The sequence below is a fragment of the Diabrotica virgifera genome, chromosome 1, assembly GCF_917563875.1.
Source record: "Diabrotica virgifera virgifera chromosome 1, PGI_DIABVI_V3a".
NCBI lineage: Eukaryota > Metazoa > Arthropoda > Insecta > Coleoptera > Chrysomelidae > Diabrotica > Diabrotica virgifera.
In genome coordinates this window covers 45,209,151-45,447,730 of record NC_065443.1, presented here as the reverse complement: position 1 = coordinate 45,447,730, position 238,580 = coordinate 45,209,151, and the positions used below count along the sequence as shown (strand labels likewise).

At 33.0% G+C, this 238,580-nt stretch overlaps 3 protein-coding genes across 3 annotated transcripts; all 3 read right to left on the bottom strand.

Moving 5' to 3' along the window:
• Positions 1 to 33,217: 33,217 nt before the first annotated feature.
• Positions 33,218 to 161,359, bottom strand: LOC114331334 (chitin deacetylase 1). Its single transcript, XM_028280862.2, has 9 exons — positions 161,191 to 161,359; positions 91,383 to 91,498; positions 72,670 to 72,781; positions 66,769 to 66,896; positions 61,182 to 61,387; positions 57,247 to 57,403; positions 54,881 to 55,019; positions 47,731 to 47,977; positions 33,218 to 33,753 (listed from the first exon to the last, which is right to left on the bottom strand). Exons 1-9 carry the CDS (start codon positions 161,258 to 161,260, stop codon positions 33,450 to 33,452), a joined length of 1,479 nt encoding a protein of 492 aa, XP_028136663.1. The 5' UTR covers positions 161,261 to 161,359; the 3' UTR covers positions 33,218 to 33,449.
• A 15,231-nt stretch (positions 161,360 to 176,590) lies between these two features.
• Positions 176,591 to 230,553, bottom strand: LOC114331333 (syntaxin-12). Its single transcript, XM_050655824.1, has 4 exons — positions 230,202 to 230,553; positions 229,962 to 230,124; positions 194,175 to 194,415; positions 176,591 to 176,909 (listed from the first exon to the last, which is right to left on the bottom strand). Exons 1-4 carry the CDS (start codon positions 230,402 to 230,404, stop codon positions 176,722 to 176,724), a joined length of 795 nt encoding a protein of 264 aa, XP_050511781.1. The 5' UTR covers positions 230,405 to 230,553; the 3' UTR covers positions 176,591 to 176,721.
• A 1,570-nt stretch (positions 230,554 to 232,123) lies between these two features.
• LOC126887906 (uncharacterized) lies at positions 232,124 to 236,860 on the bottom strand. Its single transcript, XM_050655817.1, has 7 exons — positions 236,693 to 236,860; positions 235,832 to 236,045; positions 234,908 to 235,141; positions 233,925 to 234,146; positions 233,384 to 233,580; positions 233,030 to 233,213; positions 232,124 to 232,542 (listed from the first exon to the last, which is right to left on the bottom strand). The coding sequence occupies exons 2-7, from the start codon at positions 236,037 to 236,039 to the stop codon at positions 232,442 to 232,444; spliced, it is 1,146 nt and encodes a 381-aa protein (XP_050511774.1). The 5' UTR covers positions 236,040 to 236,045; positions 236,693 to 236,860; the 3' UTR covers positions 232,124 to 232,441.
• Between the last annotated feature and the right edge of the window lie 1,720 nt (positions 236,861 to 238,580).

Below are 238,580 nucleotides of genomic sequence, written 5' to 3'. Positions count from 1 at the left end.
GAAACACTTAAAAAAACTACTAATTTACCGATTTCTCCCCATCTCCCCCCCCCCCAAACCGGACGCTCAAAATGGTGTAACTTTTTACTGAACAATATGTGGACCATGTAGAACAATTTGGTGTTGGAGGATAACTTTCACTTTGGATGTCTGGGTTATGCCATTATTTGGATCAATTGTATAATACTAAATAATACAACCTGAGAATTCCACTCCTGTGTAAAACCTAACCTACCCTGCACAATTAAGCGAACACTGAGTTTGTTTTAAGGGGGGGGGGGTATAGTATTTTTGATTATTTTTTCGATTTTTTTATTGGCTAATTTATTGTACATATTTTCAAGAGTATATCATTAAAATTTCAAATTAATCCGAGCAAAATTGACGGAGATATTGTTGTTGTTTATTTGGGTTTATATGACTGCAGACACTAAATCCATTCGCAAATTTTAATATTTTTTATTTTATTAGTCATTTTTTCGTATCTTATCCTAAAACTAATACTAATATTAATCTCTAATAAACAATTCTACTAATAAATAATTATTTTTGTATTTTTTTTTAATAATTTTTTATATTATATTTTTTTTATTTATTTTTTTTTCTAAATGATGTTCTCAGAGTTCCACAGTAAAAACTGTAACATTCTGGATACATAAAAAAATTGTCTTAGTATTATATTGACAAAACTACATTTTTTAAACGCGTTTTCTGAAAATGATGTTTTTTTGAGGCGGTGTACATCATAACTCAAAAAGTAATGCACCGATCTTTCTGAAATTTTGCACACTTCTTTTTTAGATATTTTACTAGGTAGTGACGTCGAGTTTTTGCTTATTTTAATATTTTTTTGTTATATTACCATTTTTCTCTTTACCGAACACACCTTTTTCTTTGTTTTTTTTTCGATTTTTTCACTTTAAAGTTATACCATGAATTTAAAAATCAATATAATCATAAAAACTCGACGTCACTACCTCAAAAAACTCTTAAAATAAAATAATCTTTTTGGTTTATATGTTTCAAACGATTCTGTCCGAAGATATGGTGTACACCGCAAATCATCTTCTTTTTTGGATCATCTACTTAAAAATGACGCCACTGCTTCATTTTTTAATATTTTTCAATAGAAATTTAACTGAGTTTAACTGAAATTTAATCTTCAAGTGTTGTTCTTTAATATATCCTTTTACCATTTAACTTAACCCTGCCACTTTCAAGGGAAAACGTTTTAAAGTTATGCAAAAAAACGCAGAATTAACTATACCCCCCTTAAGTAAAATTAAAAAGTATAAGAAAAACCAAATTAAACTAAATTCCAATAATTTTTTTTATTGTATGTTCAATAACAAAACAGAAAATAAGTTCCAAAATATTGATTGATTTAACAACAAATAAAAATTTACAATTTTTATTTTTTAAACTGTAAATTTTTAAATTTACAATTTTTTACCTTCACGATTTTATTCTTCTTTTTCATATGCCTCATCCTTTAATGACACAGGCGGTCATAATGGCTCATTTTATTCTGTCTGTAGCGATTCTGAAGAGTTCTATTGTTGTTTTTCCACTCCACTGTAACGGGTAGCTCTTTCGGGACGACAGACTCAGTAAAACACAGGTTAAAAACAATGTAAATAATATATTAAGATATTTATATACAGTTCAAAATAAATAAAATAAAATAAAATATAATTATATCTTCTGCAAAGGAAAAATAACAGTACACTTATTACTGTCATCAAAACGTAATAGTAATATTAAAACGATACAATACACAACACAATATATACAATAGTAATCTCGCTACGTGGAACCAACCTATTATTCAGACTCGGAGACATCGCATTTAAATTCAATGCGATAATGAAGTAAAAAACAGACGTACCTACTCTCAATCATTTTAATGACCTTAGATCTCGAACTTAAATGATGGAGAGTACGTCTGTCTATTTTTTACTTCATTTAAACTGAACTCTCACATGCAATCCATTCAACATTTCAATGCGATAACATTGAACAGCGACACACAGTCACCCGTCCATCGTTACTACCGCTCACTGCGGTAACGGTTCCGGTGGAACGCCACGTCAATACTGCGGCGCCTACCTAGACAAAGTACCACCTCAACCCGGTGCATCTCTGCCGTTGAGCTATTACTAATTCAACACGTTAGGAATAACTGATCATATGAGTCTCCTCATCGCATTAAATACGCTGTCCGTGCCACTTCTCCTTTGGTTTCGTCTAGTGGGGTATGAAGAGGAGATGCGTCAACACGGATACTCCTTCGATCATCTACGGTCGACCGGCCCCGATTGCCAGAGATGGCATTATATCATTACAACTGCTTTCAAATTTTCAACCAGGACGCGCGTCTTCTCACCGGTCCTCTGTTTCCTTCCCCTCTCTCTTGTAGAACGAATCGCAATAACTCATATTTTTGTTCTTTTTATATGTGACCAAAGTAGCTCATTTTCTTTCCATCATATTGTCGAGTATTTCTTTTTCTTTTTGAAGTTATACTTCTTTAGGCCCGAGGGTGAATTTTTACATTCCCTGGAGCATGCGCACACCGACAGTATGTTGTTAGTTGCTAAATCATCCAATTTATGTATGTATCAGCGCAACTAAGGTTGGAAAATAATATATTAGTGTTTTTAGTAAATATATTTATTATAATTTTTGTGTCTTTGGATTTGTCTTCCTTGGGAGTAAAATAATAAGTATTTTAAACATTTTTATATTTAATACTTCACTTGATCTATTTGTCACCGTCGTTTGTAATTACGTCCCAGAGGCCGTTAAAACAAAACCCTGCTAGGTTATTGGTAGAGCATTCGACTACATAACGCGAAGGTCTCGGTTTCAAATCCTGACACGGACTATTGTTATCCTTTTTTTTAATTATTGGTGTTGTTTTAATAAAAAAAATTGAAAGTGGTAATATCAAAATTAGTTTATTAATTAAATAAAATACAAATAAACTTTTAAGTATATTTATTTCGTTGAAATCATATAATAGAAGTATAACTTCTTACTTGCGTACAAAATACACACACATTCTTTTTTATCTTTCTTAATATCTCCGTGTTTTTTATGTGTTGTGTCCATGATCTTTTCGACATTCTTCAATAACACCACACATCAAAGCTGAAAAGTTTTTCTCAGTTGCGTCCATAATTGTCCAGGCTTCAACTTCATATTATAAAAGGATAGAGAATACGTAGCATCCAGTGGCGTGCGGTGACATTTTCGGAAGAGGAAGCGATTCAATAAGGGTTTAACAAATATTTTCTTACGAGAGTCGAGATTAAAATATATACTTAATTAATAGGTGTATACCTAATGTATTACCTGTTAACTTATATCGACTAAAAACAAGAACTACAAAAAATTAGGTATAGTGTTTAACCCAGTCTGAGAGACATGCACACGCCTTGAGAATGAGATTCGGGTGATACAAATTCATTGAGGCAAGGAGGATTTACTCTTATAAGCGGGCGTCACTCCATCCCGCCCCAATGCTTCATACTATCCACTTCCCCTCCGATAGCACTCTGATGCGCTATATGGGCTCTCTATCAGCAAAGTGCTTATTATGTGGGAGTCCTGGATACAAGGACTCACAAACGAAATCCTACCCCGATCAATGCAGGTTAGTGACTCTGACTCTAGTGACTTAGTAAATCGTACATCTAGTAACTTATCATCGATCTGTACTGCTTGCTCAGGGTCGAGTCCCTGCTCCAGGCTTTGTTTCTTTAAACTTAAAAAGAAGAGTTCTATTCAAAATTGTTTTTATATTCCGATTTCGAATCACCTTCCATAACACACAACTTTCAACAATATGACACTTATTTACTTATACTTGAGTCCTCTTCCCTTATCAACCAATGCAAATTTTTTGTCGATAACATCGTCGTAAAATTTTGGATTTTCTGATAATTGTTTAATAAATGCACTCTTTTTCAATGGATAATAGGGCTAACTTGGAAAGTCTGTCTTCATTTGTAAAATTTATTGTAAAACTTTTGATGTGTTTTAATAATGAAAAAATTCGTTCAACTGATGCACTTGTAGCTGGGATAGTTAGTACCTACTACTTAATTCACACAACTTGCCCACTTCACACAGAGACTGATTTAAACCAGTAGTATTAAAAAAATTTAACCGATTCCTAAGTATTTCTTTATCACTAATTTCAGGTGTTTTATAAATGACATTTAACTGAGAATGCAAAGCTAGATTATCAAAAAAATCATAATTTAATCGTACTGAATTAAATAGGTACATACCTCTGTGGGAGATTTTAATGAATTATAATTAGACATATTAAAATTACATAATTCTACATATTTTATTTCTTTAAAATTTTCAAGGTGATAATTCATTTGTTGTAGAATATTATCAAAAATTTCGATGTATAATCGTCGATAGGTCTCTCTTTCGCCGACAATATCAATCATCATTATTTTTCTTTTAGGTTCGAAGCCCATATTTTCAGCTTTATCCCAAATATTTTTAAACAGCTCATTTTTTTAATCATCATAAGTCATCAAATTGTCTTATACAAAATGCAATGTCACTTGACTTCGTCTGTAAAATGTCGTAGGTACTATAAAATATCAGTAAAAGGAAAAATCTCAAAATGTAAAATAAAATATTAGTAAAAATAAACCCATTTGTACCTAAATACCTACCCCTTATAGCAGCAGTAACAGACAGCATCTCGTTTTCGGAATCGGAAGCGGTCGGACGAGCGCTTCCAGGCGTATCAAAATTCGCGTGAAAGGAACATGACTAGCGGGTGAGGTTATTAAACCCTGACCAATTTTTGAACGGGACAAATGCATGACAAGCAGCGATTTTGAGATGCGCTTCCGTCAGGACCGGACTGAATCGTTGAATTGTGTGCTTATTTGAGACCGTTCGTATGCGATCAATTTTTAATAATGTTTCAATGCCTATTAGTTACATAATAGACTACTTAGATTAGGGAAACATTGTTGATAATTAAATACTAATTAATAATATATGTATTTTCTTATATGGAAGCGGTGCTTCCGCCGCTTCCATGGACCGCACGCCTCTGGTAGCATCTCAATACTATAGTATTAATTTCTGCTCCCATTTTCCATTGCATAATACTGTTTTAATCTTATTAAAAGCGCTTCTGGCCATCTCAATGCGGCGTTTTATTTCGGTTACTATTTTATTAGACATGATAAATTTTTAAAAAATCGTTAGAAACCGTCTATGTCTGTAAATGAAAATAATAAAAGTAAAATCAGATTACGATGTATGAAATAAACACTTCTGTTGTTTTGTACGTAGGTATATGAATGTATTAACAAATTCTTTAAAATTCATCCAAGAGATAATAGAACATCACAAAAAACACAAATGGTTTTCGGCCTAAACTGAAATTACATTGTTAACATATTTAACATTATGAACTATGCGACGTTATGTCGATGTATTAAGATTATTATTATTATAAACTATGTGGATGTACATATTTTATCATTGCTCGAATGAGGAACGTAGTGCTTAGGTGAGAGGCAACGACCAACTAACCTGACACCTAAACTTAACGTTCCCGAAAACGGAGTGGGACAAGCCGAACTAAACCGACTATACAGGGTGTCCAGAAACTCTACCGACAAGCGAAGACAGGAGATTCCTCAGGTAATTTTAAGACAAATTAAACAAATTCACCAGAGTTTATCCCGATTTTTTAGGTAATAGTGCGAAATAAATACTTAACTATATGTGAAAAATTTGTATAAGGACATAAACTATCTACCGTGCAAAAAAATAGTGGCAAAAATCGTCCTATAAGTAAGTTATAGAACATTTTACTTTAATCAAAACAAACGACATTCTATAAATTCCAGTTCTTTTGACAACAGATAAGAGAACAAGTCTTGATCAAATTAAAAGCGACGTTACCGGTTTTCCAAAAAGTTTTAAAAATCAAAGAAAGGAAATCAACCAATTAATAATAAACTAAATAAACAAAATTAAGAAGAAAAAAGAATTTTAATATATTTAAAATCATACTCAATTATTGCTTGAGAAGTTCTAGAGCCTCCGCCGGGTCGACTGGGGAACTAGAGCTTACCGCTTGCTATAATAGAGAGTAAAAATACATAAAACAAAATAAAAATGATGAACAGCGATGAAAACAAAATAGATCAGCTTTTAAAAATGATGCAATATTTAACAGATGAAACACAACAACTAACAACGGAGGTAAAAGGAATAAAAGAAGAACAACGAGAATATATAAATGACCTAAGAGAATTAAAAAAAGAAATAAATGAATTCAAACAAAGTAACCAACAACTAAAAAAAGAAAATGATGAAATGAAACAGGAACTAAAGATAGTGAAAATGAAGGTAGAACAGTTTGAGAAGGAGAGAAAAGCTAACAATGTTATTGTCCAGGGTCTACCGATGGATACAAATAACCCAAATGTAGTCAACGAGGTTATGGCAAATTTCGTGGAAAGAGAATTAGGTATTAAAGTAGAAATAGAAGAAGCTTATAAAATAGGGGACAAAACATGTCTTGTAAAACTAAAAAACAAAAATGAAAAAATAAAAATTATGAAGAATAAAAACAAACTAAGGAAATCAAAGCCGGAAATATACATCAATAACGATCTAACGCAAGAAGAGATGAAAATACAACAAGAAATACGGAAAATTGCAAAATTTCAAAAAGAAAACGGTAAGAACACTAGAGTAGGTTATCAAAAACTAAGTATTGACGGGACTATATGGAAATGGAACAAAGAGAAGAATGAACTGGAAAAGGCAAACCAAGACACGCCAAAAAACTGATAAAACAACAAATATCGGATACAACACAAAAAACGGACACGAAAATGGCAAAGGTAAAGACAGAAAAAAATATAATAAAAAAACGAAAAAATGTGATCAAATAAAAATAAGTAAGTGGAACATCAGAACAATGCTTGAACCAGGAAAAATGCAGGAGATCGTCTCAGAACTAGAAAGATACCAAATTGATATTGCAGTGATTCAAGAAATTAGATGGGCAGGTCAAGGAGAAATAAATAAAAAAAACTACACACTACAGTACTCGGGACATGAAAAACAAGGTCAATATGGAGTTGCTTTCATAATTATGGGAAAAATAAAAAATAACATTATGCAATTTAAACCAATAAATGAACGCATGGCTCACCTGAGAATGAACGCCAAACCATTTAATATATCAATCATAAACGTATATGCCCCAATTGAAAGTACTGCTGCGGAGGAAAAAGACAAATTGTATGAGGAACTCGAACGAGAAATAGAGAATTTACCTAGAGAAGACACAATACTGGTAATGGGAGATTTTAATGCCCAAATAGGTAAGGAAGACTACATTAACCAAGTAGCAGGTAAGCACACAATACACGAAAAAACTAATGACAATGGTCAACGATTATGTAACCTAGCAGCTAGTACCAATATGATTATCGTTAGTACAAAATTCGAACATCCCAAATATCATAAAGTAACGTGGATTTCCCCAGACCAAAAAACATTGTCACAAATAGACCATATACTGATTACAAGAAGGAAGCAAACATCGGTAACAGACGTGAGAACCTACAGAGGTGCCCATGCAGACACAGACCATTTTATGGTGACTGCAAAGATAAGACAAAAAGTCAAAAGAACTCTAAAAAACACGACAACAAAAAATAAATGGCACGTAGAAACTGAATGCTCCAGACATAAGGATTAAGTATGCTGACGACATGAACAAAAAACTGAAGGAACAATCTAAACCTACAAAGGATATAGAAACAGATTGGAGAAATATAAAAAAATGTATAAATGAAACAGCGGATGTACACATCGGGATAAAAAGAAATAAAAAAAGACAAGAATGGTATAACGAAGAATGCCATAACATGCTAAAAAAGAAGGTAGAAATGAGACAAATGTGGATAAGAACAAATAGAGAGGATTATAGGGAAGAATACAATAGAATAAGACATGAATGCAAGAAAAAAATAAGGAAAATTAGACGTGACTGGTTGGATGATAAGATAAGAGAAATAGAAAAAGAAAGTAAGAACAGAAACACAAAAGAATTCTATAAGAAAATTAGTGAGCAGAACAAAACTTTTAAAGGAAAGATAAAAGGCATAAAAGATAAAAATGGAAAAGTATCAGAAAACGATGAAGAGTATAAAGAAATTTGGACTAAATATTTTAAAGATTTATTAACAGAACAAGAAGATCAAGACCTAAATGAAAACATAGAAGAAGAGATGATGATGTTAGGAAACCAGCTAGAAATACCAACAAAAGAGGAAATTGAGGAAATTATTAATAGCAGCCGTAATGGTAAAGCCTCAGGATCGGACTGTATCAATATGGAGCTTATAAAATATGGTGGTGAAGAGTTAAAAGGTAAATTATACAATTTAATAAAAGACATATGGAACGAAGAAAAATGCCGGAAGAATGGTACAAAGGACAAATTATCACGATTCATAAAAAAGGAGATCAACAGATGTGCAATAACTACAGAGGACTGACGCTATTAAACACAGCATATAAAATCATGTCCGCCTTAATACAACGAAGACTGACCGAAGCTACCACGAATATCATAGGACACTATCAATGCGGATTTGTTAAGGGAAAGTCTACAACAGATGCCATACATACGATTAAACAAATTATGGAAAAGCACATGGATATAAAATAGAAATTGAACTGCTTTTTATTGATTTTCAGCAAGCATTTGATACAATAAAAAGATCAAAATTAATGGTAGCTCTGAAAGAAATGGGAATACAAAATAAATTAAGAAGATTAATACAAATGACAATGAGTAGAACTGTAGTTAGCATAAAAACTCAAGTAGGCGACACAGAAGAATTTGTCATCAATAAAGGAGTGAGACAAGGAGATTCATTATCAGCAACTCTGTTTAATCTTGCCCTAGAATACATCGTCAGGAAGATCAACAAAGGCACCCTCCGAACGAGAGAAGGACAAATAATAGCATACGCTGATGATATTATTCTAATAACAAAAAATAGAAAAACAATGGAACGAATGTTAAACGAATTGGTAACAGAAGGAAAAGTAATGGGATTAAAAATAAACCAAGATAAAACCAAAATAATGAGATTTGACAAAAACTTTGAAAAGAGAAAGGTTAGAGTAGGAGAATACACTTTTGAAGAAGTCGAAAAATTTAAATACTTAGGAATATTAATAACAAACAATGGAGAAAGAGAAACCGAAATCAAAGAAAGGATTATTACAGCAAATAAGAGCTTCCATGCAAATAAAAAATTACTTAAAAATAAGTTATTGAGTAAGAAATCAAAAATGAAAGTATACAAAACAATAATTCGACCGACGATGATGTATGCAGCAGAAACTCTTAGCATGACAAAAAAACAAGAGGAAAACCTTAGAATACAAGAAAGAAAAATACTAAGAGCAATACTAGGACCAATAAAAATAAGTGACAATGAATTTAGACAAAGAACGAACCTTGAGCTACTGGATGAAATTAAGGAAGATATAGTGTGTAAAATAAAACAGCAAAGAGCAAAATGGATAGGACATATATGGACATCCGGATCAGCTACGACGATATTCTCAATATTGGAATGGACACCAGCTGGCAAGAGAAGACGTGGAAGACCAAGATCTACATGGTTACAAGAAGTAGTAAGTGATCTCAACAAGGCGGGTATACGACATTGGAAAGAAAAAACCAGAGACAGGAAAGAGTGGAGAAAAATAACCGAGAAAATTAAATAACGAACATGAGGACTGATCTACCTCAAACCATAGATCTAGAGAGCGTAAGCGGCGTAACCCCTAAAGGGGTGTTTAGCCACTATATATATATATATATATATATATATATATATATATATATATATATAGAAGTTTGGTATTATTGACTGACAATATGTAGACTTTAGTTTTTTATTGAGGTTGCAGTCATTTATTTCTAAGGGGCAGGGTAAGAGAAACTCTGTGTTATAATCAAGCTTTCGCAAAATTTATTTGCTTCGTCAGGATTAGAACGTGAGGTTTGTTCCTTAATTTGACATTTCTACAAAACATAAAATATCTAAAAAAATCTTTATCCTAATGGTTTTCAAGTTCCAATGTTTTAATTTTTACAATTCATGATAAAAAATATGATTTATTAATTTAGTTCTAAATTTGACTAATTTAGAACTAAATTAATAAATCATATTTTTTATCATGAATTGTAAAAATTAAAACATTGGAACTTGAAAACCATTAGGATAAAGATTTTTTTAGATATTTTATGTTTTGTAGAAATGTCAAATTAAGGAACAAACCTCACGTTCTAATCCTGACGAAGCAAATAAATTTTGCGAAAGCTTGATTATAACACAGAGTTTCTCTTACCCTGCCCCTTAGAAATAAATGACTGCAACCTCAATAAAAAACTAAAGTCTATATATATATATATATATATATATATATATATATATATATATATATAAACAAATTCACCCAGCCGGAAAATGCTTCCTAGGGGAGCTAGAGCTCTTTGAAAATGGCGTCTTGTAACTAGTTTTTCTTAAATACCTCCGGAACGCTTCTAGTTAGAAAAACAAAAATTTGTACACATATTTATCTTCCAGAGATAAATTGATTCCATCCATTGCCAATTTATAGTACCGGTCATAGGCGTCCGTTTTGGGTAGGGTAACGGTTATTTTATCGCATAACTTTTTTATCTTTACATTTTAAGCATCTTTCACTTTGGATTATTAAATTGTGAGGTATGCTAGTACTAAAAGGTACTCTTGATTTAAGTCGGTAGGGCACACCATTTTCTAGAAAAATCGATTTAAAAATTTTTCGTCTCTTGAATTTGAAAAAAAAAAATTTAAACAATTTAAAAAAAACGGTGTATTTTACCAACTTGAAGCAAGAGGAACTGTTACTACTAGAATATCTCATAATTTAATAATCTAGTGTCAAAAATGCTTATAAATTAAAGACAAAAAAAGTTATGCGATAAAATTATAACCGTTGACCTACCCAAAACCGACGCATATGACCGAGGCTAGAAATTCGCAATAAATGAAATCGATTCATCTCTGGAATATAATTGAACGTACAAGTTTTCGTTTTTTTTAAATAGTTTTTTTTGAAATTTTTTTTTTGAAATTTAAAAAACAAAAAATTTTCAAATCAATTTTGCTAGAAAACGGTGTATTCTATCGACTTAAAACAGGAGTACCTTTTAGTACAAGAATACCTCACAATTTAATAATCCAGAGTTAAAAATGCTTAAAAGTTAAAGACAAAAAAGTTATGCGATAAAGTAATCGTTGCCCTACCCAAAACGGACGCCTATGATCGGTACTAGAAATTTGCAATGGATGGAATTGATTTATCTCTGGAAGATAAATACACATACCAATTTTTGTTTCTCTAAATGAAAACGTTCCGAAGGTATTTAAGAAAAACTAATTAACAGACGCCATCTTCAAGTAGCTCTAGCTTCCTTAGGAATCATTTTTGGACTAAGTGAATTGGGTTAAATTGTCTTAAAATTATCTGAGGAATCTCCTGTATTCGTTTGTCGGTAGAGCTTTTGGACACCCTGTATACAAGCACAACCAGATTGTCGATTTGTCGATTATTGTAAGTATTTTAGAACTTCTAAAAATCTTATAAGTTTTAAAAGTATTTAAAACATTGTTTATTTTAAATCATTGTTCGTTATCACCTAATATATTATTCTGAAGCTATTTCTTTATGGCATTTATATAATTTATTATTCTAAATGGGAAATAAGCCACAATTTAACTTAAACTATGATTGTATTAACGTTTCCACTTCCACTTTAGTATGGTAGGTATAGTTAGACCCAAACCCAGACATCCAGAGTGAAAGTTATCCTCCAACACCAAATTGTTCTATATGGTCCACACAATGTTCAGAAAAAAGTCACACCATTTTGAGCGTCGGGTTTGGGGGGGAAAGGGGGGAGAAATCTGCAAATTCGTAGTTTTTTAGGTTTTTCGTCAATATTTCTAAAACTAAGCGGTTTAACATGAACAACCCTCTACACAAAATAGTTCTACATTAAATTTTAAATAAAGAAGGCCCTATGCATAACCCTTCTAAAATGAACGGTTCCAAAGTTACGGAGGTAGTATAGTATAATTGGTCCAAAAAAAGGCCTAACTCAGACATATAAAGTAAAAGTTTTCCTTGAACACAAAATTGTTCTATATGGTCCACATATGGTTCAGTAAAAAGTTACACCATTTTGAGCGTCCAGTTTGGGGGGGGGGGGGAGATGGGGGAGAAGTCGGTAAATTAGTAGTTTTTTTACGTTTTTCGTCAATATTTCTAAAACTATGCTTTAGCGTAAGGAATTTTCTATAGAAAAATATTTTACATAAAATTTAAAACAAAAAAGGTTTTATACATAATTGTTATAAAATCAACGGTTCCAGAGTTACAGGGTTAAAAGTGGAGGTTTTCGATACTTTTTATATTTACCGATTTCTCTCCCCCCCCCCCCAACCCGACTCTCAAAATGGTGTGACTTTTTTCTGAACATTATGTGGACCATATAGAACAATCTGGTGTTGGAGTAGAACTTTCACTTTGGATGTCTGGGTTTTTGGTATAGTTATATCATAAATATTGCCCGCAAAATATAAAAAGTATCGAAAACTTCGACTTTTCACTTCTGTAACTCTGGAACCGTTGATTTTATAACAAATATGTATAGAACAAATTTTGTTTTAAATTTCATGTAGAATATTATTGTATATAACATTGTTTACGCTAAAGCATAGTTTTAGAAATATTGGCGAAAAATATAAAAAAACTACTAATTTACCGGCTTCTCTCCCATCTCCCTCCCAAACCGGACGCTTAAAATGGTGTAATTTTTTACTGAACAGTATGTGGACCATATAGAACATTTTGGTGTTGGAGGAAAACTTTTACTTTGGATGTTTTGGTTAGGCCTTTTTTTGGACCAGTTATTCTATACTACCTCCGTAACTTTGGAACCATTCATTTTAGAAAGATTATGCATAAGGCCTTTTTTATTTCAAATTTAATGTAGAACAATTTTGTATAGAAGGTTGTTCATGCTAAACCGCATTGTTTTAGAAATATTGGCGAAAAACTTAGAAAACTACGAATTTACCGATTTCTCCCCCCCCCCTCTCCCCCCCCAAACCCGACGCTCAAAATGGTGTGACTTTTTTCTGGACATTGTGTGGAACATATAGAACAATTTGGTGTTGAAGGATAACTTTCACTTTGGATTTCTGGGTTATGCCATCTTTTGGATCAACTATACTATACTACTTCGGACGTTTACATAATATAAAAGTAGTTTTTAATAACTGTTTTCAGAAAATGTTTAAGTGTTTAAAAAATGTTGTGTGTTGTGGTTGTGTTTTTTTTTTGTAAAATTTATAACCTATAAATTATTTTTCTTTATTTATTTGTTACATTTACATAGAAAAGTAGTTTTTAAGTGTTTCAAAAGTAGTGCTTGTGTTTTTTTTTGTAAAATGTATTACTAATAAATTATTTGCCTTTCTTTATTTGTTACATAGCTCGATCAAAGAACAATCTGACCCAAAAAAAACTAAAGGAAGGATGAAAGATAACTTAAAAATTTTTTTATTAACGTTTCCACTTCCACATTAGTCGTTTACATGCAACAAAAGTAGTTTTTAAGTGTATCAAAAGTTGTGGTTGTATTTTTTTTGTAAAATTATTACTTATAAATTATTTGTCTTTCTTCATTTGCTACATAGCCCGATCAAAGCAAAATATGACCCAAAAAAATAAAGGATGAAAATTTGGGAATAGGTAGTTGAAATTGTCTATTATTATATAAAAAAAAGTTAACAGTTCTACATTCTCTCCATTTTACAAAAGTGGAGGGGAATACTCCCTTCTCGGGGGTGAAAAATATACATTCAAAATAACTCCGGTATTGGATAAAATGATTTATTCCAAGCAACTTTTGTTCTACTGTTTTTTTTTACTAAGTCAATGGGTAGGTACTTTTTGAGGTATTTGCGAGTGAATATGTTCATTTTTAACAAAAAAAAAAACATATTTTTGGACGGTTTTTCGCAAATAACTCAAAAAGTAAGTATTCTATTGAAAAAAATATTCTTAGCAAAAATATAAGTAGCTTATATAAAAGTGAAAAAAATGGTGTATGTAATAAATAAAGACCGGATTATATGTTTTTTGCATATCGAAAACCATCAAAGATACAATCAAACGCTTCAGGATGTGGACGAATTATGATAATTAAAGGCGTTTGACACTAATTTAATTTTACATATTTAGAATATTTTCAGTTTTTTAACATATTTTGATGGTTTGAACATATTTTCGACCGTTTGACATATTTTGGCATATTTTTAACATATTTTGGCATATTTTTAACATATTTTGGCATATTTTGACATATTTTTGGCTGTAAACAGCTTGACACAGTTAACCATGTAACAATGGTTAGGTTTTTAAATGATGCATTCATGAACTTTTTTCTTCCCGACATTGTTCCAGCTAACAAAATCTTGCTTATGGTTTCCGATGCTGCGTCATACATGGTCAAATCTTGCCAACAACTAAAAGTTTTATATCCCAATTTAATTCATGTGACGTGTTTGGCGCATGGTTTAGACTTTTAGACAGAGTGGCGGAAGAAATTCGAAATTCATTTCCTACATTTAATAGTTTAATTAGTAACGTGAAGAAAATATTTTTAAAATCGCCTTTAAGGATTCAGATATATAAAGAAAAATTTCCAAATACTCCTTTGCCACCGGAGCCTATAATCACAAGTTGGGGAACATATTTAAAAGCTGCCTGTTTTTATGCGGAACATTTTCTCCCCATAAAAGAACTAATTTTATGTTTTGAAGAAACAAATATTGGTGCGATTTTAAAATGCAAATCAATTTTAGAAAACAGAATCGTTTCCACTACAAGAGTCCCTTAATTTAATTCAGAAATTTAAGGAAAACGCTGAAGAAGTTTTTGGAAAAATTGGACAATCAATAAATAAAAAATGGATTGAAACTTTACAGAAAAATAGTGATTTAAAATTATTATTACAGGAAGCAAACCAAATTATTTGTGACGATTTTGATGTCACTACCAATTTAAATGCGGAGATTGTTAAAGTTATAAAATTTGCATCAATCACATCAGTTGATGTTAAACAAAGATTTTCAACATACAAATTACTACTAACGGATAGGCGACATAATTTTACTATTGAAAATATTTTAAAAAATTGTGAATTGTTTTTATAAGAAGGAATAAAATGTAGAAACGTAAGTAATAGTAATAGGTACTAGATAGGTATACATTCGTATATTTAGGTTAATTTTGTCAATATATGTACTTACCGTTATTTAATAAAACTTTTATACATTTTTTAATGCACATTTTCTTCTTAATTTAAAATATTTTTCACATATTCCACATATTTGGAACATATTTTAAACTTTTAGGGAATATTTTCAACATATTTTACTCATATTTCAGACATATATATGCACATATTTCAGTCAAAACAGGAACATATAATCCGGTCTTTAGTAATAAAATATATGTAAAACCTTTAACAAGATCAGAGAAGAACATGCAATAGAAAAGAAAGAGAAGAGAAAGATTTGGATGAATGACACTATACTGCAACTTATCGAAGAAAGAAGAAAATCAAAGAACAACAAAATAATGTACAACAAGATTTAAAGACAAATAAAAACAGAAATACGAAAGGCCAAAAAAATGGTTAAAATCACATGATAGTGATTCTTAGAAAAAGATTTGTTAGAACAAAAGACATAATAGGTAACATGCTTAAAAAGGTGAAACAAGCAGCTAGTCTTCCGAAATCCAACACAGCTAGCAAGCTGCGAGAACAACAGAAGAATATTATCACAGACAAAAATTAAGAAATCTGCATATGGACAAAATACATACCAGATACCAGAACTCGTTGATGATACTAGATTCGATCCGAAGTCAATAGGTAGGTAGTTTTCGAGTTATTCGAAGTAGAATATGTTCATTTTTAACAAAAAAAAAAACATATACAATCTACAATCGTTAAATTGTGGCTTATTTCCCATTTAGAATAATAAATTACATAAATGCCACAAAGAAATAGCTTCAGAATAATACAGGGTGTAACACAAATACAGGTCATAAATTAAATCACATATTCTGGGACCAAAAATAGTTCGAATGAACCTAACTTACCTTAGTACTAATATGCACATAAAAAAAGTTACAGCCCTTTGAAGTTACAAAATGAAAATCGATTTTTTCGTATAGGTATATCGAAAACTATTAGAGATTTTTTATTAAAAATGGACATGAGGCATTCTTATGGCAGGAACACCTTAAAACAAAATTATAGTGAAATTTGTGCACCCCATAAATATTTTATGGGGGTTTTGTTCCCTTAAACCCCCCCAAACTTTTGTGTACGTTCCAATGAAATTATTATTGTGGTACCGTTAGTTAAATTCAATATTTTTAAAACTTTTTTGGCTCTTAGTATTTTTTCGATAAGACAGTTTTTATCGAGTTGCGGCTTCTTCTTTCTTCTTCTTCAGCCTGTGTTCGTCCACTGCTGGACATAGGCCGCTTCCATTTGCTTCCATCGATTTCTACTCTTGGCAATTCTCATCCACTGTTTGCCCGCGACTTGTTTGATATCATCTGCCCACCTCTTCTGCGGTCTGCCTACTAATCGCCTGTTCTCTCTTGGTCTCCAGTTTGTTAGTCTCTGTGTCCATTTTTCGGGATTATCTCGGGCAACATGTCTGACCCATTGCCACTTGAGCCTTGCTATACGTTCTGCGACATCAGTAAACTTGCTTCTTCTTTAATATGTTTATATAAAAATTTTATGGGGGTTTTGTTCCTTTAAACTTCCCAAATGTTTGTGTACGTTCCAATTAATTACTGCGATACCATTAGTTAAACACAGTGTTTTTAAAACTTTTTTGCCTCTTTCTATTTTTCTGATAAGGCACCTTTTATCGAGATGTGGCTTCTTTTTTAATATGGTTCAAAATATACCTAAAAATGTAAATCATAAATAAATTTTCATATTATTACAAAGTCTCCATAATCGTACTTAACCATATACAAATATGTGGTGGATTTGACAAATATTCAAAATATTCAGCTCGACTTTTCGAAAAAGTACTAAGAGGCAAAAAAGTTTTTAAAACATTGTGTTTAACCAATGGTACTACAATAATAATTAAATTGGAACGTACACAAAAGTTTGGGGGGGTTTAAAGGAACAAAACCCCATAAAATTTTTATGGGATGTCTAAATTTCACTGTAATCTTTTCTTAAGATACTACTGCCATAAGAATTCCACAAGTCCATTTTTAATAAAATATCTCAAATAGTTTTCGATATATTGGAAAATATCGATTTTTATTTTGTAATTTCAAAGGGCTGTAACTTTTTTTATGTGCACATTTATACTAAGGTAAGTTAGGTTCAATCGAACTATTTTTAGTCCCAGAATATGTGATTAAATTTATGACCTGTATTTTTGTTACACCCTGTATATTACGTCATAATGAACAATGATTTAAAATAAACAATGTTTTAAATACTTTTAAACTTATTAAGATTTTTAGAAGTTTTAAACTTCTAAAATTCTTATAATAATCCATTCGTACCTATTAATATACCGCGTATACATCGAAAGATCGACAATCTGGTTGTGCTTGTAGTCGGTTCAGTTCGGCTTGTATTGTCCCACACAGTTTTCGGGAACGTTAAGTGACACCTAATCGACCAACTAACCGACCAACTAATGGTGGTTGCCTCTCACCTATGCTCTACGTGCCTCACCTGAGCAAGGATGAAATATGGACATCCACATAGTTTATAATATTCTTAATACATCGACTTAATACCGTATAGCTCGTAATATAAAATATGTTAACAATGTAATTTAAAGGTGTTCACGACTACTACAGTAGCTAGTTCCAAATATATGTGCACTGGGCATTCATACTGGAGATGGTCAGCTTAGACCGAAAACATTTTGTGTTTTTTTTGTGATTTTTCTTTGGCTTTTGAATAAATTTCAATTTTTTAATAAATTAATATACCTACATACAACAGAAGTGTGTATTTCATACAATGTTGTCTTATTGAGGCCGAGGGTATAGATACAGTTAACTACAGGGTTTACCCTTTTTAATGTTTTAAAAACAGATTGTTGAGTTATGAGTATCTTAAATATCGTTTACAGTTATTTTAAATAAGTCAGAGTGCGTTATTTATGGAGAGGTTTTGTGAAAAGAAAGTATAAAGCCCCCGAAACTACTAAGTCATTTAAATAGCAACATCCAGACAAAAAAGAGAAGCCTGTCGAATTCTTTCAAAGAAGATAGTACTATAGAACGAAGGTCTGGATAACACCTGGACGGGGAGGGGAAGCATGGTGTTTTGTTATGCTTGAGTTTACTGATCGCCAATCTTAAATATTTAATTCTCGAGTATATTATCTTGTTCCATTTCTTCAGGTGTTTGTTGAACAAGTTCCTTGCGTTGATCATCTTTACATAGATCCCGGCAATATAATCTTTATGTCTCTGCTATATCTTCTCTGTTCTCTCGATCAGGGTTCCTGTTTAGTCTTCAACGGCCCAAGTTCTGGCTTTAAAGTATTTTGTTCATCATCATCAACCTGTACGCGTCCACTGCTGTACATAGCTCTCCTTCAGCTCTTTACATCTGTCTCGGTCTGTGTCTGTGCGGCTTGCATCCAGTTACTAATAACACGCTTCAGATCGTCGCGTCGCGCGTCGGTCCAAGTTTTTGTAGCGTATTTTTCTAGATATATCTCTCTGCTAATTGTTTTGATGGTGGCTCTCAATTTTTTTAAATATACAGGATGTCCAGAAACTCTACCGACATTCCTCATATAATTTTAAGACAATTTAACCCAATTCTCCTAGTCCTACAATGGTTCCTAAGAGAGCTAGAGCTCTTGGAAGATGGCGTCTGGTAATTAGTTTTTCTTAAATATCTCCAGAACGCATCTATTTAGAAAAACGAAAAGAGGTACACATATTTATCTTCCAGAGATAAATCGATTCTATCTATTGCAAATTTCTAGTACCGGTCATAGGCTTCCGTTTTGGGTAGAGCAAGAGTTATATTATCGCATAACTTTTTTGTTTTTAATTTTTAGGAATTTTTGAGTCTGGATTATTAAAACGTAAGGTATTATAGTACTAAAAGGAACTCTTACTTTAAGTCGATAGGATACACCGTTTTCGAGAAAAATCGATTTGAAAATTTTTCAATTTTTTGAATATCCAAAAAAATTAAAAAAATAACTACACTCAGGTGCACAAAAATCGATCCACTAAAAATTTGGTCATTTTTGAAGTTTCGAAATTCCTAAACCTGTTGTTCGATTTAAGTGATTTTTTTACCACGTTATAGCCTTATTCATTGACAATATCGCTATAATAATATTGTTGCTAGACAGTCAAAGTGGAGTCAAAGTTGCTAGACAGTCATCAAAAACGGAGCTAAACACAGGTTCGGCATTTTTTGTTTCAAACATAAATCATATTGAAAAGTACAGAATCTCAAATTATTGTTCCATTTTTACCGCCGAGTCCTTTGCTATTGAAAAGGCACTAAAATGGTGTGCAACTCAAACATGCACGAATGTGGCAATAATTTCAGACTCAAAATCAGCATTACAAGCTATTAGCGGTCACCCAATAAACCAATTCCGAAATGCCTTAATTTTGAACATTAAAAAATTAATTGTGGATCTTAAACAAAATAATGTAACTGTTTCGTTTATTTGGACGAAAGGACATTGCGGAGTCGAAGGTAATGAAATTGCGGATATAGCCGCAAAAAGTAGTCACAGTTGCCACCATATGGACAAAGTATTTAATTTAAAAGATTTGAATAATGCTCTCCAACCTAATATCAGAAGGAAATGGGAAACTGATTACAAAAGAATTGCAAATAAATCTACAAATCCTTATTTCAGAATTCACCCTACACTTCCAAAAGACATTCCTCATTTCACCTTTAATTATAATAGAGCACAAATGTCAGTATTGACTCGTTTAAAATTGAATCATGCTCGCTTTCCATCTCACTTATATAAAATTGGAATACTTAACTCTCCTGTCTGTAGTTGTGACAATGTATCCATTGGTGATCTAAATCATATATTTCTAGAATGTTCTCTGAACTCTCAATCTTCTTCAATTCTGTATCAAGAACTAATTCATCACGAGTGTCCATTGCCACTAAATATTACAGCTCTCCTTTCTTCCCCAGATAAAGCGGTACTAGATTCCATCATTAATTTTATCAGAAATTCAAAAATAGCGGTATAGTTTAGAAATAGACAATATGAAATCATTTAATGTAATTAAGAATTTACATGTTTTGTGGCAAATAGATTTTGTCTGATGCCAGGATCTCTCACACACACACACACAGTCAAAGTGTCATTGTATAACTGAGTATACGAATCAAACTGTTTTTTTCTCAAAGTTCGCATCACCTTGTGGACTATTTGAGCACATATAAAATACTGAAATTAAATCCTAACTATAGCCTCAGGTCTTCTTAATATTTTGTCTTTTGATTCATTCGCTTATGTTGGATAATAAAAAAGTTACGTACTTTAACAACTGGCCATGTTCGTCATCAGTACAGGGTTTTTTTTTAATAAGTGTGGCAAACTTTAAGGGGTAATTTTACACATGAAAATAATGACAGTTTGCTTAATAATCATATGTCCGCAAACGCTTCGTTTTCGAGATACGGGATGTTCAATATTTTTTTACAAACTGACAATTTATTTATTCCTTTAAAACCAGTTGAGATATGCAAATCAAATTTGGTAGGTTTTAAGACGTAGTTATTGCACATTTTTTGACATACAATTAAGAATTTTATATTCACCATTGGCGTGCGTACGGGTAATATTATGGGTCATAATATCCGTTTGCGCGCCAATGGTGAATATAAAATTCTTAATTGTATGTCAAAAAATGTGCAATAACTACGTCTTAAAACCCACCAAATTTGATTTGCATATCTCAACTGGTTTTAAAGCAATAAATAAATCGTCAGTTTGTAAAAAAATATTGAACATCCCGAATCTCGGAATCGAAGCGTTTGCGGATATTTTGATTATAAAGCAAATTGTGATTATTTTCTCATGTAAAATTACCCCCTAAAGTTTGTCACACAAAATTACCCTCTAAAGTTTGTCACACTTATTTAGAAACACCCTGTACTGATAACGAACATGGCCAGTTGTTAAAGTACCTAACTTTTTCATTATCCAATATAAGCGAATGAATCGAAAGACAAAATGTTAAGAAAACCTGGGGCTATAGTTAGGTTTTAATTTCAGTATTTTATAAATGCTAGAATAGTCCACAGGGTGATGCGAACTTTGAGAAAAAGGCTCAGTTTGATTCGTACACCCGGTATACAATGACAGTTTGACTGTCTAGCAACAATATTATTACAGCGATATTGTCAATGATTAAGGCTATAACGTGGTAAAAAAATCAGTTAAATCCAACAACAGGTTTAGGAAATTCGAAACTTCAAAAATGACCAAATTTTTAGTGGATCTATTTTTTTGCACCTGAGTATATTTTGAAAAACGAAAACTGGTACGTTTTATCAGAGAACGGCAGTTCTCGCCAGTGGCGCACACCAACACCAGCTACACGCGACACTATTATGTATAGACACGAAATTTTCGATTTTCTAAATCTGACGGAATTGAAAATTGTACCAACTCCCATCTTAAAGTTCAGGAAAAGACTCACCCGTTCATATATCAACCATCCTTTTTGGTCCAAGGGTGTGGATTTTACGGCCCTTCCTATTTAGGGCCCATTTTTCGTTCTCCTCCCCAAAACTCCCAAAAACTTCGAAAATTTAAGTCCGATCTTTGCGGCTTCTAATATTACTGATCATTACCTTTCCAACGCATGTCTAATTTTGAAAATCGGTTATACCATTCAAAAATTACCGAGCTCAGAAATATGACCCAATTTCTATTTAAAAAAGGGAAAATGTTTGTGGATGTGTATGTATTCGTATGTATAGTCCATCCGCTATAACTTTTCCCATGCGGTACGATTCATTTTTAATCAAATTAAGTCAAAACATAAATTGAAACGAACGTCGATGTGTATATATATTTTGCATACTGTATACTATATACTACACACATCGGCGTACGTTTGACTTTGTGTTTTGACTTAATTTGATTGAAAATGAATCGTACCGCATGGGAAAAGTTATAGCGGACGGACTATATGTATGTGGCTGGAAAACTTAAACTGATCTGAATTTTTTTCTGTTTTTGAAGAGGGGGTCAGGGTCGATTCAGAACCGGTGTAGTTTGTGACTTTTGACCACCCATAAGCCAGCTATAGGACTTGGTAAGTACAAAACGGCATATTTTTTGGGGGTATATATCTTTGATTCAAGAAGAGAGAGGAAAACCGCAAATACACCAAATTATTAGTGTTAAGTTAAGCTTTCAAATGGTATTTAAGCCGTCAGGCTCAGACATACACACGGCTCAGAATCGCCGAAAAACTGAAAAACTAAACTTTGAAAATTTTGGTTTTTCGACAATTACTCAAAATTTCAACCTACGAATTGCGCCAATAACTGAGCGTTTGTAAGGACTCTAGACAAATCTGACGGTGTATACCTCATATCCGGGAAAATTCGAATTTTTCAGTTATATGCTTCATAAGTATGATCAAATCTATTTCCCATGGGAAAAACGGTTTTTCAAGCTCAATAATTCCTGTAATAGCTTCAGTTATCATACTTGACCTTAGATGCATCAGATACTACTTGTCAATACGTTTCAAACTCATGTTTACTGATCAAAATCGGTTAAGCCGTTTAGAAGTTATTAAGCTACAAAAGTTTAATAAAATTTACGATTATTCCCGAAACGATTTATGTAGTTGTAGTGGTTACGACGCTAAATTTGATCTGGCAACGGGCAATTCGAGCTCATTAACCGGCCATCCCAATAATATTTTTCAATCTATTCCGAATAGAAAAAAATCTAGTGCACATTTGATGGACACTAGATCTTTTGGGAGATAATGCGACAAAGGCGACCATTTATAAAGCTTAACGTGTAATCGAGAAAAATTGCATTCAACTTCATACATTTAATTTATAAAAAAACTTTGAAAAACTCCTGATGCAAGAATAAAAAACCGCTAAACGCCGTAAAAATGAGTGGCGCATACAATATTCCAGCTACAAAAGATCTGAGATGAATATTACGTGGCGCGAAAATGTATTTTCATTGTGATGCAAAATAAAATTTTAGTTTTATTTTAAAAGATTTTTCCGTAATATTTGCTAAATTTAAAGTAAACGCGCCACAAAAGAGTTTCAAAATTCAAACTGTATCAAAGTTACTCTTTTGTGGCGCGTTTTACTTCAAATTTAGCAAATATTATGGAAAAATATTTTAAAATAGAACTAAAATTTTATTTTGCATCAAAATGAAAATACATTTTCGCGCCACGTAATATTCATATCAGATCTTTTGTAGCTGGAATATTGTATGCGCCACTCATTTTTACGGCCTTTAGCGGTTTTTTAATCTTGTATTTATATTCCGGAGATAAATCAATTTCTTTAATTGCGAATTTCTAATACCGGTCATATGCGTCCGTTTTGAGTAGGTCAAGGGTTATTTTATCGCATAATTTTTTTTCTTTAATTTTTAAGAATTTTTGACACTAGATTATTAAATTATGAGGAATTCTAGTACTAAAAGTTACTCTTGCCTTAAGTTTGTAAAATACACCGTTTTTTTTTAATTTTTTTTTTAAATTCATGAAACGAAAAATTTTCAAATCGATTTTTCTAGAAAACGGTGTATCCTACCGACTTAACGCAAGAGTACCTTTTAGTACTAGAATACCTCACAATTTAATAATCCAGTATCAAAAATGCTTAAAACTTAAAGACAAAAAAGTTATGCGATAAAATAACTTTTGCCCCACCCAAAACGGACGCCTATGACTGGTACTAGAAATTCACAATGAATGGAATCCATTTATCTCTAGAAGATAAATAGGGAGCGTTTTCGGACTACGTGAATTTGGTTAAATTGTCTTAAAATTATCTGAGGAATCTCCTGTCTTGGTTTGTCGGTAGAGTTTCTGGACACCCTGTATTATGATGGTATTATTGTTTATCAGCCTTGCATCTTCGTTTTATTTCTTTGTTGAGGTTCCTCAAACTAGCTTTTTCGCTATTACTATGGTCACCACTTTGACACAGAATTCTTCTGTTCTCAAATTTTAAAGGTTTCATCTGTTATGCAGTTTTTTTTTCGTTCCACAGCATTATTTATTTTTGGACGATTAATTGATGTTGCTACGAATGTTTAATAGTCTCCCATATCTCTTGTACCCTTACGAATATACCCTTACGAATACAGGGCATACTTTTTGATATTTCTTGGAGAAGGTCATCTTACTTTCTTAGTTCTATCCTCTTTGTCTCTCTCTGTTTGTTGGTCGCTTTAAGTTTGAACTTTATTTTAGATACGAGGAGAGTATGGTCTGATCCGCATATCGCATCAGGATATGATCTGACTGTTTGGATAGATGATCTCCAGCGAATATTAGTGAAGATGTAATAAATTTCAGTTCTAGACCTATCTGCAGGACTTTCCCAAGTATAAAGTCGGCGTTTAAATCCAGTATTTATGAAAGAATAGTCATTTGTGATAGCAAACTCGATTAAGCGATCTCCTCTTTTGTTTCTCTGACCTATGCCGAACTTTACAAGTGTGTTTTTAAGGTCGTTATTATGTGTAGTATTGCCGGCTTTTGCGTTAAAAATCACCGCATATTAAGGTTAGCTCTTTATTTGGAATCTTGGCGATGGTTATTTCCAATTTTTCGTAGAATTCCTAGAGTTTTATGTCTGCAGTGATGTTTGGTTCAAAATCTTGTATGATATTAAGTTTATGTGGTTTGCCTTCCAGTTTCACAGTTTCCACAGCTTTGAATTTGATGACAGTTTTTTTAAATCTTAGTGAGACCAGAATGGCAACATCTCTATAGTTCTGGGTCTCAGCGTCAGAGAAGTAAATTTTCCTTATGTGTTCTAAAATGGTCCTCTACTAACCAATGCCTTGCAGCTAGTCCTGAAATTTCAATTTTATATCGTGTCAGCTCTCTTTCCAGCGTTTGATCGAGTACAGCACGCCAACATGATGCAAATACTAAAAGAAGCAGGAATTGACAACCAAGATCTGAAAATAATTAGAATCCTTTACTGGAATCAGACTGCAAACCTCAGAGTTGACGGTGAACACACCAAATATGTGAAAATCATACGTGGGGTGAGGCAGGGCTGCATTTTGTCCCCCCTAATTTTCAATATTTTCTCTGAAAGAATATTTATCGAAGCTTTGCACGAAACTGAAAAAAGTATTCTACTAAACGGGTACCGGCTACATAACATTAGGTATGCAGATGACACCATAGTATTTGCGGACGACCTAGAAGACCTATAAGTCTTCATGAACAAAATCACGTATTATAGTCAACAATATGGACTCAATATAAACGTAAAGAAAACAAAGCTTATGATCGTCAGCAAGAAAAAGATAACAGAAGGTCAACTCTATATCAACCAAACCCCTGTAGAAAGAGTGAGGCACTACAACTACCTCGGCACCATAATAAATGAAAAATGGACCAACAACCAAGAGATAAAAGCGCGCATCGGAAAGCTAGATCAATCTTCAACAACCTTTCTCTTGGTAGAAGAGTAAGAATGTTGAGATGTTACGTCTTCTCTGTCCTTTTTTATGGTGTTGAATCACGGACCTTGCCATGAACCATGGAGGATATTTGCCGATGGTTGGAAGCATTTAAGATGTGGCTATATCGGAGAATTCTTAAAATCCCATGGACTGATCGGGTCACAAATGAGGAGGTCCTTAGAAGAATGGGGAAGAACCGAGAGGTACTGACCACCATCAAATCTCGAAAGTTGGAATACTTTGGACACATTATTCAAAATGAATCCAGATATGCCCTCCTACAAGCCATCCTGCAAGAAAAAATATTTGGAGAGCGAGGTCCAGGAAGAAGAAGAACATCCTGGTTAAAGAACCTCAGAACCTGGTTCAACACAACATCTGTGCAGCTTTTCCGCGTTGCTGCAGATAAGGTGAAGATTGCCATGATGATCGCCAACATTCGTCACGGATAGGCACATCAAGAAGATACTGTATTAATACGGTGTTTCTTATTGCAATTAGTTACATAAGCAAATCCAGTAGCTGGAAATTTGCTCATTAGCACATTTTTAGTATTCTTTCAATGTTTCTATTTTCTGCAAGCTTCTATCTTCAAATGTTTATTTTTGCTGACAGGTTCTCACAGTTTGGTACCATATATGACTGTTGTAGCCTGAGCATTTGTTTATAGATCTTCTTCTTATTGTGCCGTCTCCCTCCGAAAGTTGGCGATACAAATGACAATTATAGCTTTGGAAACTGCTGCACGAAAGACTTCTGTGGATGTGTGGTCAAAACATCTCCTCAGGTATTTCCTTGAAGAGGTGATGGTTTCATGATCATCATCACGTAGCGCTACAACCCTGGGTGTGTCCTGGCTGACAATACAACTTTTTTCCAATTTGTTCGGTCTTCCATCAACCTAGGGTCAAATGGAATGTTCATTTTCCGGAGATCTGCTTGGATGTTATCTCTTCATCGCATTCTGGGATGTCCGAGTGGTCTTTTGCCTGTAGGAATCTCCTCCCATACCAGTCTTACAAGTCTCTCGTTATGAAGTCTGTGCACGTGGCCTGCCCATCTTAGTCGCTGTGATGGTTTGTAGATCAATAATAATTTATTATCTACGAGGGGATTTAAAGCGCTCAGTAAATTTTTTCTTATTGATCTTATCCATTGTTTCAATTTGTATCTAGTATTATTGAACGTACTACTTCCCTAGATACTTATTTTAATAAAATTTAAGAAAGGAAGCAAAAGGGTATTAAATAAAACTACAATGTTTATTTTACATACTATATATTTTCAAATATTTAATATAAATTAAATAATACCAATAAGGGTTTTTGATCTGTGACTGTTTGATTTTGCTACAAATATTTTCAAGTTTACATCTAAACATGTGGCTTAGTAATTGAGAGTTTATAATCAATCACTTTTATGTATAAATACCTATCCTAAAACATAACATTAAAGAAATAGATGCCTTTCATACACACATAACAGGAATTGTTGCATTTGCAGCTATCGTAGAATATACATATAAAAAAAATAACATAACTTGCTAATATTTCGATATACGCTTTAATTAAATTATTTCATTTATTTGTATAGGTCAATCGGAATTATACGTAGTGCGTCATTACTTCCAAATATCGTGTAAAGATGCATTTTTTAAATAGTGCACCCTGTATATTTATTCCATTTGATATATTAATAAATTAACAATAAAATTATTAAATTAACAATTAAATCTTTAAAACAGCATTGTCTAGTAATGATATGACGCCACAGCGGGCGATGGGCCGGTCGACCAGAGACGACCGTAGGAGCATCCGAGTTTACGCATCCTCTCTTCATGCTACCGCTGGGCGAAACCGAAGGAGAGGGCATCGAGAGCATATTTAAGACGAGCCAGGAGAATGAGAAAATCAGTTGTTGCAACGTATTGAATTAGCAATAGCTGGATGGCAAATATGCGGCGTTCTTTGATCCGGTACTTTGCCTAGGTGGGCGCATCAGTAGTGACGTGGCGTCTTACCGAGACCGTTACCGCAGTGGGCGGTAGTAACGATGAACGAGTGACTGCGTGTCGCTGTTCAACCTGGCCGCATTGAATTGAAATACGGTGTCTCCGGGTCTGAATGCATGGCTATGTGGATTTGACGTAACGAGATTGTTATTGTATATATTGTGTTGTTTATCGTATCATTTTAATATTACTATTATGTTCGGATGACAGTAATGAGTATAATAATATTGTTTTTCCTTTGCAGAAGATAGAATTATATTTTATTTTATTTACATTAAACTTTAAACTGTATATAATTATCCTAAATATATTTATTTTATTTTTAGCCAGTGTTTTACTGAGTCTGTCGTCCTGAAAAAGCTACCCGTTACAAATGGCGCTCGAGCAGAATAAAAACTACCAGTTTGTAACTACCCGTTACAAATTGGCACTCGAGCAAAAATAAGACATCATACAAGTAAACGTCAAAAATTGACAACAGGCAAAGACACCGACTAAGTAACAGGTCCACGTCGTGGATATATATAGAACCCGTTCAAAGATGATTAAGTTCATCTACTGTAGAAAAGCCTTGACACACTGTCCCAATGGAGTTAAGGGGATCACGCCCAAGATCTACAGAAGGAAGCACCTTCTAGCTAGTCATCCGAGACCAAATCACGAAAAAAGACGACACTGTTGATGAGACCACGACGTGTAAGAAAATACCTTCAACTGTCGCAGATGCAGTCAGCAGGAAGAATGTGACCATTTGCTGTAGAAAAGCCTTGGCACACTGTCCCAATGGATTTGAGGGGGACCACGCCCAAGATCTACAGAGGGAAGCATCTTTTTGACAGCCCTCCAGGACCAATTTACGAAGTAAGGAATAACCAACGAAGACCACACCGCTGATGAGTCCAAGCCGTGTAACACACACGGCACAAAAAAAATGTATGCTACATTTTTTTTGTTTTCCAAAGAGAAGGGGGTGTATATGACGCCAGAGCGGGTGATGGGCCGGTCGACTAGAGACGACGGTAGGAGCATCCGAGTTGACACATCCCCTCTTCATGCTACCGCTGGGCGAAACCGAAGGAGAGGGCATCGAGAGCATATTTAGGACGAGGTAGGAGAATGAGAAAATCAGTTGTTGCTAACGTATTGAATTAGCAATAGCTGGATGGCAAAGATGCAGCGTTCTTTGAGCTGGTACTTTGCCTATGTGGGCGCATCAGTAGTGACGTGGCATCTTACCGAGACCGTTACCGCAGTGGGAGGTAGTAACGATGAACGAGTGACTGCGTGTCGCTGTTCAACCTTGCCGCACTGAATTGAAATGCGGTGTCTCCGGGTCTGAATACTTGGCTATGTGGATTTGACGTAGCGAGATTGTTATTGTATATATTGTGTTGTTTATCGTATCATTTTAATATTACTATTATGTTCGGATTACAGTAAAGAGTATAATAATATTGTTTTTTCCTTTGCAGAAGATAAAATTATATTATATTTTATTTACTTTAAACTGTATAAAATTATAAAACCAATACAGAAGTAAAAACTTCGAGATGTATTCTGGTATAAAATCGTTTATTTAAAACTATAAAATGTCATCGATTGCAGAACGTTTTCGTTCTAAACAGAACATCTTCAGTGCATCCTGCCGAGTATTTTGAAACTAGCACACTGTAAATAGTGTTAACATCATCATATATGGTTTACATAATGTAATATGTTAAAATGTTATGACTACAAGTCGATGTTAATGGATAAAGTGGAACACATGCTAAAAGGGTGCCATGGTTCCCTGCTCGAAGATACTAGGTACTTGCCAATTCAATGGGCACAGACCAACTGTTGTACACACAGTTGGTCTGTGCCCATTGAATTGGCAAGTACCTAGTATCTTCGAGCAGGGAACCATGGCACCCTTTTAGCATGTGTTCCACTTTATCCATTAACATCGACTTGTAGTCATAACATTTTAACATATTACATTATGTAAACCATATATGATGATGTTAACACTATTTACAGTGTGCTAGTTTCAAAATACTCGGCAGGATGCACTGAAGATGTTCTGTTTAGAACGAAAACGTTCTGCAATCGATGACATTTTATAGTTTTAAATAAACGATTTTATACCAGAATACATCTCGAAGTTTTTACTTCTGTATTGGTTTTTTAAACTATGGTATACAGCCAACTATTGGGATTTTCCCATTGATTTTTTTTTTTTTTGTATAAAATTATCTTAAATATATTTACTTTATTTTTAACCAGTGTTTTACTGAGTCTGTTGTCCTGAAAGAGCTACCCGTTAGTCTTTAGTTCTCATTGCAAAGTTGTCATAACAAAACAAAAAATTAAAATATATGTTTATATCTAACAAATCCGAAAAATATTTTTCTATGACTAGAGTCATAGTCTATTACTACAGTCATTACAGCGCCCGAAGGTATGGTTATATCTTGGTAAACAGTTTACTTGTATTGTTATCGAGACTCACTTCATCTTTCCTTGTTAGAGGTCGCTAAAAGCATACTCCGGTATAATATTTAAATATATTTACCAACGCATTCGGTGCGTTTTGGTTCAATTCAGTCTTCTTACAAAGCCTCTTTGATAACGGGTAGTTATAGAAACACGTGTCTGGGGATGGTAAGAGACTTGAATTAAATTAAAACAAAACCGTCTACTTTTATTAAATATTATTATTTCAATACTTCAATGTCAACCCGGCTAAACCTGCTTGATAACAAACGAGGTTACGCTACGGATTAGAAAATTATAAAACGTTCTCAAGAAGTGGATTCGATTAAGAATCTCACAAAGATTGAAAATATGGAAAATTGTACGTATCTTGGAAGTGTTGTAATAGAAAGCGGAGGTGTAGAGGACGATATTCGTATGAGAAAACCTCAACAAGAAGTCAGCATGCTCAACCCCCTTTTTTGAGCATTTGGTCAGTAGAATACAGATACGAAGATCTGAATATCCAGTCAAATGTCATGTCTGTTCCATGTCTGTGAAACCTGGAAAGTGACAAAAACCCTGACAAACAAACAAATTACTACTGACTTTGTTAACAAATGACTACGAAGGATTGTTCGTATTTTCTGGCCTAACATCATCAGAAACGAAGATCTGCTACACGTGACTGAACAAAAGAGGGTAGCAAATGAAATAAAGTCCAGAAAGTGGAGCTGGATCGGTCACACACTTCGAAAAAATAGCTACAGTATTGCAAAGACAGCTCTAGTGTAGAATACCCAAGGAAAAAGAAAAAGAGGTCACCCAGCACTAACTTGAAGAAGATCAATCATGAACGAGATAGAGATCAAGGAAAGTCTTGTCAGACCTGGGCTCCATTTAGGAGTTAGAACCTTATATGTATATATTATAATATAAGAATTTCTCTTCAGTTAAAGACCAAAACCCGGAACTAATCCCAGTACGCCAGTCAATGGGAGCAAGAATAGGATATTACCTCCGAATTCTATCCTACTGCATGAATTTTAATGAAATTTTGGGCCTAGCCTCTACTTATCTCCTAATTGAAAGTCTACCCTATGCCGATGTTTGCTTTTATCTTGAGGGTGGTTCCCACCCCTTCTGAGGGGTGGAAAATTTTTTGGTTAAAATTATCACGGAACTCGCTAGAGAACCTAATTCTACGCAAAAACTGTTCTATATATTTTTTGAAAACTCAATATTTTTGAGATATTCGTGGTTGAAAACTGGCCATTTTAATTGAAACATAACCTTTTCGAACAGTTTTTTCCGAATACCTTAAAAACTATGCATCTAACTAAAAAAACTATACTAAACATTGTTGTAGGTTACAAAAAACAAAGAGACACTTGCCTTCATAAATCTTCTAGTTATAATACAAAAAGAGATAAGGTAGGTGAAAATAGTTTGTTTTTTGGTACATTCTCAAATTGATGTATTCAACTTGAAATAACAGAGAAACGGTCGATTTTAGGTGTATAATGCCACTTATATCTTTTGTAGTGCTTGAAAAGACCTTTAAAATGAGCTATATTATAGGTCCATTACATTAAAATTAAGCGAGATATGCTGCAAACCAAATTGATAACTAATGTATTTTAAGAAAAAATGAGAAATAATTTTAACCCCCATCCACCAAAATGTAAATGCATCGTTTTCCTTCTACAATATCTTGTATTATAGTATTATGTATTTCTATGTTCAAAAAGTTGGACAGGTTTAAAATGAATGGTTTTTGAAAAAAAAAAGATCAAATTATAGAGCGCATTTTTAAAATTTCTTAAAAATCTTCATTTTTCTCCATGTAACTTGAAAATGATAAGAGATACAGTAATGAAAAATAAAAAGGAAATTTTTATCTGAAAAAGCCCTACATTTTTGTGTGGTATCTTTTTTCGTATCTCTTATCTTTTTCGAGTTACATGGAGGAAAAGGAAGATTTTTAAGAAAATTTAAAAATGCGCTCTATAATTTGATCTTATTTTTTCAAAAACCATTCATTTTAATCCAGTCCAACTTTTTGAACATAGAAATAATACTATAATAAAAAGTATTGTAGAAGGAAAACGATGTATTTAAATTCTGATGGATGAGGGGTTAAATATACTTCTCATTTCTTCTTAAAATACATTAGTCATCAACTTTTTTGCAGAATATCTCGCTTAGTTTGAATGTAATCGACATTTAGTATTGCTCATTTTAAGGGTATTTTCAAGGACTACAAAAGTTATTAGTATCATTATACACCTAAAATCGACAGTTTCTCTGTTATTTCAAGTTGAACACATCAATTTGAGCATGCAGCAAAAAAACAAACTCTTCTTACCTACCATATCCCTCTTTGTATTTTAACTAGAAGATTTATGAAGGAACGAATCTCTTTGTTTGTTTTATAACCTACAGAAATATTTTATATAGTTTTTTTGTTAGATGCATAGTTTTTAAGGTATTCGCAAAAATCCGTCCGAAAAGGTATCATTTTTCAATGAAAATGGCCAATTTTCAACAACGAATAACTCAAAAAGTATTGAGTTTTCAAAAAATAATTATAGAACAGTTTTTGCTTAAAATTATGTTCTCTAGCCTTTTCCGTGGCTATTTTAACCAAAACATTTTTCACCCCCGAGAAGGGGTGGGAATCACCCCCAAGATAAAAGCGCACATCGGCATAGGGTAGACTTTGTTTCTTGAGCTATTCCCTACTTACTGTGAAAATATCAAGTAAATCGATGTAGTAGGATGGATGCAGAAAAAATAGACACTTTATGAATTAGGTATGCATCCGGTATATTTCTGATCACTTAAACAAATAATTTGAATTAATACAAAGTTTAATTGAAAACTTTGTTCCTGAATCTATCAAAAATCGCAATATTACAAATTATATTACTTTTTGTGGACATTTTGTACAAAGTTCATTCGTTTTTCCATTTATATTTTATTAGATATTAGTAGGACTATTTCTTTGACGGTAATGATTTAAAACACTCAGTACATAAAACTCATTTTCTAACATTATCAGGAACATAATTATCTTTCCCTGGTATACCAGAACCACTCGAGTCGTCTAACCAAGGATACTGATTTGGACAGTCATTGCAAGTTTCAAGGTAGCGAGTATCCGTGATGTTCAGCTCTGGTCGCTTGAAGGCCAGCGCGCACTTGTTGGGAAGTTTGCATGGCTTGGGCGGTAAATTTTCTCTTTTTTTACAATCCCAAGGTTCGTAACTCTTTAGTTGGTTGATTGGCTTTGGATCCGTCATCCATGTCAGTGCTTGGGTAGTTGTTACAAACCACACATCAGGTCTAAAAAAATAATTAAATAAAGAGAAAAAGTCTGGTAAAAGTAGACAGTATGTATTGTTAAGTAAAAAACCATTATACTTAAGATTTAGGGACTATTACAAATGTTAAATATATAGTTTTTACAGTTTTGTTAAACTGGTGGTATGTATCTCTTTTATAAATCCACCATAAAAGATTTGGTGATGGTAAATTGGAAATTCAGTCAGGGCCGTAACTACGATGTTGGGCGCCCCATGTAATCGGGGGGGCCGCTACCCCCAGCGCAAGGGGGTCCAGAAAAATATCTGATATTTAACCCCTTGAAAACGCATTTTCCCTCCTGTGCTAACACCACACTCTTCTTTCTTTTTTTTTCAGCATGTCCTGCAATAATTATAAAATTAGCAGCGCTGATGAATACATCTTCATCTGTATCTGACATTGTGGACGGATCATCAACGAATGCGTTCGTTCACTACAATGTAAATGGTCTTACTTTGTAGCGAACGAATAACCAAGCGAACTACCAAGCAAACGTAAATGCACCTTAAGGTGCCTTAAGCAACTGCAGTGTGAGCCAAACACACTCAGTGAAGCTGGTCAGTGTACTGGTGGGACTGATCCTAATGTGCTCATTCTATCTTACCCTTACCCTTCTTTTCAAAATGTGGTACCATGTGGTTCCTTTCACATACCAAGATGTGGGAAAATTGGTTAAGACAAAGTAGCTGGGCTGGGACCTGCGCCCCCTATTCCGGTTGCATTTTAATTTTTATTTCGCCAAAGTAACTAATTTCCTCAGCAACAATTTATATCTTTACGAAAGGTCTCGGGGGCCCCAGCTTAGCCCGGGTCCCCTCTTCCAGTGGCATTCAGTGGCGTAACTAGTCTAACTGCGCTCCAATGCATGTATTTCCTGGACGCTCCTATTCGCAAACAAAGTTTTCAGAATATCAGTTTTTGCGCCCCCCCCCCAAGGCCTGCGCCCCAATGCACCGCATTGGTTGCATTGGCGTTAGCTACGCCACTGATGCCATTTTAGGTTTTATTACGCCGAAATAACTAATTTCCTAACTAATAATTTAAATTTTTATGTTGAGATCTCGGGGGTCCCAGCTTAGCTCAGGCCTCAGGGCCAGGCCCCTGTTCTGTTCCAATTGCATTTTAGTCGAAAAGACTAATTTCCCCAGTGAAAAATTAAAACTTTATGTTGCTGTCTTTTTAAAATTGTGTCATTTGAAAACATTTCATTGATATCGGATTTTAAATTACATATTTTTATTTTCCTCGTTAACATCTATGCCCGGCCAACCAAAAGAGGGCCTCTGCGGGACTCCCCTTGACCGGGGCACTGCCCCGGTTGCCCCAATAGTAGTTACGGCCCTGAATTCAGCGTCAACAAATAAAGGGGATACAGAATTGGAAACAAATAAGTGAAAATAGTCTGTTATGCAAACGACTCAATATTGACAGCCCTTAGCCCAAGATGAAAGTAGTTTGCAAATATTAGTCTACAGCTTTAACACAAGAGCATAAGAATTAAATACGACAATTTCATGTCAGAAAACTAAAACAATAGTAATAAGCAAAGAACCAATCATACAGAGTGAGTTTTATGTATGGAAACTCTCAACTATCTCGAAAACGGCTTGCATGATTTTTATAGAGTTTGGTGAGTAATGCGGCCGATATAATAGTGGTAATTACATTGTTAGGCCGTGTGGGATGCGGCCACTAAAAAGAATACACCCATAGTATCTCCTACTGGTCGTAAGAGGCGACTGCAGGAGCAGCTGACCGCTGTCCCTACCCAACATTCCATCTCGTCCTATACCCAACTATTTACCTAGAACCTATCTCAGCCACACCCCGAGTGTCGGATGAGTCCTCTTGACCGTGTTTGAGTGGAAGAGGTCCATTTTGCGCGGGGGGTGTGTGGCATGTACATGTCGCGCACCCTACACACAAACCGCGTAACTTGCGCCGCTCTCCATTCATACACTCCTAAATTCCTCAGTACCGAGTGATTGCCGGTATAAGCGATCTGCCACTTGCTGACCAACGACTTCGGGCGGATGAGTTGGTAAGTGGTAGGACACTCTTTTGTCCTGGAGTTGAGAAATCGGCTTCGAAGGCGGAGGAACTATTAAGTAGTCAACGGCATAAGGATGTGGAAAGCCACGGGATGACTACCACATTATATATCCCTAGTAAAACCATCATGACGAGTAGGAGATTTAAAGATGATATGCCATGCGACCCGATTAGCAACCGGCGTCGTCGAGTTTCCGGGCTGGACGATGTGAAATCAGAGACCGGCCACGCAACGGTGGGAACCAGGCCTTGCGTGGAAAATATGCGACTGGATAAAACAAATGAAAATGTCAGAAAATATACTATTAAGATAGCTACATGGAACGTAAGAACTCTTTATCAGACTGGAAAACTAAACAACGCAATTAATGAAATGAAGAGGCTCAAAATTGATATTCTGGGGATGAGTGAAATAAGATGGCCAGGTAATGGTAAGTGCGAGAAGGAGGATGCAACAATATTTTTTTCATGCAGCAGAGAAGAAGATGTCAACCATAGGCATGGAGTAGCGGTTCTAGTAAATAATAAAATCAGAAAACATATAAAAAATTTTATTCCATATTCAGAACGCTGCATGTTGATCCAGATAAGTGCGCACCCTCTAGACATAAATATAATTCAGGTTTATGCTCCCACATCTGAGAGTACTGATGAAGAAATTGAAGAGTTTTACGAACAATTAGACGAAATCATAAAAAACCTAAAGAAACAAGACATAACCATGGTAATGGGAGATTTTAACTCCAAAATAGGAAAAGGCGAAGTCAGTGATGTAGTTGGCAAGTATGGGTTGGGAACAAGAAATGAACGAGGTGATCGACTAATACAGTTTTGCCAGGAGAAAAACTTAATTATCACTAATACTTGGTTTAAGTTACCATTAAGAAGATTGTACACTTGGAGGTCACCACAGGACAAGTCTGGGTACATCGTTAGAAATCAGATAGACTTTATAACAATCAACAAACGATTCCGTAACGCAATAATATCAGCCAAAACGTATCCTGGATCTGATATAAACTCTGACCATAATCCTCTTGTAGCCCAATTACGAGTCAGACTAAAAACCTTAATCCAGAAACAGAATAACAAAAGATTAGATATGGATCAACTTAGAAATCCCGAGATAAAAGTCAAGCTTACAAATAGCATTAATAGTAATGTTGCTTTAACAACAAATACGGATGATATTGAAAGAGACTGGATCAACTTAAGGGACGCTATATGCAACGGTGCGAAAGAAGTAATTGGTGACTACGAGCGGAAGAAGAAGAACGAATGGATGACAGATGAAATATTACACCTCATGGACAGAAGGAGGGAAAATAAGAATAATCCCGAACAATATAAAGAACTGGATAGAACTGTCAGCAGAAAGATAAAAGAATCCAAAGAGAAATGGTTACAAGAAAAATGTCAAGAGATAGAAGAGCTAGAACGAAGACACGATAGTTTTAACATGCATAAAAAAATTAAGGAGTTTTCTTATACTTACAAGAAAAAACAGTTTGGTAAGTTAATAGACGAGAACAACAAACTTATTGTAGATAAAGAAGAACAGTTACAGACTTAAGCAATTTACATAAAAGATTTGTTTACGGATTATCGTCATATTTCTACGAACTCTCTTGATCTGAATGGACCAAAAATATTGAAAAGTGAGGTGATAAAAGCTATAGATCAAACGAAAGATGGGAAAGCAACAGGATGCGATGAAATACCAGTCGAATTTTTAAAGTTTTTAACGAGAACAACATGAATGTAGTATTGAAACTGTTCAATAAGATATACGATACTGGTCAAATTCCATCGGACTGGCTGAAATCTACATTTGTGCCCCTTCCCAAGAAATCCAATTCTAAGACGTGTAGCGAATATCGCCTTATAAGTTTAATGAGTCATACCCTTAAAGTATTCTTGCGTATTATCCATTCCAGAATACGAGCAAAATTAGAACACAGCATAAGTAAAACACAGTTCGGTTTTAGATGCGGTTTTGGAACTCGAGAGCCCCTATTTGCAATACAAGTCTTGATTCAAAAATGCCTGGATCAACAGAAAGATGTTTACGCCTGTTTTATCGACTATGAGAAAGCATTTGATACTATCAAACATGACAAACTCATAGAACTATTACATCTTTCAGGACTTGACACTAAGGACATCCAGATTATAAAAAATCTATATTGGAATCAAACAGCCCACATAAAGAATGGACATATGGTGAGTGAAAACATAACCACATAACCATTTCTAGAGGGGTTAGACAGGGCTGTATTCTTTCGCCACTGCTTTTCAACGTGTACACGGAACAAATATTTCTAGAGGCACTAGAAGAGTACAATGAGGGCATCAAGATTAATGGCGTACCAATAAGTAATTTTCGATATGCAGATGATACTGTTATACTAGCCGATAACATCGAAGATTTACAGATGATGCTAAATAGAGTAAATACAACTGGCAACCAATTTGGACTGAAGATCAATAGAAAGAAAACTAAATTTATGGTGATCAGTAAAAAGAACATTCAACATATCGACCTGAATATTGAAGCCGAACGTATTGAAAGAGTACACCGATTTAAATATCTGGGATATACAGTAAATGATAAGTGGGACCCAGACGTAGAGATTAGGATCCGAATTGAAATAGCAAGATCCAAATTCATAAAAATGAGAAAGCTCTTAAGCAACCGCAACCTAAGCGTTAACCTCCGATGGCGCGCCACAAAATGCTATGTACTCTCTACGCTACTTTACGGAGTAGAAGGGTGGACGTTAACAGCAGCAACTATAAAGAAGTTAGCGGCTCTAGAAATGTGGCTGTATCGACGCATACTGAGAATTCCTTGGACAGACAGAGTGACCAACACAGAGGTATTGAGACGAATGGGTAAAGAGTTGGAATTGTTAACAACTGTTAAAAGGAGGAAAGCGTCATACCTGGGCCATGTGTTCCGTAATGATAAGTACAGCCTGCTACAGCTTATCGTCGAAGTCAAGATTGAAGGTAGAAGAGGTTTGGGCAGGAAGAAGAAATCCTGGCTGAGAAACTTGAGAGAATGGTTTCAAATACCAGAAGCTGCGAACATAATACATGCGGCACAAAACAGAGAAACCTATCGTTTGATGGTCGCCAACCTTCGGTAGAAGACGGCACATAAAGAAGAAGAATTACATTGTTGTCATATCTTCCGGTTTTCTGGAAATCTAATGAACTTTCTTATTTCAAACACCCTGTATATTTTTTGTGTTTTGAGGTCCTTAAGAAATACTGATTATTTTTCTTATTATCTCTCATACCTAATTGCCATAATTTCGGGGTTATTGCTACATTTATTTAAAAAAAAATTTAAGGCACTCGTGGGAGTGCCGACAAAAGTGAACACCTCTGACGAACCAAGTGTCTTCGTGTACACACACTATCTCTCTTCCAAGCTTTATAACTTCGGTCGAACTTATAGGCAATTCAACTTATAATATATAAATTACTTATATCTCGCCGTAGCAATGACGGTCGCGACCTCATCCAAACAGAAGTGTTATAACTATATTATATACGCGTTGCGTACGTCCTAAGCTATTTATTATGTATATATAAACATAATATAAATATGTACAAAATTTATTTCGGCGAAGTGATGACGATTCAAATTCAATATTTTTCCCCCATCTAAAAAGTGCACAACATCCCTAAAGAAGTTTTCACTTCAAAAATTTATTTCGCCGAAGCGATGATGGTCGCGATAACAGTCGCAAAATCAATCATTTTCCCCATCCCAAAATAGATTTTACATTTATTTTAAATTTAAGTACTTGTATACAATTTATGTATACATACATATAATAATATAGATACGTACAAAATTTATTTAGCCGAAGAGATGACGGTCGCGAAATAAATCCTTTTTCCCCATCCTAAAATAGGTTTTACATTTATTTTATATTTAAATACTTCTATACAATTTATGTATACATACATATAATAATATAGATACGTACAAAATTTATTTAGCCGAAGAGATGACGGTCGCGAAATAAATCCTTTTTCCCCATCCTAAAATAGGTTTTACATTTATTTTATATTTAAATACTTCTATACAATTAATTTTACATTCATTACATACACATAATATATATAATAATATATGTACAAAATTTATTTCGCCGAAGCGATGACGGTCGAGATGATGGTCGCGAAATCAATCCTTTTTCCCCATCATAAAAGAGGTTTTACATTTATTTTAATTTTAAATACCTCTACACAATTTATATATATGTTACAGTTCAAGTTGATTCTCAGTTAGAGTTGACTCCAACTAGTTGGAGTCAACTCCAACTGAAACGAGCAGTAAAAGTTGATTTTAAAAATTTAAATCAACTTTTACTAGTTGGAGTTGACTCTTCCTGGATCGATTCAGTAAATGTTGATTATACAAGAATCTCAAGTGCATTTTTGATGAGTGTGCGTTTCTTTGTTTTGACCGTTTCAACTACTTATTAGTATAGTCTGTAACGTCGCCCCCGTTAGGTAAATTATTCTGATTCGATTTTTTGCACAAACTTACTCAAAGAAATACATCCGTATAACAATCCTTATAACAAATACACAGGGTGTCACGCGGTAGATAGCAAAGATAAACTTTCAAATGCGGAAGTGAAAGAAATAGTAACCGATAAATTAGAAGATCAGTTTCAGAAATTGGGAAATAAAAATTCAGAAGAACAATTATGGGAGTCATGCAAAGAAACATTGGAAAAAGTCCAAGAAGACCATCTAATGGAAAATCAGCGTAGGAATAAGCAACAGTGGATGACAGAAGAGATATTGAATTTAATGGATGCAAGAAGAAAATATAAGAATGCTAATCTGACAGAATACAAAAAGCTAAACAGTATGATTCGAAGAAAAATAAGATCAGCTAAATCAGAGTGGCATAAACAACAATGTAAAGAAATTGAGAACTACGAGCGTATCTATGACGCATTCAATATGCACAAAAAACTGAAAGAAGTTGCAGGACTGAATAAAAAATGTAATCCTCCACTAATCGAAGATAAAAACGGAAAAATTATAATTGATATCGAAGGTCAACTAATACGATGGACAGAATATATAAAGGAATTATTCGATGATGAAAGAAGCGAACTAGAAACGCTAAATGACATAGCGGTCCTCCAATAACTAAGGAAGAAGTGCAATACGCTATAAATCACGCAAAAAACGGGAAGGCGATCGGACCAGATGGGATTTACGTAGAAACACTAAAGCTTTTAGGTGTCGAGGGCATTAAGATACTTACGAAATTGTTCAACTTAATCTATGAAAGCGGAAAAATTCCTAAAGATTGGCTTAAATCCTCATTTGTTGTACTACCAAAAAAACACAGAGCCACAAAATGCAGCGACTATCGCACCATCAGCCTAATGAGTCATGTATTGAAAACGTTTCTTAGAATCATTCATCAAAGAACATATAGAAAAATTGAGGAAAGAATCTCAAGTACTCAATTCGGTTTTCGCTGTGGCCTTGGAACGCGTGATGCACTATTCGCAACCCAAGTTTTAATTCAAAGATGCAGAGATGTAAATCATGACGTTTTAATGTGCGCGATTGATTTTGAAAAGGCCTTTGATAAAGGTCGCCATGAAAAAATGCTACATATTCTCAAAACTACCGGTCTGGACGGTAGGGACATTAGAATAATCGCAAATTTGTATTGGGGCCAGGCTGCATGTATTAGGGTTGCGAATCAGTGCTCTGAAGAAGTAAAAATCAAGCGCGGAGTTCGACAAGGCTGTATATTGTCACCAATGTTGTTTAATCTTTACGCTGAAACAATCTTAAATGAAGTCTTGGAAAACGCAAAAGAGGGACTACTCATTAATGGTATGCTTATGAACAATATCAGATACGCAGATGACACCTTGTTGCTGACTGGATCAATTGAACATCTTCAAGCGTTATTGAATCGAATGGTGGCATTCTGCGCGATATATGGACTCAAACTCAACGCAAGAAAAACAAAGTTTATGGTTATTAGTAAACAGGCAGCCGTAAATAATAATAACTATAACGTAACAATCGGTAATGACTCAATTGAACGAGTAAGTAATCTTGTATATCTGGGTACTCATATTAATGAAAGCTGGAACCCTAGTACAGAAATGAAAAGTAGAATTGCCAAAGCAAGAACAAGTTTTATGAAATTTAAGAAAATCCTGTGCAGTCATGATCTAAATTTGGAACTTCGCATAAGAATGGTCCGATGTTATATATTCCCAGTACTACTTTACGGGGTTGAAGCATGGACACTGACAGAATCGCTTTTAAAAAACCTAGAAGCATTTGAAATGTGGGTCTACCGCCGTATTCTGAAGATCAGTTGGGTAGAAAGAGTCACAAACGAAAGGGTTTTGCAACGTTTGAATAAAAGTTGCGAAGTAGTGAACACGGTTAAAAGGCGCAAATTGGAATATTTTGGTCATATAATGCGTCACCCAGAAAAATATGACATACTTCACCTTGTCATGCAAGGTAAAATAATGGGAAAAAGAAGTGTGGGCCGCCGTACAACTTCTTGGCTTAAAAACCTACGCCAATGGTTTGGGAAAACTAGCACTGAACTATTTCGTGCGGCTGTAAATAAGACAATGATTGTTAATATGCTGCGCAACATGAGAGCCAACGATCGACAATCGGTCTCGGCACCTTACGAAGAAGAAGAAGTCACGCGGTACAGCGGTCAAAAAATTGTTTAATAGTTATTTATGTACCAAGTCAGTAAAGTGGCTCTTTATCGAACGAGTCTGATATTACGAGCAGAGGAAGCGAAGCGAGCAACAGACGCGTTCGATAAAGAGTATTGAGGTGGTGCGTACAAAATTGTATCGTCAATCATAAAAAACATTTAACACTTACTTACAACTTTGAGGAAATTTTTTTAATTTTAGACGAAATAAAAAATTTGTATGACAGTAATGACAGATGACTTTTGCATGATGGACGGTTTTGATGTTTAATCGATAGTTATCAATATTGTATACCTACCTAATTACTAAATCTGTAAAGTTTTGATTTATTTTCTATGAATATAATTGCGAAACACTACAGAATTTTACTTCTTGATATAAATTTTATTAATAATAAGATAAATTTTGTACAATATTTTTAATAATTAAAGTAAATAAATTTTAATTTCACTCAAATAAATAATCGATTGCTGCCATTGACCACTTACATTCAATCTCGGTTAATTTGATTAATAATCGCGGCAGGTAAAGTAACATTCTTCTTTCAATACAACAAAGTGTTACTTTACCGCCGAAAATGAGGGCAAATGAGTACAATAATGAATGATTTTAGTGACGTTTGGCGATAAACAATGATTTTAAACAAATTCGCAAAAATAATTTTTTCACTCCGTACAAATTTTTTTTAGATCCTTTGGGCCTTTTTTCTCTAAAATTGACTGTTGTCAAGTTATTAGCGACTTAAAATTTGAAAAACGCCAAAATAACCATTTTCAAGGTTTAATAACTCGGTTAAAGATAATTATTGTGAAAGTCGAGCGAGCGGCCGCGGAGTAACGGCATAATCGCTGGCCTCATACGCCAGTGCACGTGGGTTCGAGCCCTGCCAAAGACAAACCATTTTCATTTCCAATAATGACACGAGCTGTCTCACCGTGCCTCGGAGAGCACGTTAAGCCGTCGGTCCCCCTGGGCTAGTGTACATCGAGACTAGTTACTTGAAACAGGGTTAAAGATGTAAATGGCGCCGGAACTGTCCGAACGGCAAAAATGCCATACGATATTATATATTATGAAAGTCAGAAACTAAAAAAAATCAAAGATTGATGCTACCTCTATAAGATCCTGAAGAAATTTTTGTCATTATTTCATTAATAAGATATTATTTTTAATTATCAACAATGAGCGCTAAGCGTTTATTGAGGCGGCCGTCAATGTGAGTGCGAGTGATATTCACCATTGGACGACCGGAATGGTGCATCTCTTTAGCACTCACCATTGACGGCTGCCTAATACGCACTTAGCGCTCATTGTTAATAATTAAAGATAACAGCTTAGTAATAAAGTAGTGACAAAAATGTCTGCTGGATCTTGTAGAGGGGGCTATAAACTTTGATTTGGTCACTTTCTGACTTTCATAATGGATTTTAACCGAGTTATTAAGCCTTAAAAATGGCTATTTTTGCATTTTTCAAATTTTAAATCGCGTATAACTCGACAACAATAAATTTTTTGAAAAATCACAAAATACCTTTTTTTGCTCAGAATAACCCAAATGATCTAAAAAAAATTATTCGAAGTGAAAAAATTATTTTTGTGAATTTGTCTAAAAAAATGGTTTAAACAATTTATCGATCAAGGTACTGCCTGGCACCCAGTAGATTTGTTATAAGCACCTCTTTTTAAGTAAGTTTGTGCAAAAAATTCGAATCGGAGTAATTTACCTAACGGGGGCGACGATACAGCATAGACTAATTTGAACATATTCAGTAACATTTAATTTCTAGAATCGGCTGTTTGTGTGAATCAGAATCAACTTTTACTAAATGGCATTGGGAAGAGTATACTTTTCCTAGTTGGAGTCTACTTTTACTAGTAAATGTTGAATATAAATCTTCATTTTATATTTATAATCAACTTTTACTGAAACCAGCCGTTAGAGTTGACTCGAACTAGTAAAAGTCAACTCCAACTGTATAATCAACTTGAATTGTAACATATACATGCACATAATATATAGCATAAGCGATGACGGTCGCAATGACGGTCGCGTTGACGGTCGCGATGACGGTCGCAATGACGGTCGCGATGATGGTCGCGATGATGGTCGCGATGACGGTCGCTAATTCAATGCTTTTTCCCCTATCCAAAAATTCCAAAAATCGCACAACGTCCCTAAAGAAGTTTTCACTTCAAAAATAAACAAATTATATAAATAAATTTTTTCGGCCGGGGTAGATATTATTTTAGGTTTTTTGGATCATTGGGAACCAAAAAGGTCTTTTGTATTTTTTTTTCTAAACTTAATCGTTTCCGAGTTATAAACAATTTAAAACTGAAAAAAAATCGAAAAATTACGATTTTCACGGTTCAAAAACACAAATAAAAAATATTATTTTTGAAACTACGAAGCATCTAAATTCAAACTCAAGCCTTATTTTATCAGTTGCCGATAAGTAATTGGAGCTTGTTTTATTTTAAAATATTGTTTTTTAGTTGTTAATGAAGCCCGATCGCTCTTCCTGCCAAATGTGCTTTATTAACAATTAAAAAACAATGTTTTAAAATAAGACGTGTCAAAAAATCTTATGGCGAGCTGATAGAGGAAGGTTTGAGCTTGAATTTAGGTACCTACTTTGTAATTTCAAAAATTGTATTTTTTACTTGTGTTTTTTAACATTGAAAATCATCATTTTTCGGTTTTTTTCAGTTTTTAATTGATTAGGTATAACTCGAAAACGATTGACTTTAGAAAAAAATTACAAAAAACCTTTTTTGTTCCTAATGATCCAAAGATCCTAATATAATATCTACCCGAACCGAAAACATTGATTTTTATAATGTGTTTAATTTTTTTAATAAATGTAGCAATATGGCCGAAATTAGGGCATTTAGGTATAAGGGATATAACCAGAAAAATAATCAGTACTTATTTCTTAAGGACTTTAAACCGCAAAAAATATGCAGGGTGTTCCATTTGAAATAAGAAAGTTCATTAGATTTCCAGAAAAACGGAAGATCTGACAACAATGTAATTCCAACTATTATATCGGCCACATTAGAAAACCCTTTCTCACCAAAATGTATAAAAACCATGCAAGCCGTTTTCGAGATAATTGAGGGTTTTCATACATAAAACTCACTCAGTATGTAAAATAGAAATTGATGGCATCAGTATTGAACAGGTAATGGAAATAAAATACCTTGGAATTACACTGTCCAGCTACGGAGACCTAGACAAATAACTGAGAAATCAAGTACAAAAAGCGAATAGACTGGCAGAATGCAATAGTAACACTATGATGAAGTCAAGAATTTTTAATGCCAGTGTAAGACCAACAATTACTTATGTATCAGAAACAAGACCCGATAAGTCATAACACAACGACTACGGGAAACTGAGAACTGAGAAACTGGGTACTGAGAAGAATTACAGAAAATAGGCTGAACGATCAAAATAGGAGTGAAGACATTAGAAGAAAATGTAACGTACAGTGTATAAACGAATGGACACTAAATATAAAAAAGAATCGAATAACCATATAAATCAAAACAAAACAAAATACCTAATATGCTCATAAATAATACTAAATGCTCAAGAAAAAATAATAAAAGTTAATGTGACAAGTGAACTAATGACAGCAGCATAGTAATCAATGAAAGAATCCAGGCAGGAAACAGAACCTACTGGAAATACAACAACTTTCTCAAAGATAAGAAGCTTACTCAGAATACTAAACTGAAAATTTGCAGAGCAGCAATTAGACCAGTAATCACATAATATGGTGCTGAAGTAGGGATGGCGGTTTTTGACAAAACACCGGTTTTCGATTATACCGGTTTTTTTGCTTACTGTTTAACCTGGCGGTTATAACTGGCCAAAAAAAAACGGTTTTTAGAAAAACCGGTTTTCGGTTTTTTTTAATCCAATAAGTTACAAAGTTACATTTACAATACATTTTAGTTTGCAATACTCCATTCGACTCGATATCAATATGATCAAAATTAGTACTATCGAAAGAACATGTATTACTTTTAACACGTTTGTATATTTGTAGAATAGGTACATTTTAACTCATTTAATACTTCCTGTATGAGTGTATCGTTTTGAAAACGTAGCGAAATTCTTGGAGATTCGTATTCGTAATCAGCAATTCGATATTCATAGTCAGAGCATTATTTTTGGTAATCAGAAAAAGTCATTCACCCACTTTCAATGTCAAGAGTTAAGTGTGAAAAATATATGATGCTTGCTTCTAATTCAACCAGATCACTTCTTATGTAAATATTATGATTACAAATACCTTTTCAAGGAAATATTATAATAAAACTTAATAATTGTTTTTGGCCGATGTGGGATTGCACTTTCAGTTTGCTTCTGTATTTTATAAAATAAAATAAAATTTGAATTATGGTTTTGTTTGGAATAATTACTTGAGAATAATAATTATGATTGGGATCCAAAATAATACCTAACCTAATCCTTATCACCGTAAAAACCTAATAACCGGTTTTTACTTTAAAAAGAAAAAACCGGTTATAACCGGGACAAAAAAACAACCGGTAAAACCGGTTATTGCGAAGTAAAAAAACCGATTTTGGGTTTAAACCGGCAGGTTTTTCCCATCCCTATGCTGAAGTAATATATCTGGCACAGAAAGCTGAAGAAAGATTGGGGATCCTAGAGAGAAAAATAATTCGGAGGATAGCAGACTTGTTAAACTTAGGTAATAATGAATTTAGAAAACTGATAAACTACGAAGTAAGAGAACTTTTGAAAACAGGAGACATCGTCAGATTTATCAAGGCACAAAGACTCAGATGGATGGGACATATATAAAAAAAGCAGAAGCTCCAGAAATAGTTATCAACAAAATCACCAAATAGATACCAGTATCAGGTAGATCACGAGGAAATCCCAACACCAGATGGGAGAGCCAGACAGTTGAGGACCTTAAGAAGATTGGAGTTAGAAAATGGGTAACCATAAGCAAAAACAGGAACGAATGGAGAAAAAAACCGGAAGATACCAAAGAGAGCGAAAATAACTCCGCTAGAAGTGTAGATGCCATGATGATGATGATTTATAAAGTACGCTTAAAAATATAAATAACAAAGTAATGAAAAAAAAAATGTTATAGGTACTTACAAGGTTTGTGCCCAATTTAAAAACTTGTGCAAGCCCTGCTCCAGCTCTTTTATTGAAAACCAGTTGGTATGGAAAGGCATCATATAGGGAGCTCTATTTTGGTCGTAGTATCTTAAGAAATCTTCTTGCAACCACTCAAATACATCGTCAGCATCATGGTTGTGAAGTACGCATTGGTCTAGATATGGGCAATGTCCTCCTTCAAAGCCTTCTACGTAGTGAGTGTTTAGAGGAACCTCCCAAACACCTACAAATAAACCTTTAAATATTATAATGATCAAGAAAAAATATTCTGCTATGCTTATAGCACAAAAGCTTCAACTCGTTATGCTGGTATTTTTAATTTCTTGTAATCTACTTTTGTATTTACTTTGATATTCAGTGTTCCTTCAACCGTTATATGCAATATGGTCCATGAAACGAATAATTCAATCTTTATAAATACGATGATCTCAGGCTGTTGATTTCATCGATACTTTTATATCGTTTATGCTTCTGGCTATTCCCTATATAATCAGCCCAATATAACGTGGAGGTTCAACGCTTGGTTGGACAATCCTCTTTAGACTTTTCTATCCAATGCTTTCTATTGCATCATAACACATCAATTTTCTCCTAGGTCGCAGTTTTTCGTGTTTTTTTCATTGCGTCTTTTATCAACATTTTCTTACTTGCTATTCTTTCAGCAAGTTTTTTTACATATCCCAGAAATGCAGCAATCTTATACTTTAAGATATTATTGATGGACTATCCTACAATTTCATTATTCCTTTATTGGTACTTCTCAACCATTTATTTAGTGTCCATAGTTCACACCAGCCATTCCTTAGTTCACATAAAGCACAACTGGTAATATAACAGTTCTACAGCGACTTTCTTGATAACGTCTTTTATTTCAGCATTTTCATCATCGCTTTTGCTCGTCTACTACCTGTATTTATTTTGTCCTGTTCTTGTTATTTCTTCGTTTTTATTATTATTTATATTCACTCCCAAATAGATGAAATATTCTTTGCTCTTAAATCTGGAGATTTTTTTTGAACACTGTTATTAATTTCGAGATCTTCTATCGCTTTCCCGCCACTTCTCATCATCGTGTACGTAGTTTGCTCTTCATTTATTTCTAACCCGTATTTACTTGCAGAATTTATAAGCCTTATTGTTACGGCTTTAACTTTTTTCTTTTTTGGTCTTGTTATTATAGCATGGCCAGATCATCAGCATGCACTTGGTATTTGTTACTTATTGTGGGGTCGCCTTTTTTGGATATTGATATTATTACAGCTTGAAACCACCTTTCGAAAACTTTTCTTTTTTCCAGAATTTTACTACGAGCTCATAAATTTGACTTACCAGTTTAATGACTCCTTCTTCCATTTAATGTTAGTAGTACTTCTTCCTTAATTTATTTGTTATTACAATATCATATTCACTCTTATTGTTATTCAAATGTGTTACTAACTTTGGTGTGTTACACCCAGTGATGTGGAAGAGAGGGGATGTGACATGAGGTGAAGTAGATGGCATCGCTTTCACGGGCTAAATGGGGAAGGCAATATGGCGGAACAACCCTTTGGCAGTATATTCTGTTCTATATAAAGTATATAATTATAAAATTGTATTATATTATATAAATATATCACATCACTGGTTACACCACAAACAACGTACCTCCTATCTTAAGTCATCTTTCATTCGTAAATTCGATAAGTTTATGACCATTTTCATTGGGTCTGTCGGCTAAAATTACCAATACCTGGCTTCAAAATTCCTTCTTCACCCACTTCTGCATCAAAATCACCTAATTTATTTCCATGTCAAAGTTTTGTATATTGTTATAGGCTGCTTCTAGTTCTTCGTAAAACTGTGCCATTATCAGTCCTTATCTTCAGGCCTTATAACTTAAGGTAATAGTACACTTTTTAGAAGATCAAACATAAGTATTTTTTTAAAGAATTTTTTCTCAGAACATTTATTAAAAATGAACATAAAACTTTTTACGTATTAATATATAACTCTTAGAGAGTACAAAAAATATATCTTTTTTCATTTATGCACGTACACTAATATTGTAGAGGGCGCAAAAGTCGAGGCCTCGAAAAATGATGGCGGACAGTTAATCTCAGGATTGAGATATCTAAAATAAAAAAATCGTACTGCATTTGAAAAAGGAAGGTTTCTTACGTGACAATTTACCACAATTTGACCAAATAATGAAAAATAAATATTTTTTAACCATGAAAAGCTGAATAAAAACAGGCGATTTTTTCACAAAATTTTTTCAAATTTCCGTAAAATCTTTTTTTGCAGAATTTTTCACTATCGGTGGTAAATTGTCACGTAAGAAACCTTCCTTTTTCAAATGCCGTACAGGTTTTTTTTTTCAGAGATCCCAATCCTGAGATTAACTGTCCGCCATCGGAACTACTTTTCTTCGAGGCCTCGACTTTGGTGCCCTTTATAATATTAGTGTAGATGCATAAATGAAAAAAGATACATTTTTTGTATTCTCTAAGAGTTAGATATTAATATGTAAAAATCTCTATGTTCACTGTATATAAAGGTTCTGGGAAAAAATCTTGAACAAAATGCTTATTTTTGGTCTTCTAATGTGTACAATTATCAGTATGCACCGGATGGGAAAAGTCACAGAAGTCGTCAGAACAGTTAAAAATCGAAAACTTGAATATTTTGGCCATGTTATGCGACACCCAGAGAGATATAATATACTCCATTTAATAATACAAGGCAAGGTAGACGGAAGAAGAGGGCCAGGTCGAAGAAGAACGTCATGGCTTAAAAACCTGAGAGAATGGTATAACAGATCCTCTGCATCCCTTTTCCGAGCTGCCGTTAACAAAATTGCTATAGCCAATTTGATAGCCAACGTTCGATAATCGAGCACGGCACATGAAGAAGAGAAGAAAGTGTACTACTATCTTAAAGAGTGTGTAAAGTGAATTATTTGTGAACGACAGCTGATGTTTCATTTCGGATCAGAGATGATCATCTCTAAACCGAAGTGAAACATAAGCTCTCTTTCATTTTCGTAGTTTACTCAGATGGCCGAAAGAAGACAGGAAAGAAGAGAAAGGTCAATTGAAAGATGGCAGGCAGAATGGAACAACACGGAACATGCGGCATAGTGGACAAATATGCTGCTCCCGAACTTAAAAGATTGGATGGACTGTGGTCACAGGCGACTGGATTATTTCCTGACGCAGGTGCTCACAGGACACGGGTGTTTTAGAGCCTATCTCTCTAGGTTTGGAAAGGCTGATACTGATGAATGTCTATATTGCAGACACCCGGACACTGTTACACATACGATACCAGAGATGCAACAGATGGATAGTAGAAAGGAACAGAATGGAAAGAGAGACAGGTGTGAATTTTGTGAGAGTGTGAGTAATGATTGAGATAATGATTGAAAATAAATCTGGTTGGACTAGTATACACAGCTATATCCGTGTAGTGATCAAGAAGAAAATGAGGAAAAACAGCTGTACCAACGATAGGGGGAGATAGAAATATATTGTAAGTAGAAGGTAGAGGGAATAAGTTTTGATGAGAGGCGAATAGGTGAGTTAGATTGTATGAGACAGACAGTGGGAAAGAAGCTCAAAAAAAAATGTACAAACAAAAAAACCCAATTTTATGACCAAAAAAAGGGGAAACGGGAAAAATAAAGGGCCTCCTTGCTTACAGTCTGTGGATAAATGAAGGTAAAGTGCTTCGGAAGCGATGTCAACCTTGTAGCGGCCATTCCGCTTTCGGAGCGCTGGTTTAGCAGGTACCTAGGCATTCGGCGTAGCTCGGCGATGAGAGAGCTTTTAAATTATGTACCTCGGGAACTATCGCTGGGGCTACGAAGAATGAATCCTGCACTACGCGCCTGTAATATTTTGCACTAAGGTCAGTCAGGCGGCGTTCTGGACTGAGATGTCTTTTGAAGATTCCAGATTCCTTTAAAGATGAAAAAAAAAAGTTTATTTAGATTGTGAGTCATCATCACTATCCAGCCTCAAAAGTCCACTGCTGAACATAGGCCTCCTCCCCTCGTTTCCAACCCCATCTATCCTGTGCCGCGTCGTTAGTCATCTTCTAGGCGGTCGACCGACGCTTCTCTTGTCTTCTCTTGGCCTCAATTCTAATAACCTTTTTGTCCACCGCCCATCTGTCATTCTGGCTATGTGTCCTGCCCATCTCCACTTCAACCTGGCTATTCTTTCGATGACGTCAAGTCACCTTTGTTCTTCTCCTGATTTCTTCGTTTTTGATTTTGTCTCGCAGAGTTATTTCTAACATTGAGCGCTCCATTCTTCTATGCGTGACTCTTAGTTTGATCAAATACCTTTCTCTTTAGGCATGTGAGCAACTCACTTTTAAAAGTTTCTCTCAGTTTTCCAAATGCTGCCCATCCAAGACCGATTCTTCTCTTCAGTTCATGAGTCTGGTTATCCCTGCCAATCGTAATTTCATGTCCCAGGTATTTATATCTATCTACGAGTTCTATTTCTCTCCCACCAATACTGATGTTCTGGTTGGGCACCAAATTTGTCATTATTTTTGTTTTCGAGATGTTTATATTTAAACCTACATTTGCTGTAGACACAACGAGTTCCTGTACCATTTCTCTTGCCATACCTAGATCCTCAGCTACTATGACTATATCATCGGCGAAACGTAAGTTATTTAGGTATTCTCCATCTATTTTTATTCCCTTTGTCATCCAATCCAAACTCTTGAAAGTATGTTCTAAGACCGTATTAAAAAGTTTAGGTGACATTGGATCTCCTTGTCTAACCCCCCCTTCTATTTTTATGCGATTACTGTTGGTATGTAATTTGACAGTGGTTGTTGCCTGTAAGTATATTTTGTATAATAATTTTGTATATCTATAATCTAGCCTGCATTCTTTAACCGCCTGTCATATTTTGCTAAGCTCAACTGTGTCATAGGTTTTGTGAAAATCGATAAAAACCAGAACTAGAGGTATTTTCTTGTGGCATTTTTGCAATTAACTATTATTGATGGGAAATAAGCCACAATTTTACTAAAAAAATGATTTTATTAACGTTTCGACGCCCAAATCGGGTGTCGTTGTCAAAATACAAAAAAATATTAATTAATTAAACAAAAATGTTGTTGCTTAGTAAAAAAAAATTCTTCTAATAATTTATTTAATATGACTCATTTATATCGGCAATTCAGACGTATATTATACATTTTAAAATAGAAGACTTTAAAATGATATTGCCAATATTGTCAATATTGCCAAATCCCAGGAACGCAACTCATAAATATTGGCAATATCATTTTAAAGTCTTCTACTTTAAAATGTATAATATATGTCTGAATTGCCGATATAAATGAGTCAGATTAAATAAATTATTAGAAGAATTTTTTTACTAAGCAACAACATTTTTGTTTAATTCATTAATATTTTTTTGTATTTGGACAACGACATCCGATTTGGGCGTCGAAACGTTAATAAAATCATTTTTTTAATAAAATTGTGGCTTATTTCTCATCAAAAATAGTTAATTGCAGAACTAGAGGTTTATTGTATTGCACTATTTTCTCTATTAGGGTTTTTATACTTTGTAGACGGTCATTTGTTCCGCAACTTTTTCGGAATCCTGCCTGTTTTCTTGGTTGATAAGTTTCTAGATAAATCTCTACTAAGTTTGTGAGTACACGGAACTAACTTTCGTTGGATTTTTTCTCAGACCAGTATACGGAATGTGACTGCATATTATAGAGTCTCTTTCATCTCTTTTATTCTTCGTCTCCTTGCCTTACAAATTGTAAAAGGCAGGGATAAAGAATGTAACAGAAATTGGTTCTACGAGAGGTTTCAGATTTACAGATCTGGGAGTTCTCATTTCTTTACATTATTTATGTTTAAATGATTATGTTTTAAAATAAAAATGTATACCATTTTTATTCAGTTGCAATGCGAAGGCAAAACAATCTTATTTTTCACTTAAAACAGGGAGCGAGGTCCAGCACTCTAAATCGACGATTTTCGACTCTTATTGGAGTCATCATCGGTAGGCCTGCTGCTCTCTGCTCGAAGTGACCAAACCATGAAAGTTTATCCCCATATTGCAACTAACGTGTATGGAGTAGGTGACTAGCGTCATCTGACAACTGAAAGGTAAAGTTCTAATAGCAACATTAATGATATTGAAAAATATTAAAAATACTACTAAAAGATTTTTAAATTGAAAACTTATTGGTCCATTTCCCTGGTAACACCTCAATGGCTTCTAAAATTTGCAGGTCAGATGGATGCTGCAGTGAAGACAAGAGGGAATTCTAAAAAGTTGCAATTCACAACACCCGTCTGCAACTTGGTAAAGTTCCAACGGATAATGGACCGAGTTACTCTATAGGAGTAATATAAAATAAAAATGTATACCATTTCTATTCAGTTGCAATGCGAAGGCAAAGCAATCTTATTTTTCACTTAAAACAGGGAGCGAGGTCCAGAACTCTGAATCGACGATTTTCGACTCTTATTGGAGTCATCATCGGAGAGGCGTAGGCCTGCTGCTCTCTGCTCGAAGTGACCAAACCATGAAAGTTTATTCCCCCCATTAGGATTGAAAATTTTACGTTTCAGTTGCCAGATGACGCTAGTCACCTACTCCATACACGTTAGTTGCAATGTGGGGATAAACTTTCATTGTTAGGTCACTTCGAGCAGAGAGCAGCAGGCCTACGCCTCTCCGATGATGACTCCAATAAGAGTCGAAAATCGTCGATTCAGAGTGCTGGACTGCGCTCCATGTTCTAAATGAAAAATAAGATTGTTTTGCCTTCGCATTGCAACTGAATAAAAATGGTTTATATTAGTATTACTCCTATAGAGTAACTAGGTCCATTTTCCGTTGGAACTTTACCAAGCTGCAGACGGGTGTTGTGAATTGCAACTTTTTAGAATTTCCTCTTGTCTTCACTGCAGCATCCATCTGGCTTGCAAATTTTAGAAGCCATGGAGGTGTTACCAGGGATATGGACCGATAAGTGTTAGATTATTTTTTAATTTGTTGAAACCAATTATAATAACATTAAATGTTAATACTGCTATTTTCTTTCCTAACAATTCCTTTCCTAAAACTGTAAAAATTATAGGTCTTACCTGGGAATGTTTTAGTAGGACATGTACCAGATTTGCACTCGTGGGGTATTTTATAATCCAATGTATATGGCCATACTGGTATAGGAAGTGCGGGTACTCCTATAGAACTGTCATAAATGTATCCAAATTCTTCTAAAACCTAAAAAAATCAAAGATACAAGATAGTTGATCATGCAAAAGAATATGCCTTTCAATAAATTTCAAGAAAAGTTTATGAAGATTTTCAAATCATCACAAAATAATGACACGTTAACATTTAACGGGAAAACTCTTGAACAAGTAAAGGATTACAACTATTTTATAATAATTTCTATAATGAACCACAGTAATGATTATTTCAAAGAAATTAGATTGTACATAGATAAAGCACATACAAATTTCAACAAACTGAGGAAAGTGTTATGTATGTACAACAATCTTAGGCTGGATTTAAGAATTAGATTGGTAAGGTATTTTATTTACTTCACACTACTATATAGAATGGAGGCGTCTACACTGAAAGCGCCGTCAATTAAGAAATTTGAAGTAGAATCCTAAAAAATAACATGGATTAAATCATGCAACAAACAATGAAGTGATGAGAAGAATATACAAGGTGTCCCAAAAGTAGCGGAATGGTCGAATATTTCGCGAAATAAACATCGGATCGAAAAACTGAAAAATACGTGTTCAATATTTTTCAAAAATCTATCGAATGACACTAAGCACGACCCCCACTCTATCCCCTGGAGGTGGGGTGGGGGTAACTTTAAAATCTTAAATAGAAACCTACATTTTTTATTACAGATTTAGATTCCTTACGTAAAACTAAGCAACTTTTATTTGTGACATTTTTTCGAATTATGGATAGATGGCGCTATAATCGGTAAAAACAATTTATCTTCATACCATAGGTAAATTAGAGAAATGGTCTAATATCTCGAGAAATACACTTTCAAATGCAAAACCAAAAAACACGTTTTTAATATTTTTTAAAACCTATCGAACGACCTCAAACACGACTCCTTACTGCACACCCTGGAGGTGGGAGTGGGGGTAAATTTAAAATCTTAAATAAGAACTCCAATTTTTTATTGCAGATTTGGATTTGTCATAAAAAATAATTAACATTTATTCGAAATATTTTTGAGAATTGTTGGTAGATGGCGCTATAATCGGAAAAATGTGATTTATTAGCGCCATCTATAAACAATTCTAAAAAATGTTTTGAATAAGTGTTACTTATTCTTTCATGAAGAATCCAAAATTTCAATGAAATGGGGGTTTCTATTTAAGATTTTAAAGTTACCCCCACCTCCACCTCCAGGGTGTGGACTGGGGGGCCGTGTTTGGTGTCTTTCGATAGGTTTTTGAAAAATATTAAAAACGTGTTCTATGGTTTTTCATTTGAAAGTGTATTTCTCGAGATTTTAGACCGTTTCTATAATTTACGTATGGTATCACGATAAATCGTTTTCACCGATTATAGCGCCATCTATCCACAATTCGAAAAAAATGTCTCGAATAAAAGTTGCTTACTTTTACATAAGGAATCCGAATCTGCAATAAAAAATGGAGGTTTCCATTTAAGATTTTAAAGTTACCCCCACCCTACCTCCAGGGGGTGAAGTGGGGGTCGTGTTTAGTGTCATTCGATAGATTTTTAAAAAATATTGAAAACGTATTTTTCAGTTTTTCGATCCGATGTTCATTTCGCGAAATATTCTACCGTTCCGCTACTTTTGGGACACCCTATATAATCGTATGGAAATAACAGAAACCATCAAAACTAGAAAGCTGCAGATCCTGGGACATTATATATAGATATGGCGAAAGATATTACGTGCTTCAATTAGTTATACAAGGAAAAATAGAGGCAAGGAGAAGTATAGTAAATAGTAAGGAGAAGAATCTCATGGCTACGCAAATTGCGGGAAATGATATAAATGCTCACCTATTGAATTTTAAGGCCTTGATTGTTGCCAACTTCCGCCGCGAAGATGGCACCTAAAGAAGAAAATACTGCATCTCTTGGGTTCTTTATACATTATTGCTAATGAACTTTTTAAGGTGGTAATAATCAGATTAAATTTTCTACCAATATCGTAGAAGTTCAACAGTAATAGTTATAAATTTAATATAATATTGTTGTTTTGTTACCCACTTTGCGGTAACTGCAATTATTTGATATGTTTTTAAACCATTTAACGAACTGAGGTGACAGAGACCTTCTCATTTGTTAATCTTGTTGAGAAATAATTAAATGGATTATACTTGCTCAAACAGCTAACGATTATTGTGTTTGTATAGATTTTTTTAAGGAATTTTGAAAATTATGATATTAACTTTTAAATACATACTTGTTTATTAATATTTGTATTACTCACTTTATATTGTGTGTTTCTTCCTGGTTTTAGGAAAGGTGCCCTCATTCCCACAACTTCACTTTTTGAAATATTTGCAAGATGTTTGAGTATATCTCTCATGCCTACCATTTCACCAACCCATTCCTCAAATCCTTTGTTTTCCAACCCACTTTGAAGCCTAAAAAATAAAAATATATTAAAGATTTTATAGAGACGTAGTATTAATTCTCTAAAGGTACATTTTTTGAAGGGCTGTGAGTACCGGTCAGAGCTGTATTTTATATAATGTAAGGTCAGTTAAAAGTGCCGGAGAAATCTTTCATTCTGCGTTTAAATTTTTCAAAAATATTTATTAGTTTTCTCAAGATTCCAAAAAAAAATTAATGCATTTAAAACACATTGGCGCTAAATTTTGCGCCTACGCCCTTAAGGATAGTATTTAAATTTAAAAATTACAAAAAACGTAGTATGAAGCTTCGCCCTAGTATTGCCTATTGTACCACTTTTTTTTGTTATATTTTATTTATCTGAGTAACATTAAGATTTGCTTAAAAAGTAAAACGTATCAGTAGAATTATAACCTATAATTACACAAGTGCTCTAAAATTACTGATTTGAATCCCGAGTGACACTTTGACAGTTTTAATTTTCTGATCCAAAGGGAGGAAAATTATGTCAAATTGCTCTAAAATTACTGATTTGAATCCCGAGTGACACTTTGACAGTTTTAATTTTCCGACCAAAAGGGAGGAAAATTATGTCAAATTGTCACGAGGGCAATACAAATAGGCAATTTTAAGAGGTCGAGTGTAATTCGGTAAGATTATTTCATGAATAAAATTGCTCAAAACAAAAAATTTGTCACAAAATGTGATTTATTTATGTATTAATTAGTACAATTAAACACACAATTGTTATACACATTGACAGTTGAACGTTATTTGAAAAATCCATTTTTTATTAGTTGATGTAGAAGCATTGTCCTTTATATTTAACACAAGATTTTTGTGATGTTCTTATTGATATCTTGATTTGAATATTTGCTAAACCTGCTCATGGTGTTCACTTTGACAAGTTGTAAAACATTAATTGTGATTAACGTCACTGAATATTTATTTAATTTTAAATTTGCGTCACAATGAAGGATATCAAATCTGCCGCGCTACTTGACGGCGCGACGGGTAATTATCAGTAGTAATTGCACAAGAGCTCTAAAATTATCGAATTTTTCCCGAGTTACACTTTGACAGTTTTAATTTCACGACCCGAAGGGGAGTGATATTATGTCAAAGTGTCACGAGGGCAAAAATTCGATAATAATTTTAGAGATCGAGTGCAATTTGTTGCGATTATTTCATGAATAAAACTGTTCAAAACCAAAATTTTATTGTAATTTATTTATGTAGATCTTGAAATTTCTTGATTACCTGGTCTGGTGATTCCCTGGCGACCTTTTTATTGCGTTGCTTGCCAACACGGCCTCCACTGACACTGGCTCCCGACCCCGGGGAGTCCCCGATCTGAATTTGTTTCCTGATGAACGCAAAATTTATGCAGTTGCTCTGTCTAAATTCATGACTTATCAGTATTTAAAAATGTGCTAACTTTGTTATTTAAAATAAAATATAGTTTACAATTTTATTTTCAACAGGATTAAGTAAAGCGTCGATGATACGGGGCTGGTTTACAAGCTACTAGTCGGCGAGTTTAAAAGCTAGCAAATGAGCGAGTCAACGAGTGTCGATGACAAACAAAACTTTACACCCGCTCAGTAGCCAAACACTAGCGAGTTGCAATGAAATCATGACTTGTTGAACTATTCGTTTTCAACATTATTACTATAAGCAAAGGGATCTTCATCCTTTAATTCTCTCAATAAACCTTAGGAAGCACCATATTTATCGCATTATCCATTATTTTACCCATTTTCTTTTCTGCTTTAAGCTTTTCTTTAGTTTTCGTTCTAAAACATTCTTGACTGCATGAGCCAAATAACTACGCCTACGCACGCGCGAACTAATTCTGTTGACATTTTTGATAAAGCTACAAACACGCAGACATTCTATTTGCAACCAGTAATAGCAGCAATGATGACACAGGGATAGTTAACTAGCTTACCAACTCGCAACTTGCAAACTCGCCCCGTGTCATCGACGCGCTGTAACTAGTATCTTTTATTATTTTCATTTTACATTTTTGTAAATGATTTTGGCAAAAAAGTGTCCTCCAATACATTAAAATATGTCATGTTATGTTAAAATATGTTACCTTTTTCACAAATAAAGACGTTTTAAAGTTTTCGATATTAGTCACGATATTTCAAGATTTCTTGTTTTCTTGACAAGAAATCTTGGAATTGACATACAATGTCTTGTCTTGTCTTGAAATCTAAAATTACTTCTTGTCTAAATCTTGTCTTGAAATCAAGACAAGATCAAGACAAGATCTTGAAATTTTCAAGAACTTGGCGACCCCTAGGTTTAGCCAATATTCAGAAGAAGAGATCAATAAAATATTAGTTAACATTATTTAAAAATGCAGATTTATTCATGAAATAATCTTATCGAATTACACTCGAGCTCTTAAAATTGCCGATTTGTATTTCCCTCGTGACACTTTAACATTAGATGTAGAACTAAAAGTTTATAGTTCATTTTCTTAAGTGTGGTTGTTCTCAAAACTAGAAAACTCGTTATAATTAAACAGAAAGAAAATACTTTAATTTATTCTCCGTATAACAATTTATGTATAGTATTTTTACTACAAAAGCGATATTACGTAGGTCAAAATTTTTGACGTAAGAGAACTGTCAAAACATTAGAATGTGACTTTTCATTATTGCCATGTTTATAATAAACATAGCAATAATGAAAAGTCGTATTCTAATGTTTTGACAGTTCTCTTACGTCAAAAATTTTGACCTACGTAATATCGATTTTGTAGTAAAAATACTATAGATTACTCCCAGTATAATAATAATCTGATTGGACAGAATTAAACACGTGATGAAAAATCTTAGGTACTACTCGATTGGAAATTAAAATCATTAAAAAATATCTGCTAAAATTTTGATTTTTGTAGGTATCTATTGATCACAATCTCTATGAATGGAATAATTAATATAGGTAAATCTACGAGTTATTACGTATTGTAAATTAGTGATGTTGAAAAAGTATCTATTCGTTACAAAGTACTCGTTACTACGAATACCGAAAGTAACGATTACTATACAGAGAGGCAAATCGTTACTTTGATTACTTTGATTACTTCGTTACTTCGTACCAATCGTATCAGAGCGAGTAACGACTATTGTATCTACTTTCATTACTTTGATTACTCTGATTACTTCGTACCAATCGTATCAGAAAGAGTAACGGCTATTGTATCTAATACAACCAGTACACTTGATTACTTTCTACCAATCGTATCCCAGCGAGTAACGGACGGGACCGGTATTTTACGAGTGTTATCGAATATCGTTATCGGTATGAAGCGTTTTAAGGGTATGAGGATGAGGAGTAGATAGAAGATGAAACAGAGGGAGGTATAATGGTATACGTAAAATATGTAATATATGTTATTAACAAAGATCGAATGCGAGAAAGCTATATTTTTATCTAGATCTACACGATTTGCCGATGTAGATTAGATAGTAGATCATTCACAAATTCACAGAATGAAAATAAAAATAAAACCTACCTACTGAGAAATACGATTCTCGATATGATTACCGCCGGTACTCAAATACAAAAGTAACAAAAGTAATCATAGTAATCAAAGTAACGAATAATGTAAATGATTACTTTATACAAAAATAACGATTTGTAACGAATACTCGAAAGTAACTATAATCAACATCACTATTGTAAATCGCGCATAAAAAAGTTTTAGCTAGACTGGATTATTTATAACTGCAATACTGAGTAAATTACGGAAATTAAAATAAAAAAACTTACGATATTGTCTCCGTGGCTACCTCATGTCCTTCACTGGCTAATTCTTGTATCATGTGATAGTTACTATATTCGTGAGATATAAAGAAAGTACCTCTTATATCACAACCATTTGGATTTTGTCGTTTATGATTGAGAACTTTTCTGTAATGATCATAATTGTTTAGGTTAACTGCTCCATCAAATGTCAAGAGGATCATCTGTGGCGTCTAAAAATTGTATTATATTATTAATTCTAATTGTAATTTCATGAAAATTTTATACTAATAAAGTTTTCATACTCAAAGAATCAAGTGGCAAAACGCGAAGATCTAAAGGTTGGAACATATACTTTTGATGGAGTAAGAGAGTTCATTTATCTAGGCTCACAAATCAACCAATGTAGTACGGTATAACTGCAGAAATTAACAGACTTATATCAACCTATTTTTGACCCCAGAATCTGTGGTATAATTTATGACCAATATTTTCGGGATCTAACAAATAGAGCGTATTATAGATTAATAGACCAGGAAGGATCTGTTTTTAGGTGGATGTGAGAGGTGGCGTTCGGATTTTTGCGGATAAAGTTAGGTGATAACTTCTTTAATAATAATTGACTAATGCTTCTTCTCAAATATCCCCGGAACATTAATAAAAAAAATAAAATATTTAAAAATTTCAAAAAATCTCGTTTTTTTCTACTTTCTTTGCTTATAACTTTAAAACGATTCATTTTGGACCAAAGTCGTATAGGAATAAAACAAAGATAATTAAATTTTCTATCAGATAAGATTGGTTAAAAATTTTTTAATTGAACACCCTTGCTGCAAATATCAATAAATATAAAATAAGGGGGCAAAACAAGCCTGTCCTTATTCAATGTTTTCCATCACTTAGGTTACACTTGGAACCTTCCTAATTCGCTTAGAAAATTTTTGTAATGTGCTAAAACCGTCCACCAAATTTCATTAAAATTGACTTACTAGATTTTGCATAATAATTTTGCAATCTAAACTTTTTTTAAAGAATTAAATTTTTTTAAAATCTTGCACAACAAAAACTAGAACATATGAAGATTTGTCAATTTTTTTTACATATAAAGAACCACTCCACCTATCTAATGCAATTTACAGAATTGAAATCGGATTATTTAAGCAGCCTCAGCAATGTTTTAAAATTATAAACAATTTTTTGGCTTATAAACAAATTACTGCTGTGTCCAGGAGGGTGTGCTAAGGGCTCCTTTATTTAGATGGACTTACCCAAGTTTTTTTATGTGTTTTGACCCGTAGAACACGAATTTTTTGGGTAACAGTTGATCCGGATGTCGATAAGATTGTTATAAACAAGGAACTTGAGGAATTACATAACATCGATTTTTCGCAAAATAAAACATTTTTTTGTATTTCTTGGGTAGTTCTAAGCGAAAAATGTTCTTATAAGTTTTTTAGTAGGATTCATAGTTTCCGAGATAAACGCGGTGGAACATTAAAAAAATCGAAAAATTGCAATTTTTGAACGAGAGTAACCTTTTGATTAAAAAATAAAATAGCAATTCTGCTGACAGCATTTGAAAATTTAAGTCAAATTATACCGGTTTTAATTATTTGCATTGGTAAACATTAATTTATCTACTCTATGTCATATTATGTATAAGTTTTTAGTTTGTGAAAACTGTCATTATAGATAGCAGTGCGTGAAGGGTTTAAAGTGTGCGTGAAGTAACAATGTATTTTAAATGAGATTTAATTTTTCGCACACTGTCAATAGGATTTTTTGGCACACTCTCATATAGGATTTTTAAATGATAATGTTCTAAAAATTGTAGAATAGAAATGAATTACAGTGACGAAGAGTTACAATTTTTTTATTTGTTTATCGTAGATAAAATATTGTATGAAACTGTGCGTGAAGTACTTTTTGCGAACTTACGCGATGTATAGCACTCGCTCCGTTGTCGCTCGTGCTCTAAAAATCGCGTGCGTTCGCAAAAAGCGTACTTCACAAACTGTTTCATAAATAACTACTTTTTATTATTAAAAAAAGCTATTTGTTTATAAGCCAAAAAATTGTTTATAACTTTAAAACATTGCTGAGGCCCCTTAAATAATCCGATTTTAATTCTGTAAAGTGTATTAGATAGGTAGAGCACCTCTTTATACGTAAAAAAATTAGCCAACTTCTAAATGGTCTACTTTTTGTTCAGAAAGATTTTAAAAAATTTGAACTTTTTTAAAAACATTTATATTGCAAATGTATTATGCAAAATCTATTAGGTCGATTTTAATGAAATTTGGTAGACCATTTAAGTAAGTTATAAGAAACATTGAATAACAACAGGCGTATTTTGCCCCCTTATTTTGTATTTATTGCTATATTGCAGAAAAGGTAATACCTTATAGACCAGGGCGCATCTGTAAAAATATTAGTACATTTGGACGTTGAGAGGTGACTCAAATTTTTTTGCAGAAATTTCTTGAAAATAAATCAAATAATAATATTTGAGTTATCCTCCCTCTCAAAAAGGTCCGGAACATTGTTTAAATAATCAAAATGTCAAAAAATTAAGGAAAAATTCGATTTTTTTCTTCGTTTTTTGATTATAACTTTAAAAGTATTCATTTCCGAGAAAAGTTGTACTGACATAAAAGTTGAGTAATTAAATTTACTACAACATAGAGTTGGTTAAAAATTTATGAAATAGTCACCCTTGTTGCAAAATAGCAATAATTGTGAAAAAAACATACAAAAACAAGTATTCGCATTTTACGTTTCTCAACCATTTATGATACACTTAGGACCTTCATATTTCACCCTAAAAAATTTCATAATACAGTAAAACAATACTGTAAATTTCATTAAGATCAGTTCAATAGATTTTGCAAAATAAATTTTGCAATCCAGCTTTCGTAAAAAAAAATTCATTTTTTCAAAATGTTACAGGACTGAAAATAAAGCAGATAGCAAGTTTAAAAATTTTTTGCGTATAGGAGTGTACTGTACCTTTCATTTGAAATTTTGCAAAATTAAAATCGATTAACACCACGGCGTCAGGAATTTTTTTAAATAAACATTAATTATTGGTGCTACGCGCAGGACAGCGGATAGTTTGCTCTGATTGAGCATTCCAATGACCTATGATAATGATTGATACATTTTAATTTTTATGACATTTCGATATAAATAAATAAATTTGTTTATTGCAAAATAAATACACATACTCTATCCTTTGAAATAACACTTTTATTAGCAAAAACTTTCTTTGTTCATATATTTTAACTTAAATAATAAAAGTTTATTATTTTTAAACATGTGCAATTGTTTAAACAATATTTCACAAAGAATAATAAAATTAGTTTGATTTTTGTGGAATTAAAAAATTAAAATACAACAAAATATAGAGTAAGAAAATAATATATTAGATAAAGATTGGAAGAAATGTTGGTGGAAATCAACCTGTGTGAATCGAACACCGCTGTCCTGCGCGTAGCACCAAAAATTATTGTTTATTTCAAAATTTTTCTGACGCCGTGGTAATTAATCGATTTTAATTTTGAAAATTGTAAATGAAAGGTACAGTACACTTTTATAAGCAAAAAAAATTTCAACTTGCTATCTGCTTTATTTTCAGTCCTGTAACATTTTGAAAAAATGAATTTTTTTTCCGAAAGCTGTATTGCAAAATTTATTTTGGAAAATCTATTGAACCGATCTGAATGAAATTTACAATATTATTTTACTGTATCATAAAGTTTTTCTGGGTGAAATATGAAGGTAATAAGTGTAGCATAAATGGTTGAAAAACGTAAAATGCGAATACTTGTTTTTGTATGTTTTTTTCGCAAGTATTGCTATTTTGCAACTAGGGTGACTATTTTTTAAATTTTTAACCAATTCTATATTGTAGTAAATTGAATTATGCAACTTTTATGTCAGTACAACTTTTCTCGGAAAGGAATACTTTTAAAGTTATAATCAAAAAACGAAGAAAAAAATCGAATTTTTCCTTCAATTCTTGACATTTTGATTATTTAAACAATGTTCCGGACCTTTTTGAGAGGGAGGATAACTCAAATATTATTATTTGATTTATTTTCAAGCAATTTTTGCAAAAAAATTTGAGTCACCTCTCAACGTCCATCTCAAAACAGATGCGCCCTGGACTATTAAGACATTTTTGACCAGTTGTATATCATACAAAATTCAATTATCTTTATTTTATTTCTGTACGACTTTGTTCCAAAACGAACCGTTTTTAAGCTTAAACAAACCGCAAAGAAAGCAGAAAAAAATCGATGTTTTTCGAAATTTTTAAATATTTTAATTTTTTTAATAATATTCCGGACATATTTGAGAAGGAGCGTGAGTCAATTATTATTACTGAAGGTGTCACCTAACTGTATCTGCAAAAATCCGAATGTCACCTCTCACATTCAAAAATACACGTTTTTTTACAGATTAGTTCTGGTCTATAAAGAAACTTTTAACATCAAACATAGTCACAAAAAGAATGAAAATATTGATATACAGAACTCTAATCAAGCCCGTCTTCACTACGCGTCAGAAACGACGACGATGACAAAAAGTGATGAATAACATTTAGGCTGTTTTGAACGTAAAATCGTCAAATATATTTATAACGGCGTGAAGGAAAATGTATTATGGCGTAGATGCTATAATTTTGAGTTTTACCGCATTTATAGTGTGCCTAGTATTGGTAGGTGCATTAAAATAAACAAGCTGAGATGGCTAGGTCTCTTAGAGAAAACGAACGAGATGAAACCGTCGAAAAACATTTATAACCAAAGATCGTATGGAGTCAGGGGAAGAGGTAGGCTCAGAGTACGATTTAAGGGGACAGTTGGAAGACGACTTACTAGTCTTAAGAGTACAAAATGGGATAACCAAGAAGAAGGATAGGAAGGAATGGAAGCTTATTCTCGAACAGGCCAAGACCCACCATGGTTTATATGTCAATAATGATGATGAAAGTTTTCATGAAAATATCTAGCTTCATTCAGCTTCATTTTCTATCTTTTGCTCGAGAACGAATTTAGTTAACGGCTCTTTAGAGTTTACTCGTTCCACTAGTATTCCCCACTGCAAAAACGAGAGTATAGCGCATCTTCCTATATAATCGTGAAATAACTTTTACTTATAACTACAAATTAACAAGGAATACAATGATCGGAATAAGTCAAAGGAAACGAGTTCCAAATCAAGTGATCATGAAGAAGACGGTGGTGCGAGATGCTGTTGAGTCTATTTTACATCTAAAGTGGAATTAGGCTGGACATGTTAGTAGAATCTCGACATAAAGAGAATTGCTGGAAACTGATTAAAGAGGACACTAGATAGAGAGGAATAGCCTTAGCTAAGAAAAACCTATGGAGACCTACGTTTATCAGTGGAAAATTTAGGTTTTTTTTGCATATTTGAAACAATAGAAAACAACAAAAATGAGGGTACTTAGAAAAGAATTATCACATCTAAAGCAGAAAGTATAGGAAGCTGCAAAATAAATAAGAAAGTTCTACAAGTTGAACAAATCAGTTGTTCCCAGTCCGAATGCCGACATCTAGAAATATACAAAATAACTTTTACTTACATCTTCTGGATCTAAACCACCAGGAATCAATGTACCGTCCTTAGAACAGAAGCAATATGGTAAGACACACTTTTCTGGATCACATTTTGTTGCTAAATCTGTAGGTTCTTCTGTAACTGGTGCAGGTGCTAGAATGAAACAGTGATATTAATAACAAAACTAATAATAATAAAACTTTTTTAAATATTGTTTTATCCAGTATCCAAGCAGATCTAGCCTTCGCTTAATATTAAGTACAGTATGCGGCAAAATAAACAGTACTGAAATGAGTATTGAAATGTTTATGATTATTTTTATATTTAGTGTAGATGATATTGCGAGTTGCAAACATTATTCACATTGCATAGTCCGCAATTCCGGAACGTCAGACGGTAGATCACTCTGCCCCCTTAAGCATTCCCCATATGTAGGCATCAGGTAGCGTTAGGCCTGGTGAGTTGCGATCTCTTAAAATAATCGAGCAGTATTAGACGAGACTCCCTGGTTATGTGACAAGTTGTCCCGTCCTGCTGAAATCATTATTAATTTTAAGCTTTCGCCCGTATTCGTGACCTTTTCCGTATGACAGAAAATAGTACTCCACGACAAAAATTTTTTCTGCAAAACTGAGAACCATCCTGAAGCAGGTAACATTAACACCACATCCACATAAGTTATAACCACGTTCGCAAACCACTTAGTACGTTTCGGTGCATGATACACATATAAGTTTGAGGCATACGCATTTCAGTACTGTTTATTTTGCTGCATACCGTACAATTGAGAAAAACTTTAGAGGAACTGGTTATGATATTAAATAGTGTTCAATATGATGGACGAATATCACAAAACGTGAGACTTGATATTGTACCTCATAGCAGTAGGCTATTGATTATGTACTATAGAAAGGAACTACAACGTTAACGGGGTTTTATTATTTCATATGGTCAATGAATCTCTCTATATGAAAAAACCGCCGAGTGCTACCATTTAAAGGGGTGCGTTTTTGAGAAATGGGTGAATTAGTCCCTGGGCACAGGTTACATTAGGGTGAGTTCTATGCACTTTTGGTACAAACACGTCTACATAACAATTGTTCCTGGTTAAATATCCTATCTAAATATAACATTTTAAAGTCAAAGATACTTTTTTTTACAAAAATATATTCAAAAGAAAAAGCACAAAGAAACCCAAAAGAAAGAAATTTTGTTTTTTCTCCCATAACTTTTGTCCACGGGGATATAGGTATAGACATTGCTTCACAGAGAAAAAACTTAAATATTTTCTCTTTAAAATGATGTTTGGTAGAGGTCATTAGGATTTACAGTTTTCGAAATATGATTTTTCAAAGTTCGCCGCTCATAGCAATTTTGGGCAATTTTCCTTGTTATTTCGCAAATATTGTTCTGTAACTTTTTTCTACGTAACTTTAGGTATATGCAATGGTAAACGTAATAGGAATAGAAATCAATTACCTTTAAAATGGTCTACTCAAGTCTACTGTATAACGGTGTACGACTTTTTTTAAAGAGATTGTGGTTTTTCAAGGTTTTATACTTTTAACGATTTTTTTATAATATAATATAAAAATACTTTTTTTATATTGTACGACTTCTTTTAACGAGGTTATCTTTTTCAAGACTTTTAACGAGTTTTTATATTTTCTACGATTATTTTTTAAATTTCCCATTATAACTTTTTTTTCTATATGGTATATATTATATTATAATAAAAAAGAAAGCTTATTCTGTTTACTTTAAAATGGTGAATGTATTATAAAAAATTCTAGGGTTATTTTTGAATAAGATATGCTTTTTCAAATTGTAATAAGTACTTGCAACGATTTTTGATTTTAAGATTATTTTTTAAATTCCTCATTATAACTTTTTTATGTAATTGTGTGTTATGATTGAATCTTATTTTTTATAGGTAATACTTTATATCCACTTGACTCGGTCGGGAAAACTTGAAAATATGGATTAATTCCAATATTTATTGTCAAAGCTCCTGCACCACAAGCTTTGCTTGAAAAAATAGCATGTAAATGTACCAAAGGATGTACAAAAAACTGCGGTTGTAGGAAGATAGGAATTAGTTGTTCAATATTCTGCAAAGGGTGCATGTGCATGGGTACTATTTGTGGGAACTCTAAGATAACTGAGGTGTCAGAGGAAGATATTGAAGCTAATGCTAACGAAGAGATGGACTTTGATTTTGAAAATTTTTTAAATGTCAACGTTTAAATAATTTTAACTAAAGTGATGTTTTTTAAGACTAATGTTTATGTAATTTTTGTAAAAGAAATAATTTTAAATAATACAGGTAAAAAAATATCAAAGAATCACTCGGTTTCCATTATGTATTTAAATATAGATGATACACCATTTTAAAGAACAGAAAGTAAGCCCTCTTTGTTGCGCAATATATAGATAGTATATTCATGTACAAGAAAAAAAAGTTATAATGAGAAATTTCAAAAATAATCGTAAAAAATGTAAAAAATAATAAATATATAATATATTATATAATAATTTTATTTAATTTTTATATTATATTATAAAAAAATCGTTAAAAGTATAAAACCTTGAAAAACCATAATCTCTTTTAAAAAAGTCGTACAACGTTATACAGTAGACCATTTTAAAGGTAATTGATTTCTATTCCTATTACGTGTACCATCGCATATACCTAAAGTTACGTAGAAAAAAGTTACAGAGCAATATTTGCGAAATAACAAGGAAAATTGCCCAAAATTGCTGTGAGTGGCGAACTTTGAAAAATCATATTTCGAAAACTGTAAATCCTAATGACCTCTACCAAACATCATTTTAAAGAGAAAATATGTAAGTTTTTTTTCTGTGAAGCAATGTCTATACCTATATCTCCGTGGACAAAAGTTATGGGACAAAAAACAAAATTTCTTTCTTTTGGGTTTCTTTGTGCTTTTTCTTTTGAATATATTTTTGTAAAAAAAAGTATCTTTGATTTTAAAAAGTTATATTTAGATAGGAAATTTAACCAGAAACAATTTTTATGTAGACGTATTTGTACCAAAAGTGCATAGAACTCACCCTAATGTAACCTGTGCCCAGGGACTAATTCACCCATTTCTCAAAAACGCACCCCTTTAAATGGTAGCACTCCGCGGTTTTTTCATATATAGATGTCCATTGACCATATCAAATAATAAAACCCCGTTAACGTTGTAGTTCCTTTTAGCTATCTTATTTTGAATATAATCAATAACCTACAGGTGCAATATAGGTCTGGATCCCGCGTATGAAAAAAAAGTTGATTAATAGCAAGCTGAAAATTTGTTAATAGCTTAAGGGTGTCTAGTCGGATAAACTTTGATATATGGGAACACTGAACAGGGGCAGTTTTAATTGTGGAACAGGTTAAAAATTTCGAACGGTCAGTCCACGAAAACGGCACATTTTGTCCGACAGAATAGGCTTAAACTCTCCGAACAGAGATTAAACTCTCATGCAAAAATCAGACTGCTATTTATCACCTGTCATAATTCCTGTCATTTGAAATATTCTACATGTTCCACTCATTAAAACGCCCATTTGGTGATAAATAGCAGTCTGATTTTTGCATGAGAGTTTAATCTCTGTTCGGAGAGTTTAAGTCTATTCTGTCGGACAAAATAAATGTGCCGTTTTCGTGGTGTGACCGTTCCAAATTTTTAACCTGTTCCACAATTAAAACTGCCCCTGTTCCAGTGTTCCCATATATCAAAGTTTATCCGACTAGACACCCTTAAGCTATTAACAGCTATTTTCAGCTTGCTATTAATCAACTTTTTTTTCATACGCGGGATCCAGACCTAGTAGATGTATTATCAGATGTTGATAATCCTCGTAGCAGGTACTTCACACCAAATTGCATCGGACACAGGCATATCTCAACGGTCGGTATTACGTATTTTGTGCCATCCATACAAAAATTAGTCATCAAGAACTCAGCGAAGATGGTCCCGATAGCTGCATGCAGTTTTGTGACATTTTGCAGGATTTATGTAACCGAAATCCACGTTTTATTCTACAAATTATGTTTTCTGATGAGGCTACATTTTACCTAAATAGTTTAGTCAATCGTCACAATTGCACATACTAAAGTAAAGATAATCCTCACTGGATGACTGAAGGTCATTGTTTAAATAATCAAAATGTCAAAAAATAAAGAAAAAATTCGATTTTTTTCTTCGTTTTTTGATGATAACTTTAAAAGTATTCATTTCCGAGAAAAGTTGTACTGATATAAAAGTTGCGTAATTAAATTTCCTATAATATAGGATTAGTTACAAATTTTAAAAATTGTCACTCTTTTTGCAAAATAGCAATAATTGCAAGAAAAACATAAAAAAACATGTATTGGCATTTTATTTTTTTCAGTCATATTTGCTACACTTAAGTCCTTCATGTTTCATCCATAAAAACTTTATAATATAGTAAAACAATACTGTAAATTTCATTAAGATCGGTTTACTAGATTTTGCAAAATAAATTTTGCAATTCAGCTTTCGCAAAAAAACTTCATTTTTTCAAAATGTTGCAGGACCGAAAATAAAGCAGGCAGCAAGTTGAGTTTTTTTTACTTATAGAAGATTACTGTACCTTTCGTTTGCAATTTGCAAAATTAAAATCGGTTAAGTACCGCGGCGTCAGGAATTTTTTTAAATAAACATTATTTTTTTGTGCTACGCGCAGGACAGCGGATACGTTTGCTCTGATTGGGCATTCCAATGACCTTTGATAATGATTCATAAATTTTAATTTTTAGTACATTTTGATATAAATAAATAAATTTGTTTATTGCAAAATAAAAACACATACTTTGTCCTTTAAAATTACATTTTTTTAGCAAAAACTTTCTTTTTATTCATATATTTTAAATTAGAGAATAAAAGTTTATTATTTTTAAACATATGCAATTGTTTAAACAATATTTCACAAACAATAATTAAATTAGTTTGATTTTTGTGGAATTATTAAAATACAACAAAATATGGAGTAAGAAAATAATATATTAGATAAAAATTGAAAGAAATTTTGGTGGAAATCAACTTGTGTGAATTGAACAACGCTGTCCTGCGCGTAGCACCAAAAATTAATGTTTATTTAAAAAAATTACTGAGAGGTAGTTAACCGATTTTAATTTTGCAAATTGCACGTGAAAGGTAGAGTACTCTTCTATATGTAAAAAAATTCAACTTGCTATCTGCTTTGTGTTCAGTCCTGCAATAATTTGAAAAAATGAATTTTTTTGCGAAAGCTGCATTGCAAAATTTAATTTGCAAAATCTATTGAACCGATGTTAATAAAATTTACAGTATTGTTTTATTATATCATAACGTTTTTCTGGGTAAAATATAAACGTTTTAAGTGTAGTATAAATGGTTGAAAAACGTAAAATGCAAATACTTGTTTTTTATGGTTTTTTCGCAATTATTGTTATTTTGCAACAAGGGTGACAATTTTCAAAAATTTTAACCAATCCTATATTATAGGATATTTAATTGTGCAACTTTTATGTTCGTGCAACTTTACTCGGAAGTGACTACTTTTAACGAAGGAAAAATCGAATTTTTCCCTCATTTTTTGACATATTGATTATTTAAACAATGTTCCGGACCTTTTTGAGTGGGAGGATAACTCAATTATTATTATAGGAGTTAATTCCAAGAAATTTCTGCAAAAAAATATGAGTCACCTCTCAACGTCCATCTCAAAACAGATGCGCCCTGGACTATAATAACACTGAACATAAAAATTCATCCAACAACCCAAAAAATTTTGTTCCTGGAAAACTTAGTTTAATTTTATTTTAGGAAAGTTAGATATTGATGCAGAACCCCAAAATACTAAACCTATTTTTTTAATTACTTAAAAGTATATACATATTACCATAACTTACTTGATGCTAGCGGTCCACACCTTGCTTCATTCTTAAAGGTACAGAATTTAGCAATGTCATCAAAGTATAGACCTGAAGGACATCTGTTAATATATGGATATCCATCGACGCACTAAAACATGAAATTTTTAGACACAATATTAAAAACACTGTTAATAAAATATTGCACAAACATATCGTCATCCTATTCTGTAAACTGTGTAACTCATTAATTCTCTGAAAAAGGACACACGTGCATATTTTTACCGGATGAGTACCTAAATAGCTACCTCTTCCTATACACCGTATCGCCCTTGCCGTCAAATTTAGCACGAAAAATACGTAACTCCCTAGTTTGTCATACCACACGACTGACATATCACTGTTTAGAAAGTGATATTTTCAAGAAAAAGTTGGTGGTAAGTAATATTAAATCATATAGGGTAAGGCGGGTAAAACGGGGTAGCTGCCTAAAACGGGGTACCCCCTGTTTTTTCAATACCACTCGCTCCATCTATACGACGTTAATGAAATTATATTATGGACGCCTGTTTACGCCTTCTGTCATAAAGCAGATATAATTAACTGTTAGTCAATTGTTGTGAAGAGTACATGTGCGTTTTTAGTTAACCAAGTTATAATATCGGCCGAAAAATAATCCATCGTTAGTATTACTAAAACAATTTATTATTTAATATCATTACTTCCAACTAACAGTGAATATGTTCTAGATTCTAGAGTATTCGTTTGTCATTATGTTAAAAAATAAAAACTTGTAATAATTTAAACAGGTCATAATCTCAAAATCTGCTTTTTGGGCAAAATGGGGTACCAATAGGTAGGGTAAAATGGGGTACCCTTTTACCATACCTATTGGTAGTCTTTACTCTTTTACCATACCAAGTAAGATAGTCGATGATCAAACCAAATCACAGACGAGTAAGAAATCGCAATTGAATAAAACTAAAAAAGTAGAGTCAGATTCAGAAGGCGAAGATAGTGACACTGACTGGTTCTGCGGAAACTTTTATTCAGGTTCCACAGAAGGATGTATAAGCTGATCCATTTGCCTTAAATGAGCTAAAAATTCATGTGCAGGTGTAGAAGATGAGGATGATGAATTGTATGCGAATTTATAGTACTTGTATGCGAATTTTGTCAATAGGCTTTTCTTGATTTCAATTTGGTACCCCATTTTACTCTATACGACGGGCATAATGGGGCAATTTCAGTTTCTGTTTTTTCATGTAATAAAAAAACTTTGATTTTTTTAAATTTAAATTATATTAATAAATAGTTACTACTATAACAATGATATTTGTCTTATTTTAAGACCTTAAAAGTTACAATTTTTTTTTAAATCCCAATTTAAACCTTAAGTACCCCATTTAGCACGCCTTTCCCCTACAAATGTTAGTGATATGTGTATATATAAAATATTTCCGTTTTACCATCCTATCTTTTAAAATGGGAGATACGTAGTATTCGCATAAGTCATATTTAGATAGTTTTTTTGTCTCCTGTAAAATTTGGATAAATGGAGTTACGCAGTTTAGAGATTAGGTTGACGATACCTTTACCGGTAAACCACTTTGATGCAATATGATTGTGAAATATGTTTATACAATAAACCATTGTTTTCATTAGTAGAATTAGCGAATTAGCATGCTTTTTAGCCGAACTACTCTACTAAATCTAGTACTTTACTCGACCAATTACGTTTTCATTTGTAGAACTGCAGAGATAGTTTAGTAGGGGAAGGACGGGGAAGATGACGCAGCGTCTAAGATGACGCACCTCTGTATTTTATCAAGTACTTCACTAAATTCAGTTTTTATACCCGTGGCGCCCTCCTTTAGAAACTACTATTACTTTAAAACTTCATCGGTCAGCTTTCGTACTGTTTAGTATCTGTGAGGCAGAGTAACGCGATACACGTTGATTTCTTGTTATTTTTGACACTGCGAATATTAATGGTAAGTTGTTTAAAAATGGTTCCATTGGATTTTCTTCATATTCATGGGAGTAGGTGATATTTATTTTCAGTTAGCGAGGATTTATCTGTTAAATATTTGATGATGGATAATTTTGATAACCATTTTTTGTAGGTTATGCTGAACAGGCTAAGTTGACGCAGACTGCGTCATCTTTGCTGTTATAGTGCGTCATCTTTGCCTTTTCAGTTCATTACCTTAAATAACAATGGAGTATAGAATATTTATTATTTAGTGTCTATTTTGCATTTTGAGGCATCTTTTTCTTTTTTAGAAATGGGAAAATATATACGAAAAACACAGAGAGGATCATTTTCTGCAGCAGCTCTTAATGCAGCATTGAATGCAATTTGTAGAGATGGTCGTAAAATTCGGGAAGTGGCAAGGGCATTTTCAATACCAGAAGCTACATTGAGGAGAAAACTTAAGGTTAAAAATTTATTAAAGGAAGTCAAATCAGAGTCTCTTGGTAGAGCCCCATTGTTTTCGGCACATCATGAAAAGGAGATACTAGATCATGTTCTCAAGCTGGCCAATTTATTTTTTGGTATCACTTGCATAGAGCTGAGAACCATGGCATTTGCTTATGCAGAACGCAATGAAATTAAACACAATTTTAATAAAAATAAACAAATGGCTGGAAAAGACTGGTATCTAGGATTTATAAAACGAAATCCTCAAATTTCCTTGAGAAAGCCAGAAGCTACAAGCATTAATAGAATAACAGCCTTCAATAAAATAGAAGTAGACCGCTTTTTTAAAAATTTGGAAACAGTGCAAGAAAAATATAAATTTCTGCCAGATCGCATTTACAATGTTGATGAAACCGGTATATCTACGGTTCCTAAAGAATCATGTAAAAGACTTGGACCCAAAGGAGTAAAGCAGTTTGGAATCATTTCTTCGTGGGAACGAGGGAAGAATATCACGGTAATAATGGCGTTCAGTGCCTCCGGTAACTACATACCTCCATTATTTATATTTCCCAGGAAGAGGATGAGCCCACAGCTTCAGAAAAATGGACCAAGCGGTGCGATTTACAACTGCACGGATAATGGATGGAGTAATACGTCTATGTTTTTATTATGGCTGAAGCATTTCCAAAAAAAGTCCTGTCTAGTCCAGATAATCCCGTGCTGTTAGTATTAGATAATCACTCGAGCCATATTTCACTGGATATTTATAATTACTGCAAAGAGAATGGGATTATAATGGTTAGTATTCCACCCCACACATCCCACAAATTACAACCTCTTGATGTGTCATTTTTTTCTGCATTAAAATATGCGTATGGTCGCCATTGCAATTCCTTTCTAAAATCTAAGATCAGCAACTCAGAGTTTGAATGATGTCGCCGAGATTTTTAAGTTAGCATATGATCAGGTGGCAAATATTGATAAGGCCGTTTCTGGTTTCGGAACGTGCGGAATTTTTCCGTTAAACTCTGATAAGTTCACAGAAGATGACTTTTTTCCTGCTGATAATTTAAACAATGATAGCTTGGATAGAGATGTTTCTCCTGAACCTGCACCTCAGGGAACACCTCCACTAATAACAACACCATCTATAAGAGAACCAGAATTACCACGTCCATCAACCAGCCGACAGTCTCCTGAAAGTCGTCACACAACCCCCACAAAACAAAATGAAATAACCAAACGTCCACATATTTCTCTTTCACTTATTTCTCCAGTTCCTTTGCCCAATAAAAAAATTAAAAGAAAATATGGACGACAAAAGCAACATTCTGAAATTCTAACAAGCACCCCTTTAAAAGAATTCTTAGAAGAAAAAAAGAATAAAAAAAAAGAAAAACTGGCGAAGTCGGAAGAAGGAAAGAAAAAAGTAACCAGACAAGTATTGGTTAATGATGCAGGATTAAAACTAAATAAAAATAAAGGGAAAGCCAAAGTACAAAAAATAATCAAACAAAAAATAAACAAAAAAATCTTGGAGGATAGCGATACTGAAGAAAGCGATTTTGATGAAGAAGGTCTTTGCAATGACGATGAGTTGGATGACATAATCAACGAGGGAGGTGAAACTGATATCTGCATATTATGTGGAGACTTCGGCAAAAAGACGGAAACATGGTTCAGATGCACAAGTTGTGGACAATGGGTGCATAAAGAATGCAGTGGAGCCAAAAGTCCCGAAAACTACATTTGTGACTTTTGTTAATATGTTAAAAAAGCTTTGTTTACATTTTCTTACTTTCAGTATTAAAAAATAAATTTTCTTTTCATATCACTTGCGCTTTTAATATAGATACCTACATGCGCCATCTTCACCATCACTGTGCGTCATCTTTCCCTCTGTGGAAGGTAAGATGGCGCAAAAGCGTTTTTTTTAAAGCCGCATAAAAAATACTTCCTTTTATTGAATTTAAAAATAATCCTAGAAATTGGTTATAGAAATGTCCAAATTACAGGCTCGTAGCATTCAAAGTTAGCTTAAATATTTTTTACCCTTAAATAAAATGTATTTTGCTTAGGTGCGTCATCTTCGACGTCCTTCCCCTATATACTTGCCCAGTTACTCGACCACTAACTTTACTAATGAAAACAAGGCTTTAGTACAGTGTAAAAATTCTAAAATGTTATTAACTTAGTTGCCTTTTTTATGCGGCATTCATTTAGTTTAACATGTCTCTCAATTCAAGAATACGGTCACTTATTAGGACGATATATTAGTACTAATATAGTATTATTATTAATATATATTATATGTATATACCTATATGATGTTGAATAATCGAGTACAAATACAAATTGTATAAATATATTAGTACAGAGCAAAATTATTGGCATGTGTCTCAATTCAAGAATACTGTCACTTATTAGGACGATATATTAGTACTTATATAATATAGTATTATTATTAATATATATTATATATACCTATATGATGTTGAATAATCGGGTACAAATATAAATATATTAGTACAAAGCAAAATTATTGGCTAATACTCGTAAAGTGAATGTGAATTTAAATGGAAATATATAAAATGATGAAGGGTCATTATTCGATACATTTCTGGGCAACTATATACACGTGTTTCAGCCTAATTGGACCTCATCAGTACAGTGTAGCAAGTTAAAAAAGTTGTATGTTAACTCAGTGTTTCTCAACTTTTTACCATTTGCGACCCAATTTTTTTTCACCGCGCCCCCCTGGTACAATAACAATCTATTTGTGCAATAATAATATACCTTGAGTATTTTGACAAAAAACAGTATGATGTTTTCTGCACTGAAAACCAAAGCGTTTCGTATACTATTACCGTTTTCAACATCCTACCTTTGCAAAACAGGATTTTCCGCGATGGCTGCTTTGAAGACCAAATATAGATCACAGCTAAATATAGAAAAAGAACGTATATTTCTTATATTTCACCCTGTTTCGATAAACTTTGCTCTGCAAAACAGGCCCAAGGAAGTCTATAATTTACATTAAACTTTTATGTTCATAAAGATTTTATGTTCATAAAGCCGGCCACTCATGATACTGCGGCGTTATTCAATTTTATCGAATTCGACAAAATTGATTCGATATAAAGATGAAGTAGTTTTCAATCCTAATAGCAATATTCTTCTTCTTCTTCTTCTTTTATATAGGCAGTACTGCCTGTTTTTCTTCAACGGTGCCTTTCATTCTGCCCCTAAGTTGTCATTCCATCTTTTCCTTGGGCGTCCTATACTTCTCCTGCCTAACGGTGACTTGTCCCTGGCTATTCTTACTATCCTTGATTCAGACATCCTGCTTATGTGCTCATTCCACTCTTCTTTTCTGTTCTTTACCCAGGTATTTATATTGTCTACTCCACATATGCGTCTGATTTCCTCACTTCTTACCCTATCCTGTAGTCCTTTTCCAGCAATCCTTCTTAAGATCTTCATTTCGTTGGTTTCCAGATGTCTTCGTGATTTGCTTGTATCTGGTCTTGTTTCGGCCGTGTAAGTCATAACTGGCCTAATAACTGACTTATATATTCGGGCCTTTGTTTCCAATCTTAGGTGTTTGTTTTTCCAAATTGTGTCGTTTAGGCATCCGGCCGTTCTACTGGCTTTAATTATTTGGTCTTTTACCTCTTCTTCGATATTGTTGTCGGCTGATAGATTAATTCCCAGATATTTGAAAGTCATTACTTGTTGTATAATTTGATTGTCTAACTCCAATTTGCATCTTATTGGTTCTTTGGCAATTACTAAGCTTTTTGTTTTTTGGACTGCTATTTTCATATTCATTTCTTTTGCGTTAATGTTGAACTCGTGCAATAATCTTTGTAGGTCGTCTTCGCACTCTGCTACTAACACGGTGTCATCAGCGTAACCGAGTATTTTTATCTCTCTATTGCCCATTTTGTACCCTCTTTTTTTCTTCACTTGTTTTATTATTGCATCCAATATTATGTTAAACAGTAGAGGGCTTAGTGAATCTCCTTGCCGGATTCCTGTGTTTGTTTCTATGGGTTCTGTTATTATTCCATTGACTTTCATCTCTATTTTATTTCTTACATATATGTTTTCTATCAGTTTTATGATATCCAGTGGTAAATTTTTCTCATATAGAAGGTGTATCACATCTTTTAATTGGATTCTATCAAACGCTTTCTCTAGGTCTATGAAACAGAAAAAGGCTGGTTTGTTATATTCTAATGATTTCTCCGCTATTTGCCTTATCACAAAAACTGCATCGTTACATGATCTTCCACTTCTAAATCCTTGTTGTTCATCCGATATATTTATGCACGCCATTATTTTCTCCATAAGTATTTTTGTTGTGAGTTTCAGTATAGTGCTCAATAAATTTATCCCTCTATAGTTACTGGGGTCTGCCCTATCACCTTTCTTAAATAACGCTATCATTTGAGTGGTTCTCCATTCTTCTGGAATTCTTCCTGTATTTATTATTTTACTTATAAGGATATTCAGTTCTTTGTGAAGTCTATCTCCTCCGTACTTTAAAAGTTCATTAGCTATTCATTAGCTATTTAAAAACATTAAAATATTACTAAAAGATTTTTAAATTGAAAACTTATTGGTCCATTGCCTCGGTACACCTCCATGGCTTCTAAAATTTGCAAGCCAGGTGGATGCTGAAGAGAAGAAGACAAGAGGAAATTCAAAAAACTTACAATTCACGACCCCGTCTGTTCAGCTGGTAAATTCCAACAGAAAATGGACCTAGTTACTCAAAAAAGTAACGACTAATATAAAAATAAAATAAAAATTCCATTTTTATTCAGTTGCAATGCGAAGGCAAAACAATCTTATTTTTCACTTAGAATACGGAGCGCAGTCCAGCCCTCTGAATCGACGATTTTCGACTCTTGTTGGAGTCTCATCGGAGAGAACGTAGGCCTGCTACTCCGAAAATCGTCGATTTAGAGTGCTGGACTGCGCTCTGTATTCTAAATGAAAAATAAGATTGTTTTGCCTTCACATTGCAACTGAACAAAAATGGAATTTTTGAAGTTATACTTCTTTAGGCGCGATTTCATTGAGGGTGAAATTTTATTAATCTGCGCGCATGCGCACACAGGCAGTATGGAGTTAGTTACTAAATGTTTTAATTTATGTATGTATCAGTCCAGAAAAGGTGTGGAAAGAATATATTAGTGTTTTTAAATATATTTTTCTACAAACGTGTTAAAAATTCAATTTATGGCACTCCATAGGAGCGTTAAAAATGCTACCTGCAGTTAAAAGTGAATTGTCAAATTGCGAAACGTCAAAATATTTATATTTCAAATTGAAGAGTCTCAGATGCAGAATCCACCAATTTAATAAAAATTAAAATGGTAAATAGTAATTTAAAACTGAGACTTTTCGTGTTGAAAGTCCTTTCTGGTACATCCTTAATCTGCGACTTTTTCAATTAATAAGACCGCAGACGACGAATATAGAAAACGAAAAGGAAACCATCACATTCCGCTTTCATTCGTCTAGGAAAAAAGGACAGAAGAGGAACTTTCAGTACTCAAATCCGAGTAAAGATAGAAAAATAACAAGTGATGGTTTTGCTTGTTTTCGATTCAGAGGGTTGCACACCCGCTGGACAGGCTGTTTCTACCATTTCAGGCGTCCTCAGCAGCGTTCGTTAGCGTTAACGAACACTGCTGAGGACGCCTGAAATGGTAGAAACAGCCTGTCCAGCGGGTGTGCAACCCTCTGAATCGAAAACAAGCAAAACCATCATTTATTATATTTATATTTCGTTTATTAACATTAATATTAATAATACAACTTGCATAATTTGAAAAAGGTGGTTTAAAAGGTTTTTTAAAATTTAATTTAAACTGTATTATTGCATTTTTAACACGTTTGTAGAAAAAAAACTATTAAAATTTGTTAGAATATACAAAAATAAAAGTAGATGTTATTCTGATTTACGTATTGAGAATATAGGCAGTTTTGATGTACTGTTAAGAAAAATATAAAAATGGAATGTCAGTCAAGTTCAAGTAAAAGTTTTTGTAGGTATTGTCCTGTAATTGAGAATGAATAAATTATAATTGTTGATATATAAGACGTTTGTAGAAAAAATATTGTATGATATAGGTACGTGTTAAAAAGTCTATTTTTAAGGCACTTATGTGAATTGCAGAATGAGCGAAGCGAATCTTTCACACGAAACTTTCACATACGTGCCTTAAAATTGTATTTTTAACATTTATATCATAAATAGGTAACTATTATTATAATTTTTGTGTACCTATTTGGACTTGTCTACCTCGGGAATAAGATAATAAGTAATAATATTTAAAGTGTTTTATAATTCACTTCGTCTGTTTGTCACTATGTCTGAGAAATCTTGTAGCCCGGATAAACAAAAGGGTATAGCTCAGTGGTAGAGCGTTGGACTGGAGATCAAGAGGACCCCGGTTCGAATCCTGGTGTTTTCTAATCTTTTTTTAATTTTTGGTATTGTTTTTATAAAAATTTTTGGAAAGTAGTAAGTAAAAATTAATTTTATCTTTAAATAAAATACAAATAAACTGTCCGAAAGTATATTTATTTCATTGAAATCATATTTAGAAGTAAAACTTCTTACGTGCGTACAAAGTACACACACATTCTTTTTATTTTATTTTTATATTGGTCGTTACTTCTTTGAGTAACTAGGTCCATTTTCTGTTGGAATTTACCAGCTGAACAGACGGGGTCGTGAATTGTAAGTTTTTTTAATTCCCTCTTGTCTTCTTCGCTTCAGCATCCATCTGGCTTGCAAATTTTAGAAGCCATGGAGGTGCTACCAAGAAAATGGACCAATAAGTTTGCAATTTAAAAATCTTTTAGTAATATTTTAATATTTTTAAATATTATTAATATTGCTATTAGGATTGAAAACTACTTCATCTTTCAATTGCCAGATGACGCTAGTCACCTAGTCCATTCACGTCAGTTGCAGTGTGGGGGATAAACTCTCGGTGTTAATCACTTTTAGAGTATGGAGTAGCAGGCTACGTTCTCTCCGATGAGACTCCAAGAAGAGTCGAAAATCGTCGATTCAGAGTGCTGGACTGCGCTCCGTATTCTAAGTGAAAAATAAGATTATTTTGCCTTCGCATTGCAACTGAATAAAAATGGAATTTTTATTTTATTTTTTTTATTCGATATTTTTGATCGTGTGTGAGTGTGCATCCAACGAAATCGTACAATTTTGTCGTAGACAAACTGGCCTGTCTGCTGCAGTATTTACTACAGAATTGATATCACCAACGATCTTGTCGAACGACATTGCAATACCATGAGTGGCCGGCTTTATATTCATCTTTCTGTACAACGAAATAAAAAGGTTAATATGTAATTTACTTTTTTTGCGTTGTTACTATAACTAGTTATATATTTATAGCAATATGGTTTTAAGAACATTCATCTGAAGAATTCTAAGAACTTCTCGAGTAAACAACATTCATTCTAAAAATGACAAAACGTAGCCAACCGGTATGTTAATTAGGACATTTTGCAAAATTCAAAGAACCGCACAATCTGAGCAGCCTACCTTGAAATCATTAAAATCGATCAAAGAAAATACAATAATTAACTGTATAGATAGAGCTGATCGATTTCGTTCCCTTCAACGATTCATTGGTTGGTGTTAAGTCCAAGTTTGGAATTTTTTATTTAACTACAGTGGAACCTCTATAACTCGGATTAATCGGGACCGGGGCCGATCCATCTTCGATTTTAGTTCTATTTTTCGTCCAATCCGATATTGTAGATGTACCGACACCATATAATGCTGCAATTGTTTTTAAAGATTCGCCTTTATAAATTCTACCTAATGCTTCTAGTTTCTTTTCCATTGTCACAACAACATTTTTACGTTTTGTTGCCATTACGTAGACAAAAAGCACGCAAATACAAAATCTAAATAGATTTACGAACGATTACAGAACGGAAGCGAACAATACGACTCTCAATTGCAACGATTTTATGTTATTTAATAACAGTGGAGAACTAAGACCATTGTTTAAAAAAGAATTTTTTAATAGTCTTTTAGTCTTTTTTAAACAATGCTAAGACAGTTTGAAACTACAGGTGCCTGTCCGATAACCCGAACAATTAAGTCATTTCATTGTCTTGAAGTCATGGCACCCGTCGCGTCGTGTGCCATGAGTCATTTTTACTATCGTATATGTAGTTCAAATTACACAAATACCCATTATCTCTCAAATATTATATTACATACATTTTTATTGTTGAAATGTTTGTCTGATAAAAATCGGTCCGGGTTAGCCGGACTTCCGGATTATTGGGCGCCGACTTATCGGGGTTCCACTGTACCTTTCTTCATCTTGAACTTTACGATCAGCATAAGAAATGATCAACAACCGTCTCAAGTATTTAATCTGTATCTCAGATGGCGGATTACTTCTGCGTGTTTGCTTTTGAGTAATTCGTAGTGCTGATGATAAGTCAACAGACTATAATGTTCTGTTTTGTAAATTTTTCTTTAAGGTTTGGTTCGTCAAGCATTGCTGACATAATAGACAAAAAGGAATCCGCTCATTTTGAACAGCCGCTAGCCGGTTTAAACCCAAATTTTAAGTATTCCTCCGAATATTGATGAGTTTTTGAAGTGAATAATATGTACTTCTTATCGTTCGGTATGGAATTTTGGCTGGTGTAAAATCGTATTGGGCGTATCTCGAAAATCGTGACGCGAGAGGTTACCTCTTGCGGTTACCTCTCGCGGTATAGGTAGGGGAATGGGGGGCATGACGGGGTCTCGAGGTAAGACGGGGTACCGCACAAAAACAAGAAACTACACGTTGGTGAATAGCATGCAGTAACTCAATAGGAAGAGTCATTCCACTAACGGTCACTGCAAAAGAAACTGTGAATGAGAGTGCACGCGTTTTTTGTTTACAAACGGAAAACTGTTTTAGCGCTCCGTTGATCTAATTTTGTGCAAGGACAACCATCGTTATTTTAAGGTAATTATGATCACCTCATTAATGTCTTTTTTATCGTTGTTTACTAGTATTCTTATTTTGATAATGGCATATTGTTTGTGTGAATACGTTAAACATTTAATTAGTAAATATTTTTTTGTTCAAAGTTACCTTTTGAGGCAAGATGGGGTATTGGGTGCGGGGTATGATGGGACATTGGTGGTAAGTCTGGGTTTGGGTTAATTTAAATTTCTTAATAAATAACATTGGATTATTGTTTTAGATAATACCATGGTACGTACTTACAAAAAAAAACACAAAAAGGGGAGAGTGGTCGAGAGATGCTATGAAAACAGCCATAGATAAAGTGACATCGCCAGAACCCTGGGTAGGCTGCCAAATCTGTGGATGTTGAGCTCACAATGCTTGTGCTAGGTTGCACAATGAAGATTTGGAGCAAATACACATTTTTGTTTGTTTTGTGAGAATTAATTAGCATCATCATCATGCCCCAATTCCATTACCCCATCATACCCCATAGTATGGGGCAAAATGGTTTTTCATAATGTTATTATTAATGGCGAATTGTTGAAAAATGTGATAGGTTGATTTTCCAAAGATTGTACCAAATCATAGTTAGATTAATGACGTAACGCGCCATCAATTAGTAATAGTAACAAACGTAGAAATTATGTTGTAAATATTTTTGTTGTTTTCCTTAGCTACCCCATCATACCCCCCTTCCCCTACCTACGTTACACTAAACTTATAAAATCTAGGTACTTAAACAAATTATATAGGTACGCTATATTAAAATAATATGTTTGAAATTGAGTAAAGGAATTATATTGTTTAAACAAATTATATTCAAATAACTTAAACAAGTTATATTCAAATAATGATTATTAAATTTGTTTTTATATCAGCAAAGCATATGTTATTTACGTTTAAGTTTGACAGATCCAACGTCAAACTAAATTTTAAATTAGGTATTAATAAAGTATGAATGACATCTAATAGTGAATTTAATTATTATAAATATAAGATTAATATAGTTATTAAGGTACCAAGGGTGTTAAAAGGATAATAACGCTTGAGGTATGTACGTTGACCGAAAGCGTTATTATTATAATACCCGTGGTGCCTTCAACGTTTAATGTCCGACTAAATTATTATTTATATGTAAAAAATTGGAATGAATTTTGAATTAATTAGTTTTCAAATAAGTACATTTATAGTCCATGTGGTGAAACCGCTCTCGTCTGAAACAATTTCTGATTCGATTTCTTTGTGGATTCCTATTCAAAAATGTCCCCTTTAAACAAATCTGGAAGGTGCCGGGCGGAATTTTTGGGCAGAAATTGTTTAAACAATATTTTTAAACAAATACAAAAGATCACGTTTTATTGCTCTGGAACATATATTATATTTATAGGTTTTTTGGGTTATTTTAAACACGAAAGGTATATTGTAATTTTTCTTAAAATTTGATAGTTTTCGAGTTATAAGCGATTTAAAATCTGAAAAATGCGAAAATACGCATTTTCGAGGCTTAAAAACTTAAATTTAAATTAGTATTTTTGAGGTTGCCAGATACCTACTTAAATTGAAGATTATTAAACATTCAGCTTCAAGATTCTGAAGAGTGATCGCGTCTAACCTTAATTTATACCGTTGTTTTTTAATTGTTAAATATGCGTGTTTATCCGATTTTTTTGCCGGTACGGCGAGCTCTATTTCAAAAGTCTCCTATTTTATCTTTTGGGATATTCTAAATAAAATAAGTTTCCTGACATTTTTCTCAAAAGTTATAGTTTTAAAGTTGTAAGCGATTTAAAATACGAAAAATGCCAAAAAACGCATTTTTGGATTTTAAATCGCTTATAACTTTAAAACTATTAAGTTTTGAAAAAATGTCAAGGAACTTATTTTATTTAGAATATCCCAAAGAATCTAGAAAAAATATTTCTCGGAGGAAAATAGGAGATTTTTGAAATAGAGCTCGCCGCACCGGCAAAAAAATCGGATAAACACGCATATTTAACAATTAAAAAACAACGGTATAAATTAAGGTTAGACGCAATCACTCTTCAGAATCTTGAAGCTGAATGTTTAGTCTTCAATATAAGTATCTGGTAACCTCAAAAATACTAATTTAAATATGAGTTTTTATGCCTCGAAAATGCGTATTTTCGCATTTTTCAGATTTTAAATCGCTTATAACTCGAAAACTATCAATTTTTGAGAAAATTTACAAGATACCTTTCTTGTTTAGAATGACCCACAAAACTTAAAAATATATGTTCCGGAGCAAAAAAACGTGATCTTTTGTATTTGTTTAAAAAAAATTGTTTAAACAATTTCTGCCCAAAAATTCCGCCCGGCACTCTTCAGATTTCTTTAAAGGGAACAATTTTGAATAGGAATCTACAAAGAAACCGAATCAGAAATTTTTCCAGACGGGAGCGGTCTCAGTACATGCACTATTTACCAGAAATGTAACGTAATAATTGTGGTAACCATAGTTTTACTTAGAGTTTTATATTTGTCAACATAGAAAGTTGACAGTATTTGACTGGCAGTATTTAACTAGTTATTTAAATGTAATAGGCTCAAGGGCGTTATTTTTCAATAACACGCCCTTGGGCATTATATCGTACTTAATAGACTTCGAAATAATGTCATTATTTGTCAAATAATAGACCAGTCGGACATTAAGATGTTTAATAATACAATTTGAGTACGTAGTTTGAAAGGAATAATTTGTTAATAGCTTTAAAAAGGTTTGTACACTTTTGTATCTCCCCTTTTGTAACAGCCTCCCCTTTAACGGGAGTAATAATAAAAATTAACTCTTCCATGTATTGTTGACGATTCAAAACACAAAATATTTACTTCATCAGTAATTAAATTTTTCGCCAAATTGAAAAAAAATTGGTTACCTTATTAAGAAAAATAATTTGAAGCTTTATGTAACTTTATAGCTACTTGGTTTAGATGTATGTAAGACGTTTATTATTTTAAAAATTTGAAATAAAAATTCTTTTGTAAGTTTGTTAATCCTAAACTTAACGGGTAAGATCACTAGATAGTATATTATATATTAAATTGGGTATAATATTATATCTTCGTCCATCCAGATGGACTAAGATGATTATACATTGGAGACCGTGGAAACAAAAATGAAAAAGGGGAAGGCCACAGATGCGACGTAGTCCTGCCGCCAGGGGGGGTACAACGGCCTCCTTAATTCAGATGGACTTACCCAAGTTTTTTTTATATATTTTGACACGTAGAATACGAATTTTTTGGGTAACAGTTGATCCGGATGTCGATAAGATTGTTATAGACAAAGAACTTGAGGAATTACATAACAGCGATTTCTCGCAAAACAAAACATATTTTTGTATTTTTTGGGCCAGTTTAAGCAAAAAATATTTCTACAAGTTTTTTCGTAGAATGCATAGTTTTCGAGATAACCGCGGTTGAACTTTCAAAAAATCGAAAAATTGCAATTTATGAACCCGAATAACTTTTGATTAAAAAATAAAGTAGCAATTCTGCTTACCGCATTTGAAAGTTTAAGTCAAATTATATCGGTTTTGATTATTTGCATTACGAAAAATTAATTTTTTTATTGTTAAACTAATCTATAAACACATAGTGTTTCCCGTGCCTAATACATACGTTTTAACGCATGCTACGTAGAAATTGCCTCGCTTGCACTTGTATCTACTCTACCTACTCGTTCGATTTTAAATGAGAAATCATAGAAAACATCACTCACATACTAGGTGTTTATAGCTTTGTTTAACAATAAAATAATAAATTTTTACACAAAGCAAATAATCAAAACCGATATAATTTGACTTAGACTTTCAAATGCGGTAAGCAGAATAGCTACTTTATTTTTTAATCAAAAGTTATTAGGGTTCAAAAATTACAATTTTTCGATTTTTTGGAAGTTCAACCGCGGTTATCTCGAAAACTATGCATTCTACGAAAAAACTTGTAGGAATATTTTTTGCTTAAAATGACCCAAAAAATACAAAAAGATGTTTTGTTTTGCGAGAAATCGCTGTTATGTAATTCCTCAAGTTCTTTGTCTATAACAATCTTATAGACATCCGGATCAACTGTTACCCAAAAAATTCGTATTCTGCGGGTCAAAATATATAAAAAAAAACTTGGGTAAGTCCATCTGAATTAAGGAGGCCGTTGTACCCCCCCTGGCGACAGGACTAACGGTCAGATGACCTGAAGAAACACACTGGGTCAAAGTGGATGCAAATTGTCCAAGATAGAGAGGCATGGAAGAAGGAAGAGGAGGCATATATTCAAGAATGGATGTTTAGGGCTGATTAGATAGATAGATAATATTATACAGAGTGGGCCAAAGAAAACAGTCCACCTCGATATTTGGCAGTATTTATTGGATTTTAAGGAGGTGACGAAACAGGTCGATTTTTGATGATCTAAAGGGTATTTTTACGGTACATACATCTGTCATTTATCAACCCTCTCCCTTCCACTTCCCCCGCCCCTTATTTTTACATAGGGAATAGGGGTCGTGTGCTGGCTCATTTGAAAGTTTATTCAATTCTCTATTCAGTATTATAAACCATAACATGATTATTTATACAGGGTGCCCAAAAAAATTATTTAATTAAATTAATTGACACAAAAAGAAGAATGTATGTAATTTATTTAATTCAAAATAAATTCTACTGTTGTCACAAAACAGAAAAAAATGTTTTTTGATAAATTAACTTTGCTTTTGGCTTAATTTCAATGTTCAAGCTGCCACCCATCTGCCTCTTGGTAGGTTCAATATTGAATTTAAGCAACAAGCAATGTTTATTTATCAAATAAACATTTTTTTCTGTTTTATGTCAGCAGTAGAATGTATTTTGAGTTAAATAAATTACATACATTCTTCTTTTTGTGTCAATTAATTTAATTCAAAATAATTTTTCTTGGACATCCTGTATAAATAATTATGTCAATGTTAATATTACTGAATAGACAATTGAATAACCTTTCAAATGAGCCACCACACGACCCCTATTCCCTATTTAAAAGTAAGGGGTGAGAGAAGTAAAAGGGAGGGGGTTGATAAATCATAGATGAATGTACCGTAAAACTGTGTCCCTCTTAGATCAAACATCGACCTCTTTCGTCATTTCCTTAAAATCTAATAAATACTGCCAAATATCGAGGTGAACTCTTTTCTTTGGCCCACTCTGTATATTAAATTATAGGCATAATATATTTTTAGATTAAATGAGATTGACAAACTTTAGACTAAGAGAGGAACAGACGAGGAGTAGGCAGACCGCAGAAGAGGTGGGCAGATGATATCAAACAAGTCTCGGGCAAGCAGTGGATGAGAATTGCCAAGAGTAGAAATCGATGGAAGCAAATGAAAGCGGCATATATCCAGCAGTAGACGAACATTTATGTTGAAGAAGAATATATTAAATAAAATTAAATATAATCGAATGGAATCGAATTAAATCGAACCAAGTATAATCGAATCTATAAGAAGTATTCACTTCTGTCGGCACTCCGCAAGAGCCACGCTCATTTTTTTCTTGTTTGCATCACTTATTCACTCATTTTTTTTTCGGCTATAGTAACTTATTGTTAATTAATGAATGCTGTTAAACACTACAGAAGTTGCGTCGGGCCATTTAGGTGCCAACAACTGCGTTGTTTAGCGAAATTTTAAAACGTCAGTGGATATTTTAGTCTCGTCTAGCGAAATTATAACTAATAATTATTTGCCGCAATTACTTTTTTCTTTTGCTTTGTTTTTGCTTTGCTATTGATTTTGCTTTTTTCGTTAAGTTTGGCACCGAAATCTAGCATTGCATTTAAATGGCCCGGAACGAAGGGGTTAAGCTTGTGTTGAGTCCATTTTCGAATTGCCCCCCTTAAAAATAAAATTGCCCCCCTTAACAATAAAATTGCCCCCCTGTGGGGCGTGGCCTCCACATTGGGAACATGGTTCTAAAATCTACAACTCAGAGATTGAACATTCTTAATGAATCATGCTGTATATTATATTACACTGCAATTTCTTGCTATTGAATGAATCGTTCAATAAATACGATACTCGATCCACCTCTATATTATGATACTGTACATAATAACAATTACTGAAACAGGAAATATGACATGCATATTGAGATCGCAAAAACATAACGATATTTATGTATGCGGAAATCTCCCTTTTCTTTAGTATTTTAGTTCTAGTTGGTTTCTTTGCAAATTTTTTACTTAAACTTTCTCTAAACGTAATTTATATTAGATAAATATAAATATGACAATGTAATTAAACGGTTATTATTAATTTAATATGATTACAGTAAGAGTAGGAAGACAAAACCTTAAACCATAAAAAGCTTTCAGAGAACATAACTGAGGAGCAGACTTTCTATATGCATTTTGTCAATTTTTTCAGGAATTCAAATCAGTAATATTGACTTAATATTATTACGAGTAGATTACTTTTCGAACCAAGAATAAGGAATATGAAAATCATGCAATTAGTTGTCGACGTTCTAACATGACACTAACGTGACGCTAACATGACACTTAAAGAACAAGAAAAGAAGGAAAAAAGTGATTTTGTCGGCGTATTTAAAGTTGTCAACCGAGGTAACTTCAAAACATAATTTTTAAATGTCAATCCTACAGGTGTCGTTAGAAAAGTTAAACGATAATTTTTTTATCAAGTTTTAAGAGACTGGAATGAATAAGATAGCTACTAGGTGGATACTAGGTATCAAATCAAGTCATAGTATCAAATATAGTCATTCTTTAGAAGAAACATGTGTTCAACGTGTTTAATTCGAGGAATTATTTTGTTGAAGAATTTTTTCTTTTAAAAGTTTAGTCAGTATCATTTATATCTCTTTATATTTATATCTCTTATGGCCGGTTTCACCAACAACAAATAGTAATTTATTCTATGAATAAAGTTATTCGACCAATAAACTGACATTTCTCCATTTTATTAACGTCAAAAAAGACTTATTTTATTTATTTATCAAATAAGTATTTACTCTTAGAATTATTTGACAAGTTAATCTCGCTTTAGATATCTATAACAAAGAAAATTCGTCAGTTTAGCTTTAAATTATCAAAATTTTATTGAAACAAAATAAAAATATAAACGTCTAATAAATTTTATTTGACGAATTCATTGATTTATTTGTTGTTGGTGAAACCGGACCTTAGATAAAAAACAGATGCATGTGAAGTTATAGCAAAATATATATTAAAACAACTTATCAGATACATAACAAAAGTAGTAAAAACAGAACTCTTACTTGGTAAAATCTTTTGCACGTAGCTGGATCTGCATAGTTTCCATTTCCTGTACTATGTGGACATTGAAAGGCCTCTTTTTTGTCGTCTGCACCATCGGCTTTCTTCTGACTTCTAACTGGAAAGAACTATGAATAAATCAATTTAAACAATAAAAATTGCTCAAGTTATTATTATTAGATAAGATTGTAAAATACAATATGCATTACCAAACATCACGTACTAAATATTATTAAACCTCAATGAAATTTCAGTAAAAGTAAAATGATGCTTTGTTTTTTTAATATTTCATACTTTGCTTTGTATAACTCCATTATATTAGCGTATAATATATTCTACAGTGCTAGTCAAAAGTCCGTACCCCCCCTCTTATCTTTTGAACGGTTTTACCTATAATAGTGAAATTTGGATGGAGGAAATTAACTGACGTAAGCTTCTTAACTAGTTATGACAGGTGACGTAATAGTGACAGATGACGTTACAGAGCCACTGTGACCGATAATTTTAAATGGGACCTTATGGCAAGTGATACCTCGTTTGAAAACACATTCAAAATACCTACTCAGCCATACTAATTTTTTTGTGTTTTAGTTGATTTTGATTTTGGTGAATAAATTAAATAAATATAATATTGTAGCTTCGCATTTAATTAATAAAAATTCAAATGTACGCCTATGGTTTTTTTGTCAAAAAAGTTGACGTTTTTCGATTCTCTAGTAGTTTTTACGTCAACGTCAACCTTTTTGACAAGTAATCATAGGCGGAATTTTGAATTTTGAATTAATTAAATGAAACTACAATTTTATATTTATTTCATTAATTCGTCAAAATTAGCTTAAACTTAAACAATATTAGTATGACTGAATAGGTATTTTCAATACCTTTCAAACGAGGTGTCACTTGCCATAAGGTCCCATTTAAAATTATCTGTCACAGTGGCGCTGTAAAGTCATCTGTCACTATTACGTCACCTGTCATGACTAGTTAAGAAGCTTACGTCCGTTTATTTCCTATCTCCAAATTTCACTATTATAGGTATAACCGTTCAAAAGATACGAGGGGGTACGGACTTTTGACTAGCACTGTATAATATATTATGTATAATATTATGTATACAGTGAGCACGTAAAGGTTGGAATAAATTCATTTTCTCAAGAATGGACAATTTGGAAAAAAAATCCCGAAACAGGTCAATTTTTTGTTTTAAATTGCGACTTTTTGGCATATATATCATACTAGTGACGTCACCCATCTGGACGTGATGACGTCATCTACGATTTTTTTTAAATGAGAATAGGGGTCGTGTGATAGCTCATTTGAAAGGTAATTTAATTCTCTATTGAGTAATATAAACATTAACATAATTATTTATACAGGGTGTCCAAAAAAAAATTTTTGAATTAAATTTATTGACAAAAAGAAGAATGTGTGTGTAATTTATTAAACTCAAAATACATTTTACTCCTATCAGAAAACAGAAAATAATGTTTATTTGACAAATAAATATTATTTTTTGCTTAAATTCAGTATTAAAGCAGCCACCTACCTTCCTCTTGAGAGTTTAAACATTTAATTTAGGCGAAAAGCAATTATTATTTATGTCAGTAAATTTAATCCAAAAAAAATTTTTTTTGGCACCCTATATATATAATTATGTTAATGGTTAAATTACTGAATAGAGAATTGAATTACTTTTCAAATGAGCTATCACGCGACCCCTATTCCCATTTAAAAAAATCCTCGATGGCGTCATCACGCCCAGATGATTGACGTCACTAGTATGATATATATGCCAAAAAGTCGTAATTTAAAAATAAAAATTGACCTGTTTCGGGATTGTAATTTATTTATGTAAGTACAAATTAGTACAATTAAACACACAGTTGTTATAAATATTTGACGGTTGAAAGTCATCACTTTTATAATTTTTAAAACATTGATTGTCATTAATGTCACTGAATGTATTTTTTCGTAGCAACGAAGGGCATCTGACGTAATATACTTGACGACGGGATAATATCAAAAATTATCAGTTTAATTTTTATTTATGTAACTGTCTATTGGTCAGAATCTCCTATGAATGAAATAATCAGTAGTAATTGCACAAGAGATCTAAAATTATCGAATTTTTCCCGAGTGACACTTTGGCAGTTTTAATTTCACAACCCGAAGGGGGGTGAAATTATGTGAAAGTGTCACGAGGGCAAAAATTCGATAATAATTTTAGAGATCGAGTGCAATTGGCTGCGATTATTTCATGAATAAAACTGTTCAAAACCAAAATTTTATTATAATTTATTTATGTAAGTACAAATTAGTACAATTAAATACACACTTGTTATAAATATTTGACGGTTGGAAGTCATCACTTTTATAATTTTTAAAACATTAATTGTCATTAATGTCACTGAATGTATTTTTTCGTAGCAACGAAGGGCATCTGACGTAATATACTTGACGACGGGATATTATCAAAAATTATCACTTTAATTTTTATTTCTGTAGCTGTCTATTGGTCAGAATCTCCTATGAATGAAATAATCAGTAGTAATTGCACAAGAGATCTAAAATTATCGAATTTTTCCCGAGTGACACTTTGGCAGTTTAAATTTCACAACCCGAAGGGGAATGAAATTATGTCAAAGTGTCACGAGGGCAAAAATTCGATAATAATTTTAGAGATCGAGTGCAATTTGCTGCGATTATTTCATGAATAAAACTGTTCAAAACCAAAATTTTATTGTAATTTATTTATGTAAGTACAAATTAGTACAATTAAATACACAGTTGTTATAAATATTTGACGGTTGAAAGTCATCACTTTTATAATTTTTAAAACATTAATTGTCATTAATGTCACTGAATGTATTTTTTCGTAGCAACGAAGTGCATCTGACGTAATATACTTGACGACGGGATATTATCAAAAATTATCACTTTAATTTTTATTTCTGTAGGTTTCTATTGGTTAGAATCTCCTATGAATGAAATAATCATACTCATTAATAAATCAAATCTGTTTTTTAGAGACGTTTGATATATAATTTTTAAGAAAAAACTAATTTTAAAGCTAACTAAGCGGTTTTTGGATAATGAGGGGTCTAATCTCGGTGTTCATATAGTCAAACAGTTTTGATTTAAATTTCGTCTTGACTGTTGGTAACGGTGGAAAGACTTCTTCAATTTCGAGAGTGAGTGTTACTTCTTTCGCTACAAGAATTTCTTGAAATGATTGGTTGGATTACTTAATTACTTGATTTTATGCACTTTTTGCACGGTCCAGGGAACTAACCGGCTTAAAAACGCATCTGGAGATGATTTTAGCGTTCCAGGAATTATTCATATCTTCTTCTTCTTCTTCTTTTTGTATAGACATGACTGTCTGTTTTTTCAATGTGCCTCTAGTAAGTTGTCGTTCCATCGTTTTCGTGGTCTTACCACTGATCGTCTGCCTATTGGGAAACCGTCTCTCGCTGTCCTGACTATCCTATTTGTTGTCATTCGGCTTATGTGGTCATTCCATTCTATTCTTCTGTTTCTTACCCAGTTATTAATGTTATCCACCTTGCATCTCAAAGAAACAATGCCTCAATACATAATGAAACAATGCATACTGCTCAAAAAAACAATGTGAAGCCTCGGAACCGGATTGATCATTATTCATATCTGAACAGGAAAAATCAAGAAACTACTTCGTGATTTCTTCATCTATCAGAATGACTTCTGATATGTTCTCGCAAATAGGAATCAGCAGTAACTGGATGATATGCTAATAAAATTTCGTGTGTATTTAGACCTAATCCCAGTTATTTTCTCAACTTTTATTTTAAAATTAATTTTTGTTTTTTGTTTTTTTTTTTTAATTTTTTTTGCAATTTTGACCCCGGGTTTTGGCGCCTTTAAAGGATGGCGCCCGTGTGCATTGCACACTTTGCACATATGGTAGCGGGGGCCCTGCAACTTGCTACAGACCTTTTCTTGTATTATGTTTACCAGTCAACTTAAGTTATTACTGGATTATAAATTTCAACAAAGAATAAAAAAACTTTTAAATCTATTATAGGAATATACAACTTTACTGGCCAGGGTAGTTAAGATTAACAGAACAAACAGAATTTGGCTAGAAGCTTCGATCACTTTCGCACCTATTTTGTCAGCTCCGTTTATAATAATTAATGGTTGCAAAAATGCGTAACACAACATCAAAAGAAAAGGTTGAAAGTGTATCGAGCTTTTATTTTCTTAAGAGAAAATAGAGAGTGGTACGTTATGTTCAATGGTTCGTAGAAATGCTTCGTATATGGAGAAGAAATCGCCTAATATAAATTTGTTGGTCTTCTTTCTGTTGACTTGAGGAATTTGATGTCTGCAGAGGCGTACATTTTAATTTATTGCTTGTTAAAACAAAATAAAATATAAAGCTTTGCAAAAATGTGATTTTGATACTCTATCAACGACTGATCAAAGATAGAAGAAGGTTGAATAAAAATCAGCCAAAATCGAATGCCTCGGTCACATCATGAGGTACAGCGAAAGATATGGACTTCTGCAACTAATCTGGCAAGGAAAAGTAGAAGGAAAGCTAGGACCAGGAAGGCGAAGGATTTCCTGGCTGAAAAATCTACGTACGTGATTTAACAAAACAACAACAGATCCTTTTAGAGGAAGCATTGGATCAAGTTGCCATTGGAATCCAAAGTTAGTAACCAACGATATAAACAATGTAGTGTGTGTGTGTGAGAGAGAGAGAGAGAAAGAGAGAGAGAGAGAGAGAGAGAGCGAGTTTTGTTATATGGCGCTGGAACTAAGCCAATTAGTCAGAATAAACAATGTCAGTTTTGAAAAATACGGTTCGTTAAGATCTTGTACAAACTTATTATTTGTCAAAGTATTTTTCCTTTAGTTCGACATGTACCAAAATGCGATATTGTAAAATATTTATGTGTTAACGATTTACCAAACAATTAAGAGTGCGAAAATGGTATAGGTACTATGCCTTATTTTGCCCAAAAGTGGAAGACCATGAGTTTTAACACCTGCTCGGGAACAGAGATTCTCTCAGAGTATGGAGAACCAATTAGGAAAGTCCTTGCGAAATGTTGGCCGAAGATATAACGTTTCAGTTCCCGAACGACTGTAAGTCGATCAATTTCGAGAAATAATTTAAAACAATATAAAAGAAAAAAAATCCTAAGTACACACCAGCTCAATTAGAAAAAAATCCTAGATGTTGCCGTGCATTAAGACGTATTCATATTTTCCTGGTAAAATTCTCATTATGGATGATGAAAAGTATTTTACTTTATCCAATTCCGAAATGAATTTCAACGATTTTATACACGCAATGTACAAGATGCACCGGACGAAGTTAGTTTTAAAGGAAAAGTGAAATTTGCCGATAAAATTTTGATATGGTGTGCCACCTCAAAAGTTGGTGTTTCACAGCCGTTTGTTGGGCGTGTTGGCGGTGAAGCTCTCAATGCTGACATTTACGTTGACAGGTGTCTTACAAAGCTTGTTCAATTTATAAATACTCATCACCCCAATGATGAAATCATATTTTGGCCCGACTTAGCGTCATGCTTATACGCCAAGAGAACGACAGATGGGTTAACTGCTCAAAACATGTATAAATGTTGTTCCCAAGCGCGACAACCCTCAAATGTGCCTCAGGCGAGGCGTATAGAAGAGTTTTGGGCTGTTTTGAGTCGAATGGTGTATAATAATGGCTGGGAAGCCCAAAATGAAGATCAGCTAAGGCGAAGAATTTTGCAAAAATTTCGTGAGATCGATTTAGAAACAGTCCAAAGGCTTATTGCACCGGTAAGACCAAATTTACGTGCTATCGAATATCACGGACCTTTTTCTTCTTCTTCATCTTCTTCTTATTTTGTATAGACGACTCTGTTCTTTCAATGTGCCTCTAGTAAGTTGTCGTTCCATCGTTTTCGTGGTTTTCCCACTGATCGTCTTCCTATTGGGGAACCGTCTCTTGCCGTCCTTACTTAGGCCTGAATCCCGTTTACCAAAAAAAGTTGATTAATAGCAAGCTGAAAATTTGTTAATAGCTTAACGGTGTCTAGTCGGACAAACTTGAATATACGGGAACACTGGAACAGGGGAAGTTTAAATTGTGGAACAGTTTAAAAATTTGGAACGTCAGATTACGAAAACGCCCCATGTATTTTGTCGGTCAGTAATTCCAATTGATTTGTTACCGTTTCATTAAACTCTCATGCAAAAATCAGGCTGCTATTTATCACCAATATAATTCCTGTCATTTGACATGTTCTTCGTGTTGAACTCATTAAAATGCCCAGTTGGTGATAAATAGAAGCCTGATTTTTGCATGAGACTTTAATGAAATGGTAACAAATCAATTGGAAGTTCTGTCCGACAAAATACATGGAACGTTTTCGTAGTCTGACGTTCCAAATTTTTAACCTTTTCCACAATTAAAACTTCCCCTATTCCAGTGTTCCCATACATCAAAGTTTGTCCGACTAGACACCTATACCTAAGCTATGAACAAATTTTCAGCTTGCTATTAATCAACTTTTTTGGTACGCGGGGTCCAGGTCTATACTCTATTTGTTGGCATTCAGCTTATGTGGTCATTCCATTCTATTCTTCTGTTTCTTACCCAGTTATTAATGTAGACCTTGCATCTCCGTCTTATATCTGTACTTCTAGCTCTGTCCCATAAAGTCATACGATTTTTCGGAGGGTTTTCATCTCCGCTGCTTCGAGCGATCTTTTTGGCCTCTCTGTGTCGGGTCAAGTTTCTGCCGCGTATGTCATTATTGGTCTGATGACTGCTTTGTAAATTCTACCTTTCATTTCTTTTCCGATATGTTCATTTCTCCATATTGTGTCATTCAGGCAAGCTGCAGCTCTGTTTGCTCTATTCACTTGCTCTTCCACTTCTGTTTCGAGCCTTCCGTAGCTAGATAGTGTGATGCCTAGATATTTAAACTCCATCACTTGTTCTATTATCTGACCCTCTAGCTCCAATTTTCATCTTATTGGATTTGCTATTATGACCATGCATTTTGTCTTTTTTGGGAAATTAACATGTTAAATTTTCTGGCGGTTATTTTAAATTGGTGCAGCATACGGTGTAAGGACCTCATTCTGTTCAATATTAATTTCCTGTATTTAGTTAATAAAATATACTTAATTTACAACTAAAAAGTACATATTTATTTTTTCCGAATATTTTAGGGACATACGTTAAAACGCCACTGGCACATTCTATTTTTAATTCCTTAACAATCAAATTATACTGTGCGCACTTTAGTAACTACTTTTTTGTACTTTATCTGTAAAAAATAATAAAATGTTAATGATTACGCTTTTATTGGAATAAATACTGTAAACAACTACATAAAAGTCTAGCATAAATACCAAGTGTAGGTATATTGAGTGATTTGTTTAATAGTAGCAATCCATTAACCTACAAAAATGTCAAAGATATTTGCTAATTACTTTAATTTGCCAAATCAAACAGATCCCTCCAATTACACAGCCCAACAAAAATAAATTTTTGTCTTGCTGCCGAGAAAAAATCAACTGATTTTAGTTAATTCATATCTGCTGATTTCAAAAATACAAACCTTTTCTTTGTATCAGCTCTAGTTTTCGAGATATAACATACTCATCAAATACTTAAATATTCTTACATTTTTGTATATTACACCACTATAATTGCAATATGTTCATAAACCAACTTAACAAATTCTAAGACAAATGGGCAAATGGACAAAAGGGCATATTAAGCCTATTTTGGTGTTCATTTAGGAGATCAAGATAAATCCTGGGCTCCACATGTAGTGTGCAAAACTTCTCTTGAAAACTTGCGATAGTGGACGAAAGGACAACGAAAATGTTTAAAGTTTGGTGTTCCAATTGTATTGAAGGAACCAAAAAATCATTTTGACGATTCAGCAAAGATCATCCTAACATGATCCTAACCTGGATTCAGCAATAAGACCAATTCCACATCAGCTTGAGCAGATACTATTTAGCAGTCTACCTACGTTACCAGAGGATAATGTCGAAATGTTATCTGATGAACTACAGACTAATAGATTTGGGAAGACGACAGTGATTTTGAAGGGGATTCAACACGTCCTGAGTGCTTTATTCAGGAAGAGCTCAGCGATCTTATCAGAGCTTTTAACCTTCCAAAGGATTCTTCCGAGTTGCTTGCCTCCAGACTAAAACAAAGGAATGTTATTTACCCAGACACCAAAATTACATACTACCGTAATAGAGAAAAAGATCTTTTGCCTTTTTTTTTTCTCAGCAAGATGATATGATTTTTTATAACAATATTAAAGGACTGTTAGAAGAAATGGGTGTATCGGAGTATACACCAGATCACTGGCGTCTTTTTATCGACAGTTCCAAACGAAGTGTAAAGTATGTCCTTCTACATAATAACAACACAAATATGGAAGTATACCAATTGGGCATTAGAGTGGAAGAAATGCTCAAACAACTTTAACAAACACGGTTTTCATATGAGAATTAAAATACCTCTACACCCATTTAGACCGTTTCCCAGAAAATCTTGGTGACCTTAGTGAGGAACAAAGGGGACGATTCCACCAAGATATCATAACGATGGAAGAGAGGTATCAGGGGAGATGGGGCAATCACATGATGGCAGATTACTGCTGGAATCTTCAAAGGGACCGTCCTTTTAAAGCCTTTGCAAGAAAATCACATAAAAGGAAGTTTTTAGGTTATGCCGAATAACATATTTTTGCTGCGATGCTGGTAATAGGCCTTGGGCCCGCATATACAATTATTATTTATGACCACACCGTTGAAACTTTTTGTACTTGTTATTTGGGTGGAGTCGGACAAATTTTGAGCTTGGCGCATTATGGTAGTGGGGCGTTTGTCTGTCAAGCGGTGACGAAGTTGTCAATTTTATGCAAGAAAAAAATTTATTACCACATTGGTCATTCTATTTTAATCAATGGATTTTATCATATAAACAACGAAAACAATATTGTCGGACAAAAATATTGGGGCATATGACGCGTCGGACACGCTAAATATGTCAAATTTATGAAAATAATAAATTTATTACCACATCGATAATTTTAACGGTATCTATCATAAAACCTTTTTACAATAATGTGGTAACCTTGTCGGACAATTTTCACGGGGCATATGCGCAGTCGGACGCGCCGAAGATGTCAATTTCCTGAAAATTTTTTATTTATTACCACAGATGTCATTTTTATTTTGTACTGTTCTTTTACATGTGTAATGCATATTGGATCACTTGTCGGACAAAAATAATGGGGCGTTTTGGTACAATTAAAAGAAAAAGTAATTTTTATGCATACAGGGTGTTTGGTAAAGAATGGGCCATAGCTTAACCTCAGGTTCCTGAGGTTAAAATAGGCCGATTTAAGCTAACTTACCTTAGTACAAAGTTTATAATAGCCGAGATACAGGGTGTCAAAGTTAAACTTTTTTTTTATTTATTATTGAATATTTCCTGATAGGTATGAGATAACAACATGAAATTTTATATCTGGGGGTTTCTTGAGTCGAGAAATCTAAATTCCTTACCAAAAATTATGCATTGCCCAGAGGGCGCCACATATGCCTTTCAGCACTCATTTATTACGTTCAATTTTTTTTATCCCTCACTCTGTATAATTTTGACATTAAAATTTTTATTTTCCTATTAGTTTTACTTAAAAAAGGTATACTTCTTTCATCTTCCTAAACTCAACCGTTTTCGAGATAAACGCATTTTAAATATGCGATACACCATCATTTTTAGCATAATATCATTGTAGTTACACCCAAAAAATAACTTAAAATTTATGAAAATAATAAATTTATTACCACATGGATAATTTTAACGGTATCTACCATAAAACCTTTTTACAATAATGTGGTAACCTTGTCGGACAATTTTCACGGGGCATATGCGCAGTCGGACGCGCCGAAGATGTCAATTTCCTGAAAATTTTTTATTTATTCGAGAAAAAAATACAGAACGATGTTTGTCGTTGTTCAAGGAGTATGTACACAAATTATCAGATCACAATTTTTCTAAAATTTTCCCTCTTGTCGGAAAATTTTTTAAGAAAATTTTGGGTTCCGATCTACGTCATACCCTTTTAAATGCTTTACTTAGCGTGTGTACCAATTTTCAGCTAAATCGATTCAAAAGTAACCGAGAAACACTGTTTTAAATTTTTTTTTTGATAATACCTCCTCGTCGATAGCCTAAAAGAATTAAGTTTTCTGTTCGTTTGCCCCAACATTTTTGTCAGACAATTACATTTTTTGTTTAAGAATATAATTACTTGTAACCTACTACTTTTGTCGGAAAAATGGTTGTAAAGATAAGGGATGCACGAACCCAGCATAATTTGAAAGTATACTTTACTAATAAAAATTAAATTTTTTGTCCGACTGTCGAGTTGCCCCAATATTTTTGTCCGACACTTTGATTTTTTGATTAAGAATATAATTACTTATAACCTACTAATGTTGTCGGAAAAATGGTTTTAAAGGTAAGGGTTGCACGAACCCAGTATTGTTTAAAAGACAGTTTATTAATAAAAATTAAATTTTTTGTCCGACTTTGGATTTGAACCAATATTTTTGTCGGACACTTAGATTTTTTGATTTAGAATATAACTACTTATAACCTGATACTTGTGTCGGAAATTTTTTTTAATTGGAAAAAAACTACAGAACGATGTTTGTCGTTGTTCAAGGAGTATGTACGCAAATATCAGATCACAATTTTTCTAAAATTTTCCCTCTTGTCCGAAATTTTTTTGGGAAAATTTTGGGTTCCGATCTACGACATACCCTTTTAAATGTTTTACTTAGTGTGTGTACCAATATTCAGCTAAATCGATTCAAAAATAACCGAGGAAAACTGTTTTAAAATATTTTTGGATAATACCTCCTCGTCCATAGCCTAAAAAAATTAGTTTCCTGTTCGTTTGCCCCAACATTTTTGTCAGACAATTACATTTTTTGTTTAAGAGTATAATTACTTGTATCCTACTACTTTTGTCGGAAAAATGGTTGTAAAGATAAGGGATGCACGAACCCAGATTAATTTAAAAGTATAGTTTATTAATAAAAATTAAATTTTTTGTCCGACTTTGGATGTGCCCCACTATTTATGTCGGGCACTTAGATTTTTTAATTTGGAATATAACTACTTATAACCTGATACATGTGCTGAACTTTTTTTTTAATTCGAGAAAAAATACAGAACGATGTTTGTCGTTGTTCAAGGAGTATGTACACAAATTATCAGATCACAATTTTTCTAAAATTTTCCCTCTTGTCGGAAAATTTTTTAAGAAAATTTTGGGTTCCGATCTACGTCATACCCTTTTAAATGCTTTACTTAGTGTGTGTACCAATTTTCAGCTAAATCGATTCAAAAGTAACCGAGAAACACTGTTTTAAAATTTTTTTTTGATAATACCTCCTCGTCGATAGCCTAAAAGAATTAAGTTTTCTGTTCGTTTGCCCCAAGATTTTTGTCAAACAATTACATTTTTTGTTTAAGAATATAATTACTTGTAACTTACTACCTTTGTCGGAAAAATGGTTGTAAAGATAAGGGATACACAAACCCAGCATAATTTAAAAGTATAGTTTATCAATAAAAATTAAATTTTTTGTCTGACTTTGGATTTGCTCCAATATTTTTGTCGGACACTTAGATTTTTTGATTTGGAATATAACTACTTATAACCTGATACTTGTGTCGGAAATTTTTTTTTATTTCGAGAAAAAAAACTACAGAACGATATTTGTCGTTGTTCAAGGAGTATGTACACAAATTATCAGATCACAATTTTTCTAAAATTTTCCCTTTTGTCGGAAAATTTTTTAAGAAAATTTTGGGTTCCGATCTACGTCATACCCTTTTAAATGCTTTACTTAGCGTGTGTACCAATTTTCAGCTAAATCGATTCAAAAGTAACCGAGAAACACTGTTTTAATTTTTTTTTTATAATACCTCCTCGTCGATAGCCTAAAAGAATTAAGTTTTCTGTTCGTTTGCCCCAACATTTTTGTCAGACAATTACATTTTTTGTTTAAGAATATAATTACTTGTAACCTACTACTTTTGTCGGAAAAATGGTTGTAAAGTTAAGGGATGCACGAACCCAGCATAATTTGAAAGTATACTTTACTAATAAAAATTAAATTTTTTTTCCGACTGTCGAGTTGCCCCAATATTTTTGTCCGACACTTTGATTTTTTGATTAAGAATATAATTACTTATAACCTACTAATGTTGTCGGAAAAATGGTTTTAAAGGTAAGGGTTGCACGAACCCAGTATTGTTTAAAAGACAGTTTATTAATAAAAATTAAATTTTTTGTCCGACTTTGGATTTGACCCAATATTTTTGTCGGACACTTAGATTTTTTGATTTAGAATATAACTACTTATAACCTGATACTTGTGTCGGAAATTTTTTTTAATTGGAAAAAAAAAACTACAGAACGATGTTTGTCGTTGTTCCTGGAGTATGTACGCAAATATCAGATCACAATTTTTCTAAAATTTTCCCTCTTGTCCGAAATTTTTTTGGGAAAATTTTGGGTACAGCTCTACGGCAAACCCTTTTAAATGTTTTACTTAGTGTGTGTACCAATATTCAGCTAAATCGATTCAAAAATAACCGAGGAAAACTGTTTTAAAATATTTTTGGATAATACCTCCTCGTCCATAGCCTAAAAAATTAAGTTTCCTGTTCGTTTGCCCCAACATTTTTGTCAGACAATTACATTTTTTGTTTAAGAGTATAATTACTTGTATCCTACTACTTTTGTCGGAAAAACGGTTGTAAAGATAAGGGATGCACGAACCCAGGATAATTTAAAAGTATAGTTTATTAATAAAAATTAAATTTTTTGTCCGAATTTGGATGTGCCCCACTATTTATGTCGGGCACTTAGATTTTTTGATTTGGAATATAACTACTTATAACCTGATACATGTGCTGAAATTTTTTTTTTAATTCGAGAAAAAATACAGAACGATGTTTGTCGTTGTTCAAGGAGTATGTACACAAATTATCACATCACAATTTAAAATTTTCCCTCTTTTCGGAAAATTTTTTAAGAAAATTTTGGGTTCCGATCTACGTCATACCCTTGTAAATGCTTTACTTAGTGTGTGTACCAATTTTCAGCTAAATCGATTCAAAAGTAACCGAGAAACACTGTTTTAAAATTTTTTTTTTGATAATACCTCCTCGTCGATAGCCTAAAAGAATTAAGTTTTCTGTTCGTTTGCCCCAACATTTTTGTCAGACAATTACATTTTTTGTTTAAGAATATAATTACTTGTAACCTACTACTTTTGTCGGAAAAATGGTTGTAAAGATAAGGGATGCACGAACCCAGCATAATTTGAAGGTATACTTTACTAATAAAAATTAAATTTTTTGTCCGACTGTCGAGTTGCCCCAATATTTTTGTCCGACACTTTGATTTTTTTATTAAGAATATAATTACTTATAACCTACTAATGTTGTCGGAAAAATGGTTGTAAATAAAAAAATTTCAGGAAACTGACATCTTCGGCGCGTCCGACTGCGCATATGCCCCGTGAAAATTGTCCGACAAGGTTACCACATTATTGTAAAAAGGTTTTATGATAAATACCGTTAAAATTATCGATGTGGTAATAAATTTATTATTTTCATAAATTTGACATATTTAGCGTGTCCGACGCGTCATATGCCCCAATATTTTTGTCCGACAAAATTGTTTTCTTTGTTTATATGATAAAATCCATTGATTAAAATAGAATGACCAATGTGGTAATAAATTTTTTTCTTGCATAAAATTGACAACTGCGTCACCGCTTGACAGACAAACGCCCCACTACCATAATGCGCCAAGCTCAAAATTTGTCCGACTCCACCCAAATAACAAGTACAAAAAGTTTCAACGGTGTGGTCATAAATAATAATTGTATATGCGGGCCCAAGGCCTATAAGGTTAGATGAAAAGTTAAGTTTTTTTGGCAGATATATGTCATAATTTTTGTAAGTATATTGTTGTACAATAATTATCTTACTTTTTATTCGTGTTTTGTTTATTTCATGGGTAGCATCACTACATATATGTAGGTAGTGCTAGTTAAATTACCCTATATGTTAGAAATGTGATATGTTGTCGTATTTTCTGAAAGCGATCTGATGGAGCAAATCTGGTGACATTTTTGGATTCAGCAGACCCAAATTACCTAGAAGCAGTAAAAAAAATTCCGGCAGCAAACTATGTGTTTACCAGTGTTATTTTTATCGCCGGTTTTTTGTCGCAATTTCAGTATATTCTTAATTCTGATACAAATAACAATACACTTGCGAGCAAAACAATCGACTCGACCAATGAATTGCAGTTTATGCTTAGTAATTTCATGTTTCGTTCTTTGAATTAAAACAACTAATGCAAAATATTGTTATATTTCTATTTGATATGAAAATTAAATTTTGATAATTATAAACAGAATTCAATTTAATATAAAATATTTTCAATTTTCTCAACCACGGGCATATAAATTTAGAACAACCTGTATACAACAAATTGTTATATTTAATTTTAAGAAGTGATTAAAAGAAGCATACGAAACTCGGGACAATGCGCTTAGAATAAACAAAGTGAATGGCGCGTACCATTATCGTTGTTCGCGGAAGGTTCGATCATTAGCCTATGCTAAATAAAACTCAAGTGAAATCGATAATAGGTCATTATCGTTGTTCGCGGAAGGTTCAATCATTAGCCTATGCTAAATAAGACTCAGTTGAAGTAGATAATAGGTCATTAAATTTTGTAAATAGTAGAAAGTAATTTTAGAATGGGAATTAACTATTTCTTTTTTGAAATCCATTAAGCATATTTAGAAAGATTAAAAATTGGTTTTGAGGAATACTGCGAATGAGAGTTGGTGGTGGAAGGTTGATTTGTGAATCTGGAAGGGATATTTAGAAAGTAGGGGAATGAATGACAAATAGAGAGCAGAATGTTTTGAGCTGTCGAGAAGTGAAGTCCAGTAGTAGACGGTAGTGTACGGAGAGTGAGAAAGCCGGTGTAGTTCCGTGAGTGTGGAGTATCTATCGTGGAACGAGAGGTAGGCCAGGTTGAGAGTAAAAGAACCTCCTTGAGCCAAGAGTGTCCCGGTAGATGATTGCAGTTTCGAAAAAGGTAGAATACAGCATCACGACAGAAGCAGGAACGAGAGCTATACGAGCTAGTTTTCAAAGGAGAACATTACTGAAAGCCAGGACGAGGTTTTGATCGCAGCCAAGGATAGCAGGAAACGGGTCTTGTGTGAAGACATTCTCAGTTCACCAGAAAAAGGTCAGTCTCATTTGTTTGGACATGAATGTATGGGTTTTTCGTATTAAATACCACATTATAAATTGAAGAACATAATAAATAATATCAGAAAAGCTTCATCAAACTTAAATAGAATTGTTGCTAATAAATCCTAATAGTTAAATGTTAATAAAAACTTTCAATTGGAAACCAAAAGGAAATAAGATTCCCATTTGTAAATGTTATGTTTAAGAATAATAAGAGCTAGCAAATATTAAGCAGTGATTGCCATTTAAATAAAATAAACAATATTTTGATTATAATTGTAACCCATATGTGTGTATTATTTTACTCTTTTCTTTCCTATCCCGATTAGGAACCATTGAGAAATACTTAGAAGCCACGAGAGTAAGTAATTAATTTTATAATTCGCCCTGAGATTGAAAACATATTGATATGTGATCTGGTAAATTAATTAGATTATGATTAATGCATTGACTAAATTAAATGACATATAAGAATATTATCTCATATCAATAATCAAGATCACATCAATATATTGTCTATTATAGAGCTTCCAAATAGTAATTGTTTTGTGCAAATTGGCAACGTGTTATAAAATTTGCCTATTTCTGTATGGCTTGGGGCTTAGAAAATGCAGCAAACATTGTAACGGGCATGTTCTACGTAGTGTAGACCTCTACTAATTTACCGGTTATCGTCTCAGTCACTTTTCAAATGTTGATCTGTATGTGCACTTCGAAGTGGAGTAAGTGAATAAATGGATACTTCACCAGTCACAACGGCCCAGGTAATTGCATAATTACGAGAGGGTAAAGTCAAAAACGCATTAGAGAGACGCGGACGCGACGCGTGGCGAACAAGGCAGTGGCAAACTTGAGATTCTCTTCTTGAGATGAAGATTAAAACCAACGATTAAAAACCGCGATGACTCGAGTCGCGTCCGCGACTCTTTACCGAGTTTCTGCCTTTATAGTCAGAGGACTGTCGCCCGTCGCCTCCTTATGACGCAGTCTGCAGTCTCAAGGGCTTACAGGCTAGAGGAGGAGCAGGAGTTAAAATTCAACAATCCTTCAAAATGTTCGAGGTGTCACCGTAGCTCAGTGTATAATTAGAAGAAGACTAAAGGCTGCTACTTTAACTCACAGACAAGATAACACAGGGCCCAAATTAAACGAACGTCAGAAACCCGAGAATTGCCCGAGAACACGTCATTTAGGATCTTGACCAATGGAGCAGGGTTTTATTCTCTGATGAGAACCGAATGTGCTTGTAAAGCAATGACAGAAGACTACGCGTCTATCGGAGGCATGGAGAACGATTTGCCCAGTGCTGCAGTGTCAAAACAATAAGCTATGGAGGTAATTCGTGTATGGTATGGAGTGGTATATCTTTATAAGAAAAAACAGAGCTTGTGTTTGTTTGTGCCCGGTGGTGATCGTGGAGGGGGCTTGACAGCGGATCGTTACATTACGGGTATTCTCCAAGACTATGTTGTTTCTTACGCCGCCTACATAAAAATTCGCTGCATTCAAAAAAATGACCGTTCTCAACAGCTCTTTCTATTCTTCCAACCACCATCTTGCAGGATACTGCCTTTCATTTCCTTGTCTACTTCGATTCTAAATTATAATATGTCTTCAATTTGATACTGAATTTATGGTTTTTCCATTGTGTATTAAGTTCCTCCTTTTCTTTAATAGCATGTATAGTGATGTGAGTTGAGAATATTTCCAAGCGAATATTCGCGAACATTGGAAAGTTTCCGAGAATATTCGCCTATAACAAATGGAAATATTCTCCTGACAGCGAATATTCCCGGAAACTTTCGATGGAAAATTCTCGAGAATATTTCCGAGAACTTTCAAGAATGTTTCCGAGAACTTTCCATAATATTTCAGAGAACTTTTGAGAATATTTCCAGGAGCCTTCCAAGAGACATAAGAATCAATGACGTAATTTGAATTTACATGGAAGTAGCGCTATTTAATTTACACGGCCGGCGAACCTATACCACTGCAATTTACAAAAGGAACATTGTTTTGAACATTACCTTCATTAATTTTATACAAAAAATGCCTAAAGCTATATTAAAGTCACAATAAAGATGTCCTAGAAATAAACAAACCAAGACACGTGGAATGTTACGAGGAGTACTCGCAAATCATGATACACAATGTATAAACTTTGCAAATCATGATTTGGGATAAATCATGATTTGGGAGTGCTCCTCGAATATTCAATGTGTCTTGGTTTTAGTAGAATAGATATAGTAGTAGTAAACATAGATATGGTATTATAGATATAATGTATGGGAATATTTCAAAAGTGAAATAATAAATAAAGAGAAAAAATTCAAAACTACAATAAAGTTATATCATTAAAACTTCCTGTAAAAACTAAAAAATTTGCGTCTAAAAGTGCTTTACCGATGCTTATGGTCATAGAGGAAGAAAATTTTAAATGTTCATGGAATGTTAAACAGAACTGCCAGGATGATGAAATATTTTGGATAAAGTTGCAAAAAGTAGCAGTTGTGCTAACACCAATTGTGAAATGGACTAGGTACTTTATTGGAAGGCAATATGTTTAAAATATCCCATGTTGTCGAGGCATTTAAGGAACCAGAAAATATTTTTACTGAGTATATTCCATTACTTGCAATCAGTAAGTCTGAAGAAAAGGAATGCGTATCAAAATTGGAAAATATGCACCATTAGAAACCTTTGCACTATGCTGCAAACTTACCTGGTTCTTCTTTAACAGAACAAAGCCTCACTGGTGAAGAGCATATATTAGCTATGCAGTGTATAGACAAGATATTAACCAATCATCCCAAGTTTATTGACAAAAAAGAAAATATTTTTACAGAACTAATAAAATTCTGTGCAAAAGCAGACCTTTGGTCAATGGATTTTATTTGGCTTTCAGCATAATCAGTAGATTGTATAAGCTGGTGACAAGGAATGTGCACCAAAACTTCTTTAAAAGATTAGGCAATAATAACAATTCTGGTGTTAGCAGCTTCCTACGCCGAAACAGAGCGTAGTTATAGCACATACTCTTTTATACATAATAAAAGGAAAAATAGACTAACTATAGATAGAGCAGGGAAGATAATGTACAGTCGGAAAAATGAAAGAATACCCATTAACGATCACATCAATCACTTATTTAGTATTTGCTGTATTTTTCTATAAATAACAAACGTTTGTTATAGAAAAAGATAGCAAATACAAAATAAGTGATTGATGTGATCGCTCATGGGTATTCTTTCATTTTTCCGACTGTATATAGTTCATAATGAAAAACTTCTAAAATATCATAAACATGGAAAAATGGTATGTGATGAGAATCTTTCTATAACTCATCTGTAGGAACCAGGGCAAGACTCTAGCTAGATCCATATCAGAAAATGAAAGATTAAGCGAGACAGAGAGAGACTCTTTATAATACAGAGTCCAGCTTGTGTGAAGAAAATTTCTCTGACTCACAAGAATAGACTCTTATTTATATATATTGTATAATCATAATTCCTAAGAATTTTGTAGTTTCTTCTGCTATTATTAGTTAAGAAAAAAGTTCCAGATTTAATGCTATATAGGAATACAGATTACCTGCAGTAAGTTCCTATATACCTAATTTGTTTATTGTAATGTTATCTTTTTTATTTTAATATTTTTTTTAAATAAAATAACTTTTTTAGTTTTAATTAAAATGACTAATAACAAAATATTCAGAGTATCTTTTTTATTAAATTAAATCAATTTTAAAAGTATTTTTGGACATTTAATTTATAACAGATTTTTTCTGTAGTCAGAATACAACAACAATAAGTAAACATAACTACTGATTTGTATAATTTATTATAATAATTTTAATAAAAATGTAATATTTCCATAAGTTTCCGAAAGTTTCCAATATTCCCGGAAAATTTCCAGAAACTTTCTGGCGTTCGAATCTTCCCGGAAATTTTACATCACTAAGCATGTCTCTGTTGTTTTGGTCAATGTATCTGATGTCGTTTCCCCAAGTCTTTTATCGATTCCACATGTAATAGATATACACTCACCGGCACAATTAACCGCCCAACTTTTAATTCCTTTCAATTTGCAGAAATTGTCAATCTTGGACCACATTTTATGAAGATACGGTGAGAACTACCTTTGAAGAAAGGAAAACAATAAAATTATTGAAAAAAATTCGTTTACTAAGGGATGCTTAGCAATATATGATGGGAAAGACAGCGCAAGAGGATGTGGTACAACCATATAAGACGAACGGATGAGAATAGACTCCCAAAAATTAACCTAGAGAACAACCCGCCCGGTTCAAGACCACCCGGAGAATCACCTAAAAGATGGAAGGATATTTGGCAATCTACCTCCCAGGAAATTAACCAGAGGCAACTTCAGAATTAAACAGATCGAAAGATCTCTAAGAAGTAAAAGAAGAAGAAGCTTAGCAAAAATCCAGTATTTAAAAATCTGCAAAGAAAATTCAAAATAACATAATTTAAAAATCATAGTCTAATTAAAAAAATATGAGTATTAATAATGGGTGTTGCCGCCTCTGGCCCTTAGGACTTCCGTAGGGTACCAATTTTTTACCGAGGCGGTCTTGAGCTCTCTGAAAGATGTAGTGCTTGAACTACGACACGGGATGAAATCAGACGATTTCGGGAGACAGGTTCATACACCCGCAGGCCAGGTTAAGACCGGCATCGATGTACTACAATTCGACATTATCGCTTCATTGTCAGCAACGTGTTGAGAAATCGCTTTTGCACCGATCCTGAAGCTCGTAAGCGTATTTTTAAGGTGAGAAATGTTAGTGTGAGTGAACGTACCATTAGAAGACTGATAGAAAAAAATTTGAGGACTTTCCGTCCAGCTCGTACCCCACATCTGTTCCCAAAACACCGCAGAGCTAGACTTGGTTTTGTGCGAGAATATGCTGATTGGACTGTGGCGTAATGGAAGAACATACTGTTTTTAGATGAAAGCAAAATAGCCCTAGGGGGTCCAGATGGGCGTCAGCGTGTCTACTTACCGAGGAGGGTCAATAATGAGTTGGGGAGGGTTGTGTTCGATAGAGGCAGTGTAAATGCTCAAAATACATGGAAGAAGTTCTATTTACACGAGCATGTCATGCGTTTCGTACCGTTTATTGGTGAAACTTTAGATTAATGCATGACAATGCACGTTGGCGTATAGCAAGATTCGGGAGGTCGGAATTCATGAGTCCGGAATTCAAGTTTTGCCATGGTGGGCACGCAGTACAGATCTCAACCCAATTGAACACATTTGGGATAACCTCAAGAAACGGGTAATAGAAAGAGTACCAGCCCTCTCATCCTTCGAAGAGCTCAGGGCGGCTGCAGTAGAGGAGTGGCAATCGGATATCCAGGATATCCAGAATATAATTGATTGCCGAACCGGCTCCAAGAGGTCTCAAGGGACAGAGACCGCAACACCCATTATTAATACTGATATTTTTTTAATTAGAGTATGATTTTCAGAATTATGTTTCTTTGAATTTTTGTTTTTTTTTTTAAAGAAAAGTTAAGTCTTTACTGCCAGAAAAACGAGGAAAAAAGGGAATGTGTGTATACTTTATAGGCACGCAAGAAGTTATACTTCTATTATATGATTTCAACGAAATTAATATACTTTAAACAGTTTATTTATATTTTATTTAAATATTAAACTAATTTTAATACTTTCTACTTTCCAAAATTTTTTATTAAAACAATACCAAAAATTTAAAAAAATAAAGAATAAAACACACACAAACACATTGAAAAATCCACAAGGAAAAGAATTTTTTTCCTGTAGTTGGCTGTATACTATCAATCACAAAAATTTTATTAAAAGTTATCATCAGTGTTAAAACAGGTTGGATGCCAGCTGAACCACCAAAGAAATATTAGGGTAAAAACCCATTAAATGTTATATAGTTGCATTAAAGGTGCATACTTGATTAAAACTCCATAGGATGGATATAGATTAAACAGAATAGTGCCCTTAGGTAAGGTGTGTATCCTTCCCAACACGTGAAATGTAAATTGACTTGGTTACATTACAACAATTTAATGGTAACATTGAAAAATGCCACAAAGAAATGATTTCTAAACAATAATTGTTGGCAAAAATTTTAACTAAATACGTATTTTCTGAAAACAAATTATATAAGAAATATACTTACAATCATAAAATATATAAAACAAATAAAAAAATACAAATTTGCATTGGGGATCGAACCCGCGTATATTAGGGTGGTTAGGTTTGAAATCAAAGCACCTTAAAGTATATCCACTTCACTTAGGCATACCCGTCATGTGGGAAGATAGATTAACTGAATGTTTTAAACTTTTTGACAGTTCTGAATTTAATCAAATTAGTTTGATTTTTGTTGAATTTAAAATATTAAAATACAACAAAACATAGAGTAAGAAAACAATATATTAGATGAACATTGGTAGAAATTTAGTTGGTAATCAAATTATGTAAATCAAAGCATTACCTACTAGGTAGGTTTATTTTACATTTTCCAAATAGGTACAGGGTTATTCACTATATTTTGACCCCCTGTAAACTGCTTTATTTACAGATCTAGAAAAAAATGTTAAATACAAAAGTTATTCGATTTTTAAATTATGATTTTTTGACATATATATCATTCTAGTGACGTCATCCATCTGAGCGAGATGATGTTATCGACTATTTTTTAAATGAGAATAGGGGTCGTGTGCTAGCTCATTTGAAAGGTTATTCAATTCTCTATTCAGTAATATAAACATTAAGAAAATTATTTATACAGGGTGCCCAAAAAATTTTTTTTAATTAAATTAATTGACACAAAAAGAAGAATGTATGTAATTTATTTATTTCAAAATATTTTCTACTGCTGTTAGAAAACATAAATAAAAGTTTATTGCACAAATAAACATTGATTTTTGCTTAAATTCAATGTTCAAACTGCCGAGAGGCAGATGGTTGGCAGATTGAACATTGAATTTAAGTGAAAAATAATGTTTATTTGTTTAATAAACATTTATTTCTAATTTCTGACAGCAGTAGAATGTATTTTGAATTAAATAAATTACATACATTCTTCTTTTGTGTCAATTAATTTAATTAAAAATTTTTTTTGGACACCCTGTATAAATAATTTTCTTAATGTTTATATTACTGAATAGACAATTGAATAACCTTTCAAATGAGCTAGCACACGACCCTATTCTCATTTAAAAAAAATAGTCGATTACGTCATCTCGCTCAGATGGATGACGTCACTAGTATGATATATATATCAAAAAATCATAATTTAAAAATCAAATAACTTTTGTATTTAACATTTTTTTCTAATTCTGTAAATAAAGCAGTTTACAGGGGGGTCAAAATATAGTGAATAAGCCTGTACATATGTACTTTTTTATTATAATACTGAAACATTTACAATTACGTACCTGTTGCTTTTAAAAGCTATTTAAAAAGTCACTACAATTATAAACTTGCTTTTGTCTCTTCCTCACAACAATAAAAACTAATATACACATTTGTTTACCCAAAACCGACATATTGAACAATTTTTGACAGGTCATTGTAATTACCCAATCAGAGCACGTATAACGTTTCAGCTGCGCCCAGGACCAAGACTGATGAATTCGCGGACATATACATTTACTCCCAAATGCGCCTAAAGAAGAAAAACTTCAAAAAATATCAAAAGGATACATAGACCGAACTTATCCATACTACAAAGATGAGAAAATTAAAAAATAGGATAATTAAATATGATATAAATAATTATCGACGTACTATATAGGGTGAGGCAGATAAAGGGCCTATTAGAAATATCTCGAGAACTAAAGGCAACAGAATCATGAAAATTGGAATGAAGGGGTTTTGAAGAGTGATCTATTTAATGAAAATATTTTCATCTATTTTCTACTTCCGGTTATACCGGAAGTTGCTCATAACTTCGTTTTTTTAAATAGGACACCCTGTATATTTTTACATTTTTGGATTTTCCTCGATGTCTCCTTTCTTAATATATGAGGTTTTATATTATTATACAGGGTAGTTTAAAAGATAATTACGTGTTTTTATTAATTTCGTAGCAGATTTCACACCCGGTAGAATTATAGTACTTTGACATCAAAAACTCTATTTACGTTCATATGATTTTTAATATAGTCTACTATTGTTAAACATTATTAGGATAGCTATATATTGAATTTTAGTATACAAGGTTGATCAAAACACGGAATGAATATTTTCTGAGTTTTATTAAATGGAACACCCTGTATTTTAGTATTGTAATGAAATGATATTTTATGGTACTTTTTCATTTTATAAGCATTCCCTATACCTAACTGTTTTAATTTGTGAGTTATTGGTGATTCAAGCCAAACATTAATTGCAACAAAAAATACGTGAAATTATATTAGGTTGGCCTTGAAAATATTCAGTCACAATAATAATGTTTCGGAAATAAATACATATTTATCTAAACTGATCGTTAAAATTCCCAATAATGGTTGAGCTATCAAAATACTTACAAAGTTAAGATTCTTGGTGCGATTAACAATTAAGCACAAATTAAAGCAGTTAGGTATAGGGAATGCTTAAAAAAATAAAAAAGTACCATAAAATATCATTTCAATACAATACTAAAATACAGGGTGTTCCATTTAAGAAAACTCAGAAAATACTCATTCCGAGTTTCGACTAACCGTGTATACTAAAATTCAACAATTAGCTATACTAATAATTTTTGACAATAGTAGACTGTATTAAAAATCATTTGAACATAAATAAAGTTTTTGATGTCAAATTACTTTAATTCTACAGGGTGTGAAAGTTGCTACGAAATTAATAAAAGAACGTAATTATCTTTTAAACTACCCTGTATAACAATACAAAACCTCATATTTTAAGAAATAGGACTTCGAGTAGAATCCAAAAATGTAAAAACATATAGGGTGTCCCATTTAAAAAAACGAAGTTATAGGCAACTTCCGCTATAACCGGAAGTAGCAAATAGATAAGAATATTTCCATTAAATAGATCACTCTTCAAAACCCCTTCGTGGCAATTTTCATGAGTCTGTTTCCTTTAGTTCTCGAGATATTTCTAATAGGCCCTTTATCTGCCTCACCCTGGAATACTAAAATACCCTGTTTGTATACTAGGAAGATATCCTAAAAGATGAAAAAAGAAGAAAAGCCACGTATTCTTTGTATTTTTTTCAAGTATTTTTATACTACAATACAATGAAAAGCTATTAAAAATATTTATTTACTGAATGACATTGATAGAAGCAAAATACACTAATGTAGTAATGTACAGCTACATCAAGATAAAATAATATAATTGATGGGGGTATGAATAGTCTGAACGCTCGTTGTCCACCTCAGACGTTGTTGGAGGAGTATAAAATATAAGAGTAGGAGGATGAGATGAAAGTTGAAAGAGGAATGTACGCATCATCTCATTTCACTTTCTACTACAACCTCGATTTGTTTTTAAGATAATAGCTGTACTGTTTTCAAGGTCCTTCGGTTTCGTATTTGGAGATGATTATTTTTGGTAGAAAGTGAAAAAAGTTACTGAACTCTGTAGGAGATGAGTGATGTTTAGGTACTGTTGTTTGTTTGGAAGCGACAGTAACCGTAAGCGCAGGAATATACTGAAGACTTTCTGCTCGCCAGTCTTCTCGACACGCTGCTCACCATTCATCTCGCCAAGGTCCAGATGCGATCGACATTATTTAAGAGTCTTCAAACGGTTAGAGCTTTATTTAGAGATATTTTTCGAAGCGGTTTTAAATACAAAATGTATTTCGATAATTTAAAAAATTAAAAGATGTTCTATTTTAAGCTTGTCTCCTATAGCCCAGTAAATGAACTGGAAATACGGCGATACCATGTAATTTTCAGGGGCAACTCCGAATTGCATGAAAATTTGGTTCTACTAACCCTCCACTTCAAAGTTGAATTTGTGCCGTTGGTTGCTTTTACTTGGGGGGGGGGTGACAGTCACCCCTTTTCGGGGGTAAAAAAACATGAGTTCAAGATAAGCCCGGAAATGGATAAATTGACTGATTATAAGTAACTTTCGTTCCATAAAGTTTTTTTGTCAATCAATACTTTTCTAGTTTTTTGCGACTGAAAATGTTTATTTTTCGACAAAAAACTACGTTTTCAGACGGTTTTTCGCAAATAACTCAAAAAGTAAATATTTTATCGAAAATACTATTTTTAGCAAAAATGTAGCTTAGAAAAAACGAAAAGAGCTGTGTATTCGGAAAGTCTATAAACCCAGAGAAAGCAAATTTGTAGCTCATGAAAAAAAAACGTTTTTATTCGTCCGATTCCAAATCAAATATTTCATCGTGAAATAACCAAAAAACAAAGCACTTTTCCGGAAAACCTTATTTAAACTTTTTTAAAGTGTTTAAAAAATCTTTACTCTAATTATTTATAAAAGCTTCTGGCATTAAAAATAAGCAAGTTACGCTTAAAATAACGTTGGCACATTTTTTTGGTAAAACAAAATTATGAAAATCTCCAAAATGAAATTTTTCGTTACCGCTTTACAAACAATTTATTTTACTTATCTATTTTTTATATAATCTGTCAGTTTCGCCAGTTTAAAGTGCTTATTTTTGAAAGGGTTATAGTTGAAAGGGCTTGAACGAGTCACTAAACACGAGTATGCAAATTTTGAACAGCCATTAACCAATTTTTGTCTTACCGAAAAACAAAATGAAACTAGCATATGTCTAACAGTAAAACCTATATTTTTTTAATGTTTTAAATTTTTGTATCACTAATATTTTCTGTTATTTTGAAAAAAAGAAATTTTTCCAAAATTTTTTTTACTATAATACCAAATTTTCTTCAAAAAGAAGCCCTTCAATCCGTTTAAACTTACAGATAATATAAACAATATACATAAATTTAAAGTAAATGGTAAAGCGGTAATGATTAATTTTATTTAGGGTGCTAAATAGAGATAGAATTTCACGATTTTTTTACCAAAAAAAAGAGCCAACTTTTTTTCAGCGTAACTCGTTTATTTTTGATGCTAGAAACTTTTGTAAAAAATAGAGAAGAAGCTTTTTCTAAACACTTTAAAAAATGCTCAAAAGTTTTTTCCGAAAATTACTTAATATTTCGGTGATTTCACGTTGAAATATTCGATTTGGAATTAGACGAATAAGAACGTATTTTTCAAGAGCTACAAATTTGCTTTTACTTGCTTTACAGCCTCTACTGATACACCATTTTTTCGTTTTTTTTTTTGTAGGCTACACTTTTGGTAAGTTATTTTTTCAGTAAGTTTTTTTGAGTTATTTGCGAAAAGCCGTCTGAAAACGCAAAACGTTTTTTTGTCGCAAAATAAACATTTTCAATCGCTAATAACTCGAAAAGTATTGACTTACATAAAAAACTCTATAGAACGAAAGTTGCTTATAATCAGTTAATTTATCCATTTCCGGGCTTATATTGAACGTAGGTTTTTTCACCCCCGATAAGACTGTCACCCCCAAGTAAAAGCAACCAACGGCACAAATTCAACTTTGAAGTGGAGGGTAAGTAAAACCTAATGCAAATTTTCATGAATTTCGGAGTTGCCACTGAAAATTACACTTCAAAACGGTCATTTATTGGGCTACTACATTACTTTCAATTTCTAGCATGCTGTTTTTATAATTTTTAAAATATTTATAGGGAAGTGCATATAGATTTTCACTTCGGAAAAAAATAAAACAAGATAGAACTATCAAAAACTTCCACTCGAGAAGTGGGTGCTTCATTTTTTATTAAACAAATGAACTGCGAAATTAGATGTTTTTTTAAATAACTCCGAAAATATAAATTTTAGGAAAAAACTTACTTGACCATTGAAATATTCAGAAAATTTTATAAAAAAATCTTTATACAAAGATTTTTCTAAAATTAAATCTATAGCTTCTATAATTTTGTATTTATAACGCTAAAGTCACCCTTCACTGTAAACTTAGCGTTCGGCGAAGTGCACGGTTGAGTTATTTTAATGTAATTCTTTAACTAATGGATCAAAAATTTTACAAATTGAACATAAAAGAATAACAATTAAGCTATCTTATGGTTATAATAAAAAGAAATAAAATGTATGGACATAAGTACGATATGGGCGGAAAGTGTGACTTAAATGAATTTTGTTTAAAAATGATTTAAAAATGTATAACTAATACAATTTTACTTATAAAACTCTTAAATTTTCACAACTTACCGTTAAACCATCTTAGTAAACTAGGTTTCATTAAAAAAAAAATCTCAAAATTTAATTCAAATGATACAGCGTCTCAAAAAATTTAATTTTTGAAAACTTCTTAGTTTTACAGAATTACTACCACTTTAAGACGATATTACTCAAGTTTGAACAGATTTATTACAATTTTAAATGGATTTTTTTAAACTTATGATGTAGTCTTTAAAATTCACTAAATTATTATACTTTAGAAATGAAATTTCCTTTTGAGAAAATTAAGAAAGGTAAAAAAATGTAATACAAAAACCGAAAATTACCTTCTAAAAAGATGTTTTTGCAAAGTGATCAAAACCTTTTTCTGTAAAACTTACCTATAATACATTTAAGAGACAACAGTAGCGATCAACAGGTAGCAACAAACGCGGTCCAAGATTGCGGCCGTAATTTTGAATATTTTGTCGAGATATTTGGCACACATATTCGTAATATAATAAAGAATGGCGATGCAGAGCCCAATTTTATAAATATGTTAGTATGTGGAAATTACTCTACAACTAAATAAAATATTGCAAAAGGAGCCTGTACCGCCATTAAGAAGAACAAATAAATACACTTTCTTCAAATAAACTTTTTTTATCCCATGCCTAGATTTTGTGTCATTTTGGACCTACTAAAATTTTTTATTTCTTAGGTACAAGAAATCGAACATATTATAACTAATAGAAGAGTGCATAAGTGCATATAGATTTTCACTTCGGAAAAAATCAAACAAGATAGAACTTTTTGTAATTTCATTAAGAAATGTTTAATAAACAACATATCAAAAAGTTCTACTCGAGAAGTGGGTGCCTCATTTTTTATTAAACAAATGAACTATGAAATTAGATGTTTTTTTAAATAACTACGAAAATATAAATTTTAGAAAAAAAAACTGACTTAACCATTGAAAAATTCAGAAAATTTTACAAAAAAAAACTTATATAAAGAATTTTCTAAAATTAAATCTGTTTTTTAAATTAAAATTTAGATTTAAAAATTAAATCTAATTTTTTATTTATAACGCTAAAGTCACACTTCTCACAAACATTGGCGCACTGTAAACTAACGTACGGCTAAGTTCACGGTTGAGATATTTTAATGTGATTTTTTAACTGATGGATCAAATGAAATTTTACAGATTGAACATGGAAAAAGAATATTTAAGCTATCTTATGGTTATAATAAAAAAAAATAAAATGTATGGGCATAAGTACGGTGGGGGCGAAAAGTGAGCCTTACATGAATTTTGTTTAAAAATGATTTAAAAATGTGTAACTAATATAGTCTGTTCGCTAAACTCAGACTCAACTTTCTAGATATTTTAGTCGGTAATTTTGCCAATTTTAGTAAAATTGGCAAAAAATAATTACTAAATAGTTAATAATCACTAAATAGTTAGTAATTTGGCCAATTTTTGCAAAATTGGCAAAAAACAAAAAAATTATCGAGTAAAATATGTAGCCAGTTGCGTCTGAGTTTAGCGAACAGACTATACAATTTTTCTTATAAAACCCTCAATTTTGCACAACTTAACTTTTAAGCATCTTACTAAATGATGCTTCATTAAAAAAAATCTCAAAAATTTAATTCAAATGATATGACGTCTCAAACAAGTTTCATAGAGTTACCACCACTTTAAGACGATATTACTCAACTTTGAACAGATCTATTACAGTTTTATAAGTGCTTTTTTAAAGCTTAGGATGTATTGTTTAACCTTTAACTACCCGCGCATAAAGTTATAACATAACTACACGCGTGGCGTACTTTGTACGCCACAAGAAAATACACTTAAAAACAGCGGATTTGTTTAATTTTTTTTTTTTTAAATACACTTAGTTGTTTGTTATAAACCTTATTCGGCATCAGTGAATACTTGGAGTTCCTTTTCAGTAAGCCAATTGGGATTTATAACTGGAATTAAGTAACATTCAAACAGTCAAACACATAAACCACATTGAATTGAATATACTTAAAACTCTGTTTGAAATTACACAATTAGGAGTAAATGTAACAATTGCTTGGATTAAGGGTCATTCGGGAATAAAAGGCAATGAAATAGTTGACAATTTTGCTAAATCAGCTTATGTAATCGGAGAAAAAATAAACAAAAATTTAATTCCAGCTTCAGATATTGATACTTTTAGCAGACAAAAACTTAAAAATAATTGGCAATTGCATTACAGAGAATGTAATACTGGCTCAAATTTTGCTCATTGTAACCCTAGGATATTCTCAAAAAGATGGTTTTATACAGAATATAACAGACATTTTATAAAGACCATTAATCGGCTGAGAGCCAATCATGCTCTTACGCCATATTACATGCATAGAATCGGCTTGTCAGATACTCCCAATTGTACTTGTGGCAAAATCGGAGATCTAACACATGTCATATTAGAATGTCATTTAAACATAAATAACATAAACGACCTTTATAAAGAATTAAAAGATTTAAAATGTTTTTTCCCAATAAACCTTAATACTTTAATATTTACAAATGATATGGAAATTCTTCATCTCATTTATAAACATGTTAAATTATGTAAATACAAGTTGTAAACTTAATATAATAGGCATAATTTGTTAATGTGGTTTGAAAAAATTAAAAAAATATATATATATAAAAAAACACATAATAAAATAATAACAAAAAAAATAATAAATAAAAAAAAAGAAAAAAAATAGAAACAAACATAAAAAAAATAGAAACAAACATAAATAAAAAAAGAAAAGAAAAAATAGAAACAAACATAAAAAAAAGAAGTGTTTCGCACAAATTAAAATATATTTTATATTTAAAAAACAGTAAAATAATTTAAAAAAAAAACAAAATAAAAAAAGCTACACAATGTACCAATGTATCTATAAAAATAATATTGTAGAATGTACAGCCGGTTCCTAAAAAAACTGATACGACTCTTAGTAAGATTTGATCATGTTGAGCAGTGTATTTGATTGATCTGACATTATATTTATTATGACAGACAAATAATAAAATAAACAAACAACAAACAACTGATTACATATTATGTTAATTCATAAATTGTACTAATTATTAAGGTCTAAATGTTTATATTATTTTGAATTCCTGTATTTTATAAAGAGTATATAAATGATAGTTTTTACATCAAACAGATCACATAATTATTGTAAACGTGGATTATACAACAAAACAAATTAATATTCAATTCAGCCCTGTAACTTATTAAAATAAATATTATAGAAGTTTTCAGGGACTTTCAGCCCTCGGTAATAATGTAGTCTTTCATTCTGAGTTTAAATTTTTCAAAAATATTTATTACTTTTCTCAGAATTCGAAAAAAATGAATACAATTAAAATACATTGAGAATTTTGACATGCGTCACAATTTTGCATTAACCCAATGTAAAATTCTAAACTGTAAGTAAAATTCGAAACTATTTGTAGAGGATTGAAATCTGTATTATTCCAAATGTATTTTGTAAAATATTTATTTATTTAATCATGATATTTTGTAAAAATGTAATACATTTCAGTTTTCAGCCCAAACTTAGGCCACACACAATGCAATAATGTTCACATTTTTGAACTGTCAATATTTTTATTTTATCATCTATTGTTTAAAAACAATACAGTTGATAAGATACCTTCAGTTGCGGAGAAAGTATTAATAATAAAAATTAATAATAATAACCGTGGAACAGAATAAGCTATCTGACAAATTTTAAGATTTGGCAGTGACATTGACAGTATGTAAATATTAAGTATTTATCCTTCAAAATACACTGCTCAATTTTCTACAAAATACGCTACAAGAGTCGTATCAGTTTTTTTTGGAACCAGGTGTACTTATGTTTATAAGAAATTTATGACTATGAATCTGCAATCAATCACAAACAAGTCTGGCTAATTGGCTCTGCCAAAGCCATTTTTCAAAAAAAAAAAAAAAAAAAAAATAACTGGAATCATGGAATAACTGGAGTCCATGATAAATAAAATTACTAATAAAAAATTTTTTTAAATGTGATTTTTTACAGGAGAAAAAGTATTGTTTACAAAGAAAAATATATTTTTTGCCATAATGACTAAAAAACAATTAAAATATGTACTTTTATTACGACTTATATAGTACTCGTAATATAATCCTGGGGTATATTGTCCACCACCGGAAACAACAAATAATAAAATGTAAATTACGATCTTTCCAGAACGCCGATTATAACGAAACTAAAACCAAATTGTAAGTGATAGGTTAGAAAAATAAGCAAGGTCAAAAATTAAATTTTTAAATATATTTCCAGTAGAATTCTTATATCTGGCGTACAAAGTACGCCAGCGCGTGTAGTTAAAGGTTAAAAAGCACTAAAATATTTTACTTTAGAAATGAAATAGACTATTTCTTTTTGAGAAAATTAAGAAAGATAACAAAAATGTAATACAAAAACCGAAAATTACCAGCTAAAAAAATGTTTATACAAAGTGATCAAAAAAATTTCTGTAAAACTTACCTAAAATACATTTAATACTAAACTTCAACAATAATAAATGTTCAGCAAAAAAATGTTTTTAGCTCTAATACATTATGTCTGCGTCTGCGTAACTTAGAACCTATTGATAACTTTTTTATTATCACTTTTACGAAAAAAAATTATGTTTATAAAATACTCTGCATCGTATATAATCTAAGATGCAATCGTCAAATACCAAATTTAATTAATTTTATACGAGGTATGCAACGGTCAAATTCAGTCGAGATTTTACTGACTCCCTCTAAAGATTAGAAAAATAAAATTTGGGGCAGCTTGTAATGCAAGGTCAAATGCTATCCCGACTGGGCTAATTGTGTTTTTCATCTTTTGCGTTATTTTGCCGGTTATTAGCACGCTCATCACTATATATTAAAACATAGTTTTTAATTCTAAATAACTTTTCATAATAACAATTTTTAATATTCTGAAATATAAAGGTACTTTACTCTTTTACGAAATTCATATTTTTGACATACCTCTTATAAAATTGATAAAATTTTATATCTGATGGTTGAGTTTTAGATTTTAGACTATGCAGAGCATTTTGTGGAAAATAATTTTTTTTCATAAAATTGACAATAAAAAAGTTTCCCATATGGTTCCTAGCTACGCAAACATACTTTATAAGAGCTTCTGTATAAGAATTTTCAAATTGTAATGCCATATTCGGATTCAGCATATCAAAAACAAAATAGAAACATATTTGATCAAAGTAAAATGATGAATTCAACGATATTTTTTAAAATTATTTATACAAAATCATTGTTATTGTTTAAACAATTAACAAACAATTAGCGGCAAAATCTGTGAGTAGAACTTTTTACTTTAACATGTACATAAACTAAGAAAAAAAGTTTTAGAAAAATATAAGCTTGTTTGAATTATTCCGAAACAATGCATGTTTTCGTTGATCCTGACTCCCCTATTAACATTATTATCATTTTAAAAGCATCAGTTAGTAATTTTTTTCGCTGTCTCTCTTTTCTTCCCTTTTCTAGTGACAATCCGCCGTTTTTCATCTTCTATGTATGTACATATCTTAACCAATCTACTTTTTGTCCCTTTATAAAGCTTGTTCTGTTTACATTATTATTAAACTTCTATATCTTGATTTGTTCTTCTTCTCCACCCAATTCCTGTACATATTCCTCCATAAATTGCTCTAACCGTTTCTGCAGATTATTTCCAGCGGATCTACTTTGACGATTTCAAAAATTCTGCACGAATTATAAGGATAATAAGAAAAATGGGAATTTTAAAAAATGTTGAAAAAATGTGATCCATCTACTTTGCCTCCGTGCAAAGCCGTATTGAGTTATTTGCTAAGAACACAGTGTATCATGAGCATTTGGCAAAAAGCATATTTGCAATTCCTCAGATCTTTAACACCTAATGGAAACCAGGAAACCACCATTAACAGCATACTGTATATTTATAGTGTATAATAATTTTACCGCTAGAAATAAAAAATAGCCATGTGAGTAATGTTAATGTCAAGGTCAGTCAAGTTTAATTGTTTGATTACAGCATGTTCATGTTGTTTTAAACAGCTTAGGTATTTACCTATGTAAGCTGTTTATCACCATTCTGGAATACGCCTTTAAAATACTTTATTGGAGCGAGAAACGTTGGTGCACCGTGGTAAAGTCTATGCCCACTACACCGTGTCATACCATGACCGTACTAGGAGCGTATCAGACAAAAAAATATTCTTTGCCTTGTAGAGTATGGGACCATGCCCCTACGGGAACGGGAACCCTACGGATATCATACGCGGATGCTACGGTCACCGGTCACTATATCCGTAACAGATGTGTATAATACGCTGTTAATACGTTCTAGTGGGCATAGTAGACCGTGCCGTTTTTTTCCGTCCCTGTTACGTTGATAGCACGTTCATGATATGAAACGGTGTAGTGGGCAGAGATATTAACTGCTCAAATGCAGTGGCGTAGCGTGAGTGTCGGCTGCCCGGGGCGGAAGACAATTTTGCCGCCCTCTTATTTAGGTATTTTAATTTAATGTATACTATACATTACGCACATTAATTATAGAGAACTTTTCGGCGAGAATAGTCATCATTATTTTGCATTATACAAGTCAGATTTTAAATAAAAAAATTATCTAAGTTTTACAATCACGTTTATTAATATAAAAATTCTTTTACTTAAACCAATTAGATATATTGATCATTGATATAACTTAGGTATGGTCCTTCACAGAGGCATTTTTCAGTACGTCACAAGTGACCGAAAAAAAGGTATACTCTTTCTCAGAGGCATCTTTCAGTGCGTCACAGTTTTTCGATTTCTTTCTAACGCATTAAATTGTATGTGACAGAAAAAAGGTACATCCGTGATCACAATCATTTATAACATTTATTCTAGTTGTTGATAGATAGCGCTATAATCGAACAAAAAATGATTTACGAATTATATATACGACTATAATCTGTACAATTTATAAGACTATACAAATTAAAGAAAATACAATTTTATAAATGCAATAAACACAATTGATTTGTTTTTATACCAAATTGCAAATAAAAGGGTTATACTGCAATACCCTTTTCATATTTGGCTGATTACGATTCTGGCAACGGTCATATTTAACTTAAATGTCATGTTACAATAAATGTTATAAATGTGTTTTATCACGGACTTACCTTTTTTCGGTCACTTGTGACGTACTGAAAGAGCAGGACCATAAGTCAAGTGAGTCTGCATTAATTAATTTATTTTCGTTGCCTGTAGCAGCAACGAAAGTCCCCAGTCGAAGTCTTTCCAGCTTGAAATCCTGCTAGTCAATTTAGTCAGATGCGTAGTCTAGATTACATTCAGTGATGTCTGGATCTAAACAGCTTTCGTCTCAACTCATTTTCACAAGACAAGTTAGCATATCTAGTTCCGTCATCAAAAATATGCTTTCTTGTTATGCGCCTCTGAGGTGTTATGGAAATTCCAAGTTGTTCACACATATTTTTTGCAGAACCTACAGCGCCATTTGCCCATTCCTCTCTTTTCTCTGTCAATATGATCTGCAAAGCATTTACTTTCTGAGTTCACACTCTTATGTCAAGTCCCCTTGTTTGTAAATATTTTTGTGCATCATTTACTTCATGTAGCACCGGTTGCCACAGGCCCAAAAAACAAAGAAAGTAAAATGACTGCATCGAAACTAATAGTAAAGCACCTGCATCTGTCCTAGTGTTTAAGCTTTCACCTGCCTCTGTCAGTTTTTACAAAGTGACGAGATTGCCTTTGTAATGATGCCATGTCACATTTACGGCATCGCCTCTTGCACTCCACCGCGTGTCTTGAACCCTTTTTAAGCTTTTGCCTTTAGCTGCTATCAGTACTTCCCAACGGTGTGTCGATAAGGAAAAAAGAATAGCAGCGCTCTAAAGTGCCGAAAAAAGTTACTGAATCCACCTCAACTGAGGCAGCGTGTAAACAAACTAGGTTTAACGAATGATTTGAGCAAGGTACGAATTCAGCTTTAGGGTTTATTTCTTGAATCCTTTGCTGAACTCCTGAATACTTTCGAGTCATAACAACAGCATTATCATATGCTTGGCCTCTACAGTTGCTTATATCTAGGCCATCAGCTTGAATATTGTCCAAAATCATCTTTGGAATGAGTGTGGAGACGATCCACAACATGAGTGGATTGTGTCTCACTGGTATTCAAACACTTAAGTATTTTCTTTGTTCCACACACTGAGTAACGTAGAGGGTAGTAAAATAATTGCCGATGTATGTAATAGAAGTCATTCTCGCTGATTGTTAGTCATAAACGGGTAATTCCCACAAATCAGTATAGACGTTGTTGCCAGTCGCTACAAAATATCATTCAAAGAAAAGAAATTCTCCGAATTCGTCAAAAAGTAAGTAATGAAAAATTCCGTGCTCCTTTCAATCGGTCCGAATTTGTTGTTGCGATAAAAATATAAAATGGTTCAAATATTTACAAAATATTTTTATTATTTATTGTTAAATATGGCCGCCCCTAAAAAGTGCCGCCCGGGGCGCACCGCCCCTGCCGCCCCCACTACGCTACGCCACTGCTCAAATGGATCTACATGTAAACCTCCACCGATTGAATCGCCGAGCGGGAGCATCAACGTAATGGATACGTAACTTCAGCCTCAGTTTTTGATATTGTCTAACTTGTTTTTTTTTTACAAACGTGTTAAAAATGCAATTTATCTACTCTATCTCATATTATGTACAAGTTTTTAGTTTGTGAAAACTGTCATTATATATAGCAGCAGGGCAGCTTTATCCATTAGGCAATATAGGCAGTTGCCTAGGGAGGCACATTATGAGAGGGCGGCAAAAATACTATACAAAAAATATTTGTATAAAAAATTATGGATCTGGGTTCTGTCAATAAAGAGTATGAAGCTCTTTCAAATTACTTTACCGCAAGGAAGCCAAAAAATTGTGCCCAAATAAAACATATAAAGAAATAAGAAAGAAAGAAAGAAAAATTCAAATTGACGAGATTTTCAGCTAGTGATGAGATGAAAATCCACACATTCTATATTATGATCGACACTCTGATAAGAGACCTGAATAGACGTCTGGGATCTTATCGACTTATTTATCAACGTTTTCGGGTTATTAAAAGATTTGCCAAAATTAAGCAATGTAGAAATTATTAAAGAAGCTGAAAATCTGATACAAAATAAAGACGATCAAGATACATCATTCATAAATGTATACATAAATTCACTTAAAGCGTCATTTGGATACCACAATAAAATCACCAAATGACATATATATCTTAATATTTAAAGAAGAGTTAGTGCAGTCACTGAAGGTGGATATGAGCTATTACCTCCGAGCCATTACATAAATATATTAAAATTTTATTACACAAAGATTTTAATTTTTCGTGAGAAAAATGCATGTTTTTAACCGATTTTTCATAAATAACTCAAAAAATATAAGATTTTACAAAAAGTTATTATTATCAAAGTTGAAGCTAATAAAAAATGAAATAAACTCCTTATTGGAAAAACCTTTTAATGTTAACTAAAAGTGAGTTATAGGTAATTGAATGTAGCTATATTTTTTTCGGTGAGTACCCAAATTTTAGTATTCAAGCTTAAATAACGGGAAAATGATGCAGTTTATATAAAACATAACCTTCTTAAACATATGTCAAAGTACTTAGAAATATCTATCAAATGAGCCCCCGAACAAGTTGATAGCATTAAAATTTCTGTACCAAATATTTTTTTAAATTTATCTTTTAAAAATTTTTCCAAAAAGTTATTGTTTTTTTTACAACTCCGTTAATTTTTACGATATCAGGTTTGCTTAAAAATTATTTAAAAGTTAATTTTAATGGCTATTAAACCACGTTGAATTTAATCTTTTGAACCCCTTACTTTTTTAAAAATAAAAGGTTAAATGGCCCCGATTACATGGTTCTCGTAGCAAAATTTAAGCTTTAAACGTTTCTATCCCGGTTATTTTTTACCCTACAGAAATAGTAAAAACGTAAAATATTTGATACAGAAAAACTAAAATTTGGTTATACATACATATACATATCACTTTTTACGTATATTGAGTATTTTTGGAGTTATTATTAAAAGAAAATGAAAATTACGATAATCTTAAAAAATCTGATTTTTTTAAATTACATCTTTTTTTTCAAGAATATGCATTCTAAACTGTTCAAAATTATTGAAATCATTACTTATGCTAATAGTTATAAAAAAATTCTTCTAAGAATTACTATAAATTTTAATTTTTGTGAAAATGGCGTATGTTTTATTTTTCACTTTTTCCTAAAAAGTTCTAAAGGATTCTCTTATTTTCATCATAACTTGCTTAATTGTGATGCTATTAACTTCTATGCAGCTCATTTGATAGGTACTCCGAAGTACTTTTACAAGTGCTTAGCGGGTATATTTTATAAAATGCATCGTTTTCGCGTTATTTAAGCTTGAATACTTAGATTTGAGTACTCGCCGAAAAAAATATACATTTAATTACCTATAACTCACTTTGAAATAACATTAGTTTAGTTTGTAAAGTGAGGAGTGTATTCAGCTTTTTATTATATTCAATTATGGAAATAGTAACTTGTTTGTAAAAGCTTATAGTTTTTGAGTTATACGTGAAAAAGAGCTTTAAAACATGCATTTTTTTACAAAAAAAATAAACATTTTGATCTTTAATAACTCAAAAAGTATTGATTTATATTAATAACTTTATCTAACAAATTTTGCTTAGAATTTGTCTCTCTATCGATTTATGGTATTATTAAAAAAATTTCACCCCCGAGAAGGGGTGCCATCCACCACCACGGTAAAAGCGCAAGTTGACATCATCTCAACTTTATTCCTTGATGTATCCTCTAACTACTCACCAATTTTCATGAAAATCGATGGAGGTTCCATGAAATCGGAGGTGAAAACCTGCAGTGACTGCACTAAGTGGATTGAAAGATATTTTCCCTAATTTTGATATTGATTTGCACATTTATTTGTGCAGCCCAGTTGCCAACGGGTCCGCTGAAAGGTCATTTTCGAAAATGTGAAGAATTAAAAATAAGTTCCCATCAAGTATGACGCAAGAACGTGTTATAACAATTTGTCGATTTTGTCAAGAAAAAAACTTTTTTGAAAAGTCTCTTTTTGAAAAGAAGTCTCTGATGTGATCGAACTGGAATGACAATTTTTTCTGTTATAGGTATATAAACATGGTATTTTAAATCCATTTTTAGTGTATTCTTATTTAAATAAAAATTTCTGCAATTTTTTTTTTCGCAAAAATGGTACATGTTTGAAGGGCGGCTACTATAGAGAATTGCCTAAGGCGTCAATTTACCTAAACGCGGCCCTTGATAGCAGTGCGTGAAGGATTTAAAGTGTGTGTGAAGTAACAATGTATTTTAAATGGGATTTACTTTTTCGCACTGTTTTTTGGCACACTTTCACATAATCAAATATCCTTAACTTTCGCGGTGTCATGGTGATCACATTGTCATCAATAAATTACGACAAAAGTTTTGACAGTTTTGTGGTTTGAAAGAAGTTAGAATTTTTAAATGTCAGTTCTAAATATTGTAGAATAGAAATAAATTCCAGTGACGAAGAGTTGCAGTTTTTTTATTTGTTTATCGTAGATAAAATGTTGTATGAAACTGAGCGTGAAGTACTTTTTGCGAACTTACGCGATGTATAGCACTCGCGCCGCTGTCGCTCGTGCTCTAAACATGCTGTTTCATAAATAACTATTTTAGCACTCTATAGAAGCCTTAAAAAAGTCACTTTAAAGCACTGGGTGCTTTAAAAATTTTAAGGCACTGCAGTTAAAAGTGAAATGTCAAATTTTGAAAGCAAATTCACACCATTTATCAAACTTATTATAAGCGATATCATATTGCATTCTGGATTCCCTCGGCAACAAATCCAAGATATCTCGACTGGCCGCTACGTCTATATCTTGAAATTGATCTTTTTCTACGATATTTTCTTGCACTTTAACGAAAAATCCACAACCGCGTTTTAAAAAACTAACAGACGTCTGACAGATGCTTCGAAACTTCCGTAAACAATTAATAGTCCAGAAAGCCATTGCGCATACGCTAGGAAAAATATTCTGATTCGGATTTTTTCCACAGTCTTACTCCAAAAGGACCCCTTTGAACAAATTTGCATGTTGCCAGGTCCAAAAGTGGGTCAAAAAATTTTTTAAACGTTTTTTATTTTTTGTTTTTTTTAATAATTTTTTTTGCATCGAACAAAGTTATTTTAGGTTTCTTGGATAATTCTAAACAAAAAAGGTGTAGTGACTTTTCTCTAAAGTTGATAGTTTTTGACATATTGGCGATTAAAAATTTAAAAATTGCGAAATCGGCCATTTTTAACCCTCAAAAACTATGTGAAAAACTGAAAATATCAATGTTCCTAAGATAGGTAGATATTCTTTAAACATCGATTGATGAAATCCCGAGGAGTTCATGCAATTCAATATCAAGAACCCCTTTGTTTTTTAATTGCAAATCAAGCGGCCGCTACACTATTTTCAACTGTTGCATGTATACAACATTGTATGTAATATGCGTAAATATGCACATATTATGTGCGGAAAAATATTCTGATTCAATCTTTTTTCACCATCTTGCTTGAAAAGGTTCCCTATTAACAAATTTGCATGTTGGCAGGGTCAGGAACGGGTCAAACATTTTTTACACAATTTTTTTAAACTTAAAATGTTGTCCGATTACATTATACAATCGAGAAAATGAAAGAATACCAACGAACTGTCAACACTGATGGAATCGCCATAAAACGAAGTTAATGGCGCCAGGATGAGATAGAAGATAATCAGGTAAAGGAGGGAAGATAATCGGACAGTGCTAGTCAGGTACGTTGTAGTTGTAACAAAATTTTACCTGAAAATTCTCTGTCTCTCTCATGTCTCTCTAGAAGTGCTAGAACCTCTCTCTTGTATGTTGGCGCCTATCTCGCTTCACTGTTGGAATGGGACGGGGCCATTCCATCAGTGTTGACAGTTCAGTGAAGAATACCCATTAACGATCACATTAATCACTTATTTTGTATTTGCTGTCTTTTTCTAAAAAACAACATGCAACAACGGTTAAAAATAGTGTCGAGCCCGCTTGATTAGCAATTAAAAAACAAAGGGGTTTTTGAAATTATATTGCAAAAAGCTCTTCGGAATTTCATCAAACGATGTTCCTAGAATATTCGGTTTTTCACATAGTTTTTGAGGGTTAAAAATGGCCGATTGTGCAAATTTTTTTTAATTTCCAATCGCTTATATCTCGAAAAATAACAAATTTAGAGAAAAGTTACTTAAGTTCTTTTCTATTTGGAATGATCCATAAAACCTAAAAAAAATTGTCCGATGCAAAAAATTAGTTTTAGTAAAACACAAAAAAAAACGTCTAAAAAAATTTTTTACTGCTTTTTAATCCTGGCAACATGCAAATTTGTTAAAAGGATACCTTTTCACACAAGATGGTGAAAAAAAATTTAATTAGAATATTTTCCACATTATATATTTACGCATATTACATACAGTGCTAGTCAAAAGTCCGTACCCCCCCTCGTATCTTTTGAACGGTTATACCTATAGTAGTGAAATTTGGAGGGAAGAAATAAACGGACGTAAGCTTCTTAACTAGTCATGACAGGTGACGTAATTATGACAGATGACTTTACAGCGCCACTGTGACAGATAATTTTAAATGGGACGTTATGGCAAGTGATACCTCGTTTGGAAGGTATTGAAAATACCTATTCAGTCATACTAATTTTGTTTGAATTTAAGCTAATTTTGATGAATAAATCAAATAAATATAAAATTGTAGTTTCGCATTTAATTAATAAAAATTCAATATTCCGCCTATGATTACTTGTCAAAAGGTTGACGTTGACGTAAAAACTACTAGAGAAACACGTCAACTTTTTTGACAAAAAGCCACAGGCGGACATTTGAATTTTTATTAATTAAATGCGAAACTACAATATTATATTTATTTAATTTATTCACCAAAATCAAAATCAACTTAAACCCAAAAAAAATAGTATGACTGAATAGGTATTTTGAATACCTTTCAAACGAGGTATCACTTGCCATAAGGTCCCATTTAAAATTTTCGGTCACAGTGGCTCTGTTTTCGGGGTTAAAGATGGCCGATATCGCAATTTTTTAATTTGTAATCGCTTATATATCTTAAAAACTATCAACTTTCACTAAAAGTCACTAAAGACCTTTTCTGTTTGGAATGATCCAAAAAAACCTAAAAAAACTTTGTTCGATGCAAAAAAAAATAATTTTAGGAAAAAAAAATTTAAACAATTTTTGACCCACTTTTGGTCCTGGCAACATGCAAATTTGTTAAAAGGGGTCCTTTTTGAGTAAGATTGTGCAAAAAATCCGAATCAGAATATTTTTCCTAGCGGATGCGCAGTGACTTTCTGGACTATAAGTCAACAATGGTTGCTAAGGTCCGTAATATACGATGCAATTTAAAACTATCTCCTTTCAATGTTTTAAAGGTTTTTTTCAAGGATTTTTAAAATTTAATTTAAACTGTATTATTGCATTTTTAACACGTTTGTAGAAAAAATATTGTATGATAGACGTGTTAAAAGTACATTTTTAACTCACTCATGTGAATTGCAGAATTCGCACATGCGTGCCTTAAAATTGTATCTACTTTTAACACTTATATCATAAATAACTATTAAATTTAAATTCTATAAGCAATCGTGTTCAGGATTGTCGTGACAATTAAATGTAGACATATTCCTAAGTGGCTAAGTTCAGTGATTAAATCAGATGTTAAGTTAAGCTAACTACATATTTCGATCCATAAACTTTTGTAAAATTTAAGATTGTCTGCTCTTATAATTGAATTTGATTTAAATTAATATAAAATTATGCCAATGGCCATAGTTGTCGAGGCAATAGCTAAATAAAAAAAATATTATATAAAATTTTATTAGTACAAATTTTCCGTGACTTAAAACCATTGTTTACTTTAAACCTCTAACAGTATATTACCACAGTTTTTTGTTTGACTTACGATAACACTTACAACAAAAATTTACACGAAATAAAGATTCATTAATTTGATGCGGTAATTAACAATTAAATAATGACATATTTGTCTTCTTCTCAAGCTTGTTAGGTAATATTTCATTTGTTAATTATATTTGTACTTTCCAAAAATTTTCACACAATATTGTTAACCTCGTAATTCTAGTGATGTAATCTTTCCGATTCGGTTCCAGTGGCATTGTGCGCAAATTTCTATGATGAAGTTGCAAGACGACATATTTAATTCAGTAATTATAGTAGGAAGAATTTTAGTCTGTGTTATCCTGGGTAATAATTATTTTAAGAAAGACAAAGAAAATATAGTATTATCAGTTAGTGAGTCTAAGGGTTGCAAATATCAACGTACGACTCAAAATAGTTTATGAAATTCATTCAACAAAATGAGGACCAAGATAGCTATAATAGTCCAGAGAAATAAGACTTTTCTCGTGACACATCGCCCTCCAGGCCGAAACCAAATTTTTTGAGTAGTATGGACATCTATATTATTAACCTATATGTTTCCTGCAGCCGATTTTGATGATATACATAGTTATAATCAAATGAAGATCAAAAAACGCTAAATTTTCGCTTTTTTCGTCTATTACCAAAAAATTAAGCACTTTAAACAAATTTGAGAGTAAGAAACTCATAAATCGTATAAAAAACTTCAATATGGCGTTCGCTGAATATGTCCATCCTTATTGGTTGCTTAGAAAATTGCAAAATAAATAATAAATTTTCAGTTTTTATAAATATTCATAACTTACGTAAAAATGAACTTAGAACCTTTTTATTACACGGAATGCTGATACTTCTTGTACTTAAATTATATTTTAAATTTCAAAGCAATTGGTCAAATAGTTTAAAAGATATTTAATTTGTTTTTCCCAAATTCATTTTTTTTGCAACACTATAAGTCAGAAAATTATTAGGCTACAATAATACTTCGGACAGTTTATGAAAGAAGAACATTTATACTATTACCCTAATTTAAAATACATGACAAAAAATAATTTAAAACAGTGTAACATTATTTTGCAAAAACATGTCGATTTTTTGCTTACTTATAAACAATTAGAATAACTTTTTAACCGCTACCATTGATTATAAACTTACTTGTGTTTATTAATCAATGCCGCTACTCATAGAAAAATTATTTTTTCATATTTAGAAAGACTGAATTTTTATACACATTTAGAAAGAAAAACAACTGTCCTAGGACAATTAGGGACAAAGTTAGCCCCCCTTTTTTTTAATTTACATGTTTTTGCAAAATAATTTTGCCATATTTATAATTATTTTTTGTAATTTTTTTTTAATTAAATTAATACTGTAAATTTTCTTCTTTCATAAACTATCCAAAGTATTACTGTAACTTCATTATTTTCTGACTTACAGTGTTGCAAAAAAAATTAATTTGGGATAAACAAATTAAATAACTTTTAAACTATTTGACCAATTGCTTTTAAATTTAGGGTATAAATTAAGCACTCTAAGTCTCAGCATTCGGTTTAATAAGAAGGTTCTAAGTTAATTTTTACATAAGTCATGAATATTTATAAAAACTCAAAATTTATGATTTATTTTGCAATTTTCTAAGCAACCAATAAGGATAGACATATTAAGCGAACGCCATATTGAAGTTTTTTATACGGTTTATGAGTTTCTTATTCTCAAACTTGTCCAAAATGCCTATTTATTTAAGAATAGACGAAAAAAGCGAAAATTTGCCGTCTTTTGATCTTCATTTGTTTATAACTATGTATATCATCAAAATCGGCTGCAGGAAACATATAGGTTATTATTATAGATGTCCATAGTACTCAAAAAATTTAGTTTCGGCCTGGAGGGGGTTGTGTCACCAACAGGATACTTTTTTTCCTTATTTCTCTGAACTATAAAACTACTAAAAGAAAATAACATCCAGAAAAAAAGTAAAAACTGAGATTAACGCGAATTTTGCAAAAATAGTAGAAGACACTACTATATGGGCATAGAAGAACAGTGGAACGAAATGAAGACATCTATTACCATAATTTCGCATAAATATCTAAAATCAAAAAGAGAAAAGAAGCAAGAATCGTTGACTGATAAAATATTGCAAATGATGCAAGAGCGAAGAAAATTAAAAGGTAGAAATGACAACGAATACAAAAAGTTGCATAAGAGATAAGGGAGATAAAAGGAGTAAAAGAAGCATGGCTGACGGTGAAATGTACGGAAATTGAAACACTACAACGCAAACATGACGATTTCCGTATGTGCAAAAAGATTAAAGAAGTACAGAACACCAGAAAACAGCGCAATACATGCATGATTGTAGACATCGAAGGCCATATTTTGACTACAATAAATTATTCGGACATGCAACACGAAGTCCCATTGAAATAAACAATCCCTACAGCCCAGAAATAACAAACGAAGAAGTAACTATGGCTATCAAGCAGATTAAAGATGGGAAATCACCATGAGCTGATGAGGTGCATGGTGAAATTTTAAATCTACTAGAGGCACACCAAATCACAGCTATTACGAACCTATTCAACAACATCTACGAGACTGGTTGCTTACCAAAAGACTGGCTACTATCAATATTGATTCCACTTAAAAAAAAACCAACGCTAGAAAATGTGAAGAACATAAAATAATCAAAAATGTATAAACATTTTCAATTTCTTTGCAACACGAAAATTCAGCAGCTGCATAATACTCTGGTTAAATTGGAGAGTGCAGGAAGAGTCTATACCGGTTTCGGAGGTCTTTTCCCCCTCATCGGTAGTCCCATATCCTCTTCTCTCCGATTTCTCCACGCATCATACTTTGGGCCTTTCCGAATTGCAAAGAAAGGCCCAAAGATAGATGCGTGGAGAAATCGGAGAGAAGAGGATATGGGACTACTGATGAGGGGGAAAAGACCTCTGAAACCGGTATAGACTCTTCCTGCACTCTCCGATTTAACCACAGTATTTATGCAGCTGCTGAATTTTCGTGTTGCAAAGAAATTGAAAATGTTTATACATTTTTAATTCATTTACTCTTTTGTAGGAGTATTAAGGAATCTTTCTTGTTGGAACTTTTACCACGCTGAACAGATGAGTTGTGAAGTATTTAAAATTCTCTCATCTTAATTTCCTCGGCATCCTGTATGATTTATAAATTTTGAAAATCTCAGGAGGTGTAACCAAAGAAAGTATTCCACCTGTTGTCAATCTGGTGGTATGGGAACGATATTTATTGTCGTGTTCTGTGCTACTTCGATTAATAACTTACTTTGTTATAAAATAATTAATTTGGTAAGCCATGTACTTAAAGTACTCCTTGCTATCATCCACTCGCGCATATACACCAACTTAGAAGAACACCTAAGTGAAGTTCAATTGGGATTCAAAGCAGGACTCGGAACGAGGGAAACACTTTTCAGCTTGCAAGTTCTAATACAGAGAGCCATAGATATCAACTGCGATGTGTATGCATGTTTCATTGATTTCGAGAACGCATTTTATAAAGTCTCACATAAGAAATTAATCTTCTTCTTCTTCTTCTTCTTTTATATAGGCAGTACTGCTTGTTTTTCTTCAAAGGTGCCTTTCATTCTGCCCCTAAGTTGTCATTCCATCTTTTCCTTGGGCGTCCTATACTTCTCCTGCCTAACGGTGACTTGTCCCTGGCTATTCTTACTATCCTTGATTCAGACATCCTGCTTATGTGCTCATTCCACTCTTCTTTTCTGTTCTTTACCCAGGTATTTATATTGTCTACTCCACATATGCGTCTGATTTCCTCACTTCTTACCCTATCCTGTAGTCCTTTTCCAGCAATCCTTCTTAAGATCTTCATTTCGTTGGTTTCCAGATGTCTTCGTGTTTTGCTTGTATCTGGTCTTGTTTCGGCCGTGTAAGTCATAACTGGCCTAATAACTGACTTATATATTCGGGCCTTTGTTTCCAATCTTAGGTGTTTGTTTTTCCAAATTGTGTCGTTTAGGCATCCGGCCGTTCTACTGGCTTTAATTATTTGGTCTTTTACCTCTTCTTCGATATTGTTGTCGGCTGATAGATTAATTCCCAGATATTTGAAAGTCATTACTGTCAACACTGCCTGGGATAACTATCAGGTGCATCGAGTAGCTTGGTAGTCATCACAGCCGGTCCCAAGCCCGGCTAAAAGTGGAGGGTTAATAGGCGAGGTTAGCAACCTACCTATCGCAAAATGAAGCAATGCTCAAAGAACCAACGGGATGCCTCGGAAGAAATTAATCGATATCCTAAAAACGTAAGGACTCGATGGTAATGATATAAGACTGATCTCAAACGTATAACTCCAACAAAAACAATAGTGCGATTAAAAAATGAACTGCCTTAGATCTTTACACTCGAAAAAGGAGTTAGACAGGGTTGCATACTGTCACCACCATTATTTATCATATACTCTGAAAGCATCTTTAGAGAGGCCTTGGACGAATCAGAAGATGGTATTGCTTGTAAATGACCAACTTAAAAACAATATTAGATATGCAGACGATACAGTATTGCTGGCAGATCATGCGCAGGGGCTCCAACGGATGATGGATAATGTTGTAGAAACATGTAACAAATACGGCCTAAAACTAAATTGTAAGACGACAAAAATAGGAATCATTAGTAAGTGTTAGTTAGTAACACCAACATAAATGCAAACGCCCAAATTACAATAAGCGATCCACCGTGAGAAAGAGTGGAAAAAATATTCTATTTCGGCTGCAATATTAAGGATACTTGGGATCATAGCTACGAAATAAAAAACTCGTATTGAAAATGCCAGAAGCTCATTTAACAGTCTTAGGAAGATTATCTGCAACTTATCTTTAAGTATCAATATATGCATAAGACTTCTCAGATGTTGCGTCTTTAGACCTCCTCTACGGAGTAGAAAGCTGGAGTCTTACAGAAGATACCATAAAACGATCAGAGGCATTTGAAATGTGGTTCTACCGACGAATGTTGGGGTCTCATATATACACCACACAACTAACAGAACTATTCTCCAGAGGCTAAGAAATGACAAAAAAATTATTAACACCGTAAAGAACAGGAAATTGGCTTACTTCGGCCACATTATGCGTAATAATAAATACCGACTTCTACAGTTGATTACACAAAGTTGATTATATAAGGCAAGATTGGGTGCAAGAGAGGTCCTAGACGTAGACGTATATCCTGGCTGGCCAATCTTAGGAAGTGGACTGGTCTAACGTTAACTGATCTATTTTGAGCTGCTGTGAATAGAATAAGATGGGTCAATGTGATCGCCAACATTTCTAGAAGCTAGAGGCACATTTAGAACAAGGCGGGTCCAAGCTGGGTTTAGAAAAGGTTATGGAACAAATGACCACCTACAAGCACTTAAAATACTAATTGAAAAATATGTTGAATATAATAAACCACTCACGTTGATTTTCGTCGACTTTTTGATGATACTGTGGAATTACCGGCGGTATTAAGAGCATTGAAATAAAGCCGAATAGACTATAGATATACAAGTTTGTTAAAACATATATACAAAAACGCACAGCATCTGCTAAACTTCATAACTTTACCGATAACTATAGAATTGAGCGAGGTATTAGACAGGGTGACACCGTCTCCCCATGCAGAAACTGGATTGGGCTAAAAGTGGAATAAATATTGACGGTAAATATTTGAGCCACTTGCGCTTTGCAGATGACATTGTCATTATAGCCGAGAATTTAAATGAAGCTCACAAAATGATGGAAGAACTAAAATAGGCAATAAAACAAGTAGGCCTGAACATAAACTTTCAAAAAACAAAGTACATGACCAGTTTAGTTCCAAGTGATGTTATGGGCACGAAGTACATCAGGATTTTAGCTATATCTAGTTAGGATATTTAGGACATTTAGAAGAGTTCGAGATTGGCAGGCGAGGCTAGAGGTTGTGCGGCCGGTGTGTTGGCGATAAGGTAATATCGGAATCGAAACCTATCACAATAAAAACACCGGTTTTTAAAAGACCTACCGTTATCGATAATCGTTAAAGTTAAAAAGTGTACTTGTGCGAAATAAAAATAAACTTTAAAGTGTATATAATAATATTTATATTAGTGCTGAGGATAACATCTAACATTTAATTTAAAATGGCCAGTGGCGGAACAATCCGAAAGGAAACCAATAGAAGGAACGAAGATAGTAGCGACGAAGAATCTAAGAATAAAAAATATAAAGAAGATAAATTGTATTTTGAAAAGAGTAACATGACGAGACGAACACCGAATAAAAGCAACTACACAAATGAAAAGATGATAAAAATGATGCGGGAAGTTGCAATGATGCAGAAATAAGAACCATACGGAAAGACCAAATGGAAACGATGGAATATATTAAGGAGCTAAAAGGAAGAAACGAAAAATTGGATGAATTACAGAAAAAAAAAGAAGTACACAAATACATGAGTGTTTAAGACAGCAGAAACGAAAAATCAATCATAGATTACTTTTTGGTAAGCAGCAACAAATGGAAAAGAGTACAGGATACGAAAATGAAAAGAGGCTCAGAGATTGGCAGTGACCACCATCTAGTAATAATGAGAATGAGAACAACAGAGGAAAAAGAAGAAAAGAGAAGAAAGGTAGTAAACGAAACAATAAAAAGTTACAAATTAAAAGAGGAAAGATATAAGAAGAAATTCCAAGAAAAATTAGATAACACTCTGAAAGGTGGGGCAAAAAATACAAATATAGAAGAAAAATAGGAATATCTAAAAACCAGCATAATCAATGCAGCTGAGGAAACTTGCGGGAAAGCAAATATAGCAAATACTAACACGAGGAGAACGGAATTGTGGACGGAAGAAATACGAGAGAAAATAAAGAGCAGAAAAGACAAATGGAAGAGATAGGGGAGAGTTGGACAAAACCGGGTAGGTCGATAAAACCGGGTACCCCTAAATTCTTCTAACTGTCTGCTGCTATATATTAGACAATGTTAAAATTAGTGTCCCTTTACCATCAAGAGTCGTGTGAATTCATTTCTACCTCATTTGAGTAATTTGCGCCGGAGCAGTAAGACCTCACCTGTTTTTTGATGCAGGAAACTCGATTTTTAAGGTAAGTTTATAGCTGTTTTCTCCTCTAATAAATAACTAATGGCCATTTCAAAATTTAACACATGTACCCTAGTATATTACCTTTAATTTGGCCAAAAATTTTGAATATTATTTCATAACTTAAAAATTTAAATAACATTTAATGTCTTGTTTATGAGTTTGGCAAAACCGGGTACCCGATTTTATCAGACCTGTTGTTACTTCCAGTTTCTGCAGTGGTTTTTTTTTGCTTTTAGTTAACTACAACATGTGGCTTCTTCTGTTGAAGAAGCTAGTAGGGAAAATTAAAAAAATCTCCAGTCGTAAAAAAATTAAAACTAAATGAATTGGACAAAAAAGAACGTGGTAAAAAGGGCTGCACCAAAAACAAAATTTTGGAGAATTTGGAGGAAGAAGATAATAATGACGATGCGTGTCTATATTACAATTAACTATTTTCAAATTATAATGCGAAGGAAGGCTGGATAAAATGTGTGCCTTGCACCAAATGGGCTTATGACGCCTGTAGTGCCTATGATGATGTAGATGTAGATGTAGTTTTTATTTGTGACTTCTTTTCATAGATTTTCGATTTTTGTCAACTTACTTTTAATAAATATTTTATTTTTTGCCCATTAGTCTTTTTACATGGTAATTAAGTTACTACCCGGTTTTATCATACTGGTTGGACAAAACCGGGTATTTTGCAATATTTTCATAAAAATAAAAAAAAATACAATCTAAGAATATTTTTAAAAATTAACATTGGCATATCAAACTTAAGTCATTTGAGAATATTTCAATATGTAGCAAACATTTGCTACTCTCACATAGCAAAAGATACAGACGGTTTTTGCAGTGGTACCCGGTTTTGTCCAACTCTCCCCTACCTAAGCACAAAACACCCGGAAGATTACGAGGCATATAAAGAAAAAAGGAGAGAGGTTAAAATAGCGGTGAAATCAGGAAAGGAAAGGTCATGGGAGAGATTTGAACAAAAAATGACAAAAAATTATAGGGAAAACCAAAAACTCTTCTACGGCGCAATAAAACAACTCAGACAAAAGAAAGAGCACACGATGCCGAATATAAAAGACAAGAATGGAAACGTGTTAACAGAAGAAAAACAAATAATGGAAAGATCGAGAGTAGATAGACAACCTGCGTTCTGGCACATCCCCTAAATCGCAACCCTTAAATATTAATAAATGCCAAACGGCTTAACGTAGGATGACGTGTGACGTATCGTTGGAAAGGGGATGAAAAAGGGGGTTGAACGCAGTATGTGGCGTGCGCATCGGAATATGCCAAAAGGGCATTACGTCATATCTTCGTTTCTATTGGTCCGATTTTGACGTAAGAGGGCTCGTCGGAACGGGGAGGGGGTAACGAATAAGTTGAGACAAAAAACAAAGATGGCGGCAGTGCCAAAAGGGCATTACGTCATATCTTCTTTTCTATTGGTCCGATTTTGACGTAAGAGAGCTCGTTGGAACGTGGAGGGGGTAACGAATAAGTTGAGAAAAAAAACAAAGATGGCGGCAGTGCCAAAACGGCATTACAGCATATCTTTGTTGCTATTGGTCCGATTTTGACGTATGGGGTGTCAAATAAAAGCGGTGACGACACAGAAGCCAACTGTCAATTCTTCTTCTTCTTTTCGTTTGTCAATTCTTCTTCTTTTCCGTATAGTGCCTAACAGAACGTGACATTCGACATCTTTGTTGTCATTGGTCCGATTTTGACGTATGGGGTGTCAAATGAAAGCGGCGGAGACACAGAAGCCAACTGTCAATTCTTCTTCTTTTCCGTATAGTGCCTAAGAGAACGTGACATTTGACGTATGACGTGACATTTGGCGTAGGACGTGACATGAACGACGTGACATTTGACGCAGAACGTGACATTTGACGTAGGACGTGAATGACGTGAAATTCGACGCAGAACGTGACATTTGACGTAGATATGTGACATTCGACGTAGGACGTGAATGACGTGAAATTCGACGCAGAACGTGAATGACGTGACGTGTATGACGTGACATTTATGTGTGACGTGGCAAAGCGCTGACATTCGACGCAGAACGTGACATTTGACGTAGATATGTGACATTCGACGTAGGACGTGAATGACGTGAAATTCGACGCAGAACGTGAATGACGTGACGTGAATGACGTGACATGTGACGTAGGACGTAAATGACGTGACGTGAATGACGTGAAGTTCGAAGCAGAACGTGACATTTGAACGTGAATGACGTGACATTCGACTTGCTATCCTCTGCTGCGCTCTGCTACCGTCTGCTAATCTCTATTACCTTCTGCTCCGCTCTGCTACACTCTGCTGACCCCTTATACCGCTCTGTGATCGTCTGTGCCTTCTGTTAGCTTGTCTCTGATGACGTCTGTACGTCTCTGGTACCCTCTGCTAGCCTCTGTTATCCTCTGTGACCCTCTGCTACCCTCTGCTGCGCTCTGCTACCCTCTGCTGACCTCTGATAACCTCTGTTACACTCTCTAAAGTCAAAAAAATAAAAGACAACATATTTTATTAATATTATTTATTAACAATTATCCAAATCATTTACAACTTTATTGCTATAATACCATACATATTCATTCAAAGCTTGACTTAACAAAGTATCTGGAAAAATTCCACAAAACGCAGTTAAAGCGTGAAGTCGACTATATAAACTGTTACTCTTATGACAATTTTGCTGAATAAAGTATACAACATTTCTATAATACGAAAAAAACTGTAAATTGTCCAATAACGACACTCGTTGAGACACTAAATCAATGTTTGCTCTCAGGATCTGGCTTACATCATCTTCACATAAATAATATTCGATTCCATGTTTCTCGATAGTCAGGAACTTTACATTTTCCATTACCAATTGTCTTAGTTTGCAGAAATCACCACACTCAAATTCGATTGGATCATACTCATCGGAACAGGTGGGCAAAGGTGGTATGAAAAATTCTTCCATAATTTGTATAAACATCTCAATTAGGGTAGTCCACTCGAATGTGTTTAAACTGATTCTTGTACATTCACCATGTTGGTACAGAATAATGGATGGAGAAAACTGTCGAGCTGGAGATAGACCAATTTTTATGTGAAAACATCCTATTGGATAGGTAGTTTCCAATAGATAATATGGCTCATCTTTGGCAGCTTCTTCATATTTTTCCAGTACTCGATCTAATTCAGCGTCGTCGATAATTGTCTCTTCACTTTCGTATCCGCTATCTTGAGAAGCCATATTACTGCTGTTGCAACTGAATACACAAGTCGGTTGGAGAAACTCAAACTGAATGTGACGGATGGTTGCTGAGAGAATTTATACTTTTTCAATCCCCCACTCTTTGCGTGTAATTGTCAGCATTTTCTAAAAAATGTATGTCTACGCGGCGTATCGAAATATAGATCCTTAAACTACATCTGAACTAGTAATCCAACTGTTGTGTTTGCTATCCAATCCTAACCATTTAACATACATTTTATTGCCTTTTCGTCTAAGTACTTTTTCAACCAAGTAAATGTCGGGATTTTTTGTTTTCTGTAATTCTTCTTCGTAAAACCCGCCGCTAATCAGTGTACCTTGCATGTCTTCGAGCAAATACGTTATAGGATTCGTTATCTTAACTTGTACAATTTTAAATAATTCTGTAGTCCAATTGGGCGTGTAGGCCTTTTCAAAGAAATGTTTTGCCTTTGATATACGTACAATGTCGCCAACTTTAAATCTTCGTGGACCAGCAATCTTTAAATGACTATAACTTTTGTTTAAAATGGCTTTTTCGTTGGATTTGTTGACATGAGATGGCTTGTATCCTGTTTTACTGTGCTTTGTATTGTTGTATTCCTCAGTGACTGTAGGTAGTGCATCTAGCCATTTGTATGATCCATGTAAACTGAAATACTTGTACAACTTTGCTTTCAACGTTCTAATAACTCTTTCACAAATGGCAGCCTTCTTAACCGTGTAGGTGCTGTAATGATTAATTTCGTGTTTTTTCATTAAATTTTGAAATTTTCTGTTGTAAAATTCGGTTCCCTGATCAGATTGTAGGTTTTGCGGAACTCGTTGAGTATGGGCGAGAATATCCGAAAATGCCCGAGTAATTTCCTCACCTGTTTTGTTCTTTAGAGGGCGTGTCCAAACAAATTTTGAAAAACAATCAATTACAACTAGTATTAGTTTGTAATTTTTATTTTGGTGCGCATAAGGACGCATTTCAGCCAAATCCATCTGCCACAAGTCATCGATTCCTTTGATTATTGTTCGTCGACGAGGATAATTTTTTCGTGCTGGTTTATGCAACTCATACACCACCTGTTCCTTTTCTTTAGACATTTTTATAAACGACTTTCAATTGCTGTTAGGCGGGTATCTATATTCATCGAATGAAGGTTGTCTACTACATCCTGCAATGCCGCGTTCATTTCTTTTATCTTCTTTTCCATCTTCATATCGTATATCGCATGATGTGCAATGGTTTCTGCAGCCGATTTTATATTCTTATCCGTATCCTTTTTTAGTGTATTCAAATCATCTTTGAATATTTTTTGCAACTTTTGCTCGAGAAGTGGAACTGTGGTTTTATGAAGCTCTTTTCTTACTTCGTTTAGTTCCATGGTTAAATTCTTTATATCACGAGTTTTTTGCTGCAACAACTTATTTACATTATTCTCCGTATCCTTTTTTAGTGTATTCAAATCATTTTTCATTATTTTCTGCAACTTTTGCTCGAGAAGTGGAACTGTGGTTTTATGGAGCTCTTCTCTTACTTCATTTAGTCCGATGGCTAAGCCTTCTATCTCCCCAGTTTTTTTCATCAACAACTCACCATGTGTTTGAATTAATGGTGACTGTATGTTACGCAACTCATTTATTTGTGCATCGACGTATTTTTTCGTTGCAGCATCACCATTTTCTGATGGGTCCTTGACATTGCAAATTTTCACATTTTCGGCATTAATATTTCCGTCAGAAGTATGTGGAAATGTAACTCGCGTCACCTTTTGAGCGCTACCACCACCACCACGAGAATGATGACCGAATTTGTCGACACTCATAATGGAAATGATATTGTCATTCCCAGTTACTCTATTATATTAGCTTCTTTTAGTTCATTGATGATGGCTACAATTTCGTTGTCGAGAGATGTGTTGCCGGCGTCTTTCGAAGCCACCAAGAGTTGAAGACGCTCCACCAATTCATTTGGGTCGTCCCAGTAAATATATTCCCTAGGCAAATCATTGTATGTCAAACGAGAGTCATCGATAAGCCCTGATCCTTTGGAGGATGCAGCTGGCGAAGGTAGCTGTGGAGACGCTGATTGAGATGATGTTGAACGAGTTGGTAAACGACTATGAGGTGGTTGCATTAGTGCTGATGATGTAGTAGATCGAGTATTTATCTGTGACGGATTCTGTGATACCGTTAATGTAGACTGTGACAGATTCTGTGCTATCGTTGATGTAGACTGTGACCGTTTCTTTGCTGTCGTTGATGTAGATGCAGGTCTAAACAGTGGCTTAATAATATAATGATATTTGTCTCCACTTGAACCTTTAAGGCGGCCTATTGAATCCAGATGAACTTCGGTTTTCTCTAATAACGTTTTGTATAAATTTTTATCTTCTTCATTATAGTATTCAGGATCAGGATTATCATAGAAAATAAGGTGATATAGTCCAGGCGTCTCCTGCACCGATCCTCCTTGACCATTTTTGGCGTCATCCATAACCTCTATGGCACCGTCTTTGTTAAACTTTATTCGTCGTTTACCCCACGTCCAGCCCAACAAATCATTGTAAATAGGTCCATAGTTTTTATCGATTTTATCAGACTTCATCCAAAATTCTTTTATATACTCATGACTCATCGGAGGATATTGCTCCATATATTCGTTGAAAGCATCTTCAGAAATATTATCAGGATCAAACATTACTTGTTCGGTTTCGTTATCTTGCGATTGGTGTGTTTCTATGCTATCTTCATATTCTTCATCTTCTTCATCGTTGTTTTCAAACACATCTCCATCACTAATAAATGATACTGGTGGTGTTGGTGTACGATTTTCTGCTATATTCGGCTCTTTTTTTAGTCCTACTTCTTCCTTTTTCACATCTTCTTCTTTTTTAACTTGTCTAAACTTGTTATCGATAGCATGATGCAACGTTTTTGATGATTGCGCAATATCCTTGAGAGGTTTCGAGATTGGTTTAAAAAGTTTATTTAGTGACTCATCTTGTTCTGTCTTGCCTAATTTCAATGCCAAATATTTTTTGCGAATTGATCTAGCCAATTCGGCAATTTTCTTCTTGCGAATGGCAATGGCGACCGCATCATAAGACATCTTGTTGACGACTAAACAATACATCAACTTACAATTTTATATATTTATCAAATCCTTTGCGGTATCGGCCATTGTTAAGGGGAAAATCTTTCATAATGACCAAAGTACCATAGCGGTCTGTCGTCCAACATTCTGAACAGAGTTTTTTAAATTCATCAAACGACATGTCTGGCGATACGTGTTCATCAAATATATGCTTCAAATTTATCTCGTCCTGCTTGAATAATACAATCATGTTACAATTGTCTCTTATTAGCTGCTTCGGTATTTTTGAATATGTTTGACATAAATAAGCGGCATCAATATCTTTATGTCTGCACATGGAATAATACTCGCGAATCTTCTGTTGGCCATCACATGCAACATCGTCAAATAAAAAAATTGAGTTTGGTTGTGCTTCATCTGGACTGATAATTTCTTCATTGTCTTTGTATGGAAAGTACCCAACACCTTTGACTTGGGCTATTACATCTTGCAGTAGTTGGTATTTCGGTTGAAAAAGGGATTTCGAATAAACATAGACATTTTTGAATTTGGCGCCATTCGGATTAAATAAAAGTGATAGCATGACATTCGTTTTTCCGCACCCACTTGGACCGCAAATAATGGCTCTAAATGAGTTTGGTAGCAATTTACCATGTTTACTGACTGTCACTTTCTGGACAATGTCCAGATTATCAATTGGCAACGTCTGCTCTTGTTGAACGATCTTCATCGTGTGGCAAGTGTAGTACATAAGTACGGCAATATATTATAGATGTCATCACTTGCATGGCATCAGTCCAATGTTGGTCGTCGAAGGAGGAGGTCTCGTGAACTCTTTAATTAATAAACTGCCATTTGAGCTACATATTCCTGGCGGTTATCAGTACTGTGGACGTAAGTAACTTTGCGACAATTTTGTTGTGTTTTATAAGTAAAAAAAAATACGTTCTTTATAGCTGGAACAAAACTACAAAAACGTCTTGCACGTGGAGATCCAGGCATTAATCCATTAGACGCAGCGTGTAAACAACACGATATCGCTTACTCGCAACATTCATCTCTCGAAGAACGTCACAAGGCCGATAAGGAATTGGAAAATAGAGCCTGGGAGCGATTCAAGTCGAAAGACGCTAGCTTTGGTGAAAAAACTGCTGCCTTACTTGTAACCGGTGGAATGAAGACGAAAAGAAAATTGGGAATGGGATGTCAGTTACGTCGTGGAAGAAAGGGGCGTTACTCTTTCAATCGCGATGTTGTCTCAAAAATTGCAAAGTCCATGAAGAGAGGAGCATCGTTACACAATACTGCTTTGACTGCTGTACGAATTGCAAAATCCATAATCAAAAGACTTGGCGGCCGAAAAGAAATTGACGTTCCTCGCGTATTACCACTAAAATCTGGAGGTTTCCTACCACTCATACCTCTCTTTGCTGGTCTTTCGGCATTGGGGGCTTTAGCGGGTGGTGCTGCGGGGGTGGCAAAAACTGTGGTCGACGCAAAAAATGCCCAAAAGAAATTGGAAGAGGATATACGTCATAATAAGGCAATGGAACATATCGGTTCAGGCCTGTACCTACGTAAGAAACCCAGAGGCGGATTCGGCTTGTATTTGAAAAAAAACTTCCAATAAAGCTGCCCAATCGTCCGCTGTACGACTTGGACATTGCACATTACGCGAAAATACTTAACATACCACATTTTCGAGGAGTTTTCATGAATGACGCTCTGCCTAGAGACGGTCCTCGACAACGAGAATGTGCAATAGTTAACTTGGATGTGTCCGCGCATAACGGAACACATTGGGTAGCATATAGAAAGATAAACAACGACGTGGAATATTTCGATTCATTTGGTAATTTGAAGCCGACCAAAGAACTTGTGAAATATCTGGGTGCACGTGCCAGAATTTTCTACAATAATCACCAGTATCAAACTTACAATCAAATCGTTTGTGGGCATTTATGCTTAAAGTTTTTATATAATGGACAGTAGTAGATTGCTTATGTCCCATATGTTTCGCGAAAAATGTTTTACAGAATATAGTGAAGAAGAACTAAAACACATACCGCTAGAGTATATTATACGGACTGTTAGACCTTCAGAATTGTTAAGTGTATGGCATAAATTGCCTGGGGAATATCGAGGAGAATTTAACTTGCAGATACTACTTCCGTGCTTCGTACATTACAACAGACCAGATTGGAGGACTCACTGGGATGGACCACCCGATTCTCAAGCATCTTGTCATTTATGTAAACTTGCTTTAGAACAAATAAAAAATATGTGAAAAAAAAAATGGTGTTTATTCACCTATATATATAAATCTATTAATCTATCGACTTGAATCAGTCATCATGTCGCAGTTGTTGAGAGTAGTTAGTACCACTTATACATTTTCATTTCAACCACCCACACCAATCGTGTTGGATCCGAAAAAAGATTACGAAATAGCTCTTCGTGCCTTCCATTCCTACAACAGTATACCAAACATTGAAAATAACAAGTTTTATTACTGCAATGACAAAAACAAATGGCAAAACTTTGCTTTTCCCGATGGATGTTATGAAATTGCCGATATTGAAGAATACATACAAAAGAAACTGGGTGCTGACAATGAGCTTAAACCAGAATCGATATTTAGTCTAAAACCTAACCACAACACGTTGCAGTGTCAAATATTTAGCAAATATAGGATTTCGTTTAAGCAACCTGATAGCCTTGGTACAGTATTGGGATTTTCTCCGGCAATACTCAATCCTGGACGGATACATTCTTCGAATCTACCTGTTAGGATTATTAAAGTATCTAGCATACGCTTTGAATGTAACATTAGTACTGGAGCCTTCGACGGTAACAGACCTGCTCATACGATCTACGAATTTGTCATACAATCAAATCCTGGGTACGCAATTGACGAAACTCCTCACAATTTGTTGTATTTACCCGTTGTGTCGCAGCGTGAACTTACCAATATCACTGTCTTGGCTCTCGATCAAGAAGGACGACCTGTAAACTTTAGAGGAGAAGAGAGCACATTGGTGCTGGAACTTAGATCAAGAGGGAAATGGGACTAGTAATAAGGTCATCTACTGCTCAAAGGACACCATTAGTTGTGCAGCCGTCCAAGCGACAACATCATATTAAAAGAACACCATTAGTTGTGTCGAAGCGGAAACCTCTTACGTTCGCAAAAAAATTGTTTTTACAATCACTTGGTTTTAAACTAAAAAATTACAACAATGTATGAAAAACAAGAATGTTCAGACAACATCGTAATGCCTCCAATATTCGATATTTATCGTAAGCCAATGTTTGATGAGTCGATTCGAAAGGCCGAATACCGAACTTATGCACCATTCATCAAATCATTCAACTGTAATGATATTGTAGAATTTAGCATTAATCAAGTTGACTCGTTTTTTGCAATGAGCGAAACCTTGTTGTGCATTAAAGGATCACTCGTCGATAAAGAAGGATCTGGCGTAGTCAAACTAGCCAACAATGTGGGTGCTTTTCTTTTCGATTCGTGTACGTACAGCGAAAGCGCACGGGAGATGGAAACAGTGCGGGATCCTGGTATCGTAAGTGCTGTACGTGCCATGACGTGTTACAATCAAGAAGATTCCCATTATATGGTTATGGCGGGTTGGAATTACCCTAATGATCCCATTCTACACGATGCAGATAATTCATTCAACATACAGATACCTCTTAAGCATATTTTTAACATTTTCAACGATTATCCAATGATTACGTGTGGTCGTCAAACAATAAGACTAGTTCGAGCTCGAAACGACAACGATTGTTTAATTATTACTGATGAAACTACAAAAGCAAAGATTAACATCACCAACATTGAACTCAGAGTGAAGCACATATTTCCAAATGACGAAATTAAACTAGAACTAATGAAGTCCATTCAACAAGATCAACCTATAGTTATTCCATTTAGAAAGTGGGAATTGCACGAATTGCCTACCATTACCAAAGGGGCTAGGCGTGAAGTTTGGGCCGTTAAAACTAGCACATCAGTTGAAAGACCACGTTATGTCATTGTTTTCTTTCAAACAGGCAAACGTAACACGATTACAGCTGATCCTACCTTATTTGACAATGTTAGCATCCAAAGTATTAGATTATCCTTAAATGGAGAATATTGGCCAAACGAGAGAATGCAGTTGGATTTCAGCAAAACTGACTACAACGAGGCCTATTTCAACTATACCGAATTTTATCCCAGCTACGTACATTCCCAACAAAAGCGACCTCTACTCGATTTCTCAGCTTTTAAGAATCGTGCATTGTTCGTCATCGACTGTTCAAAACAAGAAGAAAGCATGAAAGCATCCACTGTTGACGTAAAACTCGATATTGAAGCACATAATGGTTTTCCCGAAAATACCAAGGCCTACTGCATTATAATTCACGACTGCGTAATGGAGTACTACCCACTTACCGAAATTGTAAAAAGTCTAAATTAGACGCATAAAGTGTCAGTAGTACAAGAGCAGTCATCATGAGAGTAGCATTCGTAGATATTCAGGGATTCGCTGTGGACGGGTGGTTTGTTCCCAAAGAACTTACCATCGAAATAGGTTTTAAACGAAGTCATTATATCTTTTTACCTCCGAAACCATTCGATGCGCTAAGTAATGATGATAAGAAGACAGCATCATACGTGGAGAAAAAACTGCTTGGCATTCGATATTCTGATGGAGCAGTAGAATTGTCCAAAATAAATGAAATACTAGAAACCAAGTTGTTGTATGCAGCCGATTACATATACGTTCGAGGAGAACAAAAAGCAGAATTTTTAAGCAAGAAATGTCACATTTTTGGAGTTTTTCCCCTTATTATTGATGTTTGCAAGTTTGATGGCACGCCTCTTGCTACTGGAAACGTTGGTCCTGCTACAAACCCCTGTCACGCCGTTGGACTATTTTCGTGTACAGAAAGAAATGTGGATCGTCTACGTCACTGGTTTTCTTATACAATATTACCATTGTAATTTTTCTATGTATAAATAAATATTTTTAGAGAGAGATTTTTGCTTTTTTATTTAAACACCTTATTTACTGATCAAGTCTTATATTACATGAAGATTCAAATTTTCTCTTTACAATTTCAAACATAATTTTTATAATTAAGATAAATATAGATGCTAATATTACACAAGACATTGCAAAGACATTGTCTATTTCACTTTTCACATACTCGCTGGTGTTGTTGCTGGCACCCATGGTGTAGGCTGAATACGTCTCAATGGATATGTAGCTTGTGGTAGTTTTCTAAAAGCGTAAAGACCTTGCTGCTGCTGCTGTAAATTCAACTCTTCAGGCTTCCACGTTTTGTCCTCAATATGCAGACTATCGAAATGTCTTTTAATTTGTTTTATATCCTCATATGATTTAATATCTTTATTTAACTGATTAAGTTTAGTTTGAAATTCCATAACCCTATGTATGTACTCGGTGGGATTCATATCAATACTGAACATGTTCAGTGTCACAATGTCTCATAAATGCCACGTTCTGCGTCAAATGTCGGACGGAAAACTGAACAATGTCACATATCTACGTCAAATGTCACGTTCTGCGTCGAATGTCAGCGCTTTGCCACGTCACACATAAATGTCACGTCATACACGTCACGTCATTCACGTTCTGCGTCGAATTTCACGTCATTCACGTCCTACGTCGAATGTCACATATCTACGTCAAATGTCACGTTCTGCGTCGAATTTCACGTCATTCACGTCCTACGTCAAATGTCACGTTCTGCGTCAAATGTCACGTCGTTCATGTCACGTCCTACGCCAAATGTCACGTCATACGTCAAATGTCACGTTCTCTTAGGCACTATACGGAAAAGAAGAAGAATTGACAGTTGGCTTCTGTGTCTCCGCCGCTTTCATTTGACACCCCATACGTCAAAATCGGACCAATGACAACAAAGATGTCGAATGTCACGTTCTGTTAGGCACTATACGGAAAAGAAGAAGAATTGACAAACGAAAAGAAGAAGAAGAATTGACAGTTGGCTTCTGTGTCGTCACCGCTTTTATTTGACACTCCATACGTCAAAATCGGACCAATAGCAACAAAGATATGCTGTAATGCAGTTTTGGCACTGCCGCCATCTTTGTTTTTTGTCTCAACTTATTCGTTACCCCCTCCACGTTCCAACGAGCCCTCTTACGTCAAAATCGGACCAATAGAAAAGAAGATATGACGTAATGCCCTTTTGGCACTGCCGCCATCTTTGTTTTTTGTCTCAACTTATTCGTTACCCCCTCCCCGTTCCGACGAGCCCTCTTACGTCAAAATCGGACCAATAGAAACGAAGATATGACGTAATGCCCTTTTGGCATATTCCGATGCGCACGCCACATACTGCGTTCAACCCCCTTTTTCATCCCCTTTCCAACGATACGTCACACGTCATCCTACGTTAAGCCGTTTGGCATTTATTAATATTTAAGGGTTGCGATTTAGGGGATGTGCCAGAACGCAGGTTGTCTATCTACTATCGAGAGAACATTTCAAAGAGCTAACTCATGCAGACACGAACAACATAGGGGAGATACAAGAAAGGAATGAAGAACAACAAGTGGAATCCATAACAAGGGAGGAATTGGGGAAAGCAATAGAAAGAGTAAAATTGAGCAAAGCACCAGGCAAGGATCATATCACCCCGGAAATGATAAAATTCATGGGGATAGAGGGAATGGTTAGCATGAAAGAACTAATGAATGATATCATAAATAGAGAAGAATTACCAAAGGACTGGAAGAAAGACATATTACCAATACACAAAAAGGGAGACAAGAGAAACTGTAATAATTACCGAGGTATCACCATATCAAGTATCCCTGGGAAGGTATTTGCAAGAATAATAGGGACAAGAATAAAAACCCTAATAGAAACAACTATGGAAGACACACAGTGTGGATTCAGGAAGGACAGAAGCACCCAAGACCTAATATTCACATTAAGACAAGTAAGTGAGAAGGTAATCAAGAAGAATAGAGAAATACATATGTGCTTCATTGACCTGGAAAAGGCGTTTGGGAGAATCCGAAGAAAGGACGTATGGAAAACACTAAAAGAAAGGGCAGTCGACAGACACATAATAGAAGTAATAAAGGATATGTACAAAAATAATACAAATACAGTAAGAACCAATAACGAGGAATCCAGAGAATTTACTACAAGTCAAGGCGTCAAACAGGGATGCGTACTGAGTCCACTGCTATTCTCAGTGGTACTGGATGAACCGATAAAGAAAGCCAAGAGAAGAATGAGAAAAGTAACATTAGAAACTGGCAAATGAAACGGACTCAACTATCGGAGCTACTATTTGCAGACGACATGGTATTGATAGCAGAAAACAGAGAAGACTTACAGAACAATCTTGAAATCCTAGAAGAAGAACTATCAAACATAAATATAAAAATTAATACAGAGAAAACAAAAACCATGATAATTTCAAATACGAGGAAGACACACGCAATAGAATTAGACGGGAAACAACTAGAGCAAGTGGAATATTTTAAATACCTAGGAGTAATAATCGAATCAAATGGTAAACAAGACATGGAAATAAACGAGAGAATGGGACGAACAGGAAGCTTATTTAACGCTATGAAAACAACATTTTTGGGGAAAAAAGAGATACCAGAGAAAGTAAAAAGGGCAGTTGTTAAATCAGTAGTTAGACCAACAATCATGTATAGCAGCGAGACATGGACATTGACGGGGAGACAAAAATCCAGAGTCGATGCTATGGAAATGAGGTTCCTGAGGAAAATAGCAAAGACAAAATACGAAACGAAACAATTAGACAAAACCTAAAACTAGAACCAATCAATGAAAAAATAGTGGAGGGACAACTTAGATGGTTCGGGCACGTGTGTAGAATATCGAATGAGAGGCTAACAAAACGAGGGTTGCAAACGAGAGTGCAGGGGAAAAACAAAAGAGGAAGATCAAGAGTTATGTGGGTAGATGAAATCAGGAAAGAAGTCGAGAAGAAGGGATTGACATTGGAAAGTGCAAGATACCTAACGCAAGATCGGAAAGCATGGAGACTACAATGTCAAACTCAACTCCACCAGCCTTACACCTAAAGGTAGAAAGGCTTAGGACTAAGTAATAAGTAAGTATTTAGGACATGAAATTAGAATAGGAAAAGACAATCAAACTTGTGAGATCCAGAGTCGTATAGACTTGGGATGGGCAGCATTTGGCAAGATACGACATATTCTAAAAGGAGCGTTACCGATTTGCTTGAAGAAAAAAGTTTACAACCAATGCATACTGCCGGTAAAACATATGGTTCCGAAACCATAACTTTGAAAAACTAAGAAAATTAAAAAAATATAGAATGACCAGTAGAGGACAAAATACTAAATGAACTCCTAAAATATGGAGGACCAGATCTGACCAAACAACCATTAAAATTAATCCAAAAAATTACAGAACAAAATTGAATAACACGAGAATTGAGATCAAGCATCCTAATATTTCTCTTTAAACATGGAGACAAATCGGACCCAGAAAATTTTAGAGGAATCAACTGATTTAACACAACACTAAAATTAACAACCAAAGTGATAATAAATAAACTTAATGAAATTATAAGATTAATAGAACAACAATTGTGGGTAGCGAGTAGGAACTCTTTAAATTATTGAAGATAGTCCTATCAGGGAAAATGAATCAATCCCTGCCCCTCGCAGATTACGGGGGTTTCCTGATCCGGGAAACTAGTACCTGTTTAGGGTCCCTTGTCCAGGGTTACGGATGAAGTCCACAACGGCAGACATGGCGGAGAAGCGGAGCTTCGGTACGGTGTGGATGGCGGAAGTGGCAACCTTCGATTATAGAGGTAATATAGAATCAAAACCGTAGCGTCTGATCCAGAATGGACGGCTACGAACAGTGTCTGACCCAGAGTGGGCGGGTGATATAAAACTCACCAACCCGTCTAGCCAGCGTGGTGTTTTAAGGCTACTCATCCTTCCAACTACATAGAAATGGCGAATACTAAAACGAACGGATATGGTCCCCAGGTGGGTATGGTATGTTATGCCAAGTCCCACACCCAGAAAAGGGTCTGCCTCGTGGAATCTGGGGGAGGCAAGAATTCGCTTGGTACACACAAAATGCACATCGGAACATATAACATCAGAACGATGAGGACAGAAGATAACCTAGAAGAGTTGCAAGAAGAACTTAAGACCATAAAATGGGACGTAGTAGGCTTATGCGAGACAAGGCTTAAAGGCAAAGAAACGACTCTACTAAAATCAGGGCACACTTTGTACCAATACAATTCAGAAAATAACAAAGGTATAGGAGGCGTAGGCTTTTTGGTACATAAAAGTATTGAAAACTTGGTAACTAAATTCCAAGCGATTTCTAATAGAGTTATCTATCTGGTAATAAAACTAAATTGTAGATACAGCATTCAAATAATCCATTGTTATGCGCCAACTTCTTCTGTAGATGATGAAGAGGTAGAACAACTTTATGAAGACATTACAAGAGCCAGAAACCTAGAGAAAACATATTACGTAATAATTACGGGAGATTTCAACGCTAAAATAGGAAAGAACGAAAATATCAACGACAACGAATATATTGGAAATTTTGGACTGGGAAGTAGAAATCACAGGGGAGATATGCTCGCAAATTTCCTCAGCAAAGAAAAGCTATTCTGCTTAAACACATTCTACAAGAAAAAGATGCAGAGAAAATGGACGTGGCACAGCCCAGACGGCAAAGTAAAAAATGAAATTGACTTTATACTCTCTAACTTCAAAAACATTGCTAAAGATGTTACTGTACTAAATTCTGTCGACACTGGTAGTGACCATCGATTAGTTAGGGTGCGAATAGAAGTGAATACGAAATTCGATAGAAGAAAATTATTAACACAGGATAAATTACCAAACATAGAAGCACTCCAAGTGAATCAAGAGGAATATCAAAGTGAACTAAAAAAGAAACTAGGACCTTTACCAGTATTCAACACGAAAGATATAAATGAAATAACACAAAAATTAACGAATGACATAACATCAACTACAAAAAAGAGAAAAACGAAACTTAAACAAACAACACTGGATTTAATGAAAGAAAGAAGAAGAACATCTAAAGAATCAATAAAGTTAAAAAGAGCATAAGGTCAGACTTGCGGGCTTATAAAACAAAACAAATATTGCAAACCATCGAAAACAATAGAAACATGAGAGTATTGAAATCAAATGTAACTAAAGGAAAATCGAAGTTAACTAAAATCAAAAACCAACAGGGGAATACGGTGACGGAAAAAACTCAAATAATCAAGGAAATACAAACGTTCTACAAGAATCTTTATACATCCACTATACAGAACCCCGGAACAGACCATAGAACAATTCTAAACGTCGGCTCGGAAACTCTCCCTAAAATAACTTCTTCGGAAATTAGACATGCCTTACAGCAAATGAAGAATAAAAAAGCTCCTGGCGAGGATCATATAATGTCTGAAATGTTAAAAATGGGTGGCAACACCGTTGTAGAGGTTGTGGAAGTCTTGCTGAATAGGTGTCTAATAGAGAAAAGAATACCCAATCTGTGGGAAAACGCCGAAATAATACTTTTACACAAGAAAGGAGACACTACTAATATTGAAAACTGCAGGCCTATAAGTTTGTTGTCACATTTATACAAATTGCTAACAAAAATAATAACCAACCGCATAACACAAAAACTTGATTTATATCAACCGGTTGAACAGGCGGGATTTCGAAAAGGGTTTGGTACTAACGATCACTTACAAACCATCAGAACACTGGTATAAAAAACCACAGAATATAATGTACCCTTACATATGGCATTTATTGACTATTGACTTTCACAAGGCTTTCGATAGTATTGAAACCTGGTCCTTTTTGGTCAGCCCTAAGGGATGCTCGAATAGACTCACGGTACACTACACTCATTAAAAACATTTATGAACAGGCCACATTCCACATCAAAATCAATGAAGACCAAAAAACCGAAAAAATACGCCTTGGTAAAGGTATTAGACAAGGTGATACTATTTCACCAAAACTTTTTACCTTAGCATTGGAAAATGTATTCAAACAGCTCGACTGGGAGGAAAAAGGTCTAAACATTGATGGTGTACGTTTGAGTCATTTGAGGTTTGCGGACGACATAGTATTATTCAGTACAGATATCAAGGAACTGGAGCAAATGATGGAGGAACCAAACCAGCAATCAAATAAAATAGGTCTCAAAATGAATCTTCAGAAAACAAAAATAATGAGTAATGTACAAACTAATCTTGTTATTGACAACTTCAGTCTTGAAAATGTAGACCACTATATATATCTTGGACATACCATTAAAATCGGCAAAGAAAACCAAATAGGCGAAATAAAAAGACGCATACAATTGTCTTGGGTAGCTTTCGGCAAGTTAAGCTTTATCTTGAAGAATAGAGATATACCAATGTGTCTAAAACGTAGAGTTTATGACAAATGTATCTTGCCTGTAACTACATATGGACTGGAGACCATGGCCTTTACAAAGAAAACCTTAGAGCAGCTCAGTACAACTCAAAGAGCGATGGAGAGGGCCATGCTAGGGATTAGTTTGAGAGACAAAATTCCAAATATCGACATTCGTGAAAGAACAAAGATTACTGATGTCGCAGAACGTATAGCAAGGCTCAAGTGGCAATGGGTCGGACATGTTGCCCGAGATAATCCCGAAAAATGGACACAGAGACTAACAAACTGAAGACCAAGAGAGAACAGGCGAGGAGTAGGCAGACCGCAGAAGAGGTGGTCAGATGATATCAAACAAGTCGCGGGCAAACAGTGGATGAGAATTGCCAAGAGTAGAAATCGATGGAAGCAAATGGAAAAGGCCTATGTCCAGCAGTGGACGAACACAGGCTGAAGAAGAAGAAGAAGAAGAACAATAAGGTTTTAGATCGGGAATAGGTATCAAGCACCGACGCTGTATTTAGAATGAGGCAATTGAAAGATAAATCATTAGGATGCAACAAATCGGCTATTTATGATTCGGAGACCTTAAGAAGGCATTTGACAAGGTCAAATTAAAGGACGCTATCCACTTATTGTACGCAATAGAGATAGCCCTAGCAATAATGAAAACGATCGAAAATATCTACCAGAACAACACAATAAAAATAAAAATAAGCAACTAAATAATTGCAACTAGCAATGGCATAAGACAGAGGGATTCTCTGAGTCCTCTATTTTTCAACCTCATCATGGATGAAATAACAAAAAAATAAAAACTAAAAAGGATGCCAAATGGGAGAAAAACAACTTAAAATAATCTGCCATGCAGAAACCGTAATACTAATCTCTTAAAGTGAAGATCATTTTCAACGTATGCTGCATCAATTTAATATAACAGCCAGAAAATTTAACATCCTAATTTTCCAAAAAAGACAAAATGCATTGTTATCACAGCAAATTCACTAAGATGTAAATTAGAGCTGGGGGTCAGACATAATAGAACAAATGATGGAGTTTCAATATCTAGGCATCAAACGATCTAGCTGAGAAATAAAATATCGGTAAAAAATGAAAGGCAGAATTTACAAAACAGTCATCTTACTAAAAATGACATACGCCGCAGAAACACGACCTGACATAGACATATAGACATAGACCTGACATATAAAAATATTGCTAGAAACAACACAGATGAAAACACTTAGAAGAATCTATGGTAAGGCACTATGGGACAGAGCTAGAAATACAGATAGGTATACGACGGAGATGCAAGGTGGAGAAGGTCTAGGTAAGGAATAGAAGAGTATCGTATAATGAAATAATCGTTTAAGCCGAATGACAACAAATAGAGCAGTAAACACGGAGAGAGTCGGTTTCCAAATATTAAGACGATCAGTGGGAAGACCACGAAAACGATTGAATGACAACTTAATGGAGGCAAATTAAAAAACAGACAGAGTCAAGAGAATAAGATGTTCTGCTTCACATGTCTTCTCCATTTCGAAGTTTGCCTATTTTCATTATTATTTACTGTTGAATACAGTTGAGTGAAATAGTTTGTTGGAATTGCAGCCAAATCGCTCTAATTTTTTCTTCTCTATGCACTTCTTTTTCGCACTATTTTTTCATCAATACTTTACAACTGACATCTATCTACTCTTATTCCATAATATCTAACATTATAGTTTTCAACTTTGATTTGATTTTTTTTTTTTTTTGTTTTCAAGACATCTGTTATACCTACATAGGTTGTATTGCAGTCAATTGTATTGTACATATTGTTGATGATTTTGATTAGAAAAGAATAGAGAGAAATTTATATTGAAAATATGGAAGAGAAATGTTTAAATAAGCTCAATTTTACCGTCTGCCTTTTGCATAGACTAGTGAAGATCATGCTAAATGATTAGGCAAGTACACACTTATTGTAATATCAATTATATACTTTAAATTACCAAGAATTAAAAAACTTTTATTCATTGCGTTTTGTAAAATAAAACTAAAAATGTTTATTTTTAGATGCAGAAATGCCGAAATATGAACTCACCTGTCTTCTCACTGAAACACAGCACGAAAATCACAAAGATTGATAAAAAGTTGCGGAGAGTCATTGTCATATTCTACTGTGACGAACAATATCACTGCACACGAAGTCGTCAACAACTACACCAACTGAGACACTACTTTCTTCTTAGGCAGTGCGCTGCCTTCCTCCTTGGTCAGTTTATTGGTTGCGAGACTTTCTTCGCCATATCTATGGGTCAAGGAGATATACCGGTTTCTACAGGGTGTTCAGAATGTTGTTTGCGGTTGGAATTTTAATTTTATTTTTTGTTCTTTCGTTAGATTTAGTACTTTCAGTATTTAATGCTGCTCACGTACTCTAGACCGTAGGTAAAGTATCTTGTGGAAAAATGCTATTATAGCTACTTATGTACGCATATTTTAAACAGGATAATATATTACAAGAAGAATTTAAAAAGATTAGTGACATTAATAGGAATATAGGAAAATATCTGAAATATAGGTTTATATAAGAAATTAGAAAATCAACAAATATTTTTTTAAACAAAGAAGATGTGAAAGAGAGAACGAGGTGTTTAAATATATACAGGGTGAGTTTTTAGTGCGGGATCGGTCGATAACTCCATTATGGTATAAAATATCGAGAAAAGTTATTAAAAAAAAATTTAGGCAGTGATATTCTCCACGCTTGGAAAATATGTCTATTTCTACAGGGTGATCAGTAACTGCGTGGTATATCAAACATATAATTTTTTAAATGGGACACCCTATATATTTTTTCATATTTATATTCCCCTCATAATTCTTGTTCATATAATATATGGTTTTGCATTACTATACAGAGTATTTAACAAGTTATGACCATTTTTATTTCGAAATCACTATGAGATTAACACCCTGTATATAAAGAAGTAATTCGTAGACAATAATTTGTTTTATGTAATAAGATAAAAAATATACTGTAGTTTTTAAATTAATTCCAATTCACATCATTGACGAATATTTGTATACAGGGTGAACTACAAAACCAAATTACGATTTTCTCTATTTTTTTAAATGGATCACCCTATATTTTATTTTTCAACATTATTGTATTTAATATACTCTTTCGTTTTTATATAGCATTCCCTATATCTAAACTGATTACTTTCCGAGATATTTTTAGTTTTCTTCAAATTTCGGGAATACATTCAATTTTTCTAGTAGAAATAAGTTAGTATTCAGTGATAATTAAACGAAATTATTTTTTAAGATAAAAAACTAACACAAAATATAAACCATAGCAATATGCAGTGAATATACCAATAAATGTGATATTAAGAAATTATCATATTTCCCTAATATACAAGAATCGTAAAATTCTTACAAAAAAAATTTGTATTGTATATAATAATATAACAAGATTATTTTTATTCAATAAATAACTTACATGAAACATAAATCAAAACAATATACAACTGATGTAACAGTTTTTAGATTGGTATATCAACAGCATTCTAAGCCAAGAATTTTTTAGTAGAACATTCATTTTTATAAGGACTTTTAAACTACAAAACAAAATTACGATTTTCTCAATTTTTTTTAATAGATAACCCTATATTTTATTTTTTTTTTTTTGAAATATTGTATTTATGATACTCTTTCATTTTTATATAGCATCTCCTATACCTAAACTTATTAGTTTCTGAGATATTTTTAGTTTTCTTCATTTGCTGGGAATACATTTAATTCTTATAAATATAAATAACTTAACAAATAAGTATTATGTAATAATATAACAAATATTTTCATTCAATAAATAACTAACAAAAAAAATAATAAACCATAACAAAATTTAATGAATGTACCAATTAATATGATGTTAAGGATATAAGTCTAAAGTAAATGTTGAAAATGACCACATTCAACGTCTATGCAATTTTGTAACCGATATTCAAATGACCGAGCCACATTTCTAACATTTTTGTAAGTCAATATTATTAAAAGCTTCTTTTATTCTATTTTTCATATCATCAAGCGTTGTTGGATGCTTCTGGTATACAAGGTTTTTTATATAGCCCCACGTGAAAAAAATCAATTTTGGAAGAACTGGAGCACCGTCGTATAAAAACCTCAACCGTCAAAAAATGTGGACCAATCACATAATCTCTAACAATATCACCTTAAACATTTATAGATCACCTAGTTTGACTGTTAACAAAGTAGGGATTTCTTGATGCATATTAATGAAATTTAATATGAAAATTATTTTATTAACCCTGGAAGATCACACCTATTTTTTTTACATAAACCTCACACATGAGTGTCAGATACCCAATGATTTGTTGTGAAGAAATAAAAAAAAGTAAATATTTTATGATTGCCAGCGACTCTCTAATCACTATTGAATACATACGAATAATTAAATCAATAATTTTATTTTCTCTCTCTTAATTGTAGTAACACAAAAGAACAAAATATTAAAAATACCTAAAAATAATTAAAAAACATTTTCTAAAAAACCGGAAACATAATTCAAAATATTTTAATTTAATTTAACAACAAAATGGTCTTTCTAACTAAAATATAATACCTTTTGATTATAGAACTCATATTCGTTCTTAGCCAGGTATTTCAGTTTCACTCATTTTAGTAACTACACTCATAAGACAGTGTGGCTCTATGCTCCATGCATTATGCTTTATAGCAAGCCGAGCATGCACGCTTTGCGTTTCCATCTTTGCCTTTGCAGAAATAACACCTAGTTTTCTTTACTAAATTTGTGGGATGTTGTGTTGTTAGGTCATTAACTTGAACGCACACTTGATCGCAAACCTCACACATGGGTGCTACATACCCTAGCCTGTATTCAATAAATTCTCGTGATTGGAAATATTGCTCAAATGAGACCGCAGCTACACATCCGTCCTTGGCAGACTAGAGACTGAATTTACATAAAGCAGCATTACCATTGAAATGCAGCTGCGCAAGCTACATGCAGTTAAGTGTCGCGATGGGTATCTCACACCCAAGTGTGAGCTTCCAGGGTTAATAACTGCGGGTCACAATCTGTAATTAGGAATGTGTTACTAAAAACTTCTTGGCTTAAAATTCTGTTGATATAATAATCTAAAGACTATTAAATTAGTTGTATATTGTTTTGATTTACGTTTTGTGTGAGTTGTTTATTAAATAAAAATAATCTTGTAATTTTATTATACACAAGATACCTATATTTTTTTGTAGGAATTGTATGATTCTTGTATATTAGGGAAATATGATAATTCCTTAATATCACATTTATTGATAAATTCATTGCATATTGCTATGGTTTATATTTTGTGTTAGTTATTTATTGAATAAAAATAATTTTGTTTAATTATCATTCAATACCAACTTATTTCTACTAGAAAAATTGAATGTATTCCCGAAAGTTGAAGAAAACTAAAAATATCTCCGAAAGTAATAAGTTTAGATATAGGGAATGCTATATAAAAATGAAAGAGTATAATAAATACAATATTTTTGAAAAATAAAATATAGGGTGATCCATTTAAAAAAATAGAGAAAATCATAATCTGCTTTTGTAGTTCACCCTGTATACAAACATTCGTCAATGATTTCAATTGGACTTAATTTAAAAACTACAGTATATTGTTTATCTTACTACATAAAACAAATTTTACTTCTTTATATACAGGGTGTTAATCTCATAGAGATTTCGAAAAAAAAATGGTCATAACTTGTTAAATACTCTGTATAGTAATGCAAAACCCTATATTATATGAACAAGAATTATGAGGAGAATATAAATATGAAAAAATATATAGGGTGTCCCATTTAAAAAATTATATGTTTGATATACCACGCTGTTATTGATCACCCTGTAGAAATGGACATATTTTCCAAGCGTGGAGAATATCATTGCCTACATTTTTTCTAAATAACTTTTTTCGATATTCTATACCGTAATGGAATTATCGACCGATCCCGCACTAAAAACTCACCCTGTATGTTGTAGTCGAACCCCGAAGTTCCGGCATTCCTAGGTTTGACTAGTCAATCCTCAGATCCGCCTAACGGTCTTAGTGAAACCCCGAAATAAATACAATTTTCGGCCTTTGAAGTGTTTTTAGTCAAACCTAGGAGGGGAAAAACTTTTCAGTCAAACGTTGAGTAAAAAAATAATCTGTTTCGGACTTTCGCCTAGGAAATCCTAGAAGCCACTGAAATGCTCGGTCAAACGTGATCTGTACTGTAGGGGAGAGTGTTCCACAGTGAAACCTTTTAGTTAACGATTACGGCTTTAGTTTTTAATATTTTTTAAATATTTTTGGGGCAAAAGGAAGTTCCATTCCTAGACAATGTAAGTAGCAATTAAAATGTTTAAAAACATTTTTTGTTTTGTCATGATGGTTTTGTTTTGTTTGAAGATGTATATGGTCCACAGTGAAACAAACGTGTTTCACTGTGGACCATCGATGTTTCAGTCTGCCCCATATTTCGTTTACACGTTTTATTTTGGGTTTACCTATTTTAAAATACAATTTTTTAGGGCCAGAAATAGAATACGGAAGACTGCAATGGGTCTAACATCTGCAGATAAAATGCAGAATGCTGTAAATATGGTTAATGAAGGTTTAAGTTTAAAATAGGTGTCGGAGTGTTGGAGATGACAAGAGTCCCTTACGTGACCCGTTTTCGCTATGCCAAAAGACAAAGAGAGAATCCCCTTGAAAAAATTAGACTTACCCCTAACTACAATTGCAGACAGATCTTAATATAGATCAAGAAAAGGAGCTAGTCCATTATGTTTTAAATCTGCCAAAAATGGGTTTCGGTTTGACGGTAACGGAATGTAGAAAATTAGCTTACGATATGGCTGTAAGAAATTAAATACGGATTCCTGAAAACTGGATAAAAAAAGAAAAAAGCAGGTTTGGAATTGTTCAGAGGGTTGAGAAAGCGCCATCCTAGTATTAGTATTCGTTCACCTGAGGGCTGCAGTCTATCACGAATGACATCATTCAATCCACATAACGTACAGCCGTTCTTCAATAAGCTGGAGACAGTTTATTGGCGATGTGAACATTTTTCTAATGGTTCAAGGGTCTAAAATTTGGACGAAACCTCAACGACAACAGTTCAGAATCCGAAAAAAATAATTGCTGGAAGAGGAATTATAAATGTACAAGCGGAGAAAGAGGACAAAACGTAACTACATGCTGTATTATTAACGCCCTTGATACTGCAATGCCTCCAGTCATGATTTTCCCGCGGAAAAATTATACAACTCGTATGATTAATGGAGCTCCTCATGGTACGCTAGGCCTCGCTACCACTTCAGGATGGATGTGTTCCAAGATATTTCCACAAGTTCTGGATCACTTTATTAAATTTACCTTATCCAGTAAAGAAAACTCGACGCTCTTTATCATGGAAAACCTTCTTCTTCTTCTTCTTCAAGTGGTTCGCTACGGAGGTCGGCAATCATCATAGCTATTCGGACTTTGGAGACGGCTGCTCTGAAAAGTTCGTTTGATGTACATCCGTGCCATTCTGCGTCTTCCTATGCGTCTTTTTCCTTGAATCTTTCCTTGCACAATGAGTTGGAGCAATTTGTATCTCTCTCCACGTGTAATATGTCCAAGATATTCCAAGTTTATGGTTTTGATTGTATTTAAGACTTCCATTTCTTTATTCATCTTTCTTAGAACCTCTTTGTTTGTGACGTGTTCTGTCCATGATATTTTCAGAATTCTTCTATATACCCACATCTCGAATGATTCCAGTTTTTTCATTGATGCCGTATTCAAGGTCCAAGCTTCCATTCCGTAAAACAGAGTCGAGAAAACGTAGCACCTAGCCAACCTTACTCTTAGCTCTAGCCTTAGATCTTTTGTGCAGAGCACTTTTCTCGTTTTGTTAAAATTCGCTCTAGCCTTTTCTATTCTAATTTTAATCTCCTGGAAGTAATCATTTGTGGAGTTGATCATTGTTCCAAGATATGCATATTGGTCTACTTGTTCGACATTGGTTCTGTTTATGAGGAGATTCTCGTTATTTCTTTGAGTTTTAGATATTGTCATAAATTTTGTCTTCTTGATGTTCATTGTTAGACCGTATTCTTGGCTATATATCGCTATTCTGTTAACCAGTCTCTGAAGATCTTCAATATTTTCGGCTAAGACGACAGTGTCATCCGCATATCTAATGTTGTTAATGGGAACTCCGTTAACCTTTATTCCAGCTGTTTCACCCTCAAGAGCTCTTTTTAGAATCTCTTCCTAGTAGGCATTAACGAGAACTGGCGACAATACGCATCCCTTTCTCACCCCACGTCTAATTTCACATGGACAACCATGAAAGTCATATTTCACTAGCTACGGTTGACAAAGCTAGGGAAAACGGTATTACAATTCTAACACTACCGCCCCATTGTAGTCATAGGCTACAACCGCTGGATGTGAGTGTTTTCTCATCTTTTAAGGCTCATTATAAATACCGCGATACCCATGACCATTTACCAAATTGCAGAATGTGTTGGAATTGCTTTTGATCGTTCGATGACGCCAAGTAATATTAAATCAGGTTTTCAAAGAAGTGGAATCTTTCCTCTAGATAAAAATGTATTTAATGAGAATGATTTTTTGAGTTCAGCTGTCACAGATCGACTCTCTATAGACGAAAACGAAGCTTCCACTTCTCAAGGGAATAATTGTGAAGTAAGTGAAAGGACTGGAGTTATAGAACATCCAATGCGGTCATTACACAAAAAGAAGTAGGATTTGTTTCTCCCGAACAATTCAGAGGTTACCCTAAAGCTTCCGCACGAAAAGGTAAAATAACTAGAAGAAAGGGAAAATCATGATTGCGACCGATACTCCCGAAAAAACTAGGAAGAAAAGGAAAAAACTAAAAAAAACCTACACTTAAAGCTGTCGAAAATGCTAAGCGCAAACTTGTCGATTCCTCTGAGGATGAAGAAGAAAATGAAGACATAATGTCTCTTGAATCATAAACGGAGAGCTGGATACCTGAAGTAAATCCAAATGGATTTGAAGATCTTGGTGCGCTCCCCAGAAGCTGGAGACTTTGTATTGGTGCAATTTAAAATAATAGAAAAAATAAAAAACTGTTTATTACGTTGCAATCGTCTTGGAAGGAACCTGCGATAAAAAACAAGATATTGAAGTAGAATTTTATAGAAAACACAAAAATAGACGACATATTTGTTTTACCGAAAGTTCCTGACATTGCAGTATATAGTTCCTGAAAGCGACATTAAAATGATCTTGCAAAAACCTAATCAGCATGGCAGAACAAAAAGACAAGCGGATATGATTTCATTTGAACTTAGCTTCAGCAATATTGAAGTTCGTTAGCGCAACACCAATTTAACGGTTACGCCAAAGTTTAATTGGTATCTTTTCATTTTTGTGTTGTGAAAAATAAATACCTATTATTGTTAATTGTTTGTTTATGCTGTTTCAGTGTACCCCACTACTGTTCCACAGTGAAACAAAAAACGCTTTTTTTAAATTGGTCAAACAAAACAAAACAAAACAAAAATAACAAACAAAAATGTTGGGAAACAAAAATAAAAAAAATGTTTCACTGTGGAATACTCTCCCCTACTCATGTACCGTACACTGCCACATTCGATAAAAAAGGTTTTCGGAGAGAGGAAGAGTTAGAAAACGCTATCAATTTGTCTGGTGAGAAGCAAAACGATAAGTACTGATGATACTATTAAGTGGAAACTTCAAGCCCGAAACCGATAAACCCACTAGTCACACAAGAGCATATTATAATGGAGAGGTGGTACAAACATTTTAAAGGAGTGCTAAATGCAGACAAATGTATCGAAGGGAGAAAGAAAACCAATCTCGAGACTACTAAAAATATTAGATAAAAAGATTCAAAAGATGAAATACTAAACATTACTGCATAAAATTATCTTCCTCCTCCTCTATCTTTTCTTCTTCGTAAGGATGTAGTGGCGCCATCTAATTTGTTTAAATATTTTTCTGTCCAATTACCTCTCTCCTGTACGTGTTGTTTTGCTTCGGAGAATGAGTAACCAGTCATGTTCTTTATTTGGTCCGACCACCGTGCTAAAGATTTTCCTCTGGATCTTTTACCCGCTACGTTTCCTTCACTTATGATTCGTTTCATGCCTTCTCTTCTTCTAGATATGTCCAAAATATCTCAGAATATTTTGGTTGATAGCTGTGGTGAGTCTAGTTTTTATATGAAGTTCTCCTACTATTGTACGTGCCCAGCCTATTCATAATTTGTTCGAGATCTTTTGGTGAAGACGCTAATATAACAGGGTCATCAAAGTAACGTAGATTTTTGAAGATATTCTTCTTTAGCGGCGATTCGATTGAGGGTAAAATTGTACATAAATCTGACGTCATAAATCTAATCAATGGGTGCGTTCGGACGACCACAGCGGCTAGACAGCTGAGCCAGCAGTAGCTGTCAGACGTCACCGCTGGAAGTCAGCCGCTGAGAGATTTACTAAAGTGCACTTTACATCAACAATAAATTGAACAAGAAATTGACAAAGTTATTCAAGGTCAAATTTGACTTATACAAAACACCCAATTTTGCCGTGAATAAAAAGAAAATAAAGGAATTTGACAAAATAAAACATATCCAATTGTTCTATTTCATCAAATTCCTTCATTTTCTTTTACAAACCATACATTTTGTACACGTTAAATTTGGCCTTGAATAACTTTGTCAATTTCTTGTTCAATTTATTGTTGATGTAAAGTGGACATAAGCTTTCCCTATCACGGCTGGATACAACCGATTCAACACTCCGGTACACCGATACAACCACTCAGCCGATTTCTGCTGACAGTTCTGATGGTCGTCCGAACGCACCCAATATTAAGAATCTTGTTCCTCTACCTGAAACGAATCCGCATTGTTCTTGGGGAATTTGTGGTAGGAGAATTTATTTTGTTCAGTCTTTCATTGATAATAGTTAGAACCACTTTACTCGCATGGGATATCAATTCAATGCTACTGTACGGTAATTACTGCAATCTGTCGGTGAACCTTTTTTATACAGTGAGCACGTTTGAGTTTTCATAAATTCATTATCTCGAGAATGGGCAAATTTGAAAAGAAATCCTCAGACTGGCTCAGACAGGTCGATTTTTATATTTAAATTAGGACTTTTGGCATATATATATATATATATATATATATATATATATATATATATATATATATATATATATATATATATATATATATATTTAAAAACATAAGATGTAGATCTTTGAAACACACTCAGTGAACCAAAGATCCAAGGTTATTGGTTTAACGACCACTCGTACGAAATCAAATAGATGAAATAGAGAATGTGGAAAAATCCCCTTACGAACAATTCACACATCCACCATTTCGGGCTGGGAAAAATTTTTCGAATAGAATCAAAGATCCAAACACCAGTTCTTAGAAGAGGGCGAAACACATTTCTAAGAACTGGTGTTTGGATCTTTGATTCTATTCGAAAAATTTTTCCCAGCCCGAAATGGTGGATGTGTGAATTGTTCGTAAGGGGATTTTTCCACATTCTCTATTTCATATATATATATATATATATATATATATATATATATATATATATATATATATATATATATATATATATATATACATATATATAATACTAGTGACGTCATCCATCTGGGCGTGATGACGTAATCGATGATTTTTTTTAAATGACAGTAGGGGTTGTGTGATAGCTCATTTGATTCTCTATTCAGTAATATAAACAATAACCTAATTATCTATACAGGGTGGCCAAAAAAATGTTTTTGAATTAAATTAATTGAGACAAAAAGAAGAATGTATGTAGGTAATTTATTTAATTCGTAATACATTTTACTGTTGTCCGAAAACAGGAAAAATGTTTATTTGATAAATAAATATTGTTTTCGCTTAAATTCATTTATCAGGGTGGACATTTATCTCCTCTGCTTTTTAATTGTTTTGTTAATGATATACCAATTGTTTTTATCATAGTAATATTCTTCTCTATGCTGATGATCTAAAAATTTATAGAGTCATAAAAAAGTCCAATGACTGTAGTTTATTACAGAATGATTTAAGTAGATTATTGGATTGGTGTAACTTAAATGCTTTGAATTTGAACATAATAAATGCAACATAATGCGTTTTTTTTTAGAAACAAACATCCGATTTCATTTGAATACCATATTGGACCCAATATTTTACAGGTAATCACAACATTTAAGGATCTTGGGGTAATTTTTGACCCTACAGTAAGCTTCAGGGACCATTTTTCTTACGTTTCTAATAGATCCATGAAACGTAGTCTCTCTGAATTTGATATTTATTTTCTCAAAAATATCTACTGCTCCCTTATTAGATCGGTTTTGGAATATTGTAGCAATATTTGGTCTTCGCATTATAAATACTACAAAGATCTATTAGAAAGAGTACAGAAAAAGTTCTTAAGATTTATTGCTTTTAAATTAAGAATACATATTAAATGAAATTGAATACATTGTTTTATAATCTTTACTTAAATTGCCTAGGTACTTTTGAAGAAAGGCGAATATTGCTAGATGTAGCATTTATATATAAATTAATACGAGGAGGCATTGATGCTAGTGCTCTTTTGGAAAAGGTTAATTCGGTACTCCCTGTAGGTAAAGACACCACATCCCAAGACTTATTTTATTTAGAATTTCATAATCGAAATTATAGGTACTGTAAATAAACCCTTACAGAGAATGTGTAGAAATGCAAACAAATTTAATAGTAATGATTTGTTTCATTTATCACTAAGTACTATTATTAAGAATAAGATCGAAAATACATTTTTATGTAATCACATTGTGCTTTAATAGTTTAAGTTATATTTAAGATGATTTGTAAAAAACGGCAAGTCCGTAAATAAACATTACATTACATTATTAGATTGACAAAAATTGAGCCCATCAGAATCAAAACCCGCTAGACCCTAATATTTTCGTTTTGCTAAATCCAAGCTAAAAGTAGGTACAAATTTCTGCAGATGCAGAAAAATGACAAATTAGTATGCCATTTTATGATATTTATTGATGTCCCTTTGATTGAGAAATGCTGGATACTTTTTGGAAAATTTACATTTTTAGTGTTTTTTTAGCCTCCTGACAAAATTTCAAAACCAGGATCTAGCAGGTTTTGATTCTATAGGCCTCCATTATTATTCTATCTGAATAATGTGCTGATTTTTTTAAGTTTGGGGCTTTGTGGGGGCCCCTGGTAGCTGCCCAGCATGCCCCCGTTAAATTCGGCCTTGGAGGGGTACTGCCCTCTTATTGTTTGTTACATTAGTGAATAAAATAGTCAAAGAAGCACGAATAAGTGTCCAACACGTAAGGGTAAGAACAGAACAAGTGGGTCGAGGTGGAGGTGTAGGTCGCGGTCGATATCGACAGCACATATAGCAAGGAGGTCACCTGCGCTGTCAGTCGATCTAGAACCACTATCAAGTGAAGTAGTTTAATGAAATTTGAATGACAAAAAGACTGTGCTTTTGCTATGTTGTGTTAGTCAAGTGATGAAATGTCAGCTGTAAATAATCAGATCCTCCTTCATATTTCAAAAATTTACTGAATTTAATTACTTTAGAAATTCAAAAATAAACTGAATACAAAAAAGGGATTATACAAAAAGTATCAACTCAGATAGCGCAGGTAATAACAACTTGGCTTCGAACGGATCAATCACAGGGAAGCATCCTTGTATACATCCATGTAAAACAAACTCATTTTATTTTCAAAAGCATCGATGTAAACCTCCACCACGACTTACCTGCTCTGTTCTCTTCCATACACTACAATGTGTTTGTTTTACATGGATATCGACATCGACCGCGACCTCCACCTCCACTGAGACCCACTTGTTCTGTCCTTACCCTAAGAGTTGGAGTTAGAAAATTACGACAAATATTCATATCTGAACTAATCTATGCTGATGATTTAATTACTATGGCAAAAAGCCAAAAAGACCTACAAAAAAGTTTGCAAATTTGGAATAAATATTTTAATAAATACAAAATGAAAATCAACCTAGACAAAAACTGGGATAATTTAAAGTTTCCAAGAGGACTGAAGAAAGTGGGTTCGATTGTAAATGTGGAGCGCAAAATGCAAAAAAACTTTATTTTGCATTCAACAAGGCGTTTATTCGAAGAATGGAAATCAGTATCAACACCAAAATAAAAGTATTTATAACAGTGTAGCAAGCAAAAGTGGACAAAAAACGAAGTAGATGCAGACCAGCAAGGACACGAGAAAGAGCGAGATTGGAAAGCGCGGAAGAGGCAAAGAAACATTGAGAGAGGCTTCTATTCTAAAACCTCGACTGCCATACACTTACACCCCAAGAGTAAACAAGGCTTAAGAGGCTACAGTAGCGATCAACAGGTAGCAACAAACGCGTTCCAAGATTGCGGCTCTAATTTTAATATTTTGTCGAGATATTTGGCACACATATTCGTAATATAATAAAGAATGGCGGTACAGAGCCCAGAAAGAAAAAAGCAGACCGTGAATTTAAAATTGTAACGTGGAATGTAACCAGCATGTTCGAATCCGGAAAAACACACAATGTAATCCAAGAAATGAAAAGAGTTAACATCAATATTTTAGGAATAAGTGAAACCCGATGGATAGGAAATGGAAAATGTCAAGTTAGAGACCATACGATATACTATTCTGGTAATAATGACACGCAACATAGACATGGCGTAGCAATAATACTGAACAATGAAGTCTCACAACACGTCCAGAATTTTCTACCTTTTTCCGAAAGAGTTATGCTACTACAACTAAAAACGACAGACAGAAAAATAAACCTAATTCAAGTCTATGCCCCAACGGCCGAAAAAGATGACGAAGAGGTGGAATCGTTCTATGAACAAATTCAAGAGGCATTGAGAACTACCAAAGCACGTGACGTCAGTAATAATGGGTGATCTAAACGCCAAAAATTGGAAAGGGTAGCACAAGTAACGTAGTGGGAAATTTTGGATTAGGTGATAGAAATCAAAGAGGAGATAGGTTGATACAATTCTGCCAAGATCAACCAAACTGATCAACCTGAACTCTTTCGGGCTGTAGTGTCGAAAGGAGAATAGCAATGATGATTGCCAACCTTCGTCGCGGAGATGGCACGTAAAGAAGAAGTACCGAGCCCAATTTCAGAAATATGTAAGTACGTGGAAATTACTCTATAACTAAATAAAATATTGAAAAAAGGAGCCTGTACCGCCATTAAGAAGAAAAAAAAAACTTTCTTCAAATAAACTTTTTTATCCCATGCCTAGATTTTGTGTAATCTTGGAACTACTAAAATTTTTTATTTCTAAGAAGAAATCGAACATATTATAACTAAATAACTAATTAGGCAACATAGAGAAATTATCACTGTCATTTTGATAAACCTGCGTCAGATTCTCTCTAATCTGTTCTGTCATCTTTATCGATATCTGTTCAGTGCAGTAGCACAGTCAGTAGTGTGTTAATTTAAGAATTCGTTTTTGTTGTTTCATAGGAAAGTAGTGTTTATTGATAGTTAATTTATTATATATTTGTTGTTGTTGTATAAGTTGTTGGCTTCTGTGAAAGAATAGATTGTTGTTAATTGTGAGTTTTAGTTATATGTAGGTAGGTAAGTATATTTTACGTAAAAATATTTGGAATTCTAATGCGAGTATATAAAGTTTTAGGAGGATTTTTTATTCTAAAAATATTATCAATAGTTTAACAAAATGGAAACAGTAAATCAAACGAAAAATAAAGTGAAACCTTCCAAGAAAAAGTCCATTAAAAACTGTGCCAAAATTATGCGAAAATCGAAATTCATGCAAATACCTATCTTAACATAAAATTTTCACCCATTTTGGTCTATTTTTATAAATATCTATTTATTAATAATAAAATCGTTTTCTATTACTTCCACTTAGCGCGACTATGATATTGGCAAAATATTAATCTTAGACAATGTCAAAGATTACCACTGTTGCCTAAGTTTATGATACTATCTCCCGAAGTTATATTTTGTTGCTACCTGTTGATCGCTACTGTTTACTCTTAAGGATTAAATTACAAAGTTATTATTTCTCTGTTTCCATTGCGTTTTCTATTATCAGATTGAATAGTGTTCCTGTTCTTCTATTTCGAAATCTATCAGTCCTTGTACTTGTAATTTAATTAGATTTATTAAGTATTCTCTTTTTTGCTAGGACATTTTTGCTCCCTTAAATCTTACTTAGATCAAAAGCATTCAAAGCTTGTATAGTTTTATTTATTTTTTACCGAATCAATGGCACTTTCCGAGTCAATTTATTTATTTATTTAGATATGGCCACCGCTACATTACAGCTGAGTTTCTCTGTATAAGCAGAGGACAATATAACAGGTGTTCATTTATATTTTCCCCCATTTTAACTGCCTACAACTTGTAAACGGCTCAAGATAGAAATATGCGGTTTTCACTAAATTGTGGGGACATCTGGTGACTGTCTCAATTTGAATCAAACATATTTACCTATTGGGCTGACCAACTATCTCCCTATATAAACAATGATAATACATTGCGAAACAAAAAGAGATGAATCTAGTGGAGGTGGAAATTATCGCAATAAACGTAAAAATTAACATTACAATACATAGTTTTCCACCTTTGGACGTATCAGAGGAGTATGACAACTGTCACAGTAGAATTTTATAAAATACTCCTGTTACTTGTCACAGACGTCTAAAGGTGGGAAACTATGTAATGTAATGTTAATTTTCACGTTTATAACTATAATTTCCACCTCCACTAGTTTCATCTCTTTTTGTTTCGCAATGTATTGTTTTCTATATTTTGCGTTATTTTGCTGGTTATTAGCGCGCTTATCACTGTATTCGCTGTGTGCAAGTACTTGGAGGGGATACGAGAAACGATCGTGCGCTAGTAGCGGAGAAATCCTGCAACTTAACATATTTCTTAAATAATAATTCATATTATTAATTGAAATTGTCAAATTTACGTATATTTCATACCTACTATTTACCATCGAAGAAAATGGGATTTCGCAAATGATATGTTATAAATTGTAAAAATTATATGTTGCTCCACAATATTGATATGATATGAAATTATTAAAGTGAATTTAATTAATGGTATTTTGCTTGTAGTACAATGTTTACCTTTTAATAACATAACCTCAAACTTACTTTTTCTTCTTATTCATTTTTGGGCTACGGTCTTGACAATTATCCAGTAACCAGGACTAATATAATTGGCCAATATAATTAAAAGTGCTATAAATTTTGCCGAGCTATAAAACCAGGTGTCGTCGCTCTTCCGAACTTGCACGGTCCCAATATTCTCAGAGTCAATAAATACGACTATCATTATTTTTTTAAATGTACATATTTTTTTAATATCACTAAAAATAAAAAGCGATAGACAATTTAATAGGTATAAAACTTAACTCATACATAATATTTATATCGAAAAAAAAAACTGTTACACAAAAATCTACTTATTTCTTATCTTTCTTAAGTTCTACTACTAATACGATTATCAAAATTGCAGCGCATATAACGGCTATTCCCACAAGATATATTAGTTTCTTTCTGTATTTATTCTGATATTGAGCAGCTTTCACCAGTTGCTCTGTACCTTCTTCTATATTTCCAGCTGCATGGTCAATACTGTTTTCGATGGTATCTGCAAAAAAATATTCGTTTCTTTAGTAAGTGTTAATGGCTCAATCATTACTATATTATGCTATTCCTATTAGCCATCAGAAAAACTATTTAAAGTATTTGAAGACCAAAGAGATAACACCTTTGAGCTAGAAGAAGAGATAAATGATGGACCAAGATTACTACAGCAGGAAGTTTATTTTGCAATAATACAGCTAAAGACTGGCAAAGCAGCAGGTCCCGATAATATACAAGCAAAACTACTCAAACTAATGGACAACGAAACAATAGCAATAATCACAAAGATATTCAACAACATATACAGCTCTGGAGAAATACCAATAGAATGGGTGAAGTCTGAGTTTATTGCACTTCCAAAAAAACCAGGAGCCAAAAAATGTGAAGAATACCGTACGATAAGTCTGATGAGTCATGTCCTAAAATTGTTCCTAAAGGTAATCCATACGAGAATTTACAAGCTATGTGAAAGTCAAATTTCGCCCAACCAGTTCGGGTTCATAAATGCTGTTGGTACGAGAGAGGCTTTGTTTTCAATAGGTACAAGGCTTATTTCAGAGATGCAGAGACGTCAATTGCGACGTATACGCATGTTTGATTGATTACCAGAAAGCGTTTGATCGAGTACAGCACGCCAAGATGATGCAAATATTAATAGAAGCAGGCATTAACACCCAAGATCTGAACATAATTAGAAAGCTTTACTGGAATCAGACTGCAAACCTCAGAGTTGAAGGTGAGCACACCGAATACGTGAAAATCGTGCGTGGAGTGAGGCAAGGCTGCATTTTGTCCCCTCTAATTTTCAATTTATAAGGAAGGCCTACAAGTCCTCATGAACAAAATCACGTATTACAGTCAATAATATGGACTCAATATAAACTTAAAGAAGACAAACTTATGATCATTAGCAAGAAAATAAAGCAAAAGGTCAACATCAACCAAACCCCTGTAGAAATAGTGACGTACTACAACCAGAGCTGGGTACTGATAAAATGTACGCGGGTACATAGTACCACGTGCTTTTCATATTTGAGGAACGAGTACAGAGTACCGAGTACATTGCTCAAGAAAAGTACTCAGAGTATAATACTCAAAGTACAATTACCCGAATTTCTCGGGTACTTGTACTTTGAGTAAATAACGTACAATTCCAACTGAAACAAAAAAATAAGATAAACTAAAAGAGAAAAGATGGTTTATATTTGATTACAGTACAGCACCTCTACTATGTGCTTATACGTATTTCGGAATAGGCGTTTCCTCATCGGAGCACCTGGATAGAGGCACTGAACTGAAATCAAATCCTTTCATCCTTTCCGGGTAATTATCAAAATAATTACCAAAGATGCTACTAGCACCATCTATGAATCGAAAGTTGAGTCAGGAAATAAAATTCGAAACTATTTACCCTCTGAGCTTTTTAAGTTGGAAAAAATAAAGCATAACAAAGTGGCGAAATACTCGACAAGGGAAATCTAAAAATGCATTTCACGCCTGTCATTCACCGTGATAATAATTTTAGCGAATTATTTCCCTTTACATCCACAAAAGTGAATAAAGTATAAACCAAAAGAAAAGAAAAGATGGTTTAGATTTGATTACAGTACAACACCTCTACTATGTGCTTATACATATTTCGGAATAGCCGTTTCCTCTCAGAATAGCCGTATTCCTTTCGGAATAACCAGGTGCTCCGATGAGGAAACGGCTATTCCGAAATACGTATAATAGCCTAATAAAATAAAAAAAAGTCAAAATGTAAATTCGTACAGCTAAAAACAAATTTTATATCAAAGTTTAGGTGGGTACAAAAGATATTTTCAAGAAAGTATCCAAATCATACAAGGGGATCATTGTTTAAATAATTAAAAAGGGGTCATTTTTGCAAAAAAAATACTTTTTTAACTGCTGAGGTAATTCACTTAATAATGAAGATCTATGGGATTTTTGTCTCCAAAGCTGAAGGGTAAATCTTTCACATAAGACTTACTAAATTAAATTTGGCCCCCTATTTATTTAAATAATTGTATATAAAATTTTAAAAACAAAGGCTATAGCGGGATAAGATGGTCAAAAATGCCCCCGCACCGATCAGCCCCGCTACTTATGTTTTCGATCAAGGATATAAAATTATGCCCTCAAGCAAATTTTTAGCTTCCCAGAGGTCCTAAAACTTTTTAAATCGAGAAAAGAAGAATTTTTAGGTTTTATTTTTTTGTGAGCGTAGTTTTACTTTAAAAAATCTGAAAAAATTCAAGAGGTTGTAACTTTTGAATAAAAAATAACCTGATTTTTTTCAAATTTTTGTAATAAAAAATGAGCCCAGGAAATTTAAAAAATTTTTAGGTTATGATAATATGATTTGGCCAACTTTTAAATAGTATTTTTTTATGTACTTTTTGCTGTTCTTTTGAATGGCAGAGGCAGAATTTTTAATATCTGAGCGGAAAGAACGAAAAAATCGAAAAAACCGTTTTTGGCTGTCACGAGATGCATCTCGGGACAGCCAATTTTAGGATTTAGGATCCTGACTACAACAACTAAAAAAACTAAAAGTGTGAATTTTGTTATAAAATTTGGTATTTGGGGTTATAATAATATTTGGAACAACTTTTCCAAATAACTTTTTTCGATATCTCTAACGCGAAGCAAATCGAATCGCACATCGAAAATTCACCCTGTTTGTAATAGGCCGCGTTTAAAACTTAAAGTTTAGTTGACTATTTTAAAAATTGTGAACCATCACCCTGTATGACTGCAAAATTTCAAATCTGTATATATTTTGATAGCCGAAACATAGGGGTGTCTTCATCTTAAATGCGACACACTGTATCTTATAAATTTGATAATTTATTGCAACTAATATAGTCGTATTTTTTATAGATTAAAAATATAAAATCAAAATACTGACTAATCCACTAATTTTATCATAAAAAGATCAAATTGATTGCATTAAAGTATTGAACCAATTAATGTGTAATAATACAAATATAATATACAGAGTGAGTTTTATGTATGGAAACCCTCAATTATCTCGGAAATGGCTTGCACGATTTTTATAGATTGCGGTGGGTAGGGGTTTTCTAATGTGGCCGATATTACAGTAATACTTACATTGTTGTCAGATCTTCCGTCTTTCTGAATATCTAATTAACTTTCTTATTTCAAATGGAACACCCTGTATATTTTTTGCGTTTTGAAATCCTTAAGAAATACTGATTATTTTCCATGTTATATTCCCTATACCTAAAGGCCATAATTTCGAAGTTATTGCTACATTTATTTAAAAAAACTTTTTAAACAAATTATAAAAATGAATTTTTTTGGCCTGGGTAGACATTAGTTTAGGTTCTTTGGACCATTGGGAACAAAAAAGTTCTTTTGTAATTTTTCTCTAAAGTTAATCGTTTTCGAGTTATAAATAATTTAAAACTGAAAAGGAATCGAATAATGACGATTTTAAAGGTTAAAAAACACAAATCAAAACTCGTATTATTTTTGAAACTGCGAAGTACAGAAATTCAATCTGAAGCCTTATTTTATCAAAAATACAAAAATAGACGGTTTCGTTTTGATTCAAATCTGTCTCCTGTCATCCCCCTTTCACATTTATTTCACTTATTTTATCAGCTACCGATAAGTAATGTAAGCTTGTTTCATTCTAAAATATTGTTTTTTAGTTGTTAATGCTCGCCCGTCCTCTCATATGCGCTTCATTAACATTTATTAAAAAGGAATGTTTTAGAATAAAACCTGCCAAAAAATTTTTTAGCGAGCTCCTGGAAGAAGGGTTTAGCTTGAATTTGGGTACACCGCAGTTTAAAAAATAATATTTTTTATTTTTGTTTTTGAACCTTGAAAATCGTCATTATTCGATTTTTTTCAGTTTTAGATTGTTTATACAATATACAAACGCAAAATAATGCCTACATGGGCCTAAAACAATTGATTTTTATAATTTCTTTAATTTTTTTTTTAAATCAATGTAGCAATAACTCCGAAAGTATGGCATTTAGGTATAGGGAATATAACATACAAAATAATCAGTATATCTTAAGAACTTCGAAACGCAAAAAATATACAGGGTGTTCCATTTGAAATAAGAAAGTTCATTAGATTTCCAGAAAAACAGAAAATATGACAACAATGTAATTATCACTGTAATATTGGCTGCATTAGAAAACCCCTACCCACCAAAACCTATGAAAAACGTGCAAGTGACTTAAGGGTTTCTATAAATAAAACTCTATTATATTATAATAATTATAATAATATTATATTAATACGCATATTAATATACGCACTTATATTAATACGCATTAATTGGTTCAATATTTCAATACAATCAATTTGAACTTTTTATGATAAAATTAGTGAATTAGTCAGTATTTTCATTGTATATTTTGAATCTGTAAAAAATACGACTATATTAGTTGCAATAAATTATCGATAAGATACAGTGTGTCGCATTTAAGATGAAGACACCCCTATGTTTCGGCTATCAAAATATATACAGATTTGAAATTTTGCAGTCATAGAGGTTGATGGTTCACAATTTTTAAAATAGTCAACTGAACTTTAAATTTTAAACGCGGCCTACTGAGAATCCACAAGCAAGGTGAATTTTCGATATGCGATTCGATTTGCTTCGCGTTAGAGATATCGAAAAAAAGTTATTTGGAAAAGTCGTTCCAAATATTATAATAACCCCACATACCAAATTTTATGACAAAAATTTACACTTTTAGTTTTTTTTTCAGTTGTTGTTGTCAGGATCCTAAATCCTAAAATTGGCTGTCCCGAGATGCATCTCGTGACAGCCAAAAGCGGTTTTTTCGATTTTTTCGTTCTTTCCGCTCAGATATTAAAAATTCTGCCTCTGCCATTCAAAAGAACGGCAAAAAGTACATAAAAAAATACTATTTAAAAGTTGGCCAAATCATATTATCATAACCTAAAAATTTCTTGAATATTTCAAAAATTTTTCCTGGGCTCATTTATTACAAAAATCTGAAAAAAAATCAGGTTGTTTTGTATTCAAAAGATACAACCTCTTGAATTTTTTCAGATTTTTTAAAGTAAAACTGCGCTCACAAAAAAATAAAACCTAAAAATTCTTCTTTTCTCGATTGAAAAAGTTTTAGGACCTCTGGGAAGCTAAAAATTTGCATGAGGGCATAATTTTATATCCTTTATCGAAAAAATCAGTAGCGGGGCTGATCGGTGTGGGGGCATTTTTGACCATCTTCTCCCGCTATAGCCTTTGCAAAAAATTATTTTTAGCGTTTTAAATAAGCACTATAAAATATCTTATTTTACAGACTAAATTGCGATATGTTACCAGTATAAAGCAAAATAAATTGGTCAAAAAATATTTAATATTTTTTGAGATATTGAATTTGTTTATTAAATGTTACTATATTTTCAATTGCAAAAACGCGGTTGTTGCCAAAGAAATATTCACCTGCTTAAGATCTCATTATTTTTATTTTTATGTAAATTTTTGATAAATGTATTGATAAATTCAAATTTCAATTAAACTCCCCCCTAAAATGGCATTTGAAAATTATTCAAATTTGTTTATAATTTGTTTTTTTAATAACGTCGCAAGGATTAAGTATTTTGAAATGCCGTTTCGATAATTGGGTTCCTGGGAATTTTTTACTAATTAACAAAATTTTTTTGTCGTTTTTTCTTCTTCTTTTTTTCTTGGAGTGTTATTACTACGGGCCCTTGTAGTGTTAAATTTTATTAAGAATGTCGAATTTTTGAGTTGTAGATTCTAGACCTAAAAATATTAAGATTTAACTAAAATCTCTTAAATAAAATATGGCTACTTACTGAGTTACAGGGTGTTTTATTTAAAAATTTAAAAATTATTGTTACCAAGTACTTTAAAACTATTTGACGTATCCTTATCATACTTGGCAGAAAGTGTGGCTATTATACACCCTACCAAATTGTGATTAATAAACGTTTCTAGCTAGTACCAGAGGCGTGCGACAGGGGATAGTGAATGATTGACCCTTTCCAAATTCTACGCCACTGAGTGAATTACTATTGTAGCGAAATTTTTCGATTCTCCAATACTTTGTATGTAAATAACTTTATTGGTATCGATAAAGTCATCAGTTTGAGAGATATTGGAAGTTTAAAATGAATGAATGGATCAATCAATATAACTATGCCGTTTAATTTTTAACGTCCAATATCTCGAAAACTAATGACTTAATCGTTACCAGTAAGGAGTATATTATTTACATAAAAAGTATTGGAGAATCGAAAAATTCCGCTAAAATAGTAATTTCCTCAGTGGCGTAGCATTTGGGAAGGGTCAACCATTAACTGTCCCCTGTCGTACGCCTCTGGTGGCAGCTAGAAACTTTTATTTATCACAATTTAGTAGACTGTATAGTACTCACACTTTCTGTCAAGTATGATAAGGATACGTCAAATAGTTTGAAAGTACTTGGTAAAAATAATTTTAAAATTTTTAAATAAAACACCCTGTAACTCAGTAAGTAGTCACATTTTATTTAAGTGATTTTAGACCAATCTTAATATTTTTAGGTCTAGAATCTACAACTTAAAAATTCAACATTCTTAATGAAACCCAAAAAGGGCCCGTAGTAATATAATTCCAAGAAAAAAAAAGAAGAGGAAAAAAAGACAAAAAAATTTGTTAAATAGTGAAAAATTCCCAGGAACCCAATTATCGAAACGGCATTTCAAAATATTTAATCCCCGCGACGCTATTAAAAAAACAAATTATAAACAAATTTGAATAATTTTCAAATGCCATTTTAGGGGGAAGTTTAACTGAAATTTGAATTTATCGATACATTTATCTAAAATATACATAAAAATAAAAATAAGAAGATTTAATACAGGTTAATATTTTTTGGCAACAACCGCGTTTTTGCAATTGAAAATAGAGTAAAATTTAATAAACAAATTCAATATCTCAAAAAATATTAAATATTTGTGCACCAATTTTTTTTTAATAATACTGATAACATAGCGCAACTTATCCTGTAAAATAAGATATTTTATAGTGCTTATTTAAAACGCTAAAAATAATTTTTTGTAAATTTGTTTTTAAAGTTTTATGTATAATTATTTAAATAAATAGGGGGCCAAATTTAATTTAGTAAGTCTTATATGAAAGATTCACCCCTCAACTTTAAAGAAAACAATCCTATAGACCGTCATTAGTAATTGGATGACCTCAGCAGTTAAAAAAGTAATTTTTATGCAAAAATGACCCCTTTTTAATCATTTAAACAATGATCCCCTTGTATGATTTGGATACTTTCTTGAAAATATCTTTTGTACCCACCTAAACTTTGATATAAAATTTGTTTCAATCTGTACGAATTTACATTTTGATTTACATGTAGTGTAATTTTATTTTACTAGACCATAAGCACATAGTAGAGGTGCTGTACTGTAATCAAATCTAAACCATCTTTTCTTTTCTTTTAGTTTATACTTTATTCACTTTTGTGGATATAAAGGGAAATAATTCGCTAAAATTATTATCACGGTGAATGACAGGACGTGAAATGCATTTTTAGATTTCCCTTGTCGAGTATTTCGCCACTTTGTTATGCTTTATTTTTTCCAACTTAAAAAGCTCAGAGGATAAATAATTTCGAATTTTATTTCCTGACTCAACTGTAAAAAAAATAAGAATTTTAAAAATTAATCATCGATTAATAATCAGTATCACTCACTATCACTGATTAATTTTATTGGCTTCTACGATAACTAATTTTTCAATTGTTTCATCACTTAGAGCATTTCTTCGAGAGCTATTAATTATTGTAGCATAAGAGAATAGGCGTTCCACAGGGGCAGAAGAAGGCAAGCATGTATTGTATCTTAGAAAAACTTTTTTAATTATAGGAAACTCATTTAACGAACTCAAACAACTTTTTTTGCGGTCTAGAAATTTAACAATTTCTAAGATTTTTTAGGATGTTTTGATTGTTTCATTTTGATTGAGACTGATGAGATTGGTTTCGTGTGTCTTATTTAGGTGGATGCTCTGGTTCATTGAAATCGAAAAAGCCATCTGGGGTGGTATCACTTTAATCTCCCCTATCTAGTCTATCTTTTCAATAACAAAAAGCAAAATAAAAACTCCGCGTTATTCGCGTCTGCTTGACTTTATTGACGAATGGACTGATACTGAATGAAAACGGCGTTTTTGCGAGTTGCTATTAATTTGCTCTCCCACATGCAGCGACAAGTTATAGACCTGCAAAAAGTACTCGGAAAATGTACTCGTATAATAAACGCGGATACCAGGTATTTTAGACCATATGCTATGAGTACTTTGTTGAAAATGTACTCGGGTACTGGGTACTGAGTAGGTACCCAAAATGTACTCAGAATACAAAATTCAGGTATTGCCCAGCTCTGACTACCAACTACCTCGGCACCATAACAAATGAAGAATGGACCAACAACCAAGAGATAAGAGCGAGCATCGGAAAAGCTAGATCTACCGTCAACCGTACAGGGGCTTTTTTCAAGAGCCACAACCTGTCTCTTGGTATAAAAGTAAGAATGCTGCGATGCTACGTCTTCTCTGTCCTTTTTTATGGTGTTAAATCGTGGACCTTGAACGAAGATATGTGCCGAAAATCCTGTGAATTGAACGGGTCACAAATGAGGAGGTCCTTAGAAGAATGAGGAAGAACCGAGAGGTACTAACCACCATCAAATCTCGAAATTTGGAATACTTTGGACATATTATGCGAAATGAATCCAAATGTGCCCTCCTACAAGTCATCCTGCAAGATGGCGAGGAATATTTGGAAAGCGAGGTTCAGGAGGAAGAACATCCTGGTTAAAGAATTTCAGAACCTGGTTCAACACAACATCCCTACAGCTTTTCCGCGTTGCTGCAGATAAAGTAAAGATTGCCATGCTGATCGCTAATATTCGTCAAGGATAGGCACGTCAAGAAGAAGAAGTAGACTTCCAAGAAAGAATGAAAGGCCAATCATTTTACTAAATATTTACTGAATTTATTTCAATGTGATTTTCAACATAATAATATGTTGATGTATGGGTTTACATTCCATTTACATGGAAATACATTCCATTTCAAATCACTCAATTTTGGAGCAAAAAAAAATTTGGACCTCCGATTTGTCTGAAAATTGGTATGTAGCTTCTGCGGGACGTAAAAATAAGATATTTAAGGTCAAAAAATCTTCTTCTTCTTCTTTTCTCAAAATGTTATTTTATGCGATTTTACAGTGATTTGGTGTTTATTTATACAAATTTGCATTTTCTATCGTAAAGTATGAATGGAAAACATAATATTTTAATAGAAGGGACTCAAAAATGTCATTATATGGCACTAAATAAGTTACTTTGATTCAAAACAAGCTTTTGATCAAATTTTATAGTGTAGAAAACGTTAAAATACCGTTTTTTACATTTTTCTCCATTCCCAAAATACATCATAATCGATTTGGCTGAAAATTTGCCCACAGATAGACAAAATATAGGACTTTAAGTGGTGAGAAGGATTTGAATTATATTACAATACCGAAAAAGTTACATGCAATATTATAGTCAAAAATATAGGCGTCTACTGTAAGTAAAATTAACTCGAAAATATCGACCTCACGACAAAAATTCTTAAAAAGAAATTGTAATAATTGTAAATACGATTTATTTAGAACAATTTCAGTTCCTACCATTTTTGTCGAAAAGTTAAAAATGGCGGAGATATTGAGCAAAACAGGTTCTCCTTTAAAATCAAGATGGCGGCTAACGTAACGGAGGAATTCATTCGTGATTTTTAATTTAGGCTACTATTGACTCCCCTAAAGATCAGAAAAATAAAATTTTGGGCAGCTCGGCATTCAAGGTCAAATGCTATCCCGACTGGACTAATATATACTTTTGAGTCTGATATTACTGCATGTAACTTTTTTGGTATTGTAATATTATTCAAATCCTTCTAACCACTTAATAAAGTCCTATCTTTTAGCTATCTGTGGGCAAATTTTCAGCGAAATCGATGATGATGTATTTTGGGAATGAAGGAAAATGTAAAAACGGTATTTTAACGTTTTTACACTACAAAATTTGATCAAAAACTTGTTTTGATTCAAAATAACTTGTTATAATGCCATATAATGACATTTTTGAGTCCTTTCTATTAAAATATTATGTTTTTCATTGATACTTTACGACAGAAAATGCAAATTTGTTTAAATAAACACCAAATCACTGTAAAACCGCATAAAATAACATTTTGAGAAAAAAAGAAGAAGATTGTTTGACCTTAAATATCTTATTTTTACGTCCCGCAGAAGCTATATACCAATTTTCAGACAAATCGGAGATCCAAAATTTTTTGCATGAGTGATTTGACATGGAATGTACCGTATACAATGTATACACTGATATTTCAACAGTGATATTAATGAATATCCCGATTGAAATGATGAATACACGTCGATTCAACGCGTTTTAAGAAATAACTAAAGATATTAAAAAAAAACATGATCCGAAAAAACGACAGACGGGTAACGGGATAAATTTTGAAACCACTTTCAAAGAAAATATTCAGCTTATGCTTGATTCAGATTAAACTATTTCTCCACTAGTCCTGGCTCCCGCGTACCAAAAAAAAGTTTATTAATAGCAAGCTGAAAATTTGTTACTAGCTTAACGGAGTCGAGTCAGACAAACTTTGATGTATGGGAACACTGGAACAGGGAAAAGTTTTAATTGTGGAACGTGATAAACGTGTCATCCGACACGTAGAACATGTCAAATGAATGACAGGAATTATGTTGGTACTAATTAGCAGCCTGATTTTTGCATGAGAGTTTAATAAAAGGATACAAAAATAGTTCTGTCCGACAAAATTCATGGTACGTTTTCGTAATCCGATGTTTGAAACTTGTTATTTGGTGCATTTTTGTCTATATGAATCGCAAAATTGCACCGAATATAATTGAATCTATAAGAAGTATTCACTTCTGTCGGCACTTCGCAAGTGCCAGGTTCTAATTTTTTTTTTGTTCTAAGTTGTTAATAATTTTTTTTATATACTGTTTGGTTCCTAAATCGAATCGGATCGGTCAAAAATAGAATTAGTCAACTGTTTTGCGGATTTGGATCGCATTGATATTTTTGGAATGTGAGTATGTGACTAATAATCAACTATTTTCAATGGGAAATAAGCCACAATTTTACCAAAAAAATGATTTTATTAACGTTTCGACGCCCAAGTCGGGTGTCGTTGTCAAAATACAAAATAATACTAAATTAAACAAAAATGTTGTTGCTTAGTAAAAAATTCTTCTAATCATTTATTTAATCTGACTCATTTATAACGGCAATTCAGACATGTATTATACATTTTAAAGTAGAAGACTTTAAAATGATATTGCCAATAATGATGAGTTGCGTTCCTGGCACGACTTTACTAAAAGATAGTTAATTTGATTACGTGAAATCAACCCAACTCAAGAATATCCGCCACAAAAAACAATAGCATGTGATCTGTCTTTAAAAAGACCACCAAATGCAACGGTGGCGTAAAATTCTCGCGCTAGAGACTCCATAGTAAATCACGAGTGAAAACCAGGAAAAACCTCGTGATACTATCCCGACATGGTAAGTATTTGGGCTTACATTTAGTTTACTCTCAAATCTAATACCAAATTCCGACATTAATATACATATAATGTATATAATATATGCTATTTTAAATTATAATAGTTATTTATGATATAAGTGTTAAAAGTACAATTTTAAGGCACGCATGTGAAAGTTTGCAGAATGAGCGAAGCGAATTCTGCAATTCACTTTTTAACACGTATATCATACAATATTTTTTCTACAAACGTGTTATATATCAACAATTATAATTTATTCATTCTCAATTACAGAAAAATACCTACAAAAACTTTTACTTGAACTTGTCTGACATTCCATTTTTCTTGACATTACATCAAAACTGTCTATACTGTCAATAAATAAATCATAACAACTATAGAATAACATATACTTTTATTGTTGTATATTTTAACAAATTTTAATAGTTTTTTTCTACAAACATATTAAAAATGCAATAATACAGTTTAAATTAAATTTTAAAAAAACTTTTAAACCACCTTTTTCAAATTGCGCAAGTTGTACTATTAATATTAATGTTAATAAATAAAATATAAATATTTTGACGTTTCACAATTTGACAATTCACTTTTAACTGCAGTGACTTAAAATTTTAAAACACTAGTGCTTTAAAGTATGATTTTTAACGCTTAAAATATAAAATATGTACTAACTCGACATGTTACTGACTTACTAATCGTGGTATTTTCTTTCTATTGACTTCCTCTTTTAATATGAGTAACCACATTCTACTGCATTCTACCGAGGAATTTGCGACACAATTGGTTTCATTTAGCATAATTAGAGCCGCTTCTTTAATTTTTCTCTTTTTGCTATCTGTTTCTTTCAGGACTATACTTGAATCTCTCCAGTGAACTCTATGTTCATTATCCCATGCGTGTTAACATATTTGAGATCTATCAAATTCTCTATTTTTAATATAAGACTGATGTTCACTTATTCTAACGTTTAATGGTCTTGATGTTTCACCTAAATAAAATTTTTCGCATTCACAAGGTATTTTATAAATACAATTCTTTGTTCTTTCTTGTTCATTGTTAGGTTTAGTTTTAGATAGAATAGATCTCAATGTGTTTGTTATTTTGAATGTTGTTGAAATGTTGAATTTATTTCCTATTGTTTTAAGTTTCCCGGATAGTCCTTTTATATAATATAAAATCTTCCCAAAAGCTCAACCAATATTATGGTATTGATATTTTCCTCGTATTATTTCTTGTGGATGTTATAGGATCCCGTTCTACGTTGTTCTGTTCTATTCGATCCAATCTTGACAATTCCTTATTTATAAACAATAAAGGATAATCATTTTTTAATAAAACAGATGTTAACAATTGTTTTTCTTCTAACAATGGATAATGAACGTAGAGTTCAGTGGAGAGAGTCAAGTATAGTCCTGAAAGAATTAGATAGCAAAAAGAAAAAAATCAAAGAAGCGGCTCTAATTATGCTAAATGAAACCAATTGTGTCGCAAATTCCTCGGTATAATGCAGTAGGATGTGGTAGCCCATACTGAAAGAGGAAGTCAATAGAAAGAAAATACCACGATTAGTAGGTCAATAACATATCGAGTTAGTACATATTTTATATTTTATTATTATGTATATAATATCTATGTATTATTAATATTATTTATAATCTAAAATAGCATATATACAGCGTGTCTACTTAAGTTGGAAACATATGGGAAACTTTTTTATTATTAATTTAACGAAAAAAAGTTATTCTTTATAAAAAGTTCTGCATGCCCCAAAACCTAAAATTCAATTATCAGATATCAAATTTTCTCAATATTATACGAGGTATGTCAAAAAATATGAATTTCGGTCAAGGGTATAAAGTACCTTTATTTCTCTCAATATCGAAAATTCTTATGATAAAAAGTTGTTTGGAATTAAAAACTAAGATCAGATATGCAATTACATGCTTCTAATTGAAAAAAAAATTAAAACTTTTTTCTCAAATTTATGGATACCTACCCAACATCGTTTTTAATTATTACAAATATGATAATTCTTTTATTATTCATTTTACGAAAAAAAGTTATTCTTCATAAAAAGCTCTGCATGGTCTAAAATCTAAGACACAACCATAATATATCAACTTTTATTAATTTTATACAAGGTGTGTCAAAAAATATGAAATTCGCTCAAGATTATAGTACCTTTATATTTCACAATATTTCAATTAGAAGGATGTAGTTGCATATTGAAACATAGTTTTTAATTCTAAACAACTTTTTTTAATAACCATTTTCAATATTGTGAAAAATAAAGGTACTTTACTCTTGAGTGAAATTCATATTTTTTTACGTACCTCGTATAAAATTAATAAAATGTGATATCTGATGGTTGCATCTTCGGTCTTAGGACATACAGAGTTTTTATAAAGAATACATTTTTTTCGTAAAAGTAATAATCAAAGAGTTATCGTATGTGTAATAAATAAAAACGAATGTAAGTATAAATAAAAACGAATGTAAGTATCAATAAATTTGAGAAAAATTTGGAAAATATTTTTTTACAATTAGAAGGACGTAATTGCATACTTGATCTTAGTTTTTATTTCCAAACAACTTTTCATAATAAGAATTTTCGATATTGAGAGAAATAAAGGTACTTTACTCTTGAACTAATTTCATATTTTTTCACATACCTCGTATAATATTGACAAAATTTTATATCTGATGATTGAATCTTAGGTTTTAGAGCATGCAGAACTTTTTATAAAGAATAACTTTTTTTCGTAAAATGAATAACAAAAAAGTTTCCCATATGTTTCCAACTTAAGTAGACACGCTGTATATTAAAGTCGGAATTTAATATTAGATTTGTGAGTAAACTAAATGTAAGCCCAAATACTTACGATGTCGGGATAGTATCACGAGGTTTTTCCTGGTTTTCCCTCGTGATTTACTATGGAGTCTCTAGCGCGAGAATTTTACTGTCACCGTTGCATTTGGTTGTCTTTATAAAGACAGATCACATGCTATGATTTTTTGTGGCGGTATCCTTGAGTTGGGTTGATTTCATGTAATTAAAGTCGTCCCAGGAACGCAACTCATCAATATTGGCAATATCATTTTAAAGTCTTTTACTTTAAAATGTATAATACATGTCTGAATTACCGATATAAATGAGTCAGATTAAATAAAGTATTAGAAGAATTTTTTACTAAGCAACAACATTTTTGTTTAATTTAGTATTATTTTGTATTTTGACGACACCCGACTTGGGCGTCGAAACGTTAATAAATTCATTTTTTTGGTAAAATTGTGGTTTATTTCCCATTGAAAATAGTTTATTATAAAAATGCCCAAGGAAATAGCTTCAGAACAACAATATGTGACTAATTAAACGGTTAGGCAGGCCGCACATCAAAGAAACATGAAACGTGAAACATTAAACGTGAAACATGAAATAAATAGATTGTAAAAAAAGTAATCGTTTCATGTGATAAGCAAATCGATAAAACAAAAATAAAATTTGTATAGTCGGCAATGGATAGTGACGTGGTCGTTGCTGTCGGCGCCGCTCTTTAATTGCTTTTTAATATCAAAGAAACGTGAAACATGAAACAAATAAATTATTGTGAAGAACGAAACCGTTTGATGTTATATAGTGTAGGAAACAAAGGTTGAACTTCGCAAATGAGTCCTGTTATATTTTTTTTCAGTATATCAAGGGGTGCTTTTAATGAGACTAACTTTTTCTTAAAAGATTTCGCCCCGGAACACCCATTTTCATCCCTTTAAAGGGGGTAGTTTGTCGTTTTTGCGAAACGCAGACCTTCCAGTAAGTCATTGCAAAAAATTCCTCAATAGAAATATGAAGAGGACATTTCCTACAATTTATTCCGCGACAGCATATATTTATCACACACCGTTTAGCGGAGGTGGCGCCCCAAAGTTGACAAGTTTTTAAAAAAGATGTTTTAAAAAAAAATTATTTTTCCCTTACCGTAATGGGAATCAAGAAGCAACCCAGCGGCAATTAATCACAACTAAATGTCTGATTTTTTGGTATAGGTTTCATTTAAGGGCAATTGTCCATTTTTTAATTACACGGTGTTAAATTTTAAAAAGCCCCTTTTTATATATACCATCTAAACCGCTTATGCTAGCGTAAAAAAACTTTCAGCGATTACCCATGTACAAGTATTATTTACAAATAATATTATTTACCCATATTTTCCCCGAAACCACCCAAAAAAAAAGGAAAATGAATAAAGAAAATATATGCAAAAATTGAGTCTAGGCCACCACTGTGGCTTTAAGGTACAAAGACAGTTAAAATATAGATCATAATATGTAGCAGACAGTGTGTTCTTTTATTTGTCATAAAGTCATAAGTATATTATTAATAAAATGAATAGGTGACGAAAAAAAAAACAAAAACTGGAGCCCGCCAAAGCATTTCTGAGGTTTGCGGCGCCACTGTGCCGTAACGGTTGCTTATACGAAAAAAATGCATAGGACCTTATTTGTAGAGCAAATAGTGGTCTTTAATTCTGTATAAGCGTTGTTTCAAAAAAATATATAGTAATGAGAAAATCGTAAAAATGCTCGCCAAACTTATTTTCAGGGATAGGGGTAGTTTCCGCAGGGATGTTGCAATAACCATAATATATAAATGTATTTATAAAAAAAACCCTACTGATGGAGTATAATTTTTCCCTACCCCCTTTAAAGGAATGAAAATGGGTGTTCCGGAGAAAATCTTTTAAAAAAAGTTGTGTCGAGTTTCCTAAGTTTAATCTGTTTCCTACACTAATATACTACAAATAACACTAATATATAAATAATACACTAATATCAAACAAACAAAAATAAAATTTGTCTAGTAAATAATGGAAAGCGATTATGACGAGGTCGTTGCTGTTGTGGCAACTCTTTTATTACTGTCCAAAAATCATAACCAAAGTACATAATATTTGGTTGCTAACGAATTAAATAATCATCTTGCTAAATTTCAATCATTTTATAGAATCAGTATTCAAACATTTACATTGTTTTATTGTGGGTCCTGGTTTAAAAAAAAACGATATTTTATTGTTATTGTCTATTCGAGTACCACTTCAGGTTATAATTATTGTACGACTCTTCGTTATGCTCCACCACAGAATCCAATACAATATTAAATTTTTGGTCGGCATTCATTTTACGCATGTAATTAATTAGTTAAAACAATGAAACTGATATCGAAAAATAGAACACGTCCTATTTCATGAAACACGTTTCAAGAAGATAAAAATGTTTCATGGGCATGAATCACACTCGTTTCATAGATATGCGGACGTCTATTTTTTTAGCAGTGTTTTATTTCCATGAAACGTATTTCACGTTTCATATTTCTTTGGTGTGCGCCTTCGCAAGATAAAAATATTACAATGAAAGTCGATAGGAAGACAAAAAAGTGAAGACACAGAACGAGATAGTTGGATGACGACGAAGACGACCTAAAAACTATTCATAGAAGACAATGAAGGAGAAGGAAACAAGCGAGGTCTCAGTGAAAGGACATAACTAGACAAGCAAAGACTCATCCAGGGTTGTGATGCTAAGAGAAGAAGGTTTTATAATAGAACGTTTACCTATGGTCCCTCCTTGGCTATGTACTATAGACCCCAACTCCCTCATAATTTGATTAACATCTAAAATGTCGGATTCTATCTGCATAATTCTATTTTCTCGCTCTATTAACATGTCTTGTTCAAATGCCAACTCTCTAGTTTTTTGAGCCTGCATTTGCTGTTCATCATTATCATCTTGTGCTGTTTCCTCCACGCTTTCTGAGGGTACCAATAAATGTAATTTTTGCTTATTGGCCACATCCTAAAACAAAATTAATATTATATTTATGTATATATAGTTAGGTATGTTTTATATAAAAAAGAGAGAAATAAAATGTTAATATCTTTGAAATAACAAAGATCTACGAAATTTTAGCATGAAAGTACAGTGACATATAACGCATCTCTCAAATCCCCTTAAATACTCAATTTATTTCTTTCTATTTTTTCAATTTAAAAATCTTTTAGTAATATTTTTAATATTTTCAATATTATTAATGTTGCTTTTAGGATTGAAAAACTTCATCTTTCAATTGCCAGATGACGCTAGTCACCTACCCTATTTGTTTCAGTTGCGATGTGTGGTAAAAGCTCTCAGTGCTGGTCAGTTAGGATATGGAGAACAAGCCTGCGCTCTCTCCGATGAGATTCCAATAAGAATCGAAAATCGCGATTCAGAGAGCTGGATTGCACTCCGTATTCTAATTGAAAAGTAAGATTGTTTTTCCTTCGCATTGCAACTGAATAAAAATGGTATACATGTTTATTCAGAAAAAAACGTACCTCTGTGATTATTAAACATTGAACTTAGAAAATTATGTATTCCTTGATGGGTATTTGCATATTAAAACGGATTTATACTTATAGATGTATAATTGGTTGGCGATTACAATATGTACTCTAAATAGATAACCAATCAATGAGGAGAGTAAGAAAATTTGACACAAAATAATCGATCATATGGTAAAATGACAATTGAGGGGATTAGATGCTAAGGGGTACAAGTGATAAAATGGTTTAGTTGAGAAAAACGAAGTCAAAGTTAAATTTACATAGTAAATTCTACAGCGAATAAATCGCTTATGGACTTATTTTTGATTAATTTTTTCCTTTTTTTTCAAATTTTGCACTTGTTTTTCTTTGTCACTTAATACTTTGTCACTTTTTAGTATCCAATACTTTACAGGCAGAGGTATACAAGTGTAGTTATAACTGTTTGCCACAAACTCTTTTTAAATATTTCGTAACTAGTCAAACTAGAACCTGTGATATGTCGCCACGAGTAGTTTAACTCAACTGATCTCTTTGCCACTAAATTTTTAATACGGTCTAGTATTATTTTCAGCAGCCAACAAAGTGACCATATCCATTATGATATCTAACCTCCGCTAGGAGATGGAACTTTAAGAAGAAGAAGAAGTATTATTTTGTGCACTTAACTCAGTTTACAATATTTTGTCACTTGTACCCCTTTTAGCGTCTAATCCCCTCAGTTGTAATTTCTAGGTTAGAAATTTTTCAACTATGTAAATATAAATATTTTATGTCATTGGTATATTCGGGCATTGTATTCGCTGTGTGCAAGTACTTGGAGGGGATACGAGAAACGATCGTGCGCGAATAGCGGACAAATCTTGCAACTTTCTTGAACATATTTATATCTCTTAAATAATTCATATTGTTAATTGAAATTGTCAAATTGATGTATATTTCATACCTACTGTCATTGAAGAAAATGGGATTTCGCAAATGATGTGTTATAAATTGTAAAAAATTATATGTTATGCAATTATTAAAGTTAATTTAATTATTGGTATTTTGCTTGTAGTACAATGTTTACCTTTTAATAACATAACCTCAATATTACTTTTTCTTCTTATTCTTTTTTGGGCTATGGCCTGGACAATTATCCAGTAACCAGGACTAATATAATTGGCCAATATAATTAAAAGTGCTAAAAATGTTGCCGAGCTATGAAACCGGGTGTCGCTCTTCCGAACTTGCACGGTCCCAATAGTGAAATTTCATATTACATTTATTTAATTTTATATTAAACTATTTTAAATATTAATATTCTGGCAAATATTTGTATAAATATTGATGTTTATATAAATATTCTGACAACTGTCAGTGTCAGATTTAACTAAAATGTCATGTAATGATTTGAGACATTCTTAAAATCCTATATGACGTAAAAATTAATAACGCACGAAAAAAAGGGTTTGAGACGGAGTATATGACAAACTTTAATGGGTAATTCTACATGAAAAAATAAAGACAGTTTGCTTTATAAACATACTTATACAGTAATAGCCACCGTACTAGACACATGGGTAGGTACCTAATTGCTATGCTTATGGGCTAATCCGGTCCGTTCTCAGATGTGACTTTTATCCCCGTCATATTCAAGAAACTATTCAAAATAATTGTTTTTCGATACAAAAAATACATTAGTTATTAGTATTATTACTTTGTTTTAAAATAACTTTATTCAAAAACCAAGAATAGTACAATACTTTAAAACTTTTACAGCTTTAACAAAATGACAACTATAAACGTCAAAATTAGATCAGCTGTATTTAATACAGCCGATCTATTATTCCTCAACTTTCCATGTTAACATTCAGTTACTATACATTTTCTGACGTTCTAAACGTCACTTGACATAAAAATAAACATTACAACCAGTGAAGAGTCTAGGACTGTAATAGATCAATGTTCCTATGTGTCTAGTATGGTGGCTCTTACTGTATATACATACTTATAAAATGCTTCGTTTCCGAGACACGGGGTGTTGAAATTTTTTTCAAACTGCCAATGTATTTATTGCTCTAAGATCTGTTGAGATATGAAGATGAAATTTAGTGGGGTGAGTTTTAAGAGGTAGTGAAGTAGGAAAAGACATTATCAAAAACTATCTAATACAATTATACTAAACTAGAACAATAACTAAGGTAGTTTCCATATGCATAGAAATTTATCTCAAATACTTTGTAAACGTTAAGATGTTTTATTTTTTGTATAAAAATGGCGCCTCATATGAAAAAAGGCAAGAAAGATTTTTTGTCGTAAATTTAACGAGGAATTCAAAAATGATTTTTAATTTGAAATATCTCAGAGGCGTACTATTTTTTCTTTAAAACAAATCAGACCATTACCCGTACCTCCGCCAATGATGAATATAAAATTCTTCTGTCACCTCTGAAGGAGGTCATTTTGAACATTTGTTGTAGCTTTGCGCCTAGTTGAAATATTATTAGTGTTATTTTCTGTTTTTGTTTTAGTTTAGTATTATTATATTAGATAGTTCTTGATGATGTATTAAAGAAATGAAAATAAGGCAAGAGAGGTTTTTTATCATAAATATCTCAGTGGCGTACTATTTTTTTCTTTAAAAAATTCAGACTATTACCCGTATCGCGCCAATGATGAATACAAAATTCTTATTTGTATAAAATCCACAAGGAAAAGAAAAAGTTTTCCTGTCATTGGCTGTATACCTTCAATCACAAAATTGGAAAGAAATCCTTTGTAAAAGGTATAAAAATTTTTTTATTAAAAATCCCTTAAAAGGGCTGCATCACAACAAAACGTTTTCGATTTTTATAAAAAATCATTATCAGTGTTCGATAAACTGGATGCTAGCTGAGCCACAAAAGAAAAATATCTGGGTAAAAACCCTTTACATAAAATATAGATGCCTTAAAAGTGCATACTTTAATAAAAAGGCCTGTGATGGTCACATGGCAAACAGGATAATGCCCTAAGGTAAAGTATACAGGTTTCCCAACACGTGAATTTGGATCCCACGTGTTGGGAAACCTGTATACTTTACCTTAGGGCATTATCCTGTTTGCCATGTGACCATCACAGGCCTTTTTATTGAAGTATGCACTTTTAAGGCATCTATATTTTATGTAAAGGGTTTTTACCCAGATATTTTTCTTTTGTGGCTCAGCTAGCATCCAGTTTATCGAACACTGATGATGATTTTTTATAAAAATCGAAAACGTTTTGTTGTGATGTAGCCCTTTTAAGGGATTTTTAATAAAAAAAATTTTATACCTTTTACAAAGGATTTCTTTCCAATTTCTTATTTGTATGTCAAAAATGCGCAATAACTACCTCTTAAAACTCACAAAATTTCATTTTCATAGCTCATCCGGTCTTAGAGCAATAAATAAATTGGCAGTTTGAAAGAAAAATTTCAACACACCGTATGTCGGAATTATTTTTTCATGTAGAATTACCACTTGAAGTTTGTCATACTTATTTAGAAACACCGTGTATGTATTTTTACTACAAAAGCGATATTACGTAGGTCAAAATTTTTGACGTAAGAGAACTGTCAAAACATTAGAATGTGACTTTTCATTATTGCCATGTTTATAATAAACATGGCAATAATGAAAAGTCACATTCTAATGTTTTGACAGTTCTCTTACGTCAAAAATTTTGACCTACGTAATATCGTTTTTGTAGTAAAAATACATTGGTAGAAAAAATTTGTTAAATGACTTGAAGAGAAAATTAGGTGAATTATGGGATATCAATCCTGACTTCTATCAATCCTTAGAAAAGCAATGCCAGACAGGATTACCGAGGTTGTAAAGGTGCGTGGTAATGTAACCCCATAATTAAATGTTGATTTCTTAAATTGTTAGAATATTTAATTGCCACAATATGCAATATAAGCAAGTTTGTGAAAATTAACACTTTCAATAAAGATTTATTTGTCCGAACATTTAGTTGTTAGGGCTCGTAAATGTTCGTTTTACTGTTTCAGATAGATAGTTAGATACAACTTTGAACATAATGAAAAACATTCATCCGGATACTTAATGTATAAAAGATAAGAACAAATCAATTATATTTTTAGATATAACTATAAAACTATAAACAATATAAATTATTAACATTAATCTGCTAGATTTAATAAACCATTACGTACAGATTCTATGTGCTATTATTAATAAATCCCTTCCTCCATATACACAAACAAAATATGTATATTCGCATATAACAGTACGATAAACATTAATATGGATATCCTACTGTTTATGCTATGGAACTGAGCCGCATTAAGCAAATAGCAAATTTAATAAACAGTTATAATTTATTATTTTATTTGGGAATAAAGCCACAATTTAAGTTTGAAATTAAATATATTTGATGTTTCGACTTCCACTTCGAAAATCGATAACAATTTCCGAAGTGGAAGTCGAAACGTCAAATATACTCAGTGACATTAGAAGTGTTACACCCAGAAGGAATTATTTCTGGAACTTAATTTTTTGGCAACATGGTACATTTTCATCAAGAATGAAACGATAACATTGGCAAGACTTTTTATTGACGTAATCAAAAAATAATAATAACGTGTTTGGCGACCCCCTAGCCAGTAGCGTGCTGGCCATATAAATGAATCGGTGCAATCACCGAGAGGCCGCGGCCTCTTGAGGCCGGTCAAATAGGTAGTAAAATTTCCACATAATATTTTTTTTAATCATTGTAAAATACAATTTAAGTAAATGAACAAGACTCTATATACATAAATAGATTAATACAGATCATATTTATTTTCATACATACAGGTATATTTATGGTTTTCCAATTTGCTTCAAACATGTAGGTACTCTGCAGAATAAAAAATGGAAAAACGTTTTACACATTTTTGACCGAATTATTGGAAATATCGAAAAACGATTTGATCAAGACAAATTTTGATAAAATAGGAAATGGTATATCTTTAACGGCATTTAAATCATTTACTGGAAAATTAAGAAATTTTTATCCTACCATATCTGCGACTGCAATTAGAGAAGAACTCGTGGATTTTGCTGATAAATGGATTGTAGTAAAAGATAGGATTTTGCAAAATACTGAAATTATACAACATCGAGTTAATGATGAATATGTTCAGTCGACAGAATAAGGGATGAGATGATATTATTAATCTAAGTCTTAATGAACATGAAGTAACAAATGACAATGTTGTTGATATCGTGAAAACTTCACCTCCGTGTGATACTAAAAAGTGATGTTACGCTGTTTTGCATAAGTACAACTTATATCAGTGTGCTTATCCAAATTTAAATATAGTATATAAACATTTATTAACCCTTTCAGTGACACAAGTATCTTGCGAAAGAAGATTTTCAACATTGAAAGACATAAAAAATCTGTTAAGAAGTACTTTAACACAAGATCACTTGGAAACATTTTTATGCTAATGGCTATAGAAAAAAAAAGCTATTTGCATGAGCTTAAAATGATGAAATAATCGACGAATTTGCTCAAAAATCTACTTTCATCTACGGAAATTATTGATCGAGAGTTAAGTAGATAATTATTTTATAAAATAATTGCAAAAAAATGTTTAGATTATTGCGTTGTATTAAGATTTTACTTACTTACTTACTCCTAAGCCTTTCTACCTTTAGGTGTAAGGCTATTAAAATTTTAAATACAGTAGGAAAAATGAAAGAATACCCATGAACGAACATATAAAACACGCTGTATTTTCCTGTCACCGTGTCACACAAAAAATTGGCCAGCGCAAGTACATGTAATAATTATTGTTACATGTACTTGCACTGGACAATTTTCTTTGTGACACGGTGACAGGAAAATACAGCGTGTTTTATATGTTCGTTTATGGGTATTCTTTCATTTTTCCGACTGTATTTGTTAAATTAAAGTATTTGCACTGTACTTGTATTTGTACTCTCTTGTATATATGATTTACTGAAATTCAACTTATACATAATTGAAAAATTCTCAAAATTTTATTGTACTTTTATCTTAATTACATCAAATTCATATTATACTTATTCAGGAAATTATGGTTTCTGTCTTACTGCATATAATATTGTCATACGTGTTACTTATTATTTGTACGATTGCTTATTCTTAAATAAAAAATATATAGCAAATTTAAAAAAAATCATTGAATTAAAAGTTTTATGTTTGATTTAAAAATAATTTATATATTTTTTAATTTAATAAATAACGAATAAAACATCCTGATAATAGAAGGTAAAATGATAATGGGAGGCCGCTTTTCTATAAAATCACCGGGCCGCTTGAAAAGTTCCAGCACGCCACTGCCCCTAGCTAAACACACTCCTCTATAATACTTCTAGGCATTGACAAAATGAGATGATCGATGTCTGCTTGAGGCACCTCTTTTCAAGCAACTTGAATTTCATGGATTAACTGTGCCAGAGTCTGTGGAGGATGGTGCAAAGTGGACAGTCTCCTCCCATTCATATCACACACATGTTCGACAAGATTTAAACCCAGTGAATGGGGTAGCCACGGCATTAACGCTAAGATCTTGGAAAAAGTCCATATAGTATAGTATAGTTGATCCAAAAGATGGCATAACCCAGACATCCAAAGTGAAAGTTATCCTTCAACACCAAATTGTTCTATATGGTCCACACAATGTCCAGAAAAAAGTCACACCATTTTGAGCGTCGGGTTTGGGGGAGAGAGGGGAGAGAAATCTGTAAATTCGTAGTTTTTAAAGTTTTTCGCCAATATTTCTAAAACTATGCGGTTTAGCATGAACAACCTTGTATACAAAATTGTTCTACATTAAATTTGAAATAAAAAAGGACCTATGTATAATCTTTCTAAAATAAATGGTTCCAAAGTTACGGAGGTAGTATAGTATAACTGGTCCAAAAAAAGGCCTAACCCAAACATCTAAAGTAAAAGTTTTCCTCCAACACCGAAATGTTCTATATGGTCCACAAATTGTTCAGTAAAAAGTTACACCATTTTGAGCGTCCGGTTTGGGAGGGAGATGGGAGAGAAGCCGGTAAATTTGTAGTTTTTTTACGTTTTTCATCAATATTTCTAAAACTATGCTTTAGCGTAAACAATGTTATATACAGAAATGTTCTACATGAAATTTAAAACAAAAAATGTTCTATACATAATTGTTATAAAATCAACGGTTCCAGAGTTACGGAGGGTGAAAAGTCGAGGTTTCGATACTTTTTATATTTTTTGGGCAATATTTATGACATAACTATACCAAAAACCCAGACATTCAAAGTGAAAGTTATCCTTCAACACCAAATTGTTCTATATGGTCCACATAATGTTCAGAAAAAAGTCACACCATTTTGAGCGTCGGGTTTGGGGGGGAGAGGGGGGAGAAATCGGTAAATATAAAAAGTATCGAAAACCTCCACTTTTCACCCTCCGTAACTCTGGAACCGTTGATTTTATAAAAATTATGTATAGAACCTTTTTTGTTTTAAATTTTATGTAGAACATTCCTTAGAATAACAGGTAATTATAATCTTTTCTTTACAAAATGTTTATTTAAAAAGTTTGGTATATCTAAAGACGGTTGTCAGATTAAAGATTTCAGGAATGAAGTACTTCATTATACCTTTGTCTAGGCATATGCAACTTTAGGGAACAATAAGAGGAATAAACTTTTAAGAATATTGTCAAAAGTTTGTATGTATTTAAATATTTGTTTGTGTTTAAAGACTTTTAATATACACTGAAACACGAAATATAAAATGTGTTAAACATGTTTATCCCCATACTGATTCGTTAAATTGATAACCATAATTTCAATAATTATAACTGTAATAACAGTTAGTTTTCCCGTTAACAGAAATAAACAGAATAATTAAATTTGGACGTTACGAATTGTCCGTTACGAATGTGTATAGTTACGAACTGTCGCCGTTACGAACTGTCGCTGTTACGAATTGCCCGTTACCAACTGTCCGTTACGAACTGTCGCGTTACGAGGTGTCTGGTCACGCTAACTATACCATACTATAATAGTTCGACGAGCAATATGGGGACGCGCGTTGTCTTCCTGAAAAAGGGCGTTTCAACGGCCGTCTAGATAAGGCAGTAAAGTGGTTTGTAAGATGTCATCAAAATAACGCACATCTGTCATACTGCCTCGAATAAACAAAAGTGGTGATCCGCTACCATAGGCAATAACCCCCCAAACCATTACTCCTACTGTCCTGTATAGATGCCTCTCAACAGCAAACCCTATATCTCGTCGATCTCCACGGCGGCGTCTTATCATCTTACGATCATCATGCACACCGCATACCTAAACAATATCGCGATTCATCGCTGAATGCTGCATTATGCCATTTTGCCACCCAATGCTGCCGTTCTCTGCACCAATTTCAGCGTTGATGACAGTGGTCCGCAGTCAAAGGAAGCATTCGTCGTGGGAGGAATGAAAACAGTCCAAAGGCTCGAATGCTACGGTATAGGGTACGTATAGTAACAAGTCTACCTTCTACTCCAAACCATTGGTCAGCGATTTGACGCGTAAACTCGGTTGACCAGTTGGTCTTCTTCGTGTTCCTCTACCTTCGTTTGCCCACACACGACAGACTCGCATAATTGTCATTGCTGTATATTAACACAACGTCCAATTTCGTGATATGACCCATATCTCTATTAGGCAATAATTCTACCCCTGTCACAATCGCTAAAATGGTGGAAATTTTGGTGTCTTCGAACTCGAGGCATATTCTTGCACTGAACACAATTAGACTGAGGAATATTAACTAAAAATTTCTGTACCAGCCGGTCTTCATAAATTGGTCTTATCACAAAAAAATTTAAAGATAAAACTTTATTTTTACAAAAACCATAAAAGATAAAACATTAATATTGTTATCATAGCATGCTTTAAATATAGTCATTGTGCTGCCAAAAAATTAGGTTCAAGAAATGATTCCTATTGGGTGTAACACCTCTAATATCACTGAGTACATATACTTATATTTAATTTCAAACTTAAATTGTAGCTTTATTCCCAAATAGTAAATTACATAAGATACCACAAAAAAAGCTTCAGAACATTATTAAACATTTATAAGCCCACTAACTGTGTGGCTATAAGTGGAGTATAATCTAAAGATTTTGGGGGGAGGATCTAATATCTGCAGTTTTGCTGATTTACTGTTCCATATATATAAAAAAAAGTTACTTCATCAGAAAAATTTTGATTACATAAATCTTGCATTATTTCACAAAACTGCATTCAGCGATCTCGATTATCCCTTTTGATGTGCTGGACGTTATAATTTTATAAGGATGATACTATTTCTCATTTTTTGTAGTACATGTAAAACATACCTTTTAGAAATGTTTCTATTATACTGAATTTGCTCTGCCGAGATTCACTTTGACACATTCGGAATAGGAAACATACAGCACAAAAATTCCTGTCTCATACTGTTAACTGCTCAAATCAACTTAACCTTTCACTAAAAAAAGAAGAATTATTGGAAATAGAGTGAGTGTATACTAAACCCATAAAATTTTGTGGAATTTATTTCTACAAAATATTTTCATTTTGTACAATAAATAATTTTCTCATTTGCTATCAATACATTATAATGGTGTAAATAAATAAATAATTATTGATTGGCGTAATGTTTATGTTATTTATGTCTGTTTACTATTAATAATATTGGGTATGGGCAGGTATCTTTGGTTGTGTAGTAATTTCCAGTCACGCCTAGAAACCTAATTTCCCAAAAAAGAAATTACCAACGTCACTCGACAGTTGTGTCTCGGAAGAGCGAATTCAGTATAGCTGCAATTTGCATTGAATTAAGTAATTTAAGGATTCTCTGTCACACTTATTAATACAGCAACATTTATATTACCATTTAATGGTACACAACCAGGATTTGTAATATGTTTGATGTGTTTCTCCAAATTTCTTTTAAATTTTACTAACAACGAACTATTTAGGTGTAATAGGTGTATTAGAATGTTTAATATTATGGGCATAAAATATAGCAGCATATCTTATATATAAAAATCAATTGCTGTGCGTTAGTCTCGCTAAAACTCGAGAATGGCTGAACCGATTTGGCTAATTTTGATGTTGAATTATTTGTGGAAGTTCAGGGAAGGTTTATACGGTTTTATATTGTCATTTTAGTAGCCACCAAAATTTTTACAGCTATATGCAAAAAATGCTGTTTTTACAGTGTTTGTTGCCATACTCCTCCGAAACGTCTTTACCGATTTTTATGAAATTTGGCAGGTATCTTCGACCGGACTGGGTGTAGGTTGTTATCTATATTTCATACCCGTTTGTCATAAGGGGGGTTGCCCCCCCTGATGTTTTTTTCTATTTTTTCGGACACGCTCTTTTTTTTAATTTTGTATGATGTGGAACGTAAAGATACATACAACCCTAAATTTTCACTTTTCTATCTCTAACCGGTATTTTTTAATAGCCATTTAAATATTTTACATCTATATAAACAAAAGAAGGTCGTATCAGATACCAACACATAACTCGAGAACCACTGAATAGATTTTTATGAAATTTTCCACGTATATTCTACCGAACTGAGAATAGGTTGTTATATATTTTTCATATCCGTACGTCATAACGGGGGCTGCCCCCCTAATATATTTTTATACTTTTTGGTCAAACTGTTTTTTCTCAATTTTGTGTGATGTGAAAGGGAATGGTAAATACAACTCTAAATTTTCACTTTTCTATCTTCAGCCGTTATTTTTTAATAGCCATCTAAATTTTTGCATCTTCTTATATATAAAAATCAATTGCTGTGCGTTAGTCTCGCTAAAACTCGAGAATGGCTGGACCGATTTGGCTAATTTTGATGTTGAATTATTTGTAGAAGTTCAGGGAAGGTTTATACGGTTTTATATAGTAATTTTAGTAGCCACCAAAATTTTTACATCTATATGTATAAAATGCTCTTTATACAGTGTTTGTTGCCATACTCCTCCGAAACGACTTAACCGATTTGTATGAAATTTGGCAGGTATATTTGATCGGACTGGGAGTAGGGAGAACAAACTCTTTTTTTTTTAATTTTGTATGATGTGGAACGTAAGGATACATACAACCCTAAATTTTCACTTTTCTATCCCTAACCGTTATTTTTTAATAGCCATTTAAATATTTTACATCTATATAAACAAAAGAATGTCGTGTTAGTTACCAGCACATGACTCGAGAACGACTGAATAGATTTTTATGAAATTTTCCACGCATATTCGACCAGACTGAGAATAGGTTGTTATTTATTTTTCATATCCGTACGTCTTAACGGGGGCTGCCCCCCTAATATATATTTTTATTTTTTTGGTCAAACTGTTTTTTCTTAATTTTGTGTGATGTGGAAGGGAAAGGTAAATACCAGTGGCGGCTCGTGGCTTTAGGACAGGGTCGGCAAGGTTTTGTGTCCTCAGATAGGTAGTCAATCTAATTAAAAGGCTTCAATTTCATAAAAGATTTTTGGTTTTTGTTTTTTTTTTATTTTTTTTTTGTTTTTTTTTTTTGTTTTTTCCTATAAATTTAGATCCTAAACCTGTTTATAAATTAACTCTAGTCTATGCTGTTTCGAAGTAGCAAAATGGGTTATAACGTCATTGTAGAATTTATTATTGTTTTGGAGAGGTTTTAAAAGTTTTTTTCTATTGACATTTGAGACAAGTTTGACATTCTCTCTTGTTTCATGGTGTTTCGACAATAAGTTTTTACTCTTTTGAGACAAGAGAAATCCCGTTCATTTGAGGCAGAATTTGCCCACATTTGAGCACAATAATTTATTAATTTCGGGAACAGTTTGTTATACCTAATGAATTGCAGTATATAAAATTAAACATATTTTGTAACTTATGCCACCTTCCGAAAATATTTAGATCAGCATATAAAACTGTTAATCCATTTTCTTATTTTATTTGATTAAAGAATGATGGATAATTTTTAATGAACTTGTCGAATAAATATTTTGAAAATTCTTTGGAAATAATAATTGAGTTATCCTTCCACTCAAAAAGGTCCAGAACATTGTTTAAATAATCAAAATGTCAAAAAATGAAAAAAAACTTCGATTTTTTTCTTCGTTTTTTGATTTTAACTTTCAAAGTATTCACTTCTGAGAAGAGTTACACTGACATAAAAGTTGCGTAATTAAATTTCCTACAATATAGGATTGGTTAAAAATTTTAAAAAGTGCCATCCTTGTTGAAAAACAGCAATAATTGCGAAAAAAACATAAAAAATAAGTATTCGCATTTTACGTTTTTCAACCATTTATGCTACACTTACGACCTTGATATTTTACCCAGAAAACCTTTATGGTATAATAAAACAATACTGCAAATTTAATTAAGATCGATTCAATACATTTTGTAAAATAAATTTTGCAATCCAGCTTTTGCAAAAAAAAATTATTTTTTTCAAAATGTTGCAGTACTGACAATAAAGCAGATAGCAAGTTGAATTTTTTTTAAATATAGAAGAAAGGTACAGTATTATAAATTCAACTTGCTCTCTGCTTTATTTTCAGTTCTGCAACATTTTGAAAAAATTAATTTTTTTGCGAAAGCTGGATTGCAAAATTTATCTTGCAAAATCTATAGAACCGATCTTACTGAAATTCACAATATTGTTTTATTATATGATATAGTTTTTCTGGGTAAAATTATGAAGGTCGTAAGTGTAGCATAAACGGTTGAAAAACGTAAAATGCGAATACTTGTTTTTTATGATTTTTTCGCAATTATTGCCATTTTGCAACAAGGGTGACAATTTTTAAAATTTTTGACTAATCCTATATTGTAGGAAATTTAATTACGCAACTTTTATGTCAGTGCAACTTTTCTCGAAAATAAATACTATTAACGTTATAATCAAAAAATGAAGAAAAAAGTCGAATTTTTCCTTCATTTTTTGACATTTTGATTACTTAAACAATGTTCCGGACCTTTTTGAGTGGGAGGATAACTCAAATATTATTATATGAGTTATTTTCAAGCAATTTCTGCAAACAAATATGAGTCACCTCTCAACGTCCAAATTAATGTTACTAATATTTTTACAGATGCGCCCTGGTCTATAGGTACGTGTCTTGTTGCCGTTTGCAGATCACCGCCTGGCAGATTGTTTATCTGCCGTACTTGCCATTCAAATAAATACGGGGAATGTATAATTGGTTGCATATCGGCTAATATTCCATAGCTTGTTATTACAAGCAAATGGTCAATCTGGACACATTTATGGACACATTATAGATTTTTTTAAATAATTAATTTAATCAGAGTTGATGATATTCGTTTCTGTGAAATAAAAAAAATATCTGTGAGATAATACAGACTAAATTTTATTCATTGTTTTTAAAATAATTCGATCGATCCCATACGTTAAGTGATCCCGGTGGGCTGTGCGTAAGAGACTTTTCAAAAATCCTATAGCCATGCACCCGATTGCGATTGTGTGTTTCGGCAAGCCGTCCCCAGATTGAAGATTTGCTTGTAATAAGAAGCTATTTAGTATTAGCCGATAGGCAACCAATTATACATTTCCCGTATCTATTTGAATGGCAAGTACGGCAGAAACCAATCTGCCGAGTGGTGATCTGCAAACGGTAGCAAGGCACGTACCTAGCCACGTACCTTGCTATCGCGCCCGGGATAAAATTATGAAATAGGTAAGTAGGTAGTTTTACGTCGTTTAATGATTGATATTGTAATTTTTTTAAGTTGTTAGGAATTACCATGTAGGTGACAGGATGAATCGGAGGATTCGTTACATCAAGTTAATTATAGAAAACAAATAAAATTGTTTGAACAAATTGTCTAATTTACTTTCTGACTCGAAGACATTTAGCGGCGTACCTAAAACAGCACAGAATGAAAGAATCAATATAATTAATAGTTACATTTTGATGTTTTTCGGTAGAAGTAGGCGAAGCTACTGATAGAGGTAACATGTCATTCACAAGTATCAATTGTTCTTCGATACGCGTTACGTCTAATATTTATGAGAGGTTTTTAGGTTTTCAGACGTGAGTAGAAGCCATAAGACAGAATATATTTTTGGTGTTTTAAAGGACATATTAAAATTTTTTGATATCAAAAATAAATTGGTAAAGCAAATTTATGACGGCGCTGCCTTGATGTCCGGTGAATTGTATGGTCTCCAGGCAAAAGTTAAAACTATTGCACCAGGCAAAACTATTATTTACTCACTGTTATAAGTCATTGACCTCTTTGACGATTCAAAGTTTAAAAGTTACGCCAAAGAATTTTCAAAATATCTATTAGACAAGTTCATTAAAAATTATCCATCATTCTTTAATCAAATAAAATAAGAAAATGGATTAAAAGGTTTATATGCTGATCCAAATATTTTCGGAAGGTGGGATAAGTTACAAAATATGTATAATTTTATATACTGCAATTCATTAGGTACAACAAACTGTTCCCGAAATTAATAAATTATTGTGCTCAAAGGACCACGCAACACTCCTTATGGAAAAGTGGTCCCGGTAAAATTTGATGAAAGTTTGGTCAATGATACTTCTTGATGTGTAGATTAAAAAAGACCATGGCACCTGGGTCTGAATAACTACTATTCTCGAGTTAGAGCCTTCTGAAGTTATTGGATTAGAGTGCTCGGTTTACGTTAAGTGCACTAATTTACGGTCAAGTGAACGAAAATATTTATTATTGGAAGAGGAGAAACTCATGTTCTTCATACATACTTGCGTGTTGTATATGAATTCGTGGTCAAAAATAGATCGACCGTATTTTAGTCTTCAGAAAACCTCCGAAAAGTCCTCAGAAAACTAAAGAAGTGCGGTATAAAATGTGCTGCTAGATCGAGTTACAGTTATGGAATACCAGCAAAATTGCACTTCCGCCTTATCTTTAGAAAACTACTGAACAGTGGCGGATCTAGGGGGGATGGGGGTAATTCCACTCGTAACATGTTCCAGAATAATTAAAGAAAAAATTGTTGAAACATAAAAAAATACATTAGCTGACATGAAATTTGTCCCGCATATCAGATATAAGACAGGTAGAGAACATGGACTTGATTTCAATACAAAAAAAAACAAAGTACCTGATAGTCTGTAAATGCTAAATATTAATTACAATTGTCTATGGAAAAATCGGGTTTAAATCATCTTCGACTATTTGTACGTTAACATTTTGCTGATTTCGGTTAGATGCATCATACGTCGTGTTAACTAACGACCTATCAGGATACTTAACATTGGGTTAATGTCTTCAGTATTGAGTACCCGTTAATCGGTTCTTCTGCAGGCTCATCTTCATCATTATCTTCATCAACCGTATAGGAAATGAATACTTGGTGTTTTGTAGCTTACCGAAACCTAGAAAATATTCGAACTCTTATGAATCCCGGTTTATCCATATTCTCATCAATTTGAAACTCGTCATTTTCTCTTATTATTTTATCTTGGACGTAAGATGGTACCAGTTTAATTTGATATATCCCAATCGTAGGGTCTTTTAGGTAGTCTAAGTCGAAAACAGGAAAGTTAGCAAAATCATGATTATGAAGCCTTCTTCATTGACCATTTCTTCTAATCAGATTATCAGTCTCAACTCTAGCTTGTACAACATTGGGAATTAGTAACCTCTGTAATAACTGTTGAGCTGTAGCACCTTGCATGTGGATCGGTGGGTGATACTTATTTAATAGTGCACCAGCAATACGGTAAAATTCATTTAGTTTTTTTGCATGGGGCATGTTTATAGGATTGGCAAAGAATTTAAAGATAGAGCGTAAATGACCATTTCTTCCTTCTACAATCCATCGATTTTTCGTAATAATGCGTGAGTTATTAGCATCTTCAGTTGAAAGTTGCTTTTGTCCATGTGGCAAAAGAGCTGGCATCTTATGTTCGATACCTAGTAATTGTAAATATTGTCTACAATCTCGATATGCTCTGTCTACCAGGAGTATGTCTCCATTTTGGAACCCATCTCTTAAATAATTTCCATTTCTGTTAAATTCATGTTGAAAAATGTTGGCATCATTATTGTACGAATCAGAAAAGTATGGTCCAAAAATCGATAAAACATAGCCATCAGGTGCAAAGACTAATGTTGGTTTTAAAACATGTCTACTTTTGTGCATTGAATAAAATTGTCGAAGTACTTGAAAACAGTTGCTTTTATGTAAGTAGGCATATGTTGTATCTAATAATGCAATCACCTTTGGTTCATTCGGATTCGGATTGTACAAAATATTAGAGTAAGCCGTTACATGTTGCTGAATGAATTGATTCCTTGATATTGCTTGGGGCCCAATATTTTGCACAACAAGCCTTTGAATTAGTGATCTTCTAACACGTTCTACTGTTATACTAACATATTGTCTAGTATTATAACCAAACAAAACTCTGAGAAAACTGTCACTCAAACCTTGTGACAGTAAATCTCTTTTATTAATATATCTGTCTTTACCGTTTTCAAAAACTAATTGTTCTTTAGTTACTGGAGCCAAACATTGAAAATCTTCATTATCTAAATTATCAATTTTTAGACCTTTTATTTCTTTAGGAGCGCAGATTTTAAGTTCGCCTACAAACAATGCTAATTCTGGACCTTTGATTTTATATGGTCGTTTAGTGAAACCTAGACCAGGTAACAAAATATCAGGAACTAGGCCCTTTTCATTTAAATGTCCTACACAGACTCTGACGTCGTAAGGTACGAAAATATTTCTTTTTATAAAAATGTTCACCCTACAAGACATTCACATTCGCTGAATATCATTAGTAGCATTACAAAATAAACATATATAGTCCTTTTCATGACCATTTTTCAGTGCGTAACAGTTTTTTGATTTCTCTCTAACGCATTAAATTGTATGTGACAGAAAAAAACGCACGTCTCTGATTACAGATATTTATAACATTTATTCTAGTTGTCGATAGATGGCGCCATAATCAAAAAAGAATTATTTATTAAATAAAATAATAATATTATCAATATAATCTGTACAATTTATAAGACTATACAAATCAAAGAAAATACCATTTTATAAATGCAATAGACACAATTGATTTGTTTTTATTCCAAATTGAAAATAAAATGTGACAACTGTCAGATTTAACTAAAATGTCATGTTAGAATAAATATCATAAATGTGTATTATCACAGACTTATCTTTTTTTCTATAATTTGTGACGCACTGAAAAATGGTCATGAAAAGGAGAATAGCGTTAGCTGTTTGTGTTAACACATTCAGTTTAAGGCAAGTTGGATCCTCTTCCAGTAACGATATTTCATTTCTAATGGAATTATTACAGTTAATACACAATTTTGAAGCTTCATTCAATTCTAAGGGTGGAAGATTCAGTGATTCACGTCTTGTGACAGCTATTTCACGTTTAATATTATTTTCATCTCCGTTTATCCGTTCATCTCCGTGAGCTAACTGTCGGAGATTAAATTGTCTATCGCATGCAAAACATCGCAACCTAGGCTGTCTGTGAGCCATAGTATTGTTTCCAGTCAAATATGATCTATAAATATTTATTAAAGTTGATACTAACAACTAATGAATACTAACACTACTGAACTAACTGAACTAAACTAACACTTTAGAACTTTATATAGATACTAATAAATATTAATATCTGAAAAAATAGCTTACAAATGGTGTAGTCTAGAAATATTTTGAAATAAACTTGTATAATATGTGTTTGATACTTGACAACAACTAATAGTATCAACAAACCTTTAAACTGTCATTGAGACAACTCAAGTGCTGAAAGTTATGTGCCACCTAGTGACAAATCTGCGTACACTAGTAGCTTTTGAAGATGTAACTTAGTCTTTGCCTATTACAAATGCGTATAATATAAGTATCAGGATTATATCTGACCATTTAAGTAAAGAGACGAAATGACAAATCATATTTCATTTTTGTTTGCTTAAAAAAATACAGAGAGAAAAGTTTATTATGATTATACCTAAGTATGAATATTATAGTTATAAAAGTAACCCTACAATATTATTCTCCATAATATTTTGTATTAAAAAGCTTATCATCATTGGCTATAGAACCCCTGGTGGACCTCGGCCTGTTCGAGAATCAGCTTCCATTCCTTTCTATCCTCCGCCTTGGTTTTCCAATTTCGTACTCTTAACACCCGTAACTCATCTTCTCTGGTCCTTAATTCGTACTCTGAGCCATGGGGCAAAATATAATGTGCATGTGCAAAATCTTCACGTTTGACCCCCTCCTAAAAATTTTTATATGGGCGCCCGAGCTCTGGGTCTACGTTTTTTCGTCACACTATCCGCTATTTGGTTATAAATGTGTTTTGATGGCTCCATCTCGTTTATTTTCGTTAAATAAATTTTTTTCATTAATTCTGGAACATGTTACCAGTGGAATTACCCCTATCCCCCTAGATCCGCCACTGTTCAGTAGTTTTCTAAAAATAAGGCGGAACTGCAGTTTTGCTGGTATTGCATAACTGAGAAACATTCATGAAAACATGATAATGCTTATATCGATCTACCAGCATATTTTATACCGCATTTCTTTAGTTTTCTGAAGACTTTTCGGAGGTTTTCTGAAGACTAAAATACGATCCAACTATTTTTGACCATGAATTAATATACAACACGCAAGTATGTATGAAGAACAAGAGATTCTCTTCTTCTAATAATAACTATTTTCGTTCACTTGACTGTAAATTAGTGCACTTAACGTAAACCGAGCACTCGAATCCAATAACTTCAGAAGGCTGTACTCGAGAATAGTAGTTATTCAGACCCAGGTGCCATGGACTTTTTTAATCTACACATCAAGAAGTATCATTGACCAAACTTTCATCAAATTTGACCGGGACCACTTTTCCATAAGGAGTGTTGAGTGGTCCTTTGGGCAAATTCTGCCTCAAATGAACGGGATTTCTCTTGTCTCAAAAGAGTCAAAACGTATTGTCGAAACACCATGAAACAAGAGAGAATGTCAAACTTGTCTCAAATTTCAAATGTCAATAGAAAAAAACTTTTAAAATCTCTCCAAAGCAATAATAAATTTTACAATGACGTTATAACCCATTTTGCTAGTTCGAAACAACATAGACTAAATAGACTTAATTTATAAACAGGTTTAGGTTCTAAATTTAAAGAAAAAAACAAAAAAAAAAACAAAAAAAAAACAAAAAAAATTTAAAAAAAAAACAAAAATCTTCTATGAAATTGAAGCCTTTTAATAACTAGACGGCATACCTATCTGAGGAGACAAAACCTTGCCGACCCTGTCCCTAAAGCAACGAGCCGCCACTGCCCCAGAGTTCTGCCTCCCTGGGCTATATCCCATTCAGCCCATATGTAAATCCAGCCCTGCCCCTGATAACTTTTGAACGGTTATACCTATCCTATAATAGAGAAATTATGAGGGAGAAAATAAACGGACGTAGGTCTATCAACTAGTCATAACAGTTGATGTAATAGTCCAAGTAGTGAAGCTTAAAATAGGACACAACCTCGCAATTTTTACAGAATGGATCGATTTGCTTGAAAATTTGAGAATAAGTAGTGGATAGTCCCAGAATCAAAATCTATATGATGCCGAAAGACGCTTTTGCTTTTACCATGGGGGTGGTTGCCACCCCATCTCGGGGGGTGGAAATTTTTTATTATATTTTGACTACAAAAGTTGGTAAAAATATTCATTCTAAGCAAAAAATGTTCTATACATGTTTTTGATAAAATTAACAGTTTTCGATTTATTCGCTATCGAAAGTGTTAGTTTCATATCGAAAAAAGCAATGCTTTTAATAAGCTTTCTGCTCATAACTCCAAAAGTTTTCGTTTTATCAAAATAACTTAACTTAACAAAAATGTACCTTTTAAAAAAATAAACAAAACGGTCTTTTTTAATTTTCTTTAATGGCAATAGTAATCGAGCTATACTTTATTATATGTTAGCTCTTCTTCGTCAAATGATAAATAATGTAGTTTCAAAGTCAAAATACGGGAAAACTATGCATTTTTCGAGGATAATTTGCTCAAACTAATTTAAAGTATTTAAAAATATCTACCTCCAGAAATAAAAAAGTCTCTAGCTCAAAAATTAAGTGACTTATAATGAAAATAATGTCAGTCCCTATTTTTTTCAGCGAAAGAATGATCGGATGCAACCTCCTAATCATCACCCTCATTAAAGTTAGTCATTGACCTTATTTGGTCTTTTTATTTATAAACTGTTAATAGGTTCTAAAAGTTTAACCGGCTTAGAATGATAAGTTTAAAAAATGGAGTTAAAAGCAAATGACGAATCTTTGTAGTTTGGAAAAAAATGGTTTTATCTTGCAGAACAGAAAAATTAGCATCAAAGATACGAAAAAATTTTTGAACATGAAATTGTAGCTTATTTAATTCGCAAGAACATGGTTTGCAAAAATTTTTCCTACGGCAAAAATTGAGTGAGCTATTGACAATTAAAACTTGTAATAACATGCGAAAACCACCTTTACCAACCCTTTCAAAGTCACCTCTTTTTGCGACTAAGGATTTTAAAAAGATTTAATATTAATAGGCTTATAGATCTTGTAAAAACCTACAAAATTATTTTTTAACAGACTTTCTAAGATAAAAGATAAAAAAGTTACGGTTAAAAAATCAATATATTTTTTTGAAAAAAAAAAGGAGAAATCCAATTGGAAGCATAATAATGTATGTTAGCGGCGTTTTTAGTCATTCACCTTATTCATTCCTCTTTATTTATGTATTATTAATAGATTTTAGAAGTTTGACTAGCTTAGAATGATTAGTTTTTAAAAAACTGGAGTTAAAAGCGAATAACGAATTTTTGTAGTTTGGTAAAAAGTGCCATTTTCTTCAGAATAGAAAGCATCAGAGAAACGAAAAAATGTTTAAATATGAAATTATAGGTTATTTAATTCCCAAGAACTTGGTTAAAAAAAAAATTTCTACAGCAAAAATTGAGTGAATCGTAAATGAGTATTATCGAAAAACATTGATTTTTTCGAATTAAAACTAACACTTTCGATAGCGAGTAAATCGAAAACTATTAGTTTTATCAAAAAAATGTATAGAACATATATAATAAAAAATTTCCACTCCCAAATGGGGTGGCAACCACCCCCATGGTAAAAGCGCCTTTCGGCATCATATAGATTTAAATCCTTGAACTATCCACTACTTATTTTCAAATTTTCAAGCAAATCGAACCATTCTGTAAAAATTGCGAGGTAAAAAGCTTCGGTTCCTGGACTATAATAGTCATAGATAAAGTTAAAGAGCGACTTTAACTGATACCTAATTTTAAATGGAACTTTATGTCAAGTGATATCTCGTTTGAAAGGTATTCAAAATACATATTCAATCATACTAATTTTGTTTGGGTTCAGGTTTTCTCAACCTTCTTCCTGACAGTAATGCATTATATTGCTAAACAAATTCAGTACTCATTCAAATGTGCACAGGAGAAGTGCCCTACATTTTTCAGCAATTTGTTGTTTCAAAATGTAAATACTGTCAGGTACTGTAGCGTAAACCTTAGATTCCAAGTACCCTCACAGAAAAAAATCTAATTATGTGAGGTCTAGTCACCCAGCTGGCCATTCTATCAACCTCATCATCCAATCCATCTACCACAATATTCCTAATCTAGGTAACGTCGTACTGCACCATAATAGTGTGTAGGAGCACCATCCTGTTGAAATGTTATTTCCAAGTTGTATTGGATTATATTTCCAAGCTGAATTCATCTGGATTATCTTCCAGAATTTCAAGAATTAACGGCTCAATTGCATTTTGTAACATCTCCAAATACACTTCACCAGTTAACCTTTCTGTGTGAATGATTTCGAAAGACATCATTTGCTTCTGAAGGCGCATGATGTCTTTTGACTGCATCTGCTGAGGCACATAAATTACTTTAGTATATCATCAGCCTCAAGCAAAGACGTCTATTGAGTCATTTGCATGGAAAGGGTTAAGTTAGATTGAATAAAACATGCCTAACTAGATGGTTTCCCAAAATACCTGCCCAAATATTTATTTTTTTTTTTAATTCAGTATGTTTTTTTACAAAAGATGTGAGGATTTGCGTCACTCCAATACCTGTCACACCAACTGTGTGTATTCACTTCCACTGGGGAAAAAGAACTCGAGTTCCTAAAACTAATTTTGTTTTTGTCACAGTGGCTCTGTAACGTTATCTATTACATCACCTGTTATGATTAGTTGAGAAGCCTATATTTCCACGTCCCTCAAGTTAGCAGAACAAAGTCAGCAGAACACAGTTTTTCTTATACCATAATTAAGTGTTAATTTAATGCTAATTTAATGTTCCAAGAAAAAATTTATTGCTCTTCTTCTTTAAAAGTTATCGCATGTTCTGCTAACTTGAGACTCAAGTTAGCAGAACAAAGTCAGCAGAACACAATTATTCTTATACCATAATTAAGTGTTAATTTAATGCTAATTTAATGTTCCAAGAAAAAATTTATTGCTCTTCTTCTTTAAAAGTTATCGCATGTTCTGCTAACTTGAGACTCAAGCTAGCAGAACAAAGTCAGCAGAACACAGTTATTCTTATACCATAATTAAGTGTTAATTTAATGCTAATTTAATGTTCCAAGAAAAAATTTATTGCTCTTCTTCTTTAAAAGTTATCGCATGTTCTGCTAACTTGACACTGAAGCTAGCAGAACACTAGGTCAAAAATTTGATAAATCATTTATAATTTAATGCCAAAGTATTCTCTGAATTAAATGCTAATTTAATGTTCCAAGAAAAAATTTATTGCTCTTCTTCTTTAAAAGTTATCGCATGTTCTGCTAACTTGATAATCAAGCTAGCAGAGCACTAGGTCAAAAATTTGATAAATCATTTATAATTAAATGCCAAAGTATTCTCTGAATTAAATGCTAATTTAATGTTCCAATGCTAAATGGGCATATTAATGAGTGGAACACGTAGAATATGACAAATGACAGGTGATAAATAGCAGTCTTATTTTTCCTGAGAGTTTAATCTCTGTTCGGAGAGTTTAAGTCTGTTCTGTCGGACAAAATACATGTGCCGTTTTCGTGGTCTGACCTTACCAAATTTTTAACCTGTTCCACAATTAAAACTTCCCCTGTTCCAGTGTTCCCACATATCAAAGTTTGACTGACTAGACACCCTTAAGCTATTATCAAATTTTCAGCTTGCTATTAATCAACGTTTTTTTCATACGCGGGATCCAGACCTATTAATAGTGGTACCGAAATCCTTTTTTTTTTATTGCTGAGTCGGAAGTCACTGTAAAATGATATTTTTTTATTATTATCGACAACGTTACAGTCCGAACCGTTGATAATCGCTAAGATTTTAATTTTGTTGAATTTTCAGAAAGGCGGTCACGGTCAATATTATTGAAGCAACATTGACGAATAATAATGGTAAAAAAACTTCAATTGTGCATTGAAGAAGAATGGTTATAGAGTTTCTAATCGCATCTGCTTTTGGTAAATATTGGTAAAATTCCCATGGCTCCGTCCGACCAAACGCGAATGTTTATCATCTGTTTCTTGAAATGTGAGGGTAAGATCCACTTTGTACATACAATTGATTGTTTCCTTGCAGCAAGTGTCTAGAAATTCTATAAAATCTCATGCCATAAAGAGTTAAGCAAAGCTGTAAACGAATTTGTACAATACAGCCCCAGTCCCCAGTAAGGTTTGACCCTTTCAAAGAATAACAACGTAACTCTAGGTATTAGATAGCACTAGTGGAATTAAATTTGTTTTCCGAAAAAAAAAGAGAATTCAATTTATTGTTGGAACATTTCATTTGCATTTAGTTTAGAGAATACTGTGTTATTCAATTATTTGATGATTTATCCATAATTATTGAAATACTGTTCAATGTTAAAGTTGAACTACTGCTAGCTTGAATTCAAGTTAGCAGAATATGCGATAACTTTTAAAAAAGAACAATACATTTTTCCTTGGAACATTAAATTTGCATTTAATTCAGAGAATACTCTGGCCTTCTTCTTTACGTGCCATATCCACGACGGAAGTATGTTGTTTCCAATATTTCCATTCCTTTGTTGACTCTTCCCATGGCTTCGTTATTTGTTACATGCTCGGTCCATGATGTCTTCAGGATTCTTCTCGACACCCACAGTTCAAATGCTTCCAAATTTTTAGTAGTCAACGCGTTAAGTGTCCATGCTTCTATCAAGTAAAGCAGCCTAACCAGGCTATACAGTGATGAGCGTGCTAATAACCAGCAAAATAGCGCAAAAGATGGAAACATATTAAATGGTGAGATAAAAAGAAATAAAACTAGTAGAATTGTTATATTTAGCGATAGTAACATATAAATTGACATTATGTTGATTGTTTCCCACCTTTATACGTATCAGAGGAGTATGTCAACTAAAACTGTCACTGTGACAGTGGCATTTCTCAAATTCGTCCTATACGTCTAAAGGTGGGAATCAATTAATATAATGTCAATCTATAAGTTACTATCGCTTAATTTAACACCTCCACTAGGTTCATTTCTTATTATCTCACAACTTAATATGTTTTCCATCTTTTGCGTTATTTTGCTGGTTATTAGTGCGCTCATCACTGTATACAGGGTATCCAGAAACTCTCCCGACAAGCGAAGACTGGAGATTCTTCGAAAATGGCGTATGGAATTAGTTTTTCTTAAATATCTCCAGAACACTACTATTTACAAAAACGATAACTTTTCTGAACTTTTCTGGACACCCTGTATACAGGGTGTCCAGAAACTCTAACCACAAAAGAAGACAGGAGATTCCTCAGATAATTTTAAGACAATTTAACCCAATTCACCTAGTCAGAAAATGCTTCCTAAGGGAGCTAGAGCTCTTTGAAAATGGCGTCCTTTAATTAGTTTTCCTTAAATAACTCCAGAACGCTTTTATTGACAAAAATAAAAATTGGTACACATATTTATCTTCCAGAGATAAATCCATTCCATGCATTACGAATTTCTAGTACCGGTCATAGGCGTCCGTTTTGGGTGGGCAATAGATATTTTATCGCATAATTTTTTTATCTTTAATTTTGGAGCATGTTTGACTCTGGATTATTAAATTGTGAGATATTCTACAACTAAAAGGTACTCTAGTTTTAAGTCGATAAAATACACCGTTTTCTAGAAAAATCGATTTAAATTTTTTTCTTTTTTGAGTTTCCAAAAAAAAATAAAAAAAAAATATTTAGAAATCCGAAAACTGGTATGTTTATTTATATTTCAGAGATAAATCAATTTCATTAAGGGGATGGGTACGTATTTTCGGCTGCAATGCTATTCAAATGGGGATTCATTTTTTTCGAATCCTGAGAAAACTAATAAGTATTTTCGAAAAATTTAAACACAGAATGAAAGATTACAGTCTTACCGAGGGCCGAAATTCCCTGAAAACTTCTATAATGTTTATTTTAATAAGTTACAGGGGTGACAAACTAAGAGAAAATGTGGGGTGATTATTAGTTCCAATTATCTCGTTGAAAAGAAACTTTTTATTTATTCTAAGGGATTTTCGGCCCTCGATAATAATTTAGTCTTTCATTTATCAAATTTTTGACCTAGTGTTCTGCTAGCTTGATTATCAAATTAGCAGAACATGCGATAACTTTTAAAGAAGAAGAGCAATAATTTTTTTTTGGAACATTAAATTAGCATTTAATTCAGAGAATATTTTGGCATTCAATTATAAATGATTTATCAAATTTTTTACCTAGTGTTCTGCTAGCTTGAGTCTCAAATTAACAGAACATGCGATAACTTTTAAAGAAGAAGAGCAATCAATTTTTTCTTGGAACATTAAATAAGCATTAAATTAACACTTAATTATGGTATAAGAATAACTGTGTTCTGCTGACTTTGTTCTGCTAACTTGAGTCTCAAGTTAGCAGAACATGCGATTACTTTTAAAGAAGAAGAGCAATAAATTGTTTCTTGGAACATTAAATTAGCATTTAATTCAGAGAATATTTTGTCATTCAATTATAAATGATTTATCAAATTTTTGACCTAGTGTTCTGCTAGCTTGAGTCTCAAGTTAGCAGAACATGCGATAACTTTTAAAGAAGAAGAGCAATAAATTTTTTCTTGGAACATTAAATTAGTATTAAATTAACACTTAATTATGGTATAAGAATAACTGTGTTCTGCTGGCTTTGTTCTGCTAGCTTGAGTCTCAAGTTAGCAGAACATGCGATAACTTTTAAAGAAGAAGAGCAATAAATTTTTTCTTGGAACATTAAATTAGCATTAAATTAACACTTAATTATGGTATAAGAATAACTGTGTTCTGCTGACTTTGTTCTGCTAACTTGAGTCTCAAGTTAGCAGAACATGCGATAACTTTTAAAGAAGAAGAGCAATAAATTTTTTCTTGGAACATTAAATTAGCATTAAATTAACACTTAATTATGGTATAAGAATAACTGTGTTCTGCTGACTTTGTTCTGCTAGCTTGAGTCTCAAGTTAGCAGAACATGCGATAACTTTTAAAGAAGAGCAATAAATTTTTTCTTGGAACATTAAATTAGCATTAAATTAACACTTAATTATGGTATAAGAATAACTGTGTTCTACTGACTTTGTTCTGCTAGCTTGAGTCTCAAGTTAGCAGAACATGCGATAACTTTTAAAGAAGAAGAGCAATAAATTTTTTCTTGGAACATTAAATTAGCATTAAATTAACACTTAATTATGGTATAAGAATAACTGTGTTCTGCTGACTTTGTTCTGCTAACTTGAGTCTCAAGTTAGCAGAACATGCGATAACTTTTAAAGAAGAAGAGCAATAAATTTTTTCTTGGAACATTAAATTAGCATTAAATTAACACTTAATTATGGTATAAGAATAACTGTGTTCTGCTGACTTTGTTCTGCTAACTTGAGTCTCAAGTTAGCAGAACATGCGATAACTTTTAAAGAAGAAGAGCAATAAATTTTTTCTTGGAACATTAAATTAGCATTAAATTAACACTTAATTATGGTATAAGAATAACTGTGTTCTGCTGACTTTGTTCTGCTAGCTTGAGTCTCAAGTTAGCAGAACATGCGATAACTTTTAAAGAAGAGCAATAAATTTTTTCTTGGAACATTAAATTAGCATTAAATTAACACTTAATTATGGTATAAGAATAACTGTGTTCTACTGACTTTGTTCTGCTAACTTGAGTCTCAAGTTAGCAGAACATGCGATAACTTTTAAAGAAGAGCAATAAATTTTTTCTTGGAACATTAAATTAGCATTAAATTAACACTTAATTATGGTATAAGAATAAATGTGTTCTGCTGACTTTGTTCTGCTAACTTGAGGGACGTTATGTTTCCTCTCTCCAAATATCACTATTATAAGTATAACCCTTCAAAAATATGAGGGGGAAGGGGATTTTCAGCTAGCACTGTATAAGTGTATTCTATATGTTGGTAGTGTTAAGAACTGGGCAGGACACATAGGAAGAATGGAAGACAACTGTTGGACAAAGCGAATACTCAAGTGGCGACCAAGGGCAAGCAAAAGAAGTAGAGGCAGACCTCAAACAAGATGGACTGATGACATCAAGCAAATGACTGCAATGAATGCAAGAAACAGCAAACAGATAAGAATAGACACACCTAAAGGAGGTTTACATCCGACGATGGATGGAATAGCTGTTGATGATGAGTATTAAGAGTACAAAATTGGAAAACCAATGTGAAGGATAGGAAGGAATGGAAGCTGATCTGGAACAGGCCAAGACCCACCATGGATTGTAGAGCCAATGATGATAATGTTGGTAGGTAGTCTTTTTCAATTATCTGTATTATTAAGAGAGAGTTTTAAAACTGAGAGTCAGTTTGGCTTTATGCAGGGCAGATCAACAACAGATGCAATTTTCATTATAAGGCAGTTGATGGAAAAATACAGGAGTAAAGAAACAAACGCTCATATGGTATTCATTGATCTTGAGAAAGCATATGAGTGAGTTCCTCGAGAGATTATGTGGTGGACACTCAATAAGAAAGGAGTCCCTGGTGAATATGTAAAGATTGTGAGGGATATGTATGAGGGAGTAACGACTAGTGTTAGGACAGGTGTGGGAGAGACTGATAAATTTCATGTGAAAGGATTCCACCAGGGCTCGGTGCTTAGTCCATATTTATTCTCATTAGTTTTGGACCAGATAACAGCGAAACTACAGGGTAACATTCCATGGTGCTTAATGTATGCTGATGACGTCGTATTAGTAGGAAATAGTGAAAGAGACTTAGAACAAAAACTGGAACAGTGGAGACAAGCTCTGGAGGAAAAAGGTTTAAAACTTAGTAGGACAAAGACAGAGTATTTGCAATGTTCATTTAAAGATGGAATTACTACAAATAACATGGTATCTTTGGAAGGTGAACTGATTGTAAAAAGCAATAGTTTTAAGTACCTGGAATCGGTATTACAGAGTAATGGAGAAATAGATGGAGATGCATGCAGTAGAATTAGGGATGGATGGATGAAGTGGAAGGAAGCGAGTGGTGTGCTGTGTGACAGGAAAATTCCAATAAAGTTGAAGGGAAAATTCTATAAAACAGCCATAAGACAGGCTATGATGTACAGAACTGAATGTTGGGCAGTGAAAAAGAAAGAGGAACAACGAATGCATGTGGCGGAAATGAGAATGCTTAGATGGATGAGTGGAGTGACAAAAAAGGATAAAATTAAAAATGAGTATATTAGGGGAAGTCTAGGTGTGGCACTAATTGATGCTAAAGTGAGAGAGCATAGGTTGAGATGGTTTGGTCATGTTCAACGTCGAGACGCTAATCACCCAATACGAAGAATTGTGGAAGTGCAGATTCCTGGAAGGAGTAGGAGAGGAAGACCAAAGAAGACGTGGGGGGAGACGATTAGGCAGGACATGTTGGTAAAGGGGATTAATATAATAGGGAGATTAGTGTGATTGTAAACATGTGCACATGGGCTCCAGAAAATATGTGATTTTATTGTGAAATACGTTAAACTTAGAGGAGAACCTATCAAAAGGAAAATTCTAGGACTTTCTTATGAAAGGTTGAGCTCAAAAATATAATAAGATTTGACATCAATATTGTAAATATTAAGCAAGTATTAAATTGACAGCAATTAAGGAAGACTGATAACAACTGACTAAAACTGATCTGACTTTTTTGTGTCATTACCAATTTATTTGAAGATAATTAGAATTAGGCCAGGAGTTGAGGTGACTGATGACTGATTATTAAGATAATAAGACATTATATTTGGAAGATGGCAAGTGTGTGCATTTGTTTAAATTGTGACCGGGAGGTTAAACCAAAGCAAATTTCCATTGAGTGTATCACGTGTTGCTCATGGGTCCATAAGGGATGCACGGGTTTGACTAAAAGTGAATATGAAAAAATCTGTGCTGACTTTCGCAAAACTAAATAGCATAACTGGGAATGTAAAGTATGCAAAGAGACGGTGGTGAAGAGATTATCTTTGAATTCTGCTTCAAATAACCGGAAAAATTCGGTATCAAAAGAAAGTGCTGACAATGTAAAACAGGTGCCCAATGCTGATTTTTCAAGTCTACTGTGCAATACTGTGGATGCTGTAGAGAGTGAAACTGCAATCAAGGATGAAATAAATAATTTATTAAAGAAAAGTACCACTACCAATAAAGATGTACTAGTAGTTATTGTTCACATAATTAACCTATTGTTAAATCAGAGGACTGAAGTGCAGGCAACAATAGATACAATTAAAGCATCTGTAAAATCTAATGAGGCGAAAGTTGAAACTTTAGAAAAGAAACTTGAAGGGTTACAAGAAAAAATTGAAACCATGTGTGGAAATGTAAGTGAAGAGATACGAAATCAAAGTGTATCTATTATCAAAGATGAGCAAGATATGTTCCTGGAATTAGAAGATAGAAGTAGCCGATCTAAAAATATACTAATCTATAATGTTGATGAGAGCCAATCTAAGGTTACTAATGAGAGAATAGATCATGACAAGGCAAATACTCGAGAAGTACTAACGAAACTGGAGGTTGGAGCAACTGAGTTTAAGGTTTTGAGGGTAGGACGTGGTAATAGCAGTAGTGACAGGCCAAGACCACTTAAGGTAATTTTTCAAAATAATACCACAGTGATTGCATGTCTTAAAAACAAACATAAGTTGAAGCCATCGAGCATATTGATTAAATCAGATTTTACTCAAATGCAACGAAATCATCTCAAGAAATTATATGAAGAACTTGATAGGCGTAGAAGAAATGGTGAATCAAACTTGGCAATACGATACAAGAATGGTAACCCGTTTATTTCAAAGGTAAAAGAACAAAACCACCAGAATCCAAAAAAACTCCCAAATGCGAACATAAGTATGAATAGTCTATCACTTTACTACCAAAATGTGCGTGGTCTGCGTACGAAGCTAAAGGACATATATTTGACATCCTGTTCAGCTACATATGACGTTATTTTCCTAACAGAAAGTTGGCTTGGTCCTGAAATTAAAAGTAATGAAGTTTTCTGTGATTTATATACTATATACCGTCGGGACCGTGATCATATTTCCAGCGAGAAATCAAGAGGAGGTGGAATGTTAATAGCAGTTAGAAGTGATATCAGTTCTTGTCTAGTGGAAATTGCCAGTTCAAATGTAGAACAGGTTTTTGCTGGAATTACTATTAATTGCATTAAATATGTTTTTGGCTGTGTCTATATTCTGCCCAGATCTAGATTGGATGTTTATTCCAATCACATTGATACTGTAAAACTAATTATGAATAAGTATAAAGATTCTAAACTAGTATTATTTGGGGATTATAATCTACCAAATCTGATATGGGACGGTGAGACGACTGCTAAAAATATAAGTAATGATACTGAAATTTTGTTTTGTGACGAGTTCAGTTTTTTAGGATTAGGTCAATATAATTATTTTAAAAACCAGTATGACTCAATTCTTGATCTGTGTTTCTCTGATACTTATTTAAATCTAAAAAAAAGTGGAATCTTTAATGACATGTGACAGGTATCATCCCTCACTTGAAGCATTAATATTATTTGATAATCAATATATCAGTTTGGAAACTAATATTTATTATAACTTTCACAAGGCGGATTATGGTGCCTTGAATAATTATTTGCTTCAGATCAATTGGATTGAGTTGTACTGTGTAGAGGATGTAAATGACATTTTAGATGCTTTTTATTCCATTATTTGGAACGCAATTGAACTTTTTGTACCAAAGATATCTGTAAAAAGATCGAATTTTCTTGTTTGGTTCTCATCTGAACTTAAGAGTAAAGTCATTGCCAAAAAGATTGCGCAAAAAAAATATAAAACTACAAATAAGTATCACCACTATATTGATTTTAAAAATTTGAGAGATGAATGCTCATCACTCACTAAGCAGTCTTACAATGCTTACGTTTCAAAGATGGAAGTGAGAATGAATGAGAACGCTGGTGAATTTTGGAAGTTCATCAAAAATAAAACCAACGGACATAGTGCTCTCCCTGGCTCTATGTTTCTAGGTGAGGAAAGTGAGAATGACAAACAAAAATAACAGAGTTGTTTGCGAAACATTTTGGTACTGTATACAGTACTTTTAATGGTAAATCTCTGGATAACCTGGAGAGTAATGAAATTTTCTCACAACAGCTGGAGGTGGAAATTAGTAACCTCGAAGTCACTTTTGACAATTTACTGAATGTGTTGTTGTCATTAAATGTCAATAAAGAGGCTGGCCCTGATTTGATACCGAATTTGTTCCTAAGAGAAAGTGCAGTGTCCTTGTAAGAACCATTAGTATATGTTCTTAATAAATCTCTCCAGACAGGAATTTTCCCGAACAGATGAAACATTCCTTTGTGTGTCCTATTTTCAAGGCAGGAGATCATAGTGATATCAAAAATTATCGGCCAGTTTGTATTCAGTCAGCCTTATCTAAAGTATTTGAAAAAATGGTTTTGCCAAGTTTGGATAATTGTTTTAGGAACATTATTACGGACAACCAACATGGATTTGTAGGCGGACGTTCTACTCTCACTAACCTCTTTTTGTATATCGATAGTATAGGTACAGCAATGGATGAGGGTTACGAGGTGCACTCTATATACACCGATTTCAGTAAGGCCTTTGACCTACTAGATCATAATGTCTTAATTACAAAGCTGAGAAACTTTGGTATCACTGGTTCTTTATTAGCTTGGTTTACTTCGTATTTGCAAGGAAGAACATTGCAAGTAAGATCAGCAGGATGTGTTTCTAATGGATTTGAAGCCGTGTCAGGGGTTCTGCAGGGTTCCCATTTGGGTCCTAAGCTTTTTCTGTTGTTGGTAAATGATATTGGTAGGAACTTTAAATCTGAATATCTGATATTTGCAGACGACCCAAAGATATTTAAATGCATTAGGTCAGAATCTGATTGTGAGGGTTTGCAGAGGGACTTGGATTCTTTAGTACATTGGTGAAAAAATATTATTTTTTCACGTAATAAGACCACCAGTAATTTTAAATACAAGATAGGATATGTGGATTTATCTAGGGTTCAGGTAATTAAGGATTTAGGTGTGTTACTGGATAGTAAGCTAAGTTTCGTGGACCATTATGATGCCATTATTGCACATGCTAATCGGACATTAGGGTTAGTCATCAGAATGTCATATGATTTTAATAATTTGTTTGTAATTGATCCGACGCCCTGAAGGGCACTAAGGATTATGAGAAAGAAGAAGAAGTTTGTAATTGTGAGATTGTTTTTGAGTTATGTTCGTTCATTACTAGAGTATTGTTCAGTGATTTGGAGTCCAAGTTATCGATGGCTTAGTGTGAAAACCTCGTATCTCATTAAATGACAATTTCACAGGAGAGGCAAAAAACTGATTTTCAGCATAATATAACATAAAAACAAAAATTACGTTACGTATTTTTAAGTTGAGCACATTGAGACAAATATTTGATATTGGCCCAGAGCTAAAAGTGTTAAATATCGTTATTAAATTGGAAATACAAATATTAACTATGAAAAACACGTAAATATCCTTACAGTATATAAAGCCTTTGCCCAAGTAACTATGATAACCTCGTATATCTTGATATACGTGTTTTTCATCTCAAATGAGGTTGTGTTTATTATTATTTATGAGGTTTTCATTTTTCATAGCTTATTGCACACCTCCAAATACTAGGTCGATACAATACAAATCTTTTGATTTAAGGTTCATAAAATGTTTCTACATGCCGGACTACATTTTTGTTGTTCAGAAAAAACACTTCTCCAAGTAGAATCTCTCAAACAAACACTTCAAATTAAGTACCAAATTCTTGGTTATATATATGTGGTATTCACACTAAATCAAGAGAGCAATTGATATACGTGGTTTCTTTTTTCGGCTGTAGAAAATAATCTACTGTATTTGGATTTTTTCTAACAGTTGTAAATGGTGAGATACAAGGTTTTCAAACTAAAACAACCAAAATGTCATTTTCGAAAAAAATTGAGATACGAGGTTTTCACACTAAGCCATCGTTATGAGAATCACAAATATCGGATTGAATCGATTCAAAATAAATTCGTTAGATATCTGCGGTATTCGTGGTGTGCAAGTACTTGGAAGGGATACGTGAAACGATTGTGCGCGAATAGCGGAGAAATATTGCAACTTTCTTAAATAATTCATATTGTCAATTGAAATTGTCAAATTGACGTACATTTCATACCTACTGTCATTGAAGGAGAAAAATTATATGTTGCTCCACAATATTGATATGATATGCAATTATTATATAAAGGTAAATTTAATTAATTGTATTTTGCAGTACTGCATTTTAATAACTAATTTTATTTACTACATACAATTGTTTACGTTTTCATCACATAACCTGAATCTTATTTTTTCTTCTTATTATTTTTTTGGGCTATGGCCTTTACAATTATCCAGCAACCAGGACTAACGTAATTGGTCAATACAATTAAAAGTGCGAATAAAAGTGCAGAGCGTAGAAATAGGTGTCACTTTGTGCAACTTGCACGGTCCCAATAGATTAGGTACTAGAGGAATGCAATTGAATTCCAGTCAGGTCATGCAGATGTTTCATTTGCACCGTCTAGAGGATCGCAGGCGATACTTTGACCTTAACTTCGTAATTAAGGTGTTAAATGGTATTATTGTTGCACCTAGCATTCTGGGTCGAATAGATTTTTATGTTCCAGCTAGGAATTTGAGAAGATGTCTCTTGTTATCTGCTAGATCGTACAATACACGTCATGCAGAAAATATGCCTTTAAATAGAATTGTTTCGAGTGTAAATGAGTTTCCAAATATAGACTTTATGGGAGTCACACTAAATGCTTTTAAAAGGACTATTTCACGTGAATTATTTTAATTTGATTTTAATTTTTTGATGTCGTTAGTTTAATTGTAAGTAATGTAAGTTAACTTGTGTTCAATGTTTAATTTTGACTTTTAATTTTAATTTTAAAATGGAGTTTTCCGTCAATAAATATTAATTTAATTTAATATTGATATGACTCAAGATAGAATTGTATGGAGAAATGCAATTAGGGAAGCCAACCCTGCAAAGGGATAAGGCAAAGAGAATGATGATGATTAAGAGAGTTTTAAAACATATTTGACATATTTCTAATTATCATCTTTCTCTTTTTCAAATCAAAATAAACAGATGACAACATTGAAAAGAAATAATTATTAAGAAACATGATATTTTTATGTAACAATAAACATTATAATTAAAAATATAATCACATTATTTATATTGATGGGCTTGGTTTATGATAAGAGTTGAAGTTTAATGATTTCATATCAAATACTGATAATAATTAATATCCTGTTTTGTTTTTGCAATATAACCATTTGCCTGGGATGATTCAGACTTAATTTGTTGTTGTTTAATTGTTGAACTTTAACCTTCTACTGTTATTTCTAATGTATTTTTACCTTTTGCAAATTATGATACCTCCCTAGTGCTTCTTTGAAATTTTCTTCTAATTTTTCAACTTGAAGAAGTCTTTGTTTGTGTCCTTTTGAAAGCTGTTTTAAATTAACAATTTCCTTACTAGTACTGGCAGCTATTTGATTTGTACTTAATTGCGTGACATGACTAAAATAATAATTATTGAGAGCAATGAATGAATTATTATCTAGCAACACAATTATTAAAAAATCAACTATACTTACACTTGGCTTCTTATGCCTTGGTTGTCTTTTTTGGTTCCAATTACTTTTAAAGCATTTCCCAAAACTTTGATACTGTTGTTTATTGTATAAATATTAGTAACAACGTTTTCTGAGCTATTATTGAATTCCGTAGCTACTTGATCACTAAATACCACTTGTGTTGACGGAGCTATAGCTCCGTACGTTGGAGGCTGACGATTCATTTTTTAGTAATACTGAATAACTCTGATAATAATCTTCATAGAATATTGAAAATGAAAATAAGGGGTGGAAGCCAATAGATAACATTTAACATCAGCTGTTCTTTATTTGGGTATTCTCGATTCTCCGTATCTTTATCTAAGTGTCAATGTCAATATTGACAACGCTGTCAATTGTCTTCCCTTGGCTTCTTGGCCCATCAAAGCATAGCACATCAACCACATAAGTGGTGTATTCTGTGGCGGTGAAATGAGAAAATTGACAACGTTGGAGGTAGTCCGATAGTATCCGCTGGCATGATTTGAGTTTCCTTCTAAACGGGAAGTTTATTTGACAGATAAAAAAAGTAGCGTCTTTTCACTCTGGAATAAAGTTATCCGGCAGATAAATTGACGTTAAATATCAAATATTTAACTGCCGAATAAAGTACCGAATAGGAATAAGTTATCTGGAAGATAAACTTTGCTTTTTGTATATTTCATGGTTTCTTTCTGGTTACCGCGAGCGCGAAACTAAAAATATAACCTAAAATCTTATAGGTCTGATTGAATTTATTGCAAAAGTAAAATTTTGTTCTTTCTAAAATTTCTCAATCACAAATTTGATGTTATTTTGTTTTTATACATACCTACTGTAATTTTTTGAGCAGAGTTATTAAATATTAAATTATTAAAAGATGGGTTATAATTTGAGAAAATTATAATAGGTATGTATTATTGTATACCTACCCAACTTTATTCATTTACAAAGGAAAACAAGTTGTAAAAAATAAAAATAGAATAGTTTTTTATCCCATCTTGCATAAGTATCTATCTTAAAGTTACCCACTAGAATAATCTGTGAAACATGTAATTGGTAAAAGTTTTACCTCTATACCCAAGCAGCAAGAGTCAGTCGAAGAGACGTCGAATGTACGTCACTACTCGACGTCCAAATACGTCGAAACAACGGTCGGTTCAACGTGAATTCGACGGCACAATGTCATAGTTGAAACGACGTCGACTTATGACGTTTAATCGACGACGAGATATACCTCACTGATAACGTTATATAGACGTACAATAGACGTTGGCAGTTATTTATGGCAGGTATAGTTTCTTCGAATGGCAGCTTTCAGTCGTCAATTGGATGTACATGCAGTTCATTTTTAGCATTTTCAAGTTAAAAAATAAACAGGGCATGTGTCTTCCGATTAGCAACTGCTGCTCTAACAAACGTAACCTGTGTCAAATAATAAAGAAATCAAAAACTCTGTCAAAACTTTTATTATATAAAATACAAAAAACTTTGTAAAATGACAGATGAATATAAAATACAAGAAACTTTGTAAAGCAAATGGCAGGTAGGGTGGCTAAGATATACCTGGTGACGAGATCAGGTAACAGTGAATAACTTTTTTGTTAATAAACCGATTATTTTGAAATCACATAAATATTCAGCTTTTGGCGGTGCTTCAATTATTACTTCCGGTTTAACAGGAAATGAGATAATTTTTTTGTGACAATATTGTTCTTCATAAAATTTCAAATCTAGTGATGTATCATACTTGACAATGTATCTTTTTGAAAATCTTGAATCACATCCCCATGGCTATTTAAAAATAATATTTGAATGGTCATAAGTATTTTTTTTTAATAAATATAACTTTTTAATAATAATCTTTTTCATAAAATTTGCAAAATATTGATGTGTAAAACATACTTTTTTAAATAGTCAAAAAATTTAAATTTTTTTGAACATAATCGAGAATATTTTTATTTTTAAATTTTTTGACTATTTTTAAATAAAGATGTTACATTTTATACATCAACATCTTGCAAATTTTATACTTATCCTTAAAAACTTACTAAACGGTATCACTATGTACTACTGTTTTACTAACAAGGGAAGAAGCCTGATTTAAATTACTATTAAGACCTTCAATCGTATTTTTAAGTTCCTTAGCCACCCTCCTACACATTTGGCGTTCACCTACAGTTTCTTTATAAAACCTTTGCATGTTTAATCAAATAAAAAACTAAAATTAAAACAATTCCAAATTAGTAATTTTTCTTGTTACGGTTAGGAGCATGTTTTAACCAGCGCTTAATAGCGTTCTCAACTTCATGAGTTGTAAAGTCAGTTCCTTGTTTTACCGCATCTATAATAAAAATAAAATTCAGTGTATCAAAAAATATACAATATATGGGTTGTTTCATTCAGAAACATAATTACACAATACGGACTAAAACTGTTTGTACTAAAAATGAGTTTTTTCACTCTTTGCAAATAATATTGCAACCCATTCACACAAAATATAATTTCTTAACTTTTCTTTTAAATCTGGGTTTGGAAATTTAAAAAGATCAAGACCAAAAAAGATTAAAAAACAATATACAAGGCAGTTGGAAAGAAAAAACTGGGCAAAATAGATAAAATGCCCTATACCTCAAGTTATTAAAGGAGTACAACCCATTAAATATGAACCTTCTGCAAAACACCTAGGCATGCCCTATCTGTAGTTAAAGTATGTCTATTTTAGAATGAAACACCCTGTATAAACACCTTTCCTTATTTTCTTCACAATCCGTGTTTACAATCGAAGCAAGTTAATAAAAAACAAAAAAAATTGAAACCACAAGACTCACCTAGAACCACTTTGTTTAAGCGCAGTTGATTAAATGGTCGCTTATTTGATACTCTGTCTTGCCGCCGGTTGTTACCGAAGTAATTAAAATGCTTCGCAATATTATCTGTCAAAAGAGATCTTAATATCCTATTATTCTTCTGGGTAACATCTTTCAGGTTTGAAATTGAGGCACAGTATGATTTCTAAAAAAATATAAATTAAAAAAAGTATTTTTACATTTAGGTGCAACTAATTTCTTTTAATTTATACAAAGAAAGTTTAATAAGGGAATAATTTTCTATTATAAACAAATCAGCAAAAAATTTAAATTTTCTTAATTTCTACAATTGGGTACAAGATTTATACAACTTACAAAAGTGTTGAAGTTCTCTTCTTCTGTCAAATATATCTCTAGTTCTTCCAGGTCTTGTAAGGATTCTATTGGCAATTTTATTTTGAAGTCATCAGGTAAATCTGAATTTTCAAATGGTTTTGATTTCTCCAAAATATTTAGAATTTTTCTGTTCTGTTCCTTAATTGTTAATATATGTTTAAGTAGAACCTTCAATCCTAGAAACAAAACATATTTACAACACATTGAATAAAGTACAGAAGGTTTTCCATTAGTTTTTTGCAATTATTCATTGATACTTATAATGAATGCATGCTAACATTGTGTACCTATATCGTTGGTTGTACCTATGCCCATAAAAAATTGTAAGTTTGGGGAAAACACAATTTGACCATTTACATTAATAGTATCAGTAATAACAACTATAAAAATTAGATGATTTGTTACACTATTGAAAGCTTTTTCAAGTCAATTTTTACTGTGTGCTTTAAACCAACAATATTTTTGGCAAATCAATAAGGTAGTGTTGTGCAAAATTACTCCCATAAATAAAAGAACTTACCATTTGTATCCTGAAGACTATTATCAAAATTTAGAGACTCGTTCAGAGTCGGTGTTTGTATTTCAGTTGCTTCTTGCCTACCAAAAGACGATGAAGATTTTGGTGTAGATATCTGAAATGATAACTTATCCCTTGGTGTGGATATGCTTTTCATAAATTGAGAGCCAGAAGGTATGCCAGGGTCAGACTCATCTGTCCCAGATTCCAATTCTTGAGACGATCCTACAATTTTATTTATTACTCCCTTAATACTTTATGATACCAGTGAGGTTCATAATGGATAAATTAATTATTGTCTAGCTGATTAATGATTTGGAAGAAAATCCTACAACAGACCAATTTTTACTTTCCCTCAATTTTACATATCCTATCCTTAGATAGGATATGTATTATCGAAGCGAAGTATTGTGATGGTGTAAAATTTCGACTTCGGGATTTTCATTGATTTTCAATGTGGGTCTGTGGAAAAATTTTTCGTCAACGGTTTAGCAAAAATTGCTAAACAGATTTTTACAAAATTTGGACCAAAAATCAACTATGTGAAAATCTGGATCTGATTAGTTTTTTGGAAAAACTATTTATCACACATAATAAACCCACTGACATACGTTAACGGGGTGTTAAAGACATTTGAAAATTAAAAAATATTTAAAAAATTCATAAAAACTAATGAAATTTAAACAAAACAATCTCTATTATGTTTAGTAGATCAATACAGTCTATTTTTCAAATTATTAAACTCATAGGCTAACGTTAATGGAGTTTAAGAGGCTTTGAGACTTTGAGGGAAAGTACCTTGTGTCATAACACACCACTAGTTAATTTTTATCTATTTTTTTTACACTGAAAATTCTTACGGACTACACTGTACAATAATATGCTGGCATCATCAAATGTACAAAATAATAATTTAGGTTTAAAATTGTTAAACAAGTGTTTGTGTTTAAAATATTAATATTGATGTAAATCTTAGCATCACTAACCTCTTGGATTTGTATAGAGTTTATTAATTCCCACAGGTGGAGGCCGTGGTAAAATTTGCTTCGACTTTTTGCCAGGCTTAAATAGCGAAACCTGGTCGTTGCTGTCCTCATCCGAACTAAATTTTCGTTTCAGGATCTTTCTTCTGGGTCTGGTATTATCATCCTCAAGATCAGTTTGTAGATCAGATGTTATTTCTGCTCTTTTTAATTTATTTGTGGCCTTTTCAAAATCATCTAAAAACGTACGGGGTAATAAAAGGGTTAAAATAACTTTACTGGTATCACTATTTTCACTTACACTACCACAAATGAAAAATGACAAATCGCAATTAAATTTTTGCCTTATACTTTTGTAAATTATGCTAAGCATATTTATGGCACACAATCTTCTGACAAGGGGTGTTTCGCTTCAACAGAATGTGTACACCAGATTGGATATTGTGAGATTAGAAGCATTTTTACAAGATTCATGAAAATTTATGAAGAATCTTGAGCCTGAAACCTTTAGTTTTCTTCAAACTGATTCAAAGAGTTCACCATTAACCAAAACACATTTCGTTGACTATGTCAACATCATCAGGAGACGATAGAAACATACTTCGAGCTTAGATTTGTGATATTGTCACCATATTTTCGAAATAGATTGAGAGATTCAAATATATATTTGAGGATTTCTGAGATTGTGCCTGGGATTGGTAAGATTTCTGACATTTTAAGCTGATTTAAAGCACAATGTAAAGACCAATCACTATTTAGAAATCCTTTCAAGCTGAAAACAAGAGAAATGGGAACAGCAGACTCGAACGTCAGACAAACGTGGTGGCAAAATTTGCAAAAGGACTTCCAAATAGTGATTGATGTCTACACTAGATTGCGTGAGTGAGACACCCTTTGTGTTTTAATTAGCTAAATTATTATCATTACCTGTTGAATAAAAAATTTTCTGGACACCATATATCTTCCAAGTTTCATCAATTTCAGGTTCTAGTTTGCGTAGCACTTTTTTAAATTGAAGGTTATCTTTTATAGGGGGCCAACGTACTTCAGTTTTTCTAGGTGTCAACCAAGTTGAATTTACTATAGATAGTCCACCACCATCTTCTTCTTGTTTAAATTCTATTACAGAATACATTTTTACCTACATAATTGTGAAGAAAAAAACTGTATTTTAATTTTTCTTGACTATTTTATCTTGTTACTAATACTAATACAGTGGAACCTCGATAAGTTGGATTAATCGGGACCGCGGCCGATCCGGGTTATCGAAAATCCGAGTTAGCCGGAGAATATGGTAAAAATTAATAAAATACGGTATACTTAGAGATAAACTCCATTATAAATGACAAAACATGAAATCCATATGCACAGTACATCTAAATTACATACAGTTGTATAGAGTATTGTTTATTTCTTGGTAAAAAACTCAGTCGAAGTGAAAAAATTTTTGTTTTGTCTGATGAAAATCGGTCCGGGTTAGCCGGACTTCCGGGTTATCGGGGGCCGACTGATCGGGGTTCCACTGTAGTTATAAAATGTTTTAAACAAAATAAGTATATATTCTTAATAGGGTTATTTAGAAAAATGCTGTAAAAATGATATTTTGTTAAGACAAACATGTGTAATGTTCCTGATTATTACTATTTTTTCATATTCACCCACCATAATATTGTCTACAGAGATTAGTCAGTGAAATGTATTTCACCAGTTGAAGTTCATTTTCGTAAGTAGAAGTGAAAAAATATACCTCACTTTTTAAGTTATGATATTTCTAAAAATTAGACTTACCTAAAACAAGAAATAATCCAAATATAAACTAATTTAATAAACAAGGAGCCAATGGATGGAAAAAAGCGAACTCCTTGAACACAATGGATCAAGAAAAACAGGAAACAAACGTAAACTAACGGAAGACGGCATACACCACCATAAACAACAAAGCCATTTTGTTTATTTTGACTGTCAAAAACGTCAATTGTCATCCAAAATACACAGATAGCGGCAAGACTTTTTTTAGCCAATCACTACATAGTATTTCAAAGTAATAATAATTTGATTGGTTAAAAAAATGAACTCGATATTCTGTGGACAGGACGTTTTGCGCCGTTATGACAACCCAATGAGAATGTTTCGCGCAAAATTTGAATTTATTTAATGATAAGTTTTTTGAAGATCGATGAGTGAAATCATTGTTATAGGTACTAATATTAAATTTATAGGTCTAACGATTAAAATAATGTTGTTTTGCTTTGTACCTCTGGTGTTTTACTGTGTTTTTACTTTGAACTAAACTTTAGAATTGACGCGCGAAGTATTGGTACATTATATAGAGTACCTACGCATTCGTTTGTCTAATGTCTATTTTCAGTTTGATTTATAGATATTTCTATATCAAATAACTATAATATTGATGGTTACTTTCATAACGTCTTTTCAACGTTCATTTTTGGTCGATAAATTTTGAAAACCTCTACCGACCTACAATCGACGTTAAATCAACGTCTATATTATGATGTCGAAAAGACGTCTACAAATCGACACCTAATCGATGTCGTTTTAAGGTCGATCGACGTCAAGGTCTACAAATGACTTAGTATCGACGTATATTCGACTAACTCTTGCTGCTTGGGTAGTTTTGTTAAAAAATTGTTTAGTTTTCTCATTTTTAAAATAATGATTTCTTTGAATTGCCAAATATTTTACGATTTTACGTTACTTGGGTTTTTAGCTTTTTGCTGAACAACGAGGTAAAGTGTGAGGTAACCATGCTATGCATGTATCATAAAAAAAGTTCATGCCCAACTCCCCCCCCCCCCCGAAAATCGGTTGTGGATCCGCCCTTGATACGAAAAATCTCAAAGAGTAAAGAAATGTAGGTTTTTCTTTTATAAATATTTTGGTTTAATTTTCAACGAAAACTTTTCGTTTATAAATTTGCAAAAGTCTGTGTGTTATTGCGTTGCCGCTTCTGCAATACTTAGAGCAGGTGTATCGATGGATTCTTATGTAGTTTTGCCTTCTGAATCCAAATCTGAAAACGGCATTTCGATATATCTAACCGTCTTAGAGATAATCGACCTCAAAGTCTAAAATGTGACGTCACAATCCGGTTATCTCCTACAGACGCACTAAACGTCAGCTCAAATGGTTGATTAGGAAGTAGGCTACTTTCTTTTAAATCTCGATTTGCCAAGAATATGTTATTTACATTTGAGTTTGACACTTCGTTAATGTCAAACTAAATTTTAAATTAAGTATTAATAAAACATTAGTTTAAGAGCTGGGAGCAGATTTTGTGCGTGATAAGTAATATGGAAAAACTATACGGGGATATGTTGAATTAGTTGTGTACATGACTTTCACCAACGGCCGGAAACCAGAGTTGGGGCCGAGGGTTGTTATAAGGAGTCAAAGTCGCGGACTTTATTATTTTTTTTATGACGCTCATGATCGAGAGAGTGCACCAAAATTTGGGAATAAGTAGGTCATGACGTAACTAAGTAAAATCTCCAGGGGTGGCACGCTGCGTGGCCGACAAAAGGGTGGGGGTAGGGGTGAATATAAAAAATATAAGGGGTTTTTTGCGACGTTCGTGATTGAGATAGTGCACCAAAATTTGGGTATAAGTAGATCATGATATAAATAATTAAAATCCCCAGAGCCGGAAACCAGAGTC

Coding starts and splice junctions, on each gene's coding strand:
- LOC114331334 (XM_028280862.2), bottom strand. CDS start 161,260: ATGACAATGACTCTCCGCAACTTTTTATCAATCTTTGTGATTTTCGTG. Junction 72,782..91,382: donor CGTGCAAAAGATTTTACCAA/GTAAGAGTTCTG, acceptor TTCATGTTTTAG/TGCGTCGATGGATATCCATA. Junction 66,897..72,669: donor GTGTGGACCGCTAGCATCAA/GTAAGTTATGGT, acceptor GTTTCATTCTAG/CACCTGCACCAGTTACAGAA.
- LOC114331333 (XM_050655824.1), bottom strand. CDS start 230,404: ATGAATCGTCAGCCTCCAACGTACGGAGCTATAGCTCCGTCAACACAA. Junction 230,125..230,201: donor CAAGGCATAAGAAGCCAAGT/GTAAGTATAGTT, acceptor TTATTATTTTAG/TCATGTCACGCAATTAAGTA. Junction 176,910..194,174: donor TAGCCAAGGAGGGACCATAG/GTAAACGTTCTA, acceptor ATTTTTTTGCAG/ATACCATCGAAAACAGTATT.
- LOC126887906 (XM_050655817.1), bottom strand. CDS start 236,039: ATGTATTCTGTAATAGAATTTAAACAAGAAGAAGATGGTGGTGGACTA. Junction 235,142..235,831: donor GAAAATTTTTTATTCAACAG/GTAATGATAATA, acceptor GTACGTTTTTAG/ATGATTTTGAAAAGGCCACA. Junction 233,214..233,383: donor AAGAGAACTTCAACACTTTT/GTAAGTTGTATA, acceptor ATATTTTTTTAG/AAATCATACTGTGCCTCAAT.